The 247385-nt window shown below is 44.7% G+C and overlaps 5 protein-coding genes and 3 pseudogenes across 21 annotated transcripts in view; 5 read left to right on the top strand and 3 right to left on the bottom strand.

Annotated features, from left to right (window-relative positions):
• Positions 1-16195: 16195 nt before the first annotated feature.
• Positions 16196-51357, bottom strand: psma4 (proteasome 20S subunit alpha 4). 7 transcript variants are annotated; one of them, XM_072553253.1, is made up of 9 exons: positions 51273-51357; positions 43128-43155; positions 42270-42312; positions 41983-42145; positions 40796-40873; positions 36889-36977; positions 25425-25555; positions 17565-17688; positions 16196-16567 (listed from the first exon to the last, which is right to left on the bottom strand). In XM_072553253.1, exons 2-9 carry the CDS (start codon positions 43128-43130, stop codon positions 16413-16415), a joined length of 786 nt encoding a protein of 261 aa, XP_072409354.1. In that variant the 5' UTR covers positions 43131-43155; positions 51273-51357; the 3' UTR covers positions 16196-16412. The 7 variants fall into 7 exon arrangements, with proteins under 7 accessions (XP_072409354.1, XP_072409360.1, XP_072409356.1 ...); XM_072553259.1 differs by having other exon boundaries at positions 51306-51323; XM_072553255.1 differs by having other exon boundaries at positions 51269-51322.
• Positions 51358-52229: 872 nt separating this feature from the next.
• Positions 52230-121244, top strand: LOC140458521 (hydroxylysine kinase-like). Of its 5 annotated transcripts, none has more exons than XM_072553265.1 (6): positions 52230-52315; positions 53515-53612; positions 115885-116221; positions 116425-116555; positions 117698-117881; positions 118381-121244. In XM_072553265.1, exons 3-6 carry the CDS (start codon positions 115885-115887, stop codon positions 118848-118850), a joined length of 1122 nt encoding a protein of 373 aa, XP_072409366.1. In that variant the 5' UTR covers positions 52230-52315; positions 53515-53612; the 3' UTR covers positions 118851-121244. The 5 variants fall into 5 exon arrangements, with proteins under 5 accessions (XP_072409366.1, XP_072409361.1, XP_072409363.1 ...); XM_072553260.1 differs by having other exon boundaries at positions 52233-52315; positions 116425-116564; XM_072553262.1 differs by lacking the exons at positions 52230-52315; positions 53515-53612 and adding an exon at positions 67417-67564 and having other exon boundaries at positions 116425-116564.
• Positions 84750-91476, top strand: LOC140458333 (general transcription factor II-I repeat domain-containing protein 2A-like; annotated as a pseudogene).
• On the top strand, positions 103839-110226 carry LOC140458334 (general transcription factor II-I repeat domain-containing protein 2A-like; annotated as a pseudogene).
• Positions 121245-153256: 32012 nt separating the features above from the next.
• LOC140458522 (hydroxylysine kinase-like) lies at positions 153257-171731 on the top strand. 3 transcript variants are annotated; one of them, XM_072553267.1, is made up of 5 exons: positions 153257-153387; positions 164611-164947; positions 165151-165290; positions 166425-166608; positions 167102-171731. In XM_072553267.1, the coding sequence occupies exons 2-5, from the start codon at positions 164611-164613 to the stop codon at positions 167569-167571; spliced, it is 1131 nt and encodes a 376-aa protein (XP_072409368.1). In that variant the 5' UTR covers positions 153257-153387; the 3' UTR covers positions 167572-171731. The 3 variants fall into 3 exon arrangements, with proteins under 3 accessions (XP_072409368.1, XP_072409370.1, XP_072409369.1); XM_072553269.1 differs by having other exon boundaries at positions 165151-165281; XM_072553268.1 differs by lacking the exon at positions 153257-153387 and adding an exon at positions 158394-158776.
• On the top strand, positions 158070-158780 carry LOC140458335 (general transcription factor II-I repeat domain-containing protein 2A-like; annotated as a pseudogene).
• A 6817-nt stretch (positions 171732-178548) lies between the features above and the next one.
• Positions 178549-233803, bottom strand: LOC140458523 (hydroxylysine kinase-like). 5 transcript variants are annotated; one of them, XM_072553274.1, is made up of 7 exons: positions 233709-233803; positions 198958-199142; positions 198794-198870; positions 196554-196890; positions 187319-187461; positions 182946-183129; positions 178549-180498 (listed from the first exon to the last, which is right to left on the bottom strand). In XM_072553274.1, exons 4-7 carry the CDS (start codon positions 196888-196890, stop codon positions 180008-180010), a joined length of 1155 nt encoding a protein of 384 aa, XP_072409375.1. In that variant the 5' UTR covers positions 198794-198870; positions 198958-199142; positions 233709-233803; the 3' UTR covers positions 178549-180007. The 5 variants fall into 5 exon arrangements, with proteins under 5 accessions (XP_072409375.1, XP_072409372.1, XP_072409371.1 ...); XM_072553271.1 differs by lacking the exon at positions 198958-199142 and having other exon boundaries at positions 233709-233787; XM_072553270.1 differs by lacking the exons at positions 198958-199142; positions 233709-233803 and adding an exon at positions 228366-228506.
• Positions 233804-239710: 5907 nt separating this feature from the next.
• The window catches only part of ireb2 (iron-responsive element binding protein 2), a 77557-nt gene continuing 69882 nt past the window's right edge, over positions 239711-247385 (bottom strand). The window contains exons 18-22 of the mRNA XM_072553277.1: positions 246782-246924; positions 244929-245076; positions 244704-244826; positions 244418-244603; positions 239711-240575 (exon numbers count right to left, since the gene is read on the bottom strand). Of these exons, the coding sequence (XP_072409378.1) occupies positions 240465-240575; positions 244418-244603; positions 244704-244826; positions 244929-245076; positions 246782-246924 (711 nt within the window). The 3' untranslated portion in view covers positions 239711-240464. The remainder of the gene's footprint in view (positions 240576-244417; positions 244604-244703; positions 244827-244928; positions 245077-246781; positions 246925-247385) is intronic.

Here is a 247385-nt window from a genome sequence, read left to right on the forward strand (position 1 = left end):
TGTACATTAGGTTTACCTCACTTGAGGATCAATGTTTGGCCCAACATGGTGGGCTGAAGGGCCATTCTGTGCTGTACTGTTCTATGTTCTATGTTGTATGTTCTAAATTAATAGAACAGATGATCTGACCCCAGTGAGGACACAGCAATAAGGCTCAGGGTCACAGCCTCTCGGTTGTCAATGAGACCATTTTATCCCAATGCTGCCAATGCTTGATTCATTCTAATGTTAAAGCTGTTTGACAGAGTAGATACAAGCCAACTGTGAAGAAGAGGGAACATTAGTACAACATTAGAGTTAGACCTCTTCAGAGTAAAATCAAGAAGCACTTTTTAACCACAAAGTTTAGTAGAAATCTGGAGCAGCTTCTCACTGTCCTCTGAAACTGGACTCTCCACTTCCTGACCCACAGACTGCAGTCAGTGAGGATAGACAACAGCACTTGCTCCACAACAATCTTCAACACTGTGCACCACAAGACTGAGTTCTCAATCTCTTACAGGTCGTTCTGGTATAACATGCGTTTCATCAACACAAATTGGCTATAACATGATTGATGAACTATGGGTGCAGTTTGGATAATGCAAACTTCCTACTGAACAAATATAGCAATTATCTGTGCTGAGCTTCTACAGCGCAGTTTTATTTTGTGGTTTTCCATAACGCAATTTTCTATAACATGGGCTCACAGAGGAACACAACTGTCATGTTATAGCAGAATGACCTGTACTCGACTCCCTGTCCACTCCTGACTGTGTGGCCAAACTACATCCTAACTCCATCTACAAGTTTGCTGATGATACCACTGTTGTAGGCCGTATCTCAAACAATGATGGGACAGAATAAGGAAAGAGTTGGAGAGCTTAGTAGCATGGTGTAAAGTTAATGATCTCTCCCTCAACGTCAGCAAAATTAAGGAGCTTATCATTGACTTCGGAAAGCAAGAGGAGGACATGCCCCTAGCTAAATCAATGGGCTGAGATGGAGATGGTCAAGAGCATCAAGTTCCGAGGAGTGATGATCACCAACAATCTTCCTGGTCCACTCACTTTGATGTGATGGTCAAGATAGCACAACAATGCCTCTACCTCCTCAGGAGGCTCAGGAAATTTGCCACATCTGTAAAGACTCTAACCAATATTCTATGGATGCACCATAAAAAGAGTTCTATTTGGATGCATCACATTTTGTTGTGGCAACTGCTCTGCCCAGGACCTTAAGAAACTACAAAGAGTTATGAACACAGCTCAGTCCATCACCCAAGCCAACTTTCCATCCCATTGACTCCATCTTTACTTCTTGCTGCCTCAAAAAGGAAGTGAACACAGTCAAAGACCCCTCACACCGGCTCTAATCCTTTCCAACCTCTTCTATTGGGCAGAAGATGCAAAAGCTTAAACACATGCACCAACAGATTCAAGAACAGCTTCTTTCTCACTGTTAGACTTCTGAATGGACCTCTAACATTTTAAACTTAATGTCAAGCTTGCTCTCTGTGCACTTCTCTGCAGCTTTAATATTGTATTCCTCGCTCTGTTCTATCACCCTAATGCACTTTGTATGGTGTAATCTGCCTGCACAGCATGTAAAACAAAACTTTTCACTGTACCTAGGTATACATGATAAAAATAAATCAAATCAAATGAATCAGATAAAGTTTTGTCAGGGCAGGATTGCGATATGGAGCCAGGACAGAGATATAGGGTTGATGAGCAGATCTACAATAATGGTCAGCCATGATCATAGTGAATGGTACAACAGGCTCAAAGTATTCACTGTTCTAGCCCAGTCCCTGTGTCGGCAGAATGGACACCTACTCAAATCATCAAGACCCAATCACAACTTCAATTCAATTCTAGAACAAATGGTTGTGCCTTTCCTGCCAAAGTTAAAGATCACACAACACCAGGTTCTAGTCCAATAGGTTCATTTGAAAGTACAAGCTCTTGGAGCGCTGCCCCTTTGGTAGGTAGCTAGTGGGCCAGGAGCATAGGACACAGAACATATAGTAAAAGATCAAAGTGTCATACAACTGATGCGATGTATTGAACAAACCTAGATTGGTGTTAAGTCTGTAATCACTTCAAATGGGGATACAGGTTTTGATTTATTAACATGTAGATCCTAGAACTTCTTACAAATCACATTACTGAGAAAACTTAAGGTTTTAACAGTATTTTAAAAAGGTGACATCTCAGCTCAGACAATGCATCTGAAAGCTTTGTAAGGTTAGAGTCTGTCTGTATCCTAACCTTGAGTCAGACTGGTTCTATTTCCAAAGTATGAATTTATAAAATGTCACATTGACTGTCTACAGATTGTGTGCCTTTTAAGCAAAATAGAATGTATTGGCAAATTCAAATCTGCAAATGCAAATTCACCTCATAGACTTATATGTGTGTGTGTGATGTGTGTGTGTGATGTGTGTGTGGGAGAGAAAGAGAGAGAGAGTGTGTGTATGAGAGAGAGAAGGACAAAGTGTGAGTGTGTTTGAGCATGTGTGTGAAAGTGTATATGCACTTGACAGAGTGTGTGCACCAATGTGACACAGTATATACCTGTGCGAGGGATGTGTGTGTGTGAATGTGTGTGCTGATGTGTGAGTGTGTGTGTGTGAGAGAGAGAGAGAGTACTGTGATATGAACCCAGTGTCCTGGTTGAGGCCATCTTCATAGGTACTGAACTTGGATATGAGCCTCTGTTCGGCCACTCTGTGTTGTTGCGTATCCCAAAGTCCGCCTTGGAGAATGGTCACCTGAATTTCCGAGGCTAAATGTCTTGACCGCTGAAGTGTTCCTCGACTGGGAGGGAACATCCCAGTCTGGCGATTGTGGAGTGGCGTCCATTCATCATAGCATCTAGTTGGTCTTGCTAATGTACCACGCCTTGGGCATCCCTGCCTGCAGCATGAGATAGACAACATCGGCTAGGTCACATGAGTAGCTGCCATGCATGAAGTGAGTGGTGCCAAAGCCAGAGAAAGACAGAAGAGGTTCAGCTGAAGAAAGGATAAATATTTATCATGGCTTTACAAGGCTGAGAGAAACAGGAACATATTGGAAATTTTTTGCTGTCTCTTGATGTTTCTATCTGTGTTTATGTTTTATGAGATGCAAATGTCTCCAGTTTTTAATTAGCTCCTAAAAAGAATCTCCCACCGTGACTCTTTCCCATGTGGTCACTCCACACTAATGGGGCATTACCATTCCTTGAGAATCCCGTGAGTGGGGGTCCTGCAGTCACAATCAATCTGGCTAGAAGGTTTCTATTCCCATATTTTAACCATCTACATCTCTATTAGGGCAAATATAGTAGAAAGCTCCTTGTGGAATGAAATTGGAACCAGATGAAAGGGAAGCAGATGGGCACTGGATCAGTTTAGGATTCATAAAGCCGGAAACAACAAAAACAAGGCTGGGACCGGAATGAGGAGAATAATAATATGGTGGAAACAGAATGGGTCTGCCTGATTGGACGTATGTAGAGTATCAGTAGCAGCAGACACAGTAACAGGCCATTCACAGAGTCACAATGGGTTGGTTCACTCAGTTGACTGGACAGCTTGTTTGCAATGTCAGCTGCTGCTAACAATGTGAGCTTACTGGCCATGTTTGCCATGAAGGACTCTCGTTCTCTGCCTCTCCCCTTACCTCATGATAAGGTACCTCATTGGACAGTCATCTCTGTCCGATTGGACAGTCATCTCTGTCCAATGTGGGAACATCCCCATGGCCCAGTAGGACTATGGTGACTTTATTCATATTGTGTAAATTTGGGTTTTCTTTCTGAGAACATGAGCATTAATACCTCAGAGTATTAATATCAAGCTGAGTGGATTTCTTCATTCCCTGGAACTATCATGTGGCTGGTTCAGCAGTGCCCAAGAACGGGAATCTGAAACTGTCAGAGTGGCCGAGAATGAACAGCCTCAAAGTCATGGTTAATCGAATCTTTCTTGGGATGTGATAAAGCCAGGATATGTTCCCATCCCAATTGCTCTTGAATTGAGTGGCTTGTCATTTCAGAGGGCAATTAAGGATCAGTCACATCACTATGGATCTGCAGTCACATGTTGGCCAGTCCAAGGAAGGACCTGAAGGACATTGGTGAACCTGGTTAGTATTTACAACACTTGCTGATCGACTGACTGTTTCCAAGACCAATTCAAATGCAATTTTTCAATACACTTACTTGCTGCTGTGGTCAGATCATACAACTTAATCAGACGAACTGGAGTTCTAACACACTAACTTGTGATTAAATTTGAGACTAACTGTTTACTAATCCTGGTGATGCACTCTGCAATCCCTTCTGAGGAATCATAGAATTACCGATTTGTTACAGTGCAGAAGGAGGTCATTCAGCCTGTTGTCTCTGTGCCAGTAATTCCCTCACTGCATTCTCCTGCCTTGTCCCATAACCCTGTACATTCCATTCTTCTGGATAATAATGTGTGAACTGGGACCTACATTGTACACTGGAAACAACAACAAGCAGTTGGTTAACGATATGGTCAACCAATGAGATTTCAGAAGTTGCCAATGAGATCATTGGAACCAGTAAATGGCCTGTGACTGGGATCAGAGGAGATCAAAGTGAGATTTACTTCATGTTGAAATCACTTTGTGACTATGATAACTCCCACTCACTGTGATAAGCATTGACAGGTGTTACTCAGCACATTCCTCATTGAGTTAGTTTGCACCCACAGAATGATACAGTCAAGGGAGACCCCCCCTATCGGCGGAATCATTTCCTGCGGTTTCAGCTACCCGCGATTTACCACGGCCTGAATATATTATAGGGACAAGGGGGATGCTGGGAAGGTCCATTTCCCATTTATATGAATGGGTTCACTCCTATCTGCGGGTTCAGGCTTCCACAATAGGTCTTGGAACATACCCCCCACCCCACCCTGTGGGTAAGGGGGGGGAACTACTGTACTGAAAACAAAAAAAACCTCAAAATCCCAGCTGTTCAGGCAGTATCCATGGAGAGACAGCAAGCTAACATTTCTAGTCTAGATGACATCATCATGACACAGCACACTCTCTCAACTTCAAGAAAAAGGATGTCCTTTGATGGGTCTGGAATATTTTAAACAATCTCAATTTGTCTCAAATGAAAAATGAATGCATAAAAGACTAATACCCCGAATTAAAATAACAGGGCCAAATGCTTCCCAGCCATCACATTTACAATATTTAGATCCATCCTTTTTAAACTGAAGAGAGTGGAATTGAGTTGGATTTAAAGGCCAGCTTTTAAAACAAATGGTTGAATTCCCACAGTTTTAAAAATTGGCCATCAGTTGCAAGTGCTCCAGAATGTCTGGGAAATCCTTAGCAACCAGCTGAATTTCACAATGTCTGATTCTGACTCAGCCTAGCCTGACAGAAGCCAGCATTTGGCAGGATTAGAAATCCCTCTCAGTCTCTCCATATTCCACCTGCCACATTGTGTGCTCTCCACTGGGCACGCCAGGGATCCACATGAATCAGGTACGTTCACTTGTCATAGGCCAAACTCCTCAAAGATACATCAAATCCCGAGATAACTCAGATTAAATAGAATCCACCCCCAATGCAATTGAGAGAGTGTGAAAAGGGAAGTGTAATTCCTATTTTGGGTTCTGGAGGACAGCTAAGACAAGAATGACACATTAGTTGTATGTTTTTGAGGTTGCTAAGATACTGGACCTGGAATTGAAACAGATATTGCTGGAAACATACTGCTGGAAATACTCAGTAGGTCTGGCAGCATTAATATTTCAGGTTATAGAAACGTACATACTGCAGAGGGTTGTAATGATCTGCTACAGCTACACAGCCCCGTGGTGAGAACATGCTTGGAATATTGTCAACAGATTTGATCTCTGTACCGAAGAAAAGATGCACTTACCATAAAGTGAGTGCAGCGGAGATTCACCAGACTGATTTTTGGGCTGAGTCGAAAAGTGTGGTGCTGGAAAAGCACAGCGGGTCAGGCAGCATCCTAGGAGCAGGAGAGTCAACATTTTGGACCTAAGCCCTTGATCACATTCCTGATGAAGGGCTTATTTTGAAACGTTGATTCTCCTGCTCCTCGGATGCTGCCTGACCTGCTGGGCTTTTCCAGCACCACACTCTCAACTCTGATCTCCAGCATCTGCGGTCCTCACTTGCTCCTGAGTCTTGGGATGGCAGGACTGTGATATGAAGACAGATTATATTGACTAGGCCTGTATCCATTACTGTTGAGAAGAATCAGAGAGGGTGTCCTTGAAATGTATAAAATTCCAACATGACTAGATGGGCTGAATGCGGGGAGGATATTTCCTCTGTCTAGAAGTGAGAGTGGGGCATCCAGAACAATAAATCATGGATTTCAGGATATGCCATGGGCCATTTTGAACAGAATTGAGGATAAATGCCTTCATTTGGAGGTTAGTGACCCTTCAGAACTTTCTAACATATAAGGTGCTGGAGGCCGGGTCACTGAATGTCTAAGAAAGTCATAGATTTCTCAAGGCCAAAGTTGTCAAGGGATGAGGGAGATCGTGGAAGTATGATGCTGAGAGAATCAGCCATGGCCATGTTGAATGGAGGAGCAGGCTTGATGGGCTCAACTCCTTTCTGAGTTTGTGTCTACATGAATTTTAAGAAGACACCTGGTGAGTTTTGAGTTGAGAAATGTGGAGCTGGAAAAGCACAGCAGGTGAGGCAGCATCTGAGGAGCAGGAGAGTCGACATTTCAGGCATAAGCCCTTCATCAGGAATGTGGAATGGGACAGGGGATGAGAGACAAATAGGAAGATGGGGGTGTGGCTGGGGGTAAGGTAGCTGGGAAGGCAATAGGTAGAGGCGGGTGAGGGGGTAATAGTGATAGGTCAGTGGGGAGGGTAGCGTGGATAGGCAGGAGAGAAGATGGACAGGTAGGACCGGTCAAGAGGTAGGTGCCCAATCGGAGGGTTGGATCTGAAATGAGGTAGGGGTTAGGGAGATTTGGAATCTAAGAAAGTTGATGTTGATGCTGTGTGTTTGGAGGGTCACAAGGTGGAAGATGCGGTGCTTTTCCTCCAGGCATCATGTGGCTTTGATTTGGCAGTGGAGGAGGCCCAGGACTTACCTGTCCTTGGGGAAGTTGGAGGTAGATGTTCCCTGTGAAATGCTCCATGAGTTGGCGTTCTGTCTCCCCGATGTACAGGAGACCACATTAAGAGCTACAGATGTAGCAGATGAGATGGATGGATGTGCAGAAAAATCTCTGCCAAATGTGAAAAGATCCTTTGGGGCCTTGGATGGAGGTGAGGGGAAGGTGCTGAGTTCATGGGAATGTGATGACATGGCAGTGATTGGCTGAGAGATAGGAAATAGAATGTGGGGATGAAGGAACATACCATTACAGCAGAACGTGTTGTGACATTTTCCTAGACATTCTTAAAAAAAATTGTTTGATGGCATTGGGGTGTCATCAGCAAAGTCGGCATTTGTGACTCACTCCTAACTCCCCTTGACTTGTGTGCTTTGTGAAGCTATTTCAGAGGGCAATTAAGTGTCCACCACACTACTGTAGAGGGTGTGTTGGGGATGGGGGGTGTGTGCGTAGACCTAACAAGGAGTTGAGGAGGGACTGCTCTCTGTAGAACGCAGATAGGGGTGGGGAGGGAATATATATCTCTGGTGGTGGGGTCTGACTGTAGGTGGTGGAAATCACGAAGGGTGATGCGTTATATTCATACATTGGTGGGGTGGAAAGTGAGGAGCAGGTGGCTTCTATTCTTGTTGCATTTGGAGGGGGGGTGGGGTTCAAGGGCAGAGGTGCGGGGGCAAGTGGAGAAGATGTGCTGAAGGGCATTGTTCATCACCTATGAGGGGAAATTGCAGTTCCTGAAACAGGAGGCCTTTTGGGATATCCTGGAGTGGAATACTCCTCCTGGGAGCAAATATGGTGGAAGCGGATGAATTGGGAGTAAGGGACATTGCTTTCACGGGAAGAGATGTAGTCCAAGTAGCTTTGGGAGTTGGTTGAGTCAGTCACTGGAGATGGAGATGGAGAAGTCCAGGAAGGGGAGGGTCCAACATGGTCCAGGTGAACGTGAGCTGAAAATGTGTTGCTGGAAAAACGCAGCAGGTCAGGCAGCATCCAAGGAGCAGGTGAATTGACGTTTCGGGCATAAGCCTTTCTTCAGGAATGAGGAAAGTGTGTCCAGCAGGCTAAGATAAAAGGTAGGGAGGAGGGACTTGGGGGAGGGGCATTGGAAATGCGATAGGTGGAAGGAGGTCAAGGTGAGGGTGATAGGCCGGAGTGGGGTGGGGGCGGAGAGGTCAGGAAGAAGATTGCAGGTTAGGAAGGCGGTGCTGAGTTTGAGTGATTTGACTGAGACAAGATGGGGGCAGGGGAAATGAGGAAACTGGAGAAATCTGAGTTCTCCCTTGTGGTTCATCCAACCACAAGGGATGAACTCAGATTTCTCCAGTTTCCTCATTTCCCCTCCCCCCACCTTGTCTCATCACTTTTCCAGCAACACATTTTCAGCTCTGATCTCCAGCATCTGCAGTCCTCACTTTCTTCCAGGTGAACGTGAGGTCAGGGTGGAAGGTGTTAGTGAAGTTGATGAACTGTTCAACCTCCTCATGGGAGCAAAATACCTGCGTTTAGTTAAAATACAGCGAATTACTGGGAATGTGGTGACATGTTGAGAGGTAGGAAATACAAAGTGGGGATGGAGGAACACTCCGTCACAGCAGAAGGTATTGTGGCATTTTCCCAGAGATTCTTAAAAAATTGTTTGGTCGGATTGGGGTGTCACTGGCAAGGCCGGCACTTGTGGCTCACTCCTAACTCCCCTTGACCTGAGTGCTTTGTGAAGCTATTTCAGAGGGCATTAAGTGTGAACTACACTGCTGTGGTCAAACCCAATAATGATGGCAGATTTCCTTCCCTCAAAGACATTAGTGAACCAGATTGGTATTTATAACGATGATAATTTCATGGTCACCATTAATGCAGCTAACTTTACATTCCAGGTTTATTCCATTGGCTGCCAGTGTGACATTTTAAACTGCGTCCCAAAAGAATAATCCTGAGCTCCTGAATTTCCAGTGATCTTGTCTTGACCACTGCCTACATCAGATGATACAACTAGTGTGCAGGTCATGTGACTCTCCTGCTTCATTACCCCCATCCCTGTAATTGGCTTTTGCTACTTAATCTCAGTTTAAGAGCTCTGCATGAAGCTTGCCATCCAATAAGCACTGACCATTCTGCAAGTAATTTTGTTTTGGAATAAAACTTGGCTTTGCATAGTAACATGCGATTCGATAGTAGTTTTGGAATGAAATCTCTCCCGTTTAAAATGGAGATGGGGTGCATCTTAAACCTATGTTTTCAAAGCATCAGTTGGATTCCTTGTATTACTAGGCCAAATGGCTTTACCTCTGTATCACCATCTCCTGTACGGACCCCAGCTCAGGGTCTCAGTTGTTCATCATTGAATGAAGGTATACAGAATTCTGTATTTATGTTTGCTAATGACCCTATTAGGAAGCATGTAGCAGATCCCACAGACACTGCAGAAAAAGGGTTAATATTTCAGTCTAATGACGTTTTCATCAGAAGCAGAAAATGTTTAGCAAGTTTTAAATTTTAGATCAAAGAGATTGTGATCAATGTTTCACAGGCCAAACCATAGCTTTTGTTCCGGAATAAATAAACTGTGCAATGCTGCTTCAGAAGATCTTAAAAGAACTTAATAGGATTTATGCACATCTGGATAAGAATGATGTGATCAAGGATAGTCAGCATGGTTTTGTGAAGGGCAGGTCGTGCCTCACAAACCTTATTGAATTCTTTGAGAAGGTGATGAAGGAGGTAGATGAGGGGAAAGCGGTAGATGTAGTATATATGGATTTTAGTAAGGCGTTTGATAAGGTCCCCCATGGTAGGCTACTGCAGAAAATACAGAGATATGGCATTGAGGGTGAGTTGGAGGTTTGGATTAGGAATTGGCTCTCTGGAAGAAGACAGAGGGTAGTAGTTGATGGCAAAGATTCATCTTGGAGTGCCGTCACTAGTGGTGTTCCGCAAGGATCTGTTTTGGGACCATTGCTGTTTGTCATTTTTATAAATGACCTGGAGGAAGGGTTAGAAGGTTGGGTGAGCAAGTTTGCGGATGATACGAAAGTCGGAGGAGTTGTAGACAGTGAGGAAGGATATGGCAGGTTACAGCGGGATATAGAGAAGCTGCAGAGCTGGGCAGAAAGGTGGCAAATGGAGTTCAATGTAGCTAAGTGTGAAGTGATTCACTTTGGTAAGAGTAATAAAAAGATGGATTACTGGGCTAATGGTAGACTACTTGGTAGTGTGGAAGAGCAGAGGGATCTTGGTGTCCATGTACACAGATCTCTGAAAGTTGCCACCCAGGTAAATAGTGCAGTGAAGAAGGCATATGGCGTACTGGCTTTTATTGGTAGAGGAATTGAGTTCCGGAGTCCTGAGGTCATGCTGCAGTTGTATAAGACTCTGGTGCGGCCGCTTCTGGAATATTGTGTGCAGTTTTGGTCGCCATACTATAGGAAGGATGTGGAGGCACTGGAACGGGTGCAGAGGAAGTTTACCAGGATGTTGCCTGGTATGGTAGGAAGATCCTATGAGGAAAGGCTGAGGCACTTGGGGTTGTTTTCTTTGGAGAAAAGAAGGTTTAGGGGTGATTTGATAGAGGTGTACAAGATGATTAGGGGGTTAGATAGGGTTGACAGTGAGAACCTTTTTCCGCGTATGGAGTCAGCTATTACAAGGGGGCATAGCTTTAAATTAAGGGGGGGTAGATATAGGACTGATGTTAGGGGTAGGTTCTTCACTCAGCGAGTCGTAAGATCATGGAATGCCCTGCCAGTAGCAGTAGTGGACTCTCCCTCTTTATGGGTATTTAAGCGGGCATTGGATAGGTATATGGAGGATAGTGGGTTAGTGTAGGTTAGGTGGGCTTTGATCGGCGCAACATCGAGGGCCGAAGGGCCTGTACTGCGCTGTATTGTTCTATGTTCTATGTTCTATGTTCTAACTACAAACAAAATGCATGAAGTAATTAAATCCACAGGAAAACCTCATCACCAAACAGAGACAGAAAAGAGATGATGATGTTGACACTTTACAAAAGTCTTCACCACAGCTTTCTTTCAAAAACCACAAATCCCACTGAGTCTTGTAAAAATTAAAAATGGTTCCTGTTTTTTAAGATATTTTCTCCCCATTTCTCTCTTGAAAAACCTCACAAACCAACTAAGGCTGCATTAATGGTGACCATGAAATTATCATTGTAAAGTAAGCCAACTGGAAGTGATTAACGTGGAGAATCTGATTGAAATCGAGGGACCTGGATAGAGTAGATGGTGAGAAGGTGTTTCCACCAGTAGGTGCAAGGAGCAGAACTTGTACAACTAAGATGAGGAAGAATTTCCTCAGCCAGAAGGTGGTGAATCTGTGGAACTCATTGCAACAGAGGGCTGGGTGGCCATGTCATTGAGTGTATTGAAGATAGAGACAGGTAGCTTTTTGATTGATTGGTAAGGAGATAAAGGGCTAGGGGAAAAGGGGAGAAGAATGAAGTTAAGAAACATATCAGCCATAATTGATTGGTAGAGCAGATTCAATGGACCAATTGATCTAATTGTGCTCATATACCTTCTGATCTTAGGTACAAAAGTGAGCAAAACACGGTGGGTGGCACGGTGGTTAGCGCTGCTGCCTCACAGCACCAGAGATCGAAGTTCAATTCCCATTTCAGGCAACTGTCTGTGTGGAGTTTGCACATTCTCCCTGTGTCTGCGTGGGTTTCCTCCGAGTGCTCCGGTTTCCTCCCGCAGTCCAAAGATGTGCAGGTCAGGTGAATTGGCCATGCTTAAATTGCCCGTAGTGTTAGGTGCATTAGTTAGAGGTGAATGTAGGCGAATGGGTCTGGGTAGGTTGCTCTTCGGAGGGTCGGTGTGGACTTGTTGGAATGAAGGGCCTGTTTCCACACTGTAGGGAATCTAATCTAAACAGAAACTGTGGAGGAGTAAAGGAAAGTGAAGAGGAACTCAAGAAAGCAATTAGGAGAGCAAAGAGAGGCCATGAGAAACACTGGCAGACAAGATTATGGAAAATCCCAAAATATTCTACATATTTATCAAGGAGAAGAGAATAATCCGGGAAAGAATAGGACCCATTAGGGACCAAGGGGGACACTCTGCATGAAATTAGACGACACTTGGTAAAGTGTTATCTATCTTTAGCTGAAAATGTGTTGCTGGAAAAGTGCAGGTCAGGCAGCATCCAAGGAGCAGGAGAATCGACGTTTCAGGCATGAGCCCTTCTTCAGGAATGAGGAAAGTATGTCCAGCAGGCTAAGATAAAAGGTAGGGAGGAGGGACGTTGGAAATGCGATAGGTGGAAGGAGGTCAAGGTGAGGGTAATAGTTTCCAGCACCATCACCCTCACCTTGACCTCCTTCCACCTATCGCATTTCCAACGCTCCTCCCTACCTTTTATCTTAGCCTGCTGGACACACTTTCCTCATTCCTGAAGAAGGGCTTATGCCCAAAATGTCGATTCTCCTGTTATTTGGATGCTGCCTGACCTGCTGAGCTTTTCCAGCAACACATTTTCAGCTCTGATCTCCAGCATCTGCAGTCCTCACTTTCTCCTCGTTATCTATCTTTACACAGGAAGAGGACATTGCAAGAACAAAGTTAGAGAACATGGGCTACAACGTTTTTGAGCAGGTTAATTTAAGAAGCAGGGTATTAAAAGTAGACTGATCCCTAGGTCTGGATGTCTAGGAGATTGCTGTGGGATATCAGGAAGGAAGATGTTAAGAGTTAACCATATTGTTCTGGGTCTGGAGGCACATGTAGGCCAGACCAGCAAAGTTCACTAAAGCACATAAGTAAATCAGATGGGTTTTTACAACAATTAATGGTGATTACATAGTCACAATTAGACCCAGCCATTTTAAATTCCAGATTTTACTGAATTGGAATTTCACCACCTGCCAAGATAGGATTTCAACCCATACTCTCAGAACATTAGACTGAACTGGATTATTACGCTGCCACCTTCCATCACTCTATAATTCAGATGATTGAACTTTGCTCACTGGACACCTATCATTAGGTAAGATAAACTATCACTCTTCTCCCCAAGTTTCCAAATGCTCAATGTTTCCTCACTGTTCACCTCAAGCTCTTTTCCAAGTCTGTAAATTCTGACTCAAAATACATATCAACAGACTTCAGACAGGCTGGCAACACTCTCAGAACCAATCTAATGTGAAACTAAAGCTAAGCCTCTCCTTTAACACAAGATGTAGAAATACAAACCAAACTTCAAGTGAGATATGGTCTTGTCCACTTTGAACCCAAGTTTCCAAATGATAAAAGTTTATGGATAAATGATGTGATTCGAAGAAACAGAAACCGGTTTCCTATTTTTTTGAACCACATCATTTTCGGTTTCATTTTGTTGTATCCTCTCCTGCTGGAGCGCTGACTGACCTCAAATGAGCTGGAGGCCAGAACCTTTATTCCTGCAAATAGCAATGCCCTTCTCTCACTCCCCACCCCTGCAACATCTCCTGGCCCTGACTGACAACAGTGCCTTCCCCTGACCAACCCCCACTTGACTCCAGGTATTGCCCCTTCCTAATCTCCACCATTACTGTCCCTGCCCTGGCCTTCCCTCTCATCGTCCTTTCCTGCCTTAAGCCCTGAAATCTGATTTCAGCCGTTCCCTCCTGTTCAAGTCTGTTTTGAAAACACATCAAGGGCACCATCTTGTGGTAGATGTTGTTTAGTGCAGGTCATGGGCAAACACGAGTTCCCTGCCATTACCTGGAGCCTGGTCAATCTAAACACACAGCAGTGAATTCACTAAAACAGAGACACAGAGAGAGAACCATTTGAAAGATCTGTTAGTATGCAGGGTTTTTTTTTCTATTCAAAGAGAAAAGCCTATAACAGCAACAGTGTAGCAGTTTAGCAAAAAGTGCAGTTTAACAGTGTGCACAAGACAGGGCAGGAGAAAACAGCAAGCACCAAAAGCTAAAGGCTGCGGAAGAGGAGCTTAAACAACTTTGGTCCAGAAATAAGTGAGCTGTGTTGACAATTCAAGGGTCTCATGAAAAGCCATTGACTAAAGTTGGGATCAAGTGAATACAGATTCTTGCCAGAAAGAAATAAAATTCAGCTATGCCACCTGAATAAGTAACTTAAAAGTGGAACAGGATGACCTTCCCTGAGGTTTGATTATCCATAAGATGGTTGGTGAGGACAAAAGGATAGAATTATTCACTCTAGTAGCTGTAATAAATTTACTAATTACTTATGTAGTATAGTTTTTATTTTCACTTTGTTGTAGACTTTGAAATCTTAATGTTACAAGTGGATTGCCAGCTTAGTTTATTAATTTACAGGATGTGGTGTCACTGGTTGGATCAGCAATTATTCTGTCCATAGTTGCCCTAGAGAAGATGGTGGTGACCTGCCTTCTTGAACTGCTCCAGTAAATGTGCTGCAGTTAGACCCACAATGACTTTAGGGAGGCAGTTCCAGGATTTTGACCCAGTGACACTGAAGGAATGGTGACACATTTCCAAATCGGAATGGTGTGAGACCTGAAGGAGAACTTTCAGGTGGCAGCACTGCCACATATCTGCTGCCTCTGTGAAGAGAGACTGAAAACCACAGCAATCAAATTACAAAATAAATCAATTGTTATTCTACTCATGTTAAAACCTAGGTTTGTAAATAATATAATGAGCCTTTATAGAAGTCTTTTAGTAACCCTTTGCGTGCCAGTGAAATGTACAATGTACTGTTACTATCACAATTTGGAAGTTGAATTACAAAAATAACATTTACAATTGGTTAGAGTCAGAGTTATACAGTACACAAACAGAACCTTCAGTCCAACTCATCCATGACAACCATATTTCCCAAATTCAACTGTTTTGTTTGCCGGTGTTTGGTCCGTATCCCTCTAAACTTTTCCTATTCATGTACCTGTCCAAATGCCTTTAAAATGTAACTGCATATGCCACTTAATTTCACAAACCACCCTGTGTTCAAGTTTCCTCTTTGGTCCCTTTTAAACCTTACTAATCTTGCCTCAAAATTATGCCTTTACCTTTGAACTCCCCTACCCTAGGGAGACCTTGGCTATCCATCTTAACAATGCCCTCACAAATTTATAAAATTCTATAAGGTCACCCCTCAACTTCCTAAGCTCCAGGGAATATCATCCCATCCTATCCAGTCTCTCCTTATAACTCAAACTCTCCAGTCCCAGTATGATTCTTATACTTCTTTTTTGCCATTTAATAATATCCTTCCTACAGTAGGATAACTAGAACTGTACACTGTACTCCAAAGTGACCTCAGCAATGCCCTGTACAGCTGCATGATATTCCAACTCATATACACAACGCTAAGACCAATGAAGGCAAACATGTCAAACATTGTCTTTACCATCCTACCTGTGATACCACTTGTGGAACTATGTTCCTGAATTCCTAGGTCTCTCTGCTCACCGCTCCCCTGGGCCCTACCATTAACTGTGTATGTTCTGCCCAGGTTTATCTTACCAAAATATAGCACCTCACATTTATCCAAATTAAACTATATCTGCCACCACTCAGCCCATCAGCCTAGTATCTGACTTGTCCAGTACTACTATAAACTGGGATCATAATTTCCTTCTGAAAGGAACAGGCAAGGACAACAGGAGAGAAAAGAGACCATACAACAATGCAGTGAGTCACCTGGACCTAGTGAGCTGAACGGTAAGCAAATAACCAACCACAACAGCACAACCCTTGGTGAGACCATTCAATGCAATTGGTAAACCTCCTGAACCTTATGCTATTCAGGGACTTGACTCTTATTATAAAGCAAACAGTTACTCTGACAAAGTACAGCATTAAGAATGGTCAGACTAAATTGCAAAACTCAGTTCTTTTTTGCTGGATCATAAATTCTCACCTGTGTGTTCTGCATTTTGGGTGGTGGCACTGCTTCACTCTCAAATTCTCAATAATTTAGACCCTCCAGAACCATCACCAGCTCAATGTATCCAACTGCCAATACTAAGCTCTTCCATGCACCATTTAAGAGATGGTGTTTGCTGTACAAGGCTCAACAGAGCATTGCCATCTTCTATTTGCTAACAGTTTGTGAAATAAGTGCATCAGAAACTATTTTTTTGTCTTTATTCTTTATTTTAAAAACCCATCTGGTAATTCCTAGTGCATATACAATTGGTGTGCGAAGTGTACAAGTAGTTTGGTTGTGTCTGGTTTGTCTAATTCTCTCCTGAAAACGCTGCTGTCGTTTGAATTTCCAACAAACTTCTGGTTTTACTGGAACATGAACCTGCAGCTCAATTAATTTGCAGTTCTATTTCTCCTTCTCTTTTTGTTCCTTTTCTTTTTTCTCACGTTCAGACTTTGCCTCTTCTTCTTCATGCTGCTTAATCAAAACCTCCACTTCCTTCTGCTTCAGAACCTTGATGCGGGTTTTTCCATTTTCTCGGGTCAGTGTTGCAATTTCCACTGTGGTACAAAGGCAAACATTTCAATTTGTAACAGTTATTTCAATTTCAACTGTCACTCAAGTTGGAAGGCACTTCATTGAAAAGAATAAGGTAAGCAACGCATCCAACAGGTTTCATGCCTCAGGGTGTTGTGGATGTATGTGTTTCATCTGGAAGGAGTTTGGAATGCAGCTTTCAAAGAATGACTATTATAAAGATACAATACCAGGGTAATTTGGATAGTTAGTGGTAACAGTAACATTAAAATAGGGTCTGGTTTTGGTATAATTGCCCAGTATCATTTGGGATTCCTACAGTTGGGAGAAATTGTACTCCAATCATTCTTCAAGACAAGTAGACTTGCACCAAAATCTTCACTGACCACCTCTCTCTGATAATCTCACTCAAGTTGCCAATTGCCATGGACCCCAGATAGTGTAGATTATCTAACCAGATAAGTGGGAGTAGATACTAGTAAACCTTGATCCTGCCTTCACTGACATTAATATGTTCAATGGGTGAGATAAGGTAGTCATTTAGGACTGACAGCCCAGAGTGGTTTGTCATCTCTGCAGGTTGGGGCCAGCCAATTGTGGTGAGCCATGACACAAAAGGGAAAAAGTGGAGTTATGAAAAAGCCATGATCTTATGGTCAAGGCAAAGACCATATAATACAGCAGAAATTGAACCAGCAACTTGACCTGGCTTATATTATTTCTTACCACATCTTGGCAAGGGCAATATAATTGGGGAAATTAATACCATATTTACAAAACTTAGGCTTGCATAGGCTTTTATTTTGTTTTAATATAGATGTTCCTAACTGCGCAGATGTCACTGAATGAGGGTTTTCTTCCAATTTGCCTAAAATATCTTGAGACTTCATTGCATTAATTTCAGAAAATGATAACGTCTAGGAGTACGGGGCTGTGTGATTTTTGTGAAGTACAGCTAATAAATTCTGACATGCTAAAAGAAAACTAGGACAGAAGCTTACAACTCTACATTCTCCTTACCCTTTTCGGCTGATAGTTTACTAACGTCCATGGTCTTATTCAACACTTTAATTGCTAATGCAAGTGCTGACTCCAAAGTCATTTCTCCTTCTTTGAAGTCTTGTTTCAGCATAGAAACTGCAGCCTGTAATATACATTGAAACAGATAAAAAAAGAAATTCAACTGTTGGCTTCAAAGTGTCATCAACCACACCACTCAATGACTGAAATCTTCTAGCACTGTCATGGCTAGTTGCAAAGTTTCTGTTCAGATTTCAGAAGATACAAAAATACACTGAAATAGTAACTTTCACAACCTGATGACGTTGCAAAGTGTTTTACAGTTAATGGAGTCTTTAAAGTGCAGTCACTAACGTGCAAATGCAGTAGCCAACTCTGACCAGATCTCTCTCTCCACTGCACTCAAACAGGAAGTTTGTGCTGATGATATCGCTGATGTGCACTTGGAATAATGTAGTGCCCACTCAAACCAGAGGTAGATTTGTGACAGACTACAATACGCCAAAGGAACGCTAGCACTACACTTGCAGTTTCCATGTACATTTTTGGTGTCAATGAACCAACCCTATTCGCTGCTTCCCTGGGTGTCCTGCTGACCACTCACTCACTCCCTTCCACTTGCTATCCACTCCCTCACTTGTCAGAAATGCAGTGAGTGAGAGTGAGCATGGTAGCCAAATGCTAGGAGTGGGGCTGTGTGGAAACCTCAAGCCCTGGTTTTGAACTAAATCAATCTGAAAACAAACCATTTTATTGCTCCTACATTTTGATGAAATAAAGGTAGAGGCAATATGGACACCAACAGCCAGTGTGGCTGCAGTTACAGCAAACACAGTCTTTGCACAACAATTTCCCAAAGCAGAAATGAGGTTATAATCAATATTTGTGTGATGTGAAGGATAACCGTTGGCCAAAACACTGGGGTAACAGCCATGTTTCTCTTCAATCCAGTGACCTGAGAACTTATGACAGCAGAAAGGACCGATCCGATAGACTGCAGCATTCCCTCAGCACTAAACTGTCTCTTCAATTACTCCCCTCACCCCATCCAAATCAATCAGGTCAATGCACAGCACCGGTTTCCGGAAGAAGAGACTATTCAGCAGCATGACTTTCAGTACGTGCAGAGTTCCCTCTTCTCTGCCCAGCCAGAGAATGTGGCTCATTGCTGCACTGGAGTGCCACTCTAGATTTGTGTGTTTACACTTGAACTCTCAATCTTCTGACACAGAAAGGAATGAGCTATAGCAAACACCTAAACATGGCGAACCATGGACTTGGATATGAACCAGGGGACAATGCTTAAAAGGAATGCTTTACAGGGAAGTTTTGCTCCCTGTAAGCTGTCACAGGATGTCTGACTACAAACAATCCGGGTCTTTTTCAATATATAATTTCAGTCATATCACATTGTAAACTTTTGCTATAAATTCTGTGTCTTACAATCTTATTCTCCACAATCACCTTATGAAGGAGCAGCGCTCTGAAAGCTAGTGCTTCCAAGTAAGCCTGTTGGACTATAACCTGGTGTTGTGTGATTTTTAAACTTTGTATATTATAGGACTTATGCAACTAAATGCTATTGCTGACAATTTGTCATAGTTCTTCACTTTAAATTTGGTCACTGCTATTTGAAGGTTCCTCTTCTAGTTGCTGACACTGTCAGCTCCACTGTTTCTGACAATGAATCATAGAATCCCTCGAGTGAAGATAGAGACCATTCAGTCCATTGAAACCACACCAACTCTCCAAACAACCCAAACCTTTCCCCTATTCCCATGAATCCACATTTCCCACGGCTAATTCACCTAACCTGCACATCCCTGGATACTACGGGGCAATTTAGCATGGTCAAGCCACCTAAGCTGCACATCTTTCGACTGCGGGAGGAAACAGGAATACTTGGCGGAAACCCATGCAGAGATGGGGAAAATATACAAACTTCACATAGATTCCAAGGTTGGAATCGAAGCTGGGTTCCTGGTACAATAAGGCAGCAGAGCTAACCACTGAGGCCAAGCTTCTACCAATTGCTATTCGCTAATATAACTCAGTCAGTCAGCTTCTAACTGTGCAGCAGCAGCACAGACCAAACCCATAGTCAGTCACAGATGGGATTTTTCAGCGGTAGTTTTGTCAGCCTCAGGCACTAGGTCTTAATATATAACAGCAACTTGCAAAAACTGCAGATATCCAAGACGAGTGGCAAAATGCAAGTTTTTTAAAAATTCATTTTGTGGGATGTGAGCATCACTGGCTGGCCAGCATACATTGTCCATCCCTAGTTGCCCTTGAGGTGATGGTGGTGAACTGCTTTCTGAAACCGCTGCAGTCTATCCACTGTGGGTTAATCCACAATGCCATTAGGAAGGGAATTCCAGGATTTTGACTCAGCAAAGTGAAGGAACAACAATATATTTCCAAGTCAGGATGGTGAGTGGTTTGGAGGGGAACTTGAAAATGGTGGTGTTCTCATATACCTGCTGCCCTTGTCCTTCGAGATGGATGTTGTCGTGGGTTTGGAAGGTGCTGCCTTATGATCTTTGGTGAGCTTCTGCAGTGCATTGTGTAGATAGTACACCACTCTGCTGCTACTCAGCATTGGTGGTGGAGGGAGTGGATGCTGGTGGGTACAGTTCCAATCAAGCGGGCTGTTTTGCCCTGCTTCTTGATTGTTGCTGGAGCTGCACTCATCTAGGCTAGTGGGGAGTACTCCATCACACTCCTGGTGTAATTGTTGCAGATGATTGACAGGCTTTCGGAATCGGGGAGGGGGAGGGGGGGGAAAAGAGAGTTATTCGCTGCAGTACTCCTAGCCTTTCACCTGCTCTTATAGCCACTGCATTTATGTGATGAATCCAGTTAAGTTTCTGATCACTGACATTTCCCAGGATGTTGATAGTGTGGGACTCAGTGATGATTACATCATTGAATGTCAAGGGGCAGTGGTTAGTCTGTCTCTTATTGGTGATGGTCATAGCCTGGCATTTGTGTGGCATGACTTATCAGCCACTTGTCTGGATACTGCCCAGATCTTGTTACATTCGGACACAGACTGCTTCAGCATCTGAGTTGCCGCGAATGGTGCTGAACATTTGCAATCAGTGAACATCCCCACTTCGGATGTTTTAATGGAGGAAATGTCATTGATGAAGGAGCTGTTGATGTTTGGGCCTTGGACACTACCCTGAGGAACTCCTGCAGAGATGTCCTGGAGCTGAGATGACTGACCTCCAACAACCACAACCATCTTCCCATGTGACAGGTATGACTCTAACCATCAGAGAGTCTGCCCACAATACCCATTGATTCCAGTTTTGCCAGGGCTCCTTGATGCCACATTCAGTCGAATGCAGCCTTGATGTCAAGGGCTGTTACTCTCACCTCCCCTCTGCAATTTAGCTCTTCTGTCCATGTTTGAACCAAGGCTGTAATGAGATCAGAAGCTGAGTGGTCCTGGCAGAACCCAAACCGAGCATCACTGAATAGGTTATTACTGAGCAGGTGCTGCTTGCTATCACTATTAAGGACACTTCCCATCATTTTACTGAAGAAGAGTACACTGATGGGGCAGGAATTGGCAGGGTTGGATTTGAGCTGCTTTTTTTATGCACAGGATAGATGTGTGCAACTTTCCACATTGTTGGGTAGATGCCAGTGTTGTAACTGCACTGGAACAGCTTGGCTAGGGGAGTGGCAAGTTTTGAAGCACAAGTCTTCAGTGTAATTGCTGGAATATAGTCAGGGCCCGTAACCGTTGCAGTTTCCAACGTCTCCAACTATTTCTTGATATCAGGTGGAGTGAATCAAATTGGCTGAAGACTGGTATCTGCAATGCTGGGGGCCAGTGGATCATCCACTCTGCACTGCTGGCTGAAGACTGGTATCTGCAATGCTGGGGGCCAGTGGATCATCCACTCTGCACTGCTGGCTGAAGACTGGTATCTGCAATGCTGGGGGCCAGTGGATCATCCACTCTGCACTGCTGGCTGAAGACTGGTATCTGCAATGCTGGGGGCCAGTGGATCATCCACTCTGCACTGCTGGCTGAAGACTGGTATCTGCAATGCTGGGGGCCAGTGGATCATCCACTCTGCACTGCTGGCTGAAGACTGCTGTAAAAGCTTCAACCTTATCTTTTGCTTTGATGTGCTGGGGCCTTCTATCATTGAGGATGGGGATATTTGTGGAGTCTCCTCCTCCAGTGATTTTTAGATTTAGTTTATTAGATTACCCTCAGTGTGGAAACAGGCCCTTCGGTCCAACAAGTCCACACCGACTCGCCGAAGCGCAACCCAACCCACTCCCCTATATTCACCCCTTCACCTAACACTATGGGCAATTTAGCCAGGCCAATTCACCTAACCTGCACATTTTTGGATTGTGGGAGGAAACCGGAGCACCCGGAGGAAACCCACGCAGACACAGGGAGAATGTGCAAACTCCACACAGTCAGTCGCCTGAAGCAGGAATTGAACCTGGGTCTCTGGCACTGTGAGGCAGCAGTGCTGTGCCACCGTGTTTGTTTAACTGTCCACCACCATTCACAATGTAGCTGGACTACAGAGCTTAGACCTGATCTGTTAGTGTGGAATTGCTTAGCTCTGTCTATCACTTGCTGCTTATGCTGTTTGGCATGCAAGTAGTCCTGTTTGGTGGTTTCACCAGGCTGACAGCTCATCTTCAGGTACACCTGATGCTGATCCTGGTATGTCCTCCTGCACTCTCCACTGAACCAGGGTTGATCCCCTGGCTTGATGGTAATGGTTGAGTGGGGAATATGCCGGGTCATGAGGTTGCAGATTGTGCTGCTGTTGATGGTCCACAACAACTCATGGATGCCCAGTCTTGAGTTGCTAGCTCTGCTTGAAGTCTGTCCTATTCAGCATAGTGATAATGCCAGACAACACAACAGAGATTATTCTCAATGTGAAGGTGGGACTTTGTCCTCACAAGGACTATGCGTTGGTCACTCTTACCTATACGGTTATGGACAGATGCATCCGCAACTGACAGATCGGGAAGGATGAGGTCAAGTACGCTTATCCCCCCCGCTTGTTGGTTCCCTCACCACCTACCGCAGACCCAGTCTAGCAGCTACGTCTTTTAGGACCCAGTCAGCTCAATCAGCTGACTCTTCAGCTGAAGGAGGCCGGTATGTGGTAATCAGCAGGGGGTTACCTCGCCTGTGTTTAACCTGAAGCCATGAGACTTCATGGGATCTGCAGTCAATGTTGGGGACTCCCAGGGTAACTCCGTCCTGATTGTATACCACTATGCCGCCACCTCTGCCCTATGGTGAGACAGGACATATCCAGGAATGGTGACGGTGCTGCCTGGGACATTGTAAGGTATGATTCCATGAGTATGACTGTCAGGCTGTTGCTGGACTTGTCTGTGAGGCAGCTCTCCCAATTTTGACACTAGGCCCCAGATGTTAGTGAGCAGAACTTTGCTAATTTGACAGTGCTGTTTCTGTCATTGTCTTTTCTGGTGCCTAGTGTGACGATGCTGCTCCTTTGACAAGGTTACATTGTCCTTGTTTTTTGTTCAGAGGGGTTGTAAAGGCAGGGGTTCCAATATGCTTGGAAATATCTACTTGAAGAAGCTTTTCAGCATTTTTCAAACACACTTGGACAATGAAAGGGGAATGGCCAGTTGTCCCAGTTCAGGGTTTGATTTGGTTTCAGCAGTCTGGCTTTTTTTTTTGCAGCTGCTGGTCATGTTTTAGCTGGGAACCCAGAGAAACTGCAGGTCCCAAAGAAACACTCTGTGCTTATTCTCTCTCTCTCTGTCTCTCTGACATCTCTCCTGGAAGAACCGGTGTTTGATTTTTCCTTTTTCTGCTCAGTAAGTTGCGACAGAGTCAATAGGGTTTCCAGATAGAATAAGTTATTCCATATTCGGTTCTCTTTTGTTCATTTTCATTCAGTAGACTGTAAATAAATTGTTTTGTTTTGAGTGATTGGGCCAGCTGCATCACGCCTGGAATATCCACTATACACCTGTTTAAAATAACTAGAAAAGTTAGGATCTGGGCTGCCTTCTTGAAATGTTTTGAAGGGGTCTGGCCTGGTGCATAGCACTGTCCGGTTTCACTTCTTCAAGACTTTGTAGCAATTGATACAACTGAAAAGCTTGCTAGACCATTTCAGAGAGCAACTGAGAGTCAACCACATTGCTGTGGGTCTGGAGTCACATGTAGGCTAGACAAGGTGAAGATGACAGATTTCTTTCCTTGAAGGACATTAGTGAACCAGATAGGTTTATCCGACAATCGACAGTGATTTCATGTTATCAGTAGATTCTTAATTCCAGATTTTTAATAACTAAATTCAAATTCCACCATCTGCTATGGTGGGATTCAAACCCGGGTCCCAGAACATTATCTGGCTCTCTGTATTAATAGTCTAGCGATAATACCACTAGGTATTTCCTTCCCACAAGTGGCACCATTATACGTGCTAGCCCAAAATTGCAACAAAATGATATAAGGAGGGCCATAAGGAGAACATGGGGAGATAGAGGCTTTCAGTAAAGATATGTCAAAGGGTAGGGGCTAAACAGCTAAAGTCACAATCACCAATAATGCAGTGAGCGACAGAGAGAGGAGTGCTGAAGGATCACTGTGTTCTGGAAGAGTTTAGAAGGTGCTAATAGATATTGAAAGCAGTGGGACCATGCAGTGATCCACAATAGTAGGACAGGTTTTTAAACTGCAGGTACAGGAGAAACTGTTACAATAAGGCAGCAGAGCTAACCACTGAGGCCAAGCTTCTACCAATTGCTATTCGCTAATATAACTCAGTCAGTTAATAGTGAGTCAGAAAGGGCAGGAGTGATAGGCAAGTGGAACAGAGCATGACAATACAATTTTGGGACAGGATTCAGTTTCATAAATATGTAAAAGGGTTAACAGGGACAGCAGGAGTATGGAGTAATCAAATCAGACCTGATCTCATTGAAAGGCAGAGCAGTCTCAAGGAGCCAAGTGTCTGCTTCTGCTCTTAATTCTGATGTAAATGAGTTTTTAAGACACACAGGAATATTAGTTAGAACTTAGATTAGTTTAAGTCAACTGAAGCAAAATCAGTTGCCTTAGAAAACTATGGAGCCAATTCAGAGTTTCTCCTGAATCTGGGCAGAGTTTCTTCTATTCACCACAGATCAGTAATACCATAGGATTTAGCAGCACCCCAACAGTCAGCAACATCCTAGGATTCAACAACATCCACAGAGTCAGCAATACCTCAGGGTAACTAGCAGGTTGACACAACTTAGGAAACAGTGTATACATGGGATGAATCTTTTCTCACCCTTTTTTTACTGTGGCATTGGTCCAACCAATAAAACAAGAACAAACAATGGCAGTGTGTTACACAGTTTAGAAAATTTGCTGACATTAGTCCATAGTTAACTTTCAGGAGATTTGACAGTATCTGTAGTGACAGAATGTTAAAGTTCAGGTGAGCCATCATGGGCAGGATCTGTGAATTCTCTGCACACAGGTGCTGCCTGCCTTGAAGATTACAATTTTTTTTGCTGATTTCTAACATCTCTAGAATTTTCCTTTTGCAGTCCAGGAAAAGCCGATTGCTGTCACTAAGATGTTTGTATGTCTCAAAATGGAGCATCTCAACCAAAATTAGGGTCCTTTAGAAATTGATATTTAGTGTTGGAACCAGCCTGAAACCTTTTCTATTAGAAATTCTATAATTATGTTTTCAGAAATATTCACTGTATTAATCTGTATAAGCTAAATCTTCAATGCTATGCATTAGTAATATTAGAATCAAACCAACATGTGACAGTTACTGCTCTTATTACAAAGTCACTAAGCCCTTTCATTAAGGTACTTACAGCACTGTTATTGCCGATACATGTGGCTTTCCATCCTCCGTAGTTTCCACTGGGGTCGCTCTGATACAACTGATACCCATAGTGCTTGTCCCATCCCATGTACAGCAGCGAAACACCAAAAGGACGCTTTCCTATCAGTTAGATACAAATTGCCAAGAATTTCACCAACAGTGAATTTCTTCAAATAGTTAGGTTAATATGACAGTCACTTAGCACAAAGCACCATTATCCAGAGACTTTGAAACAGCGATACTGAGTTCTAATCGGATTTAATGACATGCAGAAGTCTGCTGTCTGTTGTAAGGGTTTCTGGGCCTGCCTCAAAGCAGGACAATAGGTCAGACTGGCTGTGATCAATGAGAGATGGGGTAGGAGCCTCTTTCAACAGGATACTCCTCGATAGGCCAAAGGATGCCTGACTGGGTAACACATCCATGACTGTAGAGGTAGTCCCTAGGGTTTACCTGACAGCCTCCATACACGGCATAAGGCCCATCCCAAACACGCAGTGGAGGACGAGCCTTAATTAAAACTCATTGGCCTCACAGTGGGGAGGACACACTCAAACCTCCTCACATTTGACTTAATTGGGAAGGAGTCAAGAAGTCTATACACTGTCCATCCCCTGATTATAAAGCCCCACTGTGGCTCACAGTCTGAAACCTTTTATTTGGTGGTGATTGGGAGTGGGGAAGTTTGTAGAATTAAATTTCACTCCATCAATGCATATGAAGTTTCTAAGACTGCTGTGTGTAGGAGTCTCTTTTCAATTTGGGGTTACATAAAAGGCCTTGGTCCACTTTTTAATTCTGTCAGCTAACAAGCTTGGTTGACTTTGTTATTAAATGTAAGCCCACATTGTTTTACTGGCCAGCGCATTGAGTAGCTGGACTGCTCGTCTTCGACACTCAGTGTTAGGAATGTCAAGGTTTGAAAATGGTCATATTTTAAATTGCCCATTTAACTTCAGGATGGAATAGAATAGGGGTTTAGAAAATAATCATCGGATTTCTACCTGTTACAAGACCCACGTGATTCATGTTGCCACAGAGATTGGCTTTTGGAGGAGGAAAGGTCACAAAAATTCATGATGATAGCATCTTATAATATTTGCTTAAAATATCTCTCAAATTTACAGAGAAACTCTTGTTAGTGTGAAGAGTGAGGCTGGTAGACGTAGGGAATGTTGGATGATGAAAGTAATTAATGCTCTGGTCAAGGAAAAGGAAGCGGCACAAATCAGGTACAGACAACGAGGATCAAGTGAATCCTTAGGGGAGTGTAAGGCAGTGAGGGCAGTAACAGAGGAACCTTGATTAGCCAGCATTCGATTATCTGGCAAGATCGCAAGGTATCGATGCTCGGCTAAACTGTGTTATCTGGCATTCGATCATCCGAACAAAATACTCCCTGTCCACGTCGTTCGGATAATCGAGGTTCCTCTGTACTTAACAGGGAAATCAGGATAGAAAAAAGGAGACATAAGATACTTTAGCAAAAAGAGTTAAGGAGAATGCAAAGAGATCCCACAAGTACATTAAAGGGAAAACAGTAACGAGGGAGAAAATAGGACCCTTTAAAGATCAACTTGGCTGTCTATGTGTGAAACTGCAGGAGATGGGTGAATACTAAATGAACATTTTGCATTAGTATTTAGTGTGGTGAAGAACATGGAAGCTAGGGAACTTGACGAAGTAAATAGTGATGTCTTGAAAAAGAGCACATATTACAGAGGAGGTCATAGAGTCATACAGCACAGAAAGAGGAGAATGGTTTTTAATGCAAGAATCAAGAGACAAGAGTCTGGTAGTCTGGAAACAGACCATGCCGACCATAATCCCAAACCAAACCAGTCCCATCTGCCTGCTCTTAGCCCATATCCCTCTAAACATTTCCTATTCATGTACTTATGTAAATGCCTTTTAAACATCATAACTGTATCCACATCCACCACCACTTCTGGAAATTCATTCCACATATGAACTATTCTCTGTAAAGTAAAATTTGTCCTCATGTCTTTTTTAAAATCTTTCTCTTCTCACCTTAAAAATACGCCCACTTGTATTGAAACTCTTTATCCTAAGCGAAAGACACATGCCATTCACCTTATCAATACCCTTCATGATTTTATAAACCTCTATAACGTCAGTCCTTAACCTCCTATGCTCCAGTGAAAGCCGTCTAGTCTATCCAGTCTCTCCTTCTAACTCAAACCTTCCATTCCCAGTAACAATCTGGTAAATTTCTTCTGAACCCTCTTTAATAATATCCTTTCTCTAACAGGGCGACCAGAATTGGACACAGTGCTTCAGAATAGGCCTCACCAACATTTTGTACGACCTCAACGTAATGTCCCAACACCTATACTCAAAAGTCTGAGCAATGAAGGCAAACCTGCTAAGTGCTTTCTTAATCACCATCTCCACATGATGCAAACTTACATACACCTGAATCCCGACGTCTCTCCATTCGAGAACACTAGCCAAGGTCCTACTTTTAATTGTAAAAGTCCTGCCCTTGTTGTTTCACCAAAATACAATTTCCCACTTTATTCAAATTAAACTCCTCCTGCCCCTCTTCAGCCCACTGACCCATTTAATCAAGATCTCTTTGGAATCTTAGATAACATTCTGCACTGTCCACTATATCACCAATTTTGGTATCATCTGCAAACTTACTATACATGCCTTCCTCTAAATCATTAATATGACTAAATCATTAATCCTCTAAATCATCACCGTGGGCAGCACGGTGGCACAGTGGTTAGCACTGCTGCCTCACAGCGCCAGAGATCCGGGTTCAATTCCCGCCTCAGGCGACTGACTGTGTGGAGTTTGCACGTTCTCCCCGTGTCTGCGTGGGTTTCCTCCGGGTGCTCCGGTTTCCTCCCACACTCCAAAGATGTGCAGGTCAGGTGAATTGGCCATACTAAATTGCCCGTAGTGTTAGGTAAGGGGTAGATGTAGGGGTATGGGTGGGTTGCGCTTCGGCGGGGCGGTGTGGACTTGTTGGGCCGAAGGGCCTGTTTCCACACTGTAAGTAATCTAATCTAATCTAATCTAATATATTACAAATAAAAGTGGACCCAGCACCTATCCCTATCACTTCTCACAGGCTTCCAGTCCAAAAAACAACCCTCCACCATTACAGTCTCTTGCCATTCAGCCAATTTTGGATCCAACTGGCAAGCTCACCCTGAATCCCATGGTATCTTAACTTTACTGATTAGTCTACTATGTGGAACCTTTTCAAAGGCTTTAGTAAAGTTCAAGTAACCAATGTTTACCACTCTGCCTTCATCAATCTTCTTGGTTACTTCCTCAAGAAACTCAAACCAGTTTGCGAGACATCATTTCCCAAACACAAAACCATACTGACTATCCCTAATCAGTCCTTGTCCCTCCAAATGCACATAAATGCAATCTTTCAGAATTACTTCCAACAATGTACCCACCACCGGAGTCAGGCTCACAGGTCTACAGATCCCAGACTTCTCCTTACTTCCCTTCTTAAACAAATGCACAACATTAGGCACTCTCCAATCATCTAACACCTCATCAGTACAGAGAGATAGAATACAGAACATAGAACATTGTAGCCCAGTACAGGCCCTTGATGTTGTGTCAACCTGCGAAACCAATCTGAAGCCCATTTAACCCACACTATTCCAATATCATCATATGTTTATCCAATGACTATTTAAATGCCCTTAACGTTGGCAAGTCTATGACTTTTGCAGGCAGAGTGTTTGACGCCCTTACTACACTGAGTAAAGAACCTACCTCTGACATCTGTCCTACATCTGTCACCCCTCATTTTAAAGCTATGGCCCATCGTGCTAAGCCATCACCATCTGAGGAAAAAAGTTCTCACTATCCACCTTATCTGATCCTCTTGTATGTCTCAATTAAGTCACCTCTCAACCTTCTAACAAAAACCACCTCAAGTCTCTCAGCCTTTCCTCGTAAGACCTTCCCTCCATACTAGGCAACATCCTAGTAAATCTCCTCTGAACCCTTCCCAATTCTTCAACATCCTTCCTATAACCCGGCAACCAAAACTGTAGGCAATACTTCAAGAGAGACCGCACCAGAGTATTGTATAGCTGCAATATAATCTCATGGTTCCCATACCCAATCCCTATACACAAAAGCTAACACACTGTACTATTTCTTAACCCTATTAACCTGGGTGGCAAATTTCAGGGATCTATGTACATTGACAGAGATTAGATTAGATTCTCTACAGTGTGGAAACTACCTTCAGCCCAACCAGTCCACACTGACCCTCCGAAGAGTAACCCACCCAGACCCATTTCCCTCTGACTAATGCACCTAACTCTATGGGCAATTTAGCATGGCCAATCCCCCTGACCTGCACATCTTTGGACTGTGGGAGGAAACTGGAGCACCCGGAGGAAACCCATGCAGACACTGGGAGAATGTGTAAACTCCATAAAGGCAGTCGCCAGAGGCTGGAATTGAACCTGCGACCCTGCTGCTGTGAGGCAGCAGTGCTAAGCACTGAGCCACCGTGCTCTTTGCTCATCCACAGTACCAAGAATCTTACCTTTAGCCCAGTACTCTCTATTCCTGTTATTCCTTCCAAAGTGAATAACCTCAGACTTTTCCACAATAAACTTAATTTGCCACCTCTCAGTCCAGCTCTGCAGCTTATCTACGATCTTCGTAACCTGCAACATCCTTCTGCACTGTCCAAAAGTATCACCACAAATGTACTAACCCATCCTTTTACATCCTCAACCAGGTCATTTATAAAAATGGCAAACAGCAGTGGCCCCAAAACAAATCCTTTCAGTACACCACTAGTAACCAAACTCCTGGATGAACACTTCCCATCAACCACCATTCTCGGTCTTCTTACAACTAGCCAATTTCTGATTCAACTCACTAAATCACCCTCAATCCCATGCCTCAGTATTTTCTGCAATAGCCGACCGTTGTAAAACGGCATCAAACGCTTTACTGAAATTCATATACACACATCAACCCCTTTACCCTCATCCACCTGTTTGGTCACCTTCTCAGAGAATTCAGTAAGGTTTGTGAGGTACAACCTACCCTTCACAAAACCAAGTTGACTATCCCTAATCAACTCATTCCTTTCTAGATGATGATAAATCCTCTCTCATCATCCTTTCCAACATTTTACCCACAACTGGAGTAAGGCTCACTGCTCTATAGTTCCCAGGGTTGTCTCTACTCCCCTTTTTGAACAAGGGGATGTTTGCTATCCTCCAGTCTTCTGGCAGTATTCCTGTCAATAATAACAACATAAAATTCAAAACCAAAGGCTCTGCAATCTCCTCCCTCGCGTCCCAGAGAATCCTAGGATAAATTCCATCCGGCCCATGGGATTTACCTATTTCCACATTTTTCAGAATATAGAGGGGTATAAAATCATGAGGGGCATGGATAGGATAAATAGACAAGGTCTTTTCCCTGGGGTGGGGGAGTCCAGAACTAGAGGGCATAGGTTTCAGGTGAGAGGGGAAAGATATAAAAGAGACCCAAGGGGCAACTTTTTCACGCAGAGGGTGGTATGTGTATGGAATGAGAAAGTGGTGGAGGCTGGTACAACTGCAACATTTAAAAGGCATCTGGATGGGTATATGAAAAGGGAGGGTTTGGAGGGATATGGGCCAGGTGCTGGCAGGGGGGACTAGATTGGGTTGGGATATCTGGTTGGCATGGACGAGTTGGACCGAAGAGTCTGTTTCCGTGCTGTACATCTCTATGACTCTATAATTGCTAACACCTCCTCCTGATGAACCTCAATCCAGTCTAGTCTAATAGCTGGACCTCAGTATTCTCCTCGACAACATTGTCTTTTTTCTGTGTGAATACTGACAAAAAGTATTCATTCAGTGCCTCTCCTATCTCCTTGTCTCCAGGAACAACTTCCCACTACTGTCCTTGACTGGCCCTAATCTTAGAGGTAAAAACAATGACTGCAGATGCTGGAAACCAGATTCTGGATTAGTGGTGCTGGAAGAGCACAGCAGTTCAGGCAGCATCCAAGTAGCTTCGAAATCGATGTTTCGGGCAAAAGCCCTTCATCAGGAATAAAGGCAGTGAGCCTGAAGCATGGAGAGATAAGCTTGAGGAGGGTGGGGGTGGGGAGGAAGTAGCATAGAGTACAATGGGTGAGTGGGGGAGGGGATGAAGGTGACAGGTCAGGGAGGAGAGGGTGGCGTGGATAGGTGGAAAAGGAGATAGGCAGGTAGGACAAGTCCGGACAAGTCATGGGAACAGTGCTGAGCTGGAAGTTTAGAACTAGGGTGAGGTGGGGGAAGGGGAAATGAGGAAACTGTTGAAGTCCACATTGATGCCCTGGGGTATCTCCGGGACACCCGCACCAATCAACCACACCGCCCCGTGGTCCAACATTTCAACTCCCCCTCCCACTCTGCCGAAGACATGGAGGTCCTGGGCCTCCTTCACCGCGGCTCCCTCACCACCAAACGCCTGGAGGAAGAACGCCTCATCTTCCGCCTTGGAACACTTCAACCCCAGGGCATCAATGTGGACTTCAACAGTTTCCTCATTTCCCCTTCCCCCACCTCACCCTAGTTCTAAACTTCCAGCTCAGTAACTGTCTCCATGACTTGTCCGACCTGCCTATCTCCTTTTCCACCTATCCACGCCACCCTCTCCTCCCTGACCTGTCACCTTCATCCCCTCCCCCACTCACCCATTGTACTCTATGCTACTTTCTCCCCACCCCCACCCTCCTCTAGCTTATCTCTCCACGCTTCAGGCTCACTGCCTTTATTCCTGATGAAGGACTTTTGCCCGAAACGTTGATTTCGAAGCTACTTGGATGCTGCATGAACTGCTGTGCTCTTCCAGCACCACTAATCCAGAATCTGGCCCTAATCTTACTCTAGTCATTCTTTCATTCCTGATATACCTATAGAAAGCTTTAGGGTCTTCCTTGATCCTACCTGCCAAAGTCTTCTCATGTCCCCTCCTGGCTCTTCTTAGTTCCCTCTTTAGGTCATAGAGATATACAGCATGGAAGCTGACCCTTCTGTCCAACCCGTGCATGCCGACCAGATATCCTAACTGAATCTAGTCCCACCTGCCAGCACCCGGCCCATATCCCTCCAAGCCCTTCCTATTCATATACCCATCCAGATGCCTCTTAAATGTTGCAATTGTACCAGCCTCCCCCACTTCCTCTGGCAGCTCATTCCATACACGTACCACTCTGTGAAAAGGTTGCCCCGTAGTTCTCTTTTATATCTTTCCTCTCTCAGTCTAAACCTATGCCCTCTAGTTCTGGACTCCCCGACCCCGGGGAAAAGACTTTGTTTAATTATCCTATCCATGCCCCTCATAATTTTACAAACCTCTACAAGATCACCCCTCAGCCTCCGACGGTCCAAAGAAAACAGCCCCAGCCTGTTCAGCCTCTCCCTGTAGCTCAAATCCTCCAACCCTGGCAACATCCTTGTAAATCTTTTCTGAACCCTTTCAAGTTTCACAACATCTTTCCGATAGGCAGGAGACCAGAATTGCATGCAATATTCCAACAGTGGCCTAACCAATGTCCTGTACAGCCGCAACACAATCTCCCAACTCCTGTACTCAATACTCTGACCAATAAAGGAAAGCATACCAAACGCCTTCTTCACTATCCTATCTTCCTGCGACTCCACTTTCAAGGAGCTATGATCTTGCACTCCAAGGTCTCTTTGTTCAGCAACACTTCCTAGGACCTTACCATTAAGTGTACAAGTCCTGCTAAGATTTGCTTTCCCAAAATGCAGCACCTCACATCTTCCTGGCTAACTTGTAACTCTCAAGCACCCTAACTGAGCCTTTCCATCTTATCTTCACATAAGCCTCCTTTCTCCTCTTGACAAGAGTTTCAACTTCTTTCGAAAACCATGGCTCCCTCACTTGACCACTTTCTCCCTGCCTGACAGGGACACACTTATCAAGGACACGTAGTAGCTGTTCCTTGAACAAGCTCCACATTTCAATTGTGTCCATCCCCTGCAGTTTCCTTCCCCATCCTGTTCATCCTAAATCTTGCCTAATTGTATTATAATTGGCTTTCCCGCAGCTATAACTTTTGCCCTGCAGTATATACCTATCCCTTTCCATCGCTAAAGTGAATGTAACCAAATTGTGGTCACTATCACCAAAGTGCTCACCTACCTCCAGAACTACTTAGTACCATATCCAATATGGCCTCACATCTTGTTGGGCTATCTACCTACTGCATCAGGAAACCCTCCTGCATACATTGGACAAAAAACTGACCCCGTCAAAAGTACTCGAACTATTGTATTTCCAGTCAATATTTGAAAAGTTATGTTTGCCCCATTACAACTAATGTGTTACTTTTGCTCCTATCCAGGATCATCTTTGCTATCCTTTTCTTTACATCTCTGGAACTTTTCTGAGGCCTATAGAAAAATCCCAAAAGGGTGACTTCTCCTTTCCTGTTTCTGACCTCAGCCTATTCTACCTCAGTAGACCAGTCCTCATTTAACGTCCTTTGTGGTACCATAATACTGTCCTTGACTAACAATGCCACACCTCCCCCTCCTTTACCACCTTCCCTGTTCTTACAGAAACATCTAAATCCTGGAACCTGCAACAACCATTCTTGCCCCTGCTCTGTCCATGTCTCCAAAATGGCCACAATGTCAAAGTCCCACATACCAACCCATGCTGCAAGTTCACCCACCTTACTCCGGATGCTCTTGACTTTGAGGCAGATACACTTCAAACCACCTTGCTGCCTGCTGGTTCATCGTGGCAACATTGAAACCTTATTTATGACCTCACTACTCAACCTCCTGTACACGAGAGTGACATTCAGGTTCACAGCCCTCCGAATTACTTTAAACCCTCCCAAAGAGCATTAGCAATGAGTCTGGGAGCCGGGATGTAATGTTGACGCTGTACAGGACATTGGTGCGGCAACTTTTGGAATTCCGCGAACAATTCTGGTCGCCCTTCAAAAGGAAAGATGTTGCTAAACTTGACACGGTGCAGAAAAGATTTACAAGGTTTTGCCAGGACTGGAGGGCTTGAGTTATCGGGAAAGGCTGAGTAGGCCGGGGGTATTTTCCCAGTAGCTCAATGTTATGACCAATAAAGGCAAGTGTCCCAAATACCTTCTTCACCACCTTGTCTACCTGCGACTCCACACTCAAGTATGTACCTGCACCCTTAGATCTCTTTGTTCAGCAACACTCCCCAGGGTTCTACCATTAACTGTTGAAGTATGGTTTGTTTTATCAAAGTGCAACACCTCACGTTTATCTGAATTAAATTCCATCTACACTCCTTGGTCAATTAGCCAATCTGATCAAGGTTTCATTGTATTGAGGTGATCTTCTTCACTGTCCATTACACCACCAATTTTGGTGTAATCTACAAACTTACTAACCACTCTTACATTCACATCCAAATCGTTTATATAAATGCCAACAAGCAATGGATCCAGTACCGATCCTTGTGTCAACACCATTCATCATAGTCCCCCAATCTGAAAAGCAACCCCCAACCCCAGTCTCCAACCTTCATGCATTCAATTGGCGAGCTGTCCCTGGACCCAATGTGATCTAACCTTGCTAACCAGTCTTCCGTGCGGAACCTTGTTCATATACCCATCCAGATGTCTTTTAAATGTTGTTTTTGTACCCACTCCCACCACTTCCTCTGGCAGCTCGTTCTGTGCATGCACCATCCTTTACATGAAAAGGTTATCCATCAGGTTCTTTTTAAATCTTTCCTCTCTCACCTTAAATCTACGCCCTCTAGTTTTGAACTCCCCACCCTGGTGAAAAGATCTTGTCTATTTATCCTATCTATTCCTCTCATGATTTTATAAACCACAAAAAGGTCATCCCCTCAGCTTCCGAAGCTACAGGGTAAATAGCCCTAGCCTAATCAGCCTCTCCCTACTACTCAAGCCTGCATATTTTTGGACTGTGGAGGAAACCAGAGCACCCAAAGGAAAGCCACACAGAAACACAGGGAACGTGTGCAAACTCCACACAGACTGTTGCCCAAGGGTGAATCGAACCTGGGTCTCTGGTGCTGTGATGCCTAAGTGCTAACCACTGGACCACCATGCCACCCATGGAAATTGAAGCCCCAGCCTCTGAATCAGGGAAAAAAATGGCATAACTGAGCATGAATGAGTAGGTAAAAGTGAGGACTGGAGATGCTGGAAATCAGAATAGAGTGGTGTTGGAAAAGCACAGCAGGTCAGGCAGTATCCGAGGAGCAGGAGAATCAATGTTTCGGGCAAAAGCCCTTCATCAGGAATGAGCCCCACTAGTAGGGATATATTTCCCTCCCCACCCCTTTCCGCAAAGACCGTTCCCTCCGTGACTACCTGGTCAGGTCCACGCCCCTCCCAACAACCCACCCTCCCCTCCAGGCACCTTCCCCTGCCACCGCAGGAATTACAAAACCCTGCACCCACACCTCCCCTCTCACCTCCATCCAAAGCCCAAAGGAGCCTTCCACATCCATTAAAGTTTCACCTGCACATCCACCAATGTCATTTATCGTATCCGATGCAGTGTCCTCTACATTGGGGAGACTGATCGCCTCCTCGCAGTGCGCTTCAGGGGACACCTCCAGGACACCCGCACCAATCAACCCCATGGCCCAACATTTCAACTCCCCCCTCTCACTCTGCTGAGGACATGCAGGTCCTGGGCCTCCTTCACCGCCACTCCCTCACCACCTGACACCTGGAGGAAGAACACCTCACCTTCCACCTCAGAACACTTCAACCCCAGGGCATCAATGTGGACTTCACCAGTTTCCACATTTCCACTTCCGCCACCTTACCCCAATGCCAACCTTCCAGCTCAGCACCATCCACGTGATCTGTCCTATCTGCCAATCTTCCTTCCCAAATATCCGCTCCAACCTCCTCTCTGAGCTATCACCTTCATCCCCACCTCCATCCACCAACTGTACTCTTGGCTATCTTCTCCCCAGGAGAAAGTGAGGACTGCAGATGCTGGAGAAGGGCTTATGCCCGAAACGTCGATTCACCTGTTCCTTGGATGCTGCCTGACCTGCTGCGCTTTTCCAGCAACATATTTTCAGCTCTATCTTCTCCCCAGCCCCACACCCCTCCCATTTATCTCCCCATCAATGAGTCGGTCCAATTCAGTCTGTCTTTGCCATTAATTGATGCAATTAAAAAGAACCCTGATCAAGCAAATTTTATCCAAAGCAAGGAACTGCTGTTGTAAACCTGCCATCTCAAATTCAAAGGCAGAAGATGAACACTGTAGACATACCTAGCTGTAAATGACACATTGTAAAAACAGAACTTACTCATCTAGAAATCAATAATGTATTAAAAATTCTACAATATAGATTCTTCACGAAGTTTAAAGTTAATGGTTGCACATTTGCATTTTTTGTTTTCCAGATATTTTACTCCTGCTTACCTCCAAACTGTGTGTAGGCCTGTTTGATATCACAGAGTGTTGTTACCAACTGCTCACAGGGGATTGGTTCCTGGTACTGAAGTAGATACCTGTGAGTGCATAATGAAATGATTATCATATTGTGGAAACTGCAGGAAGATTTCTGATTTTTAATGACTTAAATAATACATAAAGAACATTCTGACAGAGAAAGTAGTCAATAACTCCTCAGTGTACTTAAATTTTGATAATTGAGAGCTTATTTATTTAAAGGGAAGAGCACTCGATGCGAAACTGTAAAACCACAGGGTCATGGTGCTGCGTTTACAACCCAGGGATACTGAAACCAGTTGTTTGCTTTCTCCATCACACTGGCAGCCAGCTTTTACTTGTTTATTCATTTTCAAAGGTGTGAGCATCATTTGAATCATAGAGACGTACAGCACAGAAACAGATCCTTTGGTCCAACTCATCCATATCCACCAGATATCCCATTCCAATCTAGTCCCAGTTGCTAGCACCTGGATCATATCCCTCTAAACCCTTCCTATTCATGTACCCATCCAGATGCCTTTTAAATGTTGCAATTGTACCAGCCTCCACCACTTCCTCAGGCAGCTCATTCCATACACACCACCCTCTGTGTGCAAAAGTTGCCCCTTAGGTCCCTTTTAAATTATTCCTCTCTCAACCTAAATCTATGCCCTCTAGTTCTGGACTCCCCCACCCCAGAGAAAAGATCTTGTCCATTTACCCTATCCATGCCCCTCATGATTTTATAAACATCTACAAGATCATCCCTCAGCCTCTGACGCTCCAGGGAAAACAGCCCCAGCTTATTCAGCCTCTCCCTATAGCACAAACCCTCCAACCCTGGCAACATCCGTGTAAATCTTTTCTGAACCTTTTCAAGTTTCACAACATCCTTCCATTAACAGGGAGACCAGAGCTGCACACAGTATTCCAAAAGTGGCCTAACCAATGTCCTGTACAGCCGTAACATGACCTCCCAACTCCTATACTCTGCGGACTGACCAACAAAGCAAAGCATACCAAATACCTTCTTTACTATCCTATCTATCTGCGACTCCACTTTCAAGAAACCATGAACCTGCACTCCAAGGTCTTTTTGTTCAGCAACACTCCCTAGAACCTTACCATTAAGTGTATGAGTCCTGCTCGGTTTTGATTTTCAAAATGCAGTACCTCACATTTATCCAAATTAAACTCTATTTGCCACTCCTTACCAATCTGATCAAGATCCTGTTGCACTTTGAGGTAGCCTTCCTTGATATCCACTACACCACCAATTTTGGTGTCATCTGCAATCTTATTAACTATGCTTCCTCAGTTTACATCATTTATATAAATGATGAAACAGAGTGGACCCAGCACTGATTCTTGTGGCACACCACTGGTCACAGGCCTCCAGTCTGAAAGGCAATCTTCTACCTCTGTCTTCCATAAGATCTAACCTTGCTAATCAGTCTACCCTGAGAAACCTTGCTGAATGCCTGACTGAAGTTCATATAGATCACGTCCACCACTCTGCCCTCATCAATCCTTTTCATTACTTCTTCAAAAAACTCAAATCAAGTTAGTGAGGCATCATATCTCACGCACAAAGCCATGTTGACTATCCCTAATCAATCTTTGATTTTCTCATTTCGTGCTCATCATGAATCATTCTCGAGAGGGCAGTGCTGTGCCAACTTCTTGAATGTGCCCTCAGTGTTTGGGAGGGAGTTTCAAGAATTTAACACAACCACAATAAACCGATGATAATATATTTTTAAGTCCAAGGTCAGGTGAGATAGAGGTAACATTACTGGATTACTAATCTCAAGGCCTGGACTGAATCTAGGGACATGAGGTCAAATCTGATCATGGAAGCTGGGGAAATTAAGTTCAGCTCCTTTAATAAATCTGAAATAAAAAGCTAATCTCACCAATGATGACCACAAAACTATAAGATTATTGTTGAGACCTATTTGGTTATACATTGTTCTTTAGGGAAGGAGGCCTGTTGTCCATGCTTAGTCTAGTTTGTGTGCACCTCTGGGGTGGCAATAACCGAGTGGTATTATCACTCAGTTGTTAATCCAGAGACCCAAGTAATGATCTGGGGACCCAGATTTGAATCCTGCCACGGCAGATAGTGGAATTTGAACTCAGTAAAATCTGGAAGAAAGAGTCTAATGATAACTGTGAATCCATTGTCAGAAAACCCATTTGGTTCATTAATGTCCTTCAGGGAAGGAAACTGCCACCCTTACCCGGTCTGGCCTACATGTAACTTCAGGCCCACAGTAATGTGATTGACTCTTAACTGCTGTGGGTTTGGAGGTTTTTTTTTAATTCATTCATGGGATGAGGGCATCACTTGCCAAACCTGCACTTATTGCCTTCCCTGGGCAATTAGGAAAGGCAATAAATGCAAGCTTGGCAAGTGATGCCCTCATCCCATGAATGAATTAAAAAAAACCTCCAAACCCACAGCAATGTGTTTAATTCTGACTTCCCTCTAACATGACCTAGCAAATCACTCTGCTGTATAGGATGCAGAACAGTATAGCATAGGAACAGGCCTCCAGAAGCCATTTTGATTTCAGAAACCATTTTCCCTCGCTAAGAAGGGACATTCCCACAACACCAGTGATGACTCAAGCTATACACTGGAAATGGCTGTGAACAAGCCATTTCCTAATCGGAGGAAACGCATTAACTAAACAGCATGCTAATGGATTCTCTCACTGACAATGATACTTCATTTCCACACCCCCACTGGCAGGAGCCCCGAGGGCTTTCTCTCTCTTTGGGGAACCCTAGCTACAGCAATGCCCCCACAGACAAGATGTCTCCAAATTATTTATTATTGATGACCACAGACCTGAGCCATGATGCACAGGATGCAAATGTCTGTTGAACTAATCAAGGCAGTCAGACCCGTTGTACTGTTACCCCTTTTAATATTGTTAAATCTACCTATCATAGTTAGACCTATATTGTTCTGTAATCAACTAGTTGTAACCCTTTATAAACTGCATACACTTGTAACTGATGGAAAAAGTTTCAACTTATCAGGGCGGAGCAGCCATTCTGTACCTGAGCGGTCATTGACCTAATAAACAAGAGTGTCAATTTCACAAGGTCTGCATATGAGCTTTATTTGAAATTGGATAATTCTCCAACACTGCACATGGTCCATATCCCTCTATCCCCTGCCTATTGTTGTGTCTGTCTAAATGCCTCTTTAACAAATGCTGGCCTTAGCAGCAAAACACACATTGTATGAATGAATGAAAGAAAATCAATCAAGCCAATATACAAAGTGACAGTGAGATGACACTAAGAGAATATTCATTTGGAAAATTGGTACAGAGATGATGGGCTGAGCAATCTCCTTTTGCAATGCAAGAATTCTGCCAGGATGGTGTGGGACTTGCACAAAGCAACATGGTGCAATGTGACCTGCTACTGCAACCATTGCACACTGCCTCAAAGCACAAGTGCTACACACTGAATCAAGACTTTTCTGGTAGCCTTAAAGGATAGAAAAGATGGCTGTAAACATTGTGGCAGCTTGGGTGCTCTGGGGGAGTTAGTGTTATGCTCAAAAAGCTACTCTACGCTAAATGGATCTCATGCTGTAATTGTTAATATTTAGGACAGGATGTCCAGCACCAACACAAATGGAGAAGTACTGATGGGCACCTGAAAAGAAATGTGGGATTGCAGATGCTTCAACTCAGACAGTGCTGGTGTATGTTTACTTGGTAGAGGTAACCACGTGCAGCCAAACATCTGCTACAAAAATGACAGGGCAATGTTTGACATTCAGACAATTTTAATGTTGTAAAATGAACTGGAGAAGAAATTACAATTGAATTGGAAGACTATTTCATTCAAAACAAACAGTTAATCTTACCTCTGGGCAATTAACCGCAGCTCATTTGTAAGGACATTGGCATCAGACGTTATCCCTGCAACGCTACAAGCCATGTCACTGGGAGACAAAATTTTATATAAAATGGTCATTTTGATTTATACTCAAGCTTTATTTCTTAACAGACAAGTAGATGCGAAAATATAAAAGTATTAAAAGTACAATATAGAAAACTCAATGTAAAATTGCCATAGTATTACCAGACCTGGGGATTGCTCTCTCATTAGGAAAGGTGGTGTTTAACCTGAGCGTCAGCACGCCTCAGAGAAGGGGAGAGGTTGAGAAGGAAGGTCCTTCAAGGTAACCTTGGCCGGTGCAGGAATTAAATTCATGCTGTTGTCACCTGTGTCGCAAATCAGTTGTCCAGCCAATTGAATGAACTGGCCCCAGAGAAAATTCCACCCCTAATGGTTATCTACTAAGATCAACTGTCAATTACTTAAATTAATCGATTATTTAATTAAACGAAACAGGACAAGAGATATGTGAATCCCTCTTAAAAATGCTTTGTGCGATTGCATAACAACAGGCTCGAACTACAGACAAATACTGCCCTCTGTGGCTGCTTGTTGCATTGAACACAGGAAGAGGAGGCCATTCAGTTCCTCTGTGATTTAATTCAAACTGCGCCTCAAAACCATTTCCTGTCTAAAGGAAAAGCTAGAAAGCAGAATAGAGTGGATGCTGGAAATCTGAAACAAAATCAGAAAATGGAGGGGAAAAAACTCAGCAAATTATTGTTACATCTGCGTACAACAAGAGAATTAAAGGCTCACGTCTGTGATCTTTCATCAGAAGTGGGAAACATCAGAAACGTGACAGGCTTTGAGCCAAGGTGAGACATCTCTCACTTTTCCCGGTTCACAGATCTGAACACACTTTCTCTACACAAAATCGATCTATCCTGCTGAGCTTCCTTAAAATACTTCTTGGTTTTGTTTCCCATTTTCTTCCCAATACCCATCCTGAAATACACAAAGTATGGGCCACCTGCACAGAAAATACTTTCTCCTTAACAAAACTCTGAACATCTAAAGCACCTTGATCTTCACTACTTAGTCTTCTAAAACCAAGTTACGTTTATCTAAAGCAAAGGCTATGCCATCAGTTTAAATTGATATGTCCAATGCGAGCCGATGGATTTGTTACGTATCCGAGTTTATACGTACTCATTTAATTTGTATATTTTTTCAGAGAAGAAAACTTCATCCAGGAGCTTGTGTATGTTACGTCTCTCTGCAGCCAACAGAACACCATCATTTGCTAAGATCCCCAGACAGGTTCCAGCATGGCCGATAGCTTCCATTGCATATTCCACCTGATACAGCCTCCCTGTTAGTTTATTGAAAGAGTTTTCATTAGCATAAAAAAGAGTCAAAGAGCAACGACACATTACAGACCATTAAACTAGTCTGTCCTTCCATTTTATAGAAGGCCATCACTCAGAGAAGCTCACCTTCGGGCGAGAATATGGTTGTTCGGGAGTCATACCTTCGAGACTGCAAAGGCAAACAAACTAAAAATTAGTGCTAAGTATCACATGTTATAATACTTTTAAACAAGATCACAGCTTGTGTCTCTCCTTCAACTACTTCTCTCCATTTCTGAGATTTCCATACATGGAGGCAGCTGTTCTTAAATCACATTCAGTTGACAGACATTCACTTTCTGTCACCAGAGGGAAAACTCTAGAGGTGATTACATCAGCATGATGGAGATAAGCAGCTTGTTATGTGGAGAATGACAGCCAAAGCAGAGCAGTGATTGGTTTAATATGGAATACAGCTCATTACAAGCAATTCTACAGCTTCTGATTCTTGGAATACGTAACAATTGCTGTATTTATAGTTTTATTTAAAGTTTTAAGCTACTTCACCCACTGTACCTCTTTAATTAGTTTGACTTTGTTGGGAAGGTGGGTGGTGTTGTGCTAATGTCACGGGCCTGAGAATCCAGAGCTCCATCTCTAGGGACTGACTACAATTCCTACCACAGCAATTGGTGGCATTTAAACTGAAACCTGGTCTCAAAGACGTTCCCCAATCAACTGTTGTTAAAATCAATCTAGTTTATTAATGTTGCTTTGGGGAAGAGATCTGCCATCCTTAACTATTCTGGACTGCATGTGACCCTATAGCCACAGCAATGCAAGTGCCCTCACAAGGCACTCAGGTCAAGGACAATTAGGGAGGGGCAACAATGGCTGTCTCTATCCTGACAGAACTTTGCAAATGAGCTAGTTTTAACGTAGTTAACATTCCCCGTTGTTAAACTCACATTTAAGTTTTTATACAATTAAATTGCAGTCACTCACCATTGTATACTTAAATTAGATCAAAAATCTGGGAAGAGAAAAAGGAAATCGGTTAATGTGAACAGATAAAAGCAATATGCAATGGCATTGGCAAAAAGCAAGAGGATTGCACTGAGTTATGATGCTCATTGGAGAGGCTGAAATATGGTGGGGATCTGTGATAATCTGCTGAAACAAGACTGTCTCAGCATGTGTATCCAGTATCTTTTCCATGCTGACAACAGCGAATTGAACAGAAGCAGCTCGGGACCAGAAGATCGGCCAGTGGCTTATTTTTGCCGATACACAAAAGACAGAGCCAGGTGACCAAACAAAGAGTAGAACAAGTATCAACATGTACTCCTCAGTCAATGCCCATTTAACTCAAAGCTGTCAGAACTGTGGGCAATAACGATTCAATAGATGCCGTTTTACACTCAAACATTTGTCTTTACTTTGAACTCATTCATTTATTAGTAAAAATGTGGTGGCGCAACCACAAACTGGAACCGTATCCTGCCAATTTTGACCACCACATAAATTCTCTCAAATGTCTTGCAAATAAAAGCTAATGATGTTATCAACTGCACTGCCTGGGAGAAAAGATCAAAGCACATTCTGTAATAAATTCTCATCCTTACCAAAAAACAAAGTCAGCAACTAACTTACTCCAGTATGAGCTCCAGAACACATCAATGGCCCAATCAGAACCTACTTGTGTCAGAGTTGAAATTAGGGCTCAAGTTAGAAGTATATCATTATGAACCTGTAGGATCCATTAGATACTACTAGCAAACCTAGTGTCATTTAAAAATACCATGCAAGAACTGTAAAATAACACACTACATTGGACAAACATGCCACCAGGATACAGGAACACCAACTAGCCTCCAAACGACACGACCCATTATCATTCGTTTCCATACAGACAAAGAACACCACTTTGACTGGGACAGACAAAACAAAGACACGCATGAGAATTCTTAGAAGCATGGCATTCTAACCAGAGCTCCACCAATAAACACTGATTTAGATCCTATCTACCTTCCCTGGAAACAAAACCAGAAATGACATCACCCACCTTAAAGAATCCCAGACCTAGAGAGAGGCGGGACATACCACCAGCACTTCACCGGAAGACATTGGATTGGGGGAGAGGGGATGGCTTGTCTGTCACCTTTCCTCACACCCTGGGATGGTGGAGTTTAGAATAATGAATGATAAACCTATTGATTAATATAGGAATATTAAGGGGCCTGACCAGGGACATGTTGAGGGGAGGAGGGCCAATTGATGACTGAGCTGAGGAGGAATTTCTTCTTTTAAAGGATTAAGAGTATTTGGAACTTTTGCCACAGAATGCTGTGGGGGCAGAATCTGACTATAGTTAAGGTTGAGACAGACAGATTGCAGAGTAAATAAACAAGAGTTGCAGAGAAAGGACAAGGAAATGGGACACGAAGAACATCAGATCTGTCATGATGTTAATGAATGGCAGAGTAGGCTTGAGGGGCCCAAACGGCCGACTCCTGTTTCCCTTTTCTTCCATAGAATCTCCACAATGTGACAGACCATTTGGCCCAACAGGTCCACATCAACTCTCCGCAGAACATCTCACCCAGACTCCCCTCTCCCCCACCCTATCCCCGTCACCCTGGATTTTCCAAGGCCAACCAACCTAACCGACACATCCCTGAACACTACGGGTAATTTAGTACAGCCAATCTGGCCAATTGCACAATTCTCTTATGGCCTTAAGTGAGTTTGCAATGGATTGAGCCAAGATAGCTTAAGATAGATAATAATCACATCACCAATTGGACCACTTTAACATCGTGAAGCAGGGCTTTCAGACCTGAAGACTGGATCTACAGAGGTCCCCAGGAAAGTCCCAGTGAGGTCAGACTGGGGACTGACTCACACACAGATTCCAGGCCGCCACTTCACCCCTAGCTTAACGATATGCCCTCTCATCAGCCACTGTGCCCAAAACTTTGTTAGCTGATTTGTCTCAGATTATACAAATAGAGTAACACACGAACATGTGAAATGGGCACGAGCAGATTACTGTGCTCATCAAGCTTGGTCAACCAGTCAATACAATCAGAGCTGATCCTCATGTCTCAACCGATCTCAATAGTAACCATTTCCAACAACAGAGCAATCACTGCAACAGCCTCAGCCCTCAATACCAACAACTGCTAATCTCCAAGCACCATCCTCCAACTCATGCGCTTCATCCTCGACCACATTGTCTTCACCTTTGACAACCACTTCTTCATCCAGACACATGGAACAGCCACAGGAACCAGGTTTGCACCCCAATGTGCCAACATTTTCATGCACAAGTTCAAACAAGACTTAGGATGTAGGTTTGCTCACTGAGCTGTAGGTTTGATATCCAGATGTTTCATTACCTGGCTAGGTAACGTCATCAGTGGCGACCTCCAAATGAAGCGAAGCTGTTGTCCCCTGCTTTCTATTTATATGTTTGTCCTGCATGGGGTTCCTGGGGTGTGTGGTGATGTCATTTCCTGTCAAACAAGACTTCTTTTTGCTGCACATGACCTCTGACCAACACTATACACCAGTAACACTGACAATATTGTCTCCCTCTGGACCCCAGCCAGGAGTCACTGAAACAACTACAGCAATATCAACAAGTTTCATTCCACCATCAGACTTATCATGGACTATTCTTTATTCTGAGACACATGCATCTCCATCAAGGACAGGCACCTCAGTACTTCACTCTACCGCATGCCCATGGATAATCTCACGATGCTACACTTCTCAAGCTTCCAACCCAACATATTAAAACAGCCATCCCCTACAGACAAGTCCAACGCATACACAGGATCTGTTCAGATGAGGAGGAAGGTGAAAGACACCTTAAGGTTCTGAAGGATGCATTCATAAGAACAGGAGAGGATGCTCAACTCATCGACTGCCAGTTCCGACATGCCACAGCGAGTAACCGTAACAACCTCCTCAGGAAACAGGCACAAGATACAACCAATGTGATACCCTTCGTTGTCCAGTACTTTCCAGGAGTGAGAAACTTTGTTGCCAGGGTTGGAGGAATTGAGCTACAGGAAGAGGCTGAATAGGCTGGGGCTGTATTCCCTGGAGCGTCAAAGGCTGAGGGGTGACCTTATAGAGATTTATAAAATGAGGGGCATGGGTAGGGTAGACAAGGACATTTCCCTGGGGTGGGAGAGTCCAGAACTAGAGGACATAAGTTTAGGGTGATAGGGGAAAGTTATAAAAGGGACCTAAGGAGCAACTTTTTCATGCAAAGGGTGATGCGTGTATGGAATGAGCTGCCACAGGAAATGGAGGAGACTGGTACAATTACAGCATTGAAAAGGCATCTGGATGGGTATATGAATGGAAAGGGTTTCGAGGGATTTGGGCCAAGTGCTGGCAAATGGAACTAGATTAGTTTAGGATATCTGGTTGGCATGGATGGGTTGGACCGAAGGGTCCGTTTCCATGCTGTACATCTCTACGCCTCTAAACTATGGCATATTCTTCACAGCCTGCATCACATTATCGATGAGGATGAGCACCTCGCCAGCATCTTCCTTACACCTCCACTTCTTGCCTTTAAGCTGCCAAACCTTAAACAGACCATTGTTTGCAGCAAACTGCCCAGCGTTCAGGACAAAATCGACCACAACACCGTACAACCCTGTCATGGCAACCACTGCAAGTCGTGTCAGAGTGTCGACTTGGATACCACCATTACACGTGGGGACACCACCCACCACGTGCTCGATGGGTACTCATGTGAATCAGCCAACATTATCTGTCTCATATGCTGCAGTAAGGATGCCCAAGGCATAATATATTGGTGAAACCAAGCAGACACTAAAACAACAGGTGAACAGACACTGCACAACCATAACCAGACAGGGATGTTCCTCTCAGTCAGGGAACACGTCATTGGTCAAGGATGTTTAGCCTCAGATCTTCAGGTGACCGTCCTCCAAGGCAGACTTTGGGATACGCAACAACTCACAGTCACTGAGCAGAGGTTGACAGCTATGTTTGGTATCCATGAGGATGGGTCAACCGCGATATGAGGTTTATGGCACACTACAGGTGACCCCACAACACTAAATACTCAAACACAAGTACACATACTTTTACACACAATCAGACAGACCCTCTTTCATACACACACTCTCTCTCTCTCTCTCTCGCACTCAGGCAGACACTCTCTCAGGCCATATACTCCATCACGTGCACACGCGCATATGTATACACACACAAACCCCCACAGACTCCCTCTACACCACCCTCCCATATATCAGTCTATGGGGTGAAACTGCATTTACGGATACATTCTATTTTGTTCAAAATGCACACAATCTGCAGGCAGTCAGTCCATCTGACAATTCATAAATTTCTACTTTGGAAACAGAACCAGTCTGACTCAAGGTTGGAATACAGACAGACTCTAACTTCATATCTTTAATGCACAATCCAAACTGAGATGTCAATGTTTTTTTATACAGCATTATGTTATCTCAGCATTGTGACTTGAAAGAAGTTTTGGGATTTACATATTAATAAATCAAAACCTGTATCCCCATTCGAAGTGATTAAAGACTAAACACCAATCTAGGTTTGTTCAATACATCATATCAGTTGTATGGCATTATGATCTTTAACTATAAATTCTGTGTCCTATGATCCCGCCCCATTAGCTACCGGACGAAGGAGCGTCACTCCGAAAGCTTGTCCTTCAAAATAAACACATTGGACCATAACCTGGTGAGATTTTTAATTTTGCCCACCCCAGTCCAACACCAGAACCTCCACTTCACAGGTCTAAGCAGACGACTCCATACTCCCTTCCCTGTATATACAGGAATCTTGCAATTAAAATACGTACCAAGAAAAATCCAGAATGTAACCACGCAATTTTATAATTCATGACACCTTACTGCTTACAGTTCCCAACAAGTGACGAGAATTGAAGGGTAATACAAGGGTTAGACAACCTTACATCGCTCCCTCACTTATCCTACACATTCCTCACAAAAATCCACTATATTCCTTTTTAATTGCATCAATCAATCTAATACTGAAATGTGATGACCAAAATATTGATATCTGGTGCCAGTGATGTGAATCAGCTGTTTTCAGGCTTACTAAAGTCTCCCTTTGAGTGAATTGTGTTACAGTCACACACTGGGCATTGTCTCAAACCAGATTCTTATTCCACTGCTTGGAAGCACCTCCTCAAAGTAATTCTGGTCAGTGTTTTCTCAAGTCCTCATCATCATGCTTCCTGCCTCTTTCATAGGGGAATCAAGGGCAACAGGGAAGGGCAAGAAAGTGGACATGAGGAATGCTGGATCTGCATGATCCTATTAATTGACAGACTGGGCTTGAGGAACTTAACAGCCTACTCCTGTTCCAATTTTCTATGGCCTTATCTACTGGGGAAATCATACTAAATCCAATTCTCTTACCATGTGCAATCTACTGTTTCCTGATCAAATGGTTCATAAACAAAATCAATGCGATATCTTCTTGAGGCTGAGAGGATAGATTCACTGATTTGAAGACGACCATTGGATTGGCATCCATTGGCACATGTCCAGACAGAGCCACCTTGCTGGAAATGGCTTTACCCTTTGGAGAAACAATTTAATTTGGTGCTGATGAGATTTGTGGATGAATGAAGGCCATGATCGAATCGGATCTCAAAGACCAAACAGCATCAGAGCTCAGTGATTCGGCCCTTCAATACTGCTCCATCATTCGATAAAGCAGTTACTTTCCCTCCATTTCAGCTGGGAACATCCAAAGATTTCTCAATTCACCTCTATTTCTTTGACAGGATTTGTTCAACATTCTCCCTTTAAACTAACTGCACAACTCTGTGAATGAGAATCTCTGTGGAATTTTCCAATTGTACCTTGTTTAGATCAAGTGGGATCCAGGGAGAGCTAGCCATTTGGGATACAAACTTGGCTTGAAGGTAGGAGACCAAGGGTGTAGAGATTTTCTTTGGACTAGAGGCCTATGACCAGCTGTGTGCCGCAAGGATCGGTGCTGGATCCACTGTTTTTTGTCACTTATATAAGTGATGGATATGAATATCAGAGGAATGGTTAGTAATAGTTTGCAGATGACACCAAAATTGGCTGTGTAGTGGACGGTGAAGAAGGTGAAGAGTATAAAGGGGCCTTGATCAAGTTTGGTGAACAGAGACCTTGGGGTGCAGGTTCCATAGAAATGGAATTGCAGGTAATCTGAGTAATGAAGACGACGTTGTGTATGCCTGCCTTTGGTGGGCCAGTGCATTAAGTACAGGAGTTGGGAAGTCATGTTGCGACTGTACAGGACATTGGTTGGGCCACTTTTGGAACATTGTGTGCAATTCTGGTCTCCCTCTTACAGGAAGGGTGTTGTGAAACATGTAAGGGTTCAGAAAAGATTTACAAGCACGTTGCCAGAGTTGGAGGATATGAGCAACACAGAGAGGCTGAATAGGCTGGGGCTATTTTCCCTGGAGCGTCGGAGACTGAGGGGTGACCTCACAGAGGTTAATAAAAGGGGCATGGATAGAGGAATAGACAAGGTCTTTTCCCTGGGGTGGGGGTGCCCAGCACCAGAAGGCATTGGTTTAGGGTGAGAGGGGAAAAGACATAAAAGGGATCTAAGAGGCAACTTTTTCACACAGAGGATGGTCCGTGTATGGAATGAGCTACCAGAGGAAGTAGTGGAGGCTGGTACAACATTTAAAAGGCATATATGAAAGGAAGGGTTTAGAGGGACATGGGCCAAGTGCTAGCAAATGGAACTAGATTAATTTAGAATATCCGGTCAGCATAGATGAGTTGGACCAAAGGGTCTGTTTCCGTGCTGTACTACTCTATGGACCTTACCACGACTTAACATTCTTCCCCATTTTGGATAAATGACACCAGCTCCTCTTGGTCACCTCTCAGATTGTCATTAGTGTTTGAAGGCATTAGTGTGTGGGCGGCACGGTGGCACAGTGGTTAGCACTGCTGCCTCACAGCGCCAGGGACCCGGGTTCAATTCCCACCTCACGCGACTGACTGTGTGGAGTTTGCACATTCTCCCCGTGTCTGCGTGGGTTTCCTCCGGGTGCTCCGGTTTCCTCCCACAGTCCAAAGATGTGCAGGTCAGGTAAATTGGCCATGCTAAATTGCCCGTAGTGTTAGGTAGGGGGTAAATGTAGGAGAATGGGTGAGTTACGCTTCGGTGGGGCGGTGTGGACTTGTTGGGCCGAAGGGCCTGTTTCCACACTGTAATGTAATCTAATCAGAATGATCGTTCACAGGTTCATGACCCTTTCACCCGGAGTTGTCAGCACGCAACTTTTTCAACAAAGGTTGTGTACAACAATCAGGGACAGACAGGCCCTGATTCAGTTAATCCCTGTGTTTTTGGGAAGGATTATCACGTGCAGATAGATGTGATTAATTTAGAATGGTATCATTGCTGGCCCAGACATGGTGGGCCGAATGGCCTGCTGTAGTGTTCTGTTTTATTTCCCGAAGCCCACATTTCTATGTATCCCTGGAAACTGCTGCCGAACAAGAATCGCTGAGTTTCTCCAGCAATTTCTTTTTGTTTCTTTGCTGCAGATTTCCAGCAGCCCCATTTGTTTGACTGTACCACGGTCTTTATAAACAACCGACATCCCGCCCTCCAGCTCCGAGCCGGGGGCCACATTCCCTGGGACCGGCCTCCGACTGCCCGCGGCCCCACAAACCCAAAACCGAAACCGAAACGGAACCGGCTTCGGGGTGACTCAGGGATCCCGGGGCCGGGGCCGGGGCCGGGGCCGGGGCCGGGGCCCCCAGAACCACCGCCACCCTCCCCCAGGGGCCTGGCCCTTCATCACCCCCACCCCCAGGCCCAGGCCCAGCCGCTGTCTCCCGTGGCCCAGCAGGGTTTGTCCCCCACTTACACAGGCCCCAGCCTCGGGCCCTCACCTCCCCATCCCGGGGATGAAGCAGCAACTTCACCGCGGCGCGAGCCCGTGCCCCACCACGCCGCCCCGAGAGGGGCTTTGTGGGGAAAGGCCGTGTCCGGGACAGCCCCAGGCCCAATACCACCGCCCCCCCAGAACCTGACTGGGGTCTCTTCACCCCCCTCCACTCACTCACTTACTCCCGCTCTCCGTCTCCCCGGCTCCGCACCTAACGATGAGACCCAAGAGCAGCCGCCTTGCTGGAGACGCAGGTCACAGCGCCATCAGGAGGACGGGAAGACTACTCCCACCACAGCTGGGGTCACAGCGCCACCCGGCGGAGGGGAGGACTCCTCCCACATAGAACTGCATCTGGGGTCACAGAGCCACCCGGCAGAGGGGAGGACTCCTCCCACCGACAACTGGAGCTGGAGGTCACAGTGCCACCCGGCGGAGGGGAGGACTCCTCACACCGACAACTGGAACTGGGGGTCACAGTGCCACCCGGCGGAGGGGAGGACTCCTCCCACCGACAACTGGAGTTGGGGGTCACAGTGCCACCCGGCGGAGGGGAGGACTCCTCACACCGACAACTGGAGCTGGGGGTCACAGTGCCACCCGGCGGAGGGGAGGACTCCTCACACCGACGGCTGGAGCTGAGGTCACAGCGCCACCCGGCGGAGGGGAGGACTCCTCACACCGACAACTGGAGCTGGGGGTCACAGTACCACCCGGCGGAGGGGAGGACTCCTCACACCGACAACTGGAGCTGGGGGTCACAGTGCCACCCGGCGGAGGGGAGGACTCCTCACACCGACAACTGAAGCTGGGGTCACAGTGCCACCCGGCGGAGGGGAGGACTCCTCACACCGACAACAGGAACTGGGGGGTCACAGCGCCACCCGGCGGAGGGGAGGACTCCTCACACCGACAACTGAAGCTGGGGTCACAGTGCCACCCGGCGGAGGGGAGGACTCCTCACACCGACAACTGGAGCTGGGGGTCACAGCGCCACCCGGCGGAGGGGAGGACTCCTCCCACCGACAACAGGAGCTGGGGGTCACAGTGCCACCTGGCGGAGGGGAGGACTCCTCACACCGACAACTGGAGCTGGGGGTCACAGTGCCACCCGGCGGAGGGGAGGACTCCTCCGTCCACAAGCTCCAAGCTGGTTGTTGGCGACTGTTGAAGTTTTGAGTCCTTCTGATTTAAAAAAATAGGAAGTCAAGTTGGAATGGAAAAGGTTAGCGTGCTTTTTCTCCCTCCCGTGACCTGCAGGGGAGTTACATTGAACTCGAGGAGAAATATCAGGGCAGTGAAAGGGCGAGGGTTTGGAATGGTCCAGTATTTTTGGACCAAAAGGCCGCCCTCTCTGAGGGAATTATTGAGTTTTTCTGACAGTGACACCTGTGTGTACTGTTTTTATACAATCTCCTCCAACCTATTAAATAGGACACAGCCCAAAGGAAAGCAGATAGATAGAGCAAAGCCATGGATTTTAAAAGTCACAGATTTCATGGGGGGGGGCGGGTGGGGAGCAGTTTAAAATCCAACCCAAAGATTGGGGTAAATTCTCCAAAGAGCCCAGAGGCCGGTCTATAATCAAAGACCCCTCCAACCACGGCTATACTCTGCTCCATCTTCTCCCAGACACACACACAAGACATAAAAGTTACAGATAGATTCAAGAACAACTCCTTCCCTGCTGTTATCAGACCTTTGAATGGACTTCTCAAATGTTAGTGACCTCTCAGTGGTGAGCACTGCTGCCTCACCGCGCCAGGGACCCGAGTTTGATTCCAGCCTTGGGTTACTCTCTGTGTGGAGTTTGCACGTTCTCCCCGTGTCTGCGTGGGTTTTCTCTGGGTGCTCGGGTTTCCTCCGACAGTCCAAAAACGTGCAGGTTAGGGTGGGACTGGCCATGTGAAATCCAAGGTTACAGGGATGGAGGGTGGGAGAGGTCTGGTGGAATGCTGTTCGGAGGGTTGGTTTGGACTCAATGGGCTGAATGGCCTGTTTCCACACTGTAGGAAATCTATGATTCTATGTTAATTCTCTCTGCACTTTCACTGTGACTGTAATACTGTATTCTACACTCTGTTCTGCTACCCAGATGCACTTTGCGTGGTGTAAACTTATAATTGTGAAAGATGAGTGCTTTCATTCTTTGGTCAGGTTCACAAAAAAGAAGGGAAATATATCTATTCCAACAGGCATTTGTAGTTTAAAAATTCCTAGAGTCTTTGAATTGTAAGACTGAAACATGAGTCCCAAAAGTAGCAGTTGTCCTGTTTCCTCAGAAGCAGTGAAGGTTCCGATGGCCGTGATTGCGTGGCAGTTTTTCACTGGCACTGACTTTTGAAGTTAAGAACGAAACAGGCAGGTTGACAGACAGTACCTTCCAGTTCTTGATTGCCAATCCATTCTTTCTTTGTTCCTCAGAAACAGCTGTTGATGAAGGTCCATTTGTATCTTGCAAAGTCTGCTCATTGTTTTACTCTGCAGACAACCTTTCACCTCAATGGGTAATTTCCAGAAAGGTATGTATCAGCTGAGTCTGAGTTTCAGTTCTCTTTTATAGACATGTTAATTTCAGCCTCGACGGATTATTGCTTAGTTCTTGTTCAAGTTTGTTAGTTCTTTTCGGTTCGGAAGGAGATTCATTTGGAACTGCTAGCTTTCGGAGCACTGCTCCTTGATTAGGTGGCTAGTCAGGACTAGCAGCGCTCTGAAAGCTAGTGCTTCCAAATAAACCTGTTGGACTATAACCTGGTTTTGTGTGATTTTTAACTTTGTCCACCCCAGTCCAACCCCCCTGCACCTCCACGTCACAGATTCTGAAGGAGTTATACCAGATTCAGAACATTAACTCTGTTTCATCTTCACAGTTGCTGTCAGACCAGCTGAGTTTTTCTAGCATTTTCTGAGTTCGATTCTTTTTTAGTTAGGTGATTATAGGTCAGTATGTGTCATTTTTAAAACTATTTTTAGTTTATGAAAGGTTTTCGGGATTAAAAGTCAAATGGTTAAATTGAATATTGACAACCCATGTTGACCACTATTACAAAGGTTCAAATCCCATCATGATATGTGGTGGAATTTACATTTGATTAATAAATGTAAAAGTTACCTCTCAGTAATTGTGACTATAGGACAACGAACATTACAGCGTAGTAATCGTAGTATTCCTGATGAAGGGCTTTTGCCCGAAACGTCGATTTCGCTGCTCGTTGGATGCTGCCTGAACTGCTGTGCTCTTCCAGCACCACTAATCCAACATTACAGCGTAGTACAGGCCCTCGATGTTGCGCCGACCTGTGGAACCAATATGAAGCCCATCTAACCTACACTATTCCATTTTCATCTATATGTTTATCCAATGATCGTTTGTGAATCAGATTTTTGAAACAAGTATACTTTAGGGAGCTTGCATTGAGGGTGAGGGGGTAAAGTTTAGAAGAGATGTGAGGGGCAAGTATTTTTATACAGAGAGTAGTAGGAGTCTGGAATGCCCTGCCAGAGTAGTGGTGGAGGCAGATATGAAAGTGGCATTTAAGGAGCTTTTTTTAGATAAGCACGTGAATATGCAAGGAATGGAGCGATATGGACCATGAGCAGGCAGAAGTTTAATTTGGCATCAGGTTTGGCACGATATCTATGTCCTGTGTTCTAAGGAAACCTGCCATCCTTTCCTGGTCTACCCTACATGTGACTCCAGACCCACAGCAACATGGTTGATTCTTAATTCCCCTCAAAAATAGCCAATCAAGCCATTCAGTTTAGCAATGCCCACCCACATTCTGAGAAATACACAATGTTACCAATGTGAGCTGTAAATGTATCAAAGAATTTGGCAAAACAAGAGAAATCAATGAAAAAAAAGGGTTATGATAGTTTTTGTTATTCATTCACCTGCCGCAGCAGGGATTGAATGACCATCCAAATGGTTTATTTCAGAACAATGGCTGAGTTCACCATGTTGAAGTGGGACTGGATCTGAATTTAAATTTGTTACATACAGTGGTGGACCTTGAACTCCAACTGTCTGGATTACTAACTAATGTCTCCAGATTTCTCCTCCAGGAATTTGAATCACTGACATGATTAAAACTCATCTCATGTTGGAGCACATGGGAGGGACAGTCAATCACTGTTTTACTGCAGAATGTCAGTTGGTGAAAGCTGGTACAGGAACCAATCTTTACTCAATCTTACTAGAAAAGCAGCATCCAAGAAGCAAGAGAATCGACATTTCGGGAGTAAACAAACTTGACTTTACTCAACCTTACACTTATTTACAGAGTGAAACATTATAAGTGAAACCTTCAAACATAACCAGCCCATAACTAGACTATAGTTTCAATGTTTCCCTTGATATCTACACAATCGAAACCCCAATTGATGGCCTCCTCCAACATGTATAGTTAAACTCAATCACCTGGAAATGACCGCACAAAACTCAAAGCCATCCCGGTTACCCCACAGCCTTGCAAAATGAAAACAGTCATTCTTTCCAAAGGCAGAAAGGAAAACTCAAGAAGAACAGTTAAGTTTAATCAACAATCATAACTTGCATTCATTCAGCACCCTGCTTGTAGTAAAATATCCCGAGATACTTCACAGCGTCATCATTAACCAAAGCTAGATAAAGACCTAGCTAGGGTAATATTAGGGTGTCTAATCAGTGGCTGGGACAGAGGGCTGGGTTTTCAGGGGGCAAGTGAGATAGATGGCAAAAAGACTTGTGGGGAGGGGTGCGGGGGGAGAGTGGAGATTAGTGATATTCCAGACATTAGGGCCCAGACAGTTGAAGACACAATCACTCGTACTGAATCAGGGATGTGGACATCCCTGAATGAGATAAATGCAGGTGTCTGGAGGGATTGGAGGGGATTAAAGGATACTTTCCTCCAGAGATGACTGTGCTCAATGGGAAGATGATGTTCCTCAGTCTGGCTGCTGTCCGATTCTGATTAAATTGTCCATACAGGACCTGGAAAGCATATAGTGACCCAGCCAGCCCAATCACAGTTTTAAGCAAAACAGAATTTATTTACAAGATTACCGAATAAAACACAAACAAAAGAGAACACTATAACTTAACCTATCTGAAAACCCAACAGAATACCCCAACTTAAAGATGCTGTTCCAAATACTTGCAACGATCCCCATAAACTCCCCTTGGCACAAAAGGATGATCAGCATGGACCTGCTTCAATGGTTCCAACAGCTTCCCAACTGACCTGACTGCTTTCAGTGAATGGCCAGACCAAACCAAACCAGAAAAAAGCTGAGCTGGGAGAACTGGTCACTCCCCTTTCAATGCACAAGTGTTTTATTTTAAGCTTGAAAGCTTTTTTTCTTGAGGCAGTATCTGTTAGCTATAATCAAACTGGCCCCTAAACCCTTCAAACCTAAACATTTTGGAATTGCTGCTTTTAAGACCGCTCTGAAAAAAAAAGCCAAGGACAGCATAATCTTCTTAAAGGAGCAGCACTGTCACAAATGGGACACCCGGGCATAGGTCACAGGTTTTGTCAAGAAGAGGAGAAATAGTCGAGGAAATGTTTGTGGAGAAAGTGCCAAGCTGAGGACTGAGAAGCTGTGGGTGTCCCTGTTCAAGTAAAGAAAATCGGGAATGATCAGAGTGGGATTGAGTGGTCCACCTACCTTGTGCTTACTGAGACCTTCAATTAAACAGTGGTGAGTGGCTCATCAGAGGCACCCCTTTTTCAAGGTTGGTCCCCCATCATCTTCACCCTGCTCCCTGAGACCCCTGGACTCATACGTAGCCAATTCTTCAGTGTCAGGGACTGTCTATAATACCAACTGTGCCCACCATCCCATACCTTTGCTGCTGTTGCTACACAGCTCCTGACTAGTTGGATTGATTTGTAGCTCGCTTAAAGCAGGGACCTCCTAAGAAAAGGACACCAGTCAGATCTTAAAGCAATCAACGCAGCTCCCACCCCCACGGGATATCTGTTGAGAAGCTGATGGGCTTCCCCAGAGTTTTTAGCTGAGGATATTGGAATGGTAAGGGTCTATAGTAAACCAGCTGAAGAGCCTACACCATGTCCCTTCTCTCTCCACTTACTGCGATAATACATGTACATCAGTCTGAGACTGAAAATGTACAGTGAATCTCACAATTGTCATTTGTGGAAAAATTTCATAGTTCGTCCAATAGAGTGGACAAACACTTAAAAAAATAGTTTGGGGGGTGGTGGAGATTCTCTTCTGCTTTTCTGTCAGTCCCACATGGAAACGATTTAGATCTTGAGAGGTAGCAATACACTCTGGGATGGCCTATCACCAGCTTGACCTAATAGCAGCAAATTTGTAAGGAGATCTCATTTACCTGTTAGAATAATAGAGTGGTTATAGCAGTGATTTAAACTTTCCAAATATTGACTGGGACTGCCATATTGTTAAGTGTTTAGATGGAGAGGAATTTGTTAAGTGTGTACAAGAAAATCTTTTGATTCAGTTTGTAGATGTGCCTATTAGGGAAGGTGCAAACCTTGATCTACTCTTTGGAAATCAGGCAGGGCAGGTGAGAACTTTGGGGCAAGCAACCACAACTTAATTAGTCTTAAAATAGTAATGGAAAAGGATAGATCGGATCAAAAGGTTAACGTTCTAAATTGGAGGAAGGCTAATTTTGATGGTATTAGGCAAGAACTTTCAAAAGCTGATTAGGTGCAGATGTTCACAGGTAAAGGGACGGCTGGAAAATGGGAAGCCTTCGAAAATGAGATAAAGAAATTGAGAGTCAATATATTTAGGATGAGAGGAAAGCCTGATAGGTGTAGGGAGTGCTGGATTACTAGGGAAATTGAGGTTCTGGTTAAGCAAAAGAAGGAAGCATATGTCAGGTATAGATAGCAGAGGTTGAGTGAATCCTTAGAAGAGTATAAAGACAGTAGGAGTATACTTAAGAGGGAAATCAGGAGGGCAAAAAGGGGACACGAGATTGCTTTGGCAAATAGGGTTAAGGAGGATCCAAAGGGACTTTAAAAATACATTAAGGATAAAAGGGTAACTAGGGAGAGAATAAGGCCTCTCACAGATCAGCAAGACAGCCTATATGTGGAGCTGCAGGAGATGGGGGGGATACTAAACGAGTATTTTGCATCAGTGTTTACTGTGGACAAGGACATGGAAGATATAGAATGTAGAGAAATAGATGGTGACATCTTGAAAAATGTCCATATTACAGAGGAGGAAGTGTGGGATGTCTTAAAACATATAAAGGTGGATAAATCCCCAGGACCTGATCAGGTGTACCCTAGAACTCTGTGGAAAGCCAGGGAAGTGCTTGCTGGGCCCCTTGCTGGGGTATTTGTATCATTGAGGTGAGGTGCTGGAAGACTGGAGGTTGGCTAACGTGGTACCACTGTTTAAGAAAAATGGTAAGGACAAGCCAGGGAACTATAGACCAGTGAGCCTGACCCCGGTGGTGGGCAAGTTGTTGGAGAGAATCCTGAGGGACAGGATGGACATGTATTTGGAAAGGCAAGGACTGATGAGGGACAGTCAACATGGTTTTATGCATCAAAAATCATGCCTCACTAACTTGATTGAGTTTTTTGAAGAAGTAATGAAGAAGATTGATGAGGACAGAGAGGTGGATGTGATCTAGATGGACTTCAGTAAGGCGTTCAACAAGGTTCCCCATGGGAGACAGTGAGCAAGGTTAGATCTCATGAAATATTGGAAGAACTAGCCATTTGGATACAGAAGTGGCTTGAAGGCAGAAGACAGAGGGTGGTGGTGGAGGGTTTCTGTTCACACTGGAAACCTGTGACCAGTGGAGTGCCACAAGGACTTATGCTGGGTCCACTACTTTTCGTCATTTATATAAATGATTTGGATGTGAACATAGAAGGTATAGTTAGTAAGTTTGCAGATGGCACCAAAATTAGAGGTGTAGTGGACAGTGAGGAAGGTTACCTCAGATTACAATGGGATCTTGATCAGATGGGCCAGTGGGCTGAGGAGTGGCAAATGGAGTTTAATTTAGATAAATGTGAGGTGCTGCACTTTGGAAAGGCAAATCAGAGCAGGACTTATGCACTGAATAGAAATGTCCTAGGGAGTGTTACTGAACAAAGAGAGCTGGGAGTGCACATTCATAGATCCTTGAAAGTGGAATCGCAGGTAGATAGGATAGTGAAGAAGGTGTTTGGTATGCTCTCCTTCATTGGACAGAGTATTCAGTAAAGGAGTTGGGAGGTCATGTTGCAGCTGTACAGGACATTGGTTAGGCCACTTTTTGCCCAAGTTTTCAGAAAAGATTTACAAGGATGTTGCCAGGTTTGGAGGGTTTGAACTATAGGGAGAGGCTGAATAGGCTGGGTCTGTTCTCCCTGGAGCCTCTGAGACTGAGGGGTGACCTTACCGAGGTTTATAAAATCATGAGGGGCAAGGACAGGGTAAATCAACAAGGTTCTGGATTAGTGATGCTGGAAGAACACAGCAGTTCAGGCAGCATCCAAGGAGCAGTAAAATCGACGTTTCAGGCAAAGGTCTTTACCTAAATAGACAAGGTATTTTTTTGGGTTGGGGGAGTCCAGAACTAGAGGGCATAGGTTAGGGTGAGAGGGTAAAGATTTAAAAAGGACCTCAGGAGTAACTTTTTCACACAGAGGGTGATGCGTGTATGGAATGAGCTGCCAGAGGAAGTGATAGAGGCTGGTAAAATTCCAACATTTAAAAGGCATCTGGATGGGTATATGAATAGGAAGGGTTTAGAGGGATATGGGCCAAGTGCTGGTAAATGGAACTGGATTAGGTTAGGATATCTGGGTGGGCTTTGATGTGTTGGACCAAAAGGTCTGTTTCCATGCTATATTATCTCTATGACTCGATGATTGTGTTTTTTTCTGAATAGCAAATCAGCTGTATAACAGACAGAACACCAATTCTAAAGGGGTGTGCCAAAACCTGTTCCACCCTCTGTAGGTTTCTGGGCCAAGAGGGATGATCACTTACTTTGACGAAATGTGTAGAGATTTGGAATTATCTCTTCCTGGAATTGCTGAATAATTTGCTCTATAATTTGGTGATCCCTTCCCTCTCCCACTACATAAAGATACTTGTTCAGCAAGTGAATGTTTGAGAGTTCTGGATTAGAGGTGCTGGAAAAGCACAGCACTTCAGGCAGCATCCGAGGAGCAGTAAGTTCGACGTTTCGGGCAAAAGTCCTTCATCAGGAATACAGGCAGAGTGCCTGAAGGGTGGAGAGATAAATGAGAAGAGGGTGGGGGTGGGGAGAAAGTAGCATAGAGTACAATGGGTGAGTGGAGGAGGGGATGAAGGTGATAGGTCGGGAGTGGGGGGAGGGTGGAGTGGATAGGTGGAAAAGACGATAGGCAGGTAGGACAAGTCATGGGGACAGTGCTGAGCTGGAAGTTTGGAACTGGGGTGAGTTGGGGGAAGGGGAAATGAGGAAGCTGTTGAAGTCCACATTGATGCCCTGGGGTTGAAGTGTTCCGAGGTGGAAGATGAGGCGTTCTTCCTCCAGGCGTCTGGTGGTGAGGGAGCGGCGGTGAAGGAGGCCCAGGACCTCCATGTCCTCGGCAGAGTGGGAGGGGGAGTTGAAATGTTGGGCCACAGGGCAGTGTGGTTGATTGGTGTAGGTGTCCCAGAGATGTTCCCTAAAGCGCTCTGCGAGGGGGCGTCCAGTCTCCCCCAATGTAGAGGAGACTGCATCGGGAGCAACAGATACAATAAATGATATTAGTGGATGTGCAGGTAAAACTTTGATGGATGTGGAAGGCTCCTTTAGGGCCTTGGATGGATGTGAGGGAGGAGGTGTGGGTGCAGGTTTTGCAATTCCTGCAATGGCAGGGGAAGGTGCCAGAATGGGAGGGTGGGTGTAGGGGAACGTGGACCTGACCAGGTAGTCATGGAGGGAATGGTCTTTGCTGAAGGTGGAAAGGGGTGTGGAGGGAAATATATCCCTGGTGGTGGGGTCTTTTTGGAGGTGGCGGAAATGTCGGTGGATGATTTGGTTTATGCGAAGGTTGGTAGGGTGGAAGGTGAGCACCAGGGGCTCACCTTGTTACGGTTGGAGGGATGGGGTCTGAGGGCGGAGGTGCGGGATGTGGACGAGATACGTTGGAGAGCATCTTTAACCACGTGGGAAGGGAAATTGCGGTCTCTAAAGAAGGAGGCCATCTGGTGTGTTCTGTGGTGGAACTGGTCCTCCTGGGAGCAGATTAGATTAGATTAGATTAGATTACTTACAGTGTGGAAACAGGCCCTTCGGCCCAACAAGTCCACACCGCCCCGCCGAAGCGTAACCCACCCATACCCCTACACCTACATCTACCCCTTACCTAACACTACGGGCAATTTAGCATGGCCAATTCACCTGACCTGCACATCTTTGGACTGTGGGAGGAAACCGGAGCACCCGGAGGAAACCCACGCAGACACAGGGAGAACGTGCAAACTCCACACAGTCAGTCGCCTGAGGCGGGAATTGAACCCGGGTCTCCGGCGCTGTGAGGCAGCAGTGCTAACCACTGTGCCACCGTGCCGCCCACAGATCCGGCGGAGGCGGAGGGATTGGGAATACGGGATGGCATTTTTGCAGGAGGTCGGTTGGGAAGAGGTGTAATCCAGGTAGCTGTGGGAGTCGGTGGGTTTGTAAACAATGTCAGTGTCAAGTCGGTCGTCATTAATGGAGATAGAGAGGTCCAGGAAGAGGAGGGAGGTGTCAGAGATGGTCCAGGTAAATTTAAGGTCAGGGTGGAATGTGTTGGTGAAGTTGATGAATTGCTCAACCTCCTCGCGGGAGCACGAGGTGGCGCCAATGCAGTCATCAATGAAGCAGAGGAATAGGTGGGGAGTGGTGCTGGTGTAATTACGGAAGGTCGACTGTTCTATGTAGCCACCAAAGAGACAGGCATAGCTGGGGCCCAAATGGGTGCCCATGGCTACCCCTTTGGTCTGGAGGAAGTGGGAGGATTCAAAGGAGAAATTGTTAAGGGTGAGGACCAGTTCAGCCAAACGAATGAGAGTGTCAGTGGAAGGGTACTGTTGGGGATGTCGGGAGAGGAAAAAGCGAAGGGCTTGGAGGCCCTGGTCATGGCGGATGGAGGTGTAGAGGGATTGGATATCATGGTGAAGATGAGGCATTGGGGGCCGGGGAAACGGAAGGCTTGGAGGAGGTGGAGGGTGTGGGTGGTGTCTCGAACGTATGTGGGGAGTTCCTGGAATGAGGGGGTAGGACAGTGTCGAGGTAGGTAGAAATGAGTTCAGTGGGGCAGGAGCATGCTGAGACAATGGGTCGGCCAGGGTGGTCAGGCTTGTGGATCTTGGGAAGGAGGTGGAACCGGGCAGTGCGGGGTTCCCGGACTATGAGGTAGGAAGCTGTGGGTGGGAGATCTCCTGAGGTGATGAGGTTCTGTATGGTCTGGGAGATGATGGTTTGGTGATGGGGGGTGGGGTCATGGTCGAGGGGGCAGTAGGAAGAGGTGTCCTCGAGTTGGCTTCTGGCTTCAGCGTTGTAGAGGTCAGTGCGCCAGATTACCACTGTGCCCCCTTTATCTGCTGGCTTAATGGTGAGGTTGGGATTGGAGCAGAGGGATTGGAGGGCTGTGCGTTGTGAGGGTGAGAGGTTGGAGTGGGGGAGGGGGGACGACAGGTTGAGGCGGTTAATGTCCCGGCGTCAGTTGGAAATGAAGAGGTCGAGGGCAGGTAATAGGCCAGCACGGGGTGTCCAGGTGGATGCAGTGTGTTGGAGGTGGGCAAAGGGGTCCTCGGAAGGTGGGCGGGAGTCCTGATTGTGAAAGTAAGCTCGGAGGCGGAGGCGATGGAAGAATTGTTCGATGTCACGGGGTGTATTAAATTCATTGATGCGTGGACGGAGGGGGATGAAGGTGAGTCCTTTGTTGAGGACTGATCGTTCGTCCTCAGTGAGTGGGAGGTCTGGAGGGATGGTGAAAACTCGGCAGGGCCGGGAGCTGGGATCTGGTGTGGGTGTGGAGCTGGGAGTGGGGGCAGAGCCCGTAACTGGAGTGGGTGTGGTGGTGGGGGGAATGGGGGTGGAGGCATGAGAGGTTTGAGAGTTTCCAGAGGAAATCTGGCCGCTGCAGACTCGTCAGGTGAGGAAGCTGGAATTCCTGCAAGTGAGCAACCCTCCACCACCACCCTTTGACCTTTGAGACAGAGATGAGAAGTAATTCTTTATCTCGGAGGGTGACTCTGTGGACTAGTTTACTGCAGAGGGCTGTAACCAGTAAGGAACCAAGAGTTATGGGGGAAATGCAGGCAAGTGGAGTTATCAGATCAGCCATGATCTCATTGAATGACAGAACAAACCCGATGGGCTGAATGGCCCACTTCTACTCCAATGTCTGTGGTCTAAATACAGAAGCACACAAAGGTTACTAAGCTTTATAAATTGTATTACAGGGTATGTTGAAATCTAAAAGACTATACAATTACAAACTTAAACACATTGTTAACAAAGTCCATGGGCACAACTGCATTATGATTTCTTGACAAGGGCCAAACAGCTGGGAGTACAGCATCTCTGTCATTTTCAATGTTGGAATTCTGGATCTAAGTGACATGTAAATTAAACAGAGTCCTGTCATCCTCACAGCAGGAACTCTAATGCATTATTGTGTATTGTCATCACTCTGTTCACAATCCCATAGTGCATTTTGTTGTCATGCGAAGCTAAACAGTCACATGTTACAGTACTATGATCTGCACTGGTTGTAGTTATACCATAATATGAGATTGATCAATGAATATACTATAATTTTGAGCACTGCAAGGTCCAACAAGTGATCAAGGTAAAAACAATGACTGCAGATGCTGAAAACCAGATTCTGGATTAGTGGTGCTGGAAGAGCACAGCAGTTCAGGCAGCATCCAACGAGCAGCGAAATCGATGTTTCGGGCAAAAGCCCTTCATCAGGAATAAAGGCAGTGAGCCTGAAGCGTGGAGAGATAAGCTAGAGGAGGGTGGGGGTGGGGAGAGATAGCATAGAGTACCTGATGAAGGGCTTTTGCCCGAAACGTCGATTTCGCTGCTTGTTGGATGCTGCTGTGCTCTTCTAGCACCACTAATCCAACAAGTGATCAGACAATTCAGGCCGCTTACTATCAGTCAATCTTCTTCAGCAGCACCTTTCAAACCCACAGTGTCTACTACAACCTTGTCAAACAACAAGGTCAGCAGGTTCATACTATCCACACCACTACTTGCAGGGGGCCTCTCTGAGTTCACCAGCCTAACCTGGTTAATTATCCCTGACAGCGTGGGTTATTTTAGGACTGACTGTCTAGACATGCAGCACTCCCTCAGTACTGACCCTCCGACAGTGCTGCACTCCCTCAGTACTGACCCTCCAACAGTGCAGCACTCCCTCAGTACTGACCCTCTGACAGTGCAGCACTCCCTCAGTACTGACCCTCCAACAGGACAGCACTCCCTCAGTACTGATCCTCTGACAATGCAACACTCCCTCAGTACTGACCCTCTGACAGTGCTGCACTCCCTCAGTACTGATCCTCTGACAATGCAACACTCCCTCAATACTGACCCTGCAATAGGACAGCACTCCCTCAGTACTGATCCTCTGACAGTGCTGCACTCCCTCAGTACTGACCCTCCAACAGGACAGCACTCCCTCAGTACTGACCCTCCGACAGGACAGCACTCCCTCAGTACTGATCCTCTGACAATGCAACACTCCCTCAATACTGACCCTGCAATAGGACAGCACTCCCTCAATACTGATCCTCTGACAGTGCTGCACTCCCTCAGTACTGACCCTCCAACAGGACAGCACTCCCTCAGTACTGACCCTCCAACAGGACAGCACTCCCTCAGTACTGATCCTCTGACAATGCAACACTCCCTCAATACTGACCCTGCAATAGGACAGCACTCCCTCAGTACTGATCCTCTGACAGTGCAATGCTCCCTCAGTATTGACCCTCTGACAGTGCAACACTCCCTCAGTACTGACCCTCTGACAGTGCTGCACTCCCTCAGTACTGACCCTCTGACAGTGCAGCGCTCCCTCAGTACTGACCCTCTGACAGGACAGCACGCCCTCAGTACTGATCCTCTGACAATGCAACACTCCCTCAATACTGACCCTGCAATAGGACAGCACTCCCTCAGTACTGATCCTCTGACAGTGCTGCACTCCCTCAGTACTGACCCTCCGACAGGACAGCACTCCCTCAGTAATGACCATCTGACAGTGCAGCACTCCCTCAGTACTGACCCTCCATAGTTCAACACTCCCTCAGTACTGACCCTCTAACAGTGCAATGCTCCCTCAGTATTGACCCTCTGACAGTGCAACACTCCCTCAGTACTGACCCTCTGACAGTGCTGCACTCCCTCAGTACTGACCCTGTGACAGTGCTGCACTACCTCATACTGACCCTCTGACAGTGCAACACTCCCTCAGTACTGACTCTCTGACAGTGCTGCACTTTCTCAGCACTGACCCTCTGACAGTGCAGCACTCCCTCAGCACTGACCCTCCGACAGTGCGGCACTCCCTCAGTACTGACCCTCTGACAGTGTGACACTCCCTCAGCACTGACCCTCCGACAGTGCGGCACTCCCTCAGTACTGACCCTCCGACAGTGCGGCACTCCCTCAGTACTGACCCTCTGACAGTGCTGCACTCCCTCAGTACTGACCCTCTGGCAGTGCTGCACTCCCTCAGTATTGACCCTCCAACAGGACAGCACTCCCTCAGTAATGACCGTCTGACAGTGCAGAACTCCCTCAGTACTGACCCTCCATAGTGCAACACTCCCTCAGTACTGACCCTCTGACAGTGCTGCACTCCCTCAGTATTGACCCTCCAACAGGACAGCACTCCCTCAGTAATGACCGTCTGACAGTGCAGAACTCCCTCAGTGCTGACCCTTCATAGTTCAACACTCCCTCATTACTGACACTCTGACAGTGCAACACTCCCTCAGTACTGACCCTCTGACAGGACAGCACTCCCTCAGTGCTGACCCTTCATAGTTCAACACTCCCTCATTACTGACACTCTGACAGTGCAACACTCCCTCAGTACTGACCCTCTGACAGGACAGCACTCCCTCAGTGCTGACCCTTCATAGTTCAACACTCCCTCATTACTGACACTCTGACAGTGCAACACTCCCTCAGTACTGACTCTCTGGCAGTGCAACACTCCCTCAGTGCTGACCCTCTGACAGTGCAACACTCCCTCAGTACTGAACCTCTGGCAGTGCAACACTCCCTCAGTACTGACTCTCTGGCAGTGCAACACTCCTTCAGTGCTGACCCTCTGACAGTGCAACACTCCCTCAGTACTGACCCTCTGGCAGTGCAACACTCCCTCAGTACTGACCCTCTGACAGTGCAACACTCCCTCAGTACTGACCCTCTGGCAGTGCAACACTCCTTCAGTGCTGACCCTCTGACAGTGCAACACTCCCTCAGTACTGACTCTCTGACAGTGCTGCACTTTCTCAGTACTGACCCTCTGACAGTGCTGCACTCCCTCAGTACTGACCCTCCAACAGGACAGCACTCCCTCAGTAATGACCCTCTGACAGTGCTGCACTCCCTCAGTACTGACCCTCCAACAGGACAGCACTCCCTCAGTAATGACCCTCTGACAGTGCAGCACTCCCTCAGTACTGACCCTCTGACAGTGCTGCACTCCCTCAGTACTGACCCTCCAACAGGACAGCACTCCCTCAGTAATGACCCTCTGACAGTGCTGCACTCCCTCAGTGCTGACCCTTCATAGTTCAACACTCCCTCAGTACTGACCCTCCGACAGTGCACTCCCTCAGTACTGACCCTCCATAGTGCAACACTCCCTCAGTACTGACCCTCAGACAGTGCAACACTCCCTCAGTACTGACCCTCTGGCAGTGCTGCACTCCTTCAGTACGGACCCTCTGACAGTGCGGCACTCCCTCCAGATGACATTGAACTATCTGCTGTAATGCTGTGCTCCACTCTCTGAGATGGGATTTCAGAGTTTGTATCTCACTGGGTCAGAGATTTCATCAATCCATGGTTAGGATTCAAACTCACCATAAAACAGCCCGAGCTGTTGTTCAGTTTGGGTGGATTCCCTGACTCGCTGGATGATTGAAATGAGATTTATCGAGATTGTCAAAAAGCAGTGACAACAAAGCGGCCATTTAGCCCTTCAAATCTGTTCTTGCAATTCGAATTGACATAATCATAACTGGTTTATTTGCGGATTAGATATATCTAATCGCTGCTTGTGGGATCCTGTTGTTCTCTAACTGGCAGCTGCATCCCATACTCTGCATTATTCCCAATCTTTCCTGAGGCAGTCTGACATCACTGAAGACTCCATCGTGTTGTTAAAAGCAGAGGAACACATTTTCTGGGTTTTGTAGTCACACGGCTGTATTTGATTTTCATCCCAATCGGACTGTGGGAGGGGACTTTAAGCCGTCGTGCGGTTCCGAAGAAAAGGTAAGAAAAGGTTACCAGGGATCAGGAGAGTCGTGTGTTGTGATGAGCAGTGTACAGTGAACACAAGCTTTGTGTGTAACTTTGTATTTAACTCTCAAAGTGTCTGATTCCCTTGAAATTGAATGTGTGGCTCCCACAATGTTCGGGTCTGTGTGAGTTGTCAGGAACAGCAATCAATAGCTTTCATTAAACCCGTTTAAATGAATATTCAAAGCATTTCTCCCATTCTGTCCTTTCCTATTCTCTTCTCCCTGCATTTCTTAGTCCTCCTTTCCCCATGACCTTTCAATCAGTCTCTAAGACATTGCTGACCCACTGTTCCCTTGTCTTGTACTTTGCCTGATGTGATTTCTTTGGCAGTAGGTCTGGGTGATGCAGACAGGGAAAGTGGTGTTTTATCTCCTTCACAGACTCCTAAATGTTTGCAGTTTTACAAATAATTACTTGCTGGTGCAGAAGTTAACATTGTTATAAGGGTAAAGGTCAGCTTGCTCTCATTCAGACACAAGAAACAAACTTGATAACAGGGAACACCAATTTATTCAGCATGAGAACAGACTGCCCATGGGTTGGGCTGGAGTTGATAACAAGGTGCAACAAGAACAGTTCTTAGTTCCTGAAATGGCCTGCCCATTCTGGTCAGAATACTGCTATGGGAATACAGTAGCAATTGACAGTTTTCATGACCTTTTTATTATCAATGTAAAAGGTACAATGTATGTATGAATTCCTGTTGCTGACATGAATCAGGCTCCAGTGTGTTAATATATGGAGCTATCAGCACACATCACACTGGGAACACTAAAGATCATCTGAAATTGATATTTGGCGTAATTCTCAGCATAGTTCAGTCCATTTAATCAATGATGTCCAACAGAATCACATCTAAAGGTGGACATACTGTTTGGAGACTTGAAGCTCAGGCTGGTAGAGCACAGTTGGTCAGCTGTCTGCTGCAAATGGTCAACTGGATGTGTTGTTCTCCACAGTCCAACACACAACGTACATACCTGGCATCACATCGCTACTTAAACTCATATCATTTGCTTGACAGTAACGTGCTGTTTGAGTAGAAAACCACTTGTGTCTATTACTCAGTGGCAGAGCGAGACTGATAGTTTCACCTATAGACCCATGTATAGTCTTAGTGAATGTAAAGGAATCCTTCATTGTATATGTGGAAAACTCCTCTGGAACTGATTGAAACAGCTCGCAGAGCCGTTTGACCAATTCAGTGCAGAGTCAGTCATTGCTAGAATAGGATGGAAGCGGCATCACGTCTGTGCACCTTGGGTTGCACGTACACATACAGAGGCAGTGAGCTGAAAGGATGGTCGCGTATATTGGCAGCTCCTTTTGGTATTAATGTAGAACCAGCATTGAGCACACTGTGCATCTTGTACCACAAGTTATTTCTTCATTAACAAGATGTTGTTGTCCAGCCAATATTTTGCAAGCCACACAAAGATGTAATGAAATATATAAGTGCCAGTGTGATGGCAGGTATGTGGACCATTGACTTCAATGAATGTCAGGTTGGTAGAGTGCCTTTATCTTCTGGATATTTAATATAAGGCCCATTCTCTCATGTGTCCATGAATGTGTTGATGTTGGTTGGAGCTCAGCCTTTGAGTGCAAGCATCAAATGTGTAGTGCAGTCGATGACAGAGGTTGAGGCGGTCTTGCTTCGGGTTTGGAGCAACACAAGTTGAACAGTTTCCTACCCATCCTGCAGAGAAGTTCCACTCCAACAGGATGCTTAATGGATATGGAGTGTAGTGTTACAGCAAGGATGATGGAGAAGAGTCTCAATGTGATGACACAGCCTTGCTGACTCCAGTTTTGGGTGGGCTAATGGGTAGCATGTAGGCTCAGTGATTAGCAATTGGGCAACTAAAAATGGACAATAAACATTGGCATACATTGGCACAAAACTGCCTGTAGTGACCAGGGATGTAGAGGCTAGATGGGCCAGCCATGGGAAATGTGAGGTTACAGGGATAGGGTTGGGGGGGAGATGTTCTGTTGGGATGCTGTTCAGAGGGGAGTGTAACCTCAATGGGTTGAATGGCCTCCTTCCACATTGTAGGGATTCTATGATCCTGTGTCTGAATCTCTTTTTTAATTCACTTGAAGGACCCACTGTGGCCTCTCTGAACAACCAGAACTACTTCAAAGGCTGGAGAGGCCAGAAACCATGACCGCTCACCTGTGACCCACAAATAAAATCCCATATCCTGAGACCCTGTCAAACTCCCCTCCTGTCGCTCTCCTTCCTGGTGGGGAGTTGCCTTCTAGCCGGCTGACAACCAACAGTCCACCAACTGATTACCTTCAAAATCTGAGATGCTTGCACATGTGGGAAAAAGCAAAATCGGTAGGGGGGGGTGGGGGCACTGGCCTGACCAGGGCACATTGTAGGGGGGGGCAGTGGGCTGACCAGGGCACTTTGTACGGAGGGGCACTGGCCTGACCAGGGCACTTTGTAGGGAGGGGCAGTGGGCTGACCAGGACACTTTGTAGGGAGGGGCAGTGGGCTGACCAGGACACTTTGTAGGGAGTGGCAGTGGGCTGACCAGGGCACTTTGGTATATGATGCCCGAGACTTGATTTTCCTTGCACTTAGTCACGTTGACTATCCGTAATTAATCTTTGCCTCTCCAAATACATGTAAAGCATAATAATGCCCTTACACTCCTTATACTTTTTAGGAGATTCAGTTGATCCCAGTTGTTTATATCGATTATATGATTTTTTTTAATTCTTAACTCAAACTTCAATATCTTTATTCATCTATTTTCCCTAACTTTACCCGCCTTGACTTTCACTCCATAATGCTTCTGAACTCTCACTTTCACATGTTTGAAGGCCTCCTACCTGTCAGTCGTCCCTTTACATGCTAACAGTCTACTCCAATCACATTGTGGGCAGCACAGTGGTTAGCACTGCTTCCTCGCAGTGCCAGAGACCTGGGTTCAATTCCTGCCTCAGGCGACTCTCTGTGTAGAGTTTGCATATTCTCCCTGTGTCTGTGTGGGTTTGCTCTGGTTTCCTGCCCCAATCCAAATATGTGCAGCTTAGGTGAATTGGCCATGCTAAATTGCTCATAGTGTTAGGTTAGGGGTTGCAGGTCGGTGTGGACTTGTTGGGCTGAATAGCCTGTTTCCACACTGTAAGTATTCTGAAAAAAACTTTTAAAAGTTCTAGTTCCATACTCTTAAAATTTCCCTGACTCCAATTAAGAATTTTAACTTTTATGAACGACGCATCCTTTTCTATAATATGGTAAAACAAATAATATTATGATCACTCGTCCCAAAGTTGAGTACTAACACATCAGTCACTTGCCCTGCGTTACTTCTCAAGAGAAGGTCAAGGTTTGCTCCTTCTCCATTGGGAGCATTGACATATTGATAAAGAAAATTTTCTTGAATGCATTTAACAAATTTCTCTCCATCCAAACCTTTAATAGTATAGCAGTCTGAGTCAATGTCTGGAAAATAAAATCCCTTGCTATTATAACCATTTTATTCTTCCATATGTATTGAGATTTGTCACCATATTTGCTTGTTGATTTCCCTCTGCCTATTTGGGGGGAGTTGGGGTTTGAGTACAGTCCCATCAGGTGAACATATCTTTCTTATTTCGAATTACAACCTGAATATTTTCAATGATCCCTTGTTTTCCTTAATGAAACTGACACTCCCCGTCCTCTCTTGCCTCTTTTTCTATCCTTCCTTTAGCACCTAAATCCCACAATCCTGAGCTGCCAGTCCTGTCCTTCCCTTAGCCAGGTTTCTGTCAGAAATAGGATGTCTCCATCCTATGTTCCCATACATGCCCTGAGTTCATCAACCTGACCTGTAAGACCTCTTGCATTGAATAAATAAAGTTTAATTCTTAATTTCCTTTGTTCTCTGACTTGCTGTTTTGTTTTTTAAAATTAATTTGCTCTTTTCTGATTCAGAACCATCCTGATCTTTCTTTTTATTTTCACTGCATCACCCACCACCACCAATAGTTTACAGATTCCTGAAGTCGAACTAGCAAATCTCCGCACCAGGATATCGGTCCCTTTCCAGTTCAGGTGAAACACAGCCTTTTTGAACTGGTCTTTTCTCTACCAGGAGAAATCTCAATGATTCAAGGTACAGAATCCCTGTATATCTTGCCACCTCTTCAGCCACAGATTTATCTCCCCTGTCCTTTTATTCCATCCCTCATTAGAACTTGGCACCGGAAGTAAATTGGCGATTACTACTTTTGGTGTTCTGTTTTTTAAACTTCTACCAAATCTGTTATATTCACTCTGTAAAGCCTAACTATGTCATTCCTGTCAATGTGTATAACAATGTCTGATTCCCTTTTGATAATATGCTTCAAACGTTTTGAGACATCCTTAATCCTGTCACCGGGAAAGCACTATGCTATCCTGCTGCAGAATCTCCTGTCTGTGCCCTGACAGAGGGTCCCCGATAATAATTCTTCCTTTGAATCTGGACAAACCCTGTTTAACATAAGATTCATTCTTTAGTGCTCAAGATCTGACTACCACTTCTATTTTTTCTGAGAAGCTATCTTTCAACAGGACCCAAAACGAATATCTGTTTGAGAGGGAATACCTGCAGGAGACATCTGAACACGCTTTTTCCCTTTCCTGGCAGTTACCCATCGATCTGACTGATCCTGCTGTAAAATCACTTCTCTAGATCTACTGGTCGTCACACTCAGTGTCTCTTGTATCCCTTCAGTGACATGAAGCCTAAAAGGAAGAAGTTCTGATTCGCACTGCTGGCATAATAATAAACTACCGTTCATTACACATAGATTTAATAATAAGACACAAACCCAGTTGAAAAAGACTCCTTTGCGATTGAAAAACAAACTCTCCTTCACATTTTATCGCGGTCTATTTTTCAGAAATATACAAGTTTAGAACAGAGAAAGAAAAGAAACTCCTGACAAATCAATACTTGACAAACATATGAAGGCCTCTCCCACACAATCTTCATGCTTTCTGTGAGGAAAACATGTCTCAGATTAGATTACTTACAGTGTGGAAACAGGCCCTTCGGCCCAACAAGTCCACACGGCCCCGCCGAAGCGCAACCCACCCATACCCCTACATCGGCCCCTTACCTAACACTACGGACAATTTAGCATAGCCAATTCACCTGGCCTGCACATCTTTGGACTGTGGGAGGAAACCGGAGCACCCGGAGGAAACCCACGCAGACACGGGGAGAATGTGCAAACTCCACACAGTCAGTCGCCTGAGGTGGGAATTGAACCCAGGTCTCTGGCGCTGTGAGGCAGCAGTGCTAACCACTGCGCCACCGTGCCGCCCATGAATTTGATTGTGTTTTTTAATGAAGTAACCAAAAAGATTGATGACGGCAGACATTGTTCACTTGGAGTCTAGATCATAGTGGTGCTGGAAAAGCACAGCAGGTCAAGCAGCATCCGAGGAGCAGGAAAATCGACGTTTCGGGCAAAAGCCCTTCATCAGAATTATTGACTTGGATTTTAGTAAAGCCTTTGACAAGGCTTCGTATGATCGACAATTTGGTAAAGTTAGATCATGTGGGATTCGGGGTGAACTTGCCGGCTGGATACAAAATTGGCTTTATGGTAGGAGACACAAAGTATTTATGGAGAGTTGTTTATTGGACTGGAGGCCCGTGAGCTGTGGTGTTCCACAGGAATCTTATGTTAAACAGCGTTTGTCAAGGTCGAAAAGAATAATGATTATGGAAATGATTTTGATGACAGTACAGGAAGCATAGTTAGTAAGTTTGCAGAGGACAACAAAACTGATGGTATAGTGGACAGTGAAGAATGTTATCTAAGATTATAAAAGTAGTCTTAATCAATTGGGTCACTGGACTGAGGAATAGCAAATGGAGTTTAATTTGGATAATTGTAAGGTATTGCATTTTGGTGATACAGACAAGGGCAGGATTGAAACAATTAATAGTCGGGCCTTGGGTCGTGTTATAGAACAGAGAGACCCTAGGGGTTCAGGTGCATAATTCTTTGAAGAAGCAAATTACTAAAGAAGTTGAAGGTCTTGTCAAGATGAAGAAGAAGACTTTTGTTCGGATAAGACTTGAAGGCTCAGTTAGGGCACTTGAGAGTTACAAGCGAGCCAGGAAAGACTTCAAGAAAGGGCTAAGAAGAGCCAGGAGGGGATATGAGAAGTCATTGGCAGATAGGATCAAGGAAAACCCAAAAGCTTTCTATAGATACATCAGGAATAAAAGAATGACTAGAGAAAGACGAGGGTCAATCGATGATAGTAGTGCAAAATTATGTATATTCAGAGGGGATGGGAATCGCTAAATGAATATATTTTGTCAGTGTTCACACTTGAAAAAGACAATGTTGTTGAGGAGAATATGAAATACAGGCAATCTAAACAGAATGGGTTACCTTTTTGATAAATCTGCACCATTGTCTCTCATATAGATTTAGGACAGATATCAGCAGTAGTTTCTTTACTCAGAGAGTAGTAGGGGTATGGTACATACTGTCTGCAACAGTAGTAGACTCCCCGACGTTAAGGGCATTTAAATGGGCATTGGACATACACATGGATAATAACGGAATGGTGTAGGTTAGATGAACATCAGGTTATTTTCACAGGTTGATGCAACATCAAGGGTTGAAGGGTCTGTACTGCACTGTAATGCTCTACATTCTGTGTTCTATAAGGATAGATAAATCCCCTGGGCCAGATAGGATATACCCAAGGTTACTACAGGAAACAAGGGAAGAGAGTGCAGCATCTCTGGTGATGATCTTTGCGTCCTCACTGTCCATTGGAGTAGTACCAGGTGATTGTTCGATGGCAAATGTTATTCTCTTGTTCAAGAAAGGAAAAGGGGATAACCCTGGGAATTGCAAATCAGTCAATCTTTTGTCAGTGTTGGGCAAATTATTGGAGAGGATTCTGAGAGACAGGATTAATGATTATTTGGAAAAGCACAGTTTGATTAGAGATAGTCAGCATAGCTTTGTGAGGGGCAGGTCATGCCTCACAAGCCTTATTGAATTCTATGAGGATGTGACAAAATACATTGATGAAGGTAGAACAGTGGATATGCATTTCAGTAAGGCATTTGTTTAGATTCCCTACAGCATGGAAACAGGCCCTTCAGCCCAACCAGTCCTCCAAAGAGTAACCCACCCAGACTCATTCCCCATAATTATCCCTGGCTAATGCACCTAACACTATGGGCAATTTAGCATGGCCAATTCACCTGACCTGCACATCTTTGGACTATGGGAGGAAACCAGAGCACCTGGAGGAATATGCAAACTCCACACAGACAGTTGCACAAGGCAGGAATCGAACCTGGGACCCTGGTGCTGTGAGGTAGCAGTGCTAACCACTGATCCACCGTGCTGCCCTTGCAGCACCTGGTAACATTCCCCATGGTAGGCTCATTCAGAAAATAAGGAGGCACGAGATATCAGGGAAATCTGCCTGTCTGGATACAGCCTTGGCTGGCCCATAGAAGACAGAGGGTGGTAGGAGATGGAAAGTATTCAGCCTGGAACTCAGTGACCAGTGGTGTTCTGCAGCGATCTGTTCTGGGACCTCTGCTCTTTGTGATTTTTATAAATGACTTGGTTGTGCAAGTGGAAAGGTGGGTTCATAAGTTTGTTAATGACGCAAAGGTGAGTGAAATTGTGAATAGTGTGGACGGCTGCTGTAGGTTGCAACGGGACATTGACAGGATGCAGAGCTGGGCTGAGAACTGGCAGATGGAGTTCAACCTGGAAAAGTGTGAAGTGATTCATTTTGGAAGGTGGAATTTGAATGCAGATTACAGAGTTAAAGGCAGGACTGTTGTGGTTCTGTTCGCCGAGCTGGGAATTTGTCTTGCAAACATTTCGTCCCCTGTCTAGGTGACATCCTCAGTGCTTGGGAGCCTCCTGTGAAGCACTTCTGTGATGTTTCCTCCGGCATTTATAGTGGCCTGTCTCTGCCACTTCCAGTTGTCATTTCCAGCTGTCCGCTGTAGTGGCCGGTATATTGGGTCCAGGTCGACGTGTTTGTTGATAGAGTCTGTGGATGAGTTCCATGCCTCTCGGAATTCCCTAGCTGTTCTCTGTTTGGCTTGCCCTATAATGGTAGTTTTGTCCCAGTCGAATTCATGTTGCTTGTCATCTGCGTGTGTGGCTACTAAGGATAGCTGGTCGTGTCGTTTCGTGGCGAGTTGGTGTTCATGGATACGGATCGTTAGCTGTCTTCCTGTTTGTCCGATGTAGTGTTTTGTGCAGTCCTTGCATGGGATTTTGTACACTACATTGGTTTTGCTCATGTAAAGGCAGGACTGTTGGCAATGTTGAGGAACAGAGGGATCTTGGGGTCCATGTCCATAGATGCCTGAAAGATGCCACCCAAGTTGATAGTGTTGTTAAGGCGTGTATGCTGTGTTGGCCTTCGTTACCAGGGGGTTGAGTTTAAGAGCTGTGAGGTTATGCTGCAGCTGTATAAAGCCCTGGTTAGACCACACTTGAAATATTGTGTTTAGTTCTGATTGCCTCATTATAGAAAGGATGTGGAAGCTTTAGACAAGGTGCAGAGGAGATTTCCCAGGATGCTGCCTGGACTGGAGGACATGTTTTATGAAGAAAGGTTGAGGGAGCAAGGGCTTTTCTCATTGGAGTGAAGAAGGATGAAAGGTGACTTGATAGACGTGTACAAGATAATGAGGGGCATTGATCGAGTGGAGAGCCAGAGACATTTTCCCAGGGCAGAAATGGCTATCACACAGGGGCATAATTAGCAGGTGAAGGGAGGAAGGTACTTCACACAGAGCGGTGGGTGCATGGAATACACTGCCAGCAGTGGTAGGAGAGTCAGATGCATTATGGACATTTCAGTGACTCACGGATAGGCACATGGGTGATAGTAAAATGTAGGGTGTGTAGGTTGGTTTGATCTTAGAGTAGGATAAAAGGTTGGAACAACGTCAAGGGCCAAAGGGCCTGTACTGTGCTGTGTTGTTCTATTCCATATTGTATATACTTCAATCATAAAAAGAAAACTCTTTGTATATATACAGTGACACAAAAGCACAGCTCTGTACATTTGCATATCAAGTAAACACACAAAACATCTGTGTTTGACTCTATCCAAAAAGCCAAAGCCCTCTCTTACACATACGATACTAATATTTACATATATTTGAGACACGATGAATCTTCGATGAGTGAATGGACCCCCGTTTACCTTTAGCTGATACACGATTGCAGCATTATAGGATTACTTTCCAATGCTTGGGCTGCATGTCATTGTGGAGAAGCTGGTGAGAGACTAACCCCGTGATGCCCTCAGGTAGACTCCAGCATTTGCAGTTTTCTGCAGCTCCTGATGCCAACGCTGGTTATGGCACTGGCCTGCCCCTGGTTACCAACACCCTGAGTTGCTGGATGTTCTGTTACAGTTCTGGCTCCACGGCCTGCCTCTACCACAGCTGCACCTGATCTAGCAGAAGTGCTGAGCTAGACTTGACCAATCCTCATGTCTGCCTCTGCAGCTCTGGGAACACTCTGGACCTTACCATCTGGGCAACTTACTCTTTGAGGCCCTCTCTCCTGTTCCTGACCATTTCTGCCAACTGGGCACGTTGTATATTCAGGACTGAGCACATACTGGCCTCTATCCACCTCACCGAGATCAACATTACCCTGGGAGATGGTCGTTCAGATTGCTCTGTGTTGATGTGCAAGGATGCTGGCAATGAAATCCATGATATTTAAGAGGAACCTGGATGAACACATTAGGGAGAAGGATCCTTGTGATGAACTTAAATGAGGAGAGATTAAAAGAGGCTTGAGTGGAGTATAAATGCCAGCAGGAGCTTGTTGGGCTGAATGGCTTGTTTCCGTGCTTTGTATCCGCCATCTTTAATGGCCCTTTAGAAAGTGGTGATGAGCTGCTGTCCTCTGGATAACTCTGTATCTATTTAATATCTGATGATAGAAACAAAGGACATAGGTACAGCAGTAGGCCATTTAACCCTTTGAGACGATCCATCATTCAATATGATCATAGTTGATAATCTAACTCAATGCCTTCATAGAATCATAGAAGATCAGAGAATCCCTACAGTGTGAAAACAGGCCATTTGGCCTAACAATTTCACACTGACCCAACTAAAAGTAACACACCCAGACCCATTCCCCTACCCTAGTACTCTACATTTACCTCTGACTAATGCATCTAACCAGCACATCCCTGAACACTATGTACAATTTAGCATGACCAATTCTCCTAAACTGTACGTCTTTGGATTATGGGATGAAACTGGAGCACCCAGAGGAAACCCATGCAGACACAGGCAGAACATGCAAACTCCATGCAGACAGTCACCCGAGGTTGGAATCGAACCCAGGTCACAGCGGCAACCACTGAGCTCCCTTTTTCCCAGACTCTTCATCTTAACCTTACAAACTTTAAAAAATATTTGGACGAATACGTCAAATATCATAACATTCAAGGATATGGAAAACGTGCAGGAAATTGATATTAGCTCACCTTTAGTGGTAGTTCTGTTGGTGCAGACTCAATGGGCTGAAGGGCTCTTTCTGTGTCTTATGAACCTGTGAATCTTTGTCCCCTTTATTTCTAAGTTCATGGTATTAGAGATAATGTATTGATATGAATAAAGTGCTGGTTGGCAGAAAGAAAGCATAGAGTTGGAATAAATGGGTCCTTTTCAGGGTGGCAGGCAGTGGTAAGTGGGCTCCCACAGAGTTCAGTGCTGGGACCCCAGCTGTTCACAATATACATTAACGATTTGGATGAAGGAATTGAATGCAATGTCTCCAAATTGGCAGATGACAGTGAGCTGGGTGGCAGTGTGTGCTGAGGAGGATGCTAAGAGGCTGCAGAGTGTCTCTGAGGCTGACTGAGTAGGCAAATACATGGTAAATACAATATAATGTGGATAAATGTGAGGTTATCTACTTTGGTTGCAAAATCAGGAAGGCACATTGTTATCTGAATAGATGCAGCTTTGGAAGAGATGAGGTACAATGAGACCTGAGCAGATGGTGAGGAAAGCTAATGGCATGCTGGTCTTCAGAGCAAGAGGATTTGAGTATCAGAGTAAGGAGTCTTTCTGCAATTAGGCAGGGCCTTGGTGAGGCCACTCCTTGAATATTGTGTGCAGTTTTGGTATCCTAGTCTGAAGAAGGATATTCTTGGTATTAAGGGAGCCCAGAGAAGTTTCACCAGCCTGATTCCTGGGATGACAGGCCTGACATATGAGGAAATTAGGAGAAAGTGAGGATTGCAGATACTGGAGAGTTAGAATTGATAAAGCTTGGTGCTGGAAATAGCCTAGCAGGTCAGGCAGCATCTTCCTCCCATCTATCCACTCCATAGTTCCCACCGAACTATCACCATCACCTCCTACCTTTGCCCACCTATCGCCATCCCACTGTCTTTCCCTTAGCCCCACCTCCCTCCTTCTATTTATCTCCTAGTCCTGAAGAAGGATCCTGCCCAAAACGTCCTCTCTTTTGCTCCTCAGATACTGCCTGACCTGCAGTGCTTTTTCCAGCACCACACTTTATCAGCTTTGACATGTGAGGAGAGACAGGATCGACTAGACTTGCCTTTAATGGAATTTAGAAGTATGAGGAGGGATCTCAGAGAAACAGATAAAGCCCTGATGGGACCGGACAGGCTAGATGCGACAAGATTGTTCCCGACATTGGGGAAGTTCAGAACTGGAGGTCACAGTCTTAAGATTAATGGGTAAGCCATTCAGGACTGAGATGAGGAAGAATTTCTTCACTCAGAGAGTTGTGAACCTGTGGAATTCTCTCCCACAGGAATCTGTTCGGACCAGTTCATTAGATAGATTCAAGAGGGAGCTGGATGTGGCCCTTGCAGCTAAAGTGATCGAGGGATATGGGGAGAGTGGGAATGGGATACTGAGATTGCATAATCAGCCATGATTGTATTGAAATGGTGGTGCAGTCTCAAAGGGCTGAATGGCCTACTCCTAGGTGCTATTTTCTATGTTTCTATGATGTCTGGTTTGCATGGACTAGTTAGACCATGGAGGTGTGGGCCTATAAGTGTGCAATTTGGAGTCTCTGGTTCCTTGTTTCAACAGAACTACCACTTCCCCTAAGCACAATTAATACATCCAAGAAATCAGCAAAAACAACTCAGGTATGGCATTAATAACCGTTCTTGAATCCTCGATCATAAAATGAGCAATAAGAAGAGGTTTTAAACGCTCCTCAGTTTCCCTCAACTTATTAATCATTAACACAGGAACTGTACTCTGAAACCTAGTAAACACTGACTTAATGCAGTCAAGTTGAGAGAGTCCACTCTGCAATTTCAGCTTAGAGTAAAGTGAGCGCATGGTCATCATTGCTTTTTTGGACAAAAACGTGAACTTTTCTTGAGCATCATACCCTGTCATTATAAAGACAGAGATCACCTTGGATGGAAGGTAAGTTGTTCAACAGACAGTAATTGGTTCGTGTGAGATCCTGAATATTGGTGGGACTGGAAGATGAATTTTAAGACGAAAGAATGATAAGACTCTTGGGTAATGCTGCAAAAAGAAATCAGTCTTCTGAAGTTTCTCATTGTGAACTGAAGAGGACAGAATTGCAAGATCAAATCTGAAAGAGAATAATCATTTATGCGAAATGAGGAATGAGTACTGAATGGTTGGAAAGGCAATACTGATTGTTTGAGGCATTGTCATGGAGATTGCTCCAGGTACTGTTGTACCCGTGCTTTTGTTTATTTTGAGAAGATGTAATACCTGGATATGTTCCTTCTACTTGCGGAAGACAGCTAACTGCGTGTGAATATATGTGACTTCTAGCAAGTGCAAGTTTGCCACACATTTGACTAATAATCTTGAATTGATTGTTTAAGGGTTATGTCTTATATAATTCAAACTCAATCCCCAATGGAGAGACAATGACCTAGTGGGATTATCACTGGACTGTTAATCCAGAGACCGGGTAATGTTCTGGGGACCTGGGCTTTAATTCCACAACGTCAGATGGTGGAATTTGAATTCAAGAAATATCTGGAATTAAGAATCTAATGACTACTATAAATCCATTGCCAATTGCTGGGAAACCCCACATCCTTTAGGGAAAGAAGTCTGCCATCCTTCCCCGGTCTGGTCTACATGTGACTTCAGACCCACAGCAATGTGGCTGACTCTCAACTTCGCTGTGGACAATTAGGGATGGGCAATAAATGCTGCCTAGCCAGCGACACCCTCACCCTGTTACAGAATAAAGAAAAAAAATGGCATCATTCAATAGACAACAGGTGACAGTCTGTGCAGTAACTCAGGAAATACCACTACATTATAAATACTATTTATTAAAGCAGGCCAGTGACTTCGTGGGCAGACTATGGCTCTTGTTTTCTGGTTCAGCTTAAGGTGCTGGTCGATACTGGGTCTCTCTCCTTCAAAGCCTTAAGGACCTTTCACTCACGATTTGAAGCCAAGTAACTGCAACGTCTCACAAAGACCTGTTGTTTATTTACTCTTTCCAACCCCCAAACCAAAGCATGGTAATTACGTAGATTTATAGAGATAAACAGCACGAATGTAGATGCTTTGGACCAACTCAACTGTGCCGACCAGATATCCTAAATTAATCCAGTCCCATTGCCAGTCTTTGGCCCATATCACTCTAAAACCTTCCTATTCATACACCCACCCAGATGCCGTTTAAATATTGTAATTATAGCATCCTCCATCATCTCCTTAGGCAGCTCATTCCATACATGTACCAGCCTATATGTGAAAAGGTGGTCCCTTTTAAATCTTGCCCTCTCACCCTACCCTGAGGAAAAGACCTTGGCTATTCATCCTATCTATGCCTCTCAAAATTTTATAAATCTCGATAAGGTTACACCTCAGCCTCTGATGCTCCAGGGAAAACAGCCCCAGCCTATTCAGCCTCTCCCTATTGATCAAGCCCTCCAACTCTGGCAACATCCTTGTATATCTTTTCTAAAGCCTTTCAAGTTTCATAACATATTTTCTGTAGTAGGGAGAATTGAATGCAGTATTCCAAAACTGCCTAACTAGTGTCCTGTATAGCCACAACATGACATCCCAACTCCGATATGCAATGAAGGCAAGCATACTAAATGACTTCTTCACTACCCGGTAAAAACAATGACTGCAGATGCTGGAAACCAGATTCTGGATTAGTGGTGCTGGAGGAGCACAGCAGTTCAGGCAGCATCCAAGTAGCTTCGAAATCGACGTTTCGGGCAAAAGCCCTTCATCTGGAAGAAAGGCAGTGAGCCTGAAGCGTGGAGAGATAAGCTAGAGGAGGGTGGGGGTGGGGAGAAAGTAGCATAGAGTACAATGGGTGAGTGGGGGAGGGGATGAAGGTGACAGGTCAAGGAGGAGAGGGTGGAGTGGATAGGTGGAAAAGAAGATAGGCAGGTAGGACAAGTCCGGACAAGTTATGGGGACAGTTACTGAGCTGGAAGTTTAGAACTAGGGTGAGGTGGGGGAAGGGGAAATGAGGAAACTATTGAAGTCCACATTGATGCCCTGAGGTTGAAGTGTTCCGAGGCGGACGATGAGGCGTTCTTCCTCCAGGCGTCTGGTGGTGAGAGAGCGGCGGTGAAGGAGGCCCAGGACCTCCATGTCCTCGGCAGAGTGGGAGGGGGAGTTGAAATGTTGGGCCACGGGGCGGTGTGGTTGATTGGTGCGGGTTATCTACCTGTGACTCCATTTTCTAAGGAACTGCAAGGTCTCCACTTCAAGATCCCTTTGTTCGGCAACACTTCCCAGGACCTTACCGTAAAGTGTATAAGTCCTATCCTGATTTGCCTTTCCAAAATGCAACACATCATGTTTGTCTAAATTAAAATTCATCTACCATTCCTCCATCGTTTGACCCATCTGATCAAGATCCTGTGGTACTCTGAGGTAGCCTTTTTTGCTTTCCACTACCTTGCTAACCAGTTCCCCTTGTTGAACACCTTAATGAAGTCCATATAGACAACATCCACTCCTCTGCTTTCATGAATCTTCTTTATCACTTCTTCAAAAAATTAAATCAAGTCCGTGAAACACAATTTCCCACACACAAAGCCAGGTGGACAATCCCTAATCAGTACTTGCCTTTCCAAATACATGGAAATCCTGTCCCTCAGAATCCCCTCCAGCAACTTATCCATCACTGACATCAGGCTCACTGGTCTATATTTCCCTGCTTTTTCCTTACCACCTTAATGGTACCACATTATCTAACCTCCACTTGTCCAGCACATCACCTGTGACTATCGATGATACAAATATTTAAGCAAGAGGCCCAGCAATCACTACCCCTAGCTTCCAACAAAGTTCTGGGATACACCTGATCCACTAATGGGGATTTATCCACTTTTATGAGTTTTAAGACATCCAACACCACCACCTCCCCCACCTCTGTAATATGGATACTTTTCAAGATATCACTATTTATTTCTCCAAGTTCTATAGCTTCCATGTCCTGCTCCACAATAAAAACTGACACAAAGAACTCTATTTAGTATTCCATTCCACACACAGACAGCGTTGTTGATCTTTAAGAGACCCTGTTCTCTCCCTAGTTACTCTTTTTGTCCTTAATCTACTTGAAGAATCTCTTTGGATTCTCCTTAACCCTACTGGCCAGAGCTATCTCATGTTCCATTTTTTACCTCCTGATTTCCCCCTTGAGTAAAATACTACTGCCATTATACTTCACAAGGGATTTACTCAATCCCAACTGTCTATATGCTTCCTTGTTTTTCTTGAGCAGAACCTCAATTTTTCGAGTCATCCAGCATTTCCTACACCTACCAGTCTTGCCCTTCACATTAATAGGAACATACTGTCTCAGGACTCTTGTTATCTCATTTTTAAAAGCCTCACACTTTTCAGCAGTCCCTTTACCTGCAAATAGGCTCCTCCAATCAACTTTTGAAAGTTCTTGCCTAATATTGTCAATATTGGCATTCCTCCAATTTAGAACTTTAAATTTTAGGTTAGATTTATCCTTTTCCATAACTATTTTGCCCTGCCTCATTTCGCAAGAGAAGGTCAGGTTTTGCTCCTTCTCTCGTAGGTACATCTACATAGCGAATAAGAAAGTTTTCTTGTACCTGCTTAACAAATTCCTTTCCATCCAAGACCTTAAATCTATGGCAGTCCCAGTCTGTGTTTGGAAAGTTAACCATTTCAACCCTATGACTGAGGTCTCCTCACAAATTTGCTTCTCAATATCCCACTGATTTTTTATTCTTTTGTGGAATGTGGACAGTACTGGCCGGTTAGCATTTATTGCCCATCCTGGTTGCCCTTGAGAAGGTGGTTGTGAGCTGCTTTCTTGCAGTCCATCTGCTGTGGGTTGACCCACAACGCCATTAGGGAGGGAGTCCTAGCATTTTGACCCAGCAACAGTGAAGGAAGGGCGATATATTTCCAAGTGAGGATGGTGAATGGTTTGGAGGGAAACTTGAAGATGGCGGTGTTCTCATATATTTGCTGCTGTTGTCCTTCTGGATCAGACCTGGGCATTTTACGGCCTTTGGTCGTTCCTGTCCGGCCGGCATGAGGTCAATCTTAAACTAGAACATAAATGAAAAAGTATTTACACCTTGCACACAATACAACTGTATTGCTTTTGTTTTGAAAAGGAGGCTTTTTTAATTTATGTATGGACGCACAGGTGCGTGTATGTGCGTGTGTGAACAGCTAAAAGTGATGCTTGCTGGCTAGCCCTCAAAATGTCAGCTCACGCCAAGACAAGTTATGTCATATCCCACAAAATTGCCAGAAACAGTAAACCGTTTTCTGATGGAGAGTTTATTAAGGAGTGCTTGTTGGGCTCTGCAGAACTAATATGCCTGGAGAAAAAGGAGGCATTTGAGAATGTGCCCCTCTCCCGCCTGGAGAAAAAGGAGGCATTTGAGAATGTGCCCCTTTCCCGACACACTGTAACGAGAAGGGACATCGCGAGAAATCTGGAGCTTCAGCTGCAGCACACAGCGGTCAACTTTGACTTTTTCTCCTTGGATTTGGATGAGAGCTGCGACGTCCGTGATACAGCCCAGCTTCTCATCTTCGTACGTGGGATAACTACGGACTTTAAAATCATGGAGGAGCTGGCAGCCTAGCAGTCAATGAAAGGGACAACAACTGGTAATGATTTGTTCATGGAGGTAAATGCATGTTTGGACACATTGGGACTAAAACGGGACAAGCTGGCGGGTGTGACAACGGATGATTGTCCAAATCTAACGGGAAAAAATGTTGGACTCTTAAAGAGAATGCAGGATAAAGTGACAGAAATTGACCCTGAACAGAAATTGGTATTTTTGCATTGCATTATACATCAGGAAGTGTTGTGTAAGTCAGTGTTAAAAATTAACCATGTGGTTGATATTGTAACTAAAATAGTTAACTTCATCAGGGCAAGAGCTTTGAATCACAGGCAGTTTGTTGCACTTTTGGAGGAAAATGAGAGTGAACATCGTGACATAGGCTACCACACAGCTGTCAGGGGGCTCAGCCTGGGTAAAATGCTGAAAAGTGTATGGGACCTGAGAGAAGAGATTCAAGATTTCTGTGTGAAGAAAGGGAATGGCATTCCACAGCTTTCAGATGCAGACTGGATTGCAGACCTTGGTTTTGCTGTTGATGTGACTGCACTTTTGAATGAACTAAATGTGAAACTGCAGTGAAAGGGCCTTTTTGTGCATGAAATGTACAACTTGGCGAAGGCTTTGAGGAGAAAGTTGCAGCTTCTCTCAAGCCAAATGGAGGACAACATTCTCACCCACTTGCCAACACTGAAGGAAGCCGCACCTTCAGCTGATCACCTCCACAGGTAATCATCTATGTTAGAAGCACTGCATGGTGAATTTTCAGGGCGATTTCAAGACTTTAAAACAGTTGAGAGTAAAATGCACATGACATTTTCCTCATTTACATGCAGTGTGGAGAATGCACCTCGTGATGTTCAGCTTGAACTCATTGACCTGCCGTCTGACACACTTCTGGCAGAGTACTTTAGGTCAGTCTCATTGCTTGATTTTTATTCTCCCTCAAAGAGGAGAACTTTCCACACATGAGGAGACATGCTCCAGAAGATTCTAGTCCTCTTTAGATCTACCCATATATCCGAACAGACATTCTCAGTGATGAAGTTCAACAAATCCAAATCCCGATCCTCTATCACTGATGATCACCTCTCAGCTGTCCTTCACATATCCACCTCAGACATTCAGTGCACTTGTTCAAGCCCAAAACAGACTGGAGTTTTCTCATTAAACAAGTAAAATGAGCTGAAAAACATCAAAAGTACTTATTGCTTTTTGTATGGAGTTGTTTGTTGTTTGTAATACTGAACAAGAATGAAACAACTTTTTCCCTTTGTAGAAGAGTCTAGGGCCAAATGGCATTATTCCAGAATAAGAGTTTCACTGCAAAACTATATAATCTAGTACTTTTTAAAATGGGAGAAAATTAATACTGAGCAGAATTATGTTCAACCTATTGTTGGTCCAGCCCTCCAACACAACTCAGGTTTCTCATGTGGTCCATTGGAAGAATGAATTGCCCACGCCTGTTCTAGATGGTAGTGGTTGTAGGTTTGGAAGATGCTGTCTGAGGATCTTTGGTTAATTTGTGTAGTGTACCTTGTAGATAGTACACACTTCTGTGACTGAGCATCGGTGGTGGAGGGAGTGGATGCTTGTGGGTGCAATGCCATTCAAGCAGACTGCTTTGTCCTGGATGGTGTCGAGCTTCTTGAGTGTTGTTGGGGCTGCACTCATCCAGGGTAAGTGGGGAGTATTCCATCACACTCCTGACTTGGTGAAAAATCACACAACACCAGGTCATAGTCAACAAGTTTATTTAGAAGCACTAGTTTTCGGAGGGCTGCTCCTTCACCAGGACAATCACCTGATGAAGGAGCAGCTCTCCTAAAGCTAGTGCTTCTAAATAAACCTGTTGGACTATAACCTGGTGTTATGTGATTTTTAACTGTGTACACCCCAGTTTAACACCGGCGTCTCCAAATCATGACTCCTGACTTGAGCCTTGTAGATGATGGACAGGCTTTGGGAAGACAGGAGGTGAGTTAATCGCTGCAGTATTCTGAGCCTCTAACCTACTCTTGTAGCCACTGTGTTTATGTAGTGAGTCCAGTTGAACCATAATATTATCCCTAATCAAAACTTCCACTGCCCCTTCCTCTCCTGCCCACCTTTCTATCCTTCCTGCAGGATCTATTCCCCAGAACATTATGTTGCCAGTCCTGTCCATCCCTCAGCCAGGCTTCTGTATTAGTTATGGTATCCCAGTTCCATGTTCCTAATGATGCCCTGACTTCATCTGCCTTATAGTCGGGCCTCAGGCATTGAAAGAACTGCAGTTTAATTTATCAGTCTTACCTCATCCTCTGCCTTGCTCTTGCCTGCCCTGACTGTTTGACTTGTTCCTCTTCTCAACTGTACCAGCTCCAGACTTATCCCTTTTCTCAGTATCTCTTTGGGTCCCACCCCTCCCCTTACTGGTTTAAATCCTCCTGAATCACATGAACAATTCAAGTACAAACCATCCTTCTTATTCAGGTTACTTCTACCCCAGAAGAGATTCGGATGATCCAAAAATGTGAATTCTTGCCCCCTCCATGAGCTCCCCCTATTCCTATTTTCACTAGCATGTTCCACCGGGCGTAACCCAGATATCACTACCTTCGATGACCCATGTCATTGGTACCAATGTGTACAATACTTTGACTGGCCCAGGCTAGGTGCGATTTGTAGCGAATTGTTTCTTTTTTCCGGCCAGTGACAAGCAATGCTCTTATCTCTAGGTTTGTTTTTTTCTCTCCCTTACCCCCGACACTACCGCCTAACTGCAGTAGGGCTTACATTCTCCTAGCTAATTGGTTTAAGCAAGTTTGATCAATCTGTAATTGGCTGTTAGAGGTGATGGACATTGCCTGATGTCACCCCCCACTATTTACTGACTGGCTCCTTAAGGTGCCAGTTCTCCCTGAGTCCAGCCTCTTCATTAAGTCTTATTAAGATACGGGGATAGTTTGAAATGTTCTTTAATAAAGAGTTAAAGAAAATGGGAGACCTTTGTGGCTGTATGCACTCTGAGATTCTGTGCACGGTGATGGCAGCATTATGGCCAAGCTTATAGATGAAATCGGGGGGAAGGCAAATGGTGAGAATGCAAAGACCCTGCAGAAGGATATACACAAGTTCAATGAGTGGGCAAAGTGGGAGATGAAATATAATGTGGGAAAATGTGAGTCTATTCACTCACTCTGGTCGGAATAATAGAGGAGCTAAATATTATATAAATGGAGAAAGACTGCAAATAGCTGCAGCACAGAGGGAATTGGGAGTCTTGTGCATAAATCTCACAAATTTAGCATTGAAGTTCTCTGGGAAATAGGGAAGTCAAATGGAATGTTGGAGTTTATTTCGAAGAGGAAGTGACGTGTAAAAATGGTGAGATATTGCTAAGACTATACAAGGCACTATTCTGGATTAGTGGTGCTGGAAGAGCACAGCAGTTCAGGCAGCATCCAAGTAGCTTCGAAATCGACGTTTCGGGCAAAAGCCCTTCATCAGGAATAAAGGCAGTGAGCCTAAAGCGTGGAGAGATAAGCTAGAGGAGGGTGGGGGTGGGGAGAGGCAGTGACCTGACCAGGGCACTTTATGGGGAGGGGCAATGGGCTGACCAGGGCACTTTGTAGGGAGGGCCAGTGACCTGACCAGGGCACTTTGTAGGGACGGGCAGTGGGCTGACTAGGGCACTTTGTAGGGAGGGGCAATGGGCTGACAAGGGCACTTTGTAGGGAGGGGCAGGGGGCTGACCAGGGCACTTTGTAGGGTCGGGCAGTGGGCTGACTAGGGCATTTTGTAGGGAGGGACAGTGACCTGACCAGGGCACTTTGTAGGGAGGGACCGTGACCTGACCAGGACACTTTGTAGGGAGGGGCTGTGGGCTGACCAGGACACTTTGTAGGGAGGTGCAGTGGGCTGACCAGGGTCCTTTGTGGAGAGTTGCAGTGGGCTGACCAGGGCACTTTATAGGGAGGGGCAGTGGGCTGACCAGGGCACTTTGCAGGGAGGTGCAATGGGATGACCCGGGCACTTTGTAGGGGGGGCAGTGACCTGACCAGGGCACTTTGTAGGGACGGGCAGTGGGCTGACCAGGGCACTTTGGTATATGATGCCCAAGACTTGATTTTCCTTGCACTTAGTCACGTTGACTATCCTTAATTAATCTTTGCCTCTCCAAATACATGTCAATCATATCTTTCAGAATCACCTCCAACAACTTACTCATCACCGATGTCAGATTCACAGGTCGAAAGGCTTCAGGCTTCTCCTTCCAGCCTTTCATAAACAACTTACCCACCCTCCACCCCCCAGAACCTCACTCATGTTACAAATATTATTCCTGGAGAATTACCTTCCTAACGTCCAACAATTTCCTGGGATACACTTGATCAGCTCCTGGAAATGTATCTCCCTTTATGTTTTCTAAGATCTCTCACACTTCCTCTTCAGTAATATGAACTGTTTTCTCCAGCCTGAATTCTCTCGCCTCCATTTCTTTCTCAACTGTAAAAACTGATGCAAAATCTTCATTTAATATCTCTCGCATCTCATGAGGTTCAATATAAAGACAACCTTGGGTGATCTTTCAGGGGTCCTACTCTCTCTCTGGTGCTTGCTGTCTTGCTCTTAATGTATTTGTAGAATCTTTATGGATTGCCTTTAACCTTATCTGCCAACACTATCTCATATCCCCTCTTTGCCTTCCTAATTCCCTTCTTAATAATGCCCTTACACTCCTTATACTTTTTAGGAGATTCAGTTGATCCCAGTTGTTTATATCTATTATATGATTTTTTTTTATTCTTAACTCAAACTTCAATATCTTTATTCATCTATTTTCCCTAACTTTACCCGCCTTGACTTTCACTCCATAATGCTTCTGAACTCTCACTTTCACATGTTTGAAGGCCTCCTACCTGTCAGTCGTCCCTTTACATGCTAACAGTCTACTCCAATCACATTGTGGGCAGCACAGTGGCACAGTGGTTAGCACTGCTTCCTCGCAGTGCCAGAGACCTGGGTTCAATTCCTGCCTCAGGTGACTCTTTGTGTGGAGTTTGCATATTGTCCCTGTGTCTGCGTGGGTTTGCTCTGGTTTCCTGCCCCAATCCAAATATGTGCAGCTTAGGTGAATTGGCCATGCTAAATTGCTCGTAGTGTTAGGTTAGGGGTTGCAGGTCGGTGTGGACTTGTTGGGCTGAATGGCCTGTTTCCACACTGTAAGTATTCTGAAAAAAACTTTTAAAAGTTCTAGTTCCATACTCTTAAAATTTCCCTTACTCCAATTAAGAATTTTAACTTTTATGAACGACATATCCTTTTCTATAATATGTTAAAACAAATAATATTATGATCACTCGTCCCAAAGTTGAGTACTAACACATCAGTCACTTGCCCTGCGTTACTTCTCAAGAGCAGGTCAAGGTTTGCTACTTCTCCACTGGGAGCATTGACATATTGATAAAGAAAATTTTCTTGAATGCATTTAACAAATTTCTCTCCATCCAAACCTTTAATGCTATAGCAGTTTGAGTCAATGTCTGGAAAATAAAATCCCTTGCTATTATAACCATATTATTCTTCCATATGTATTGAGATTTGTCACCATATTTGCTTGTTGATTTCCCTCTGCCTATTTGGAGGGAGTTGGGGTTTGAGTACAGTCCCATCAGGTGAACATATCTTTCTTATTTCGAATTACAACCTGTATATTTTCAATGATCCCATGTTTTCCTTAATGAAACTGACACTCTCCGTCCTCTCTTGCCTCTTTTTCTATCCTTCCTATAGCACCTAAATCCCACAATCCTGAGCTGCCAGTCCTGTCCTTCCCTTAGCCAGGTTTCTGTCAGAGATAGGATGTCTCCATCCTATGTTCCCATACATGCCCTGAGTTCATCAACCTGACCTGTAAGACCTCTTGCATTGAATAAATGCAGTAAAATTCTTAAGTTCCTTTGTTCTCTGACTTGCTGTTTTGTTTTTTTTAATTAATTTGCTCTTTTCTGGTTCAGAACCATCCTGATCTTTCTTTTTATTTTCACAGAATCACCCTCCACCACCAATAGTTTATAGGTTCCTGAAGTCGAACTAGCAAATCTCCGCACCAGGATATTGGTCCCTTTCCAGTTCAGGTGAAACACAGCCTTTTTGAACTGGTCTTTTCTCTACCAGGAGAAATCACAATGATTTAAGGAACAGAATCCCTGTATATCTTGCCATCTCTTCAGCCACAGATTTATCTCCCCTGTCCTTTTATTCCATCCCTCATTAGAACTTGGCTCCGGAAGTAAATTAGAGATTACTACTTTTGGTGTTCTGTTTTTTAATCTTCTACCAAATCTGTTATATTCACTCTGTAAAGCCTAACTATGTCATTCCTGTCAATGTGTATAACAATGTCTGATTCCCCTTTGATAATATGCTTCAAACGTTTTGAGACATCCTTAATCCTGTCACCGGGAAAGCACTATGCTATCCTGCTGCAGAATCTCCTGTCTGTGCCCTGACAGAGGGTCCCCAATAATAATTCTTCCTTTGAATCTGGACAAACCTTGTTTAACATAAGAGTCATTCTTTAGTGCTCAAGATCTGACTACCACTTCTATTTTTTTCTGAGAAACTATCTTTCAACAGGACCCAAAACGAATATCTGTTTGAGAGGGAATACCTGCAGGAGACATCTGAACACGCTTTGTCCCTTTCCTGGCAGTTACCCATCGATCTGACTGATCCTGCTGTAAAATCACTTCTCTAGATCTACTGGTCGTCACACTCAGTGTCTCTTGTGTCTCCTCATTGACATGAAGCCTAAAAGGAAGAAGTTCTGATTAGCGCCGCATACATAAAAATAAACTACCTTTCATTACACATAGATTTAATAATAAGACACAAAGCCAGTTGAAAAAGACTCTTTTGTGATTGTAAAACAAACTCTCCTTCACATTTTTTAGAGGTCTATTTTTCAGAAATATACAAGTTTAGAACAGAGAAAGAAAAGAAACTCCCGACAAATCAATACTTGACAAACATATGAAGGCCTCTCCCACACAATCTTCATGCTTTCTGTGAGGAAAACATGTCTCACGAACTTGATTGTGTTTTTTAATGAAGTAACCAAAAAAGATTGATGATGGCAGACATTGTTCACTTGGAGTCTAGATCATAGTGGTGCTGGAAAAGCACAGCAGGTCAAGCAGCATCCGAGGAGCAGGAAAATCAACGTTTTGGGCAAAAGCCCTTCATCAGAATTATTGACTTGGATTTTAGTAAAGCCTTTGACAAGGCTCCGTATGATCGACTATTTGGTAAAGTTAGATCATGTGGGATTCAGGGTGAACTTGCCGGCTGGATACAAAATTGGCTTTATGGTAGGAGACACAAAGTATTTATGGAGAGTTGTTTATTGGACTGGAGGCCCGTGAGCTGTGGTGTTCCACAGGGATCTTATTTTAAACAGCGTTTGTCGAGGTTTAAAAGAATAATGATTATGGAAATGATTTTGATGACAGTACAGGAAGCATAGTTAGTAAGTTTGCAGAGGACACCAAAACTGATGGTATATTGGACAGTGAAGAATGTTATCTAAGATTATAAAATTGGTCTTAATCAATTGGGTCACTGGACTGAGGAATAGCAAATGGAGTTTAATTTGGATAATTGTAAGGTATTGCATTTTGGTGATACAGACAAGGGCAGGATTTAAACAATTAATAGTTGGGCCTTGGGTCGTGTTATAGAACAGAGAGACCTAGGGGTTCAGGTGCATAATTCTTTGAAGAAGCAAATTACTAAAGAAGTTGAAGGTCTTGTCAAGATGAAGAAGAAGACTTTTGTTCGGATAAGACTCGAAGGCTCAGTTAGGGCACTTGAGAGTTACAAGCGAGCCAGGAAAGACTTCAAGAAAGGGCTAAGAAGAGCCAGGAGGGGATATGAGAAGTCATTGGCAGATAGGATCAAGGAAAACCCGAAAGCTTTCTATAGATACATCAGGAATAAAAGAATGAATAGAGAAAGACGAGGGTCAATCGATGATAGTAGTGCAAAATTATGTGTATTCAGAGGGCATGGGAATCGCTAAATGAATATATTTTGTCAGTGTTCACACTGGAAAAAGACAATGTTGTTGAGGAGAATATGAAGTACAGGAAATCTAAACAGAATGGGTTATCTTTATGATAAATCTGCACCATTGTCTCTCATATAGATTTAGGACAGATATCAGCGGTAGTTTATTTACTCAGAGAGTAGTAGGGGTATGGTACATACTGTCTGCAACAGTAGTAGACTCCCCGACATTAAGGGCATTTAAATGGGCATTGGACATACATATGGATAATAACGGAATGGTGTAGGTTAGATGAACATCAGGTTATTTTCACAGGTTGATGCAACATCAAAGGTTGAAGGGTCTGTACTGCACTGTAATGCTCTACATTCTGTGTTCTATAAGGATAGATAAATCCCCTGGGCCAGATAGGATATACCCAAGGTTACTACGGGAAACAAGGGAAGAGATTGCGGCACCTCTTGTGATGATCTTTGCCTCCTTATTTGATGGAAAGTAGATGGAAAGTATTCAGCCTGGAACTCAGTGACCAGTGGTGTTCTGCAGCGATCTGTTCTGGGACCTCTGCTCTTTGTGATTTTTATAAATGACTTGGATGAGCAAGTGGAAAGGTGGGTTCATAAGTTTGTTGATGACGCAAAAGTTAGTGAAATTGTGAATAGTGTGGAGGGCTGTTGTAGGTTGCAACCGGACATTGACAGGATGCAGAGATGATCATTGGAGTAGGACCAGATGATTGGTCGATGGCAAATGTTATTCTCTTGTTCAAAAAAGGAAAACGGGATAACCCTGGGAATTGCAAATCAGTCAATCTTTTGTCAGTGTTGGGCAAATTATTGGAGAGGATTCTGAGAGACAGGATTAATGATTATTTGGAAAAGCACAGTTTGATTAGAGATAGTCAGCATAGCTTTGTGAGGGGCAGGTCATGCCTCACAAGCCTTATTGAATTCTATGAGGATGTGACAAAATACATTGATGAAGGTAGAACAGTGGATATGGTGTATATGCATTTCAGTAAGACATTTGTTTAGATTCCCTACAGCGTGGAAACAGGCCCTTCAGCCCAACCAGTCCACACCAACCCTCCAAAGAGTAACCCACCCAGACTCATTCCCCATAATTATCGCTGACTAATGCACCTAACACTATGGGCACTTTAGCATGGCCAATTCACCTGACCTGCACATCTTTGGACTATTGGAGGAAACCAGAGCACCTGGAGGAATATGCAAACTCCACACAGACAGTTGCACAATGCAGGAATCGAACCTGGGACCCTAGTGCTGTGAGGTAGCAGTGCTAACCACTGATCCACCGTGCTGCCCTTGCAGCACCTGGTAACATTCCCCATGGTAGGCTCATTCAGAAAATAAGGAGGCACGAGATATCAGGGAAATCTGCCTGTCTGGATACAGCCTTGGCTGGCCCATAAAAGACAGAGGGTGGTAGGAGATGGAAAGTATTCAGCCTGGAACTCAGTGACCAGTGGTGTTCTGCAGCGATCTGTTCTGGGACCTCTGCTCTTTGTGATTTTTATAAATGACTTGGATGAGCAAGTGGAAAGGTGGGTTCATAAGTTTGTTGATGACGCAAAAGTTAGTGAAATTGTGAATAGTGTGGAGGGCTGTTGTAGGTTGCAATGGGACATTGACAGGATGCAGAGCTGGGCTGAGAACTGGCAGATGGAGTTTAACCTGGAAAAGTGTGAAGTGATTCATTTTGGAAGGTGGAATTTGAATGCAGATTACAGAGTTAAAGGCAGGACTGTTGTGGTTCTGTTTGCCGAGCTGGGAATTTGTCTTGCAAATGACCCTGTCTAGGTGACATCCTCAGTGCTTGGGAGTCTCCTGTGAAGCGCTTCTGTGCTGTTTCCTCCGGCATTTATAGTGGCCTGTCTCTGCCACTTCCAGTTGTCATTTCCAGCTGTCTGCTGTAGTGGCCGGTATATTGGGTCCAGGTCGACGTGTTTGTTGATAGAGTCTGTGGATGAGTTCCATGCCTCTCGGAATTCCCTCGCTGTTCACTGTTTGGCTTGCCCTATAATGGTAGTTTTGTCCCAGTCGAATTCATGTTGCTTGTCATCTGCGTGTGTGGCTACTAAGGATAGCTGGTCGTGTCGTTTCGTGGCGAGTTGGTGTTCATGGATACGGATCGTTAGCTGTCTTCCTGTTTGTCCGATGTAGTGTTTTGTGCAGTCCTTGCATGGGATTTTGTACACTACATTGGTTTTGCTCATGTAAAGGCAGGACTGTTGGCAATGTTGAGGAACAGAGGGATCTTGGGGTCCATGTCCATAGATGCCTGAAAGATGCCACCCAAGTTGATAGTGTTGTTAAGGCGTGTATGCTGTGTTGGCCTTCGTTACCAGGGGGTTGAGTTTAAGAGCTGTGAGGTTATGCTGCAGCTGTATAAAGCCCTGGTTAGACCACACTTGAAATATTGTGTTTAGTTCTGATTGCCTCATTATAGAAAGGATGTGGAAGCTTTAGACAAGGTGCAGAGGAGATTTCCCAGGATGCTGCCTGGACTGGAGGACATGTTTTATGAAGAAAGGTTGAGGGAGCAAGGGCTTTTCTCATTGGAGTGAAGAAGGATGAAAGGTGACTTGATAGACGTGTACAAGATAATGAGGGGCATAGATCGAGTGGAGAGCCAGAGACATTTTCCCAGGGCAGAAATGGCTATCACACAGGGGCATAATTAGCAGGTGAAGGGAGGAAGGTACTTTACACAGAGCGGTGGGTGCATGGAATACACTGCCAGCAGTGGTAGGAGAGTCAGATGCATTATGGACATTTAAGTGACTCACGGATAGGCACATGGGTGATAGTAAAATGTAGGGTGTGTAGGTTGGTTTGATCTTAGAGTAGGATAAAAGGTTGGAACAACGTCAAGGGCCAAAGGGCCTGTACTGTGCTGTGTTGTTCTATTCTATGTTGTATATACTTCACTCCTAAAAAGAAAACTCTCTGTATATATACAGTGACACAAAAGCACAGCTCTGCACATTTGCATATCAAGTAAACACACAAAACATCTGTGTATGACTCTATCCAAAAAACCAAAGCCCTCTCTTACACATACGATACTAATATTTACATATATTTGAGGCACGAGGAATCTCCGATAACTGAATGGACCCCCGTTTACCTTTAGCTGATACACGATTGCAGCATTATAGGATTACTTTCCAATGCTTGGGCTGCATGTCATTGTGGAGAGGCTGGTGAGAGACTAACCCCGTGATGCCCTCAGGTAGACTCCAGCATTTGCAGCTTTCTGCAGCTCCTGATGCCAACGCTGGTTATGGCACTGGCCTGCCCCTGGTTACCAACACCCTGAGTTGCTGGATGTTCTGTTACAGTTCTGGCTCCACGGCCTGCCTCTACCACAGCTGCACCTGATCTAGCAGAAGTGCTGAGCTAGACTTGACCAATCCTCATGTCTGCCTCTGCAGCTCTGGGAACACTCTGGACCTTACCATCTGGGCAACTTACTCTTTGAGGCCCTCTCTCCTGTTCCTGACCATTTCTGCCAACTGGGCACGTTGTATATTCAGGACTGAGCACATACTGGCCTCTATCCACCTCACCGAGATCAACATTACCCTGGGAGATGGTCGTTCAGATTGCTCTGTGTTGATGTGCAAGGATGCTGGCAATCCTTGTGATGAACTTAAATGAGGAGAGATTAAAAGAGGCTTGAGTGGAGTATAAATGCCAGCAGGGGCTTGTTGGGCTGAATGGCTTGTTTCCGTGCTTTGTATCCGCCATCTTTAATGGCCCTTTAGAAAGTGGTGATGAGCTGCTGTCCTCTGGATAACTCTGTATCTATTTAATATCTGATGATAGAAACAAAGGACATAGGTACAGCAGTAGGCCATTTAACCCTTTGAGACGATCCATCATTCAATATGATCAAAGTTGATAATCTAACTCAATGCCTTCATAGAATCATAGAAGATCAGAGAATCCCTACAGTGTGAAAACAGGCCATTTGGCCTAACAATTTCACACTGACCCAACTAAGAGTAACACACCCAGACCCATTCCCCTACCCTAGTACTCTACATTTATCTCTGACTAATGCATCTAACCAGCACATCCCTGAACACTATGTGCAATTCAGCATGACCAATTCTCCTAACCTGCACGTCTTTGGATTATGGGATGAAACTGGAGCACCCAGAGGAAACCCATGCAGACACAGGCAGAACATGCAAACTCCATGCAGACAATCACCCGAGGTTGGAATCGAACCCAGGTCACAGCGGCAACCACTGAGCTCCCTTTTTCCCAGACTCTTCATCTTAACCTTACAAACTTTAAAAAATATTTGGACGAATACGTCAAATATCATAAGATTCAAGGATATGGAAAACGTGCAGGAAATTGATATTAGCTCACCTTTAGTGGTAGTTCTGTTGGTGCAGACTCAATGGGCTGAAGGGCTCTTTCTGTGTCTTATGAACCTGTGAATCTTTGTCCCCTTTATTTCTAAGTCCATGGTATTAGAGATAATGTATTGATATGAATAAAGTGCTGGTTGGCAGAAAGAAAGCATAGAGTTGGAATAAATGGGTCCTTTTCAGGGAGGCAGGCAGTGGTAAGTGGGCTCCCACAGAGTTCAGTGCTGGGACCCCAGCTGTTCACAATATACATTAACGATTTGGAGAAAGTAATTGTATGCAATGTCTCCAAATTGGCAGATGACAGTGAGCTGGGTGGCAGTGTGTGCTGAGGAGGATGCTAAGAGGCTGCAGAGTGTCTCTGAGGCTGACTGAGTAGGCAAATACATGGTAAATACAATATAATGTGGATAAATGTGAGGTTATCTACTTTGGTTGCAAAATCAGGAAGGCACATTGTTATCTGAATAGATGCAGCTTTGGAAGAGATGAGGTACAATGAGACCTGAGCAGATGGTGAGGAAAGCTAATGGCATGCTGGTCTTCAGAGCAAGAGGATTTGAGTATCAGAGTAAGGAGTCTTTCTGCAATTAGGCAGGGCCTTGGTGAGGCCACTCCTGGAATATTGTGTGCAGTTTTGGTATCCTAGTCTGAAGAAGGACATTCTTGGTATTAAGGGAGCCCAGAGAAGTTTCACCAGCCTGATTCCTGGGATGACAGGCCTGACATATGAGGAAATTAGGAGAAAGTGAGGGTTGCAGATACTGGAGAGTTAGAATTGATAAAGCTTGGTGCTGGAAATAGCACAGCAGGTCAGGCAGCATCTTCCTCCCATCTATCCATTCCATAGTTCCCACCGAACTATCACCATCACCTCCTACCTTTGCCCACCTATCGCCATCCCACTATCTTTCCCTTAGCCCCACCTCCCTCCTTCTATTTATCTCCCAGTCCTGAAGAAGGCTCCTGCCCAAAACGTCCTCTCTTTTGCTCCTCAGATACTGCCTGACCTGCAGTGCTTTTTCCAGCACTACACTTTATCAACTTTGACATATGAGGAGAGACAGGATCGACTAGGCTCGCCTTTAATGGAATTTAGAAGTATGAGGAGGGATCTCAGAGAAACAGATAAAGCCCTGATGGCACCGGACAGGCTAGATGCGACAAGATTGTTCCCGACATTGGGGAAGTTCAGAACTGGAGGTCACAGTCTTAAGATTAATGGGTAAGCCATTCAGGACTGAGATGAGGAAGAATTTCTTGACTCAGAGAGTTGTGAACCTGTGGAATTCTCTCCCACAGGAATCTGTTGGGGCCAGTTCATTAGATAGATTGAAGAGGGAGCTGGATGTGGCACCTTGCAGCTAAAGTGATCGAGGGATATGGGGAGAGTGGGAATGGGATACTGAGATTGCATAATCAGCCATGATTGTATTGAATGGTGGTGCAGTCTCAAAGGGCTGAATGGCCTACTCCTAGGTGCTATTTTCTATGTTTCTATGATGTCTGGTTTGCATGGACTAGTTAGACCATGGAGGTGTGGGCCTATAAGTGTGCAATTTGGAGTCTCTGGTTCCTTGTTTCAACAGAACTACCACTTCCCCTAAGCACAATTAATACATCCAAGAAATCAGCAAAAACAACTCAGGTATGGCATTAATAACCGTTCTTGAATCCTCGATCATAAAATGAGCAATAAGAAGAGGTTTTAAACGCTCCTCAGTTTCCCTCAACTTATTAATCATTAACACAGGAACTGCACTCTGACACCTAGTAAACACTGACTTAATGCAGTCAAGTTGAGAGAGTCCACTCTGCAATTTCAGCTTAGAGTAAAGTGAGCACATGGTCATCTTTGCTTTTTTGGACAAAAACGTGAACTTTTCTTGAGCATCATAACCTGTCATTATAAAGACAGAGATCACCTTGGATGGAAGGTAAGTTGTTCAACAGACAGTAATTGGTTCGTGTGAGATCCTGAATATTGGTGGGACTGGAAGATTAATTTTAAGACGAAAGAATGATAAGACTCTTGGGTAATGCTGCAAAAAGAAATCAGTCTTCTGAAGTTTCTCATTGTGAACTGAAGAGGACAGAATTGCAATATCAAATCTGAAAGAGAATAATCATTTATGCGAAATGAGGAATGAGTACTGAATGGTTGGAAAGACAATACTGATTGTTTGAGGCATTGTCATGGAGATTGCTCCAGGTACTGTTGTACCCGTGCTTTTGTTTATTTTGAGAAGATGTAATACCTGGATATGTTCCTTCTACTTGCGGAAGACAGCTAACTGCGTGTGAATATATGTGACTTCTAGCAAGTGCAAGTTTGCCACACATTTGACTAATAATCTTGAATTGATTGTTTAAGGGTTATGTCTTATATAATTCAAACTCAATCCCCAATGGAGAGACAATGACCTAGTGGGATTATCACTGGACTGTTAATCCAGAGACCGGGTAATGTTCTGGGGACCTGGGCTTTAATTCCACAACGTCAGATGGTGGAATTTGAATTCAAGAAATATCTGGAATTAAGAATCTAATGACTACTATAAATCCATTGCCAATTGCTGGGAAAACCCCACATCCTTTAGGGAAAGAAGTCTGCCATCCTTCCCCGGTCTGGTCTACATGTGACTCCAGACCCACAGCAATGTGGCTGACTCTCAACTTCCCTGTGGACAATTAGGGATGGGCAATAAATGCTGCCTAGCCAGCGACACCCTCACCCTGTTACAGAATAAAGAAACAAAATGGCATCATTCAATAGACAACAGGTGACAGTCTGTGCAGTAACTCAGGAAATACCACTACATTATAAATACTATTTATTAAAGCAGGCCAGTGACTTCGTGGGCAGACTATGGCTCTTGTTTTCTGGTTCAGCTTAAGGTGCTGGTCGATACTGGGTCTCTCTCCTTCAAAGCCTCAAGGACCTTTCACTCACGATTTGAAGCCAAGTAACTGCAACGTCTCACAAAGACCTGTTGTTTATTTACTCTTTCCAAGCCCCAAACCAAAGCATGGTAATTACGTAGATTTATAGAGATAAACAGCACGGATGTAGATGCTTTGGACCAACTCAACCGTGCCGACCAGATATCCTAAATTAATCCAGTCCCATTGCCAGTATTTGGCCCATATCACTCTAAAACCTTCCTATTCATACACTCACCCAGATGCCGTTTAAATATTGTAATTATAGCAGCCTCCATCATCTCCTTAGGCAGCTCATTCCATACATGTACCAGCCTATATGTGAAAAGGTGGTCCCTTTTAAATCTTGCCCTCTCACCCTACCCTGAGGAAAAGACCTCGGCTATTCATCCTATCTATGCCTCTCAAAATTTTATAAATCTCGATAAGGTTACACCTCAGCCTCTGATGCTCCAGGGAAAACAGCCCCAGCCTATTCAGCCTCTCCCTATTGATCAAGCCCTCCAACTCTGGCAACATCCTTGTATATCTTTTCTAAAGCCTTTCAAGTTTCATAACATATTTTCTGTAGTAGGGAGAATTGAATGCAGTATTCCAAAACTGCCTAACTAGTGTCCTGTATAGCCACAACATGACATCCCAACTCCGATATGCAATGAAGGCAAGCATACTAAATGACTTCTTCACTACCCGGTAAAAACAATGACTGCAGATGCTGGAAACCAGATTCTGGATTAGTGGTGCTGGAAGAGCACAGCAGTTCAGGCAGCATCCAAGTAGCTTCGAAATCGACGTTTCGGGCAAAAGCCCTTCATCTGGAATAAAGGCAGTGAGCCTGAAGCGTGGAGAGATAAGCTAGAGGAGGGTGGGGGTGGGGAGAAAGTAGCATAGAGTACAATGGGTGAGTGGGGGAGGGGATGAAGGTGATAGGTCAGGGAGGAGAGGGTGGAGTGGATTGGTGGAAAAGAAGATAGGCAGGGAAGACAAGTCCGGACAAGGCATGGGACAGTTACTGAGCTGGAAGTTTAGAACTAGGGTGAGGTGGGGGAAGGGGAAATGAGGAAACTATTGAAGTCCACATTGATGCCCTGGGGTTGAAGTGTTCCGAGGCGGACGATGAGGCGTTCTTCCTCCAGGCGTCTGGTGGTGAGAGAGCGGCGGTGAAGGAGGCCCAGGACCTCCATGTCCTCGGCAGAGTGGGAGGGGGAGTGGAAATGTTGGGCCACGGGGCGGTGTGGTTGATTGGTGCGGGTTATCTACCTGTGACTCCATTTTCTAAGGAACTGCAAGGTCTCCACTTCAAGATCCCTTTGTTCGGCAACACTTCCCAGGACCTTACCGTTAAGTGTATAAGTCCTATCCTGATTTGCCTTTCCAAAATGCAACACATCATGTTTGTCTAAATTAAAATTCATCTACCATTCCTCCATCGTTTGACCCATCTGATCAAGATCCTGTTGTACTCTGAGGTAGCCTTTTTTGCTTTCCACTACCTTGCTAACCAGTTCCCCTTGTTGAACACCTTAATGAAGTCCATATAGACAACATCCACTCCTCTGCTTTCATGAATCTTCTTTATCACTTCTTCAGAAAATTAAATCAAGTCAGTGAAACACAATTTCCCACACACAAAGCCAGGTGAACAATCCCTAATCAGTACTTGCCTTTCCAAATACATGAAAATCCTGTCCCTCAGAATCCCCTCCAGCAACTTATCCATCACTGACATCAGGCTCACTGGTCTATATTTCCCTGCTTTTTCCTTACCACCTTAATGGTACCACATTATCTAACCTCCACTTGTCCAGCACATCACCTGTGACTATCGATGATACAAATATTTAAGCAAGAGGCCCAGCAATCACTACCCCTAGCTTCCAACAAAGTTCTGGGATACACCTGATCCACTAATGGGGATTTATCCACTTTTATGAGTTTTAAGACATCCAACACCACCACCTCCCCCACCTCTGTAATATGGATACTTTTCAAGATATCACTATGTATTTCTCCAAGCTCTATAGCTTCCATGTCCTGCTCCACAGTAAAAACTGACACAAAGAACTCTATTTAGTATTCCATTCCACACACAGACAGCGTTGTTGATCTTTAAGAGACCCTGTTCTCTCCCTAGTTACTATTTTTGTCCTTAATCTACTTGAAGAATCTCTTTGGATTCTCCTTAACCCGACTGGCCAGAGCTATCTCATGTTCCATTTTTTACCTCCTGATTTCCCCCTTGAGTAAAATACTACTGCCATTATACTTCACAAGGGATTTACTCAATCCCAACTGTCTATATGCTTCCTTGTTTTTCTTGAGCAGAACCTCAATTTTTCGAGTCATCCAGCATTTCCTACACCTACCAGTCTTGCCCTTCACATTAATAGGAACATACTGTCTCAGGACTCTTGTTATCTCATTTTTAAAAGCCTCACACTTTTCAGCAGTCCCTTTACCTGCAAATAGGCTCCTCCAATCAACTTTTGAAAGTTCTTGCCTAATATTGTCAATATTGGCATTCCTCCAATTTAGAACTTTAAATTTTAGGTTAGATTTATCCTTTTCCATAACTATTTTGCCCTGCCTCATTTCGCAAGAGAAGGTCAGGTTTTGCTCCTTCTCTCGTAGGTACATCTACAGAGCGAATAAGAAAGTTTTCTTGTACCTGCTTAACAAATTCCTTTCCATCCAAGACCTTAAATCTATGGCAGTCCCAGTCTGTGTTTGGAAAGTTAAAATCTCCGACCATTTCAACCCTATGACTGAGGTCTCCTCACAAATTTGCTTCTCAATATCCCACTGATTTTTTATTCTTTTGTGGAATGTGGACAGTACTGGCCGGTTAGCATTTATTGCCCATCCTGGTTGCCCTTGAGAAGGTGGTTGTGAGCTGCTTTCTTGCAGTCCATCTGCTGTGGGTTGACCCACAACGGCATTAGGGAGGGAATCCTAGCATTTTGACCCAGCAACAGTGAAGGAAGGGCGATATATTTCCGAGTGAGGATGGTGAATGGTTTGGAGGGAAACTTGAAGATGGCGGTGTTCTCATATATTTGCTGCTGTTGTCCTTCTGGATCAGACCTGGGCATTTTACGGCCTTTGGTCGTTCCTGTCCGGCCGGCATGAGGTCAATCTTAAACTAGAACATAAATGAAAAAGTATTTACACCTTGCACACAATACAACTGTATTGCTTTTATTTTGAAAAGGAGGCTTTTTTAATTTATGTATGGACGCACCGGTGCGTGTATGTGCGTGTGTGAACAGCTAAAAGTGATGCTTGCTGGCTAGGCCTCAAAATGTCAGCTCACGCCAAGACAAGTTATGTCATATCCCACAAAATCGCCAGAAACAGTAAACCGTTTTCTGATGGAGAGTTTATTAAGGAGTGCTTGTTGGGCTCTGCAGAACTAATATGCCTGGAGAAAAAGGAGGCATTTGAGAATGTGCCCCTCTACCGCCTGGAGAAAAAGGAGGCATTTGAGAATGTGCCCCTTTCCCGACACACTGTAACGAGAAGGGACATCGCGAGAAATCTGGAGCTTCAGCTGCAGCACACAGCGGTCAACTTTGACTTTTTCTCCTTGGATTTGGATGAGAGCTGCGACGTCCGTGATACAGCCCAGCTTCTCATCTTCGTACGTGGGATAACTACGGACTTTAAAATCATGGAGGAGCTGGCAGCCTAGCAGTCAATGAAAGGGACAACAACTGGTAATGATTTGTTCATGGAGGTAAATGCATGTTTGGACACATTGGGACTAAAACGGGACAAGCTGGCGGGTGTGACAACGGATGATTGTCCAAATCTAACGGGAAAAAATGTTGGACTCTTAAAGAGAATGCAGGATAAAGTGACAGAAATTGACCCTGAACAGAAATTGGTATTTTTGCATTGCATTATACATCAGGAAGTGTTGTGTAAGTCAGTGTTAAAAATTAACCATGTGGTTGATATTGTAACTAAAATAGTTAACTTCATCAGGGCAAGAGCTTTGAATCACAGGCAGTGTGTTGCAGTTTTGGAGGAAAATGAGAGTGAACATCGTGACATAGGCTACCACACAGCTGTCAGGGGGCTCAGCCTGGGCAAAATGCTGAAAAGTGTATGGGACCTGAGAGAAGAGATTCAAGATTTCTGTGTGAAGAAAGGGAATGGCATTCCACAGCTTTCAGATGCAGACTGGATTGCAGACCTTGGTTTTGCTGTTGATGTGACTGCACTTTTGAATGAACTAAATGTGAAACTGCAGTGAAAGGGCCTTTTTGTGCATGAAATGTACAACTTGGCGAAGGCTTTGAGGAGAAAGTTGCAGCTTCTCTCAAGCCAAATGGAGGACAACATTCTCACCCACTTGCCAACACTGAAGGAAGCCGCACCTTCAGCTGATCACCTCCACAGGTAATCATCTATGTTAGAAGCACTGCATGGTGAATTTTCAGGGCGATTTCAAGACTTTAAAACAGTTGAGAGTAAAATGCACATGACATTTTCCTCATTTACATGCAGTGTGGAGAATGCACCTCGTGATGTTCAGCTTGAACTCATTGACCTGCCGTCTGACACACTTCTGGCAGAGTACTTTAGGTCAGTCTCATTGCTTGATTTTTATTCTCCCTCAAACAGGAGAACTTTCCACACATGAGGAGACATGCTCCAGAAGATTCTAGTCCTCTTTAGATCTCCCTATATATCCCAACAGACATTCTCAGTGATGAAGTTCAACAAATCCAAATCCCGATCCTCTGTCACTGATGATCACCTTCAGAGCTGTCCTTCACATATCCACCTCAGACATTCAGTGCACTTGTTCAAGCCCAAAACAGACTGGAGTTTTCTCATTAAACAAGTAAAATGAGCTGAAAAACATCAAAAGTACTTATTGCTTTTTGTATGGAGTTGTTTGTTGTTTGTAATACTGAACAAGAATGAAACAACTTTTTCCCTTTGTAGAAGAGTCTAGGGCCAAATGGCATTATTCCAGAATAAGAGTTTCACTGCAAAACTATATAATCTAGTACTTTTTAAAATGGGAGAAAATTAATACTGAGCAGAATTATGTTCAACCTATTGTTGGTCCAGCCCTCCAACACAACTCAGGTTTCTCATGTGGTCCATTGGAAGAATGAATTGCCCACGCCTGTTCTAGATGGTAGTGGTTGTAGGTTTGGAAGATGCTGTCTGAGGATCTTTGGTTAATTTGTGGAGTGTACCTTGTAGATAGTACACACTTCTGTGACTGAGCATCAGTGGTGGAGGGAGTGGATTCTTGTGGGTGCAATGTCATTCAAGCAGACTGCTTTGTCCTGGATGGTGTCGAGCTTCTTGAGTGTTGTTGGGGCTGCACTCATCCAGGGTAAGTGGGGAGTATTCCATCACACTCCTGACTTGGTGAAAAATCACACAACACCAGGTCATAGTCAACAAGTTTATTTAGAAGCACTAGTTTTCGGAGGGCTGCTCCTTCACCAGGACAATCACCTGATGAAGGAGCAGCTCTCCCAAAGCTAGTGCTTCTAAATAAACCTGTTGGACTATAACCTGGTGTTATGTGATTTTTAACCGTGTACACCCCAGTCCAACACCGGCGTCTCCAAATCATGACTCCTGACTTGAGCCTTGTAGATGATGGACAGGCTTTGGGAAGACAGGAGGTGAGTTAATCGCTGCAGTATTCTGAGCCTCTAACCTACTCTTGTAGCCACTGTGTTTATGTGGTGAGTCCAGTTGAACCATAATATTATCCCTAATCAAAACTTCCACTGCCCCTTCCTCTCCTGCCCACCTTTCTATCCTTCCTGCAGGATCTATTCCCCAGAACATTATGTTGCCAGTCCTGTCCATCCCTCAGCCAGGCTTCTGTATTAGTTATGGTATCCCAGTTCCATGTTCCTAATGATGCCCTGACTTCATCTGCCTTATAGTCGGGCCTCAGGCATTGAAAGAACTGCAGTTTAATTTATCAGTCTTACCTCATCCTCTGCCTTGCTCTTGCCTGCCTTGACTGTTTGACTTGTTCCTCTTCTCAACTGTACCAGCTCCAGACTTATCCCTTTTCTCAGTATCTCTTTGGGTCCCACCCCTCCCCTTACTAGTTTAAATCCTCCTGAGTCACATGAACAATTCAAGTACAAACCATCATTCTTATTCAGGTTACTTCGACCCCAGAAGAGATTCGGATGATCCAAAAATGTGAATTCTTGCTCCCTCCATGAGCTCCCCCTATTCCTATTTTCACTAGCATGTTCCACCGGGCGTAACCCAGATATCACTACCTTCGATGACCCATGTCATTGGTACCAATGTGTACAATACTTTGACTGGCCCAGGCTAGGTGCGATTTGTAGCGAATTGTTTCTTTTTTCCGGCCAGTGACAAGCAATGCTCTTATCTCTAGGTTTGTTTTTTTCTCTCCCTTAACCCCGACACTACCGCCTAACTGCAGTAGGGCTTACATTCTCCTAGCTAATTGGTTTAAGCAAGTTTGATCAATCTGTAATTGGCTGTTAGAGGTGATGGACATTGCCTGATGTCACCCCCCACTATTTACTGACTGGCTCCTTAAGGTGCCAGTTCTCCCTGAGTCCAGCCTCTTCATTAAGTCTTATTAAGATACGGGGATAGTTTGAAATGTTCTTTAATAAAGAGTTAAAGAAAATGGGAGACCTTTGTGGCTGTATGCACTCTGAGATTCTGTGCACGGTGATGGCAGCATTATAGCCAAGCTTATAGATGAAATCGGGGGGAAGGCAAATGGTGAGAATGCAAAGACCCTGCAGAAGGATATACACAAGTTCAATGAGTGGGCAAAGTGGGAGATGAAATATAATGTGGGAAAATGTGAGTCTATTCACTCACTCTGGTCGGAATAATAGAGGAGCTAAATATTATATAAATGGAGAAAGACTGCAAATAGCTGCAGCACAGAGGGAATTGGGAGTCTTGTGCATAAATCTCACAAATTTAGCATTTAAGTTCTCTGGGAAATAGGGAAGTCAAATGGAATGTTGGAGTTTATTTCGAAGAGGAAGTGACGTGTAAAAATGGTGAGATATTGCTAAGACTATACAAGGCACTATTCTGGATTAGTGGTGCTGGAAGAGCACAGCAGTTCAGGCAGCATCCAAGTAGCTTCGAAATCGACGTTTCGGGCAAAAGCCCTTCATCAGGAATAAAGGCAGTGAGCCTAAAGCGTGGAGAGATAAGCTAGAGGAGGGTGGGGGTGGGGAGAGGCAGTGACCTGACCAGGGCACTTTATGGGGAGGGGCAATGGGCTGACCAGGGCACTTTATAGGGAGGGGCAGTGGGCTGACCAGGGCACTTTGCAGGGAGGTGCAATGGGCTGACCCGGGCACTTTGTAGGGGGGGCAGTGACCTGACCAGGGCACTTTGTAGGGACGGGCAGTGGGCTGACCAGGGCACTTTGGTATATGATGCCCGAGACTTGATTTTCCTTGCACTTAGTCACGTTGACTATCCTTAATTAATCTTTGCCTCTCCAAATACATGTCAATCATATCTTTCAGAATCACCTCCAACAGCTTACTCATCACCGATGTCAGATTCACAGGTCGAAAGGCTTCAGGCTTCTCCTTCCAGCCTTTCATAAACAACTTACCCACCCTCCACCCCCCAGAACCTCACTCATGTTACAAATATTATTCCTGGAGAATTACCTTCCTAACGTCCAACAATTTCCTGGGATACACTTGATCAGCTCCTGGAAATGTATCTCCCTTTATGTTTTCTAAGATCTCTCACACTTCTTCTTCAGTAATATGAACTGTTTTCTCCAGCCTGAATTCTCTCGCCTCCATTTCTTTCTCAACTGTAAAAACTGATGCAAAATCTTCATTTAATATCTCTCGCATCTCATGAGGTTCAATATAAAGACAACCTTGGGTGATCTTTCAGGGGTCCTACTCTCTCTCTGGTGCTTGCTGTCTTGCTCTTAATGTATTTGTAGAATCTTTATGGATTGCCTTTAACCTTATCTGCCAACACTATCTCATATCCCCTCTTTGCCTTCCTAATTCCCTTCTTAATAATGCCCTTACACTCCTTATACTTTTTAGGAGATTCTGTTGATCCCAGATGTTTCTATGTATTATATGATTTGTTTTTATTCTTAACTCAAACTTCAATATCTTTATTCATCTATTTTCCCTAACTTTACCCGCCTTGACTTTCACTCCATAATGCTTCTGAACTCTCACTTTCACATGTTTGAAGGCCTCCTACCTGTCAGTCGTCCGTTTACATGCTAACAGTCTATTCCAATCACATTGTAGGCAGCACAGTGGCACAGTGGTTAGCACTGCTTCCTCGCAGTGCCAGAGACCTGGGTTCAATTCCTGCCTCAGGTGACTCTTTGTGTGGAGTTTGCATATTGTCCCTGTGTCTGCGTGGGTTTGCTCTGGTTTCCTGCCCCAATCCAAATATGTGCAGCTTAGGTGAATTGGCCATGCTAAATTGCTCGTAGTGTTAGGTTAGGGGTTGCAGGTCGGTGTGGACTTGTTGGGCTGAATGGCCTGTTTCCACACTGTAAGTATTCTGAAAAAAACTTTTAAAAGTTCTAGTTCCATACTCTTAAAATTTCCCTTACTCCAATTAAGAATTTTAACTTTTATGAACGACATATCCTTTTCTATAATATGTTAAAACAAATAATATTATGATCACTCGTCCCAAAGTTGAGTACTAACACATCAGTCACTTGCCCTGCGTTACTTCTCAAGAGCAGGTCAAGGTTTGCTACTTCTCCACTGGGAGCATTGACATATTGATAAAGAAAATTTTCTTGAATGCATTTAACAAATTTCTCTCCATCCAAACCTTTAATGCTATAGCAGTTTGAGTCAATGTCTGGAAAATAAAATCCCTTGCTATTATAACCATATTATTCTTCCATATGTATTGAGATTTGTCACCATATTTGCTTGTTGATTTCCCTCTGCCTATTTGGAGGGAGTTGGGGTTTGAGTACAGTCCCATCAGGTGAACATATCTTTCTTATTTCGAATTACAACCTGTATATTTTCAATGATCCCATGTTTTCCTTAATGAAACTGACACTCTCCGTCCTCTCTTGCCTCTTTTTCTATCCTTCCTATAGCACCTAAATCCCACAATCCTGAGCTGCCAGTCCTGTCCTTCCCTTAGCCAGGTTTCTGTCAGAGATAGGATGTCTCCATCCTATGTTCCCATACATGCCCTGAGTTCATCAACCTGACCTGTAAGACCTCTTGCATTGAATAAATGCAGTAAAATTCTTAAGTTCCTTTGTTCTCTGACTTGCTGTTTTGTTTTTTTTAATTAATTTGCTCTTTTCTGGTTCAGAACCATCCTGATCTTTCTTTTTATTTTCACAGAATCACCCTCCACCACCAATAGTTTATAGGTTCCTGAAGTCGAACTAGCAAATCTCCACACCAGGATATTGGTCCCTTTCCAGTTCAGGTGAAACACAGCCTTTTTGAACTGGTCTTTTCTCTACCAGGAGAAATCACAATGATTTAAGGAACAGAATCCCTGTATATCTTGCCATCTCTTCAGCCACAGATTTATCTCCCCTGTCCTTTTATTCCATCCCTCATTAGAACTTGGCTCCGGAAGTAAATTAGAGATTACTACTTTTGGTGTTCTGTTTTTTAATCTTCTACCAAATCTGTTATATTCACTCTGTAAAGCCTAACTATGTCATTCCTGTCAATGTGTATAACAATGTCTGATTCCCCTTTGATAATATGCTTCAAACGTTTTGAGACATCCTTAATCCTGTCACCGGGAAAGCACTATGCTATCCTGCTGCAGAATCTCCTGTCTGTGCCCTGACAGAGGGTCCCCAATAATAATTCTTCCTTTGAATCTGGACAAACCTTGTTTAACATAAGAGTCATTCTTTAGTGCTCAAGATCTGACTACCACTTCTATTTTTTTCTGAGAAACTATCTTTCAACAGGACCCAAAACGAATATCTGTTTGAGAGGGAATACCTGCAGGAGACATCTGAACACGCTTTGTCCCTTTCCTGGCAGTTACCCATCGATCTGACTGATCCTGCTGTAAAATCACTTCTCTAGATCTACTGGTCGTCACACTCAGTGTCTCTTGTGTCCCCTCATTGACATGAAGCCTAAAAGGAAGAAGTTCTGATTAGCGCCGCATACATAAAAATAAACTACCTTTCATTACACATAGATTTAATAATAAGACACAAAGCCAGTTGAAAAAGACTCTTTTGTGATTGTAAAACAAACTCTCCTTCACATTTTTTAGAGGTCTATTTTTCAGAAATATACAAGTTTAGAACAGAGAAAGAAAAGAAACTCCCGACAAATCAATACTTGACAAACATATGAAGGCCTCTCCCACACAATCTTCATGCTTTCTGTGAGGAAAACATGTCTCACGAACTTGATTGTGTTTTTTAATGAAGTAACCAAAAAAGATTGATGACGGCAGACATTGTTCACTTGGAGTCTAGATCATAGTGGTGCTGGAAAAGCACAGCAGGTCAAGCAGCATCCGAGGAGCAGGAAAATCAACGTTTTGGGCAAAAGCCCTTCATCAGAATTATTGACTTGGATTTTAGTAAAGCCTTTGACAAGGCTCCGTATGATCGACTATTTGGTAAAGTTAGATCATGTGGGATTCAGGGTGAACTTGCCGGCTGGATACAAAATTGGCTTTATGGTAGGAGACGCAAAGTATTTATGGAGAGTTGTTTATTGGACTGGAGGCCCGTGAGCTGTGGTGTTCCACAGGGATCTTATGTTAAACAGCGTTTGTCGAGGTTTAAAAGAATAATGATTATGGAAATGATTTTGATGACAGTACAGGAAGCATAGTTAGTAAGTTTGCAGAGGACACCAAAACTGATGGTATATTGGACAGTGAAGAATGTTATCTAAGATTATAAAATTGGTCTTAATCAATTGGGTCACTGGACTGAGGAATAGCAAATGGAGTTTAATTTGGATAATTGTAAGGTATTGCATTTTGGTGATACAGACAAGGGTAGGATTGAAACAATTAATAGTCGGGCCTTGGGTCGTGTTATAGAACAGAGAGACCTAGGGGTTCAGGTGCATAATTCTTTGAAGAAGCAAATTACTAAAGAAGTTGAAGGTCTTGTCAAGATGAAGAAGAAGACTTTTGTTCGGATAAGACTTGAAGGCTCAGTTAGGGCGCTTGAGAGTTACAAGCGAGCCAGGAAAGACTTCAAGAAAGGGCTAAGAAGAGCCAGGAGGGGATATGAGAAGTCATTGGCAGATAGGATCAAGGAAAACCCGAAAGCTTTCTATAGATACATCAGGAATAAAAGATTGACTAGAGAAAGACTAGGGTCAATCAACATAGTAGTGCAAAATTATGTGTATTCAGAGGGGATGGGAAGCGCTTTTTCCAGTGTTCATACTTGAAAAAGACAATGTTGTTGAGGAGAATATGAAATACAGGCAATCTAAACAGAATGGGTTACCTTTACGATAAGTCTGCATCATTGTCTCTCACTCCTTTTGGGGCTGAGAGCACTGAACTCACCGAGACTCCATTTCTGTGGCAAACTGCCAACATTTAGGCTCATTCTTAAAGTCAGGAAGTATGGGAAACAGGAAGAATTGGCTATCTGGACTCAAAATTGCCTGGCTGACAGAAGGCAGAGAGTGGTTGTAGATGGAAAGTATTCTGCCTGGAGGTCAGTGTTGAGTGGTGTTCTTGGGCCTCTGCTTTTTGCAGTTTTTATAAATGACTTGGATGAGGAGGTTGAGGGGTGGGTTAGTAAATTTGCAGATGACACAAAGGGTGGAGGTGTCATTGATAGTTTTGAGGGCTACTGCAGTGCAACGTAGACAGGATGCAGAGGTGGGCTGAGAAATGGCAGATGGAGTTCAACCTGGATAAATGCAAAGTGATGCATTTTGGAAGGTCAAACGCGAATGCTGAATATAGGATTAAAGACAGGATCCTTGGTAGTGTGGAGGAACAGAGGGATCTGGGTGTGCAAGTACATAGATTCCTCAAAGTTGCCACCCAAGTGGATAGGGTTGTTAAGAAAACATATGGTGGTTTTGCTTTCATTAACAGGGGCATCGAGTTTAAGAGCCGTGAGGTTTTGCTACAGCTCTGCAAGTCCCTGGTGAGACCTCACTTGGAATATTGTGTCCAGTTCTGGTTGCCCTACTACAGGAAAGATACAGAGGCTTTGGAGAGGGTGCAAAGAAGGTTTCCCAGGATGCTGCCTGGACTGGAGAGCTTACCTTATGAAGAAAGGTTGAATAAGCTCAGACTTTTCTCTCTGTAGTGAAGGAGGAAGGGGAAGAATACTGAGATTTTGTGAATAAGGTTTTGTGAAGGGTAGATCGTGCCTCACAAGCCTTATTCATTTCATGAGAAGGGGACCAAACAGATGGATGAGGGTAAAGCGGTAGACATTGTGTATATGGATTTCAGTACGGCGTTTGTTAATGTTCCCCATGTCAGGGTATTGCACAGCATACGGAGGCATGGGATTGAGGGTGATTTAGCGGTTTGGATCAGAAATTGGCTACCTGAAAGAAATGTTCATCCTGGAGTTCAGTTACTGGTGGTGTACCGCAAGGATATGTTTTGGGCCCACTGCTATTTATCATTTTTAATAAATGACCTGGATGTGGGCGTAGAAGGATAGGTTAGTAAATTTGCGTATGACGCTAAGGTTGCTGGAGGGTGTGGATAAAGGATGTTGCAGGTTACAGAGGGACATAGACAAGCTGTAGAGCTAAGCTGAGAGGTGACAAATAGTGTTTAATGCGGAACAGTGTGAAGTGATTCACTTTGGAAGGACAAACAGGAATAAAGAGTACTGGGCTATTGGTAAAATTCTTGGTAGTGTAGATGAGCAGAGAGATCTTGGTGTCCGTGTACATAAATCCTTGAAAGTTGCCACCCAGTTTGATAGGGTTGTTAAGAAGGCATATGGTGTGTTAGCTTTTATTACTAGAGGGACTGAGTTTCGGAGCCATGAGGTCATGCAGCAGCTGTACAAAACTCTGGTGCAGCTACACTTGGAGTATTGCGTACAGTTTTGGTCACTGTGTCATAGGATGTGGAAGGTTTGGAAAGGGTTAGAGGAGGTTGAGCAGGACATTGCCTGGTGTGGAGGGAAGGCTGAGAGACTTGAGACTGTTTTCATTGGAGAGAAGAAGATTGAGAGGTGACTTAATTGAGACATATAATATAATCAGAGGGTTAGATCAGGGGGACAGTGAGAGCCTTTTTCCTCGGATGGTAATGGCTAACACGAAAAGACGTAGCTTGAGATTGAGGGGTGATAGATACAAGACAGATGTCAGAGGTAGTTTGTTTACTCAGAAAGTAGTAGGGATGTGGAACTCGCTGCCCTTAACAGTAGTAGACTCACCAACTTTAAATGGTCATTGTGGGCGGCACAGTGGCACAGTGGTTAGCACTGCTGCCTCACAGTGCCAGAGACCCGGGTTCAATTCCCGCCTCAGGTGACAGACTGTGTGGAGTTTGCACATTCTCCCCGTGTCTGCATGGGTTTTCCCCAGGTGCTCTGGTTTCCTCCCACAGTCCAAAAATGTGCAGGTTAGATGAATTGGCCATGCTAAATTGCCCATAGTGTTAGGTGCGGTGGTAAATGTAGGGGAATGGGTCTGGGTGGGTTGCGTTTCGGCGGGTCAGTGTGGACTTGTTGGGCTGAAGGGCCTGTTACCACACTGTAAGTAATCTAATCTAAAAAAAACATATGGCTGAAAAAGGAATAGTGTGAGAAAGATAGGCTTCAGATTGGTGTCACAGGTCGGTGCAACATCGAGGGTCGAAGGGCCTGTACTGCTCTGTAATGATCGCTGTTCTATGATCCATGGAAAACAGATGCTGGGATTGTACTGAAAACAAAAAATGTTGGTGATCACATTAGCTCAGGCAGCATCCACGGAGAAAAAGCAGGTAATATTTCAAGTCGAGATGACTCCTAGGGGTCAGCATTTATGCAATAGTGGGTGGGGGATGTTGGAGTGCTGGGGGAGAAAGGGCATTGATAGTTCAGATTAAGTGGTCAGAATGTGAGAACAGCAGAACAATGGTGTGTCTAACTGCCAGACTGGAAAGAATAGAGTCCCATTGGAGTGGGGACGAGGAGAGAAGACAGAGAATGTGACAAGCCAAGCTAAAAGAAAGGGGATGTATGGGAGTGAGTTCAGAATTTGAAGGTGTTGAACTCCATATTGAGCCCAGAAGTTTGTAAAGTGCCAATTTGAAGATGAGGTGTTGTTCTTCCAGTTTGTGCTGAGATTTGTTGGAACACTGCAGCAGCCAAGGACAGACAGGTGGACATGTCAGCAGAAATCTTTGTTGAAATGATCAGCTACAGGAAGGTTGGGGTGATGCTTGCACACAGACCAGAGATGTTCTGCAAAATGGACAACCAGCCTGTATTTGGTTTCTCCAAAGTAGAGTAGGCTACGTTGGGTGCAGCGAATAAACTACATAAGATTGGAGGAGGTACAGGGGAAGTGCTACTTCACCTGGAAAGACAGTTTAGGCCCTTGGATGGTGAGCAGGGAAGAGGTGAAGGGGCAGGTGTCACAACTTCTGTGGTTATATGGGAAGGTGCATGGGAGGGTCGGGGGGTGTGGTGCAGTGGTCAAGGAACAGACAAGGGTGTCCCAGAGGGAACAACCGCATGAAAAGCAGGCAGTGGGAATGAGGTGAACATGTGTTTGATGGTGGCGTTCTGCTGGAGTTGTCTGAAATGGCAAAGAATAATCCTTTGAATGCGGAAGCTGGTGGGAAGAGGGGGATGAGGAAAAGTGGAGATAAGGGGGATCCAATCATGCTGTTGAGAGCGATGGGAAAGGGTGAGGGCAGAAACATGTGATAGGTCAGATCCGTTTAGAGGCCCTGTCAATCACAGTGGGCAGGAAACCATGGCTCTGGAAGGAGGAAGCCATGTCAGCAAGGCTGTTTTGAATGATGGCATCATCTGAACGGATATGACATGATTCTTTGAAACTTGTATCACAGATAGACAGGCTGATTAAGAAGGTATTTCACATATTGCCTTCATTGCTCAGACCTTTGAGTACGGGAGTTGGGATGTCATGCTGTGGCTGTACAGGACATTGGTGAGGCCTCTTCTGGAGCACTGTGTGTCGCCCTAATCACCCGGCTACAGAAAGGATATTATTAAACAAGAGAAGGTTCAGAAAACATTTATCAGGATGTTGCCAGGAATGGAGGGTTTGAAATATAAAAATAAACTTGAAAGACTGGGACTACTTTCACTGGAGTGTCGGAGGTTGAGGGGTAACTTTATTGAGGTTTATAAAATCATGAGGGGCATAGATAAGGTGACCAACAAGGATCTTTTGCCCATGGGTGGGGGAGTTCAAAACCTGGGGACATATATTTAAGGTGAGAGGAGGAAGATGTAAAAACGACCTGAGGGGTAAGGTTTTTGTACAGAGAGTGGTTCATATGTAAAATGACCTACCAGAGAAAGATATTTGCATAAGTTCATGAATGGGAAACATTTGGAGGGATATGGGCCAAGTGCAGGCAGATAGGACTAGTTCAGTTTGGAAACATGGTTGGCGTGGACCGAAGGGTCTGTTTCTGTGCTGTGTGACGCAATGACGTTGCAGCGACTGTGAATGACTGAGTTAAGAATCAGTTACATTCATTGGTGAAACTGTCCCTTATTTATTCAGCTTTGTTATTTTGATGTTTCTCAGATGTCTTCCTCAGAGAAACCTGCTGTCATCAAACCCTCGCTGACTGAGGCCCAGGCTGTCGAGTTGGTCGAGCGGTTGTACGGTCTGAAGGTCTCCAGTGTCCAACCAATGCCCGGTTACGATGACCAGAACTTCCACATCCTGGTGTCTGAGAACCAGGTGACCAGAGATCACAGTCAGAGCTACACCCTCAAGGTGATGAATGCTGGTGAAAGTGAAGATGCTGATTTAATTGAAGCACAAACACGAGCCATGATGTTTTTGAGTGCAAAAGGATTTCCTTCACCCATACCAATCCCAACCATTGATGGCAAGATTATGTCGTTGGAGACGATTGGTCAGTATCAGTTATTGGTGGCTGGGTTCAGCTTCCAATTGGCCAGGTCACAGACCCAATGTTTGAAATTTTCCTTTCCATAAGTGTACGCACTTCAAATAAGTCCTTGTCAATGATATAATTAATGAGAAATCAGTCTCTTTCATTCAATTTCTGACACGCAACACTAGTTAACAAAAATGCTGTGCTCTTATCTCTTACAGACTGTGGAGTACAATCGAAGGCCCACATGATCCGGTTATTGACCTATCTCCCTGGACTTCCATTGTCTGAAATGCCTATAGGGCCTCAGATCTTGTACAAAGTTGGTCAAACCCTCGCACGAATGAATGAGGTGCTTGCAGTAAGTTGGGGTGTTTTGCCTCCACTGTTGTCTTTGTAAAGGATTGTGAATGAGACTGAGGGAAGCTGTGACACAGATTAATCTGTTGGTGTTGTTTAGATCAATATTCCCTCCATTTGAAACAGAGCAAAGCTGCTTTGAAACATTTTTAGCCTAACAGGAGAAAATCCATTATGAAAGGGTTCTTTAAAGATTTTCTTCATTCGATATAGTCTATTTGAAATATCAAATCCACAGAGAGACTGACTGACCTACTTCTGCATCTGGGGACGTTTTAGTTGCAACAAATTTATGGAATGTTTTTATAAAAAAGACAGTAAATTTCCAAAAAGTTGACACAAGGACCATTTCCTTCTAGTTCAGGGCCCTGATTGGTGATTACATCCTGAACCATGACAATAAGAAGATCTTCATGTAAACTGCTTGAAACTATCCTCCAATACAGAGAATGACAGAGGAAGAAAGAATCACCAATAGACAATGGCCCATTGGGAGACATTGGCAATGTGATCCAGTTCCTGATTGTCATTCATTAATGATACATGCGATAAAACACCAGGAGGGTCGTTCATATCGTTATAGCGACTGTGGTTCGTTAAATCCCCATTCCATGCTCTCCCTTCTCCCTCATTCTTACCTCATCCCATTCTTTCTTGCCCAATCCCATGAAACTTCTCTCAGTATTCCCATAGTTTCTCCATAATGTACTCCCAGTCTTGCCCTTTCCCCTCAATGATGCCCACCCTCCCAGGCTGCACTCACCCTGAGCTATCTCGGGCTCCAGTCAACATCTCACCAGAGCAGATTCAACTCAAAGCAGCACTAATCAAATGGCTGTTCCAGAAAAGCTAGCTCCCTTTTTGGAGGGGCTGGGATTGCAGTGTGTTTTAAAGAGCATGTGAACAGACACAGCTTTGAGTTTTAATCCAGACGGAGAAACCAGGAAACAGCCTGGAAATGGATCCTGGTCATCTTGGTGCTCCATTTGAGATACACAAAACAAATCGGTCTGGTATACATCATTCACAACTTTTCCTGGTTTTTGTTGTTGAGAGATCCCAGATTGGGATTACGATCTGACAGCTTGCTGGATGTATTGGGTGGGAGCAGTAATAGATTTCTCTCATTGGCAGGAATTCCAGCATCCTCTCCGGAAGAGTCTGAAGCGGCCGGATTTCCTCTGGAAACTCTCAAACATTCACTTGCTGAACAAGTATCTTTATGCAGTGGGAGAGGGTAGGGATCGCCAAATTATAGAGCAAATTATTCAGCAATTCCAGGAAGAGATCATTCCAAATCTCTGCAAGTTTCGTCAAAGTAAGTGATTATCCCTCTTAGTCCAAAAACTACAGGGTATGAACAGGTTTTGGCATAAAACCATTGGAATTAGTGTTCTTGAAATATTTTACTCTGTTAATGGTTCTATGGAGATATCAGTTATTGGTGTTCCATGTACCTGGAATCTTGACCGATTTAAACAGAGTGGAATCCATGTCAATCTACAAATGTACAAATTCACCTCTTCTTCCCTACATTGCCCTAAAACATAGGGGCTTTGTGACCTATGACTCAGTGTCCCATTGCAATCTCAGGAGTTAAAGTTCCAATACGTTTACAGCTGACCTACAGTGGCATTGCTCACAGTGAGGCAGGTCCTAGAGAATGTGACAGTGACTGTGTGACTGAGCAAGTCTGATACCGTAACAAGTAGGTGCGGTGTAACAAAATCACTAATAGACTGCGATGTTAGATTGTCATTGAAATCTTCTTGTCAGTGATGGATGATAAAACATTGCAATGTTTGTTTCTTTCCCAGGCTTGAATCACGGAGACTTCAGTCACACCAACATTCTAGTCCAGCCTGTTCACCCCTCAGCTAACCACTCCAACCCAACTGAGCTGCAGCAGGATCTGGACGTCTCTGGGTTACTGGACTTCAGTGACATGAATTATGGTTATTATGTCTTTGATGTGGCCATATCCATAATGTATCTGATGTTGGGGAGTAACGATCCCATTGGTGCAGGGCGCCATGTCCTCTCGGGCTTTGAGAGTGTGATCCCATTACTCCCTGAGGAGCAAGACGCCATTTTTCTGCTGGTTCTTTGCAGGTTTTGTCAGTCACTGGTTATGGGGAGATACAATGCTCTGCTTTACCCTGAAAATGCAGAGTACCTTCTGAGCACTGGGAGAGCTGGCTGGAAGTGTCTTCACCAACTGTGGTCGCTGGGGAAAGAGGCAGTGGGAAAGATTTGGTTTGAGGCAGGCAAGTTCCAAAGCACTTGATGCAGACCCTGTTTCAGTGTAGTCCCAGGCACATTTGCTTCCAGGAGAACAAGGACATCTCGATGAAGAGGATTATGAGATTAGATTAGATTCCCTACAGTATGGAAACAGGCCCTTCAGCCCATACCAACCCACCAAAGAGTAACCCAGCCAGACCCAATCCCCTACCCTACATTTACCCCTGACTAATGCACCTAACACTACGGGCAATTTAGCATCACCAATTCACTTGACCTGCACATCTTTGGATTGAGGGAGGAAACCGGAGCACCCAGAGGAACCCCACGCAAACACGAGGAGAATGTGGAAGCTCCACACAGTCAGTTGCCCGAGCTAGGAATCGAACCCAGGTCCCTGGCGCTGTGAGGCAGCGCTGTGAGGCAGCCCCTGACTGCTGGAACCTGGAATTGTATTAATGCTTTAAGCTCCTAATCATTAAGATATACTAAACTTTGTTTTAACCAGTTCCTTATGTTTTAGTTTTGTTTTACTCATTTGTGGGACGTGGGTGTCACTGGCTGGGCCAGCATTAATTAACCGTCCCTCGTTACCCTTGAGAAGGTGATGGTGAGCTACCTTCCTGAACCGCTGCAGTCCACCTGCTGTGGGGTTGACCCACAATCCCATTGTGAATTGAATTCCAGGATTTTGACCCAGTGACAGTGAAGGAATGGCGCTATATATTTCCAAGTCAGGATGGTAAGTGTATCGGTGGGGAATGTATAGATGGTATTCCCATATATGTGCTGCCCTTGTCCTTCTCGATGGACGCTGTCATGAGTTTGGAAGGTGCTGTCTGAGGATCTTTGGTAAATTTCTTGTGGATTGTATACACTGCTGCTACTGAGCATCAGTGGGTAGAGGGAGTTGATGCTTCTGGATGTAGTACCATCCAAGCCCATGAACCAGCACTCTCAATAAACCGGCAAGAATCATGTACCTCAAACCCTGTGAAGTTGACTGTATTATCATTATCTCAGAGCAGTCAGGTGAGGATGCTGTACATTTTATTTAATGCAAAGTTGCATTAATGTTTTAGTGATGTATGTTGTAAGTGTAACAGTGAAGTGTACTCCCCATGCATTACATTTCTATTACTTCGTGTGTGTTGATTATGTGAACCCCGCAGTCAACCGGAATATTTTATCAACCAGTACATTCCAGGTCCCGTAGGTGCCGGTTAATAAAACGTTTGCTGCATATTTTGTAAAAAAAACATTGTTACTGTGATTGAATATTGTTGGCTGGCCCAGCATTTATTGCCCACCGTGTCAAGCTAGGAGAAGGTGAGTGGTGAGCGGTCTTCTTGAAACACTGACGTTTTTCCAAACAGGTTTCAGGGTTTCTACAATGCCATTTGCAAGGCAACTTTGACCCAATGTATCCAAAGTGAAAGGTTCTTGAACTGCACAGATTTTTACACCATACGGTATCTGGGATGAAGCCAGTCCAGTTTCTTGAGATTGTATATCAGCAGACAGCTCTGTGGTGAAGAGGTATTCGATCAGGATTTGATTTTGCAGACAGCAGCCAAACTGAGGAGCACCATTCAACAGCAATTGCTGGAGAAGCTCAACAGGTGATATCATCAAGGTGCTGGAGAAAGAATTATGGTGGGGTCCAGAATAGGACTGGAACAAGGAATGTTCCACATACCCCACAAAGAGACAGACATCACTGGGGCCCATGCAGGTACCCAGGGCTGCCCCTCTGACGTGAGAAAGTGAGAGGAGTTAAAAGAGAAGTTGTTGAAAGTGAGGATGGGTTCGCCAGGTTGAGGAGGCTGGTGGTTGATGGGAACGGTTCAAACCTTCTTTCTAGGAAGAAGCAGAGAGCCCTGAGACCATCCTGATGGGTGATGGATGTCTAAGGGGTTGGAACCTCTGTGGTAAAAAAGAAGTGGCTGGATCCCGCAAACTGGAAATTCTGAAACTGGCATAAAACTGTCAGAGAAATCGTGGATATAAGTGGGAATGGACTGGATATATTGAGTTGAGGGAAGAAGAGGTGGGTTCGGTGAAGTAGGAGCAGGTAGAAACAATGAGTCTGCCTGGGCTGTCCTGTTTGTGGATTTTGGGAAGGAGGTGGAAGCGAGCTGTGTGAAATTGGTAAACTATGAGCTTACAGGCAGTGGGTGGGAAAGATGACCAGATGAAATGGGGTTAGTGATGGGAATGGGCGCAATGGCCTGATGATCCATGATAGGGTTATGGTCCACGGGGAGATAGAGGGAGGTATCTGAGAGCTGAGAAGAGCATCAATCTCATACTGATATTAAACACAATAATCTCCCAGAGGATACTATTCTTTGAGCCCCTCCAGTCCCACAGCCCTTTGAGATTTCTACCATCATCTCATTCTGGCATCTGCCACATGACTTTAATCCCTGAAGCATTGGGCCTTTGATGTAAGTTTTCTGGACTCAAGCTCTAACACCTTCCCCTTCAACCCAATAACACATGAATTCCTGATATTTGTGATTAACAAACATATTATTACATCCACCAGGAATGTCATTTTCTGTCAGATAGAGTAACAAAAGGAGCAGAAGTTATCCATTTATTGTCCAAATATTACATGGTCTGTTAGATAGTAACCATTACACACATCGTTTTCTTATGGTATCATTTTTCTGCAGAAGGTTAGACTTGTTAACCCAATGCACAGAGTTGCTGAGTAACCAGCAAATGCCTGGCCCTTCATTCAAACACCAACATCTGTCACGACAACTGCTGGTTGTGATCAGGAGGTGGCAGCATTTAGCAATGTGGGAACATTCTGCCTTATCAGCCTGTAAGATCCAAAACCATGGCAGGTCCTGCCTTCACTCTGTATTCCTTAATCCCTTATCCAGCAATCCATCTCAATCTTGGAACCTGCGACTGACGGTCAGTGGCTGCAGCCTTTTGTACAGCAACTGCCCTTTGCTTGAAGAAATACTTACTGATTTCACCTTTAAATAGCCTCACTCTGCTTTGAAAGTTTTATCCCTGTTGTTGATTTCTTTATATCTCGAGAGGCCTCATCAGTCATGTTTTGTCTCCACCGTTGTCTTTAAAAGGGTTTGTGGATGAGACTGAGGGAATCTGTGACACATATTAATCTGTTTGTGTACTTTAGTTCAATTTGGAACACATCAGAGCTTCTTTGAAATATCTTTAGCCTAACAGCACAAAATCCATTATGAAGGGGTTCTTTAAAATCATTTCTCATTCAATGTGGGCTGTTAGGACAGGGTTATGCAAAATATCAAATCAGCACAGAGTCTGAATCACCGGTTTCTGGATTGGGAAAGTTTTGGCTGTGGCAAATTTATGCAGTGTTCTTTAGAAAGATTGAAAATTCCAAGATACCCCGCTCCAGTTCTGGGTGCTGGTTGACTGTATCCTGAAGATAGTGAGAACTGCAGCTGCTGGAGAAAGAGCAGAACTGGAAAAAGCTTAGCATCAGAGGAGAAGGACAGTCGATGTTTCCGGTTGGAACCTTTCATCAGGACTGGGGAGGGGAAAGGGGCTGCCAAATAAATGGCGAAGTGGGTCAGGGGGAAAGGCAATAGGTGAATGCAGGAAGGGGGTGGATGTGATTGGTCAGTGGGAAGGGTGGTAAGGAAGATGGACAGGTAGGGTCAGGTGAAAGGGGTTGGCTGGAGAGGGAGGGCTGGGCTTGGGATGAGGTGGAGAGAATTGGAAGCTGGTGAATTCAATGTTAAGGCCATATGGATGGAAGCTTCTGAGTTGGAAGATGAGGTATTCTTCCTCCAGTTTGCATGTGGCCTTACGTTGCCAGTGGAGGAGGCCCAGGATGGATATGTCATCTGGGAGTGGGAGGGGATGTTGAAATGGGTGGCAACCAGAAGGTAGGGTAGCTGACAATGTACGGATCATAAATGGTTTCCGAGTTTGTGCTCGGTCTGTCTGACACAGGGGCGACCACATAGGGAGCAACAAATGCAATAAATCGGATGAGAGGTCTTCCACCTCAATCTCTGCCAGACTTGGAATGATTCTTAGGCACCTTCATCGGAGATGAGAGGGGGAGGTGCGGGGGCAAGTTTTGCACCTCCTGCGGCTGCAGGGAAAGATTTCGGGTATAGAGGATGGGTTGGTGGGGAGTGTGGGTCTAATGAGGGAGTCGCAAAGGGAACAGACCCTGTGAAAAGCAGATAGCGGTGGGGAGGGGAATATTATTTTGGTGGTGGGGGTCAGACTGCTCGTGGTGGAAGTGGTGGAGGGTGACGTGCTGAACTTGGAGATTAGTGGAATGGAATGTGAGGACTAGGGGGACTCCACCCTTGTTATGGTTGGGGGATGTTTTGTTTGAGGGCAGAGGTACAAGTATTGGAGGAAGATGCAGTTGAGGGCAATGTTGATCATGTGGGAGGGGAAATTGCGGTCCTTGAAGTAGGAGGACATCTGGGATGTCCTGGAGTGGAATTGCTCCTCCTGAGAGCAGATGCGGCGCACGTGGAGGAATTGGGAGCAGGGAATTGTGCTTTTGCAGGAGGAGGGATTGGGAGGAGCAGTAATCAAAGTAGTTGTGGGAGTCGGTGGGTTTGTAATAAATGTTGGTGCTGAGTTGGTTGCCGGAGATGGAGACAGAGAAGTTCAGGAAAGGGAGGGAGGTGTCAGAGGTGGTCCAGATGAATTTGAGGTCAGGGTGGAAGGTGTGTATGCAATGGATGAACCGTTTAAGCTCCTCATGGGAGCATGAGGCAGTGCTGATACGGTCATCGATGTAGCGGAGGAAAAGCTGGGGGATGATGCTGGTGTAGCTGCGGAAGATGGACTGGTCCATGTATCCTTTGAAGAGGCAGGAATAGCTCTGACCTATGCGGGCACCCATGGCCACCCCTCTGGTTTGTGGGAAGTGGGAGCATTCAAGGGAACTGAAAGTTGTGGAGAAGGTGAATGTCATGGGTGGTGTCCTGAATGTAAGTCAGGAATTCCTGTACCAAAGGGGACAGGATGGAGTCAAGATAAAAGGAGATGAGTTCAGTGGGGTAGACGCAGACAGAGACAATCGGTCAACTGGGGCAGGCAGGTTATGAATTTTAGGAACTTTAAAATAAGATAATTTTGGTGTAATCCCCTTGAAGATTTCCCCTGATATGGACAGTGACGGAGAATAAAGGTGTCACCAATCGATGATGGTCTTTGGCGAGATGTTGGCAATGGGATCCAGTGCCTTATTGTCACCCATTAAGGATTAACTAGCAGAAACCAGACAAAACAACAGGGGTGAATTTCTCTTGCAATAGTCAAAAGAAACTAAAATAAAATATCCTTTATTGTCACGTGTTCAAGTACAGGAGTACGGGAGTGCGGGAATACAGACTATGGGAGTGCGAGACTATGGGAGTGTGGGAGTAGGGAGTACAGGAGTACAGTGAAAAGTTTTACAATGCCATCTCTTATGGCCATGATGTAGAGATGCTGGCATTGGATAAAGTTGAAAATCTCACAACACCAGGTCCTAATCCAACAGATTTATTTGGAAATACAAACTTTCAGAGCACTGCTCCTTCATTTAGTAGCTAGTGGGGGGCAATAACATGTTAGGACTTTTAAGCAAGTGTTTGATAAGGTGCCACACATAAGGCTACTTAGTAAGCTAAAAACCCATGGTGCTGGAACTCCAAGTATTCACAATATATATTAATCACTTAGATGAGGAAAGTGTATGGACTGTTGCCAAGTTTGCAGATGACACAAAAATAGCTTCAGGAGGCAAGTGATGAAAATGACACAAAGTTCACAGAGGAATATAGACAGGTAAGTGAATGGGCAAAACTTGGACAAATTGATAAATGTGGGGAAATGTGAGGTTATGCACCTTGGCAGGAAGAGGAGAAACTGAATGTTATTTCAATGGAGAAAGACTGTAGAAAGCTACGGAACAGAGGGATTTGGGAGTTCTTGTCCATGAATCACAAAAAGCTAGCATCCGTGTACGGTGGGTAGTAGGAAGGCAAATAGAATGTCAGCCTTTACTTCAAAGGAAATGAAGTATAAAAGTGGGGAGGTTTTGCTAAAACTGGACAAGGCGCAATCAGACCACAGGTTGAAAACTGTGAAGGGTTTTGGTCCCTTCTCTGAAGACAGACATATCATCATTGGAGGCAATCCAGAGAAGGTTCACTACGCTGATCCCAAATGTGATGGAGCTGTCTTGTGAAGGGAGGTTCAGCAAGTCGGGTGTGTTCTCATTGCAGTTTGGAAGAATGTGAAGTGACCTTATTGAAATTCACAAGATTCTGTGAAGACTTGACAAGGTAGACATGGGATGGTTGTTTCCCCTTGTGGGAGATCAGATGGCATAATTTCAGAATAGGGAGGTGTCCATTTAAGATGGAGATGAGGCAGTATTTCTTCTCTCAGAGGGTAGTGAGTATGTGATATTCTCTATTGCAGAGGGCTCTTGAGGCTATGTTATCCAGGCTGATTAAGACAGATTTTTCATCAGTAATGAAATCAAGGGTTCCAGGGTTAAGGTAAGAAGACGGTGTTGAGGACTATCAGATCAGCAATGATTTCAATGAAGAGCAGAGCAGACGCGATGGGATGAATGGTCTTCTTACACTCCTATATCTTAAAGTCCAACAGCGCTTCAATAAATCCCAATTCCGTGCCCCTCCTTCTCTCTCATCTCATTCTTATCCCATCCAATACTTCCTTTCCAATTCCATGTTCAGCTCCTCTCAGGCACTTGCCTGCTCTTACACTTTCTCCCGAATGTATGCCCAATCTTTAAACACTTATTCATTCATGGGATGACGGCATCACTGGTTAGGCCAACATTCATTGCCCATTCCAGAGGGCGGTTAAGAGTCTACCACATTACTGTGGGTCCGGAGTCACATGTAATCCAGACCAGGTAAGGATGGCAGTTTCCTTCCCTAAAGGACATTGGTTAACTGGATAGGCTTTTTCAATAACAATGATTGCATGGTCATCATTACATTCTGAATTCCAGGTTCTTCTTGAATTCAAATTCCACCATCTGTCATGGTAGAATTTGAGTCAGTGTCCCCCAGAACATTATCTGGGTTTCTGGAGCAGCAGTCCAGTTACAATACCATCACCTCCCCGACTGCCCTCACCCCCAGGCTGCACCCATGCCATCTCAGGCTCCAGTCAACACCTCCCCCGAGCAGATACACATCTAAGCAGCAATCCTCTGAGTAAGGTGGCTCCCTTTTTGAGGGGCTGGGGGTGCTCAGAGTTAAAGACTGTGTACACAGGCACAGTTTTGTATTCTTCACCAGAATGCTGTAGAATATCCAGTGAGAGAAATTAAAATGAATCAAAACAATTCAGAATGGAATAATGGGGCAGTCTGGTGACATTGGAATGTAACTGTTGTCTGTGAGCTCTCCTCATATGCTCCAGTCCCACTTGAAGACCAGCCAGCTCCTCATGTGATACACTCCAGGCATCAAATCAACTCAGTCACTCACGTGCAGATAGACAAGAACTACGGGTTGTTATCAGAGATTACCCATCTAGACGTGTGGTGGGGCACAGCTGCCTTGAATGTCTGGCAGTGGGTTTGCACTTCAGCTTGAGCACTGGGAGGTGTCCATCTTGGCCCAACCTCATAGGGCCCAGTCTCCCAGGTCAGTGGAGAACATTGTCCAGACCTGATCGTGGGGCTGGGTTGTACAGGGAGCAGAATTCCACAGCAAACCAGATGGAGAGGCCGGGAAACAACCAGTCACCTCAAGGACGACCAGCGAATGGCAATTAATGCTGGCCAGCCAGTAATGTCTGCATCCCGTGAGTGAATGAAATAAAAGTTATACTTGGAAACAGATGCACTGGTCAGTCTGGTGCTCTGTTTTGAGTATACAAAACAAATTGCTCATTCACAAATTTTCCTGGTTTTTGTAGTCAGGAGACCCCAGGGATGGATTGCAATCTGAAAGCTTACTGGATGTATTGGGTTGGAGAGGTAATTGATTTCTCTCATTGGCAGGAATTCCAGTATCCTCTCCTGACGAGTCTGCAGTGGCCAGACTTCCTCTGGAAACACTCAAACATTCACTTGCTGAACAAGTATCTTTATGCAGTGGGAGAGGGAAGGGATCGCCAAATTATAGAGCAAATTATTCAGCAATTCCAGGAAGAGATAATTCCAAATCTCTGCACATTTCGTCAAAGTAAGTGATCATCCCTCTTGGCCCAGAAACCTACAGAGGGTGGAACAGGTTTTGGTACACCCCTTTAGAATTGGTGTTCTGTCTGTTATACAGCTGATTTGCTATTCAGAAAAAAAACACAATCATCGAGTCATAGAGATAATATACCATGGAAACAGACCTTTTGGTCCAACACATCAAAGCCCACCCAGATATCCTAACCTAATCCAGTTCCAATTACCAGCACTTGGCCCTTATCCCTCTAAATCCTTCCTATTCATATACCCATCCAGATGCCTTTTAAATGTTGGAATTTTACCAGCCTCTATCACTTCCTCTGGCAGCTCATTCCATACACGCACCACCCTCTGTGTGAAAAAGTTGCCCCTGAGGTCCTTTTTAAATCTTTACCCTCTCACCCTAACCTATGCCCTCTAGTTCTGGACTCCCCCCAACCCAAAAAATACCTTGTGTATTTAGGTAAAGACCTTTGCCTGAAACGCCGATTTTACTGCTCCTTGGATGCTGCCTGAACTGCTGTGTTCTTCCAGCATCACTAATCCAGAACCTTGTTGATTTACCCTGTCCTTGCCCCTCATGATTTTATAAACCTCGGTAAGGTCACCCCTCAGTCTCAGAGGCTCCAGGGAGAACAGCCCCAGCCTATTCAGCCTCTCCCTATAGTTCAAATACTCCAAACCTGGCAACGTCCTTGTAAATCTTTTCTGAAAACTTGGGCAAAAAGTGGCCTAACCAATGTCCTGTACAGCTGCAACATGACCTCCCAACTCCTTTACTGAATACTCTGTCCAATGAAGGAGAGCATACCAAACACCTTCTTCACTATCCTATCTACCTGCGATTCCACTTTCAAGGATCTATGAACATACACTCCCAGCTCTCTTTGTTCAGTAACACTCCCTAGGACATTTCTATTCAGTGCATAAGTCCTGCTCTGATTTGCCTTTCCAAAGTGCAGCACCTCACATTTATCTAAATTAAACTCCATTTGCCACTCCTCAGCCCACTGGCCCATTTGATCAAGATCCCATTGTAATCTGAGATAACCTTCCTCACTGTCCACTACACCTCTAATTTTGGTGCCATCTGCAAACTTACTAACTATACCTTCTATGTTCACATCCAAATCATTTATATAAATGACGAAAAGTAGTGGACCCAGCATAAGTCCTTGTGGCACTCCACTGGTCACAGGTTTCCAGTGTGAACAGCAACCCTCCACCACCACCCTCTGTCTTCTGCCTTCAAGCCACTTCTGTATCCAAATTGCTAGTTCTTCCAATATTCCATGTGATCTAACCTTGCTCACTGTCTCCCATGGGGAACCTTGTTGAACGCCTTACTGAAGTCCATCTAGATCACATCCACCGCTCTGTCCTCATCAATCTTCTTCATTACTTCTTGCAAAAACTCAATCATGTTAGTGAGGCATGATTTTTGATGCATAAAGTCATGTTGACTGTCCCTCATCAGTCCTTGCCTTTCCAAATACATGTACATTCTGTCCCTCAGGATTCCCTCCAACAACTTGCCCACCACCGGGGTCAGGCTCACCGGTCTATAGTTCCCTGGCTTGTCCTTACCATTTTTCTTAAACAGTGGCACCACGTTAGCCAACCACCGGTCTTCCGGCACCTCACCTCAATGATACAAATACCCCAGCAAGGGGCCCAGCAAGCACTTCCCTAGCTTTCCACAGAGTTCTAGGGTACACCTGATCAAGTCCTGGGGATTTATCCACCTTTATATGTTTTAAGACATCCCACACTTCCTCCACTGTAATATGGACATTTTTCAAGATGTCACCATCTAATTCCCTCCATTCTATATCTTCCATGTCTTTCTCCACAGTAAACACTGATGCAAGATACTCGTTTAGTATCCCCCCCCATTTCCTGCAGCTCCACACAAAGGCTGTCTTGCTGATCTGTGAGAGGAGAAAGTGAGGACTGCAGATGCTGGAGATCAGAGCTGAAAATGTGTTGCTGGAAAAGCGCAGGCCAGGCAGCATCCATGGAACAGGAGAATCAACGTTTTGGGCATAAGCCCTTCTTCAGGAATGAGGAAAGTGTGTCCAGCAGGCTAAGATAAAAGTTAGGGAGGAGGGACTTGGGGGAGGGGCATTGGGAATGCGATAGGTGGAAGGAGGTCAAGGTGAGGGTGATAGGCCATAGTGGGGTGGGGGCGGAGAGGTCAGGAAGAAGATTGCAGGTTAGGAAGGCGGTGCTGAGTTCGAGGGATTTGACTGAGGCAAGGTGGGGGGAGGGGAAATAAGGAAACTGGAGAAATCTGAGTTCATCCCTTGGGTTGGAGGGTTCCTAGGCGGAAGATGAGGCGCTCTTCCTCCAACTGTCGTGTTGCCATGGTCTGGCGATGGAGGAGTCCAAGGACCTGCATGTCCTTGGTGGAGTGGGAGGGGGAGTTGAAGTGTTGAGCTACGGGGTGGTTGGTCCGGGTGTCCCAGAGGTGTTCTCTGAAATGTTCCGCAAGTAGGCGGCCTGCCTCCCAATATAGAGGAGGCCACATCGGGTGCAGCGGATGCAGTAAATGATGTGTGTGGAGGTGCAGGTGAAGTTGTGGTGGATATGCAAGTGTCCCTTGGGGCCTTGGAGGGAAGTAAGGGGGGAGGTGTGGGCGCAAGTTTTGCATTTCTTGCGGTTGCAGGGGAAGGTGCCGTGAGTGGAGGTTGGGTTGGTGGGGGTGTGGACCTGACGAGGGAGTCACGGAGGGAGTGGTCTTTTCGGAATGGTGATAGGGGAGGGAAGGGAAATATATCCCTGGTGGTCGGGTCCGTTTTGAGGTGGCGGAAATGATGGCGGATGATACGCTGTACATGGAGGTTGGTGGGGTGGTAGGTGAGGACCAGTGGGGTTCTGTCCTAGTGGCGGTTGGAGAGGCGGGGCTCAAGGGTGGAGGAGCGGGAAGTGGAAGAGATGTGGTGGAGGGCATCGTCGACCACGTCTGGGGGGAAATTGCGGTCCTTGAAGAAGGAGGCCATCTGGGTTGTACAGTTTTGGAACTGGTCCTCCTGGGAGCAGATGCGGCGGAGACGAAGGAATCGGGATTATCAGATTGCGTTTTTATCCTTATCCATGGGTAACTTAAAATGTACAGAATAATTGTTACTTTTTCTGAAATGGTCCCCCTCTGAAACGTCAATCACCTGGCCGGGCACGTTTCCTAATACAAAGTCCAGTATGGCCAGTTCCTTAGTTGGATTATTTACATATTCTTTCAAAATAAAACATCCTGGAAACAGCTAACAAATTCCCCTCCATCCAAGCCTCTGGCATTAAGCAAATCTAAGTCAATATTGGGGAGATTAATGTCACCACCATAACGACCCTGTTGTTTTCACATTTTACCAGAATCTGTTCACATATCTGTTCCTCTATCTGCTGGCTGTTGGGAGGCCTGTAGCTCAATCCCATCAAAGTAACTGCACCTTCCTGTGCCTGAGCTCTACTCATATCATCTCAGTAGGTAAACTCTCCAAGGTGTTGTCCATCAGTACATCTCTGATAGCCTCCCTAATGAGTAACACAACTCCCCTTCTTTTACATCCCTCTTTATCTCACTTGAAACATCTAAATCCCAGGATATTAAGCTGCCAGTTTTGTCCCTCTCTCAATCAAGTCTCTGTAGTAGCTACAGAATCACAGTATTATCTCTTAATCCAAGCTCTCGGTTCAACTGCCTTACCTGTCGTTTCCTCACATGAAGACAAATGTACCTCAGGCTGCTAGTCCTACCATGTTCTATAACGTCTCCATCTGTTCTTCATTTCAGTCTAACTGACCTTAGTCTCTGACTCCTCCTTGTTCATTTTATTTGCTCACCTCCTACTCTGGTTCCGTCCACTGCGCACAGACCTCTGCACCCTGGCCCCACCACACAAATGTAAATCCTCCTGCCGGATATTGGTGCCCCTCCAGTTTAGGTGAACCAGTCCTCTTGTACAGGTCCCACCTGCCCCAGAATATATCCCAAAGATCCACATATCTGAAGCCACATATTTAACTCTACTATCTTCCTGTTGCTCACCTCACTGGCATGTGGCACAGGAAGTGATCCAGAGATTACAACCCTCAAGATTCTGTTTTTCAATTTACCACATAACCCTTGAAGTGCCTTTGCTGGACCTCACCTCTTTATCTGCTTATGTCATTAGTACAAAGATGGGCCAGGACTTCACGCTGCTCACACTCTCCTTTCAGAATATCCTGTGCCCACTCAGTGATATCATTGACCCTGGCACCGTGGAGGCAACACCTCATCCTGGAGTCTTGTGGTCGCAGATATGCCTCACTGTGTCCCTGACTGTAGAGACCCCTACTTCTACTGATTACCTGAACTTCAATTCTCCCTGCTGTACAATGGTGCCAGTCATGATGCCACTGATCTGGTCGCTGCTTTCTCCTAAGAGGCCACCTTGCCCAACTGTAGGGATTGTAATGACATCAGCCAGGTGGACCTCATAGATTATGAATTCTCTAATTGGGGCTGTGAATCTAGATCCACTCAGGGACCACTGACTGACAGATAAAAACAGGATAGTCACCCGGTACGGAGGAGGGAGGGCAGGTCCGAAGACCTCCTCGTGGGTCTGCTCCTGGGCCTGGCCAAACTGGCCATCAACAGGTCCAGGCAGCGGGCCGTGGAGGGGGTCGTTAGGGCCGACTGCCTGCCCCTCTTCCGGGGTTACGTTAGAGCCCGGGTGTCCTTGGAGAAGGAGCACGCGGTGTCCACCGACACCCTGGAGTCGTTCAGGGAGAGGTGGGCGCCGCAGGGAGTGGAGTGCATCATTTCTCCCTCCAACTCTATTTTGATTTAGTCCCTACCCTCCCCTTCACTGTTTTGCTCACACAGCATTGCCCTTTGATGTGAAGGGCAGTGCTTGTCACTGGCCACTGGGGCGTTTTTCATATCTTCCTGGTGGTGGCAATTGAATAAAGATTGGTGCACTTTGTGTCCTTCACTGTGTTTCACACCTGCACACACACACACACACCACGGGTGCTGGGAAAAATATAAGCACTAACGCAGTTATGCGGTAGTGCGGGGGTTAAATTTTTTAAAAAAGAAAAAATACAAAAAGAAAAATAAATAAACAGGTGTGAGCATTGCCCTTTGATGATAAGGGCAGTGCTTGTTACTGGTCACTTGAAAAAATAAAAAAAACAGGATAGTCACCCGGTATGCAGGAGGGAGGGCTGGTCTGAAGACCTCCTCGTGGGTCTGCTCCTGGGCCTGGCCAAACTGGCCATCAACAGGTCCAGGCAGCGGGCCGTGGAGGGGGTCGTTAGGGCCGACTGCCTGCCCCTCTTCCGGGGTTACGTTAGAGCCCGGGTGTCCTTGGAGAAGGAGCATGCGGTGTCCACCAACACCCTGGAGTCATTCAGGGAGAGGTGGGCGCCGCAGGGAGTGGAGTGTATTATTTCCCCCTCCAACTCTATTTTGATTTAGTCCCTGCCCTCCCCTTCACTGTTTTGATCATACAGCATTGCCCTTTGATGTGAAGGGCAGTGCTTGTCACTGGCCACTGGGGCGTTTTTCCTATCTTCCTGGTGGTGGATATTGAATGCACTTTGAAGGAAAAAAAATAAAAACAACATTGTCAGACACCCTCATATGCTTGAGTGCTTGTTCTGAGGGAGCTGGACCAGTGCAAAGACTTCCCATCTGATTTGGTATTGAGATATATGGCATTGTGGAGTTATATCATCGACAGGATCCAAAATGGCGGGTATATCTGTTTGAGAGGGGAATGGGCACAGGGGACTCCTGCTCTGCCTGCCTGTGCTTACTCGTTTTCCTGCTGGTCACTTAGGTTTTCTCTGTCTGTGTAGCCCTTAATGGTGATGTGACCAGCTCGTTAACTGTGCTATCCACAACGTTCTCAGCCCTATGGGTGCTCTAGAGTGAGTCCATCTGCAGCTCTAGGCCTACCATGTGACAATCAGGAGCTTTAGCTGAACACACATCTTGCATTTGTTGTCACCGTGGACACTGGAAATATACCTGATTTCCCACATATTGCAGAAAGATCATTCCATGGGCATTCTCCCGCCATTGTGAACCATATTAACTAGATCAACCTGATCAACTATGATGATCCAGGTACTAATTATACAACCTTACCCACTCATCAACAAACTTAGGTCTCTCATTCCTGCTCTCTATTGCGAGCACACTACAACTCCAAAAGCCAAGTACTTTATCTCTCTCCAGACACAACTCACACAGACGGCAAACCCAGTTACTCTGCAGCTAAGCCTTGGTGACTATTTCTATTGTTAAGTCCCATCCAGAGCTCCACCCCTAGATTCAGCTCCATGTTCACTCTGACTGACCCCGCTCCTCAGGTATTTATCCTCCTGTTCACCCCCAGGGTCACTCTGACTGACCCCACTCCTCAGGTATTTATTCTGCTGTCCACCCCCAGGGTCACTCTGACTGACCCCACTCCGTGGGTATTTATCCTCCTGTTCACCCCCAGGGTCACTCTGACTGACCCCGCTCCTTAGGTATTTATCCTCCTGTCCACCCCCAGGGTCACTCTGACCCCGCTCCGTGGGTATTTATCCTCCTGTCCACCCCCAGGGTCACTCTGACCCACACTCCTCAGGTATTTATCCTCCTGTTCACCCTCAGGGTCACTGACTGACCCTGCTCCATGGGTATTTATCCTACTGTCCACCCCCAGGGTCACTCTCTGACCCTGCTCTGAATTGGCGAATGTGCAGGAAACAGCGGGTTTATTTTTCAGTTTGACGACCAGTAACTAATGGGTTCCACAGAGATCACTGCTGGGACTGCAACTATTTATAATGTATATTAATGACTTAAAGGAAGGAAGTCAATGTACAGCAGCCAAATTTCGCAGACGACAGAGAAATAGGTGGAAAGACGTGTTGTGAGGGGGATACAAGCAGTTTACAGGGATATTAATTTGTTGAATAAGTGGGCAAGAAGTTAGCAAATAGATTATAATGTGGGAACATGTGAAATCATTCATTTGGAAAGGATAATAAAAGAACAGGCTTATTTAAATGGGAAAAGTCTGCACAAAGCTGTAATACCATGGGCCTTGGAGATACTTGTCCACTAACGTAGAAAGCTAGCCTCCCCCTCACAAAACCATAGTGTTTATCACTAATCGGTCCATTTCCTTCTAAATGCTTATCAATCTTATCCCTGAGAATCTTTTCCGATAACTTCTCAACCACTGACGTGATTCTCACAGGCCTGTAATTTCCAGGATATTTCCCTCTCATCCTTTTTAAACAGTGGGACAACATTGGCTGTTCTCCAGTTTTCTGGGATCTCACCTGTGGCCAAAAAGGATATAGAAATGTCTGTTCATGCTCCACCATTTTATTCTCTTGCCTCCCTCAGTATTCTGGAATAGATCCCATCAGGACCCAGGCACTTGGCTATCTTAATACTATTTTAAGAAGCACAACACCTCTTCCTTTTTAAAAGCAACTTGGTTTAGCAATTCATCACATCCTTCCCTGAGATCTTCCTCCACCAATTCCTTCTCTTTGGTGAATACCAATACAAAGTATTTGTTTAGGACCTTAACTCCATCTTCTGGCTCCACACATACCCCTTTGTTCTTGAGTGGGCCAACCCTTAGCCGACTACCCTCTTGCTTTTTATAGAGATATGAAAGCCTTGGGATTCTCTTTAATCTTGTTGGCTAACGACTTTCAGTGACTCCTTTTAGCCCTCCTAATTCCTTGTTTCAGTTCTTTCCTACTTTCCTTGTATACTTCAAGGGCTTTGTCAGTTCCCCTCCTCCAAGCTCTTACATATGCTTCCTTTATCGTTTTGACTAACATCCCTGGTCATCCAAGGTTCATGTAACCTGCCATACCTATCCTACATTCTTGCTGAAACATGCTGCTCCTGAACTCTTTATCAACTGCTGTTTGAAACACTCCCACGTTTGATGTGAATTTACCCTCAAACAGCCGCCTCCAATCAACACTCTCCAGTTTCTGCTTAATTTATTGTAGTTCACCTTCCCCCAATTTAACACCTTCACCTGAGGACTGCGGTTATCCCTATCCATGAGTACTTAAAAATCACAGCCTTTTAGTCACTCCTCCCAAAATGCTCCCTCACTGACATTTCACTCAGCTGGCTGGGCACATTTCCCCAAACCAGGTCCTGTATAACCCCTTCCCTGGTTGAACTGATTATGTACTGTGTCAAGAAACCCTTCCTGAATGGTCCTTAGAAATTCTGGGTCCCAGTCAATGTTGAGGAAATTTAAAATCACCCACCACAGTAATCTTGCTGTTTGTACACCTTTCTAAAAATCTGTCAATATGTTCTCTCCTTCATTTCCTGCTGATTGTTGGGTGGCCTGTCGTATAGAACATAGAACATTACAGCGCAGTACAGGCTCTTCGGCCCCTCGATGTTGCGCCGCCCTGTCATACTAATCTGAAGCCCATCCCACCTACACTATTCCATGTACGTCCATATGCCTGTCCAATTACGACTTAAATGCACTTAAAACTTGGCAAATTTGCTACCGTTGCAGGCAAAGCATTCCATATCCTTCCTACTCTGAGTAAAGAAACTACCTCTGACATCTGTCTTATACCTATCTCCCCTCATTTTCAAGTTGTGTTTGCCGTCCCCATACTTGGAAAAAGGCTCTCCCTGTCCACCCTATCTAACCCTCTGATTATCTTATATGTCTCCATTAAGTCACCTCTCAATCTTCTTCTCTCTAACGAGAACAGCCTCAAGGCCCTCAACCTTTCCTTGTAAGACATTCCTTCCATGCCAGGCAACATCCTAGTAAATCTCCTCTGCATCCTTTACAACGCTTCCACATCCTTCTTATAATGCGGTGACCAGAACTGTACATAATACTTCAAGTGTGGCTGAACCAGAACTTTGTACAGCTGCAGCATAACCTTCTGGTTCGGGAACTCAATCCCTCTATTAATAAAGGCCAAAACACTGTATGCCTTCTTAACAACCCTGTCGATCTGTGTACATGGACACCGAGATCTCTCTGCTCAGCTGCACTCCCAAGAATCTTACCATTAGCCCAGTACTTTGCATTCTGGTTACTCCGACCAAAGTGTATCACCTCACACTTGTCCACATTAAACTCCATTTGCCACCTCTCAGCCCAGCTCTGCAATCTATCTATATCTCTCTGCAACCTACTACATCCTTCGTCACTATCCACAACTCCACCGACCCCTTAGTATCATCTGCAAATTTACTAAACCACCCTTCTAAGCCCTCATCCAGGTTATTTATAAAAATGACGACCCTTGCGGTATGCCGCTGGTAACTGGACACCAAGATGAACGTATTCTATCAACTACAACTCTCTGTCTTCTTTCAGCAAGCCAATGACTGATCCAAACTGCTATGTCTCCCACCATCCCTTTCCTCTGCATTTTGTATAATAGCCTACTGTGGGGAACCTTATTGAACGCCTTGCTGAAATCCATATACACCACATCAACCGGTTTACTCATCTACCTGTTTGGTCACTTTGTCAAAAAACTCAATAAGATTCGTTAGGCATGACCTACCCTTCACAAAACTGTGCTGACTGTCCCTGATCAGATTATTCTATTCTAGATGGTTATAAATCCTATCTCTTATAACCTTTTCCAACACTTTACCAACAACTGAAGTGAGACTCACTGGTCTGTAATTACCAGGGTTGTCTCTACTACCCTTTTTAAACAAGGGGGCCACATTTGCTATGCTCCAGTCCTCAGGTACTATTCCTGTAGACAATGATGATTTGAAGATCAATGCCAAAGGCTCGGCAATCTCTTCCCTTGCTTCCCAGAGGATCCTAGGATAGATCCCATCCGGCCCAGGGGACTTGTCTATTTTCACACTCTGCAGCATTTCTAATACCTCTTCCTTGTGAACCTCAATCTCTTCTAGTCTAGATGCAAGTATTCCTGTATCTTCCTCGCCAACATTTTCATTTTCTATAGTGAACGCTATCGAAAAATATTTATTTAGTGCTTCCCCTATCTCCTCTGAGTCCACACACAACTTCCCATTATCATCCTTGATTGGCCCTAATTTAACTCTCGTCATTCTTTTATTCCTTCCATACCTATGGAAAGCCTTAGGGTTAACCCTGATCCTATCCACCAACAACTTCTCATGTCTCCTCCTGGCTCTTCTGAGCTCTCTTTTTGGACTTACCTGACTTCCTTATACCCCTCAAGCGCCCTAACTGAGTTTTCATATTTTGTCCTAACATAAGCCGCATTCTTCTTGACCAGAGATTCCACTTCCTTAGTAAACCACGGCTCACATGTTCTATATCTTCCTTGCTGCCTGACAGGTACATACTTATCTAGCTTTTCCTTGAATAAGCTCCACATTTTTAATGTGCTCATCCCCTTCAGTTTCCTTCCCCATTCTACGCTTCCCAAATCTTTCCTAATTGCATTGTAATTTCCCTTTTTCCCCCAGCTGTAACTCTTGCTCAGTGCAGTACACCTATCCCTTTCCATCACTAAAGTAAACCTGACAGAATTGTGATCGCTGTCTCCAAAGTGCTCATCTACTTCCAAATCTAACACCTGGCCAGGCTTGTTACCCAGTACAAAATCTAAAGTGGCTTTGTCCCTTGTAGGCCTGTCTACAGACTGTGTCAGGAAGCCCTCCTGCACACACTGGACAAAAACTGACCCATCTATAGTACTCGTACTGTAGTGATCCCAGTCAATATTCAGATAGTTGAAGTCCCCCATGACAACTACCCCGCCTCTCTCACTCCTATCGAGAATCATCCTTGCTATCCTTTCCTCTACATCTCTGGGACTATTTGGAGGCCTATAGAAAACTCCCAGCATGGTGACTTCTCCTTTCCTGTTTCTAACCTCAGCCCATACCACCTCAGTTAACGAGTCCCCAAACATCCTTTCTACAACTGTGATATTGTCCCTGACCAACAATGCCACACCTCCCTCTCTTTTACCATCTTCTCTGTTCTTACTGACACATCTGAATCCCGGAATCTGCAACAGCCATTCCTGTTCCTGCTCTATCCATGTCTCCGTAATGGCCACAACATCGAAGTCCCAGGTACCAACCCACACTGCCAGTTCACTCACTTTATTTCGGATGGTCCTCACATTGAAGTACACACGCTCCAATCCAGGTTTTCGCTTGCCAGTGTCAGATACTTGATTTGGGAACTCCCTACTCTCATCCTCTTCTGTACCTCTCCTACAATTTTGGTTCCCATCCCCCTGCTGTATTAGTTTAAATCCACCTTAATAGCTTTAGCAAATTTCCCACCCAGGATATTGGTAGCCACTGCTTTAGATGAAGACCATCCTGCTTGTAGAGGTCCCACCTACCCCAGAAAGAGCTCATACCCCAGCATTGTGGTTTCACCTTTCCTATTCCTATTTCTACCCATACTGCCTCACTGCACGAGTCCTCTGATGTATCTGCCCTCAGCAGAGCCGTGATATGCTCCTTTACCAGAAGTGCAACTCTCCCACCCCTTTTACATCCCCTTCTGTCATATCTGAAACATCGAAATCCTGGGACATTCAGCTGCCAGTCCTGTCCCCCTTTACAGACAAGTCTTCATAATCACAATAATGTCATAGTCCCAAGTAGTAACCAAAGCTCTAAGCTCATCTATCTAGCCTATGATACTTCTTGCATTGAAACACATGCATTTCAGACCACCTCCCCTGCTCTTTTCAACAGTATTTCCCTGCCTGTTCTTAATCATGTTTGCTGTAGTTTCTAGCTCTCTCTTAACTTCTGCATCTACTGCCCTGCCCTGCCACACTAGTTTAAGCCCTCCCCAACCACTCTACCAACCACCCCACACCAGGGACATCAGTCCCGGTCCTGCTCAGGTGTAACATGTCCAGTTTGTACAGGACCCACCTGCCCCAGAACCGGTCCCAATGCCCTCACACCATCTTTCAGCCACATGTTAAACCCTATATATCTTGTTGTTTCTACTCTGACTAGCTTGTGACACTGATGGTAATTCTGAGGTAACTACCTTTTGAGGTCCTACATTTCAGCTTTCTTCTTAGTTCTCTATATTCTATTTTTAATACCTCATCCCTCTTTCTTACCTGTGTCATTAGGACCAACATGTACCATGACCACTGAGTCTTTGCCTTCCTCCAGAATGTCCTGTAACCACTCCAAGACATGGCACCAGGGAAGCAACACACTATCCTGGACTCATGTTTGCAACAGCAGAATGCCTATCTATTCCCCTTTACAGTTGAATCCCCTATAACTATATCATTTCTATGTCTATTTCTCCCTCCCTCTGCTGCAGAGCCAACCATGGTGCCATGAATTTGGCTGTTGCTGTAATGCCCTAAGAGGCCATTCCCCTCAACAATATCCAAAACGGTGTATCTGTTTTACTGGGGAGTAGCCACAGGAGATTCCTACACTGCCTGCTTAGCCCTCCTACTCTGCCTGATACTCAGCCATTCTCTTCCTGCCTGTGGAGTCTGAATCCATGGTGTGACTGCCTCTCTATACTCGCCACAATACTCTCCGCCTCGTGAATTCTCCACAGTATCCCCAGATGCCGCTCCAACTCCGAAACTCGGGCTTCCAGGAACTTCTTGCACACACATGCAGATACCGGACACTGGAAATGTGCCCAGCTTCCCACATCAAGCAAGAGGAGCAGATCTCCTCCCATGTCATGGCTTACCTCTTTGACTTAATTAATCTGTACAATGTCAAATAGCTTTTCTGTTTCTTCTGATGCTCTGTGCTCTGACCGCAATTTCTCAAAACTTACCTGTCATTCAGCAACAACAGTTTCCAGGAGCTGTTTGGGCTCATTCTCCTTTATCCACTGAAACGCTTGCTGCCAACCTTCCTCTCTCAATGTTCTGTTTCTTCTCTTCTGAACTCTGCCTCTCCTTTTTATTGTTTTGATGAGGAAGGAGGGGTGGATACACTATAGCGATGTGGTGTTGGGGCTGATCGTTCCTCAACACCAGGTTCTTCCTCGGTATTCTTCACACCCGTGGTGACTGCGAAGTTCGCTCCTAATTTTTTTTATTTCAATAATGTTCTTTAGTCATACAAATCTTTGTTCATATACATTGAGCAGTTCAGTTCTGCACGGTTAAATGTCAAGCAAACACACACAACCTTGAGCTTTATTTCTCTCCCAAAAAAACCCAAGACTTCTCTTATACATACAATACTAATATTTCCATATATTTGAGGCGCAAGGAAAGTCCGATAACTGAATGGCTTCCTGTTTACCTTCAGCAGGAAGACCCCAGACGATGGTCTTTCTCCACTGCACCTTGGCAGCAGCTGTCCCAAGTTTTAGTGCGTTCTTGACCTTGGACTGTGCCAGTCTGCAGCAGTCATTCGGGGTCAACTCCTTGTTCTGAAAGACCAAAGCTCCAGCAGACCAAAGAGCGTCTTTCATGGAGTTGATGGTCTTCCAGGTACAGTGCATGTTTGTCTCAGTGTGTCCCCAGAGCAACAGCACAGCACAGAGTCCCGCATCACAACTGCTCGGGATGAACTTTGACAAATACCACTGCATCTTCCTCCAGACTTCCTTTGAAAAGGCACATTCTAGCATGAGATATATCACAGTCTCTATATTCGCCCCTCAACCACTTTGAGAGTAGCACAAGGTGGCGCAGACTGACCAGGCCTCCATAAAGGATCTCCCTACCAGCCAAGCAATGTCTCGGTGCTTGTTGGAAAGTTCTGGTGTTGAGAATTACTGCCAGTCTGCTCAGGGAACCATGCAACAGCATCCACCCTCTCCTTTCCCTCAGGGTCTCGAGAACGCTACGTGCTGAGCACTTGCTGATGGATTGTGGTCAAAGGTGTTTTCTTTGCAAATGTCTCTACTAGAGACAGGTGGTAAGGAATGGTCCAAATACTCAACATTGGGGATAAATAGAATCTCAGCACATAGTGATACTTGGTGATTGTGTACTGAAGGTCTACACTAGGCTTGATGCAGTTGCATACAAAGGAGCCATCAGGATGAGAGCTATGTTGGATACGTTGTTCCCCCCTTATCCTGAGTCTCTGCTGACCCTGTCTATCCTAGGCTTCCAGATGAAATGGAAGATGGCTCAGGTGACTGAAAGTGCATAGTTTTGGGGGATGGGCCTGACCTGTGCTATATATAAGAGGAGAGAGACAGCTTAACACCCGATGACCAGGCTTTTACCCACAATGCAGAGGGAGGGATGCTGCCAAAGGTCCAGTTTCTGCTTCATGTTGGTGATGCGGCTCCTCCCAAGATGTTGGCCCCTCTCAACCATATTCCCCAGTACCTTCAGGTAATCTGTCCTGACGGTGAAGGCGATAGAGGATTGGTTGACCCAATTCCCAAAGAACATGGCCTCGCTGTTGTCTTGATTCATCTTGGCTTTCGAGACTGGTTTGAACAGTTCGCGGATGCTCATTTGTCTGATCTCGTTGATCAGAGCAGAAAACCACAACATCATCCATGGACAGGGAGGCTGTGACCTGCTGCCCTCCACTGCTTGGTGTGGTCATCCCTCTCAGGCTGACATTCTTCCTGATGGAGGCAGCACAAGTCCACTCCCAGGAATTTGTTTATTTCAAAAATATACTTTACACTTTGTTCATTAAAAAATTGCTGTATATATACATTGACAAAAGAGCAGTTCAGTTCTGCGGAGTTGCATATCAAGCAAACAAACAAAACATTGAACTTTGACTATCCCAAAAACAAACCAAAGACCTCTATCACAAAACAAATATTTACATATATTGGACACACTAGGAGAGTCCGAAAACTGAACAGGCCCCCCCCCTATAACTTCAGCTGAACGACCTCAGACCATGGTCTTTCCTTACTGTGCCTTGTGTGCCATCTTCACTGCAATTGTTCCTAGGGTGACCAATTCCACCATAGAAAATCCCAGATGGGCTCCTTCAGCAAAGACCACAATTTCCCCTTCAATGTGATCGATGATACCCTCCAGCACATCTCCTCCACTTCTCGTACCTTGGCCTTTGAACCCCACTTCTGCCAACACAACAAAGACAGAATACCTCTGGTCCTCACCTCGCACCCCACCAACCTCCAGATACATCGCATCATACTCCGCTATTTCCACATTCCTGATGAAGGCCTTCAGCCTGAAACTTCAATTTTCTTGCTCCTCAGATGCTGCCTGACCTGCTGTGCTTTTCGAGCACCACACTCTTAACTTGTGTGTTCACTCCCAGAATGCAAATGAGCAATATGGTTGGATGCTCTTTATCCTGCTTATCACCAAGGATTATTAGATTAGATTACTTACAGTGTGGAAACAGGCCCTTCGGCCCAACAAGTCCACACCGCCCCACCGAAGCGTAACCCACCCATACCCCTACATCTACATCTACCCCTTACCTAACACTACGGGCAATTTAGCATGGCCAATTCACCTGACCTGCACATCTTTGGACTGTGGGAGGAAACCGGAGCACCCGGAGGAAACCCACGCAGTCACGGGGAGGACGTGCAAACTCCACACAGTCAGTCACCTGAGGCGGGAATTGAACCCGGGTCTCTGGCGCTGTGAGGCAGCAGTGCTAACCACTGTGCCACCGTGCCACCCATGGATTATCTTCCATGATACCCTTCATATCCATGCTGACTGTGAAGTCCACTCCCTGAACGTTATTTTCAAAAATATGCTTTATTCATAAAATAATTTCTTTGTCTATATATATATTGACACAAAAACAATTCAGTTCTGTCCAGTTGCTTATCAAATAAACAAACAAAACGTTAGACTTTGACTCTATCCAAAAAATTAACGCCTTCCCTTACACATACAATACTAATATTTACATCTACTTGAGGCACAAGAAGGGTTCGATAATTGAATGCGTTCCCTTTTACCTTCAGAAAATTCTCAAACAACAGTCTTTCCTCACTTGGTGGCAGCTGCCCACATGTTTTATTAAATTCCAAAATATACATGATTCATAAAAATCATTGTGTATACACACATTGACACAAGAGCAGTTCTGCTCAGTTGCATAACAAGCAAACAAACAAAATGTTGAACCTTGACTATCCCAAAAAAAAACAAAGTCATCCCTTAAGCAATACAAATACTTACATATCTTTGAGGTGGTAGGAGGGTCCGATAACTGAACAAACCCCAATTTATCTTCAGCAGGAAGATCTCAGACAGCTGTCTTGCCCCACTGCTTTAACACATCCCTCAGCACGTAGCCCTCGACCTTGGAAGGTGCCGGTCTGCAACACGCAGTCGGAGTCAACTTCTTGTTCTGGAAAACCAACAAAGTTCCAGGCAGACCAAAGAGCATCTTTCACTGTACAGCACAGAGTCCTGCATCACGGAGCTGCTTGGGATGGGCCCCGACAAAAACCACTGCATCTTCCTCCAGGTTAACTTTACAAAGGCATTTTCCAACAGGAGGTGCATGAGAAACTCAAACCGTCACAAGTCACCTCAAGGGCAGCGTATGGTGGTGCAGGCTGTCTGGGCAGACATAAAGGATCTCACCACCAGCCAAGAGGTGTCTTGGTGCTTGTTGGAAAATTTTGGTGATGTGGCATTCTGCCAAATTACTTTGGCAGTGTGCACAGGAACTACACAACAGATTTTGTGCACCCCCCAGCCCCTCTGAACCACATTCCTAGCACCTCCAGGTAATCTGTCCTGACACTGAAGGGAATGAAGGAATGATATGTCCAGTTCTCAAAGAACATGGCCTTGCTCTTGCCTTGATTTATCTTGGTTCCCGAGACCAGTTTGAACTGGTCGCAGATGCCCATGAGTCTGTGCATTGAGCGGATCTGAGCAGAGAACAGGGATGTCACCCACTAACAGGGAGGCTTTGGTCTCTGCTGCCTGGTATAGCTGCCCCTCTCAGGCTCATATCCTTCCTGATGGACTCATGATGCATTTCACAAACAAAGCAGTAGAGAATGGGCAGTCCTGCCTGACTCCAGGTCTGATCGGGAAGCTTTTGATTCCCACCTATTGATTGAGACTGCGCTAATGATGTTGGTGTAGAGCAGATGGATCCAATTGCATGTTCCGTCCCCAAAGCCCATTTTAAAGAGCATGTCCCATATGTAGGTGCGCGATATCCTGTCAAAGGCCTTCTCTGGCTCCAGGCTGATGAGACAGGTTACCATGCCCCTGTCCTGCACATTGGTGATCGTATCTGTGAGGAGTTCGAGGCAATCAGAGATTGTCCTGCCCAGTACAGTACAGGATTGATCGAGGTGATTCACCAATCCCAGAGCAAATCTGATTGGGCTGGCAATAACTTGGACAGGATTTTGAGGCAGTGATATTAGCTGCCAATTTCTCATATCCTCCCACTCCCCCTTCTGTTTGTAGATGAGGGTGATGATACCTTTCCTCATGGATTCACTCACAGCACTTGCCAGGAGCAAGCTGTCATACATCTCCAGCAGGTCCTCGTCACTCAAGTCCTACAGAGCTGAATACAAATTGGCTGGTAAGTCTTCGCTTCCGAGAATTTTGTTCTTTTCTAAGGACTAGAAACCTACCAGGGAAAACCGTCGTGGCCAGGTCTGTGGCACTGAGCCTGGCTCTGTGGCTCAGAAGGGAACAGGGGGAAGAATAGGAGAATGATAGTGATAGGAGTTGCATTGGTTAGAGAAACAGACAGGAGATTCTGTGGTCGTGAACAAGACTCCTGTATGGTATGTTGGCCCCTGGATGCCAGCGTCAGGGATACCTCGAATTGAGTCTACAGGATTCTTAAGGGGGAGGATGAGCCGTGATACACATCTATACCAATGACGTAGGTACGTAAAGGGAGGACGACCTGAAAAGTGAATATAGGGGATAAGCTTGGAAGCTAAAAGGCAGGACGAACATAGCAGTAATCTCAGGATTGGTACTGGTGCCATGGGCTAGTGAGGCTAGGAACAGAGAGCGAGTGCAGTTGAACACATGGCTGCAGAGCTGGTGTAAGAGGGAGAGCTTCAGATACATGGATCATTGGGATACCTTCTGGGAAGGTAGGATCTGTACAAGAAGAACGGGTTTCATCTGAACTGGAGGCGCACCGATATCCTGGGGAGAGGATTGTTAGAGCTCTTTGTGTGGGTTTAAACGAGATTAGCAGTGGGGTGGGACCCAGAGTTATAGATCAGAGGATGGGGTAGCTGGTGAACAGACAAATACAGTGTGCAGAGAGTCTGTGAAGAAGGATAGACAGTTGATAGGGCATTTTTGCAGTCAGTGTGATGGGTTGAAGTGTGTCTATTTTAACGCAAGAAGTACTGGGAATGAGGGTGATGAACTTAGAACATGGATCAGTACTTGGATCTATGGTGTTGTGGTCATTATGGAGACTTGGATATTACAGGGGCAGGAATAGTTGTTGGATGGTCCAGGGTTTAGATGTTTCAGATGGAATAGAGAGGGAGGTAAAAGAGGTGGGAGCATGGCATTGCTAATCAGGGATAGTATCACAGCTACAGAAAGGGAGGTGGTACAGGAAGCTTTGTCTACAGAGTCAGTATGGGTGGAAGTCAGAAACAGGAAAGGAGCAGTCACTTTATTGGGAGTTTTCTACAGACCCCCCCCCCCCCCCCCCCCCCGCCCTCCACTAGCAACAGAGACATAGGAGCAGATTGGAAGGCAGGTTTTGGAAAGGTGCAGAAGTAACAGGGTCGTTGTTATGAGTGACTTTAACTTCATTAATATTGATTGGAACCTCCTTCGTTCAAATAGTTTGGATGGAGCAGACTTTGTCAGGTGTGTTGGGAAAGAATTCTTGACTCAATATGGAATTAGACTGACTAGAGGGAGACCATATTGGATTTAATGCTTGGTAATGATAATTGTGGTAGTGATCACAACTCCCTGACCTTTACTATCGTCATGGAGAGGGATAGAAGCAGACGGTATGGGGAAGTATTTAATTGGGGGAGGGGAATTACAAAGTCATTAAGAAGAAACTGTGGAGCAAAAATTGGGAAGAGATATCCTTAGGGAAATGCATGACAGAAATGTGGAGGTTGTTTTGGGAGCACTTGCTGTGAATGCTGGATAGGTTTGTCCTACTGATGCTAGGAAGGGATAGTAGGATGAAGGAACCTTGGATGAAAAGAGATGCGAAACACCTAGTCAAGAGGAAGAAGGAAGCTTACTTAAGTTTGAGGAGGCAAGGATCAGACAGGGCCCTAGAGGGTTATAAGGTAGCCAGGAAGGAACTGAAGAATGGACTTGGAAGTGCTAGAAGGGGGCATGAAATAGCCTTGGCGTGTAGGATTAAGGAAAACCCCAAGGTGTTCTGCAGTTACGTAAGGAACAAGAGGATGGCCAGAGTTAGGGTATTGGCTGGGAATGCTAAAGTTCAAGTAGTCAGTTTTTGTTCAATGTGTGCAGGAGGGTTTTCTGACACAGCATGTAGACAGGCCAACAAGGGGTGATGCCATGTTGGATTTGGTACTGGGGAATGAACCTGGCACTTTGGTGATAGTGACTATAATTCAGTTATGTTTACAATAGCAATGGGCAGGGATAGGTATATACTGTAGGAAAAGATGTATAATTGGGGGAAAGGCAATTATGGTGTGATTAGGCAAGATTTAGGATGCACAGGATGGGGAAGGAAACTGCAGGGGTGGACACACTTGAAATGTGGAGCTTATTCAAGGAGCAGCTACTGCGTGTCCTTGAGAAGTGTATACCTATCAGGCAGAGAGGTCGTTGTCAAGAGAGGGAGCCATGGTTTACTAAAGAAGTTGAAGCTCTTGTCAAAAGGAAGAAGAAGGTTTATGTGAGGATGAGGCGTGAAGGCTCAGTTAGGGGGCTTGAGAGTTACAAGTTAGCCAGAAAAGATCTAAAGAGAGAGCTAAGAAGAGCCAGGAGAGGACATGGGAATTCTTTTGGTAGATAAGATCAAGGAAAACCCTAAAGCCTTCTATTGGGACATCAGGAATAAAGGAATGACAAGAGTAAGATTAGGGCCACTCAAAATTAGTAGTGGAAAGGTGTGTGTGGAGTCTGAGGACATCGGGGAAGTGCTTAATGAATACTTTTTGTCAGTATTCACATTGGAAAAGAGCAATGTTATTGAGAATACGGAGATACAGGCGACTAGATTAGATGGGATTGAGGTTGACAAAGAGGAGGTTTTAGCAATTTTGGAAGACCTGAAAATAGATAAGACCCCAGGGGCAGATGACATTTATCCTCTGATTCCCTGGGAAGTCAGGGAGGAGATTGCAGTGTCTTTGGCTTCAATCTTTATGTTGTCACTGTCGACAGGAGTAATGCCAGAAGACTAGAATGTAGAAAATATTGTTCCCTCATTAAAGAAGGGGAGTCAGGACAACCCGGGTAATTATAGGCCAGAGAGCCTTACTTCGTGTTGGAAAAGGTTACAAGAGATAGGATTTATAATCATCTAGAAAGAAATAATTTAATTAGGGTCAGTCAACACAGTTTTGTGGAGGGTAAGTCGTGCCTCACTAACCTTATTGAGTTCTTCGAGAAGGTGACAAAACAGGTGGATGAAGGTAAAGCAGTTGATGTTGTGCATATAGATTTCAGTAAGGCGTTTGATAAGGTTCTATATGGTAAGCTATTGATAAAATAAGGGGTTTTGGGATTGAAGGTGATTTGGTGGTTTGGATTAGAAATTGACCAGTTGAAAGACAGAGTGTTGATAGGAATTGTTCATCCTGGTGTGCCGCAAGGATTTGTTTTTGGGCCACTACTGATTGTCATTTTTATAAATGATCTGGAGGTGGGTGTAGAAGGATGGATTAGTAAACGTGTGGATGACACTAAGGTAGGCAGAGGTGTGGATAGTGCTGAAGGATGTTGTGGGTTACAGAGGGACATAGATAAGATACAGAGCTGGGCTGAGAAATAGCAAATCGAGTTTAATGCCGGAAAGTGTGAGGTAGTTCGCTCCGGAAGAAGTAACAGGAATGCAGAGTCCTGGGCTCATGGTAAAATTCTTGGCAGTATAGATGAACAAAGAGATCTCGGTGTCCACATGCATAAATCCCTGAAATTTGCCACCAATGTTGAGAGGGTTGTTAAGAAGGCGTGTGGTTGTGATGGCATTTATTGGGAGGGGAATTGAGTTTTGGAGCCACGAGGTCATGCTTCAGCTTTACAAGACAATGATAAGGCCACACCTGGAGCATTACGTTCAGATCTGGACACTGCATTATAGGAAGGATTTGGAAGGTTTGGAAAGGGTTCAGAGGAGACTTACTCGGATGTTGCCTGGTATGGAAGGAAGGTGTAACGAGGAATGATTGAGGGAACTGAGGCTGTTTTCATTGGCGAGAAGAAGGTTGAGGGGTGACTTAATCGAGAAGTATAAGATAATCAGAGGGTTAGATAGGGTGGACAGTGAGAGCCTTTTTCCTTGGATGGTGAAAGCTAACATGAGGGGACATAGCTTTAAATTGAGGGGTGATAGATTTAGGACAGATATCAGCAGTAGTTTCTTTACTCAGTGAGTAGTAGGGGTATGGTACATACTGTCTGCAACAGTAGTAGACTCCCCGACGTTAAGGGGATTTAAATGGGCATTGTACATACATATGGATAATAACGGAACGGTGTAGGTTAGATGAACATCAGGTTATTTTCACAGGTTGATGCAACATCGAGGGTTGAAGGGTCTGTACTGCACTGTAATGCTCTACATTCTGTGTTCTATAAGGATAGATAAATCCCCTGGGCCAGATAGGATATACCCAAGGTTACTACGGGAAACAAGGGAAGAGATTGCAGCACCTCTGGTGATGATCTTTGCGTCCTCACTGTCCATTGGAGTAGGACCAGATGATTGGTCGATGGCAAATGTTATTCTCTTGTTCAAGAAAGGAAAAGGGGATAACCCTGGGAATTGCAAATCAGTCAATCTTTTGTCAGTGTTGGGCAAATTATTGGAGAGGATTCTGAGAGACAGGATTAATTATTATTTGGAAAAGCACAGTTTGATTAGAGATAGTCAGCATAGCTTTGTGAGGGGCAGGTCATGCCTCACAAGCCTTATTGAATTCTATGAGGATGTGACAAAATACATTGATGAAGGTAGAACAGTGGATATGGTGTATATGCATTTCAGTAAGACATTTGTTTAGATTCCCTACAGCGTGGAAACAGGCCCTTCAGCCCAACCAGTCCACACCAATCCTCCAAAGAGTAACCCACCCAGACTCATTCCCCATAATTATCCCTGACTAAAGCACCTAACACTATGGGCACTTTAGCATGGCCATAAAAGACAGAGGGTGGTAGTAGATGGAAAGTATTCAGCCTGGAACTCAGTGACCAGTGGTGTTCTGCAGCGATCTGTTCTGGGACCTCTGCTCTTTGTGATTTTTATAAATGACTTGGATGAGCAAGTGGAAAGGTGGGTTCATAAGTTTGTTGATGACGCAAAGGTTAGTGAAATTGTGAATAGTGTGGAGGGCTGTTGTAGGTTGCAACGGGACATTGACAGGATGCAGAGCTGGGCTGAGAACTGGCAGATGGAGTTCAACCTGGAAAAGTGTGAAGTGATTCATTTTGGAAGGTGGAATTTGAATGCAGATTACAGAGTTAAAGGCAGGACTGTTGGCAATGTTGAGGAACAGAGGGATCTTGGGGTCCATGTCCATAGATGCCTGAAAGATGCCACCCAAGTTGATAGTGTTGTTAAGGCGTGTATGCTGTGTTGGCCTTCGTTACCAGGGGTTGAGTTTAAGAGCTGTGAGGTTATGCTGCAGCTGTATAAAGCCCTGGTTCGACCACACTTGAAATATTGTGTTTAGTTCTGATTGCCTCATTATAGCAAGGATGTGGAAGCTTTAGACAAGGTGCAGAGGAGATTTCCCAGGATGCTGCCTGGACTGGAGGACATGTTTTATGAAGAAAGGTTGAGGGAGCAAGGGCTTTTCTCATTGGAGTGAAGAAGGATGAAAGGTGACTTGATAGACGTGTACAAGATAATGAGGGGCATAGATCGAGTGGAGAGCCAGAGACATTTTCCCAGGGCAGAAATGGCTATCACACAGTGGCATAATTAGCAGGTGAAGGGAGGAAGGTACTTTACACAGAGCGGTGGGTGTATGGAATACACTGCCAGCAGTGGTAGGAGAGTCAGATGCATTATGGACATTTAAGTGACTCACGGATAGGCACATGGGTGATAGTAAAATGTAGGGTGTGTAGGTTGGTTTGATCTTAGAGTAGGATAAAAGGTTGGAACAACGTCAAGGGCCAAAGGGCATGTACTGTGCTGTGTTGTTCTATTCCATATTGTAAATACTTCAATCATAAAAAGAAAACTCTTTGTATATATACAGTGACACAAAAGCACAGCTCTGCACATTTGCATATCAAGTAAACACACAAAACATCTGTGTTTGACTCTATCCAAAAAACCAAAGCCTTCTCTTACACATACAATACTAATATTTACATATATTTGAGACACGATGAATCTCCGATAACTGAATGGACCCCCGTTTACCTTTAGCTGATACACGATTGCAGCATTATAGGATTACTTTCCAATGCTTGGGCTGCATGTCATTGTGGAGAAGCTGGTGAGAGACTAACCCCGTGATGCCCTCAGGTAGAATCCAGCATTTGCAGCTTTCTGCAGCTCCTGATGCCAACGCTGGTTATGGCACTGGCCTGCCCCTGGTTGCCAACACCCTGAGTTGCTGGATGTTCTGTTACAGTTCTGGCTCCACGGCCTGCCTCTACCACAGCTGCACCTGATCTAGCAGAAGTGCTGAGCTCGACTTGACCAATCCTCATGTCTGCCTCTGCAGCTCTGGGAACACTCTGGACCTTACCATCTGGGCAACTTACTCTTTGAGGCCCTCTCTCCTGTTCCTGACCATTTCTGCCAACTGGGCACGTTGTATATTCAGGACTGAGCACATACTGGCCTCTATCCACCTCACCGAGATCAACATTACCCTGGGAGATGGTCGTTCAGATTGCTCTGTGTTGATGTGCAAGGATGCTGGCAATGAAATCCATGATATTTAAGAGGAACCTGGATGAACACATTAGGGAGAAGGATCCTTGTGATGAACTTAAATGAGGAGAGATTAAAAGAGGCTTGAGTGGAGTATAAATGCCAGCAGGGGCTTGTTGGGCTGAATGGCTTGTTTCCGTGCTTTGTATTCGCCATCTTTAATGGCCCTTTAGAAAGTGGTGATGAGCTGCTGTCCTCTGGATAACTCTGTATCTATTTAATATCTAATGATAGAAACAAAGGACATAGGTACAGCAGTAGGCCATTTAACCCTTTGAGACGATCCATCATTCAATATGATCATAGTTGATAATCTAACTCAATGCCTTCATAGAATCATAGAAGATCAGAGAATCCCTACAGTGTGAAAACAGGCCATTTGGCCTAACAATTTCACACTGACCCAACTAAGAATAACACACCCAGACCCATTCCCCTACCCTAGTACTCTACATTTATCTCTGACTAATGCATCTAACCAGCACATCCTTGAACACTATGTGCAATTTAGCATGACCAATTCTCCTAACCTGCACGTCTTTGGATTATGGCATGAAACTGGAGCACCCAGAGGAAACCCATGCAGACACAGGCAGAACATGCAAACTCCATGCAGACAGTCACCCGAGGTTGGAATCGAACCCAGGTCACAGCGGCAACCACTGAGCTACCTTTTTCCCAGACTCTTCATCTTAACCTTACAAACTTTAAAAAATATTTGGACGAATACGTCAAATATCATAACATTCAAGGATATGGAATACATGCAGGAAATTGGGATTAGCTCACCTTTAGTGGTAGTTATGTCAGTGCAGACTCAATGGGCTGAAGGGCTCTTACTGTGTCTTTTGAACCTGTGAATCTTGTACCCTTTATTTCTAAGTTCATGGTATTAGAGATAATGTATTGATATGAATAAAGTGCTGGTTGGCAGAAAGAAAGCATAGAGTTGGAATAAATGGGTCCTTTTCAGGGAGGCAGGCAGTGGTAAGTGGGCTCCCACAGAGTTCAGTGCTGGGACCCCAGCTGTTCACAATATACATTAACGATTTGGAGAAAGTAATTGTATGCAATGTCTCCAAATTGGCAGATGACAGTGAGCTGGGTGGCAGTGTGTGCTGAGGAGGATGCTAAGAGGCTGCAGAGTGTCTCTGAGGCTGACTGAGTAGGCAAATACATGGAAAATACAATATAATGTGGATAAATGTGAGGTTATCTACTTTGGTTGCAAAATCAGGAAGGCACATTGTTATCTGAATAGATGCAGCTTTGGAAGAGATGAGGTACAATGAGACCTGAGCAGATGGTGAGGAAAGCTAATGGCATGCTGGTCTTCAGAGCAAGAGGATTTGAGTATCAGAGTAAGGAGTCTTTCTGCAATTAGGCAGGGCCTTGGTGAGGCCACTCCTTGAATATTGTGTGCAGTTTTGGTATCCTAGTCTGAAGAAGGATATTCTTGGTATTAAGGGAGCCCAGAGAACTTTCACCAGCCTGATTCCTGGGATGACAGGCCTGACATATGAGGAAATTAGGAGAAAGTGAGGATTGCAGATACTGGAGAGTTAGAATTGATAAAGCTTGGTGCTGGAAATAGCCTAGCAGGTCAGGCAGCATCTTCCTCCCATCTGTCCACTCCATAGTTCCCACCGAACTATCACCATCACCTCCTACCTTTGCCCACCTATCGCCATCCCACTGTCTTTCCCTTAGCCCCACCTCCCTCCCTCTCCCACAGGAATCTGTTGGGGCCAGTTCATTAGATAGATTCAAGAGGGAGCTGGATGTGGCCCTTGCAGCTAAAGTGATCGAGGGATATGGGGAGAGTGGGAATGGGATACTGAGATTGCATAATCAGCCATGATTGTATTGAAATGGTGGTGCAGTCTCAAAGGGCTGAATGGCCTACTCCTAGGTGCTATTTTCTATGTTTCTATGATGTCTGGTTTGCATGGACTAGTTAGACCATAGAGGTGTGGGCCTATAAGTGTGCAATTTGGAGTCTCTGGTTCCTTGTTTCAACAGAACTACCACTTCCCCTAAGCACAATTAATACATCCAAGAAATCAGCAAAAACAACTCAGGTATGGCATTAATAACCGTTCTTGAATCCTCGATCATAAAATGAGCAAAAAACTTATTAATCATTAACACAGGAACTGCACTCTGACACCTAGTAAACACTGACTTAATGCAGTCAAGTTGAGAGAGTCCACTCTGCAATTTCAGCTTAGAGTAAAGTGAGCGCATGGTCATCATTGCTTTTTTGGACAAAAACGTGAACTTTTCTTGAGCATCATACCCTGTCATTATAAAGACAGAGATCACCTTGGATGGAAGGTAAGTTGTTCAACAGACAGTAATTGGTTCGTGTGAGATCCTGAATATTGGTGGGACTGGAAGATGAATTTTAAGAAGAAAGAATGATAAGACTCTTGGGTAATGCTGCAAAAAGAAACCAGTCTTCTGAAGTTTCTCATTGTGAACTGAAGAGGACAGAATTGCAATATCAAATCTGAAAGAGAATAATCATTTATGCAAAATGAGGAATGAGTACTGAATGGTTGGAAAGGCAATACTGATTGTTTGAGGCATTGTCATGGAGATTGCTCCAGGGTACTGTTGTACCCGTGCTTTTTTTTAATTTGAGAAGATGTAATACCTGGATATGTTCCTTCTACCTGCGGAAGACAGCTAACTGCGTGTGAATATATGTGACTTCTAGCAAGTGCAAGTTTGCCACACGTTTGACTAATAATCTTGAATTGATTGTTTAAGGGTTATGTCTTATATAATTCAAACTCAATCCCCAATGGAGAGACAATGACCTAGTGCCATTATCACTGGACTGTTAATCCAGAGACCGGGTAATGTTCTGGGCACCTGGGCTTTAATTCCACAACGTCAGATGGTGGAATTTGAATTCAAGAAAGATCTGGAATTAAGAATCTAATGACTACTATAAATCCATTGCCAATTGCTGGGAAAACCCCACATCCTTTAGGGAAAGACGTCTGCCATCCTTACCCGGTCTGGTCTACATGTGACCCCAGACCCACAGCAATGTGGCTGACTCTCAACTTCCCTCTGGACAATTAGGGATGGGCAATAAATGCTGCCTAGCCAGCGACACCCTCATCCTGTTACAGAATAAAGAAAAAAAATGGCATCATTCAATAGACAACAGGTGATAGTCTGTGCAGTAACTCAGGAAATACCACTACATTATAAATACTATTTATTAAAGCAGGCCAGTGACTTCGTGGGCAGACTATGGCTCTTGTTTTCTGGTTCAGCTTAAGGTGCTGGTCGATACTGGGTCTCTCTCCTTCAAAGCCTCAAGGACCTTTCACTCACGATTGGAAGCCAAGTAACTACAACGTCTCACAAAGACCTGTTGTTTATTTACTCTTTCCAAGCCCAAACCAAAGCATGGTAATTACGTAGATTTATAGAGATAGACAGCACGGATGTAGATGCTTTGGACCAACTCATCCGTGCCGACCAGATATCCTAAATTAATCTAGTCCCATTGCCAGTATTTGGCCCATATCCCTCTAAAACCTTCCTATTCATACACCCACCCAGATGCCGTTTAAATATTGTAATTATAGCAGCCTCCATCATCTCCTGAGGCAGCTCATTCCACACATGCACCAGCCTATATGTGAAAAGGTGGTCCCTTGCCCTCTCACCCTACCCTGAGGAAAAGACCTTGGCTATTCATCCTATCTATGCCTCTCAAAATTTTATAAATCTCGATAAGGTTACACCTCAGCCTCTGATGCTCCAGGGAAAACAGCCCCAGCCTATTCAGCCTCTCCCTATTGCTCAAGCCCTCCAACTCTGGCAACATCCTTGTATGTCTTTTCAAAAGCCTTTCATGTTTAACAACATATTTTCTGTAGTAGGGAGACCAGAATTGAATGCAGTATTCCAAAACTGCCTAACTAATGTCCTGTATAGCCACAACATGACATCCCAACTCCGATACGCAATGAAGGCAAGCATACTAAATGACTTCTTCACTACCCGGTAAAAACAATGACTGCAGATGCTGGAAACCAGATTCTGGATTAGTGGTGCTGGAAGAGCACAGCAGTTCAGGCAGCATCCAAGTAGCTTTGAAATCGATGTTTCGGGCAAAAGCCCTTCATCAGGAATAAAGGCAGTGAGCCTGAAGCGTGGAGAGATAAGCTAGAGGAGGGTGGGGGTGGGGAGAAAGTAGCATAGAGTACAATGGGTGAGTGGGGGAGGGGATGAAGGTGACAGGTCAAGGTGGAGTGGATAGGTGGAAAAGAAGATAGGCAGGTAGGACAAGTGAGGACAAGTCATGGGGACAGTTACTGAGCTGGAAGTTTAGAACTAGGGTGAGGTGGGGGAAGGGGAAATGAGGAAACTGTTGAAGTCCACATTGATGCCCTGGGGTTGAAGTGTTCCGAGGCGGAAGATGAGGCGTTCTTCCTCCAGGCGTCTGGTGGTGAGAGAGCGGCGGTGAAGGAGGCCCAGGACCTCCATGTCCTCGGCAGAGTGGGAGGGGGAGTGGAAATGTTGGGCCACGGGGCGGTGTGGTTGATAGGTGCGGGTTATCTACCTGTGACTCCATTTTCTAAGGAACTGCAAGGTCTCCACTTCAAGATCCCTTTGTTCGGCAACACTTCCCAGGACCTTACCGTTAAGTGTATAAGTCCTATCCTGATTTGCCTTTCCAAAATGCAACACATCATGTTTGTCTAAATTAAAATTCATTTCCCATTCCTCCATCGTTTGACCCATCTGATCAAGATCCTGTGGTACTCTGAGGTAGCCTTTTTTGCTTTCCACTACCTTGCTAACCAGTTCCCCTTGTTGAACACCTTAATGAAGTCCATATAGACAACATCCACTCCTCTGCTTTCATGAATCTTCTTTATCACTTCTTCAAAAAATTAAATCAAGTTCGTGAAACACAATTTCCCACACACAAAGCCAGGTGGACAATCCCTAATCAGTACTTGCCTTTCCAAATACATGGAAATCCTGTCCCTCAGAATCCCCTTCAGCAACTTATCCATCACTGACATCAGGCTCACTGGTCTATATTTCCCTGCTTTTTCCTTACCACCTTAATGGTACCACATTATCTAACCTCCACTTGTCCAGCACATCACCTGTGACTATCGATGATACAAATATTTAAGCAAGAGGCCCAGCAATCACTACCCCTAGCTTCCAACAAAGTTCTGGGATACACCTGATCCACTAATGGGGATTTATCCACTTTTATGAGTTTTAAGACATCCAACACCACCACCTCCCCCACCTCTGTAATATGGATACTTTTCAAGATATCACTATTTATTTCTCCAAGTTCTATAGCTTCCATGTCCTGCTCCACAGTAAAAACTGACACAAAGAACTCTATTTAGTATTCCATTCCACACACAGACAGCGTTGTTGATCTTTAAGAGACCCTGTTCTCTCCCTAGTTACTCTTTTTGTCCTTAATCTACTTGAAGAATCTCTTTGGATTCTCCTTAACCCTACTGGCCAGAGCTATCTCATGTTCCATTTTTTACCTCCTGATTTCCCCCTTGAGTAAAATACTACTGCCATTATACTTCACAAGGGATTTACTCAATCCCAACTGTCTATATGCTTCCTTGTTTTTCTTGAGCAGAACCTCAATTTTTCGAGTCATCCAGCATTTCCTACACCTACCAGTCTTGCCCTTCACATTAATAGGAACATACTGTCTCAGGACTCTTGTTATCTCATTTTTAAAAGCCTCACACTTTTCAGCAGTCCCTTTACCTGCAAATAGGCTCCTCCAATCAACTTTTGAAAGTTCTTGCCTAATATTGTCAATATTGGCATTCCTCCAATTTAGAACTTTAAATTTTAGGTTAGATTTATCCTTTTCCATAACTATTTTGCCCTGCCTCATTTCGCAAGAGAAGGTCAGGTTTTGCTCCTTCTCTCGTAGGTACATCTACATAGCGAATAAGAAAGTTTTCTTGTACCTGCTTAACAAATTCCTTTCCATCCAAGACCTTAAATCTATGGCAGTCCCAGTCTGTGTTTGGAAAGTTAACCATTTCAACCCTATGACTGAGGTCTCCTCACAAATTTGCTTCTCAATATCCCACTGATTTTTTATTCTTTTGTGGAATGTGGACAGTACTGGCCGGTTAGCATTTATTGCCCATCCTGGTTGCCCTTGAGAAGGTGGTTGTGAGCTGCTTTCTTGCAGTCCATCTGCTGTGGGTTGACCCACAACGCCATTAGGGAGGGAGTCCTAGCATTTTGACCCAGCAACAGTGAAGGAAGGGCGATATATTTCCAAGTGAGGATGGTGAATGGTTTGGAGGGAAACTTGAAGATGGCGGTGTTCTCATATATTTGCTGCTGTTGTCCTTCTGGATCAGACCTGGGCATTTTACGGCCTTTGGTCGTTCCTGTCCGACCGGCATGAGGTCAATCTTAAACTAGAACATAAATGAAAAAGTATTTACACCTTGCACACAATACAACTGTATTGCTTTTGTTTTGAAAAGGAGGCTTTTTTAATTTATGTATGGACGCACAGGTGCGTGTATGTGCGTGTGTGAACAGCTAAAAGTGATGCTTGCTGGCTAGCCCTCAAAATGTCAGCTCACGCCAAGACAAGTTATGTCATATCCCACAAAATCGCCAGAAACAGTAAACCGTTTTCTGATGGAGAGTTTATTAAGGAGTGCTTGTTGGGCTCTGCAGAACTAATATGCCTGGAGAAAAAGGAGGCATTTGAGAATGTGCCCCTCTCCCGCCTGGAGAAAAAGGAGGCATTTGAGAATGTGCCCCTTTCCCGACACACTGTAACGAGAAGGGACATCGCGAGAAATCTGGAGCTTCAGCTGCAGCACACAGCGGTCAACTTTGACTTTTTCTCCTTGGATTTGGATGAGAGCTGCGACGTCCATGATACAGCCCAGCTTCTCATCTTCGTACGTGGGATAACTACGGACTTTAAAATCATGGAGGAGCTGGCAGCCTAGCAGTCAATGAAAGGGACAACAACTGGTAATGATTTGTTCATGGAGGTAAATGCATGTTTGGACACATTGGGACTAAAACGGGACAAGCTGGTGCGTGTGACAACGGATGATTGTCCAAATCTAACGGGAAAAAATGTTGGACTCTTAAAGAGAATGCAGGATAAAGTGACAGAAATTGACCCTGAACAGAAATTGGTATTTTTGCATTGCATTATACATCAGGAAGTGTTGTGTAAGTCAGTGTTAAAAATTAACCATGTGGTTGATATTGTAACTAAAATAGTTAACTTCATCAGGGCAAGAGCTTTGAATCACAGGCAGTTTGTTGCACTTTTGGAGGAAAATGAGAGTGAACATCGTGACATAGGCTACCACACAGCTGTCAGGGGGCTCAGCCTGGGTAAAATGCTGAAAAGTGTATGGGACCTGAGAGAAGAGATTCAAGATTTCTGTGTGAAGAAAGGGAATGGCATTCCACAGCTTTCAGATGCAGACTGGATTGCAGACCTTGGTTTTGCTGTTGATGTGACTGCACTTTTGAATGAACTAAATGTGAAACTGCAGTGAAAGGGCCTTTTTGTGCATGAAATGTACAACTTGGCGAAGGCTTTGAGGAGAAAGTTGCAGCTTCTCTCAAGCCAAATGGAGGACAACATTCTCACCCACTTGCCAACACTGAAGGAAGCCGCACCTTCAGCTGATCACCTCCACAGGTAATGATCTATGTTAGAAGCACTGCATGGTGAATTTTCAGGGCGATTTCAAGACTTTAAAACAGTTGAGAGTGAAATGCACATGATTTTTTCCTCATTTACATGCAGTGTGGAGAATGCACCTCGTGATGTTCAGCTTGAACTCATTGACCTGCCGTCTGACACACTTCTGGCAGAGTACTTTAGGTCAGTCTCATTGCTTGATTTTTATTCTCCCTCAAAGAGGAGAACTTTCCACACATGAGGAGACATGCTCCAGAAGATTCTAGTCCTCTTTAGATCTCCCTATATATCCCAACAGACATTCTCAGTGATGAAGTTCAACAAATCCAAATCCCGATCCTCTATCACTGATGATCACCTCTCAGCTGTCCTTCACATATCCACCTCAGACATTCAGTGCACTTGTTCAAGCCCAAAACAGACTGGAGTTTTCTCATTAAACAAGTAAAATGAGCTGAAAAACATCAAAAGTACTTATTGCTTTTTGTATGGAGTTGTTTGTTGTTTGTAATACTGAACAAGAATGAAACAACTTTTTCCCTTTGTAGAAGAGTCTAGGGCCAAATGGCATTATTCCAGAATAAGAGTTTCACTGCAAAACTATATAATGTAGTACTTTTTAAAATGGGAGAAAATTAATACTGAGCAGAATTATGTTCAACCTATTGTTGGTCCAGCCCTCCAACACAACTCAGGTTTCTCATGTGGCCCCTTGGAAGAATGAATTGCCCACGCCTGTTCTAGATGGTAGTGGTTGTAGGTTTGGAAGATGCTGTCTGAGGATCTTTGGTTAATTTGTGTAGTGTACCTTGTAGATAGTACACACTTCTGTGACTGAGCATCGGTGGTGGAGGGAGTGGATGCTTGTGGGTGCAATGCCATTCAAGCAGACTGCTTTGTCCTGGATGGTGTCGAGCTTCTTGAGTGTTGTTGGGGCTGCACTCATCCAGGGTAAGTGGGGAGTATTCCATCACACTCCTGACTTGGTGAAAAATCACACAACACCAGGTCATAGTCAACAAGTTTATTTAGAAGCACTAGTTTTCGGAGGGCTGCTCCTTCACCAGGACAATCACCTGATGAAGGAGCAGCTCTCCTAAAGCTAGTGCTTCTAAATAAACCTGTTGGACTATAACCTGGTGTTATGTGATTTTTAACTGTGTACACCCCAGTTTAACACCGGCGTCTCCAAATCATGACTCCTGACTTGAGCCTTGTAGATGATGGACAGGCTTTGGGAAGACAGGAGGTGAGTTAATCGCTGCAGTATTCTGAGCCTCTAACCTACTCTTGTAGCCACTGTGTTTATGTAGTGAGTCCAGTTGAACCATAATATTATCCCTAATCAAAACTTCCACTGCCCCTTCCTCTCCTGCCCACCTTTCTATCCTTCCTGCAGGATCTATTCCCCAGAACATTATGTTGCCAGTCCTGTCCATCCCTCAGCCAGGCTTCTGTATTAGTTATGGTATCCCAGTTCCATGTTCCTAATGATGCCCTGACTTCATCTGCCTTATAGTCGGGCCTCAGGCATTGAAAGAACTGCAGTTTAATTTATCAGTCTTACCTCATCCTCTGCCTTGCTCTTGCCTGCCCTGACTGTTTGACTTGTTCCTCTTCTCAACTGTACCAGCTCCAGACTTATCCCTTTTCTCAGTATCTCTTTGGGTCCCACCCCTCCCCTTACTAGTTTAAATCCTCCTGAGTCACATGAACAATTCAAGTACAAACCATCATTCTTATTCAGGTTACTTCTACCCCAGAAGAGATTCGGATGATCCAAAAATGTGAATTCTTGCTCCCTCCATGAGCTCCCCCTATTCCTATTTTCACTAGCATGTTCCACCGGACGTAACCCAGATATCACTACCTTCGATGACCCATGTCATTGGTACCAATGTGTACAATACTTTGACTGGCCCAGGCTAGGTGCGATTTGTAGCGAATTGTTTCTTTTTTCCGGCCAGTGACAAGCAATGCTCTTATCTCTAGGATTGTTTTTTTCTCTCCCTTAACCCCGACACTACCGCCTAACTGCAGGAGTGCTTACATTCTCCTCGCTAATTGGTTTAAGCAAGTTTGATCAATCTGTAATTGGCTGTTAGAGGTGATGGACATTGCCTGATGTCACCCCCCACTATTTACTGACTGGCTCCTTAAGGTGCCAGTTCTCCCTGAGTCCAGCCTCTTCATTAAGTCTTATTAAGATACGGGGATAGTTTGAAATGTTCTTTAATAAAGAGTTAAAGAAAATGGGAGACCTTTGTGGCTGTATGCACTCTGAGATTCTGTGCACGGTGATGGCAGCATTATGGCCAAGCTTATAGATGAAATCGGGGGGAAGGCAAATGGTGAGAATGCAAAGACCCTGCAGAAAGATATACACAAGTTCAATGAGTGGGCAAAGTGGGAGATGAAATATAATGTGGGAAAATGTGAGTCTATTCACTCACTCTGGTCGGAATAATAGAGGAGCTAAATATTATATAAATGGAGAAAGACTGCAAATAGCTACAGCACAGAGGGAATTGGGAGTCTTGTGCATAAATCTCACAAATTTAGCATTGAAGTTCTCTGGGAAATAGGGAAGTCAAATGGAATGTTGGAGTTTATTTCGAAGAGGAAGTGACGTGTAAAAATGGCGAGATATTGCTAAGACTATACAAGGCACTATTCTGGATTAGTGGTGCTGGAAGAGCACAGCAGTTCAGGCAGCATCCAAGTAGCTTCGAAATCGACGTTTCGGGCAAAAGCCCTTCATCAGGAATAAAGGCAGTGAGCCTAAAGCGTGGAGAGATAAGCTAGAGGAGGGTGGGGGTGGGGAGAGGCAGTGACCTGACCAGGGCACTTTATGGGGAGGGGCAATGGGCTGACCAGGGCACTTTGTAGGGACGGGCAGTGGGCTGACTAGGGCTCTTTGAAGGGAGCCATAGTGACCTGACCAGGGCACTTTGTAGGGAGGGGCAGTGACCTGACCAGGGCACTTTGTAGGGAGGGGCAGGGGGCTGACCAGGGCACTTTGTAGGGAGGGGCAATGGGCTGACAAGGGCACTTTGTAGGGAGGGGCAGGGGGCTGACCAGGGCACTTTGTAGGGACGGGCAGTGGGCTGACTAGGGCATTTTGTAGGGAGGGACAGTGACCTGACCAGGGCACTTTGTAGGGAGGGACCGTGACCTGACCAGGACACTTTGTAGGGAGGGGCTGTGGGCTGACCAGGACACTTTGTAGGGAGGTGCAGTGGGCTGACCAGGGTCCTTTGTGGAGAGGTGCAGTGGGCTGACCAGGGCACTTTATAGGGAGGGGCAGTGGGCTGACCAGGGCACTTTGCAGGGAGGTGCAATGGGCTGACCCGGGCACTTTGTAGGGGGGGCAGTGACCTGACCAGGGCACTTTGTAGGGACGGGCAGTGGGCTGACCAGGGCACTTTGGTATATGATGCCCGAGACTTGATTTTCCTTGCACTTAGTCACGTTGACTATCCTTAATTAATCTTTGCCTCTCCAAATACATGTCAATCATATCTTTCAGAATCACCTCCAACAACTTACTCATCACCGATGTCAGATTCACAGGTCGAAAGGCTTCAGGCTTCTCCTTCCAGCCTTTCATAAACAACTTACCCACCCTCCACCCCCCAGAACCTCACTCATGTTACAAATCCTGGAGAATTACCTTCCTAACGTCCAACAATTTCCTGGGATACACTTGATCAGCTCCTGGAAATGTATTTCCCTTTATGTTTTCTAAGATCTCTCACACTTCCTCTTCAGTAATATGAACTGTTTTCTCCAGCCTGAATTCTCTCGCCTCCATTTCTTTCTCAACTGTAAAAACTGATGCAAAATCTTCATTTAATATCTCTCGCATCTCATGAGGTTCAATATAAAGACAACCTTGGGTGATCTTTCAGGGGTCCTACTCTCTCTCTGGTGCTTGCTGTCTTGCTCTTAATGTATTTGTAGAATCTTTATGGATTGCCTTTAACCTTATCTGCCAACACTATCTCATATCCTCTCTTTGCCTTCCTAATTCCCTTCTTAATAATGCCCTTACACTCCTTATACTTTTTAGGAGATTCAGTTGATCCCAGATGTTTCTATGTATTATATGATTTTTTTTAATTCTTAACTCAAACTTCAATATCTTTATTCATCTATTTTCCCTAACTTTACCCGCCTTGACTTTCACTCCATAATGCTTCTGAACTCTCACTTTCACATGTTTGAAGGCCTCCTACCTGTCAGTCGTCCCTTTACATGCTAACAGTCTACTCCAATCACATTGTAGGCAGCACAGTGGCACAGTGGTTAGCACTGCTTCCTCGCAGTGCCAGAGACCTGGGTTCAATTCCTGCCTCAGGTGACTCTTTGTGTGGAGTTTGCATATTCTCCCTGTGTCTGTGTGGGTTTGCTCTGGTTTCCTGCCCTAATCCAAATATGTGCAGCTTAGGTGAATTGGCCATGCTAAATTGCCTGTTGTGTTAGGTTAGGGGTTGCAGGTCGGTGTGGACTTGTTGGGCTGAATAGCCTGTTTCCACACTGTAAGTATTCTGAAAAGTAGAGTAGGCTACGTTGGGTGCAGCGAATAAACTACATAAGATTGGAGGAGGTACAGGGGAAGTGCTACTTCACCTGGAAAGACAGTTTAGGCCCTTGGATGGTGAGCAGGGAAGAGGTGAAGGGGCAGGTGTCACAACTTCTGTGGTTATATGGGAAGGTGCATGGGAGGGTCGGGGGGTGTGGTGCAGTGGTCAAGGAACAGACAAGGGTGTCCCAGAGGGAACAACCGCATGAAAAGCAGGCAGTGGGAATGAGGTGAACATGTGTTTGATGGTGGCGTTCTGCTGGAGTTGTCTGAAATGGCAGAGAATAATCCTTTGAATGCGGAAGCTGGTGGGAAGAGGGGGATGAGGAAAAGTGGAGATAAGGGGGATCCAATCATGCTGTTGAGAGCGATGGGAAAGGGTGAGGGCAGAAACATGTGATAGGTCAGATCCGTTTAGGGGCCCTGTCAATCACAGTGGGCGGGAAACCATGGCTCTGGAAGGAGGAAGCCATGGTTTTTAATGATGGCATCATCTGAACGGATATGACATAATTCTTTGAAACTTGTATCACAGATAGACAGGCTGATTAAGAAGGTATTTCACATACTTGCCTTCATTGCTCAGACCTTTGAGTACGGGAGTTGGGATGTCATGTTGTGGCTGTACAGGATATTGATGAGGCCTCTTCTGGAGCACTGTGTGTCGCCCTAATCACCCGGCTACAGAAAGGATATTATTAAACAAGAGAGGGTTCAGAAAACATTTATCAGGATGTTGCCAGGAATGGAGGGTTTGAGATATAAAAATAGACTGGAAAGACTGGGACTACTTTCACTGGAGTGTCGGAGGTTGAGGGGTAACTTTATTGAGGTTTATAAAATCATGAGGGGCATAGATAAGGTGACCAACAAGGATCTTTTGCCCATGGGTGGGGGAGTTCAAAACCTGGGGACATATATTTAAGGTGAGAGGAGGAAGATGTAAAAACGACCTGAGGGGTAAGATTTTTGTACAGAGAGTGGTTCATATGTAAAATGACCTACCAGAGAAAGATATTTGCATAAGTTCATGAATGGGAAACATTTGGAGGGATATGGGCCAAGTGCAGGCAGATAGGACTAGTTCAGTTTGGAAACATGGTTGGCGTGGACCGAAGGGTCTGTTTATGTGCTGTGTGACGCAATGACGTTGCAGCGACTGTGAATGACTGAGTTAAGAATCAGTTACATTCATTGGTGAAACTGTCCCTTATTTATTCAGCTTTGTTATTTTGATGTTTCTCAGATGTCTTCCTCAGAGAAACCTGCTGTCATCAAACCCTCGCTGACTGAGGCCCAGGCTGTCGAGTTGGTCGAGCGGTTGTACGGTCTGAAGGTCTCCAGTGTCCAACCAATGCCCGGTTACGATGACCAGAACTTCCACATCCTGGTGTCTGAGAACCAGGTGACCAGAGATCACAGTCAGAGCTACACCCTCAAGGTGATGAATGCTGGTGAAAGTGAAGATGCTGATTTAATTGAAGCACAAACACGAGCCATGATGTTTTTGAGTGCAAAAGGATTTCCTTCACCCACACCAATCCCAACCATTGATGGCAAGATTATGTCGTTGGAGACGATTGGTCAGTATCAGTTATTGGTGGCTGGGTTCAGCTTCCAATTGGCCAGGTCACAGACCCAATGTTTGAAATTTTCCTTTACATAAATGTACGGACTTCAAATAAGTCCAAGTCAATGATATAATTAAAGAGAAATCAGTCTCTTTCATTCAATTTCTGACACGCAACACTAGTTAACAAAAATGCTGTACTCTTATCTCTTACAGACTGTGGAGTACAATCGAAGGCCCACATGGTCCGATTACTGACCTATCTCCCTGGACTTCCATTGTCTGAAATGCCTATAGGGCCTCAGATCTTGCACAAAGTTGGTCAAACCCTCGCACGAATGAATGAGGTGCTTGCAGTAAGTTGGGGTGTTTTGCCTCTTCTGTTGTCTTTCTAAAGGATTGTGAATGAGACTGAGGGAAGCTGTGACACAGATTAATCTGTTGGTGTTGTTTAGATCAATATTCCCTCCATTTGAAACATTTTCAAGCTGCTTTGAAACATTTTTAGCCTAACAGGAGAAAATCCATTATGAAAGGGTTCTTTAAAGATTTTCTTCATTCGATATAGTCTATTTGAAATATCAAATCCACAGAGAGACTGACTTACCTACTTCTGCATCTGGGGACATTTTAGTTGCAACAAATTTATGGAATGTTTTTATAAAAAAAGACAGTAAATTTCCAAAAAGTTTACACAAGGACCATTTCCTTCTAGTTCAGGGCCCTGATTGGTGATTACATCCTGAACCATGACAATAAGAAGATCTTCATGTAAACTGCTTGAAACTGTCCTCCAATACAGAGAATGACAGAGGAAGAAAGAATCACCAATAGACAATGGCCCATTGGGAGACATTGGCAATGTGATCCAGTTCCTGATTGTCATTCATTAATGATACATGCGATAAAACACCAGGAGGGTCGTTCATATCGTTATAGCGACTGTGGTTCGTTAAATCCCCATTCCATGCTCTCCCTTCTCCCTCATTCTTACCTCATCCCATTCTTTCTTGCCCAATCCCATGAAACTTCTCTCAGTATTCCCATAGTTTCTCCATAATGTACTCCCAGTCTTGCCCTTTCCCCTCAATGATGCCCACCCTCCCAGGCTGCACTCACCCTGAGCTATCTCGGGCTCCAGTAAACATCTCACCAGAGCAGATTCAACTCAAAGCAGCACTAATCAAATGGCTGTTCCAGAAAAGCTAGCTCCCTTTTTGGAGGGGCTGGGATTGCAGTGTGTTTTAAAGAGCATGTGAACAGACACGGCTTTGAGTTTTAATCCAGACGGAGAAACCAGGAAACAGCCTGAAAATGGATCCTGGTCATCTTGGTGCTCCATTTGAGATACACAAAACAAATCGGTCTGGTATACATCATTCACAACTTTTCCTGGTTTTTGTTGTTGAGAGATCCCAGATTGGGATTACGATCTGACAGCTTGCTGGATGTATTGAGTGGGAGAGGTAATTGATTTCTCTCATTGGCAGGAATTCCAGCATCCTCTTCGGAAGAGTCTGCAGCGGCCGGATTTCCTCTGGAAACTCTCAAACATTCACTTGCTGAACAAGTATCTTTATGCAGTGGGAGAGGGAAGGGATCGCCAAATTATAGAGCAAATTATTCAGCAATTCCAGGAAGAGATCATTCCAAATCTCTGCAAGTTTCGTCAAAGTAAGTGGTTATCCCTCTTAGTCCAGAAACTACAGGGTATGAACAGGTTTTGGCATAAAACCATTGGAATTAGTGTTCTTGAAATATTTTACTCTGTTAATGGTTCTATGGAGATATCAGTTATTCCATGTACCTGGAATCTTGACCGATTTAAACAGAGTGGAATCCAGGTCAATCTACAAATGTACAAATTCACCTCTTCTTCCCTACATTGCCCTAAAACATAGGGGCTTTGTGACCTATGACTCAGTGTCCCATTGCAATCTCAGGAGTTAAAGTTCCAATACATTTACAGCTGACCTACAGTGGCATTGCTCACAGTGAGGCAGGTCCTAGAGAATGTGACAGTGACTGTGTGACTGAGCAAGTCTGATACCGTAACAAGTAGGTGCGGTGTAACAAAATCACTAATAGACTGCGATGTTAGATTGTCATTGAAATCTTCTTGTCAGTGATGGATGATAAAACATTGCAATGTTTGTTTCTTTCCCAGGCTTGAATCACGGAGACTTCAGTCACACCAACATTCTAGTCCAGCCTGTTCACCCCTCAGCTAACCACTCCAACCCAACTGAGCTGCAGCAGGATCTGGACATCTCTGGGTTACTGGACTTCAGTGGCATGAATTATGGTTATTATGTCTTTGATGTGGCCATATCCATAATGTATCTGATGTTGGGGAGTAACGATCCCATTGGTGCAGGGCGCCATGTCCTCTCCGGCTTTGAGAGTGTGATCCCGTTACTCCCTGAGGAGCAAGACGCCATTTTTCTGCTGGTTCTTTGCAGGTTTTGTCAGTCACTGGTTATGGGGAGATACAATGCTCTGCTTTACCCTGAAAATGCAGAGTACCTTCTGAGCACTGGGAGAGCTGGCTGGAAGTGTCTTCACCAACTGTGGTCGCTGGGGAAAGAGGCAGTGGGAAAGATTTGGTTTGAGGCAGGCAAGTTCCAAAGCACTTGATGCAGACCCTGTTTCAGTGTAGTCCCAGGCACATTTGCTTCCAGGAGAACAAGGACATCTCGATGAAGAGGATTATTAGATTAGATTAGAATCCCTAGAGTATGGAAACAGGCCCTTCAGCCCAACAAGTCCATACCAACCCTCCATAGAGTAACCCAGCCAGACCCAATCCCCTACCCTACATTTACCCCTGACTAATGCACCTAACACTACGGGCAATTTAGCATGACCAATTCACTTGACCTGCACATCTTTGGATTGAGGTAGGAAACCGGAGCACCCAGAGGAAACCCACGCAGACACGGGGAGAATGTGGAAGCTCCACACAGACAGTTGCCCGAGCTAGGAATCGAACCCGGGTCCCTGGCGCTGTGAGGCAGCAGTGCTAACCACTGAGCCATCGTGCCGCCCCTGACTGCTGGAACCTGGAATTGTATTAATGCTTTAAGCTCCTAATCATTAAGGTATACTAAACTTTGTTTTAACCAGTTCCTTATGTTTTAGATTTGTTTTACTCATTTGTGGGACGTGGGTGTCACTGGCTGGGCCAGCATTAATTAACCGTCCCTCGTTACCCTTGAGAAGGTGATGGTGAGCTACCTTCCTGAACCGCTGCAGTCCACCTGCTGTGGGGTTGACCCACAATCCCATTGTGAATTGAATTCCAGGATTTTGACCCAGTGACAGTGAAGGAATGGCGCTATATATTTCCAAGTCAGGATGGTAAGTGGATCGGTGGGGAATGTATAGATGGTATTCCCATATATGTGCTGCCCTTGTCCTTCTCAATGGACGCTGTCATGAGTTTGGAAGGTGCTGTCTGAGGATCTTTGGTAAATTTCTTGTGGATTGTATACACTGCTGCTACTGAGCATCAGTGGGTAGAGGGAGTTGATGCTTCTGGATGTAGTACCATCCAAGCCCATGAACCAGCACTCTCAATAAACCGGCAAGAATCATGTACCTCAAACCCTGTGAAGTTGACTGTATTATCATTATCTCAGAGCAGTCAGGTGAGGATGCTGTACATTTTATTTAATGCAAAGTTGCATTAATGTTTTAGTGATGTATGTTGTAAGTGTAACAGTGAAGTGTACTCCCCATGCATTACATTTCTATTACTTCGTGTGTGTTGATTATGTGAACCTCGCGGTCAACCGGAATATTTTATCAACCAGTACATTCCAGGTCCCGTAGGTGCCGGTTAATAAAACGTTTGCTGCATATTTTGTTAAAAAACAAGTTGCTACTGTGATTGAATATTGTTGGCTGGCCCAGCATTTATTGCCCACCGTGTCAAGCTAGGAGAAGGTGAGTGGTGAGCGGTCTTCTTGAAACACTGACGTTTTTCCAAACAGGTTTCAGGGTTTCTACAATGCCATTTGCAAGGCAACTTTGACCCAATGTATCCAAAGTGAAAGGTTCTTGAACTGCAAAGATCTTTACAGCATACGGTATCTGGGATGAAGCCAGTCCAATTTCTTGAGATTGTATATCAGCAGACAGCTCTGGGGTGAAGAGGTATTCGATCAGGATTTGATTTTGCAGACAGCAGCCAAACTGAGGAGCACCATTCAACAGCAATTGCTGGAGAAGCTCAACAGGTGATATCATCAAGGTGCTGGAGAAAGAATTATGGTGGGGTCCAGAATAGGACTGGAACAAGGAATGTTCCACATACCCCACAAAGAGACAGACATCACTGGGGCCCATGCAGGTACCCAGGGCTGCCCCTCTGACCTGAGAAAGTGAGAGGAGTTAAAAGAGAAGTTGTTGAAAGTGAGGATGGGTTCACCAGGTTGAGGAGGCTGGTGGTTGATGGGAACGGTTCAAACCTTCTTTCTAGGAAGAAGCAGAGAGCCCTGAGACCATCCTGATGGGTGATGGATGTCTAAGGGGCTGGAACCTCTGTGGTAAAAAAGAAGTGGCTGGATCCCGCAAACTGGAAATTCTGAAACTGCCATAAAACTGTCAGAGAAATCGTGGATATAAGTGGGAATGGACTGGATATATTGAGTTGAGGTAAGAAGACGTGGGTTTGGTGAAGTAGGAGCAGGTAGAAACAATGAGTCTGCCTGGGCTGTCCTGTTTGTGGATTTTGGAAAGAGGTGGAAGCGAGCTGTGTGAAATTGGTAAACTATGAGTTTACAGGCAGTGGGTGGGAAAGATGACCAGATGAAATGGGGTTAGTGATGGGAATGGGCGCAATGGCCTGATGTTCTATGATAGGGTTATGGTCCACGGGGATATAGAGGGAGGTATCTGAGAGCTGAGAAGAGCATCAATCTCATACTGATATTAAACATAATAATCTCCCAGAGGATACTATTCTTTGAGCCCCTCCAGTCCCACAGCCCTTTGAGATATCTACCATCATCTCATTCTGGCATCTGCCACATGATTTTAATCGCTGAAGCATTGGGCCTTTGATGTAAGTTTTCTGGACTCAAGCTCTGGAACTCTCTCCTGAAAGCTCTATAATTAACTTTCCTCCTTGAACATTATCCTCAGGTCATACTTCTTTCACCGAGCTTTGACCATTTAAAAACAAAATTCCAGCTGAGGGTACTATTAAAGTCAAATCCCAGAAAGAAACCTGGCTTCATAGATTATTGATGTATTGATCATTGACTGAAATAGTCATACAAAGGTGCAAAGTGTTTAACAAAAGAGTTACACAACAAATGTAAAAGTAATTAAGTAAGCTATCTGGATATGGAATATAGTTAGAACCATCTTAAAACCAGTGACTGAAATCCAGAGAAATAATATCTTTATATCAAACATTAAGTTTGAGTTAACTGATTCTCCCAGTTTCTGTATTGTGAACAGTGCAGTATTCCTATATGAATACTCACAAAGCTAAGAGCTTAGACTTTCTCAGCTTCTAATAGTTGCAGATATCTAATCAAACACTCGTAATCTGGACATTGTACAAACTAAACATTTCTACTGAGGTAACCTATTCCCTTGATTGTTCTGAAAAGCCGCCTCCCCCGAGGGAGGCCAATATTTGCTTCAGACCCCAGTCAGGACTCCTCTGACCTGCCCCTAAATAGTTTTATGCTGTGGAATTTCTAAACCAAGGATCAATCCTTGATGATTCTAAACTGAAGAAATTGTAATGGCCTTTAATACTTACTCCACCTGGTATAAATAATTTTCCATAACACACTAGGAGTTCACAATCACTTGCTTTCTAACGCATACTGATTCGGTCAGTGTTCTGGAAAGAATATTTTGACCTAGATTTCTTTTTAACAAAATATTCTATGATTATTCACCTTTCAATACAAGCTCACTGAAAGGTAGGAGAGTGAAGAAGGCATTTGGTAGGCTTTCTTTTATTGGTCAGAGCATTGAGTATAGGAGTTGGGAGGTCATGTTATGGCTGTACAGGACATAGGCTGAGGCTGTTTTCCCTGGAGCATCGGATACTGAGGGCAGACCACATAGAGTCTATAAAATCATGACAGGTTAAAGAGACAAGGTCTTTTCCCTGAGATGGGGGAGTCCAGAATTAGAGGGCATAAGTTTAGGATGAGAGGGGAAAGATTTAAAAGGGACCTAAGGGGCAACATTTTCACGCAGAGGGTATATGATTGGTGAATGAATAGGGAGGATTTAGAGGGATATGGGCCAAGTGCTGGCAAATAGGACTAGATTAGGTTGGGATATCTGGTTGGCATAGACAAGTTGGGCTGAAGTGTCTGTTTCCATGCTGTACATGGCATGGTGGGCAGCCCGGTGGCACAGTGGTTAGCACTGCTGCCTCGCAGTGCCAGAGACCTGGGTTCAATTCCCACCTCAGGCGACTGACTGTGTGGAGTTTGCACATTCTCCCCGTGCTCCGGTTTCCTCCCACAGTCCCAAAATGTGCAGGTCAGGTGAATTGGCCATGCTAAATTGCCCATAGTGTTAGCTAAGGGGTAAATGTAGGGGTATGGGTGGGTTGCGCTTCGGCGGGTCGGTGTGCACTTGTTGGGCCGAAGGGCCTGTTTCCACACTGTAAGTAATCTAATCTAATCTAAAAAAAAGTAATCTAATCTAATGTACATCTTTATGACCCTATGTCTAATTTTGCTTTGTAACGTTCATATGAAAGAATTTGTGAAATTCAAATGACATTAAAAGGTGCCGTAAAAATAAAAATTGTGTTTGGTGACAAAACTTGGCTGTTTCTCCTTTTCCTAGCAAAACCACCACATGATCTCCGTTTCCTTTCCTGTCCTTGAAAAAGCCACTAATCTTCTTTCTGTGGAGTTGAGGATTAACTGGATATTGATCCTCTTTTGTCAAGAGTGTACATTGTTACCTTCTGGCTGCTCACTTCTGGGTAATTTGATTGATCTTCCCACATGCTCTGACATGAGAAGAGTTTTGATGGTGTAAGTGATTGAAATTACTGAAGGAGACACACTGAGACATTGATTAGCAATCCACATGGCCGGAGCTGAAATCCCACCATGGTGGATTGGGAATTTAAATTCATATCGAAAAGTCTCTACTGGGACATGGTAGGCTATGGAGCAAGTGCAGGTAAATGGGATTAGTGTAGTTTGGTGCTTGTTGGTCAGCATAGACATGGTGGGCTGAAGGGCCTGTTTCTAGGCTGTATGACTTTAGGACTACATCTAGAAAGAAAAGTACGGAACCTGTACGGACCATGAAGCCATTGGAATGTTATTTAAAAACCCAACTCATTCATTAAAGTCCTTTTGGAATTGAGACCTCTGTCCTTCCAGCACTGACATCTATGTGACTCCAGTCCCACTCCAACATGATGGACTCTTAATGACTGTTTTGAAGTGATGAATAAACATTTAGGGAAGGGGGAAGTGGATGTTCAGTTTCAACATGTCCTCAGAATGAATTACTGGAAACAAATATAACTCTTTCTTTAATATCTCCTTTCAGATTCTTTTAAACTTGCAGCTCATTGCATATTCTTAACACACCCTGAGAATGAATCAATGATTTTTCTCCCATTTTTTTTCCAGATTATTATAAAATGACTGCCACCAGTGCTTTAATACTGGACAATAATGGGATGACGATGCTGAATTTCAATTGGTGTCATTTGCCCTCTGTTCCACAGCCTGGAATGATGATGTGTTGATGTCACCTCAGATTATAATCCCTGGATGAATCTCACCATCGAATCATCACTCTTCCTTCTGCTGTCACAACCCAGTGTGCTGGAAATCAAGCTCCACTATTCTTAGTGTCATCATAAATGTGAATCAAACTATCCCCCAATTGACTAGTAAGCCCAGGTTATAAGGAAACACTCATCAGCTGACTGTACTTGGCAAGAAAGTAACTCCTCAGTATGAGAAATCATCTTTATAATAAATGGCAATTAGGAAATATAAATTGTTAACTTGTAACTCTGCAACTTAAACGGTGCCCATTCTTAAACTCTCCCCTCACAAAGCAATCAGACTGACAAGGCTTGGATATTTAGAGTTGAAAAAGGAAAAAAAAAAGAAAACATAGTTCAATAGCACCAAGTGGGAACACAGGAGGTTTTCCCCTTCCTTTCAATTCCTTTTCAGTTCCATGCCGTTCGGAGAAGACTGATTGCTGACCAAGCAGGTGGATGAGGGTAGAGCAGTGGATGTAGTGTACATGGATTTTAGTTAGGCATTTGATAAGGTTCCCCATGGTAGGCTTATGCGGAAAGTCAGGAGGCATGGGATAGAGGGAAATTTGGCCAATTGGATAGAAAACTGGCTAACCGGTCGAAGTCAGAGAGTGGTGGTAGATGGTAAATATTCAGCCTGGAGCCCGGTTACAAGTGGAGTTCCGCAGGGATCAGTTCTGGGTCCTCTGCTGTTTGTAATTTTTATTAATGACTTAGATGAGGGAGTCGAAGGGTGGGTCAGTAAATTTGCAGATGATACGAAGATAGGTGGAGTTGTGGACAGTGAGGAGGGCATTTGTCGTTTGCAAAGGGACTTAGATATGTTGCAGAGCTGGGCTGAGGAGTGGCAGATGGAGTTCAACCCTGCCAAGTGTGAGGTTGTCCATTTTGGAAGAACAAATAAGAATGCGGAATACAGGGTTAATGGTAGGGTTCTTAGTCAGGTGGAGGAACAGAGGGATCTTGGGGTCTATGTACATAGATCTTTGAAAGTTGCCACTCAGGTGGATAGAGTTTGTAAGAAGGCCTATGGAGTATTATCGTTCACTAGCAGAGGGATTGAATTCAAGAGTCGTGAAGTGATGTTGCAGCTGTACAGGACTTTGGTTAGGCCACAGTTGGAGTACTGTGTGCAGTTCTGGTCGCCTCACTTTAGGAAAGATGTGGAAGCTTTGGAGAGGGTGCAGAGGAGATTTACCAGGATGTTGCCTGGAATAGAGAATAGGTCGTATGAGAATAGGTTGAGAGTTCTCGGCCTTTTCTCGTTGGAACGGCGAAGGATGAGGGGTGACTTGATAGAGGTTTATAAGATGATCAGAGGAATAGATAGAGTAGACAGTCAGAAACTTTTTCCCCGGGTACAACAGAGTGTTACAAGGGGACATAAATTTAAGGTGAAGGGTGGAAGGTATAGGGGAGATGTCAGGGGTGGGTTCTTTACCCAGAGAGTGGTGGGGGCATGGAATGCGCTGCCCGTGGGAGTGGTAGAGTCAGAATCATTGGCGACCTTTAAGCGGCATTTGGATGGGTACATGGATGGGTGCTTAATCTAGGTTAGAAGTTCAGCACAACATCGTGGGCCGAAGGGCCTGTTCTGTGCTGTATTGTTCTATGTTCTATGTTCTAATACTCTCTTTCACCCACTCCTGCCTATCACTTCCACTTCCAATCCCAAAATTCCCCACCCTGTTCAAGCATTTACATCTGTGGTGAGAAATGCCTTCACTCAAAATTGTGAATGCTTGGAATTGTCTTCCCTAAAGGATTATAGATGTCCAGGCATGGAGTTTATTCAGGACTGGGATTGATGGATTTTTGGACTGTAGAAGAATCATAAAATGTGAGAAGTACAGTTGCAATACACAATCAGCTTACTGGGGTGGAATTGGCTCAAGGGCCAAATGGCCTCTTCCAGCTCTCAGCTATTGCAAAACCAGTGAATTAACTGGATAAACATCAGCCACCAAATCCTCTAACACCTTCCCCTTCAACCCAATAACACATGAGTTCCTGATATTTGTGATTAACAAACATATTATTACATCCACCAGGAATGTCGTTTTCTGTCAGATAGAGTAACAAAAGGAACAGAAGTTATCCATTTATTGTCCAAATATTACATGGTCTGTTAGATAGTAACCATTACACACATCGTTTTCTTATGGTATCATTTTTCTGCAGAAGGTTAGACTTGTTAAACCAATGCACACAGTTGCTGAGTAACCAGCAAATGCCTGGCTCTTCATTCAAACATCAACATCTGTCACGACAACTGCTGGTTGTGATCAGGAGGTGGCAGCGTTTAGCAATGTGGGAACAGGAGGCCATTCTGCCTTATCAGCCTGTAAGATCCAAAACCATGGCAGGTCCTACCTCACTCGTCTGCCTTCACTCTGTATTCCTTAATCCCTTATCCAGCAATCCATCTCAATCTTGGAACCTGCGACTGATGGTCAGTGGCTGCAGCCTTTTGTACAGCAACTGCCCTTTGCTTGAAGAAATACTTACTGATTTCACCTTTAAATAGCCTCACTCTGCTTTGAAAGTTTTATCCCTGTTGTTGATTTCTTTATATCTCGAGGGGCCTCGTCAGTCATGTTACAGCCTGGCCAAGTTCTGAGGTGGAGAGGTTCTGGGGTTGTGGTTCTCTGCACAGGCCCAATAAGGACTGGTGGGGCACAGGAAGGGGCAGATTCACCCAACCATGAGGGAAAACCAACCTAAAGCCAATTACATTGATGGAAATTTGAGATGGGAATTTTGCTCAGTTTCTGTATTGACATTGAACATAGAACAGCACAGTACAGTTCAGGCCCTTTGGCTCATGATGTGGTACCAGGCATTTATCTTAATCTAAGATCAATCTAACCTACACACCTGTAGAGGGAGCTTGTCCCAGTCAATAGCTACATTTTGATAAGCCCATCCTGAGGATAACAGAAAACAGCACATTCCAACAGGGACAATCTGACGCAGACACGAGACAGTTTGAAAGGGAAATTTCTGACACAGACAAGGGACAGTCTGACATTGACAGTCTGACGGAATACAGGACAGTCTGACATTGACAGTCTGACAGGGACAGTCTGACAGGAACACAGGGCAGTCTGACATGGACAGACTGACAGGGACACAGAACAATCTGACATGGACAGTCTGACAGGGACACAGGACAGTCTGACATGGACAGACGGACATAGGACAATGTGACATGGACAGACTGACAGGGACACAGGACAATGTGACATGCACAGACTGACAGGGACACAGGACAGTCTGACAGGGACACAGGACAATCTGATATGGACAGACTGACAGGGACACAGGACAATCTGATATGGACAGACTGACAGGGACACAGGACAATCTGATATGGACAGACTGACAGGGACACAGGACAATCTGACATGGACAGTCTGACAGGGACACAGGACAATGTGACATGGACAGACTGACAGGGACACAGGACAATCTGATATGGACAGTCTGACAGGGACACAGGACAGTCTGACATGGACAGTCTGACAGGGACACAGGACAATCTGACATGGACAGACTGACAGGGACACAGGACAGTCTGACATGGACAGTCTGACAGGGACACAGGACAGTCTGACATGGACAGTCTGACAGGGACACAGGACAGTCTGACATGGACAGTCTGACAGGGACACAGGACAATGTGACATGGACAGACTGACAGGGACACAGGACAATCTGACGTGGACAGTCTGACAGGGACACAGGACAGTCTGACATGGACAGTCTGACAGGGACACAGGACAGTCTGACATGGACAGACTGACAGGGACACAGGACAATCTGACATGGACAGACTGACAGGGACACAGGACAGTCTGACATGGACAGTCTGACAGGGACACAGGACAGTCTGACATGGACAGTCTGACAGGGACACAGGACAGTCTGACATGGACAGTCTGACAGGGACACAGGACAATGTGACATGGACAGACTGACAGGGACACAGGACAATCTGACATGGACAGTCTGACAGGGACACAGGACAGTCTGACATGGACAGTCTGACAGGGACACAGGACAATCTGACATGGACAGTCTGACAGGGACACAGGACAGTCTGACATGGACAGTCTGACAGGGACACAGGACAATCTGACATGGACAGTCTGACAGGGACACAGGACAGTCTGACATGGACAGTCTGACAGGGACACAGGACAGGGCAAAAGTGTGGACTGCCAATGCTGGAAACCAGAGTTTAGATCAGAGTAGTGCTGGAAAAGCACAGCAGGTCAGGCAGCATCCAAGGAGCAGGAAAATCGACGTTTCGGGCAAAAGCCCTTCATCAGGAATAGAGGCAGGAAGCCTCCAGAGTGAAGAGATAAATGGCGGGTGGGGGCGAGGCTGGGGAGAAGGTATCAAAGAGTACAATAGGTATATGGGGGTGGAGATAGAGGTGATTGGTCAGAGAGGAGGGTGCGGGAAGGTATCAGAGTACAATAGGTATATGGGGGTGGGGATAGAGGTGATTGGTCAGAGAGGAGGGTGCGGGAAGGTATCAGAGTACAATAGGTATATGGGGGTGGGGATGGAGGTGATTGGTCAGACTAGAGGGTGGAGTGGATTGGTGGGAAGGGAGATTGGCAAGTAGGACAGGTCATGAGGATGGTACTGAGCTGGAAGGTTGGAACAGAGGTAAGGTGGGGGGAGGGGAAATGAGGAAATTGGTGAAGTCCACATTTATGCATCTGGAGGTTGCAGTGAGAGAGAGAGAGAGAGAGAGAGACAGACTCACTGAGATTCTTGTGGAGAGAGGAGGAGAACGTCCTCAAGGTAGGCATCCTTGGAAGAGGATTCACAGTGAGATTAAAATCAACTCGGCAAATGTGAGGACTGCAGATGCTGGAAACCAGGACACGGGACAGTCTGACGTGGACAGTCTGGCGTGGATGCAGGACAATCTGACAGGGACATGGGACAGTCTGACACAGACACACAACAGTCTGACAGGGATTTGTGACTGTCTGGCAGAGACAATCTGACATGGGAATAGAACAGTCTGAGAGGAACACAGGATAATCTGACAGATACACAGGACAACCTTGACAGGGACAGTCTAACATAGACGTGGGAGTGTCAGACAGGGACAGTCTGACATAGACATGGGAGTGTCAGACAGAGACAGTCTGACATAGACGTGGGAGTGTCAGGCAGAGACAGTCTGACATAGACGTGGGAGTGTCAGACAGGGACAGTCTGACATAGACATGGGAGTGTCAGACAGAGACAGTCTGACATAGACGTGGGAGTGTCAGGCAGAGACAGTCTGACATAGACGTGGGAGTGTCAGACAGGGACAGTCTGACATAGACGTGGGAGTGTCAGACAGGGACAGTCTGACATAGACGTGGGAGTGTCAGACAGGGACAGTCTGACATAGACGTGGGAGTGTCAGACAGAGACAGTCTGACATAGACGTGGGAGTGTCAGACAGAGACAGTCTGACATAGACGTGGGAGTGTCAGACAGGGACAGTCTGACATAGACATGGGAGTGTCAGACAGAGACAGTCTGATGTACACAGACACAGTCTGACATGGATATGGAACAGTCAAACAAAGACAGTCTGACACAAATACAGGACAGTCCGACAGGAAAATCTGACAGATACAGGACTGAAAAATGTGTTGCTGGAAAAGCGCAGCAGGTCAGGCAGCATCCAAAGAGCAGGAGAATCGATGTTTCGGGCATAAGCCCTTTAGGAATCATGCCCGAAACGTCGATTCTCCTGCTCCTTGGATGCTGCCTGACCTGCTACGCTTTTCCAACAACACATTTTTCAGCTCTGATCTCCAGCATCTGCAGTCCTCACTTTCTCCATAGACACCGAGACTGTCTGACACAGAGAGACGAGAGTCTGACACAGAGAGACGAGACGGTCTGACACAGGAAGACGAGATGGTCTGACATAGGAAGACGAGACAGGCTGACACAGGGAGACACGACAGTCTGATACGGGGAGACACGACAGTCTGACACAGGGAGACACGACAGTCTGACAGGGAGACACGACAGTCTGACACAGGGAGACACGACAGTCTGATACGGGGAGACACGACAGTCTGACAGGGGGAGACACGACAGTCTGACAGGGAGACACGACAGTCTAACAGGGAGACACGACAGCCTGACACAGGGAGACACGACAGTCTGACAGGGGGAGACACGACAGTCTGACACAGGGAAACACGACAGTCTGACACAGGGAGACACGACAGTCTGACAGGGAGACACGACAGTCTGACAGGGAGACACGACAGTCTGACACAGGGAAACATGACAGTCTGACACAGGGAAACACGACAGTCTGACACAGGGAGACACGACAGTCTGACAGGGAGACATGACAGTCTGACACAGGGAAACACGACAGTCTGACAGGGAGACACGACAGTCTGACACAGGGAGACACGACAGTCTGACACAGGGAAACACGACAGTTTGACACAGGGAAACACGACAGTCTGACAGGGAGACACGACAGTCTGACACAGGGAAACACGACAGTCTGACACAGGGAAACACGACAGTCTGACACAGGGAGACACGACAGTCTGACAGGGGGAGACGACAGTCTGACAGGGACAAGGGACAAACTGACATGGGTTGTTCACCAGACAGAATGACAATGATCAAACCTACGGGGAGGTTTATAGTCCTGACCTCTTCAGGTGAGAGTTGGAGGCATCACTTACTCCAAAATTAAACAGACCCAGCAAAGTTTCTCATAGACAGGGCCATCCAGAGTCTGTCCAAGGGACAGAAGTGGACCAAATGGGCGGCACGGTGGCACAGTGGTTAGCACTGCTGCCTCACAGCGCCAGAGACCCGGGTTCATTTCCCGCCTCAGGCGACTCTCTGTGTGGAGTTTGCACATTCTCCCCGTGTCTGCGTGGGTTTCCTCCGGGTGCTCCAGTTTCCTCCCACAGTCCAATAATGTGCAGGTTAGGTGAATTGGCCATGCTAAATTGCCCATAGTGTTAGGTAAGAGGTAAATGTAGGGGTATGGGTGGGTTGTGCTTCGGCAGATCGATGTGGACTTGTTGGGCCGAAGGGCCTGTTTCCACACTGTAATGTAATCTAATTTAAATGGCATCTTTCTGTTCAGTTTCAGACTTGAAAGAGCGAGGTGAGGAAGAGGAATGAGAAAAGAACGTAACTCTGCTTCAGTCTCTAAGGGAGAATGGGAGATGATGCAGAAACAGTTTTGGGATCTTTGTTCTCTCCTCATCACTGACTCAGCTCTTACCCACTCTCGCTCTGATAGGACTTGGCTGTGTCAAACCAGATCCTCTCGACTGCCTCTTTGCCGAGCTGCCACAGCTGGTGCAGGCACCTCCAGCCTTTCCGCACCGACACCATGATGTATTCCTCATTCTCGGGATGCAGTAACACACTGTGGCTGGCGATAAGCAGTGACTGAGAAAACCTGCAGAGCACCAGCAGGAACAGAGCATCACGTTCATCCTCTGTCAGTGGGATGATACTCTCAAAACCTGCCATGACGTGCCCCCCCACACTGAGGGGCTCTGTGCTCTGGGTCATCAGATACATGATACTGACGGCCAGTTCATACACAAAGCAGCCGTAGCTCAAGTCGCCAAAGTCCAGGATTGCAGAGATGCGGAATTCCGGTTGTGGGTGTGTTGTGCTGGATCTGTCTGTCATACCATCAGCCGAATAATCCACTGGCACTAGCAGAATGTTGTACTCATTGCAATCGCCATGAATAATGCCTGGGAAAAGCCATGTTAAAAAGACTGTAATCATTCAATAGCCTGACAACAATCAATCCTAATTGGATAAAATCAGAAGGCAGATAGTATGGATTCATTCCAAAACTATTTTGTGCATTCTTGGATCGGTCTAAATGTACATAGAGGTATTAAATGGAACACGATTGGAAAGAGCAGGTGATTTTGAATATCCAACTCTGAGGATTTCTTGACCTCTTTACGGTGTCCATTGTTACAGATGGGAGCATGCTGCTCCTTTAACAAGGTTATGTTGTCCCTGTTTTTTGAGAAGGGGTCGTAAATACAGAGGTTCCGATGTGTCTGATTTGTATGGGCTTTAGGTCAGTTTGATTATAGCTAACAGATTCCACCTTAGGCAAAATGCTTTCAAGTTTTGTACAATGAAAGGGACATTCTCCGAGCTCAGCTTCTGTCTGGTTTGCTAGGATTTTAGCAGTCTGGCTGTTTTGTTTGTCGCTGCTGATCAGGTTTTAGCTGGGAACCCAGAGAAACTGCTGGGGGTCAAAGAAACAGCTCCTCTGTCTCTCTATGACATCTCTCCTGTAAGACCCTGTGTCTGATTTTACCTTTTTTGCCAAGGGGGTGTTTGTGGGGATGTTGCAGGTATTTGTAACAGCATCATTAAGTTGCGATAGAGTCGATTGAGTTTTCGGTTATGTTATTCTATGTTCTGTTGTCTTTTGTTCCTGTATAAATAAATTTTGTTTTGTTTAAAACCAAACAGTTGGGCCAATTGCATTGCTCCTGGTACATAGACTTTTCACCTGCTTAAAACAACCAGAAAAGCCAGATTTGGACTGCCTTGTTGAAATGTTTTGAGGGGGGGGGGGTCTGCTGGCCTGGTCCAGGACACAGACTAACAACCGAGACTGACTGCGAGGATTACTTGCTCTGAAAACTCTCATCATTGAATCAAGTGATGACTGGGACTGTAGAAAAAGACATTGTTATTGTGGTAGTGACATTAAACTGATACTTCAGTGGCTGTCCAATTCCCTAGGGACATAGTTTCAAATCCTACCACTGTATCTAATGGAATTTAAATTCAAAGAACAAATCCAAAATCTAACACTAGTCTCAGTAATAGTGACCATGAAATTGCCATCAATTGTCGTAAAAACCCACTTGGTTTATTAACATTACCCAGTCTGGCCTACATATGACTCCATAACCACAGCAAAGCATTTAATTTTAAGGGCACTGCTGCCTACCAGCACTAGGGATCTGTGTTCAGTCTAGCCTCAGGTAATTGTGTAGAGTTTGCACATTCTCCCTGTGTTTGTACAGGTTTCCACCAGCTGCTCTGTTTCCTCCCACAGTCCAAAGATGTGCAGTTTGGTAGATTGGCCATGCTAAATTATGCCATGCCGTACAGGCTAGGTGGGGAACTATGGTAAATGTGGGCTTTTAGGATAAGGTAACAGTTGGGTAGGATGCTCTTTAGATGGTTAGTGCAGACTCAATGGGCTGAATGGCCTCTTTCAGCACTGTAGGGTATTCTATGATTCTATTAAATGGACCATCAGCCACCCCAGTTTTAGGGCAATTAGGGATGGACAAACATGGTTTCAACATGACTGCCAACAACCAATGAAAAAGAATTTTAAAATCTGATAATGATCTGAATCCACTAACTGTCCCAGAAATATTATCTGAATTGTGAATATAGACAGAGAATTGGTAAGAAAAAAATACTCCTTTGCTGTTAGGAAATTAGATTTATGAGCAGATTTCGACCACCCAGCTCCTCAAACCTGTCATGCAAACTGATAACAACATGGCTACCTTCTTAAAATATTTGGAGAGAGTCTGGTCTGCTCCATCACAGGAACATTTGACATGGGGACATGGTCAAAGGAGATTAGACAGTATTCTATATCATATGAACAAGGTTCTAACAGGAACATCATCTCCAAAGGGTCTGTGTAGAGGGCAAACATTTAAGATCCTCAACAAAAGCGTGAGAGGAAATACGAGAAGAGATTTTGTTCTATACAGTTGGTGAAGAACAGACTGTCAAAGGAGTAACAGTGGGGAATACAGTTTTCGCAAAGAAGTCCATTCCAACAGGGTAATACATCTTTAACTTCAATGCAATGAGTGGTGGGGTAGTTTTAACATTGAAGAATTTAGGGATCAAGTGAGCCTTTGAGGGAGATGGATAAAGTAATTCAAATTTCTAACATCCCACACTCTTCCCCCCCTCCCCCTCCAAATTCCCAGCGAGAATAAAATCTTCCATTTGTGTCTCCATGAAATTGTTCAATCAGGAGCTGAAAAAGTTCTAGGTATATGGAGTGAATGGGTGAGTGGGCTAAATCCAGGTGTTTCAAACATTCAGATGACACTGCACTGTAACATTCAATGATCCTGTGACCAAACTGCTTTGGGAACACATCCAGTTTTGCAATGACATTCAAACTTACTTCTGCGAAATTTGCTGAGGTTAGGGAGTAACTTCTCCTTGAACTGTTGAAGAACTTGCTTGACAATTGACCGTGTTTCACTTTCCTCTATTTCGGGCAGGTACTCTTCCAGGAGATGAAAATATGAAAGGTCCCACCTGAATCCTTCCCGATGCAGACGCTGTGTGGTTGGATGAAAGAACTCCTAAAAGTGGGAGAAATCAGTTACTGATTCTCGAACGGTGTGAGTCACTGTGAATAGGAAATAAGAAAAGGCTGATCATACAGTCCTTCTCATCTGATCAGATCATTCCCCTTTCATTGTCAGCTGTCAGCCTCACGGCTCTCAAACAGAAACAGGAAACCTTCCTCCTTTGCCATATTAGCCTAACCAGCTGTCATTATGTTGTGAAGGGTTTACTCTGTTCATCAAATCAATCATTTTCATAGACATCAAATTCCACAAGTTTAGTAAATGCATCCATTAAACACAGACTTAGAAATGAGTACTTCAACTACAAACTTTGGATTTAATCAAAGGACAAAACTTTTTATGCTTTCATGTAGTTGGCAAGGCCCGCATTTATTGTCCATCTCTAATTATCTATGAACTGAGTGACTCTTTTCAGACGGCAGTTTAAAATCAATGGCATTGCAGTGGGTATGAAGTCACGTGCAGGCCAGACTGGGTAAGATGTCCTTCCCTAAAGGATATGCATGAATTAGACGGGCTTTACAACAATCAATGATAGTTTCATAACCATCATTACTGATACAAGCTTTTGAAGCCATGTTGTTTATGGTGGCTCAGTGGTTATCAGTGCTGCCCCACAGTACCAGGGACCTGGGTTTGATTCCAGTCTTGGGTCATTGTCTGTGTAAAATTTGTACATACTCCCTGTGTCTGTGTGGGTTTCTGCTGGGTGCTCTGGTTTCCTCCCACAGATGTGCAGGTTCAGTGGATTGGCCATGCTAAATTGCCCATTGTGTTTCGGGAAATGTAAGTTAGGTGTGTTAGCCATGAGAAATATAGGATAGAGGATGAGTGTGATGATCTTTGAAAGGTTGGTGTGGACTTTTTGAGCCAAATAGCCTGTTTCCACGCTGTGAGGATTCTATATAACCCAATCCACTTCCAATCTGTAAAACAAAGAACTATGGATGTGAAAAATCCAAAACAAAAACAGAAATTGCTGGAACAAGTCAACAGCCCTGGCAGAATCCATTAAGAAATAGCAGAGTTAACATTTCAGGTCCCATGACCCTTCTTAGACAGAGAATCCCTACAGCGTGGAAGCCATTCAGCCCCTTGAGTCCACACCAACCCTTGAAAGAGCAACCTATCCTTGTAACCCTGTATTTCCCATGGCTAATTCCCCCTAGCCTCCATGTCCCTGAACAGTATAGCATGGCCAATCCACTTAACCTGCATATCTTTGGACTGTGGGAGGAAACCAAAGCACGCAGACACAGGGAGAATATGCAAACTCCACACAGACAGTCGCCCATAATAGGAACCAGTGCTTAGCAACCCGGTGCTAACCCGGAGCCACCGTGCTGCATGTTCTTCAGAACCTGCTGCCAGACCAACACGGTTTCTACAGCAACTTCTGTTTGGTACAGATGTTTTATATCTTTCTCTTACCTTGTTCTACATTATAACTGAAACAATTCTGCAGGACATGCTATAGTTCCATGAATGAACATTTAAAATCAGCTTTTAAATTATCATGTCTTAGTTTTATGAACAGGAGTAGGCCATTCAGCCTGGATAATGGTTAATTGTCAATTTCAGTTTTCCCTTTTTCTCCCATTTTTCCTGCTATTCCGTACCTTACTACAGTAGTATCCAACAAGTTATCAATTTCTGTCTTGGGCATGTTCACTGACTGAGCTTTCACAGCCCTCTGGGATAGAAAATTCCAAAGAAATTCATCCTCATCTCAGTTTCAAGTGGCCTGTACCTTATTCGAAGACTATCGTCACAGTTCTGTATTTGTAGCCTTGTGAAACTTCCCTTCTGGATCTACATTATCTGGCTGTTTCAGAGTTTTGTAAATTTCTGAGATTACCTCTCGCTCTTCTAAACCCTCGATGATACAGGCCTAGACTCTTTAATGTCTCCTCAGAAAACAGTCCACTCATCCTGGGAATTAATCTGTGAGAGCTTCTCCTGCACACCCACCATGACAAATATATTCTTCCTTAGGAAAAGGGACCATTGTAGCAATCCAGGTATGTCTCACCAAAATGCGATACAATTAAAGCAAAACAGTTCAAATTCTTTTGCAACAAAGGATAACATACCATTTGTCTTCCTAATTGTTCTCTGTACCTGCAATGACCTAAGTACAAGGACAGCCAGGTCTCTTTAGACATCGGTATTTGCCAATCTTTCTTCTTTTAAGAACAGCATGACCTCTGTTCCTCCCTCCAAACTGGATACATTTGCAAATGTATTTCAATTTGTCCACACACTCAGCCCGTCTCAATCCCTTGGAAAGCTCTTTGCATCATCCTCACAACACACATTCCCACCCAGTTTTGTGTCATCACAACGTTAAGTACTATATTTAAACTCCACATTCAAATCATTGATCTAGATTCTGAAGAACTGGGGTCCAAGCACAGATTGTACTCATTCTTCTCTTTCATGAAAATGTAGAAAATTATGAAGGACAGAGAAAGGGTAGAAGGGAAGAAACTATTTTTTAAAGAGGTTTGTGGAAACCTGAAATTTATTGCCTGTAGAGGCAGAAATCCTCATCATATTGAAGTATTGTAGTGTGCACTTGTGATGCTAAAGCATACAAGGCTCTAGGGCCAAGTGCTTGAAAATGGGATTAAAACAGTTCGGTGGTTTTTTGACTAGGCTGGACATGATGGGCTGAAGGGCCTTTTTCAGAGCTATAGATCTCTATGGCACTTACTTAGTGAGATGCAATCTGGAACATGCTGTCTTAAAGAGCAGTGGAAGCAGATAAATAATAATTCACAAAAACGAATCGCATAAAATTCTCCTGTACAGAGTAGGAGGTGGTCTTTTGGCCCCAAGAGCCTATACTGGGTGTGAAATGCTAGTGTGTGCTCTGCTGTAGTGGTGCCTCAGTCATGGAGTCTCTCAGCTTTGCTGTTCCAGTTTAATGATAATAAGCATGTGCCCATTAAGAAGCCCATTCCAGTTCCCAATCTTCCTGAACAGGCAGACAGTGGCATAGGGGCTCCAAAGATGCACTGAGGCTCACAATACTTTGGTTCAGAGTCGTGCAGGTTCCAGAGCTACAAAACTCCAGAAACTGAAATGGGACTGTCCAGCACTGCATATTTGGGGCTGCTTTACACCCAATAGCACTCACGCTGAATGTCTTTTACATAGGGACAGATTTTCAATCATGGAGCTGTAAGCCTCACTGGCACGACTAGCAATTGCTGCCCATTTTTAATTGCCCTTTGAGAGCAATTATGTCAACCACATTATGAGTCTGGAGTCATACATAGGCCAGACCAGGAAAGGATGGCAGATTTCCACACCCACAAGGACATTAGTGAAACAGATGGGTTTTTACAATAATCGATGACAGTTTCATAATAACTGATATTGAAAGTAGCTTTCAATTCCAGACTTTGTTTCCAAGTTAAATTCAAACAATGGCCATGTTCGGATTTGAACCCATGTCTCCAGAAAACTCCAGGCTTATGGATTATGAGCCCCATAGCATCACCACAACACCAGCATAATTGCAGGCACACTTAGCTTTAAAATTAAAACTAGAGTTAGCTTTATTGTCATATGTACTCAAATGAGTACAGTGGAAAGTTTATAAGTTGCCACTTAGAGCACCATCTTAGGTACAGAGTACCTAGGTACAGCCTCTTCAGCTACAAGATTAGTTATAGTGGAACAATGTCACTAAGACATTGCACCATCTTAGGGACAGAGTACCCAAGTACAATCCTTAGTTACAGAACAGTGAAATGAATAAAAAAGTTACATTGCAGCTATACACAGCATAACCATAGGTCAGAAAAACAAGAAACAAATTTAAAAAGACCACCATCACTGTCTCCCTCCAAGGGCTCTCTGTAGCAGACCATCACAGGGTCCTTCACATCATCTGACTGTTGGCATGCCCGCTCCAGGCTGCTGGTCACTGGTGTCCCCCTGTCATCCGCCGACCCCTCTTCGGAGGCCGGGAGTGGAAGGCCATGGCTGGGTGTCCGAGGCTAGGATCCCGAGAAGACAGAAGGGGAGTAAATTGCTTTGTTCAGGGATTAAAACCAGATGATTAAAGAATCTGATGTACACTGTTATCAGCCACCAATGCTTGTAGCTAACAGGAGGTTCAGAGCCCATGTCTGTACTTACTGAAATATGAAGCTCAATCATTAAATACCTCATGCAGAGCCTTGTCCATTTGGGCAAAGGTTCTACCCATTTTGTAGAACATCCCATGATCCAAAGTGAGATTGGCAACTGGGACCCCGGGCAGGTATGTCAGCAGCCTGATCATATGCTGTCTGTGTTCATTTCCTTGCTCTGAAAAATATTAGAGTTAGCATTTAAATCTAGAAGAATAACTTTCACCTTGCTGAAGTGTTGCTGAGGGAGTGTGAGAAAGTGTGTGGTAATGATGTCAAACCCACCAAGAATTAATGATGTCAACAACAAACTGGTTGGAGGCTTACGAGAAATGGGGAAATAATGGGCCAATGAAACTGACTGGATTGCTCCACTGAGAGCTGACAAAGGGGTGGGAGGCAATTGGAACAGTCCCAATCACCAGAGAAGAAGAGAACTATTGTAATTAAAGGCTGACAAATCCCCTGGACTGGATGACTTGCATTCTCAGACTTTAAAGGAAGTATCTGCAAAGTTTGGTTACACTGGTTGCAATCTTCTACAATTTCTTACATTTTGGAAAAGTCTGCACACTGGAAAATTGCAACAATAGCAATATTCAAGAAAGGAAGGAGACAGAAAGCAGGAAACTAAAGGCCAGTTAATCTCACACCTATCATTGGGAAAATGTTGGACTCTTTTAGTAAGGATTTTAGAGCATGGCATTTAGAAATGCATAATATAATCAGGCAATGTCAACACAGTTTCGTGAAATGAAAATCTTGTTATACAAATTCATTCCAGTTCTTCAAGGACGTAACAAGTAACGTGGACACAGGAGAACTTGTGGATGTATAGGAGACAGTGTGGACTGCAGTTGCTGGAGATCAGGGTCGAGAGTGTGGTGCTGGAAAAGCACAGCAGATTATGCAGCATCCAAGGAGCAGGAGAATCAATGTTTTGAACAAAAGCCCTTCATCAGGAAACTTGTGGATATAGTTTATTTAGATTTCGAAATGCACTTGCTTAAACAGATAGGTTACTGCATAGGAGTGGTTTTGGGGTGATATAATATCAGCTTAGATAGAGAAATAGTCAATGAATAAGAAAAATAGACTGCAAATAAAGGGATCATTTAGAGTTTGGCAAGCTGTAACCTAGTAGAATCATTGGGATTGGGCAGCTCAGTGGTTAGCACTGCTGCCTCATAGCATCAGGGACTTGGATTTAATTCCAGCCTTGGGTGTGTGTGGCGTTTGTATGTTCTCCTGTGTCTGTGTGAGCTTTCTCCTGGTGCTCCTGTTTCCTCCCACAGTCCAACAATTTACAGGTTAGGTGGATGGCCATAGTAAATGCAGAGCTATGGTAGTAGTGAAAGGGGCTGGGTCTGTGGGGGATGTTCTTCAGAGGGTTGGTGCAGATTGGATGGGCCAAATGATCTTTTTCTGGACTGTAGAGAATTCCATGATCAATAATGGGGCCTTGATTGTTTACATTCTATATTGTTGTGAAGTTGGTGTTTGTAAAGTATTAGGGGGGAGAGTATTAAGTAGTGCCTTTAAAGGATGGTGTTTTTTTCTGCGCTAAAAGATTTGGAAAGAAGATCTGTGAGCAACAGCTTGGGGGTTTGCAGGTGAGTGCATGAACTGAAACATTTGCATCGAACCTATTAAATTTAAATCAGATGGTTTTAACAACGTAGGTATATAAAAGAAGACACATCATTTAGCTGTACTTCCTGCTATTTTGTAATGAGTGGGATCTCTGTTTATTGGAACACCATACTATTAGAATCTTGTTTTATTCGAAAATAGTTCGTAGTTAGAATGGTTTACTCAGCTTGTTAATTTGTTCACTGTTAGAGTTAGATAAGTAAATTGTTACTTGTTGAGTTTGAAGTGAGTGTCAGGAATTTATTTTATTTAACCACTGGGAGTTGCTGAAAAGCAGGTTATACCACTTTTCACACTCCTTTTACAGATTATAGGATGAAGCTCACTTCTTTGGATGTTTCAGTTTTGGTTCTCAGAGGAAGGCATCTTCTGCTTTATAACAATATCAATGACTGTATATATTGGAGCCAAATTTGCTGATGATCAAAGAGGAGGACATCAAGTGTCTGCGAAAGGACACAGATGGATTAAGTGAATCAGCACCAGCACCACTAATCCAGTATTTGGTTTTCAGCATCTGCAGTCATTGTTTTTACCTTGTTGATTTTAACCCTACTGCGAATCCTCTTGCAAGGATGCCTGCCTTGAAGAAGTTTTCCTCCTCTCTCTACAAGAATCCACGCTTCAGGCTCACTGCCTTTATTCCTGATGAAGGGCTTTTGCCCGAAACGTCGATTTCGCTGCTCGTTGGATGCTGCCTGAACTGCTGTGCTCTTCCAGCACCACTAATCCAGTATTTGGTTTTCAGCATCTGCAGTCATTGTTTTTACCTCAGTGAATCAGCAGGTGAGGAGTAGTGTGGAAAAAATGTGAGATTGACCACTTTGGGAGGAAGGATAGTAAAAAAGCAGTATGTTATTTAAATGGAGAGACGAAAAAGCAATGTGGTACAAAAGAATCTAGCTGTGCTGGTACATGAATCACAACAAATTAGCATACAGATCCATCAAGTATTTAACAAGACAAATGGAAATTTTGCTTTTATTACAAGGAAGCTGAAGTTTAAAAGTAGGGAAGCTTGCTAAAGCTATACACAGTTTCATGAGACTGCACCGAGAGTACAAGAATAGAATCCCTACAGTGTGGAAACAGACAATTTGGCACAACAAATCCACACCGACCCTCCGAAGAGTAACTCACCCAGACCCGTTCCCTGACCTACACATCCTTGAACACTACGGGCAATTTAGCATGGCCAATTCACCTGACCTGCACATCTTTGGACTGTGTGAGGAAACTGGAGCACCCGGAGGAAACCCATGCAGACACGGGGAGAATGCGAAAACTCCACATAGACAGTCTCCTGAGGCTGGAATCAAACCTGGGTCCCTAGCGCTGTGAGGCAGCAGTGCCAACCACTGAGCCACAGGGCTGCCGTACTGTCTGTAGCTCTGGCCTCCTTCCTAAATAAGGATATACTTGCACTAGAGGCAGTTGAAGAGACAGAAGGTGGCAGTTGAGGGTTGTTTTTTGGGATGGAGGCCTGTGATTGGTGCAGGCTCTACTTTTGTTTGTCATTTATATAAATGATTTAAATGTGAATGTGGAAGGCATGGTTAGTGAGTTTGCAGATAACACCAAGATTGATGGTATAGTGGACAGTGAAGAAGCTTATCTAAGATTTACAAGGATGTTGCCAGGGCTGGAGGATTTGAGCTTTGGGAGAGGCTGAACAAGTTGTTTTTTTTCCCTAGAGCATCAGAGGCTGAGGGGTAACCTTATAGAGGTTCACAAAATAATGAGTGGCCTGGATAGGATAAATAGACAAAGTCTTTTCCTTGGGGGCGGGGAGTCAAGAACTAGAGAGCATAGGTTTAGGGTGAGAGGGGAAAGATATAAAAGAGACCTAAGGGGCAACTTTTTCACACAGAGGGTGGTACGTGCATGGAACGAACTGCCAGAGGAAATGGTGGTGCTGGTACAATTGCAATATTTAAAGGCATCTGGATGGGTATATGAATAAGAAGGGTTTGGAGGGATATGGGCCGGGTGCTGGCAAGTGGGACTGGATTGGGTTGGGATATCTGATTGGCATGGATGGGTTGAACCGAAGGGTCTGCTTCTATGCTGTACATCTCTATGACTCTAATTGGGTCAATGGGCTGAGGAATGGCAAAGGTAGTTTAATTTGGATAAATGTGAGGCATTGCATTTTGGTAAAACAAAAAAAGACAAGACTTATAGAATTAAAAATAGGGTCTTCGGCAGTGTTGAATAATAGAGAGATCTAGGGATTCAAATTAATATCGCATTTTGAAATGGTAGTTAAGAAGGCATTTAATATGGTTGCCTTCATTGCTTAGACCTTTAAGTTGAGTTGAGTTGGACAAACTTGGACATTATGTTGAGCTTGTACAGGGCTCTGGAGTACTATGTCCAGTTATGGTTTCCCTGTTGTAGGAAGGATATTATTAAACTGGAGAGGATTCAGAAGAGATTTACAGGATGTTGCTGAGAATGGAAGGTTTGAGTTATAAGGAGAGGCTGCATAGACTGGGACTTTTTAAACTGGAGCACAGGAGGTTGAGAGGTTACCTCATTAGAGGTTTATAAAATAATGAAGGGTAGAGATAATATGAATGGCAGGTATCTTTTTCCCAGGATGGGGGTTTCAAGATTAGGGGCCCTATTCTTGAGGTGAGAGGAGAAAGAATTTAAAAAAGACATGAGGGGCAATACTTTTTTTACAGAGAGTGGTTTGTACGTGGAATTAAGTTCCAGAGGAAGTGATGGATGCAGGCACTTTTACATCATTGTGATGGATGTGGGTACAGTTACATCATCGTGATGAATGTGGGTACAGTTACATCATCGTGATTAAAGTTTGTGAGAAGATTTGTAGCTCGGGTGCTCATTGTTGTGGTTCTGTTCGCCGAGCTGGGAATTTGTGTTGCAGACATTTCGTCCCCTGTCTAGGTGAGATCCTCAGTGCTTGGGAGCCTCCTGTGAAGCGCTTCTGTGATGGTTCCTCCGGCATTTATAGTGGCTTGTCTCTGCCGCTTCCGGTTGTCAGTTCCAGCTGTCAGTTGCAGTGGTTGGTATATTGGGTCCAGGTCGATGTGCTTATTGATTGAATCTGTGGATGAGTGCCATGCCTCTAGGAATTCCCTGGCTGTTCTCTGTTTGGCTTGTCCTATAATAGTAGTGTTGTCCCAGTCAAATTCATGTTGCTTGTCATCTGCGTGTGTGGCTACTGAGGATAGCTGGTCGTGTCGTTTCGTGGCTAGTTGGTGTTCGTGTATATGGATCGTTAGCTGTCTTCCTGTTTGTCCTATGTAGTCTTTTGTGCAGTCCTTGCATGGGATTTTGTACACTACATTGGTTTTGCTCATGCTGGGTATCGGGTCCTTCGTTCTGGTGAGTTGCTGTCTGAGAGTGGCCGTTGGTTTGTGTGCTGTTATGAGTCCTAGTGGTCGCAGTAGTCTGGCTGTCAGTTCAGAAATGCTCTTGATGTATGGTAATGTGGCTAGTCCTTTGGGTTGCGGCATGTCCTCGTTCCGCTGTCTTTCCCTTAGGCATCTGTTGATGAAACTGTGCGGGTATCCGTTTTTGGCGAATACATTGTATAGGTGTTCTTCTTCCTCTTTTTGCAGTTCTGATGTACTGCAGTGTGTTGTGGCCCTTTTGAATAGTGTCTTGATGCAACTTCATTTGTGTGTGTTGGGGTGGTTGCTTTCATAGTTCAGGACTTGGTCTGTGTGTGTGGCTTTCCTGTAAACCTTTGTGGTGAATTCTCCGTTCGGTGTTCTCTGTACCATCACGTCTAGGAATGGGAGTTGGTTGTCCTTTTCTTCCTCTCTAGTGAATCGGATTCCTGTGAGTGTGGCGTTGATGATCCGGTGTGTGTTCTCTATTACTGTGTTTTTAATGATTACAAAGGTGTCATCCACATATCTGACCCAGAGTTTGGGTTGAATTTGTGGTAAGACTGTTTGTTCTAACCTTTGCATTACCGCTTCTGGTATGAGTCCAGAGATGGGTGAGCCAAAGTTGATGGGCGGATGTGGGTACAGTTACATCATCGTGATGGATGTGGGTACAGCCTCAAGTCCCTCAGCCTTTCCTCGTAAGACCTTCCTTCCATACCAGGTAACATCTTAGTAAATCTCCTCTGAATTCTTTGCAAAGCTTCCACATCCTTCCTATAATGCAGTGACCAGAACTGTATGCAATACTCCAAGTGTAGCCGCACCAGAGTTTTGTACAGCTGCAGCATGTCCTCATGGCTCTGAAACTCAATCCCTCTACCAATAAAAGCTAACGCAACATAAGCCTTCTTAATAACCCTATCAACCCAGATGGCAACTTTCAAGTATCTATGTACATGGATACCAAGATCGCTGTGCTGATCTACACTACCAAGAATCTTACTATTAGCCCAGTGCTCAGCATCCCTGTTACTCCTTCCACTTTTACACATTAAACTCCATTTGCCACCTCTCAGCCCAGTTCTGCAGCTTATCTATGTCCCACTGTAACCTACAATATCCTTCAGTGGTATCCACAACTCCGCTGAACTTAAGTGTCATCTGCACATTTACTAACCAATTCTTCTACGTCCTCATCCAGATTATTTATAAAAATGACAAACAGCATTGGGCCCAAAACAGATCCTTGCCGTACACCACTAGTAACTGAACTCCAGGATGACCCCATCACCCTCTGTCTTCTTACAACTAGCCAATTTCTGATCCAAACAACTAAATCACCCTCAATCCCATGCCTCCTTATTTTATGCAATAGCCTACTAAGGGGAACTTTATCGAAAGCCTCAACCTGCCTAGCCCCTCCCCCACTCCAACCTCTCACCCTCACAACGCGCAGCCCTCCAATCCCTCTGCTCCAATCCCAACCTCACCATTAAGCCAGCGGATAAAGGGGGCACAGTGGTAGTCTGGCGCACTGACCTCTACACCGCTGAAGCCGAACGCCAACTCGAGGACACCTCTTCCTACCGCCCCCTCGACCATGACCCCACCCCCCATCACCAAACCATCATCTCCCAGACCATACAGAACCTCATCACCTCAGGAGATCTCCCACCCACAGCTTCCAACCTCATAGTACGGGAACCCCGCACTGCCCGATTCTACCTCCTTCCCAAGATCCACAAGCCTGATCACCCTGGCCAACCCATTGTCTCAGCATGCTCCTGCCCCACTGAACTCATCTCTACCTACCTTGATACTGTCCTATCCCCCCTAGTCCAGGAACTCCCCACATACGTTCGAGACACCACCCACGCCCTCCACCTCCTCCAAGACTTCCGTTTCCCGGGCCCCCAATGCCTCATCTTCACCATGGATATCCAATCCCTCTACACCTCCATCCGCCATGACCAGGGCCTCCAAGCCCTCCGCTTCTTCCTCTCCGACGTCCCCAGCAGTACCCTTCCACCGACACTCTCATTCGTTTGGCCGAACTAGTCCTCACCCTTAACAATTTCTCCTTCGAATCCTCCCACTTCCTCCAGACCAAAGGGGTAGCCATGGGCACACGTATGGGCCCCAGCTATGCCTGTCTCTTTGTCGGCTACATAGAACAGTCGACCTTCCATAATTACACCGGCACCACTCCCCATCTCTTCCTCCGCTACATTGATGACTGCATTGGCGCCACCTCGTGCTCCCGCGAGGAGGTTGAGCAATTCATCAACTTCACCAACACATTCCACCCTGACCTTAAATTTACCTGGACCATCCCTGACACCTCCCTCCCCTTCCTGGACCTCTCCATCTCCATTAATGACGACCGACTTGACACTGACATTTTTTACAAACCCACCGACTCCCATAGCTACCTGGATTACACCTCTTCCCACCCTACCTCTTGCAAAAATGCTATCCCTTATTCCCAATTCCTCCGCCTCCACCATATCTGCTCCCAGGAGGACCAGTTCCATCACAGAACACACCAGATGGCCTCCTTCTTTAGAGACCGCAATTTCCCTTCCCACGTGGTTAAAGATGCCCTCCAACGCATCTCGTCCACATCCCGCACCTCCGCCCTCAGACCCCACCCCTCCAACCGTAATAAGGACAGAACGATCCTGGTGCTCACCTACCAACCTTCGCATAAACCAAATCATCCGCCGACATTTCCGCCACCTCCAAAAAGACCCCACCACCAGGGATATATTTCCCTCCACACCCCTTTCCGCCTTCCGCAAAGACCGTTCCCTCCGTGACTACTTGGTCAGGTCAACGCCCCCCTACTACCCACCCTCCCATCCTGGCACCTTCCCCTGCCAGCACAGGAACTGCAAAACCTGCGCCCACACCTCCTCCCTTACCTCCATCCAAGGCCCTAAAGGAGCCTTCCACATCCATCAAAGTTTTACCTGCACATCCACTAATATCATTTATTGCATCCGTTGCTCCCAATGCAGTCTCCTCTACATTGGGGAGACTGGACACCTCCTAGCAGAGTGCTTTAGGGAACATCTCCGGGACACCCACACCAATCAACCACACCGCCCTGTGACCCAACATTTCAACTCCCCCTCCCACTCTGCCGAGGACATGGAGGTCCTGGGCCTCCTTCACCACCGCTCCCTCACCACCAGACGCCTGGAGGAAGAACGCCTCATCTTCCGCCTCGGAACACTTCAGCCCCAGGGCATCAATGTGGACTTCAACAGTTTCCTCATTTCCCCTTCCCCAACCTCACCCCAGTTCCAAACTTCCAGCTCAGCACTATCCCCATGACTGTCCTACCTGCCTATCTCCTTTTCCACCTATCCACTCCACCCTCCTCCCTGACCTATCACCTTCATCCTCTCCCCCACTCACCTATTGTACTCTATGCTACTCTCTCCCCATCCCTACCCTCCTCTAGCTTATCTCTCCATGCTTCAGGCTCTCTGCCTTTATTCCTGATGAAGGGTTTTTGTCCGAAGTGTCGATTTTACTGTTCCTCGGATGCTGCCTGAACTGCTGTGCTCTTCCAGCACCACTAATCCAGAATCTGGTTTCCAGCATCTGCAGTCATTGTTTTTACTTTACTGAAATCCATGTACACCACATTAAACGCTTTACCCTCATCCACCTGTTTGGTCACCATCTCAAAGAATGGTGAGTGACTTGAAGGGAAACTGCAGGTTGTAATGTTCCCATGTACCCACTGTAACTGTCCTTCTAAATAGAAGTGGTTGTGAGCTTGGAAGGTGCTATTGAAGGATTGTTGATGAATTTTTGAAATGGATCTTGTAGAGAGTACATACTACTGCTACTGAGCATCAGTGGCTGAGGGAATGGATGTTTGTAGATTAGATTACTTAGATCTTTCTTAGATTACTTACAGTGAGGAAACAGGACCTTCGGCCAATAAGTCCACACCGACCTCTCCCGAAGAGCCACCCACCCAGATGTCATGTAAGATGTAATGCCAATCAATCAGGCTGCTTTGTCTGGATGGTATCAAGTTTCACGAGTGTTATTGGAGCTACAGTCATCCAAGCAAATGGGGAGCATTCCATCACACTCCTAACTTGTGCCTTAGCACACTTTGAGGATTCAGGCAGTGAGTTACTTGCTTTAGAATTCCTTTGAGAAACCATGAAGATTTGACATTTTGCAATTCAACTGCAATCTGCACCCAGTCACCAGAAAAACTTACCAATCGTCTCCAACGACATAATCTTGCCATCAATAGTTGGGATTGGTGTGGGCGTAGGAAATCCTTTCTCACTCAAAAATATCATGGCTCGTGTTTGTGCTTCAATTAAATCAGCATCTTCACTTTCACCAGCATTCATCACCTTGAGGGTGTAGCTCTGACTGTGATCTTTGGTCACCTGGTTTTCAGACACCAGGATGTGGAAGTTCTGGTCATCGTAACTGGGCATTGGTTGGACACTGGAGACCTTCAGACCGTACAACCGCTCGACCAACTCAACAGCCTGGGCCTCGGTCAGCAAGGGTTTGATGACAGCAGGTTTCTCTGAGGAAGACATCTGAGAAAATTCAAAATAATAAAACTGTGTAAATAAGGGCCTGTGGTTCATTGAAAGACAGCTATAAATGACGGGTAATTCATGCCACACAAGAAACAGGCAATGACCACCTCCAACAAGAGAGAATCCAACCATTGCCTCTTGACATTCAATGGTGTTCCCATCACTGAATCTGCCACTGTATCATTGACCAGAATCTGAATTGGACTAGCTATAATAATACAGGCTAGGAATATTGCATTGAGTGGGTCACCTCCTGCCTTGCCAAAGCCTGTGTACTAGGCACATGTCAGGATTGCGACTTAATAACCCCCAGACTTGGAGGGGAACTGGCGTGTGGTAGTTTTCCCATGTACCTACTGCTTTTGACCTTCTAGATGGTAGTTTGGAAGAGCTGTCAAAGGATCTGTGGTGAATGTCAGCAGTGCATCTTGGAGATAGTACATAGTTGCCACTGAGCATCAGGGGGTAAGGGAAGTGAATGTTGAAGGTCATGAATGAGTTACCGATCCAGTGGCTACTTGTCCTGGACAATGTCAAGTATGTTGAGTGTTGTTGGAGCTGCATTCATTGAGGCAAATGGAGAATATTCCATCACAGTCCTAACTTGTGCCTTGTGGACAGACTTTGGGGAGTCAGGAGGCAAACTGCTTGCTGCAATATTCCTAGCCTCTGACCTGTAGTCATTGTATTTATATAGAATCCCTGCAGGTGGAGGCCATTCAGCCCATCGAATTAGCACCAACCAAAGAGTTACCCATTTCCTCACGCTGACTCCATAACCCCGCATTTGCCACCGTTAGCTACCTAGCCTGCACCTCCTGGGACAGTCAGGACAATTTTGCATTGCCAATCCACCTAAACTGCAGAACGTTAGACTGTGGGAGGAAACTGAAGCAGCTGGTGGAAACCCAGAAAGACTCATTATTAAAAAATTAAGTAACTTTGGAATGAAGATGAGCAGTGTTTTTGAGAGAGATAAGAGATAAGCTTTCTCGATTTAATTACATCAAAAGCAGTTAACATTTCAGGTCTGATATGACTCTTCTTCATTTGCAGCATTCAAGAGGCCATTGGAATATTATTTGGATGGAAATAAAATGCAGGAGTGTGGGGAAAGGGTAGGAGTTTGGCACTAGGTAATGATGCTTATCTGAAGAACCAGTACAGGCACAATGGGCCAAATGGCTTCTTTCTGTGACTCTGTTTCTCTCTCCAGAGCCAGACCTGCTGAATTAGTCCAGGATTTTCTGTTTTATTCTCCCAGTATACCACTGTACTGACATCTGCCATTAAGATCACAATTGAAAAGGGAAAATTTAAACACAATTGTTAATCGTAAAGGAAAATGCCTGTTGGTAACACCATTGAAAAATCATCAATTGGTATCATATCAGCTGAGAGTTTAAATGGAGCCTGTTCCTTCATTGGGCACACAATGGAACCGGGGAGGTACTGAGAGAGAAAAAAAATACGGCTGCAGGAAGAGAGGGGAAGAGAGAACTTGGAAAAGCAAGAACTACAGCAACAGAGGAAGAGCTTAAAGGGGAGAAGCTCAAAAGGAGGATATCATCAATGCAGAATGAAAACAAAGTCTGCATTTGGATACAGTCCATAAGTGGCAGGAGAAATATTTACATTGATTAATTAATGTCAATGTGATACTACTATTGTCATGTAGAAAATGTGGCAACCAATATGCACACAGCAAGATCCCACAACCAGGCAATCTGTTTTATGAATGTTGGTATCAAGATAACATTAAAGCCAAAGTGTTAAAGAAGGAAAGCTATTAGTTTGTTGAATATTAATCATTTTTAGATTAATCAATTAAAAATTATTTTAAAAATTCTCAGTGGGAAAACCCTCTAAAGTGTGGGTTCTTTCAAGCCTCCTGTCTTACCTCTACAGTGAATTTCTTCAGTCAGATCTGCAGCAACTGGTTAAAGGTTGGCTGTTCTACGAGTGACCCTTGTAATTCTGTGTCCAGGAGAGAAGGATTCATTAGAACACCAACTAGAAAATTGTTTTCATCAAGAGATTGTTAAGTATGTACTTGCTGCTAACCTCAGAGGAGCTGGTGAAATTTTGCCAGTGTGTGGTAACTTTTAACTCGAAGGTCAGATCTGTTTACTCCTTTGTAAGTACGATAGATCCAGCTGGCATTCCCATTTACTCTCTTGTTAATCCATGATTTATTACAAATTGGAATTTATTCAGCAATCGGCATTCTTTCCTTTCAAATCCTTCTTCTGTGCCAACAACAGAGTGATTTCATTCCATTAATATTCCAATATCCCCATTTCCAGACATTTGTTTCCTATCATTTCTAAACTGGAGTTCCTCCAATCCTCAGTTGCTCAGATCCTGGCACCAAATCTCCTTCACCACTTCAACTCCCCCTCTCGCCATAACCCTAAATTCCTTCATTGTTCAAACAAGTTATCGATCTTAGCTTTAAAAACATTTACTGAGGAAATCTCAACTATTTCACTGGGCAGGGAATTCCACAGATTCACAACCCTCTGGGTGAAGAAGTTCCTCCTCAATTCAGTCCTAAATCTGCTCCCCCTAATTTTGAGTCTAGGCCCGCTTGTCCTAGTTTCACCTGCCAGTGGAAACATTCTACTTCTATCTTACTTATTCCCTTCATAATTTTATAGGTTTTTATAAGATCCTCCCTCTTAATTCCAATGAATATGATCCTAGTTTATTCAGTCTCTCCTCATAAACCAATCCCCTCAACTCTATAATCAACCTAGTGAACCTCCTCTGCACCCCCTCTAGTGCAAGTACATCCTTTCTCAAGTAACGAGACTAAATCTGCACACAGTACTCCAAGTGTGGCCTCACCAGCACCCTGTACAGCTGCAACATAACCTCCCTATTTTAAAACTCAATCCCTTTAGTAATGAAAGATAAAATTCCATTTGCCTTTTTAATTATCTGTTGTACCTGCAGACTAACCTTCTGTGATTCATGCACAAGGACACCCAGGTCTCTCTGCACAGCAGAATGCTGCAATTTCTGACTGTTCAAGAAATAGTCCTTTTTACTGTTACTCCGACTCAAATGGATGACTTCACATTTATTAGCCATGTACTAGATCTGCCAGACCTTTACCCACTCACTTAAATTTTCCTCTGCAAAGTTTCACAGTCCTCTGCACACTTTGCTCTACTACTCATCTTAGCGTCAGCGGCAAAATTTGACAGGGGAGGACCTGACTACATGTGATCCCCAACTTCAAATCTCTGTGTAAATTGTGAATAACTGCAGTCCCAACACTGATCCCTGAGACAAACCATGTCACTGATCAGCAACCAGAATAGCGCTCACTTATTCCTATTCTTTGCTTTCTGTTGGTTCACCAATCTTCTATCCATGTTAATACATTGCCCTAACACCGTACACCCTTATAGAATGCCTTTTGGAATACTACGTCTACTGGCTCCCCATTGTCCACCGTGTTCATAATGTCTTCATAGAATTCCAGAAGATTAGTTAAGCATGACCTGCCCTTCATGGACCCATGCTGCGTTTACCCAATGGGAACATTTCTATCGAGATGCCTTGCTATTTCTCCCTTGATAATAGACTCAAGCATCTTCCCCATTACAGAGGTTAAACTAATTGGTCTATAATTTCCCATCTTTTGTCTACCTCCCTTTCTTTAAATAGCAGTGTCTTATTTGTTTTTTTTCCAATCTGCTGGAACTGCCCCAGAGTCCATGAATTTTAGAAAATTACCACAAGTGCACTTGCTATTTCTCCCGCCATCCCTTTTAGTATTCTGGGATGCATTCCATCAGGGCCAGGAGACTTGTCTATCCTTGGCTCCATTAGCTTGCCCAACACCACCTCTTCCCTTATAATGATTGTTTCCAGCTCCTCACCTACCTTAATCTCTTTGTGAATTTTTCTGGCATGTTATTCATGTTCTCCCCAACACAAAATATCCATTCAATGCCTCAGCCATTTCCTCGTATCCCATTACTAGATCCCCCTTCTCATCCTCTAAAGGACCAAGGTTTACTTTCGCTATTGTTTTTTGTTTTATATATTTATAGTAATGTTTGCGACTTGTCTTTATATTCTGAGCTAATTTTGTTTCTCATAATCTATCTTACTTCTCTTTATAGCTCTTCTTGTGACTTTCTGTTGACCTTTAAAGCTTTCCAAATTTTCTAGTTTTCCTCTGATCTTGGCCACTTCGTATGCCTTCTCTTTGAATTTGAGAACCTCCCTTATTTCCTTAGACATTGATGGCAGATTACCCCTTTTCCTACAGTGCTTCCTTTTCACTGGTATGTACTTTTGTTGAATACTTTGAAAAATTGCTTTGAAAGTCCTGCACTGTTCATCAACTGTCCCATCATAAAGTCTTTGTTTCCAGTCTACTTTAGCCACCTCGTCCCTCACTCTATTGTAATCAGCTTTGTTTAAGCACAAGACCCTGGTATTGGATTTTATCTTCACAATTTCCATTTGTATTCTAAAATCAACCATGCTGTGATCCCTAACTATGAGATCATTAATTATTCTTGTCTCATTATGCAGGACCAGATCTAGGATAGCTTGTCCTTCTTCAGTTCCATTACATTCTGTTCAAGAAAACTATCACGGATACACTTAATGAATTTCTCCTTAAGGTTACCTGGTTCGAACAATCGACATGTCGATTAAAATCCCCCGTGATAATTGCTGTACCATTAGTTGTTTCTTTGTTTATTGTCCACTTCAATGTGATATTATTATTTGGTGGCCTGTTGACTACATCTTTCAGTGAAATTATCTTCTTAAGATTTCTAATTTTCCACTGAGCACAGAGAGATTGTTAGTCTTTAGATCACAGAATCACAACTGTGCAAAAATAAGCCATTTGGTGCCTCAAGTCTGCACAGACCCATGGTTAATCCACCTAACTTACACATCTTTGGAATGTGAGAGGAAACCAGGGCACTCAGAGGAAATCCGTGCAGACATAGGGAAAATGTACAACCTCCCACGAACAGTTGTCTGAGGGTGGAATCAAACCTGGGTTCATGGGGCTGTGAGGCAGCAGAGCTAACCACAGTGCCATCCTGTTGAAATAAATATTGGAGATTATGTTGCCAAAGAGTTTGAGCTCTCGCACTCTCACAGTGAAATCTAACGTGAAGGAGTGTTGCATGGAGATCCTGACCACATCCACGGTACAATTATTGCCCTGGAAACCAACACAGTTCCAGGAGATTGGAATATTCCCGATTATTGGCAGTGCTGGGCCACCAGTGGCTTCATAGGGAAGGAGCTGCTCTTCTCTCCCAGCATGCCTGCTCACCTTGTTCCCCTTTCCACCACGTTCTATCTGCCATTCAGCCTTGGTGGAGCCCTCAGGCTATACTCAGTCGCCAGGCCCTCCAACCCAGAACTGACTGGACAGATGGGGAATGGCTGTTTCCCTTCTGGGAGAGTCTGGGACCAGATGATATTATTTCAGGGTAAAGGTTCATACGCGTGGACTTGTTGGGCCAAAGGACCTGTTTCCACGTTGTAGAGAATCTAATCTAATCATTTAAGACAGAGATAAGGAGAATTTCTTCTCTCAGAGGATAGTGAGCCTGTGGAATTCTTTACAGCAGGAAACTGTCAAGGCATGGTCTTTAAGTGTATTTGAAGCAGAGATAGACAGATTTTTCTTCAAAAAGGGAGTTGAGGAATATGGGGAAAAGGCAGGAAAATGCAGTTGAAGATTATCAAATCAGCCATTGAGAACTATGAACTCTCAATGAGAGGTCATCAGGAGCCTAGTGCAGATAGTGTCCCTGCTATCACTTGCCATTCTCTAAATGTGCAATACATTTGGAAAATGGCTGGGAAAACATTCAGTGGGTGAAAGCGTAGGATCATTGTTTCCTGGATGCTCGGACATTGAAGGGGCAAATGCACGGGCTGCAACTTACTACCTGCACCTACACTTCATTTACAGTCATTTCTTCACCCACTTGCAATGTGTGCAGAGCGAAGGAACTTAGACTTCAAATGGGTGTCAAATGATGGTCAAAGGCAGATCTTAGTAGGAGCAAATGACTGCAGATGCTCAAATCTACTGAAAACGGGAATGATTGGAACTAGGTTGATCTCGCTGACTACGAGGTCATTGATTGGGGTTGGTAACCTGGGCCAATGAGGAAAGCCCTGGCTGACCAATATAACCAGGAGGGCATTCTGGTTTGTAGTATTTGTGGTAAAGAAAAAAAAATATAACCAGGAGATTTAGAATCTCCTCAGTTTAGGGGACTGACTCTGTGCTGGCTGGTGCTACAGTCAGTATGTTACTGTTGGTGTGGGGGAAACCTGATTCCTGAACTGGCTGAATCATTTAGCCAGTTTGTTAACTGGCATTCCTTTTAGTGAGGGCTGATTTCTAAACTCCTGATGCCCACAATGTGTTTCAGGTGTAACTCAGTTCTCATCAGGGGATTGTTGTTTCCCTGGCTGGTTACAGCCTGTGTGTTACTCTTTTCTCTTTTTTTTTGAGAAAAGAACAATGTTCATTTTGTGGTAGGGCTTAGCCCTTGGACTCTGGTTTTCTTTGCTTTTTGTGTAAGTGTCTTCACTGTTTTTGGTGGTTGGACTGAGCCCTTGTGGAAGAAATACATTTCACTAGAGAAGCTGTTCCTGTGGGGAGGCCTAGCCCTGGGACTGGGCCTCTGAAGATTGAACACCTGTGTGTGCGTGCTGGGAGGTGAGCAATTGCTGTATCCTGGAGTTTGGTTGAAGACCTCGCCTTCAGGAATGGACCAAACCCCTGTGAGTTAACTGCACCTGTACAATGTACTATGTTCCTGTGAGTGGGCCTGGTTTTCCAAGGCTGGGCCAGGACTCCACAGAGACTGAACACCTGTGCTGTGGGGTGTGTATTTGCTGCCTTCGGGAGTCGACTCTGCCCTTGGTTGTGGATCCTTTTTTTTTTCTAGCGGTGGACTCTGCAGTTTGGAGTGGACTCCATTTTGGACAATGCACCTTGTGAACTGGAGTGGACTCCATTCCTGGGAATGGACTTTATATTTGAAGACTCTATATTTGGACTGTGGACCAGAAAGGACTCTGTTTTTATGTAATTAACTGTTTTGTGTTGTTTGGGTCTATCAGCTGCACTGTCTTGTGTGTCTCTGGGTCTGGCAGGTCTTACTGTGAGCTGGGAGGCTCATGGGTTGTCCTGAAAGCTGTCACCCTGAGATCCGGAGGGTGGGTAGGCCATCCTGTGAACCTGAAGGTTGGTAGGCTGTCCCGAAAGCCTGAGGGTGGGTAGGCCACCCTGATGCCAGTCACCCTGAGAGCCAGATGGTGGGTAGGCCGTTCTGAGCGCTGTCGTCCCGAGAAGGGGTAGTCGGGACGGGCTGTCCTAGAGGTGGTCGAAAGGTGTGTCAGACCGGCCGAGAGCCAGAAGGCACGTATGGGGCAGACTGAGATCCGGAAGGCTTGTGGGCTACCCTGCACGCTGTCGTCCCAGGGAAGGGGACGGGCTGTCCTAGAGGTGGCCGGAAGGTGTGCCAGGATAGCCCACTGGCCGGACGGCGCATCGGGGTGGGTGAGAGCCCAATGGTACGTAGGGGCAGACAGAGCCAGAAGGCAGGTAGCCGTCCTCAGCGCTGTCACCCCGGGCAGGTACCGGGGCGGGCTGCCCCAGAGGTGGTCGAAAGGTGCTGAGGGTGGTTAGTGAAGCCGGAAGGTGGGTAGGCCGTCCTGACCGCTGTCACCCTGGGCGGGTACCGGGGAGGGCTGCCCTAGAGGTGGTCGAAAGGTGTGTCAGGGCAGACCGAGAACTGGAAGGGGCATGGGGTGGACCGAGAGCCGGAAGGTACATAGGGCGGGCTGTCTTAGAGTGGCCGGAAGGTGGGAGGGACGGGGACTTGCTGGGTCTGTATTGTACACTGTTTATGTAACTGGGTTGGCTTTTTATGTACAAATGTCATTGTCGCTGACCTTTATATGTGGAACTGGGATTTGGGGTTTGTCCTCATCTCCCTATAAACTGGTTGAGTGGTAGGGTTTGGTGCCTAGCTTTGCTGCTCCTCTCCCTTGTAAAATTGCTGTTGTAAGCAGCTGTAAATGTTAACTGTTTTTTGTAAACTGTTTTGTAATTTGGTTAATAAAATAAAAAAAAAAAAAAATATAACCAGGAGGGCATTCTGGTTTGTAGTATTTGTGGTAAAGAAAAAAAAATATAACCAGGAGATTTAGAATCTCCTCAGTTTAGGGGACTGACTCTGTGCTGGCTGGTGCTACAGTCAGTATGTTACTGTTGGTGTGGGGGAAACCTGATTCCTGAACTGGCTGAATCATTTAGCCAGTTTGTTAACTGGCATTCCTTTTAGTGAGGGCTGATTTCTAAACTCCTGATGCCCACAATGTGTTTCAGGTGTAACTCAGTTCTCATCAGGGGATTGTTGTTTCCCTGGCTGGTTACAGCCTGTGTGTTACTCTTTTCTCTTTTTTTTTGAGAAAATAACAATGTTCATTTTGTGGTAGGGCTTAGCCCTTGGACTCTAGTTTTCTTTGTTTTTTGTGTAAGTGTCTTCACTGTTTTTGGTGGTTGGACTGAGCCCTTGTGGAAGAAATACATTTCACTAGAGAAGCTGTTCCTGTGGGGAGGCCTAGCCCTGGGACTGGGCCTCTGAAGATTGAACACCTGTGTGTGCGTGCTGGGAGGTGAGCAATTGCTGTATCCTGGAGTTTGGTTGAAGACCTTGCCTTCAGGAATGGACCAAACCCCTGTGCGTTAACCGCACCTGTACAATGTACTATGTTCCTGTGAGTGGGCCTGGTTTTCCAAGGCTGGGCCAGGACTCCACAGAGACTGAACACCTGTGCTGTGGGGTGTGTATTTGCTGCCTTCGGGAGTCGACTCTGCCCTTGGTTGTGGATCCTTTTTTTCTAGCGGTGGACTCTGCAGTTTGGAGTGGACTCCATTTTGGACAATGCACCTTGTGAAATGGAGTGGACTCCATTCCTGGGAATGGACTTTATATTTGAAGACTCTATATTTGGACTGTGGACCAGAAAGGACTCTGTTTTTATGTAATTAACTGTTTTGTGTTGTTTGGGTCTATCAGCTGCACTGTCTTGCGTGTCTCTGGGTCTGGCAGCTCTTACTGTGAGCTGGGAGGCTCATGGGTTGTCCTGAAAGCTGTCACCCTGAGATCCGGAGGGTGGGTAGGCCATCCTGTGAACCTGAAGGTTGGTAGGCTGTCCCGAAAGCCTGAGGGTGGGTAGGCCACTCTGATGCCAGTCACCCCGAGAGCCAGATGGTGGGTAGGCCGTTCTGAGCGCTGTCGTCCCGAGAAGGGGTAGTCGGGACGGGCTGTCCTAGAGGTGGTCGGAAGGTGTGTCAGACCAGCCGAGAGCCAGAAGGCACGTATGGGGCAGACTGAGATCCGGAAGGCTTGTGGGCTACCCTGCACGCTGTCGTCCCAGGGAAGGGGACGGGCTGTCCTAGAGGTGGCCGGAAGGTGTGCCAGGATAGCCCACTGGCCGGACGGCGCATCGGGGTGGGTGAGAGCCCAATGGTACGTAGGGGCAGACCGAGAGCCAGAAGGCGGGTAGCCGTCCTCAGCGCTGTCACCCCGGGCGGGTACCGGGGCGGGCTGCCCCAGAGGTGGTCGAAAGGTGCTGAGGGTGGTTAGTGAAGCCGGAAGGTGGGTAGGCCGTCCTGACCGCTGTCACCCCGGGCGGGTACCGGGGCGGGCTGCCCTAGAGGTGGTCGAAAGGTGTGTCAGGGCAGACCGAGAACTGGAAGGGGCATGGGGTGGACCGAGAGCCGGAAGGTACATAGGGCGGGCTGTCTTAGAGTGGCCGGAAGGTGGGAGGGACGGGGACTTGCTGGGTCTGTATTGTACACTGTTTATGTAACTGGGTTGGCTTTTTATGTACAAATGTCATTGTCGCTGACCTTTATATGTGGAACTGGGATTTGGGGTTTGTGCTCATCTCCCTGTAAACTGGTTGAGTGGTAGGGTTTGGTGCCTAGCTTTGCTGCTCCTCTCCCTTGTAAAATTGCTGTTGTAAACAGCTGTAAATGTTAACTGTTTTTTGTAAACTGTGTTTTGTAATTTGGTTAATAAAAAAAAAGATATAACCAGGAGGTGAGAAGGGCACTGGCTGTCACAGGCCACTTGGGGGTTTCCTTTCTTCCTGGTGGTGGAAATTGCATCAGGATTTAGACACCTGTTGTCTTTCACTGTGTCTCAAACCTGCAAAAATAAATAAAAAATATAACCAGGAGATATGGTGTTTTCACTGTCTTGCACCTACATGCACACACACATATTTAAAAAAAAATAACCAGGGGGTTTGGAATCTCCTCAGTCCAGGCAACTGAGTCTTCAGCCCCAGGGCATCAATGTGGACTTCAACAGTTTCCTAATTTCCCCTTTCCCCCACCTCACCCTAGTTCTAGTCTTCCAGCTCAGTAACTGTCCCCATGACTTGTCCGGGCTTGTCCTACCTGCCTATCTCCTTTTCCACCTATCCACTCCACCCTCTCCTCCCTGACCTATCACCTTCATCCCCTTTCCCCCACTCACCCATTGTACTCTATGCTACTTTCTCCCCACCCCCACCCCCACCCTCCTCTAGCTTATCTCTCCACGCTTCAGGCTCACTGCCTTTATTCCTGATGAAGGGCTTTTGCCCGAAACGTCGATTTCAAAGCTCCTTGGTTGCTGCCTGAACTGCTGTGCTCTTCCAGCACCACTAATCCAGAACGGAGTCTGAGCTGGCTGGCTACATCCACTGTACTGTGCACAAGTAAATAAAGAGTAACTTGGTGATGGGATATCGGCCTCTGCCGTTATTTCAAAAAACAACAAATGCTGGCGATCACAGAGGGTCAGACAGCCTCCATGGAGAGAGAGCAAGCTCATGTTTTGAGTCTAGATGATTCTTCATCAGAGCTAATAGGAAGTTTGGAAGGGGCAGCATATATCCATTAGTTGGGAGAGGGTATGGACTGCTTGGGGAGAAAGAATGTTGACAGTCCTCATTTAAGGGATCAAAATGTGAGAATGGCAGAACAAAGGTGCATCTAACTGCCAGACTGGAAATACAGGACAGTCCCACTGGAGTGGGAGAGAGGATATGGTGATAGCGAATCTAACAAGTAAAGCGGAAGGCAAGGAAACAAAATGGGAGTGAGTTCACAATCTCACAGTGTTGAACTCAATATTAAGTCCAGAAAGCTGCAAAATGCCTGGTCTGCAGGTGAGATATTGTTCCTTGAGTTTGCGCTGGGATTCACTGGAACATTGCAGCATGCTGAGGGACAGACATGTGGGCATGTGAGCAGGGCGCTGTGTTAAAATGATCAACTATGGGAAGGTCAGGGTCATGCTTGCAGAGGCGGTCTCCCAGTCTATGTTTGGTTTCTCCAATGTAGAGTAGGCCACATTGGATGTAGCGAATACAATCCACAGGATTGGAGGGGTACAGATAAAATGCTGCTTCATCTGGAAAGACTATATAGGCCCTTGGATGGTGAACAGGGAGGAGAGGAAGGAACAGGTGTCACACCTTCTGCAGGTACACGGGAAGGTGGCATGGCGGGGCTTGTTGTTGGTGATTGAGGAATGGACTCGGGTGTACTAGGGAGAAAGGTCCTTATGAAATGCAGATGGGGGAGTGAGGGGAAGATGTGTTTGGTGGTGGCTTCTGCCAGAGTTGTCTAAAATTGCGGAGGATGATCCTTTGAATGCAGAGGCTGGTGGGATGAAAAGGAAGACAAGAGGGACTCACTCGCCAGATGTGAGTGATGGGAAGTGACAAGGGCAGACAAATGGGTGAAACATCAGATGCGATTGAAGGCCCTGTTAACAACAAGGGGTGGGAAACCAAGGTTATGGAAGAAGGAAGCCTTGTCTGGAGCGCTGTTTTGGAAGTTGGCATCGTCTGGACAGATACAATGTAGATGAAGGAATCTCAGTGATGCAGAAATTAGCAGCAATGATTTAAAAAGAGGTTAATATGAGGTGAAGGCCATTGACGAAGCAGTTGAAGATGGTTGGGCCTAGGCCACTATACTGAGGAGCTCCTGTAGAAATGTCCTGGAGCTGAGATGACTGACTTTCAACATACTCAACCATTTTCCTATGTTCCAGATATGATTCCAATAAGGATAGTGGGTTAGTGTAGGTTAGGTGGGCTTTGATCGGCGCAACATCGAGGGCCGAAGGGCCTGTACTGCGCTGTATTGTTCTATGTTCTATGTTCTAAGTGGACAGTGTCTCCTCCCCCTCCAATTCCCACTGAGTCATTGTACTGAGGCTCCTTGATGCAGTCTTGGTGTGTGATGAAATGACGACTTTAAGAGATGTATTTTGTCCTTTTTTTTTAAGAAGGGAGTTTTAAGGCAGAGGTGTTGAGCTATCTGAAAGCCCAGCTTGTGACACCTTGGTTACTTTCAAGTTGGAACAATAGAAGTCTGAATGGATGGGGTAAGCTCCCACAGAACCAAGATGTTAACTTTTAGTTTTCTGTAGTTGTTGATGGGTCTTGAACCTGGGTGGAAACCTGCAGTACATCTCTCCCTGCTACTCTCTCTCTCAGAGTTTTCTCTTGATATTTTCTTGTTGGGGACTGTAGAATTGTATGTGAGACAATCTGTATTTCTGAATTTGCCTTTACCAAGAATGTGTTTATGGGATGTTACTCATTTGGAATAGATAATTAGCAGTAGTTAATACACTTATTATTTTGTTAAACATTTCAATAGAGTTACTGTTAAGTCAATTCTTTTTATTTTGCCTGTATTTTAACTGTAGTGTAAAAATGAAGTGTGTTTTGTTTAATGTCAAGCAGTTTGAGCAATCGAATTGTAGCTGGAATGCAACACCTCACAATACCTTAAATAGGAAAAATAATAGGATCGAGACTATCGTCTCAATGTATTTTGAGGGGGTTTGGTCTGGTCCATAACACAACTCACCTCTGCAATTCAACTCTTTTGTTCGAGTTGAACCCCAAGACTCTACTGAGGTCAAGAGCTAACTGGCCCTAGTGGAACACAGACTGGGCATCACTGAGCAGGTTATTGCTGACACCTTCCATCACTTTAGAGATGACGTGGAGGAGCTGGTGTGGGACTGGGGTGGATAAAGTTAAAAATCATACAAAACCAGGTTATAGTCCAATAGATTTATTTGGAAGCACTAGCTTTCAGAGCACTGCTCCTTCATCAAGTGGTTGTAGAGAATAAGACCATAAGAACACTGAATTTATAGCAAAAGATTACAGTGTCATGCAACTGAAATAATATATTGAACAAACTGGGATTGTTGTTAAGTCTTTTGTTTTTTTGGAATGGGTTGCAGGTTTCGGTTCATTTCTCAAGATAGCATAAGGTTTTATTTTAAAAAAGGTATCAGCTCAGCTCAGACAATGCATTAAAGGTGTGAGGTTAGAATCAGTCTGTATCCCAATCTTGCGTCAGACTGGTTCTATTTCCAAAGTGGAATTTACAAAATATTACATGGATTGCCTGCATTGACTGCCTGCAGATTGCGCATTTTTTGAGCAAAATAGAATGTACCTGCAAATATAATTCTGCAAATACAAATTCATCCCGTGTGTGCAAGTGCATGAGAGAGTGTGTGTGTGTGCATGTGAGTGTGAGTGCACGGAGAGATTGTGCGTTTGCATGTTGAAAGCTTGGTAAAGTGTGTGTTTGGATGTGATGGAGTATAAGCCTGTGAAAGGGTGTGTGCATGGGTGTGAGTTTGTGGGGTAAATGTGAATGTGTATGAGAGACAGGGTATGTATGAGAGAAGGTCTGCGTGAGTGTGTGAGTATGTAAGAGTGTGTGTGTGCGTGTGCGTGTGCGTGTGTGTGTGTGTGAGAGAGAGAGAGAGAGAGAGAGAGAGAGAGTGTGTACAGTATAGTGGGATTACCTGTAGTGTGATATGAACCCAAGATCCCAGTTGAGGCCATCATCATGGGTACCAAACTTGGCTATCAGCCTTTGCTCGGCCACTCTGTGTTGTTGCACATCCTGAAGTCTACTTGGAGGATGGTCACCCAAAGATCCAAGGCCGAATGTCCCTGACCACTGAAGTGTTTGCTGACTGGGGGGGGGGGAATACCCCTGTTTGGTGATTGTTGCACAGTGTCCATTCATCCGCTGTCGTATTGCCTCAACTCACTGCTATCCATGTGCATATCCAGCAGTCGCTTAAATGTCCCCATGACTTTGCTTCCACTACCTCAGCTGGCAACACATTCCATGCATTCACAACTCTGCGTAAAGAACCTACCTCTGATTGTCTCCTTTGTACCTTCCTCCTAATACCTTCAAACTATAACTCCACGTACCAGTCCTGGGGAAAAGTCTCTGGCTATTGACTCTAGGTAAAAACAATGACTGCAGATGCTGGAAACCGGATTCTGGATTAGTGGTGCTGGAAGAGCACAGCAGTTCAGGCAGCATCCAAGTCGCTTCGAAATCGATGTTTCGGGCAAAAGCCCTTCATCAGGAATAAAGGCAGTGAGCCTGAAGGGTGGAGAGATAAGCTAGAGGAGGGTGGGGGTGGGGAGAAAGTAGCATAGAGTACAATGGGTGAGTGGGGGAGGGGATGAAGGTGATAGGCCAGGGAGGAGAGGGTGGAGTGGATAGGTGGAAAAGAAGTTAGGCAGGTAGGACAAGTCCGGACAAGTTATGGGGACAGTTACTGAGCTGGAAGTTTAGAACTAGGGTGAGGTGGGGGAAGGGGAAATGAGGAAGCTGTTGAAGTCCACATTGATGCCCTGGGGCTGAAGTGTTCCGAGGCGAAAGATGAGGCATTCTTCCTCCAGGCGTCTGGTGGTGAGGGAGTGGCGGTGAAGGAGGCCCAGGACCTCCATGTCCTCGGCAGAGTGGGAGGGGGAGTTGAAATGTTGGGCCACGGGGCGGTGTGGTTGATTGGTGCGGGTCACCAATCACCACACCGCCCCGTGGCTATTGACTCTGTCTATTCCTCTCATTATTTTGTACACCTCGATCAGGTCCCCTCTCTTCTTCCTTCTCTCCAGAGAGAAACGTCCAAGCTTATTCAACCTTTCTTCATACGGCAAGCCTTCCAGTCTAGGCAGCATCCTGGTAAACCTTCTTTGCACCCTCTCCAAAGCCTCGGTATCTTTCTTATAGTAGGGCGACCAGAATTTATAGGAAGCCGACCAGACATGTTGACTTGGGTTTGCAGAGCATTACCCTGGCTCTCTGGATTACTATTACATCATCATCTCCCCACAGTGGTGTTCCTTCCTCTGAGCCAGAACTCCAGGTTCACGTCTTATTCCAGGACTTGTCTGCTAAGGAAGGTCTGTTCATAACGGAGTTAAACAGGTTGAATATCGACTGGTCAATCCTTCCAACATCACAAAGGGTAAGCAGTAAGAGGGGTTGAGATACCTGGTCTGCAAGGGATTAAAAGAACATTGGAGCCTCCACTGTTACTCTCCATAACTCCAGACTATTGCCACATGTTTCCACAACAACTCAGCATCTCTGAGTAAACTATATGGTCTATATGAGTGGTCTATATGGATTTCAGTAAGGCCTTTGATAAGATTCCACGTGGTAGGCTGCTCTGGAAGGTCAGATTGCATGGAATCTAGGGCGAGCTGGCAAATTGGATACACAATTGGCTTGATGGCAGGTAGCAGAGGGTAATAGTGGAAGGATGCTTGTCAGACTGGAGGCCTATGACTCATGGCATGCCTGAGGAGTCAGTGCTGGGCCCATTGCTGTTTGTTATCTATGTCAATGATTTGGATGAGAATGTACAAGGATGACTAGTAAGTTTACAGGTGATACTAAAATAGGTGGTATCATGGAAAGAGAGGAAGGTTATCAGAAATTGCAGCGGGACCTTGAAGTGGGCCAAGAAATGGCAAATGGAGTTTAATATAGATAAGTGTGAGGTCTTGCATTTTGGAAAGTCAAATCAAGGTAGGGGTTTCTTGGTGAACTGTAAGGCCTTAAGGAGTGTAGTGGAACAGATGGGCCTTGGAGTTCAGGTGCACGGTTCTCTGAAAGTGTAGTCCCAGGTTGACAGGGCAGTGAAGAAGGCTTTTGGCACACTGACCTTCATCAGTCAGGGCATTGAGTATAGAAGTTGGGAAGTTATGTTGCAGTTGTATAGGACATTGGTGAGGCCGCACTTGGGAGTATTGGGTACAGTTTTGGTCACCTTGTTATAGGAAGGATGTTATTAAACTGGAAAGAGTGCAGAAGAAAGTTACAAGGATGTTGCCAGGACTCAAGGGTCTGAGTTATGGGGAGAGGTTGGACAAACTAGGACTTTTGTCTTTAGAGCTTCAGAGAGTGAGGGTCGTGACCTTATAGAAGTGTATAAGATCATGAGAAATATGGATAGGGTGATTGAAGTAAGTCTTTTACCCAAGGTTGGGGTATTGAGGACTAGAGGACATCAGCTTAAGACTAAAGGAGAAAGAATAAAAGGGAAGTTGAGAGGCAACTCTTTTTACACAGAGGGTGGGACAGAAATGGGATAAGCTGCTAGTGGAAGTGGTTGAGGTAGGTACATTAACAAAGTTTTGGATAGGAAAGGTTTAGAAGGATATGGGCCACATGCAGGGAAATGGGATTAACATGGATGGACATTTTATTAAGCACAGACCAGTTTGGGCCAAAGGGCCTGTCTCTGTGCTGTAGGACTCTATGACTCTGACACCAGGCACTCTACTGAGTGGTCATTCAGCCAATGAATATTTCTGCAAGCTATCCTGTGATTGATAAGATAACATTGCCAATTGCAGCTCTAATGTCACTGAAAGTTAAAAATTACACGACACCAGGTTTTGGTCCAATAGCTAACTGACAAAGGGTCAATGCTCCAAAAGCTTGTACTTTCAAACAAATCTGTTGGACTATAACCTGGTGTTGTTATGTGGCATTTCTTTATACACCTCCTTGACCTTAGCGCATACATTAGGTCATCCATTGGTGATTACACACAGTATGCCTAAGCTGGACCACCCACATGTGGTCGCACCATGAGACCTTCCTCAAGCTAGGTGTGAGCTCCTGTAACTCTGGAAGCTGGATTTTCAGAAACCTCTTTCCCACCTCCCCACAAGGTGATCATTGTGCAGCCAATTTCTGATGTCAAGATGTCTGTGTATGTGGGCTACCATTTCCATCATGTGATAGTGTAAAGTTAAGAAATTTAATAACTTTTCATGGATTGAAGGAATCAGCAATAACTCCTTTTGGAATAAACTGTTAAGGGACAAGGACAAATTGTTATGCAGAAATTGAAAGCATTGAGGAGTGCGTGCGCTTGTGTGTATTGGTAAACTAGTCTTAGCTTGTCCCAGCCACAATGTGTTCAGTTGGAATCCTCTCATTCTGCACAGATCCATCCTCAAATCCTAAACCCACAACTACAAGCTCTGGGCACACCAACCTCACAATTTATCATAAGTGCAAAACAAATCACAGAGATACTTGACAGCATGACTGATAGAAATGCATAGAAAACCGAATCGTTAAATTGTTACAGTGCAGGAAAAGACCATTTTGCCCATTATGGCTGCACAAACTCTTAAAATAAGCATTATGATTTAGTGCCATTCTGATGTCTTTCTCAGTAACCATGCATATTATTTAGATTTAAATAATGAACAAATGCTCTTACAAAATGCCTTAACAGCATCCAAATCCACAGAGATAACATCGGAATGACAAAAAACCTTCATTGCTGTACTGCACAGGACTCTTATGCTCCCTCAAACGTTGCTCTATTAATTGACAGTCACATTTTCCTTTACAGTACCTGTGTTTTCCTCCAACCTGTGACTACAGCCTAGAATAGACTGTGAAAAAGTTCCTCTGCACGCTTTTGTATTGTGTTCAACAAACATTCCAAGTCAGAATGAGTCAACAACAATTCACTTCCTGTGGGTGGGTCAGCTTTACTGGAAACTCTTGTGAGAATTTTTTTGTGAAATCAAAGCAGCTCCAGTAAAGAACTTTTACAGCCGACCCTGCATCCCAGATACTGCTGAGGAATTTCTGAAAATGTAACATTAATTTTTCATTCTGATCCTAGCTTTGCCTTTCAAAGTAGCGAGGCTTTTGTGACTGGCTAACATCCAAGAGCAGGCCAGCGCAGAATTGTTCATCTTTGATTGAACATTCTTTGGTCCCAAGAAATTGGACAGAATTTTTTTCAACTGAGATTAACTTGTAAAGCCAGCCAGAGAGCAACTAATGTTGTTGATATAATTATTCCCATAAATTATAACCCCAATCACACAGGCCACACAGTCCATCATATCTATGCTAGCCCTGAGTTATAGAGTAAGGAACCAGACCCTTTGGTCCATGCTGAACGTAATCCTAAACTAAAGTAGTCCCATTTGCCTGCTCCTGGCCAATGTTCTTCCAAACCTTTCCTATTCCTGTACTTATCCAAATGTCTTTTAAACTTTGTAATTGTACCCATATCCTCCACTTCCTCATGAAATTCATTCTAAATGTGAACCACCCAAATACTTGCCCGTCCCCTCATGTCATTTTTAAATGCCATTCCTCTCACTTTAAAAACGTGGTCTTGAAAGCCCCATCCTGAGAAAAGACACCCACCATTACCCCTACCTATACTTCTCGTGATTTTATAAACCTCGATATAATCTATATTTGTCTTGACAGCAATAGTTGAGAATTGTACTAAGGTATCTTCTGTTTTGGAGTGAAATGAGAAGAGATGGTAAGCCAGAGCAGTGGGCGCCTGGACAGAGAGGCAAGTTCAGTTACACTACATTCTCTAACTCAGTTAAAAATCACACAACACCAGGCTATAGTCCAACAGGTTTAATTGGAAGCACACTAGCTTTTGGAGCGACGCTCCTTCATCAGGTGATTGTGGAGGGCACAAGTCTAAGGCACATAACTTAAAACAAAAATTTACAGTGTGATGTAACTGAAGTTATACATTGAAACTAGCATGGTATTCGAACAGATGAAAGACTCAACAATCAAGGTCTTTTTCAATGTATAATTTCAGTTACATCACACTGTAAAGTTTTGCTATAAATTCTCTGTCTTACGACCTTATATTCCACAACCACCTGATGAAGGAGCAGCGCTCTGAAAGCTAGTGCTTCCAAATAAACCTGTTGCACTATAACCTGGTGTTGTGTGATTTTGAACTTTATACATCCCAGTCCAACACCGGCATCTCCAAATCATAGTCCAACAGGTTTATTTGGAAGCACTAGCTTTTGGAGCGCTGCTCCTTCACCAGGTGATTGTGGAATATAAGGTCATAAGACAGAGAATTTATAGCAAAAGTTTACAGTGTGATGTAACCGAAATTATATATTGAAAAAGACCTGGATTGTTTGTTAAGTCTCTCGTCTGTTAGAATGACCATGTTGGTTTCAGTTCTTTCATATGTAAATCGCAAAACTTTTTTAAAAAGTTACATTCTCAAGTGAACTTTAACAATTGATGTCATGTCGGCCAAAATAATGTATTTAAGGTGTGAGGTGCCCTGTGTGAGGCTGTCTGTGCCTCAATGGTCAGACTGATTCTAATCTAAAAAACAGATTTACAGAATCTTATATGGATTCATGCAGTTTTTGAGCAAAATAAAACGTAATTCTGCAAGTTCAATTTCATCCCACAAATGTATATGTGTATGTGGGGGTGCGTGGGGGGATTATGAGTGTCTGTGAGAGAGTGTGTTAATGTGTATGAGTGCGAGTGTAAAGGGGTAGAAGTCTGTGAGAGGGTACATGTGAGAGTGTATGAGTGTACATATGAGAGGGGGTCTGCATGAGTGTATGGGTCTGTAGGAGTGTGTGTGTGTCTGTGCGTGTGTGTGCGTGTCTGTGCGTGTGTGTCTGTGCGTGTGTAGTGCAATAGGGTCACCTGTAGTATGACATGAACCCAAGGTCCTGATTGAGGCCATCCCCATGAGTACCGAAACTTGGCTATCAGCCTCTGCTCAGCACTTTTCGTTGTTACCTGTCCCGAAGTCTGCGTTAGAGGATAGTCACCCGAAGGTCTTAGGTCAAATGTCCTGGACCACAGAAGTGTTCTCCGACTGGGAGGGAACACTCCTGTCTGGTGACTGTGTGTGGTGTCCATTCATCCATTGCCATGCCTCAGGGTATCCTTGCCTGCAGCATATGAGATAGACAACGTTGACTGAGTCGCATGAGTACCTGCCATGTACATGGTGGGGGGTGTCCCCACACATAATGGTGGTATCCATGTCCACACTCTGACACGTCTTGCAGCACCTACCGTGACCAGGTTGCATGGTATTGTCCTGAAAGCCGGGCAGTTTGTTGTGAACGATGATCTGACACCTTAAATACATTATCTGGGCCAACATGACACCAGTTGTTAAAGTTCACTTGAGAATGTACCTTTTAAAAAAGTTTTGCTGTTTACATATGAAAGAACTGAAACCAACATGTTCATTCTAAAAGATGAGAGACTTAAACAATCCAGGTCTTTTTCAATGTATAATTTCAGTTACATCATACTGTAAACCTTTGCTATAAATTCTCTGTCTTATGATCTTATACTCCACAACCACTTGATGAAGGAGCAGCACTCCGAAAGCTAGTACTTCCAAATAAACCTGTTGGACTCTATAACCTGGTGTTGTGTGATTTTTAACTATGAATTTCCAGGTCATAGATCTTTCACCAATGAACACACTCCCCCTTTCTGGCCAGTTTTGCCTTCACTCACCCTCAAGCAGCACAATCTTGAAATTTTGAAACAATGCTGTGGTCCAATGTAGATTTGCTTGCAGCTCTACCATTCCAAATGGAAAAAAAATTCCACTGAAAATCAAACATTGCTAAATCAACTACATTAGACCTAAAAAGGCTACTCAAAATAAATAGACCATTTATCTGCAGATATTGGGTGTTGACATCTGAATGTACAAGCAAGCTTGTTTATAACAAGTAGCTTTGCCTTAAGAATTTATTTTATCTTGCTAGTGTACACTATTTGATGTAAATAGAGAGGAAAGGCATTGGTTTAACATCTTGAATTTCTGATCCCTTATAATACATAAAGGAACTGGCGATTTGACATGTTATATATGACATGTTATTTGACATGTTGATTACCACATACATGTAATGTCAAGTGAACAATTTTTCCATTCACAATTGAGGTGAGCCACTTCTACTTCAGTACATTCTCAAGAATTCTGCATGAACTTGACTTAAGCATAAATCTATGCCACTAGACGGGCTGTAGGCACATGATGTAACACGTGCACCAGGGCAGAGCCTTCACATTGAATTAACATGAAGACACATTGCAAACCTATGCAAATTCACATACTGTCTGAAAGAACCAGGCTAAACTGAATTGATTTGGAGTCTGTTTAAATGAGCATGTCATACAGAGGTAATGCTGTGGGGCAGCACAGTGGTCAGCACTGCTGCCTGACTGCACCAAGGACCCGGGTTCGATTCCAGCCTCGAGCTACAGTTGGTGTGGAGTTTGCACATGGGTTTCCTCCAGGTGCTCCAGTTTCCTCCCACAGTCCAGGTTAGGTGGATTGGCTAAATTGTCCCATAATGTCCAGGGATGGATTTGCCATGGGAATTGCAAGATTACAGGTATAGGATAGGGGGCTGGGTCTGGATAGAATGCTGGTTGGAAAGTTGATGTGGATAGATGGGCTGGATGGCCTTTTTCCACACTGTAGTGATAATACATAGTCCATCTTTGTCAAACAACCTTTCACACTTTGTTTGAAAGTGGCAATTGGCTAAATTCCTGATGAAGAGCTTATGCCCGAAATGTGAACTCTCCTGTTCCTTGGTTGCTGCCTGACCAGCTGTGCTTTTCCAGCACCACACGTTACTATTCAGAATTCTATCAGCCTTGTATAATAGCTCGCACATGGGGAAAATTCAGCTGATTTCTCTGAACATCCATATGATGTGCCTGGGATTTTCGCTGCCCTGCTCACAGTCTTTCTTAGTCTCACAGGTATAGGTAATTGGTATTTCTTGGAGAAATACAGCATTCACCATCTCATCTGCCCGAGCTGACTGATACTTACACTCTTCCCTGATTATATCTGAAATCATAGGTGGAAACAGCGTGGAAACTGATCCTTTGGTCCAACTCATCCATGCTGACCAGATAATCTAAATTAATCTAGTCCCATTTGCCAGCACATGGTACATATCCCTCTAAACCCTTCCTATTCATAAACCCATCCAGATGCCTTTCCACTACCTCCTTTGGCAGCTCATTCCGGACATGCACCAACCTTTGCATGAAAAAGTTGCCTCTGAGGTCTCTTTTAAATCTCTCCCCTCTCATTCTAAACCCTAGTTTTGCATTCTAGTTCTGGACGCCCCCACCCCAAGGAAAAGGCCTTGTCTATTAATCCTATCTATGCCCTCCACGACTTGATAAACTTTATAGATCTATGTCCCCCCCATGACTTTATAAATCTATAAGGTCACCCCTCAGACTCCAATGCTCCAGGAAAAACATCCACAGCCTATTTAGCCTCTCCCTATAACTGAAATCCTTAATCCTGGCATCATCCTTATAAATCTTTTCTGAGCCCTTTCAAGTTTCACAACATCCTTCCAATAGGAGGGAGACCAGAACTACACGCAATATTCCAAAAGTGGCCTAACCAATGTCCTATACAGCCGCAACGTGACCTCCCAACTCCCATACTCAACACTTTCATCAATAAAGGAAAGCATTTCAAACACTCTTCTCACTATTCTAACTACCTGCGACTCCACTTTCAAGGAACTGTGAACCTGCACTCCAAGGTCTCTTTGTTCAGCAACACTTCCCAGGACCTTTCCTGCCCAGATTTGCCTTTCCAAAATGCAGCACCTCACATTTATCTAAATTAAACTCCGTCTGTCACTCCTTAGCCCATTGGCCCATCTGATCAAGATCCCGTTGTAATCTGAGGTAACCTTCGCTGTCCACTTCACCTCCAATTCTGCTGTCATCTGCAAACGTACTAACTGTTCACATCCAAATCCACAAAAAGCTGTGGACCCAGCACCGATCCTTGTGGCACTCCACTGGTCACAGGCCTCCAGTCTGAAAAGCAGCCCTTCACTACTACTCTCTGCCTTCTATCTTTGAGCCAGTTCTGTATTCAAATGACTAGCTCTCCCTGTTTTCCATGTGATCTAACCTTGCTAAACAGTCTCACATGTAGAAGCTTGTTAAGTTCCTTACTGAAGTCCATAAAGATCACGTCCACTGTTCTGTCCTCATCAATCTCTTTGTTACTTCTTAAAAAAACTCAGTCGAGTTAATGACACATGATTTCCCATGCACAAAGCCATGTTGAATAGCCCTGATCAGTCCTTGCCTTTCCAAATGCATTCCAAAACCCTGGCTCTCAGGGTTCCCTACAATAACTTGCCCACTAGCGATGTCAGGCTCACTGGTCTACAGTTCCCTGGCTTGTCCTTACCTCCATTCTTAAACAGTGACACCACGTTTGCCAACCACCAGTCTTCTGGCATTTCATCTGTGACTATGGATGAAACAAATATCTCAGCAAGAGGCCTAGCAATCACTTCCCTAGTTTCCCACAGAGTTCCAGGGTACACCTGATCAGGTCCTGAGGAATTATCAACCATTATGCATTTTAAGACGTCCACCAACACCACCTCTGTAATATGGACATTTTTCAAGATGTCACCATCTATTTCCCTACATTCTATATCTTCCATGTCCTTCTCTACAGTAAACACTGATGCAAAATACTCGTTTAATATCTCCCCCATCTCCTGCAGTTCCACACATAGGCTGCCTTGCTGATCTTTGAGTGCCCCTATTCTCTCCCTAGTTACCCTTTTGTCATTAATGTATTTATAAAATATCTTTGGATTCTCCTTAACTGTATTTGCCAAAGCTATCTCATGGCCCCTTTTTGCCCTCCTGATTTCCCTCTTAAGTATGCTCCTACTGCCTTTATACTCTTCCAAGGATTCACTCAATCTCTGCTGTCTACTTCTGCCATATGTATGTTCTCTGGACTCAATTATTCAGCAATTCCTCATTCTCTCTTCAGTGTTGGTGCATCACTAACTCAAATGGCAGTGTAATGAGTCAATGCCTTGACTCTGGTATATTACAGCTTTTAAAGTCAAAAGATACTGCTCCTCTTCAAGTGTGCGCTCTGTTTAGAAGCACCAGATTTCATTCTTATCTCCAGCTTCAGGCTCTTCATAGAGTTCAAGCATTCGGTGAACATATTCTACAAAGTTAGAGTAAGATTTAACTGAGTTAAAAATGAATTTGAGAATGTGATTGGTATTGAAAACAAGACAAATAACTGGCCTTGATAAAGAGCATCATTTAAAGAGAGATGGTGGCAGAGAGGTAATATCACTGGACTAATCATCCAGAGCTCTGCAATGACGTGGATTCATAAACCCTTCCTGACAACTCTGGAGTTGAAATTCAATTCATAAGTATGGAATTGAAAGCTAATTTCAGTGATGGCCACCATGAAACCACCAACTATTACTGTCAATTGTGTTGTAGTTCACTAATGTCCTTTAAGGAAGGAAATCTGCTGGTATTTAAGCACATCTGAACTAGGAGTAAGCTTTTGAGCCTGCTCTACATTCCACAAGATCATGGCTGATCCACATTCCTGCTACCCCCGATAACCTTTCACCCTCATGCTTGTCAAGAATCCACCTATCACTGCCTTAAAAATATTTCATGACCCTGCTTCCATTTCCTTTTCAGGAAGAGGGGCAGCACATACTGGCTGAATGATTAGCAATGCTGCCTCATAGCACCAGGGATCCGGGTTCAATTCCAACCTTGGCTGACTGTGCGAAGTTTGCACATTCTCCCAGTGGGTTTCTTCCGGATGCTCTGGTTTCCTCCCAATGTCCAAAGGTGTGTAGGTTAGTTGGATTGGCTATGATAAATTGCCCATAATGTCTACGGATGTGCAGGCTAGGTGGATTATCCATGGGAAATTTAGCATTGCAGGGTGGGTCTGGGTGGGATGCTCTTCGGAGAGTCGGTGTGGACTCAATCAGCCAAATGGCCTACTTCTACACTGTAGGGATTCTAAAATTTCACATTCACAGGACTCAATTCCCTCATCTGTTTTAAATGGGTGACCTCTAGCTTTTAAAAATCCATCATAAAAGGAAACATCCTCTCCACATTTCCCTCACCCCATCAGGACCCCTCAGGACTTTATTTGATTCAATCAAGTCACCTCTACTCTTCTAAACTCCAATGGACACAAATCTAGCTTATCTGAACTTTTCTCACAAGAAAACCCACACATTACAGGTAAGAGACTACTAAAACTTCTCTGAACTGCTTCAAATGTGTTTACATCCTTCCTTAAATAATGAGATCAATACTCCATCACTGATGTTTTATTAAAATGAAACATTATGTCCCTAGACCAGACGTTATTATCTCTGAATAAAGGATCACATGTTTAAGACAGAGATGAGGAGGAATTTCATCTCTCAGAGGGTGGTGAATTTGTGGAATTCTTTCCCACAAAAGACTGTCAAGGCATGAATCATTCAAGGCTGAAACGGATTTTCAATCAGTGAGGGAATTAAGGATTCTGAGGGAAAGGCAGGAAACTGGAGTTCAGGATGATCAGATCAGCTATGATCTCGTTGAATGGCCTACTGCTCTTATGCCTTTTGGTATCATGCTCTTTTTGGTTTTTTTGTATTCAATTCCCCTTACGATAAGTGATAATGTTCTATTAGCTTTCCTAATTACTTGCAGTATCTGCTTTACCTTTTGTGATTTATGCACTGGGACACTCAGATCCCTTTGTATCTCAGAGCTCTGCAATCTCTCATATTTTAGATCATTCAATTTTACTCTTCATGCCAAAGTGGACAATTTCAGATTTCCCACATTATGCACCATTTGCCGGATCTACATCTACTCTAACCATATCCCTTTGTACCATCTCAAGTAACACCAGACCAACAGCAATGTAGTTGACTCTGAACTACCCACTGAAATGGTCCAGCAAGGCAATGGATGGACAACAAAGGTATCCTTGTTAGTGTTACCCACACTGAATAGAAAAATAGAAATAAGTGTTGAGCCATCAGTTACAGATGTGAAGAAAACTCAGGTGTTTTACAACCATCCTCTGATACCCTAGCACTAGGAAACACTGACACCATTTGAGGCAATAGCTTTTGTGGCATTAGCTGAGCTAGAAAACCAACTGAATAAGGCACCATTCAGATTATTCCATGTTGAATTCGATCAATGATTTGCTCAGCTAACATATTTCCAATCACTTCCAATTTAAACTTTTTAGCTTGTGATATAATCATTTAATGGAATTATATATTATCGATAAAAGTGATCACAGAAACCTCAAACCTCTGCACTAAATAATGTATATTGCTATGTATATAATTTGGTTTTAAAGCCTCAATTACTAGTTTGTTTCACCTTTCACTATTGTTTGCATTAACCAGAACTTCATAACTTCTTGATTTTGTGCTCAATGCATCTCATAATGAAGTCTAAGATCCCATATGCTTTACTAAACATTCTCTCAATCTCTCCCACTACTGTATAAGTTCTTTGCACATGAATCACTTTGTCCTATCAGTTCGGACTCCATAGAGATGAATAACTAATAAGCCCCAGTTAATAGTTGAAAGATGCCAAAAAGATTTCATGTTTTAAAACTTTTATAAGCAAGGAAATGGATCCTTTGGCCCAACTAGTCCAATGCCAACTATGTTTCCAAACTGAACTAGTCCACCTGCCTGTGTTTGGCCCATATCCCTTCAAACCTTTCCCATCCGTGTACTTATCTATAAATGCCTTTTAAGTGTTGTAATTGTACTTGTAATCACCACTTTCTCTGACAGTTCATTCCACGCAGGAACCACCACGTAAAAAGAGTTGCCCCTTGTGTCTTTTTAAAATATTTTTCCTCTCACCTCAAAAATATGCCCCTTAGTTTTGAACTGTCCCATCTTCAGGAAAATACCTTCTCTCTGCCCCTCAGGATTTTATAAACTTTAAGGACGTCCCTCAACCTCCCATGCTCCTGTGAAGTCTCGGCCTATCCAGCCTCTCCTTATAACTCAAAAGCTCCATTCCCAGCAAGATACTGGTAAATCATTTCTGAACCCTCCACCTTAACAATATCCTTCCTATAACAGGGTTGGACACAATACTTCAGAAGAGGCCTCACCAAAGTCCTGTACAACCTCAACATGACATCCCAACTCCTACACTCAAAGGTCTGAGCAATGAAGGCAGGTGTGCTAAACACCTTCTTAAGCCCGCTGTCTATCTGTGATGCAATTTTTGAAGAATTACATATCAGAACCTATTGGTCTCTCTGTTGTACAACACTACCCAGGACCAAACCATTAACTGTAGAAGTCCTGCCCTGGTCTGTTTTACTAAAATGCAACACCTCACATTTATCCAGATTAAACACCATCTGCTACTCATTGACCCAACTGACCAAGATTTCTTTGCCATCTTAAGTAACCTTCTTCACTGTCCACTATATCACCAATTTTAAGTTTACAGCGACAGAAGACTAAACTCAGTATTGACTAAACATTAGTCAAAAAGTGTGGCATTGGAAAAGCACAGCTGGTCAGACAACACCCGAGGAGCAGGAGCAGTGATCACACCCACTAGAAACAGTCTTCACCCCTACTCTCAACCCCAGTTCGACACCAGGTCCAAGCCTCCAACTTTGCCGTGTTTCCACCATTCCCCCCAGACCTACACTTCATTGAAGATGCATGATCAGTCATCAGTAAAGGTCTCACCTTCATCCCACTACGCTCTCACATCAACAAATTCCACACTTGTTGTGACATCAAATTTTTCTTCCGCTGCCTCCATGCTTACTTTCTCCATCATGACTCTGACCCACTCTCCGAGGACCCCTTCTACCACCCCCATCCACTTGGACACCCCGAGCTGGTCTGTAATCTGCCCTTAATTTTTTCATCTCCAATTGCCATTGTGACATTGACTGCCTCAACCTGTCCATCCCCTTCACCCACTTTAACCTTTCACGCTTGCAACATGCAGCCCTCCACTCCAAGTACAGTCTCACCAGCAAACCAGCAGATAAAGGAGGTTGGGGCGGGGTGGGGGCGGGGTGGGGGCGGGGTGGGGGGGGTTGGGGGGGGTTGGGGGGGGGGTAGTGGTAGTTTGGCACACCGACCTGTATGCCACTGAAGCTAGGCGCCAACTCATTGACACCTTCTTCTATTGCCCCCTCAATCATGGCCTCACCTCCTATCATCAAACCATTATCTCCCAGACCATTCATAACCTCATCATCTCAGGGGATCTCCCACCCACAACCTCCAACCTCATCTTCTGCAAACCTTACTTACCCAAAATTCACAAACCTGACTGCCTCCATTGACCCATCATCTCCGCCTGCTCCTGCCACACCGAACATGTGTCCTCATACGCTGACACGGTCCTGCCCCCTCAGTCCTGGAACTCCCCACGTATGTTCAGAACACCACCAATGGCCTCCACCCCCTCCATGACTTTCATTTCCCTGGCCCCCAATGCCTCATCTTCACCATGGACATCCATCCGCCATGACAAAGGCCTCCAAGCCCTACATTTCTTCATCTCCAGCCGTCCCAACCAGTACCCTTCCACTGACACACTCAGTGATTGGCTGAACTGGTTCTCACCCTTAACAACTTCATCAAATCCTCCCACTTCCTTCAGACCAAAGGGGTAGCCATGGTCACCTGCATGGACCCCCAGCTATGCCTACATCTTTATTGGATAAGTGAAACAATCCATTTTCTGGAGTTAAACTGGCACCATTCCCCACCTTTTCCTCCGCTTCATTGATGACCGGATCAGTGCCACCTCGTGTTCCCAGAAGGAGGTTGAACAGTTCATCAAGTTCACAAAATGACCTCAAGTTCACCTGGACACCTCCCTCCCCTTCCTGGACCTCTCTATCTCCATTTCTGGTGACTGACTCAACATAGACATCAAAAGATACTGACTCCCACAACTAATTAGACTACAGCTTCTCTCATCCTGTCTCCTGTAAAAACGCCATCCTTTACTCCCAATTCCTCTGCATCTGCTCCCAGGAGGAGCAATTCCACTCCAGAGTATCCCAGATGGCCTCCTACTTCAAGGACTACGATTTCCCCTCTCATGGTCAACAATACTGTCTAGCGCATCTCCTCCACTTCCCGCATCTCCGCCCTTGAACCGCACCCCTCCAACCACAACAAGGATAGACCCCCCCGGACCTCACCTTCCACCTCACCAAACCTCCGTATACAATGCCATCATCCTCCACCATTTCTGTCACCTACAATCAGACCCCACCACCAGAGATATATTTCCCTTCCCATCCCTGACAGTATTCCGCAGAGACCATTCCCTCCACGACTCCCTTGTTAGATCTATGTCCCCACCAAACCATACCCAGCCGCAAGAGGTGTACAACCTGTGCCCACACCTCCCCCTGACCTCCATCCAAGGCCCCAAAGGATCCTTCCACATCCACAGAAATTGTCCTGAACATCTAAATACCTCACCTACCGTGTCTGTTGCTCTTGATGTGGTCTCCTTTACATTGGAAAGACAGGACGCCAACTTGCGGAAAGTTTCAGAGAACATCTTCAAGGACAGACGCACCAATCCCACTGCCCTGTGGCTAACCACTTCAAATTCCCCCTCCCAGTCTGCCAAGGATATGCAAGTCCCGGGCCTCCTCCACCTCCAAGTCCAAGCCACCCAATGGCCGGAGAAAGAATGCCTCATCTTCCACTTTGGGATCCTCCAACCCCATGGGATCAATGCCGACTTCACCAGTTTCCTCATCTCCAGTACCCCCACCTCATCCCAGATCCAACCCTCCACTGCCCTCTTGAAGTGTCCTACCTGTCCATCTTCCTTCCCTATCCACTCCACCCTCTGCTCCGACCTATCACCATCACCCCCCACCTTCATCTACCTATCACCTTCCCAGTTACCTTCCCCTCCAATTTATCTCAGCCATCTTGAGCCCCCCCACCCCCACCCACCCCACATTGCTAATATCCAAAAAATCAACTCTCCTGTTTCTCGGATGCTGCTTGACCAGCTGTGCTTTTCCAGTACCACACCTTTTGACTCTGATCTCCAGCATCTTTAGTCTTTACTTTCTCCATTGACTAAACATTACTTTTGCCAGCCATTTAAACAATAAAATACAATATTCCAATTTTTCCAATAGCACAACCAAAAACATTTCAGTTTACCATTCACTTCCACTCTGAGGGGAAGGACAAGGAGGCAGGTCTACCTCAGCTGGAACAGAAATCAGACTCTCACTGTTGGTGTTTAGCCAACTGCACAAAACAGCTGAGTTTTCTATCCAGGTAGAAATGTACAACAGATATCCTTGAGCCCCAACATTCTTTTATTGTGGAAATAAATGTACATTTTAAAACATAACCATTAACAAACTGAAATTCTCAACACTTTTCTAGGACTTTGGAGACCCTGAAGTTATTCCCTGTTAGACAGGCTGCTGCCACAGTTGTACCTTTACAGTAAAGGGCGGCACGGTGGCTCAGTGGTTAGCACTGCTGCCTCACAGCGCCAGGGTCCCAGGTTCGATTCCAGCCTTGGGCGACTGTCTGTGTGGAGTTTGCACATTCTCCCCGTGTCTGCGTGGGTTTCCTCCGGGTGCTCCGGTTTCCTCCCACAGTCACAAAGATGTGCAGGTCAGGTGAATTGGCCATGCTAAATTGCCCGTAGTGTTAGGTAAGGGGTAAATGTAGGGGTATGGGTGGGTTGCACTTTGGCGGGGCGGTGTGGACTTGTTGGGCCGAAGGGCCTGTTTCCACACTGTAAGTAATCTAAAGCAATCTGCAATGCTGCTCAAATTACTAACAATCAAACAGTGCCAGTGTACTGATTTTAGAACAGATCACATTGTCAACAAGGCCTTTCATTTTAACTGAAAGACTCAATCCCAAAGCAAAACCATCTTATGAACATTACAATTGCTAACACTGCACCTTCCTTAAATTGAGCCAATGAGCAGGTATTGCCTCTTCCTATCCCGTGTCAAAATTTGTCACCTCTGTATCAAATCCCATCTATCTGACTGTTTAACTAACCTAGCGACATTATGCTACAGTTGATAAGATCCACTGTCACTGTTCCTCCAAGTTTGGTTCCATCAGTAAACTTTGAGATGTTAAGCTATATTCAAACAAAGTCATTTATATTGAGTGTAAACAGTGAACTAGCATAGTCTATTGAGACAATTGGCTGTAATGAGAGCTACCAACTGTGTGAGTTGGTAGTGCTTACCTCTGAGTTAAAAGGTTCTGGGTTCAAGTCCCACTCCAAGACTCGAGTACAAAACCAAAGCTGAGACTCTAATGCGTACTGAGTGAGTGCTACTTACCCTGGGACCTCATGTGCCTTGGGCACCCCAAAGCACTGTTACAGAGAAGGGTAGGGGAGTCAGGCATCCTCCAGTCTGAAAAATAACTGTTTACTATGAGTCACTGGTTTCCGTTATTAAGCTGTTGAAAATGCCTTTTCAGTCCACGTGACACTGGAACGTCCTATTTCACGATTGCCGGAGCAGTTTTACTAACCATCTTTAAATGCATTCAAATAGAACTTCTCTGTGCATGCATCAGACCTGCTTACTTAGAACTAGTTACTAAAAATAAAGTTTCTAAATGTCCTTGGCACCCTCAACTTCATTCAGATGTTTCTGCCAGTAATGGCAACCATCGTGAAAAACATTTCCAGACCATGGCAACGGCTGTAACACAAGCAATTCAAGTGTCAGTCATTTGAGCATCAGATCAGATAATGTTCCAGTTTTAACGAGATTGTTTGGTTAACTAACTGGAGCCTGTAGCTGAGCTCCCTCAGTTAAAGGCTCACCCACCCAATCAGTCTTAACAAGTCCAAATGAATTGATTAAAAATAAAAGCAAAGTAAATCAGTGCATTATTTCCCCCTCCAACTCTATTTTGATTTTAACCCCTGCCCTCCGCTTCACTGTTTGATCACGCAACATTGCCCTTTGATGTGAAGGGCACTGCTTGTCAGTGGCTACTCGGGTGTTTCCTTTCTTCCTGGTGGTGGAAATTTGAATAAAGATTTGTGCACCTTGTGTCTCACACCTGCACACACACAACATGGGTGCTGGGGAAAAAAATAAGCACTACCACAGTTAGGCGGTAGTGTGGGAGTAAAAGAGATAAGAAAAAGATAAAAGAAAAAAAGAAAAAGAGAAAAAAAATGCAAAGTAAAAAAAATCCGTTTTCTAATAGGTGACCCACAGTGAGATACGGTAAAACTATTATACATATTAAAGAGAGAGAGAGACAGAGACAGAGAGAAAAACAAATTAGAAAGGCTTATTGTCGTCTTTGGAACAGAGGAAATTTGGGTTATTTGATTAGAGTATACAGAATTATAGCAGATTACATTACAGTGTGGAAACAGGCCCTTCAGCCCAACAAGTCCACACCGCCCCGCCGAAGCGCAACCCACCCATACCTCTACATTTACCCCTTACCTAACACTATGGGCAATTTAGCATGGCCAATTCACCTGACCTGCACATCTTTGGACTGTGGGAGGAAACTGGAGCACCCGGAGGAAACCCACGCAGACACGGGGAGAACGTGCAAACTCCACACAGTCAGTCGCCTGAGGCGGGAATTGAACCCGGGTCTCTGGCGCTGTGAGGCAGCAGTGCTAACCACTGTGCCACCGTGCTGCCCTTATTATAGCAACATGAATGAATGAAGACTATCTCCTCAAGAGCAATGACAAAAGAACACAGATTTAATATAATCATTGGGCGGATTTAGAGAGGAATTGGGGTAATTTTTAATCACTTGGAGTATCATGGATGTTTGCAACTCACTCTCTATAAGGGTAGTCAAGGCAAATACTCTCATCATACTTGTAAACATGTAGTTAAAAACCTGGAATGACAGAGTTACAGTCCAAGAACTGCAATGTCTCCTCCTTTGGCAGTTCCGCCAAAGGAAATTCTTCAGGGATAATTTAAGAACATCCTTAAAGTGGTCCCACTCTGCCCCTGGGAAATGTCCTGTCACAGTCAAGGTCTGAGGAGAGTAGTATTAAGTTCCAAGAAGGAGCAGGAGACTGATGCGTTAAACAGGAGCGTGTGTAGACGGCAGCAAGTTGAGAAGAAACTGCTTGCATCAAATGGCTTATGACAGAATCATTATGTCACCTGATCAGACTCTTAAAGTAATAGACCATCAAACCCACACAAATTCCCAACAAGCAGGTCTTTGGGAGTCTGGTGTCAGGCATACAGATGACGTGTTCCCCCTACTGGAGCTGATTTTGAGATTCTGCAATGCATTAAATTCTTCACAGAAGAACTCCTTTTCTTGAAGATAACCCTGATTAATTATTCAGCTTTTGTTGTGGTCTCTGCTTCAATTACTAACTCTAGTCGTTGCTTTCTACAGCTGCCTCTTGTTCGTATTATTCTCTCCTAAATCCTTTTAAACTTGTTTTTAATTTTACACATTCAAGTTTCTCAATCCTTGGGTATTTATTTTACTCTGTTCAATCCTATGTAGTTAATCTCCAGAGTTTTCAAAAACTTGCAATATATGGATCTAATTGGTAGCCAGAAAGTACTCTGTGACATCTTAAGGTTATGTAAGGTGGTACATAAAACAAATCTTTCATTCATTCAGGAGGAGTTCCATTTCTCGAAAGTTCTTGGTCACAGTGGCTATGATCACAATGGGAGACTTTACAATTGCCTGTCACGCATTTACAATGATACAGGCATACAGTAATACAGCATGGAAACAGGCCCTTTGGCCCAAACTGGTTCATCCTCACCATGGTGCCCACTCAGCTCGTTCCAATTGCCCGCAGTTGGTCCATATCCTTCTAAACCCTTCCTATGTACTTACCGAAATTTTAAAAAAATATTGCTATAGTATCTGCCTCAACCACTTTCTCTGGTAGCCTATTCCATATACGTACCACTCTCTGCATAAAGACGTGCCCCTCAAGTCCTTCTTAAATCTTTCCCTTCTCACCTTAAACCTGTGGTTTTCAATTCCCCATTCCTGGGAAGACGACTATATGCGTTCACCCTCTCTATGTCCCTCATGATTTCATACACCCAATCCACCTCATTCTCCTACATTCCAAGTAGTAAAGTGTTATCCTGGCCAACCTCTCCCTATAACTCAGGCCTACTAGTCCTGACTACACCTCAGTAACTCTTCTTTGCACTCTTTCCAGTTTAGCTATGTCTTTCCTATAACAGGGTGGCCAAACTGTACACAAGTGCAGCCTCACTAATGACTTATGCAACTGTAACATAATATCTCAATTCCTATACTTCATGCTTCAACCAGTGAAAGCCAGCATGCTAAATGCCTTCTTTACCACCCTGTCTACATGTAATGCCACTTTCAATGAACTATGTACTTGTATTCCTCGGTCCTTCTGTCCCACACCATTCTCAGGATCTTACCATTTACTGTATAAGGCCTACTTTGGTTTGACTTCCCAAATTACAACACCTCACACTTATCTGTGTTGAATTGCATCTGCCCATTTCCATATCTTCACAGAATCACAGAATCCCTACAGTGCGGAAACAGGTCATTTGGCCAAAGTCCACACCGACGTTCCAAAGAGTATCCTACCCAGATCCAATCCCCTACCCTATTACTTTACATTTTACCTGACTAATGCACCTAACCAACACATCCCAGAACACTCTGGGCAATTTAACATGGCCAATTCACCCAACCTGCACATCTTTGGACTGTGGGAGGAAACCGGAGCACCTGGATGAAATCCACGCAGACACGGGGAGAATGTGCAAACTCCACAGACAGATTGTTATTGTTAGATTTGTTAGAATTGAACCCAGGCCACTGGCACTGTGAGGAAGCAGTGAAAACCACTGAGCCACTGTGCTGATCAAGATCCCTCTGCAATTTTTGATCACTTTTCTCATTATCAGGCATACAAGCCAATTTTGTATCATCTGCAAACCCACTAATCAGGCCTTGTACATTCACATCCAGATCATTTACATAAATAACAAATAATAAAGCTCCCCGCACCGACTCCTGAGGCACACCATTAGTCACAGGCCTTCAGTCTGAGGAACAAACTTCAACGGTCACCCTCTGCTTCCTACCATTGAGCCAATTTTGAATCCAATTAGCTAGCTCTCCCTGGATCCCATGCGACCTAACTTTCATGACTAGCTTGCCGTGCGGGACCTTGTCAAAGGCCTTAATAAAGGTCATACAGACAACATCCACTGCCCCACCCTCATCTATCCTCTTGGATATGTCTTCAAAAAACTCTAAAAGATTTGTCAGACGTGAATTACCACTTACAAATCCATGCTGACTATCCCTAATTAGACCAAATGTTAATTGATCCTGTCCCTCAGTATCCTCTCCAACAGCTTGCCTATCATTGATGTTAGGCTCACTGGCGTGTAATACTCTGGCTTGTTTTTGCTACCTTTCTTAAACAATGGAACAACATTAGCCACCCTCCACTCTTCCGGAACTTCACCAGTGGCTAAAGATGAAGCAAAAATCTTTGCAAGGGCCTCTGTAATTTCTTCTGTACCTTCGACAATGTCAGAGGATGGACTTGATCAGGCCCAGGGGATTTATCCATCTTAATGTGGTTTAAGACTGCAAACACCCCCTTTCTGGTAATATGTATGTGGTCCAAAATATCCTCACTTGTTTCCCTTACTTCCCTAACACCCATGATTCTCTCCTCAGTAAACACTGAGGAGAAATATCATTTCTCCCCCATCTCCTGTGGCTCCGCACATAGACAGCCATGCTGATCTTTAAGGGGTTCTGGATTAGTGGTGCTGGAAGAGCACAGCAGTTCAGGCAGCAACCGAGGAGCAGGAAAATCGACGTTTTGGGCAAAAGTCCTTCATCAGGAGTAAAAGGCTTTTATTCCTGATGAAGGGCTTTTGCCTGAAACATCGATTTTACTGCTCCTCTGTTGCTGCCTGAACTGCTGTGCTCTTCCAGCACCACTAATCCAGAATCTGGTTTCCAGCATCTGCAGTCATTGTCTTTACCTACCTGATCTTTAAGGGGACCTAATCTCTCCCTAGCCACCCTTTTCCTCCTAATATAGCTCTTGAAACTCTTGGGCTTATATTTAACCTTATCTGCCAGATCCATCTCATACCTTCTTTTCTCTTCTGATTTCCTTCTTAAGAGTGCTCCTATACTTTTTATAGTCATCACTTGAGCCCGATAACTAAAACCCAATGTATGCCTTCTTCTTTTTCCTGATCATAGCCTCAATATCCTTGTCAGCTAGGGATCCCTAAATCTGCCAGCTTTTCCCTTCACCCTAACAGGGATGTACTGTCCTGGACTCTTGATACGTCATTTTAAAAGCCTCCCATTTGCTAGTCATTCCTTTTCCTTCAAACAGACTCACCCAATCAACCTCTGCCAGACTCTGCTTAATAGCCCCAAAATTAGCCCTGGTCTAGTTTAGCACCTTAACCTGTGGACCTGTCCTATGTTTTCCATAACATTTAGATGCTGTCCACTGTCAACCAGGGCCTACAAAGTAATTTCTGATCCTCTTCCTGTCCTATATAAAAGCTGCTTGCTGGCATCACCATACTATTCCATTTCCCACTATCACCTGCCTGAAGATCACCAGCTATTGTTTCAAAATTAGTGGAGAACAAAAAGAGTGCACTTACAGCCCTTCCACTTCCAAGATATTTTGGGACGAGTCATTCTCCTCCACTCTAAATTCCCTTTCAACGGTAAACAAATTACTTAACTGCCAAAGAAGCATGAGCAAAGAAGGAAGTACGGGGAAGGTTAATTCCAGCAGGAAGTGAAACATCATCACACCCGAGTGATAAACCAGTCAGCAACTCCCATCTTTCCTGTATTTCATCAGAACCCATTGCCTTACCTCTCCAGGTCTCCTCAGAACTCATCTTAAAAAGCATTGGCTGGGCCAGCAATTATTGCCATCCCCACTCCCCTTGCGATGATGGTGTGGAGCTGCGTTCTGACACTGCTGCAATCCAATGTTTGTACAGTACACACAGAGGATGAAGTGAATGTTTAATATTGTAGACAGGGTGTAACCAAGCAGGTTGCTTTGTCCTGGATGGGGACGAGCTTTTTGAGAATTGTTGGCACTGCACACACCCAGGCAAATGGGGAGCATACCATCACACTCCTCACTTAGCCTTGTAAATGGTGCATAGACTTTGGGGAGTCAGGAAGTCATACAGTCAGAGATCTACAGCACAGATAAAGGCCTTTCAACCCATATAGTCTGTGCCAGTCAAAAATAACCACCTAACTATTCTAAGCCCATTTTGCAGCTCTTGGCCCATCGCTTTCATGCCCTGACACCTCAAGTGTACATCTAAATATTTCTTAAATGTTATGAGTTTTGTTCTCTACCACCGTTGTAGACATTTTGAGTTCCAGATTCCCATCACCCTTTGGGTGAAAATATTTTTCCCTGCATTTCTCCAAATCTCCTGCTTCTTTTAAGTCTATGCCCCTAGTCAACAATCATGGGCTAAATTATAACGCAGAGCCAAATAAGTGATATGCTCTGGATTACTACCTGAGCCACGGGCTAATTGGCCCAGGGGGAAGAAGATTAAAGGCTCAAAGGCTGGCAAGGAAGAAATGCATTCAAATTCATGGAGCATTGGCACCAGTACTGGGGAAGGAAGGAGCTGTTCCAATGGGCTCCATCTGAATCATGACTGGATCAGAGTCTCAGTCAATTCCATAACTAGGTCTGTGGATAGGCTTTAAACTAAATATTGGGGAGGGCTGGAATGGTTGGGCAGACTCAGTTGCATGGAAATGCTTAAGGGGGGAGGGCTCAGAAGTGATTAAAGTTCCCAGACAGTATGTTTGTTTTGTTCATTCACAGGATGGGGGCATCTCTGGCTAGGCTAGCAGTTATTGCACATTAATAATTGCCCAGAGGACAGTTAAAAATGAATTACATCAGTATGGGTCTGGAGTCAGATGTAGACTCCACCAAGTAAAGGTGACACCTTTGACTAGGGTGGCTCGGTGGCTCAGTGGTTAGCACTATTGCCTCACAGCGCTAGGCTCCCAGGTTCGATTCCAGCCTCAGGCAACTGTCTGTGTGGAGTTTGCATTCTCTCCCCGTGTCTGCATGAGTTTCCTCTGGGTGCTCCGGTTTCCTCCCGCAATCCAGAAATGCCATGCTAAATTGCCCATATTGTTCAGGGATGTGTAGGTTAGGGGCATTAGTCAGGGGAAATGTAGAGTAGTAGGGTCAGTGTGGACTTGTTGGGCCCAATGGCCTGTTTCCACACTTTAGGGATTGTATGAATTCCCTAAAAGATACTATTGAACCAGATAGTTATCCCTACAAACAAGAACGGTCATCATTAGACTCTTGAACTCACATTCCAGCATTTGCCATGGTGGGATATGAACCCAGGTCCCATGCGATAATACCACTAAGTCACTGCCTGGTAAAGGGTCAAGAATCTAACTTCAGCCTCAGTAGATGAGGGGAGAAAGATGAAAGGTGGACAGTCAGTGCAAGACTGAGGGTGTTGTACTTAAATGCATGCAGTATAAAAAGAACAAGGTAAATGAGCTTGTTGCTCAGATTGAAATTGATGGATATGACAGATGTGGCTGCAAGGGGATCTGGGCTGGGAACTAAACATCCAAGGATACATGTCCTATCGAAAGCACAGGAAGATGGGCAGGGTTGCCTTGTTAGCATGAAATGAAATTAAATCGATTGCAAGAAGTGATATAGGGTCAGAAGGCACAGAATCTGTATGGATAGAGTTGAGGAACTGCAAAAGAGAAAAGACTCTTTTGGGAGTTATGTACAGGCCTCCTAGCAGTGGTTAAAATCTGAGAAAGAAATTAAATCCGGAGGAAAAAAAGAGGCATGTATGAGAGGCACTAATACGTGGAAGACTTCAATAAGCAGGTGGATAGGGAAAATCAGATTGGTAGCGGATCCCAAAACAAAAATTGTGGAATGCCTACTGTTTTGTAGTAGAGCCAATTAGGGAACAGACAATTCTAGATTTAACCATATATAATAAGGCCGACTTGATTAGGGAGTTAAAGGTGAAGAAATAAAAGTGAATAAATCCCCAGGACCTGATCAGGTGTATCCTAGACCTCTGTGGGAAGCTAGGGAACTGATTGCTGGGCCCCTTGCTAAGATATTTGTATCATCGATAGTCACAGGTGAGGGGGTGCGGAAGAGCGGAAGACTGGAGGTTGGCTAACGTGATGCCACTGCTTAAAGAAAGGTCATAAGGAAAAGCCAGGGAACTACAAACTGGTGAGTCTGACCTCAGTGGTGGGCAAGTTGTTGGAGGGAATCCCGAGGGACAGGATTTACATGCAATTTGGAAAGGCAAGGACTGACTAGGGTTAGTCAGCATAGCTTTGTGTTGGGAAATCATGCTTCACAAACTTGAGTTTTTTGAAAGAGTAACAAAGAGGATTGGTGAGGACAGGCAGTACACATGATCTACATGGACTTCAGTAAGACGTTTAACAAGGCTCCCCATGGATGACTGGTTAACTAGGTTAGATCTCATGGAATACAAGGACAGCTAGCCATTTGGATACAGAACTGGCTCAAAGGTGGAAGACAGAGGGTGGTGGTGGAGGATTGCTTTTCAGACTGGAAGCCTGTGAACAGTGGAGCGTCACAAGGATCGGTGCTGAGTCCACTACCTTTCATCATTTATATAAATGATTTGGATGTGAGCAGAAGAGGTATAGTTAGGAAGTTTGCAGATGACACCAAAATTGGAGGTGTAGGGGACAGTGAAGACGGTCACCTCAGAGTACAACAGGATCTTGATCAGATGGGCCAATGAGCCAAGGAGTGACAGATGGAGTTTAATTTAGATAAATGCGAGGTGCTGCATTTTGGAAAGGCAAATCAGGGCAGGACTTGTACACTTAATGGTAAGGTCCTGGGGAGTGCTGCTGAACAAAGAGACCTTGGAGTCCAGTTTCATAGTTCTTTAAAGACGAAGTTGCAGGTAGATAGGCTAGTGAAGAAGGTGATTCGTATGCTTTCCTTTATTGTCACAGCATTAAGTATAGGAGTTGGGAGGTCATGTTGCAGCTGTACAGGGCATTGGTTAGGCCACCTTTGGAATATTGCATGCAATTCAGATCTCCCTCCTATCGAAAGGATGTTTTGAAACTTTAAAGGGTTCAGAAAAGATTTACAAGGAGTTTGCCAGGGTTAGAGGGTTTGAGCTACAGGGAGAGACCGAATAAGCTGGGTCTGTTTTCCCTGGTGCATCGGAGGCTGAGGGGTGACTTTAGAGAAGTTTATAAAATCATGCAGGGTATGGATAGGATAAATTAACAAGATCTTTTCCCCTGGGCTGGAGGAATCCAGAACTAGGGGGCATAGGTTTAGTGGGAGAGGGTAAAGATTTAAAAGGGACCTAAAGAGCAACATTTTCACACAGAGGATAGTGCCTGTATGGAATGAGCTGCCAGATGGAATGGTGGAGGCTAGTACAATTACAGCATTTAAAAGGCATCTGGATGGGTATATGAATAGGAAGGGTTTAGAGGGATATGGGCCAAGTGCTGGCAAATAGGACTAGATTAGGGTAGGATATTTGTTTAGCATGGACAAGTTCAACCGAAGCGTCTGATTCTATGCTGTACATCTCTATGTCTCTCTGACCCTAAATCTCTCGGAGGTAGTTATGATAATATGATAGAATTCACCCAAGTAGTTTGAGAGGAAGAAAATTGAATCGGACGTAATGGCATTGTAATTGTGTAAAGCCAACTACAAAGACACGAGGGAGGAGCTGGCCAGAGTCAATTGGAAGGGGTGTTAGGTGCATTAGTCAGATGGAAATGGATCTGGTTGGGTTACTCTTTGGAGTGTCGGTGTGGACTTGTTGGGCTGAAGGGCCTGTATCCACATTGCAGGGAATCTAAAGAAAGAATGCTGTAATTGTACCAGCCTCCACCACATCCTCTGGTAGCTCATTCCTTAAACACACCACCCTTTGCATGAAAAGTTGCCCCTTTGGACCCTTTAAATATTTCCCCCCTTACTCTAAACCTGTGCTCTCTAATTCTGGACTTCCCCACAACCCAGGGAAAAGACTTGTCTATTTACCCTATCCCCTCATGATTTTATAAACCTCTATAAGGTCCCCCCTCAGCCTCTGATACTCCAGGGAAAACAGCCTCAGTCTATTCAGCCTCTTCCATATCTCAAACCCTCCAATTCTGGCAACATCCATGTAAATCTTTCCCGAACCCTTTCACAACATCCTTCCTATAGAAGAAGGACACCATCTGGATTTTCGAAGGTGAAATTCGTCATTCTGGGAACAGATGCAGCGGAGACGGAAGAATTGGGAACAAGGGATGGCATTTTTAATAGGAGGTAGGGTGGCAGGTGGTGTAGTCTAGGCAGCTGTGGGAGTCGGTGGGTTGTAGTAGATGTCTATGGTTAGTTGGTCGCCGGAGACGGAGATGTCCAGGAAGGGGAGGGAGGTGTCCGAGATGGTCCAGGTGAATTTGAGGTCAGGGTGAAAGGTGTTAGTGAAGTTGAAGAACTGTTCAGCCTCCTCGTCAGAGCACAAGGTACTGCTGATATAGTCATCAATGCAGCGGAGGAACAGGTGGGAGGTGGTAGCGGTGGAAGACTGACTGTTCCACGTATCCGACAAAGAGGCAGGCATAGCTGGCCCCCATGCGGGTGCCCATGGCTACGCCTTTCTTTGGAAGAAGTGGGAGGATTGAAAGGAGAAGCCGTTACGGGTGAGGACCAATTCAGCCAGGTAGATGAGGGTGTTAGTGGAAGGGTACTGGTTGGGACAGCGTGACAGGAAGATATGGAGGGCTTGGAGGTCTTTATCATGGTGGATGGATGTGTAACATAGTATACTTGGTTTCCTTGCATCTCACCCAGCTGTCAACTCTGATACCTACTGGGTGGCAAGTATGTGTAATCACTCCAAAACAAATTAAACATGCATTTGTCCCTTCTGTACCCAGCGCTGACAGTCATTGCTGTTCATTAGTGGGCTTCCATAAGTTGAACACAAGCCCCTGCAGTTTATGTCAGGTGATCTCTAAATGTCCCTGTGCCTTGTAAAGCGGTCCTCATGTTCGTCTTTGTTAAGACAGGACATTTGCCCATACTTCCACATCACTGGCCTGAGTTGTGTAACATTACTACGATGCCACTATCTTCACTGTTTCACTTTCCACATCCATGAAATCATGAGTTTGAGGAAACCAGGCTGACTGGAAAAAATATTCTCAAAGTCAGACCATTGGAGTGTGAGTTAATTCAGAGTAACAGCTGCATTAAAGACATTTCAGGTAGCATCTTCAGATTTGGCATTCCACGATTCTTCACATTGCTAAATACATCTCTACTGATACATATGTTTGTACTAAAACAAGCTGAAGCAATGTGGTTGACTCTTAACTGTCCTCTGGACAATTAGGCCTCACCCCATGAATGGAGAAAGTAAAAATGCAGGCAGCGAACCAGCAACTCAACAGTAATCTCCACTCTATTATACTAGCCCACTAAGCAGAGCAATGATTCATTTGAGTAACTTCCTTATAGTCTTAATATGAGGATCCCTATTTTGAGCGCTTTGAGGAAGCTGGGCCTTTCACAGCATAGCAAACAGTATGATCCAGATTTTATCATTTACTTGTTTATTCTTACAACTTATTAAAAATGTACAGTTCATCAGTAGCATTTGTACAGTAGAATTACTACTGAAATACATTTGCTTGGACACCTATCATACAATACCAAATAGTCTGACGGTTTCTTGCTGCTTACACAGACAGCAAATAAAATCTCAAAGCATTTTTTCCACAGTGCTTCTATCCCAAGTCTTCCACTGTTTATCAGTTGTCCCCTCCACCTCCCACGCAGATAGCCTTGCTTCACAGTATTTGAATGCTCATTGTCACCCTTTGTTTTGAAGTTCAGAAAACTGAAGGCAGTGAGGCTAAAACATGATAAAAGCGGGATTTGAAAAAGATGGAAAGTTAAAAAAAAAATTCCACATCAACAAAATCTTGTCTGGAGAGAGGCAGTGGCACACCGAATGAGCAATGTCATTTCATAGTATATCTCCAAATCTGAATGAGTCTGTGTTGCGACACACACATTTAAGTTACCAAAAAGTATGAAAAATGAATACAGTGATTATCGGATCAAAAGGCAGAAACCAGTGTATGCGCAAGGCAAGGACTCCATTCATATCCAGTCTTGAGGTGGAGACAGACAGTTTGGAAGCATATTCTAGCATGAAAGACTTCCAACAGTTATATCCTCCACTCCAACAGCACTGAACAAAAACGATATCACCTGTGGACTGGAACCTCATCCATGTTTCCATCACAGTTGCAGTTGCAGATGACGTCAAAAGATGCAGAAACTATTATAACATCTTTCGAGCAACATAGTTCAAAATGCCTCCTTGCTTGTAAAAGGTGATCTCCATTTCATTGTCAAACTTAGCTACGGCTTTGAATGCCTTTCCTGTATTTGTCTGTAAGACAGAATTTTTAATATCCATTTAGACCATGGGACAAACGAAAGCACACTTTCATTCTTCTACTGATTAACTTTTGTGTTCAAAATGCTGAAAGAAACATGGACAGCAGCAGTGGACAGAGAAAGGGAGCTCATGTTTCAGGTTGATGCACTATAACATTAACTCCATCCACAAATGCTGCCTGACCTGCTGAGTGCTCACAGTATTTTCTGGGTTTGCTTCACATTTCCAGCATCTACAGTATTTGATTTCAGTTGCTAACCAACATATTAAAAAAGTATTTGAAGTGGAAATCACATGCAGCAGATTATCAAAATGTCCAAAGGCAAAAGTGAGGAGTGCAGATGCTGGAAAACAGAGTTTAGATTAGTGGTGCTGGAAAAGCACAGCAGGTCAGGCAGCATCCGAGGAGCAGGAAAATCAATGTTTCAGACAATTCCTGATGAAAGTCAGTCCAGAGAAGGTGCACTATGCTGATGCCAGGTATGGAAGGACAGTCTTATGAGGATAGGTCGAGCCTATTCTCATTGGAATTAAGGAGAATGAGAGGTGACCTTATTGAAACATACAACATTCTAAGAGAACTTGATAGAGTAGATGTGGACAGAGTGTTTTCCCTTGTGCCTCACAGTGCCAGTGTTGGGCGAGTTGACATGGTTTGCCTGGAAGCCATTTTCCTAATCCAGCTGAGAAACCATTTTCTGTCCCCAGAATTTTGCTGGCTGTGCATTCCTTACTATGAGGTAACATGAAAGGTAGGCCTTATCTTCCGAAGGTATCAAGTTAGTGTTTTTCCCACTTTGATGAATGATCAGTGCAGGCTGTAGAACCAGTCAAGCGGACATAGACTTGTCAATTAGTCCCACTTCCTTTACGAGTTATTGCCACTTCACGGTCATTCAGCTAATTAGGGTCATCTCTGCTTAGTGTTAGCAACGTGTATAAATAGAACAAATGGTGATACCATTTGTTCTGTCCACTTGTGGAATGCATAATGGTGCTTTAGTTTTGACCCGAATGACTAACCTCTAATTTAGTACCAACTTGTAAGCATACCAAACTGTGTAATTAACGATCAGCCCTTATCTGCTTTCTCTATATAATCCTGTAGTATCCTAATGTACTTCAGAATAGCACCGAGCCACAGTTAGGATGGTGAATTCCCCATGATATATTGTGTAATAAACTAATCAGTTCTCAAGGTCTGAGTCTCGAAAGTTTTATTCAACAGCCAGGGACCCAGATTCGACTCCAGCCTCTGGCAACCGCGTGGGTTTTCTCCAGGTACTCCGGTTTCTTCCCATGGTCCAAAGATGTGCAGGCTTGGTGGATTAGCTATGAGGAATGCAGGGTTACAGGAATAGAGTAGGGGGGTGTACCTAAGTGGGATGCTCTTAGCAGCGTTGGCGTGGACTCAGTGGGCTGAATGGCCTCCTTCCACATTCTATGAGAAGGTAATGATCTGTGGAATTCTTTACTGCAGAGGGCTGCTGCGATGGGGCTATTAAGCATATTCAAGGCTGAGATAGTTTTAATCAGTAAGAGGTTTGAGGGCGATGGGGAAAAGGCAGAAGAATCCAGTTAGGATTATAAGATCAGTCATGATCTCACCGAAAGGTACAGCATCTTAAAGGGCTGAATGGCCCAATCCTTTTACACTTTACTGCTTCAGTCTAGTCAGGACATCCTGAAGAACCTGAGACAGACTGACATCATTCAAAATTCTGCACATTGCATGTCTCCCTCACCACCCGATGCCTGAAGGAGGAACGCCTCATCTTTCGCCTCAGAACCCTTCAACCCCATGGCATCATTGTGGACTTCACCAGTTTCCTCATTTCCCCTCCCGCCGCCTTACCCCAGTTCCAATCTTCCAGCTCAGCACCATCCTCATGACCTGTCCATCTTTCTTCCTTCCTACCTGTCCGCTCCACCCTCCTGTCCAACCTATCACTTTTATCCCACCTCCAGCCACTCTCAGCTACCTTTTTCCAAGCCGCACCTCCCTCCATTTAGCTCTCCACCCCGAGGCTCCCAGCCTCGTTCCTGACGAAGGACTTTTGCCCAAAGTGTCGATTTTCCTGCTTCTCAGATGCTGCCTGACCTGCTGTGCTTTTCCAGCACTACTCTAATCTTGATTCTAATCTCCAGCATCTACAATACCCACTTCCCCCCGATAAATCTCACTCTTAGCTACACCTGGAGAAGCAAAGAAGCAATACAGCAGGTTCTGTGATATACCTGAAGTGATGACATTTTAGAGAGGTTCTGGACAATAATAACTTCTGCACAGTTTTATCACAGGGAAGATCAAACAGTCCAAGATCACCCACAGCACCTAATTTTAGGATTAATGCTGATACTTTAAGAGCTATAATAACCCATTATATTTAATTTAAACTGCAAATGATCAAGAAATGTCAGTCCTACCATTAGGGTTCTGAACCTAACAGAGTCACAAAGTACACTTTATGAGCTGTCTCAAGATTGCTACTGGCCATTTTTAACCTGGCTATGAGTGGCTGAGGGGTAAATACTGAAGGCTGGAACTGGAAATGCTATATATGTACTGCAACTTGATTTAGACTCATAGGAGGCCCAAATAGGAAAGAAAGAAATCTGTTGCTTTATAAGCAACTTAACTTTCTCAATTGGGAAATAAAAGGCAAGTGCTGGGCCTGGTCTGAATGCAACCAAGATTGGAAATAATTAAAACAGATCAAGTGGCACTGAGCTTGAGAGTTTAAAAAATTTAGGGTACAACCTAGGGATTCCGTTTTTCTTATAGTAAAAGGACACCTCAGGTTACAGCCACTGGACAGACCGTATAAGAAATATGAACACTCGCTTCATAAAGTGCGCTTCAAAGTAATTTTTAAGAAAGTTAACGCCAAGTGACAAAGCCTCTTACAATACTGCACCATGCTTCTGCCAGGTGGCACTTTATAAACCATTCATTCACTAGTAAATGCAGACGGTTATTGACATGGAGAAGATGCAATGTGCTCTGCAGCTGTTATATGCAGGCAAACCAGCAAAACAAATCCCCTTTGCGATAAAGCATCGCTGGTTAAAACATTCAGGTCACATCAAGCCAGCAGCACTTCAGATGCAAGCCCTCCTCTCTGACTGAGCCAACATGAACTGCTCATTGTACATAGCATGAGTGCCTTATGCTAGAAGGCGGAAAAGTAAATTGAAGCAGGATTCCTGTTTCAGTGGTTCCGAGGAATCGGCACAGTAGCTTTGGAAACGGTATCAGGATTTTAGTGGCTGTGATGCTTAGTGCGGGCAAAATTACCAAAGCAGGCTCACCTGCAAAAGGTTAGAACTGCTCTCCCAGGAGAGAGGGAGAGGGGATGACAGTAGTAAAGAACAAGCACAAAGGAACACAAAAATTAGGAGAAGGCCTTTCCACCCCTCGAGCCTGCTGAGCCATTCAATAAAAACATAGGTGAACTGATGATGGCCTTCGCTCTACTATCCGTCCATAACCCTGTTCTCAGCCCTTGTTGATTAAAAACCTAGCAATCTCGAATACATTCAAATACCCTAACCTCCAAAGCTCTCTGTCAAAGAGAATACCAGAAAGGAAAAGACAATTTTCACCTCCCATGATCCCTCCAGAACTTGGTGAATTCATGCTTTCTTTAGCAAACTAACATGTGATGACAGAAAAGCGATGCAAGATTCTTTAAGGAAAATGGGAAACATTTGAGGAGAACATATCCCTTGAAAACCTTCCCTGAATACTACCTGTGGGTGTGACCGCAAACAACAGTAAACTATATCAGCACTAGCTACAAGTCAAGATATAAAATCTTTGTTATACATACTGTTATACTGACTGTCGTTCCAGGGCACAGTTCTTTAGGAATTAATATTGTGTACTGCTCTTTTCCAGTCAGTCCTAATCTGTCGACAGTTTCCTCAGGAAGGAATTGGAGAGGAATGATACCCATACCGATCAAGTGGTTCTTGTGCATCTTCTCGTAACTCTCCGCTAGAATGGCTTTCACACCCTGCAAACATTAGATCACAACAGCAGGATTAAAACTGACAACTTAAATCCAGAAATCAATGCAGGGCAAATCTTACAAGATATACAGAATCAAGCTTTACCAGTAAATAAGGTCCTTTGGCAGCCCAGTCCCTCGAACTACCTAAGCCGTATCTTTTCCCAGCTAAAATAATCAGTGGACAGCCTTCCCTCTGGTAGCGTTCAGCAGCATCAAAAACATCGAGCTGTAAAGGTAAAAGGCTTCATCAAAAAAGGTGAATTTTAAAAAAGAAAAATGTTAACACTTTTGCTTTGGCATTAAAGGTCCAATGATGCGGAGTACTTACTGTTTGCCCAGATGGGATGTGTATTGTTTTAGGCGCAGTTTTGCCAATAAATTTATTTAGGAGCCTGATGTTTGCAAATGTCCCTCGGGTCATCACAGCATCATTCCCCCTTCGCGCTCCATATGAATTGAACTCACGGGGTGTGAGGCTAAGTTTAAAACAAAGATTCAGACAGAGTTAAGACTCCTATTCTGTCAATTTTTTAATTTTTTGTTTCAAATTGCTTGCTAGTTTGAATGAATGGATAATGTAGGGTGGCTGATTGGTAGACGTAGAGTCATTACCCCCAAAGTGCTCTGATATGAAGTACACAGGATGAATTCAGCGAGTCCTGCTCCCTATTGGGACTCAGAGACCTTAATTGCAAATGCAGCACTTTCTATCAGATTCCCTGTAATTACTTAATCTCCAAGTGCAGAATACCCCATTTGTTAACATTCTCCGTAGTGTCTGGTTTAATTGAATCTACAAACACTTTGATGTAAAACAGATATAAAAACAAATGATAACTGCAAATCTGATTTCCTAGGACTGACCATGCTGTACTCAGGACATAGGGATAGATAGTTTTCAATTGCATTGATGAATGTTGTTACTTTTCATTGTTATCAGTGCCTGTACCAGCATTCCCAGTAATTATGTGCATTAAGAAAGCCTCCCCCCCCCCGCCCGCCACAACAAAAGTCAGCAGACTGACATATTCTTCCCTCAAAAGATCATGAAACTTTCCATGTGAAACTGGATAACTTTTGTTGGGCGAGGGTATTAGGGATATGAAGCCCAGGTGGGTAGTTGTGTGTTAACACACTGATCTGGAAGGTTCAAAGAGACCTGAGCGCTTTTGTACATCAGTCACTGAAGGTGAGCTGGCAAGTGTAGAAGGCAGAGAAGACGACAAATAGCATGTTGGCCTTCATCGTGACAGGATTCAAATACAGGAGTAGGGATGTATTACTGTAATTGTACAACGCCTTTTGCAGACCACAGCTGAAGTATTTTGTGCAGCTTAGGTCTCCTTATATCTGAGGAAGGATGTTCTGACCACATTGGGAGTACAATGAATATTTACCAGACTGTTTCCTGAGATGACAGGGCTGATGAATGGAGAGAAACTGGAATGATTAGAACTACATTCACTGGAGTTTACTAGAATGAGGGGCATCGCACAGAAACCCACAAAATTCTAACAGAAGGAGACAGGTATATGTAGGAAGAACCCTCCCCAAGGATGGGGTGCCCGGATCAAGGGGTCAGTTTAAGGTTATAGGGCAAGGCATTTTGGGACTGAAATGAGTAAACATTTCTTCGAAAAGCGGGGAGCCTCTGCAATTCTCTGTCACAGAAAGGGATTGAGGTCAAAACATTGAATGCTTGCAAGGAGGAGTTAAAAAAAATAGTTCCTACGACTAAAGGGATCAAAAAGCAGTGGAAAACAATAGGAAGAGGGTAATGAGTTGGATGATCATACTGATAGGCATAGCAGGTTTGAAATCCCGAATGACCTACACCTCTTTTATTTTGTATGTTCTACAATCCAACTCTACACCAGAACAGATTCAAGGTGTCAAATGGTCTCCTCCTGTTCCTCAGAAGAAAATCCCACTCCAAAATGTTTCAACTGCTCACAGCTAATGAATTTTCCACCTCGCCACTTTGAAGAGAATTTTGTGATCTTTTATCAAACAAATAGATTGCCTCATCTTTTTCTGTCAGAGATATTTTGATCAGGAAGCTTAAGAAAAAGGATAGGACCCAATAAGTACATTCATTCTTTTTAAAGAAAGCACCCATTTGGAAGTTCAGAAATTCAGAGTCATTAGAAATACTTTCTATGATTTAAAACAAACACTTACCCATTGCGGGTCAGGTATCTGGCAGCAGCACTGTTACGAGCTATACTGCCTGCGGGTGAGATGTGGTCAGTGGTAACAGAATCTCCCAGGTGTAGCAAGACGTGGGCATTTTCAATGGACTTAGGACAACTGGGCTCTTTGGTCTAAGGACAGGAAAAAGGCCAGAAAGGAAGTTAAATTCACGCACAACAAATACATAACCAAAGGGTGGGGAGAATCAAGATGTGCGGCAGAGAAGCTTAATTGTGACATGTAGCAAAAAGGCATTTTATTCTTTGTAGATGTTATCAGATAGACAGATAAGTCTGCATGTTCCACGACACGGTGGCACAATGGTTAGCACTGATGCCTCACAGCGCCAGAGACCCGGTTTCAATTCCCACTTCAGGCGACTGACTGTGTGGAGTTTGCACGTACTCCCCGTGTCTATGTAGGTTTCCTCCAGGTGCGCCGGTTTCCTCCCACAGTCCAAAAATGTGCAGGTTAGGTGAATTGGCCGTGCTAAATTGCCTGTAGTGTTAGATGAAGGGGTAAATGTAGGGGAATGGTCTGGGTGGGTTGCTCTTCAGAGGGTCGGTGTGGACTTGTTGGGCCGAAGGACCTG

This window comes from Chiloscyllium punctatum, chromosome 33, assembly GCF_047496795.1.
Source record: "Chiloscyllium punctatum isolate Juve2018m chromosome 33, sChiPun1.3, whole genome shotgun sequence".
NCBI classification, from domain to species: domain Eukaryota; kingdom Metazoa; phylum Chordata; class Chondrichthyes; order Orectolobiformes; family Hemiscylliidae; genus Chiloscyllium; species Chiloscyllium punctatum.

What these genes read in the sequence shown, in the direction of transcription:
- LOC140458523 (XM_072553274.1), bottom strand. Translation starts at nt 196,890, where the DNA reads ATGTCTTCCTCAGAGAAACCTGCTGTCATCAAACCCTTGCTGACCGAG. An exon ending in TATGTCGTTGGAGACGATTG is followed by an intron (nt 187,462 to 196,553) that starts GTAAGTTTTTCT and finishes AATATTTTTCAG; the next exon opens with AGCAAGGAAATGAACACAGA. An exon ending in CCTCAGCAAATTTCGCAGAA is followed by an intron (nt 180,499 to 182,945) that starts GTAAGTTTGAAT and finishes GGCTTTTCCCAG; the next exon opens with GCATTATTCATGGCGATTGC.
- LOC140458521 (XM_072553260.1), top strand. Translation starts at nt 115,885, where the DNA reads ATGTCTTCCTCAGAGAAACCTGCTGTCATCAAACCCTCGCTGACTGAG. An exon ending in GAATGAATGAGGTGCTTGCA is followed by an intron (nt 116,565 to 117,697) that starts GTAAGTTGGGGT and finishes TCTCATTGGCAG; the next exon opens with GAATTCCAGCATCCTCTCCG. An exon ending in TCTCTGCAAGTTTCGTCAAA is followed by an intron (nt 117,882 to 118,380) that starts GTAAGTGATTAT and finishes TTTCTTTCCCAG; the next exon opens with GCTTGAATCACGGAGACTTC.
- psma4 (XM_072553253.1), bottom strand. An exon ending in CTGCGGTTAATTGCCCAGAG is followed by an intron (nt 36,978 to 40,795) that starts GTAAGATTAACT and finishes ATGCACTCACAG; the next exon opens with GTATCTACTTCAGTACCAGG. An exon ending in GTATCGGCAATAACAGTGCT is followed by an intron (nt 17,689 to 25,424) that starts GTAAGTACCTTA and finishes TGTATATTACAG; the next exon opens with GCTGCAGTTTCTATGCTGAA.
- LOC140458522 (XM_072553267.1), top strand. Translation starts at nt 164,611, where the DNA reads ATGTCTTCCTCAGAGAAACCTGCTGTCATCAAACCCTCGCTGACTGAG. An exon ending in TATGTCGTTGGAGACGATTG is followed by an intron (nt 164,948 to 165,150) that starts GTCAGTATCAGT and finishes TATCTCTTACAG; the next exon opens with ACTGTGGAGTACAATCGAAG. An exon ending in GAATGAATGAGGTGCTTGCA is followed by an intron (nt 165,291 to 166,424) that starts GTAAGTTGGGGT and finishes TCTCATTGGCAG; the next exon opens with GAATTCCAGCATCCTCTTCG.